General features: G+C 38.9%; 16 protein-coding genes across 34 annotated transcripts in view; 11 read left to right on the forward strand and 5 right to left on the reverse strand.

Moving 5' to 3' along the window:
* Positions 1-18,918: 18,918 nt before the first annotated feature.
* atn1 (atrophin 1) lies at positions 18,919-37,893 on the reverse strand. The gene is given in 11 exon segments (XM_036588884.1): positions 18,919-19,543; positions 19,870-20,050; positions 21,168-21,311; positions 22,497-23,097; positions 23,099-23,902; positions 25,819-26,041; positions 27,918-30,592; positions 30,704-30,823; positions 31,275-31,376; positions 32,265-32,392; positions 37,411-37,893. Coding segments are annotated over 10 exon segments (4,911 nt in total). The 5' UTR covers positions 32,292-32,392; positions 37,411-37,893; the 3' UTR covers positions 18,919-19,509.
* An 11,223-nt stretch (positions 37,894-49,116) lies between these two features.
* Positions 49,117-58,640, reverse strand: mlf2 (myeloid leukemia factor 2). 3 transcript variants are annotated; one of them, XR_005008258.1, is made up of 8 exons: positions 57,645-58,640; positions 57,423-57,531; positions 56,783-56,824; positions 56,598-56,651; positions 55,005-55,133; positions 50,683-50,846; positions 49,955-50,145; positions 49,117-49,675 (listed from the first exon to the last, which is right to left on the reverse strand). XR_005008258.1 is itself a non-coding variant. In XM_036588898.1 (8 exons), coding segments are annotated over exons 1-8 (696 nt in total). In that variant the 5' UTR covers positions 58,483-58,640; the 3' UTR covers positions 49,117-49,671. The 3 variants fall into 3 exon arrangements, 2 of the variants coding, with proteins under 2 accessions (XP_036444791.1, XP_036444786.1); XM_036588898.1 differs by having other exon boundaries at positions 49,955-50,150; positions 50,687-50,846; positions 58,481-58,640; XM_036588893.1 differs by having other exon boundaries at positions 49,955-50,150; positions 50,687-50,846.
* Positions 58,641-59,207: 567 nt separating this feature from the next.
* On the forward strand, positions 59,208-70,259 carry cdc42l (cell division cycle 42, like). Its single transcript, XM_036588909.1, has 6 exons — positions 59,208-59,319; positions 60,944-61,048; positions 62,024-62,096; positions 62,203-62,312; positions 65,594-65,791; positions 68,430-70,259. The coding sequence occupies exons 2-6, from the start codon at positions 60,944-60,946 to the stop codon at positions 68,517-68,519; spliced, it is 576 nt and encodes a 191-aa protein (XP_036444802.1). The 5' UTR covers positions 59,208-59,319; the 3' UTR covers positions 68,520-70,259.
* Positions 70,260-70,896: 637 nt separating this feature from the next.
* Positions 70,897-75,324, reverse strand: wnt4b (wingless-type MMTV integration site family, member 4b). The gene is made up of 8 exons (XM_036579474.1): positions 75,216-75,324; positions 74,820-74,973; positions 74,144-74,228; positions 73,751-73,882; positions 72,283-72,425; positions 72,035-72,175; positions 71,516-71,678; positions 70,897-71,141 (listed from the first exon to the last, which is right to left on the reverse strand). Exons 1-8 carry the CDS (start codon positions 75,302-75,304, stop codon positions 70,972-70,974), a joined length of 1,077 nt encoding a protein of 358 aa, XP_036435367.1. The 5' UTR covers positions 75,305-75,324; the 3' UTR covers positions 70,897-70,971.
* A 10,693-nt stretch (positions 75,325-86,017) lies between these two features.
* Positions 86,018-113,630, forward strand: chd4b (chromodomain helicase DNA binding protein 4b). Of its 3 annotated transcripts, none has more exons than XM_036588924.1 (40): positions 86,018-86,420; positions 87,045-87,120; positions 87,903-88,018; positions 89,056-89,340; positions 89,551-89,669; positions 90,267-90,601; positions 90,863-90,975; positions 91,081-91,198; positions 91,383-91,552; positions 92,438-92,686; positions 93,908-94,111; positions 94,371-94,582; positions 94,685-94,816; positions 95,886-95,982; positions 97,336-97,527; positions 99,824-100,024; positions 100,420-100,557; positions 100,774-100,895; positions 101,710-101,883; positions 102,479-102,620; positions 102,768-102,899; positions 104,974-105,091; positions 105,700-105,824; positions 105,917-106,009; positions 106,111-106,252; positions 106,639-106,808; positions 107,192-107,381; positions 107,674-107,760; positions 107,852-107,943; positions 108,076-108,209; positions 108,475-108,619; positions 108,795-108,951; positions 109,192-109,292; positions 109,443-109,677; positions 109,762-109,824; positions 109,968-110,111; positions 110,906-111,014; positions 111,363-111,495; positions 111,587-111,782; positions 112,722-113,630. In XM_036588924.1, exons 2-40 carry the CDS (start codon positions 87,063-87,065, stop codon positions 112,895-112,897), a joined length of 5,919 nt encoding a protein of 1,972 aa, XP_036444817.1. In that variant the 5' UTR covers positions 86,018-86,420; positions 87,045-87,062; the 3' UTR covers positions 112,898-113,630. The 3 variants fall into 3 exon arrangements, with proteins under 3 accessions (XP_036444817.1, XP_036444810.1, XP_036444822.1); XM_036588917.1 differs by having other exon boundaries at positions 86,018-86,416; XM_036588929.1 differs by having other exon boundaries at positions 86,018-86,416; positions 107,192-107,369.
* A 1,534-nt stretch (positions 113,631-115,164) lies between these two features.
* On the forward strand, positions 115,165-152,933 carry ptpn6 (protein tyrosine phosphatase non-receptor type 6). 11 transcript variants are annotated; one of them, XM_036588951.1, is made up of 19 exons: positions 115,165-115,476; positions 116,908-116,976; positions 117,091-117,321; positions 117,574-117,667; positions 118,347-118,417; positions 118,930-119,052; positions 123,048-123,242; positions 134,244-134,424; positions 138,960-139,076; positions 140,045-140,173; positions 140,671-140,767; positions 140,865-140,944; positions 141,016-141,162; positions 141,881-142,012; positions 144,744-144,898; positions 146,071-146,138; positions 147,818-147,969; positions 148,401-148,471; positions 152,550-152,933. In XM_036588951.1, exons 5-19 carry the CDS (start codon positions 118,410-118,412, stop codon positions 152,650-152,652), a joined length of 1,758 nt encoding a protein of 585 aa, XP_036444844.1. In that variant the 5' UTR covers positions 115,165-115,476; positions 116,908-116,976; positions 117,091-117,321; positions 117,574-117,667; positions 118,347-118,409; the 3' UTR covers positions 152,653-152,933. The 11 variants fall into 11 exon arrangements, with proteins under 11 accessions (XP_036444844.1, XP_036444853.1, XP_036444889.1 ...); XM_036588940.1 differs by lacking the exon at positions 115,165-115,476 and adding an exon at positions 116,486-116,614; XM_036588960.1 differs by lacking the exon at positions 117,091-117,321.
* A 1,300-nt stretch (positions 152,934-154,233) lies between these two features.
* On the forward strand, positions 154,234-158,982 carry rbp5 (retinol binding protein 1a, cellular). 2 transcript variants are annotated; one of them, XM_036589088.1, is made up of 5 exons: positions 154,234-154,734; positions 155,514-155,698; positions 155,904-156,005; positions 157,335-157,382; positions 158,365-158,982. In XM_036589088.1, the coding sequence occupies exons 1-5, from the start codon at positions 154,659-154,661 to the stop codon at positions 158,416-158,418; spliced, it is 465 nt and encodes a 154-aa protein (XP_036444981.1). In that variant the 5' UTR covers positions 154,234-154,658; the 3' UTR covers positions 158,419-158,982. The 2 variants fall into 2 exon arrangements, with proteins under 2 accessions (XP_036444981.1, XP_036444990.1); XM_036589097.1 differs by lacking the exon at positions 157,335-157,382 and having other exon boundaries at positions 154,237-154,734.
* A 2,930-nt stretch (positions 158,983-161,912) lies between these two features.
* Positions 161,913-175,443, reverse strand: LOC118820673 (tumor necrosis factor receptor superfamily member 5). Its single transcript, XM_036589077.1, has 8 exons — positions 174,989-175,443; positions 174,453-174,578; positions 173,487-173,639; positions 172,300-172,393; positions 169,838-169,914; positions 167,858-167,971; positions 165,777-165,866; positions 161,913-162,222 (listed from the first exon to the last, which is right to left on the reverse strand). The coding sequence occupies exons 1-8, from the start codon at positions 175,053-175,055 to the stop codon at positions 162,041-162,043; spliced, it is 903 nt and encodes a 300-aa protein (XP_036444970.1). The 5' UTR covers positions 175,056-175,443; the 3' UTR covers positions 161,913-162,040.
* A 5,354-nt stretch (positions 175,444-180,797) lies between these two features.
* On the forward strand, positions 180,798-200,205 carry LOC118820650 (complement C1s subcomponent-like). Its single transcript, XM_036589044.1, has 12 exons — positions 180,798-180,960; positions 181,120-181,231; positions 183,713-183,911; positions 185,650-185,830; positions 186,086-186,208; positions 188,085-188,269; positions 189,182-189,329; positions 189,561-189,676; positions 190,539-190,608; positions 191,737-191,868; positions 198,700-198,786; positions 198,959-200,205. Exons 2-12 carry the CDS (start codon positions 181,185-181,187, stop codon positions 199,720-199,722), a joined length of 2,052 nt encoding a protein of 683 aa, XP_036444937.1. The 5' UTR covers positions 180,798-180,960; positions 181,120-181,184; the 3' UTR covers positions 199,723-200,205.
* Positions 200,206-204,909: 4,704 nt separating this feature from the next.
* On the forward strand, positions 204,910-210,929 carry LOC118820660 (complement C1s subcomponent-like). 2 transcript variants are annotated; one of them, XM_036589055.1, is made up of 6 exons: positions 204,911-206,433; positions 206,734-206,929; positions 207,078-207,258; positions 208,576-208,707; positions 208,806-208,889; positions 209,986-210,929. In XM_036589055.1, the coding sequence occupies exons 1-6, from the start codon at positions 206,330-206,332 to the stop codon at positions 210,747-210,749; spliced, it is 1,461 nt and encodes a 486-aa protein (XP_036444948.1). In that variant the 5' UTR covers positions 204,911-206,329; the 3' UTR covers positions 210,750-210,929. The 2 variants fall into 2 exon arrangements, with proteins under 2 accessions (XP_036444957.1, XP_036444948.1); XM_036589064.1 differs by lacking the exon at positions 208,806-208,889 and having other exon boundaries at positions 204,910-206,433.
* A 1,750-nt stretch (positions 210,930-212,679) lies between these two features.
* Positions 212,680-228,104, forward strand: LOC118820639 (complement C1r-A subcomponent-like). Of its 2 annotated transcripts, XM_036589030.1 has the most exons (14): positions 212,680-213,029; positions 213,710-213,777; positions 215,538-215,739; positions 217,407-217,587; positions 217,827-217,967; positions 219,426-219,628; positions 222,466-222,613; positions 223,046-223,164; positions 223,314-223,392; positions 224,865-224,999; positions 225,119-225,193; positions 225,823-226,019; positions 226,267-226,481; positions 227,499-228,104. In XM_036589030.1, exons 2-14 carry the CDS (start codon positions 213,737-213,739, stop codon positions 227,857-227,859), a joined length of 2,097 nt encoding a protein of 698 aa, XP_036444923.1. In that variant the 5' UTR covers positions 212,680-213,029; positions 213,710-213,736; the 3' UTR covers positions 227,860-228,104. The 2 variants fall into 2 exon arrangements, with proteins under 2 accessions (XP_036444923.1, XP_036444928.1); XM_036589035.1 differs by lacking the exon at positions 213,710-213,777 and having other exon boundaries at positions 212,687-213,029.
* A 6,026-nt stretch (positions 228,105-234,130) lies between these two features.
* Positions 234,131-247,544, forward strand: LOC118820695 (gamma-aminobutyric acid type B receptor subunit 2). The gene is made up of 19 exons (XM_036589109.1): positions 234,131-234,379; positions 235,397-235,534; positions 235,624-235,794; positions 236,215-236,316; positions 236,797-236,862; positions 237,842-238,030; positions 238,225-238,467; positions 238,601-238,661; positions 238,771-238,848; positions 239,551-239,701; positions 239,988-240,120; positions 240,229-240,336; positions 240,489-240,611; positions 241,347-241,457; positions 241,601-241,825; positions 243,860-244,072; positions 244,175-244,274; positions 246,167-246,242; positions 246,615-247,544. The coding sequence occupies exons 1-19, from the start codon at positions 234,131-234,133 to the stop codon at positions 246,751-246,753; spliced, it is 2,676 nt and encodes an 891-aa protein (XP_036445002.1). The 3' UTR covers positions 246,754-247,544.
* Positions 247,545-249,182: 1,638 nt separating this feature from the next.
* Positions 249,183-250,754, forward strand: LOC118820704. Its single transcript, XM_036589121.1, has 4 exons — positions 249,183-249,393; positions 249,547-249,694; positions 250,168-250,276; positions 250,438-250,754. The coding sequence occupies exons 1-4, from the start codon at positions 249,315-249,317 to the stop codon at positions 250,564-250,566; spliced, it is 465 nt and encodes a 154-aa protein (XP_036445014.1). The 5' UTR covers positions 249,183-249,314; the 3' UTR covers positions 250,567-250,754.
* A 1,768-nt stretch (positions 250,755-252,522) lies between these two features.
* On the forward strand, positions 252,523-263,620 carry LOC118814510 (gastrula zinc finger protein XlCGF26.1-like). The gene is made up of 6 exons (XM_036580146.1): positions 252,523-252,671; positions 253,588-253,687; positions 254,130-254,329; positions 254,440-254,616; positions 261,377-261,490; positions 262,437-263,620. The coding sequence occupies exons 3-6, from the start codon at positions 254,146-254,148 to the stop codon at positions 263,618-263,620; spliced, it is 1,659 nt and encodes a 552-aa protein (XP_036436039.1). The 5' UTR covers positions 252,523-252,671; positions 253,588-253,687; positions 254,130-254,145.
* A 4,043-nt stretch (positions 263,621-267,663) lies between these two features.
* Positions 267,664-270,072, reverse strand: LOC118820729 (zinc transporter ZIP1-like). The gene is made up of 4 exons (XM_036589145.1): positions 269,921-270,072; positions 269,006-269,239; positions 268,787-268,917; positions 267,664-268,608 (listed from the first exon to the last, which is right to left on the reverse strand). The coding sequence occupies exons 2-4, from the start codon at positions 269,151-269,153 to the stop codon at positions 267,946-267,948; spliced, it is 942 nt and encodes a 313-aa protein (XP_036445038.1). The 5' UTR covers positions 269,154-269,239; positions 269,921-270,072; the 3' UTR covers positions 267,664-267,945.
* A 429-nt stretch (positions 270,073-270,501) lies between these two features.
* creb3l4 (cAMP responsive element binding protein 3-like 4) overlaps positions 270,502-275,713 on the forward strand; it is an 8,280-nt gene continuing 3,068 nt past the window's right edge. The window contains exons 1-6 of one of the 2 annotated variants that reach the window (XM_036589132.1): positions 270,502-270,738; positions 271,774-271,908; positions 273,139-273,403; positions 274,524-274,657; positions 274,905-274,994; positions 275,649-275,713. The exon at positions 275,649-275,713 is cut by the window's right edge and continues 42 nt beyond it. In XM_036589132.1, the coding sequence (XP_036445025.1) occupies positions 270,658-270,738; positions 271,774-271,908; positions 273,139-273,403; positions 274,524-274,657; positions 274,905-274,994; positions 275,649-275,713 (770 nt within the window). In that variant the 5' untranslated portion in view covers positions 270,502-270,657. The remainder of the gene's footprint in view (positions 270,739-271,773; positions 271,909-273,138; positions 273,404-274,523; positions 274,658-274,904; positions 274,995-275,648) is intronic. The other variant, XM_036589142.1, reaches the window with a different exon arrangement.

The raw sequence follows: 275,713 nt of genomic DNA on the forward strand, positions 1-275,713 counted from the left end.
CATTTTAGCTGGGAGATCAGGAAATTTTCCAAACATGGAAACCTTTGACTTTGTGCATAGCGACAGTTTATCACGCTATGGCTAGAATTAAAAGCCTAGTTTCCGTCTCTGGTTTTGTTTTGTGTTGAACAATGAGTGCAGTTGATATAGCAGCTTATAGTTTCAGGGTACTTGCGGTTGCCTTTCTTAACACATCCATGTCAGTGGCCAATCCTATAGGTCAGGCACTCCATCTATCTTTGAGTCTAATTCACAGCGGGTTGTTCAGCTTTTCATTTCTTTGTGTAGACTCGACTGATTTGCCAAGGGTTGGTTTAGAGGTTGCATTCTCATTGCCTATGGTGTTGGGCCACATAACTCCTATCTGAAAGCTTTTGGCACCATGTTTAGCAAACACAGCTAACATAGCAGTTGAGGAGTTGATTTAAAATCCATTTGAAAGAATATTAATTAAAGGAGGAATTTGCTTGAATGACCTTTTACTGATATGGGAAATGTTCACTCAATCACAGTAACCATACTTTAGCTAGGTTGTAAATGATCACTGATAAACAATAAAAAATGAGTGATACTTCTGCTACGTGTTACCATGTATGTGTCTCTCTCTCCCGGTCTCTCCCTTCACAGGTGTACCTCCTTTGCCATCAGTCATGTGAGAAGGACCAGTCAGAGGCCTGGCCTGTGTAGCTGAGGGGATGAGCCTAAGCCTTAAAAGGAGGCCTTCAAGATGGCTAAAGAGAGAGGACTGTTACCACATGTGTACCGTGGTTTAGTTTGTGTTAAAAGTGCGCTTTTGTTTTAGGCATTTTAGGGTGGTCATAGGGTGGGTCCGGCCACATGTACTTTTGATTACTGGCCAGGATATTATAGTTAGTTTGTTTCCTTTTGTAGTTTATCTAAGTACCTTTGTTTCAGAGGTGGTTTGTTATTTTATTTGGTGCCATCCACAGTTTGATTTTTCCAGTGTGGTAGTAGGTATCATAGCACACCATTTTTTGCGGTAGGTTTTATTAAATGGCTCCAAAAGCTCTATTGGTCGGTTACTCGTGCTTTTAATTCTTCATCACCAGTTCCGTGTTTTAATGCCACATGTTACTGCCAGCCCTGCTATGGACTGGCGACCTGTCCAGGGTGTATCCTGCCTTCCGCCCAATGACAGCTGGCATAGGCTCCAGCACCCCACCGTGACCCAGAAGGATAAGCGGTTTAGATGGATGGATGTTACTGCCACCACAGCGGCCTAGACAAAATGTGGGGTTATAACACACACTGTGTGGTTTGGTTGGTATGAGGCAGGTGCATTGTATTAGAGTGATAAATAATCAGCACACTCGCAGTCAGCCCCCCCACACACACACACATATTTAAAATTTGTATATTTACATTTTCTTTCATTTTAAAAATGCATAGAATTTTTTGGATGCTGACATCTGCATTCTTGTTATAACAACAAGGAAAGCCAGGAATAAGAGTGAACATCGATGATGCTGCACCAAAAGCAGCAGTTAGAGAAATTATGTTGCATGTTATGCTGGAGTACAGAAATGAGTCAACGTTCATGCATGTGGTAGCCTCTAGCTCACACTTCTCTTATGATGAAAAAAGGAATGAGAAACTGTTTCAGTTTTAGAGAAGAGGAATTTAATCTATTAAAGTAAAATCTTTGTGCCCTAATGTTAACAAACCCACTCAAACATCTCTGACTCATGTTCACTTCCTATTGTCCTAAAATATATTTCTTTTCACAACTAGGAAGCTAATATTAGCTTTTACATTTGTGGTGGTGAGCTGACTGAAAACTAAATTATTGCGAAAGGCTTTGTTAGCAATGTTTTTGTAATATCTTAAGTAGTATGCTGCCACACTGAATATGCCCTGAATTGAAATTTTATTTTAGTAATTCATATATACACACTGGGGATGAAAGATAAGGAATGCTAGAGAAAGAAAAGGAAAGGAAAGGGGTAGATAGGACAGGACAGGTAAAGTGAGGTGTGGTGAGGTAAGGAAAGGAAAAGAAAATTAAAGTAAGGTAGGATTAGGTACAAAAAGGAAAGGAAATGAAAGAGAAGGCAAGGTAAATGAAGAAAAGGTAAGATAAGCTGAAGGAAGGAAAGAGAAGGGAAGGTAAAGGAAGACAAGAAAAGGTAACCAAAGGACAGGTAAGGTAAGTAAAGGAAACAAAAGAAGGGAAGTGAAGGTGAAGTTAGGAAAGGTAAAGTAAGGTAAGATTAGGTAAGGAAAGGGAAGGAATGGAAGGGAAGTTATGGTTTATGATTATTATTATTTTTTTCATTATTTTTAACAGTTGCAAGCCTGAAATTAGAGGGTGGGGCAGTACCCTCAGCACCCCCACTTCTCATGTCACTGAATTGCACTGGCATGAAAACAGAGCCCTAAATGTAATTTTAATAAATACATACATACAATAAATACATTTTTTGCCACATTTTTATCTATTTTAACATATTCTGTGTTACTATTAACATGTTACCCCTTTGTGTTTGGTTAAGAGCACAACGTTGCTTTTAAACACCTCTTTTTTGAGAGTGCGCAGCTCACAGGTAGTGTTAAACAAGCTGCAAAACAACACACAAAATAAGGAAGTGTGAATCTGATAAGAAAAATCACATGCTTTCATGTGGAATGCACAGGCATTCATAATTATGAGCTCATGTGGACTAGGAAAGCTCAGTTCAGAGAACTGTTCACTCTCCAAGCAGAAACCAGTATCTATGTAAAGGGTTGCAAGTCATGTTTTGTTTGGAATACAGTGTTGAAAAGGCAGAGGCATAAGAAGCAACAACTTAGGTGAGATCTAGGATGCTGTGTTAGAGCATGTGATTCTTCATGGCTTGATTAAGGAAAGCTGAGCAGAGAATTCAGCCAGATTTGAGCTGCTTTACTGCAGTCAGTTATTTAGACATACAGAAATGAAAATGGGTTTGATTTACTGTATCTTCTAGAACATGCAATTAAAGTCCTGTGTAGTTTTACCACAGCACTGATGTAGACCACTGTAATGCCCCATGTTCCTGTTTTATGGTAGAACTGAAACAAAACTGAGGTTGTAGTAAACGTTTTTACTAGAGTCCTGGACAAAAAAAATGCCATCATGAGTGCAGTTCTGGCAAACGACTCTTAGGAAAATACAGAGGTGAACGCTGTCTTGAAAGAAACTGGACATGTGAATTTGACGACATTTTACCACATTAAAGCAGGGCTGCCCAATGTGTGGCCTGCGAGGACGTTTGATTTGGCCAATCTCCTCACTCAATGAGAAAATAAAATTCTATTTACAGCGAGAGAGCTATACACTATGTTCTACTATATGTGATTTATATATTGTAGCATTCCCCTCTTTTAAAAGTTTGCACAACACACACACACACACAGCATTTCCTGGGTGCAAATAACTTTAAATCTAGGCATTGTTATCTCCTTTAGTTCTTACTCTTATTTATTATTTATATGCTACATTGAGATAACCAAGGAGGCTAGCTGTAAAATTAAAAAACTGGAGAAAGCTTTGATCTTAAATGTCACAATCATGACAGTTATTATGACACAAACTAACTCTAGCTAAGTTAGTTAAGGTCAGCATTTCTCACTGCCCACCGGCTCAGACATGTCATCATCCTCCATAATGTTTTAACTATTATCACAGTACCGGCTATAGCCCTTTCCTCAGAGCTGTACAGTCATCACCATACTTGTTATAGCCCATTCCTGATAGCTGTACAGTCATCACTCAACTCTTCTACCTTATGGTAACACAAAACAACCGGAAACGCTGGTTTCACAACCAACACAATCCCATCATTCACTATAAAGCTTGTGAAAAACTCAGCAAACATAAACCTAATCATTCTAGGTTAAAGCACACAGGCCCAGTAGGTGGGCCCAAAGAAGACGACTAAGTTAGACTCAGACAGCTGTCATTGGCAAAGATGAAGAAAAACAACACAGCAAACTTAAAAACCTCAAGATAATCATAGTAGGCAGAAGCGTACAGCCATGGTAGGCAAGAAAAATGTTTATGGTCCATTCATGTCTTCCATTATGCCTATGGTCCACTATGTCACTATCGAAGACTTGCGTCCTCTGCCTGATTTGCACCACATGTGCACCGCTGTCACACACATGTATACTGCATTACCTTTTATAATACTGCATGGGAATGTGGGATGTAAGTACACCACCTTTTTGTGGTCTGTATTTGTGTTGATGTCATTGGGGTTCAAGAAAACAAAGCACGTTTTTGCATTGTGAATGCTGTATTTTAAAGGTCAGTTTTATCTCTTAGGTCAAGGACACTTCGATTCTGATTTAGTTCACCAGTAGAGCTGTCACTACAAATTGCACCTCACTGTTTTAGGAGGTGGCTCTTGCCCCCTTAGCACAGCGAAAATGTCAGCAGCAGTCATCCAGCATAAGGTCCTATACCACTGAACACAGCCCACCTGATCACTTTTCATCGGTCTTTGATATTGGGGATGATTGAGTCCCGTGTGCTGTAATCAGGGACAATGTTAACTTCTACCATGCTGCTTTGGTCCACTATTGCTTTTATGATAACAGGCAGATTTCCAACATCATCTTCTCCTATATTCCCCACTCCTAAACTCTGTGGAGGAATTTGTTTCAGGAGGTGAAAAATGCATGAGAAATCCTTATAGGGTTCTACAGTGCGAGCAAATAAACAAATAAATTTTGACCCAATAAGCCTACCACTTCATTATGCATATTCATTATGAGTGAATACAAACATGCTTTTTCCAACTATGCATCCCACTAGCCTCAAATGCTACTATTTTCACAGGGCATGATGAGAAACTTAGCCTGTTAGTTCACTGCACATCATAACAAGCCTAACTAACCTGCTAAACAACTAGCCTGCACAGTCAAGTTTCATGGTTTAGTGAACAACAGCTGGTTTACCCTAAGAATCACCCTTTTAGTCTTTGCTGATGAAAAACAAAGCAGTGATTTATAAATCTACTTCGACCTTTATTTAAAAACAAATCAGAACAAAGACAAGATATTTAAGTTTTACATTTAGCTTTATTGGTTTTTGTAAATTCATTCTGAAATTGATACCTGCAACACATTCCAAAAAGATTTGGGGCAGGGGAGTTTAAGACTATGAAACAGGTGATGCATTAATTCCTGGGTATGAAGGGAGCACCCAGTAAAGGTAAAACATGCATAAGTAAAAATCAAATAGTGTAAGAATAATGTTCCTCTGTGAGCGATTGCAAAAATTTTAGGTATTTCACCCTCTACAGTGCATAACAACATCAAAAGATTCAGAGAATCTGGAGAAATCTCTGTGCATAAATGGCCAGACTGAAAACCACTACTGAATGCCTGTGATCTTTATCTTGAGGTCAAGATTTGAGTTGATTTTCAATATTCTACATGTTAAAAAGATCTCGATTCTACAGAGTTCTAATTATATAAGACTGAATTAGTACAGAAAAATAATGACATTTCAAACAGAAAGCGTGCCAAGTAGCGTGTTCATGTGCAAAACAGTGCGACTGAGTTATAAATAACAGATGCGTCTAGATGCTTAGTCCTGATCATTGACAGTGGTTTCCATGAAAGATGGTAAATGAGATCCTACAAAGAGACCAATGAGTTTTAAATTTCAATAAACTGTTTAAACCATTAATTTCTTGATGAGACTAAGAGTACAATGCTGGATTTTGTGTGTGTGTGTATATATATACATATATATATATATATATATAAATTTAAAAATAAAAAATAGAAATTGTTAATAACATTCAGACTTTTAATCTGTTGCCCCATTAAAAAACCCAAATCTGAAAACACTAAACATGAAAACGTTTTGCCTTCAAAGTGCCTTAAAATAGGAAAATAGTTGTTGCAGAACTGGTGTAAACATAATGGATTTCACTTTCATTTGTTAATCATTTACAATCCCAGGCTAATTACACAATTAGGCTTATTATTCAGTAACTATAGGGACTTCAATGCAAACTGGCTGAGCTAATCATAGGTTATATAGGTGTGTAATAAAACCTGTTCAAAGCATGTTATAGGTCTGGTATGAATACTGCTTACTCAAGTTGTTTTCACTGCTCAGATTGTGGCTTTCTGTCTCTCTCCAAATGAATACACAGCCAGTTCTGAGAATTTAAGTCACTCTTGGGGCACTGAGCGGCCTAGCGGGTAAAGTCAGGTGATTTTATTAGGTGAGAAGTAAAAGTTTCAAAATGAACACTGTCACCCCACTGCCCCCACTCAGGTGCTGTAAGGAAACGATCTTTCTGTGCACTTGTTGAGTTAACCGCATTCCTTAGTATTGTAAAAGATTAAATTGTAAAACTGTTATTCATACAATGATTCACATGAGAGCTCATCAAGATATCTTGTATTACGAAAATACTGTGTTAGGCTATTAGTCATATTTAGTCAAGCTGAACAGGGCAATCCTAACTGTAGCAGTTTTAGTCTCCTGTGTAGATGCAGTTCAAAACTACATAGCTTAGTTGATACAGTCTTTGTCAAAACATGAAGTGTTGCAATAAAACCAAAGCAGTTTTAGTCAAGCTGGAATAATGAGTGTCTTGTCAGAAGTGGTGTAACAGAAGAGTTATGGTAAAATGTACAGCATAACAAGTCATCATAGCTGCCAGTGCATTTACAGCAAATCATGTACATGCACAATGATGGAAGATTACTCATAACCTTATTTAAGCTCTGCATGAGATATGTAGGGCTACCTGCTGGGTGTGGCTGACCTTTGCTAGAGTGGAAGATCTGAGGAAAATCCCTCCAGACACTTCAGGGAGGATCTGTGTAGAAAACAACCAGATCAGCATTTGTTATTAAAGTGTCTGTCGAATTCTTCCTCAGACCAACATGCATCACACTGAACCATCAAACTTACTGACCTCATGAACTGTCACTGCATGAGCAAGGCCTTCACTGGGCCACCATTAGTTTTTCTGAATTACTTCCACATATTTCAGGAAGCGCGATCACTGCTCTAAAATACCAGTTTCCCCATTTCTTTAAAGTAAACAGATCCTCATATACAGTACTTTGAGGTAAATTAAATGACCATGAACAATCTCCTCACATTACATTAAAAAGACAGACACATGTTGGTCACATGAAATTCTGTTAAACACTATTACATGTTTCATCAGTGTATTGATGCACTTATTGTGAATCTTCCTACACCAACTCTTGTCTAAACATGTGATTATTGTGCTGACCTTTATATGGCGTCCAGTTTCTGACACATAAAGAGCTTGTGACTCTTGTGAATCTTTAAATTCAGCCTAATTATGATTACTCCATTAGGGCTGACCTTTATATGACATACAGTCTCCATCATATCTGGAGTTTTTGAAGACTGTTTTTTTTCAGAAGAATCTGTAAATTAGCCATGTGAATTAAAGTAAAGCGTGTGTTGCACAGTCTGTAACTTGAAAATGTTTGTTCAGAGAATATGTAAATACAGAAGAGAATATGTACAAACCCCACTTCTGGAAAACTTGGAACACTTTGTAAAATGCAATAAAAACAAGAATCTGTGATTTGTTAATTCTCTTGAACCTAAATTTTACTAACAAAAGTGCAAAGAAAAGATTTCCATTGTTTTCACTGAACAACTTGATTGTATTTTGTAAATATGAATACATTTAGAATTTGATGCCTGCAACACACTCAAAAAAAGATCGGACAAACGTTTGTTTACTACTGGGTTATGTCACCTTTCCTTTTGATTACCCTTTTATTCGCTTGGGAAATGAGGACACTAATTGTTGCACTGATGCACCCCAGGCCATGAGAGATGCTGGCTTTTGCGCCTTTCACTGATAAAAGTTTGGATGATCCCTTTCATCTTTGGCGCAGAGAACTCAACAATGTTTTTCCCAAAAACAAGCTAAAACGTGGACTCATCTGACCATGGCACATATTTTTACTGTGTTTCGGGCCATTTGAGATGAGTTCGGGCCCAGAGAACTCTGTGGTGTTTCTGCATAGAAGTTGCATTTCTTGATGCAATGGCAGACTGTGTTAAGTGACTGCAGTTTTCCGAAGTACCCCTGAGCCCATATGGCTATATTTAACACAGTAGCATGACAGTTTTTTATGCAATGCCATCTGAAAGCTTGAAGGTCACACACATTCAACAGTGGTTTCCAGCCTTGCCCTACACGAACTGAGATTTCTCCAGATTCCTTGAATCTTTCTACAGTATTATGAAAGATAGTGATAGACCTAAATTCTTTGCATTCTTGTACTGACAAATGTTGTTTTTGAACTGTTTGGACAATTCTCTCACAAAGTAAGGCACAAAATGGTGAGCAATGACCCATCTTTACTTGCAAAGACTGGGCCTCTGATGAGTGCTCCTTTTATACCCAATCAGAATACCCTCAACTGTTACCAGTTCATCTTATTGTGGAATGTTTCAAAACAGTGTAACTTGAATATTCTATAAACGTTTTTTTTTTTTTTGTCCCGTCCCGTCCCTTTTTTTTGAATGTGTTGCAAGCATTATTATTGCAAGCATTCAAAACGTATTTATGTTTACAAAATACAATCAATTTGGTCAGCCAAAACATTAAATGTCATTTCTTTGTACTTTTGTCAGTATAATAAAAGTTCAAGTGTCACGCATCCCTCCAGCCACGACTCTCAAGACTCCAATTCTCAGAACCTTCTGGGTGAACATGTGACTTTAAGGTCTATCAGAGATCAGCCTCCCCTGACTATATTGATGTTTTTCACCTATTGTGTATATCACGTGACTAGATCCAGTTGGTTTATAAGCCCGAGCTTTAGGATAGCTTAGTTGCGAGGTATTGCTTCATTCAATGAGCTACTGAGCGTTCTTGACCGTGTTCTGTTCTACTCTTTTTTTATCTGACTCATTGTTTGTATTTTTTGACTTTCCCTTTTGCCTGTGCCCTTTTTGGATTTTGGTTGCCTGGATTTATCTTTGTTATGTTTGTACACTGTTGGCTCATGTTGGTTCTGACCTTTGCCTGGTTTTCGACCTCGATTGTGGATTTTAGACAAACTAGTAAAGCTTCTTTTTCACATTTTATCCGCACGCATCTGACTAAGTCTGACTCGTTACGTCAAGAAAATTAACAAATCACACATTGTTGTTTTTATTGCATTTTACATAATGCCCCAACTTTTCTGGAATTGGGGTTTGTAAATCAGAAATGTTTAGCCTTTTAATAATGACTGATAGCTTTCTGGGTTGTAGTTCATTTATTTACAACAGGCCACAAGTGATAGCTGGTACTGCTTGCATAACTAAAGATACTTCCGTCCCAAGGGCATTCAGCCATTTACACTAACTGCTACAGCTAAGCTGAAGTTACTCAAGCAGTGCTTCGCCACAAAAATGATTTCACTACACCTCCACAAAGGCTCAGTGTTTCCACTCCACCTTCTCTGCACAAACAAAGGTGTGAGAAATCTGTTCATACGTGTTGTGCAAAATAAGAGTAACATATTATTGATTAATTACTGCCGTTACAAAAGTGGGTAAGTATAAAACTACCGGAGCTGAACTTCAAAAACAAAAGCAGCAAGTGTGAATAAGGTTTTGCTTTTGTGGCTCTGCAGGTAAACTGCATGCTTGTTTGTGGTACTTTCCTAGACATGCTTCTTAGAAAGCAGTTCTTAGAAACTCTGATAAATGTTTTTCTGGGTAAATGGCCAGCAAAAGCTATGGGCTGTTATTTCCTGGTACAAGGTATAATGGTAGACTCTTGTGCTTAGAGGGGCAAAACAATGTCATGGCCTAAAGAAAGAGATCTGTGTCCTATTTAGTAAACAGTTTGATTAATAGTTTGATTCTTTATGTGAATAGTCTATGGAACACATGGGGAGTAAAAAAGGGGGGGGGCATATCATAATACTTCAAGACATCTTCATGACACATATCATCCATCAAGATATTTACATTATCTGAGCTTTAATCAATTAGAACAGGAAAAAGAGGCAGTAGTGCCACTTGCAGTAGTGCCAGTGCCATACTATCAAAAATTATGAATACAATGACTATCATTCAACATTTCATACACTGTGTTGCACTAAATCCACTTATACAGGACTAATTTTGCTGTCTTTTAATGAAACATGCAGTTGGTCAGTGTTCTTTGAATACTGATGATATCCAAAATATACTCAGAAATCATATTGTGATGTAATGTAATTTATCATAACAGCAATAATTATTATCATATTACTCACTCCTAGAGTAAAAGGATATTAAATGCAATCTAAAATGAGTGACATCTATAATTCACTGATGTGATTCTGAAATGTGGTCTATATAACTGGCTTACTGTGGTAAACAGGAATCATGAATATCTGTCATTCATCATATGTAAGTTATTTCCAACACTGTCACTTTATTCTGATAGTTATTTGGTTAACTGTTGCCCAATGTCCCATTTGTTTTAATTGGTGAATAAAAGTGAGTGTTTTGTGTCATTCTGATTGTGCTGGTTGCCCAGATCAGCTATGAGGCTAGAAGCCAATTTTGCATTCATGTAAAACATTTACCTTTAATGTGAACCAATGCTTTGTTGACAAATTAACCCACCACTGGGTGGAAGTGGTGGTGTTGGAAGCAATACAGAATTTATAGAGGAAAAATACTCATCAAATAGTTAGCAACATAAAGACAAACAATTCAACCATGACTCCAAAAAAACAGAGCTCAAAGTCAAACTGCAGGAATAATAAACTTGAAAAAAAAAACAAAAACAAAAAATTCTGAATGGGCTAAGAGGAGAACATGGGAACTCTTGGGTGAATTAAAGGAAAAATGTGTGGAGCCTGTGGTCATTAGTCTGGGATAGCTGAGCACTTTGTTACTGGGTGGAAGGAATGACAGCATAAATAGTCAACAGCCAAAACCCTGCTGGTGAGACCCCTGCTGTGTGAGAAACATAACAGTTTCATTTTGAGATGCTGAGGTGATTTTTCCATAATGCTTGGCATTTACATCTCAAGTACAATGACCTTTGTCTAGAACTGAAGGTTGTTTCCCATACATATGCAAACAAGTTATTTAAGACATTGTATGAAATACTCCTTAACAGATGATCAATTATATTGTGCTCAATTACAATATAAACTTACTGCCCACATCATTAAAAACTCCTTTCTTGTACTTCCACTCACGGACTACTTGGTCCACCTGCCGTATAGGTCCACAACATAGGTGTACAATTACAGATGGTACAGATCTTCTTTCATGCACAATTTATCAGTTACATGCCACCTCATTCATCACTGGTCATTTTCTGACTACAGGACCACTGTTGACCTGTTATTATTTGGTGAAGCATTCTCAACGCAGCACTATCCCACAAGGCGGACCTACAAAGTATCTAATAATATCTAACAAAGAGTTTCTAATGTGCACGGTGAGTGTATTGTCCATTGGTTATACTGCTATATATATTTATTTATTTATTTGAAGCCACTGCGATTCTTATCTTTAACCTTTAGACAGTGTTACTGCAGCTGCATCAGTATTACAGATATGACGACACTGACACCTAGAGGTACAAAAAAGCATCTGCATGCCATCTATACCCAAAGGGGATCACAAAACACAGGCCTGGCCCACAGTCGGCCTGGCAAAAGCTAGTGTGAATCCTAAGTGCATCGTTTTGCTCCACATATCAGTTCAGTATTGCCCAAATTTCTCTATCCATGTTTTAGTTGGACAGTGATCACCAACATCATCAGTGCTTTTTACACAGTGTAGCATCTTTCTTATGCTCAGTTACAAACAGCCATAGAACACATCAAACAGCAGTGGCTAACAGTGACTATTAATGCTAGTCCTTCAGTTTGGGCCTTGTTAAAACGAGAAAAAGAAATACCTCTACTACAACGTTGATTTCTGCTAACACCCCAATGGGATTCTATTAGTATGCAGGCACTAAACTAATTCACATGAACATCTTTTTACTGAACATTTAGACTAAATGCAAACATTTGAAGCTTGTAAAATATTCCATATTAACATACATCCAGGATTAGGAGGGTTATTTTTAAAATGTATTCTGGTACAGATTACTAATTACCTCTTAAAAATTAATCTGTAATCCAATCCAAAGGATTACTATACTAAAATAATGTAACCTGGTTATTTTCTGTTACTTTTGGATTGCTTAGCTTTAAACATTATATAATTAAATAAGGACTTTAACTTAACAAGAGGCAAACAGGAAAACTGCACTGTTTTATAAGCTATGATTATAGATTTAAAAACCATTTTAAAAACTCTGGCTGGCCATGATTTGTGTTCTACCTGCTAAAAGGCCTGTATCAGCTCGTGGGGCCTCATACTGGAGTGTAGACTTCGATGATCACTGTTAGTGATGTACTTTATAGACGCTCCCTTCGCTTTCAGCGGTTACAGTCCACAGAAATCAACATATTCTACGAGTTTTAAAGGGCAATAATTTCACAAGACAACACGAGAGCTGAGTTATACATATTAACATGTTTGTTTCCATCGATCCAAAATAACTGAAGAAGGAAATCAGAAATGCAAAAAAGAGACCAACTTTACCGCTCACAAGGCTCTTTTTAGGCGTCGTTCTTCTGAGTTCACATTAGAGATCAGTATGCTGCTATAGAATCAGGCAATATGGGACACCAGGGTAAATGCCTGATTAAAAATGTATGGAGGAAAGCGCTCTCAGCTCCGATAAAAACAACCTTGGCATTGCTGATGCTCTTTTCCTAACAACTGACTGAAGCACATGGTGAAACTGCCACACTCGCGGTCAATGACGTATCTAGGGGTGAATCTCAAATGGCTCTTTACTTTATGTGGTGCACTATGTATGTCATAGCAAAACTCCCATATAGTGCACTGTATGTCTAAAAGATCTCTATCTCTATCTAACAGTGCACTGGTTGCATGAAGTCATAATGACCTATGTAGTGTATAAGAAGTAGGGAGCCATTTGAGGGCCTAGGACTTAAAGAAGACCTAAGCTACGTTCACATTACAAGCCTCTCTGCTCAAATCCGATTTTTTGCTCTAATCCGATCTCTCTGACAGGATGGTTCACACTCGTTTAGGTAAGTAATACAAATCTGTCATTAATACGAACGAACCGGCGCCCTGAAATGACCCGCATGCGCACATCCTACTCAGTAACGTCACGTAAATGAATCGCGTGGGTCATGTGCATCATCAGCAAACAAACTAACGAGCAGAACGAGCGAAGATAATTAACTCTGAACATCTCTCGGCTGTTCATTATTAGAGCGAGACGAACGCGGAAAAGGTGAGATGTGTTTCTTTTCCACCGTTTACAGGCTTTAACTTATGTTTGGCGCTGCTGCCATGGTAACGCTGAATTATGGCGCATGCACAGTGGAAGAAAAGCACATGAATTTGAGCGTTCACATTATGGTCGCATGGCCACGAATCGGATACGTATCCGATCTAGGACCACATATGAAAGTGACTCAGGTCGGATTTGAAAAAAACAGATTTGAGTGTCCACACAGCCCTGAAAACATCAGATCTAAGTCAAATCACGGCAAAAAATCGGATTTGTGCCACTTCAGCCTGGCAATGTGAATGTAGCCCTAGAGTGATATTTTTTCTCACAAAATTGGTCCCACCCAATGTAAATCAAAACATGATCAGTTGATTCCACTATCAGTTCTTATTTGTGTTGGTGGATAATCTGACACATCAGGCTTTCAGTTTGGCTCCTGAAGTCCTAACACAAAGGAGCGCTGGCTTGGCTGTATCTATACATGCAGAAAAAAACACATATTGCAAAGAAAAAAATCCTTTTTGGATAATTTCTACTGAGCGTTCAACCTTTTTGCTTCCAATCAAGCTTATGACAATACATGCAGAGTTTAAATACAACAAGCATGATAATTATATTACATAAAAAGTAAATCAAAGCTACAGACATGATTTTTTCTTTTACATAAATCATTAGAAGATCCTGAGGGTTCAGACAGGAAGCTCTGCTATGTAAAGACCTGTCAGTGTGTTAATGTGTTCTGCTGAGCAGTTGGCAATGACAGCTAGGTAAATGCAGGGCATGGAGATGAAACATTAACAGAGGACAAAGCTTTTGAGACTGACGTTGATGTCAAAACACTCCACATGTCAATACGGTTGTTTAGACAAATGCTGTTGGTGCGTGTGTGTGTGCTTGAAAGACAGAGTGTGCCATATAAACTCATAATAATTGACGTCACAGTGTAATTTGAGGTACGAAGAAGCCTGACCTATCCATGTCTGTGTATGGAGGGCTCCATTAAAGGGGAGATGCAAGGAGATGCCATCACCCCATCTAAAAAACTAACAAAAATGGCCCCCTTTTCTAAAATTGCCACTCCTACACCCTTCAGTCTCATCTGGAGTTATGTCATTATATTAGACATTTAACCAATTCTATCTATATTCGCGATTTGCAACAAAGTTGTCTATAATGCACTAAAAGCAAAGAAAAAGTCATTGTAAGATTGTCACAAGGTGTCTACATTCATAGTCAGCTGCAACTGATAAATGTGTTCTAATACCGAGGTATTAAAAATGCCTTTTTCTTTGCTATAAGACTAAAACAATTCATTTAAGTGTACCTGACTTTCATTACTACCACCACACCATCCACATTTTACAATTTGACCATTGTGTGTGTGTGTAAGCAATGAAATGTGCACATTTTCTGAAGAGACTCGTTGACCTTGCATGCTGCACCTTATGAACAACCTTTATTTATTCATAAAGAATAAAACATTGTCTACTGATCCATATAGACTAAGTTCTGTCCAGTGTGTCATTTAAAGTTCTCCTCTTTCCATCAGTTAGAACAGTCTGGATAATTGAGGGTCTTTCACCGTTCTTATTCAAGGTGACTTTACACTGATCGACCCACTTTTCTCTGCTCATGCAGACACAAGCCAGCCTGAGGCTCCTCATCCTTTAACAGAACAAAGCAGAGAGTCCACTTCAATCCGCTGCGCACTGAACCTCCACCAACATCTCACATTACTAGGCTCTGTATTGAAGGGTTTAAAAATAAAACATACTTGAATACTATGGTTACCGTAACCAGTAGTATGGAATAAACTCTAGGCGTGACTCCTCACACTGACATCAGGGAAAGTTCATGTTTCAGTGTCCTATTTCTCCCTGCATGAGTTGATCTTGGATCAGTTTGGGTTCTCTGGAGCTCAGATTTGATTTCCAGTGCACAGATAGCAAACTTTGATTGAAAGAATGTTGATTCAATGGTGAGCAAAACCATAGAAACTATACATCTCTGCATTGATCTTGCTTGCTGTATTGGCCATTGATTCAGCATTGGAAAACTGACCATATTGAACACTGATGCAACACTGATTTAACAGCATTTGTGATAGTTGAATAATTGTTGATTTAATGTCTTAGTACTGATGTTGATTTTATGTGTTGATTCAACATTGAAAGTGCACTGAATTCAGTTCAGTATTTACAAAATACAGCACATCTTTTATTTTTAAGCATTTAACAGACACTGTAGAACAACTTCAGTGGTGTGCCAGCTTGTTTGGAATGAAACCCTGCGGCCCTTTGCGAATAAGACATAGCCATGTAATAGAGGTGAAAAGACCATAAAGCAGGAGTGTTATATGATTTTGTGTTGTCAAGCACAAATTCTACCAACTTGTGATGATAATAGTTTCAGGAGCCCCAGACAGACACTTTTTACTTTTACACAGTTTACTTTTTTGATGAATTTGTTCCTTTCTGAGTATTTTGAACTTACACTAGCACCTTGCAATTCAGATATCTCAAATTTCCTCTTTTACAAAGGCTATATTCCCTGAAGAGATAAAGGACACTTAAATTACTATTGTAACTTGGATACCTGATTTTATATCAATGTAAACCGATCATATTTTCAATGCTGAATCAATTACTCAGATATAAATGTTGAAATATTCCCCTGATAAAACATTGTAAGCACTCAAAATCTAACAATGAGTCAACCAACCAAATATCAACACTGAATCTACAAAGCTAACATAACATTGAGTTAACCTCAACTATTCAATTTTGAAACGTATTCCTGATATCAATGTAGATTCAGCATCACATTTTTAATACTGAAAAGCACTCAAAGCTGTTTAACTACTTCATTGTTGTACAAAATAATCAAATATCAATATAAATTCAATGTTGATTTTTCAACACTGACCATAAATTAATGTACAACCATATTTCAGTGTTGAATCAGTTACAACTTACTATGTGGGTGTGACCACACTGACTCGACAGCAACGCTACACAGTGATTAGCAGAACAAGCAGACAAGTGTGTATTACAAGAGTTCAAATGTCGTCAGCCTGTGGTTGTGGTATGAGTGATGATGTAGGAGAGACTTTGGGTTGGAGTTCTGAACTTCTGCTAAAAAGTTGGATGTCGCCTTTTGAAGGCCTGTGAGAAAGAAGTAAAGGTCAGGAGGAATAGGGAGAAAGTAGTGAGGTGTGAAAACTTTGTGAAAACATAAGGTAAAAGTGGAAATATCATAGTTGTCACATCAAAACTATGTGTTTGTTTTTTATTTTTTAATGTACAAAAAATGAGTTCAAGCTATTTATAGTCTAATGTGATCATGTCAACAAAAAGGAACTGACTGTAGTTGTTAGCTTCAGTAGTTTCAGTCCGAGATACAGGATCAGTTTACTTACTGATCTGAAAGATACTGAACGGCCTCAGACGGGGTGAACCACGGGTTCTCTCTCTAGTCCTCTCTCTCTCTCTCTCACCCTGCTTTACCTTTCTCTTTCACTCACTTCTGTTATTGTTGTTAAAAAACAAAAACCCAGAACATTCACTTGTGTAAAACTCACACATGTACAGATATATTTATACTTTCTCTTTCTGTCTCCCCTCCCTTTTTCACTTTCCCTTTCTCCCTCCCTTTTTCACTTTCCCTTTCTCCCTCGCTTTTTCACTTTCTCTCTCTCTTTCCCTTTCCCCCTCTAATTTTTTTCTATCTTTCTTTCTCCTTTTCCCTTTCTCTTCCCTCTCCCTTTTTCTTTTTCCCCCTCTCCCTTTCTTTCTCTCCATTTCACTTTCTCTCTCCCTCACTGCCCCCCCACCTTCTCTCTCTCCTGACCACTCAAATAGGAGCTGTCACTCAAAACAAAAAGGTTTGACCAGGTCACCAAAACATCACTAATGGAGCAGCGGGCAGTAGAGCTATGAGGTAATACAGGGTTACTTGGACCAGAATCCTCTCACCTGACAGGTCTGAGGGTCAGAGGTTCAGAAAAGAGTGTAATTTACAGTCAGAATAGACCATGTGGTTTTGTGGCTGGAGGAGCTTGACCGCTCTGATGAGATGTTTGACCGAGTTAAAGAGAGAAGTGAGAGGAGGCTGGAAAGAGGATGTGTGTGTGTGTGTGTGTGAGTCGGAGGGAGTTCTTGTGATTTGTGTTAAACTGATGTTGGGCTGGGGGCCGACAGCCAAGCGTCTTCACAACTGTAAATCATTCTCTCTCACCCTCACTCTCTCTCCCTTTTTCTTTTTCTCCTTTCCCTCTCTGATGTTTTCTCCCACTTTCTCCCCTCTTGTTTTTTCTCATCTCTTTCTTGTCTCTCTCCTTCACTTTAAGTCTCTTCTCTCTTACTCTCTCTCTGTCTAAATCCCTTTTGCTCTCTTTCTTTCTTGCTGTTTTTTTCTGTTGTTCTGTTCTCCCCCCACTGTAGTCGATGTTCACTGGAGCGATACAATTCTGTCTCATGCTCTCCCATGTGTCTCCTATTAGCCACGCTTACGCAGTACTGTGTGTGTGTGTGTGAGAGACAGAGAGAGAGAGAGAGAGAGAGAGAGAGAGAGAGAGAGAGATGAGACAAAGGATTCCTGAGGGAAACAGTACTACAAGCTGAAGACCACTTCAATTACATTCATTTGAAAAGTGACTTCTGAGTAGTTTTTAAATTTGTTTTTCAAAGGCTTGAAAAACTGCAACACAATAATTAAATAATTTGAGAGACTATTATTTTGTGAAATGCACAGTAGTTATAGAATAGGCATTAAAAGTGGAATGCTATGAGAATCTATTACAAGTTTCACAGTGTTGACACTTGATTGTTCCTTTAGCCTAAACTTTATGTGAAAATGTCAGGTCAGCTGATGTGTATTTTATTTTAAATATACACTGTATTTTTCTCAAATATATACTATATTTATCTCAGCTAATACGTTTACATGAGACCCTTAAAAGTCAATCTGAAATCAAAATTGCCCTTTGGCATTTTAAGCATGATTTCTTGTTTTTTGTAATATTTGATCAAAATGTAGGGACATTTGTCTACCTTTAAAACGTCTCATCATGTTTGATTATGTTCCTGTGTACTAGGGGCTGGGAAAAATTACACAGCATGTTTTCCCTTATCCTCATGGCCTTTTGTGCCACCATGAATCCGTCCCCACTCCTCTACTGCGGGTGCTGGAGGTGTTGTAGGAGTAGTTCTCCATAACTAACTGTACAGGACCAGACGCCATGCTCATTATGCCATGTTTTTCATAATTCAATCGAATTCTGATTAATAAAATTATGCTCTAATTATTATCCAGTTACACGCAGAAATTTGTCAAGCCAAAGTAGAAAAATGCATTCTGATTTCCAATTCACGTTGTTCTGATTCAAGTTTGGTAAATTATTTTTACAACTTCAGTAGTTTACAACCACAAAAATTACAGACAAATAAAAAAATTGTGCTAACGAACATGTACAGACAAAAGCACCTTTAGGAAAAAAATGGTATTTTATTTCCAGATTTTTTTTCTTCTTCCTTCAGTTTGAATCTTGCTTTTTTCACAAGTAAAATTAAAAAGAAAAAAAAACAAAAAATAATCCATACCATGAAAATGTAAAAAAATAACACAAAATAATATGTTTATATAATTACATAATTATTAACAAACAGACAACATTTATATTAATAATAACAATACTACAAAGAAAGGGAATATGACAGCTGAGTGTTGATTACATGCATACTCAATACCAAACCCACTCTCTTAGAGTGCCGAGGGAGTCACTAGAAAAAAAGTCGGATTTTAGCCCGCTGGGCTTTTTCGTATCTAGCTACATGCAAAGACATAAAAGAGAACTTTTGCTTTAGACATTCTTTCTCGTGTAACATACTGTACATATACTTCAACGCGGCCCAAACCCTGCCGCCTGGCCCACGGTGCATCAGGCGAACTGATGGGGGGGGTCACTCGGGTCCTCTCAGGATGTTACAAACGTCACTCTGCTGGGTTATGAGAGGTTTTTAACATATTTTCTTAACTGTTCATATCAGGTTTGCTAGTGTGATACGTGTGCTGGGAGTTCATCCTCCGCTTCAGTGCCCACTTCTGCCACGATTCCACTTGTTTATTTGCACTTTCCCCCTTCTTCACTTTGTCTTGTGTTTCTCGGCTCATCGCTCTCTTACAGCGTTTTGTCGCTCTCCTTCTTCAAGTGGCTGGTAAGAAAACAGAGGTCACAGAGGTCAAAAGAGAATCAGAGGACAAAGCGACTGAGGCATATTCAGCTCTTTGTGGAAACCAAAAGCCCCTAAGATGATGGCAAACGTGAATATTTTGATGCTTTTGACATTTAGCTGCTCCTCATGATGAAATTTTCTTTAGAAAAAGTCAAAGAGATGAAGTTGAGGTTAACTCATACAGAAGATGGAAACACCCATAAAGACAGGAATATACACTAGTATGTGTATTTGTACATTATGTGCATGTGCATGTGTGTGTGTGTGCACAGTATGTGCGTGTGTGTGTGAGAGAGAGAGCTCACCTGTAGTACTCGTCCTGTGTAAGCGAGTGATGGTGGTGGTGGTGGATCCACTGCTGCTCCAGCGCCAGTCTCTGGATCTGCAGCTCGGCGCTCTGAGCCTGCTGCATGGCCTGCAGCTGATGAGCTGCAGACATGGAGCCCCCCAGAGACGAGGGCTGGGGCAGCTCACGGAACGGACCACCTAAAGTGGAGAGAGAGAGTTAAAGATATAGAGGTAGGAAAAGTGAGAGAAAAAGCAAAGACGTGACTGCCTTACGTGGTAAAAAATACTGTTAGGTGGTTTCCTAAATATGGATTTACGTGTCGCGACCATGAAATTTTAGCTGACAATTAATAGCCATGTAAATAATTGCTTTTAACAATTTATTTGTTTTGGCCATATTGACTGATTGTCATCTTACTTCCTAGATGTCGATCACAACTGATAATGGACGCAAAAAAAAAAAAAAATTACTCAACGCTGCTCTCTGATGTTATAGCATCAGTATTTTTGTTGTTTTCATAAGATTACCAATCTCAATAAACGCCCTTTCTGCTTTCTTTAATCTACATGTATTTGCCCCAACCCAATGAATGAAAACACCTATTTAAATAGTTTGTGGCCTCGTAAACATATAATTGTGGAAGCTTAGAACTGTAGAAAATAATTATGGTCAGTTTAAATAAATGCGTATAGCTCACATAATTGTCATGAGGTGATTATGTAATACATGGCTTAACCCTTTCAAATCTATAAGTATTACTGTTGTCTTGCTAACCTATTAAAATATTACTATGTAATTATATGACTAACTGCACAGTTAATTATTCAATTAATTACATTCCATTTACAGTCTGCATCAACAGGTTCAAGTCTGCACTTCCGACTTTTCCTATTTGTTTTGATGTCAAAAAATTACAGAAATATGGCAAACTGTGAAGAATTACGTCTTTCTGAGACTATGAACGACAATAACTTTTCATCAAATCCAAAATAAATTATCTTACTTTGATTTAGGAAAGCAAATGTGATAATTTAGTTAGAAAGTTCAGAATGCGAGAACACACAGGTTTTCTCCAATTGTTACAGTGAGCTACGAGTAAGAAATGATTAAAATTAAAATCGATTTTAATTATCTCTGGTGATAAGGCTTAATCCTCTTCTCAGACTTAATTTCATTGCCAGTGCTGATTGTCCACTGAAAAGCCTTGTGGTCTAGATTTATGCTTAATGTGGGTCTGTGAAAGCAGCCCTGTGTGTTTTTTTTAGCAAAGTGTGTGTTGAGAGGTGTGTTAAAGTGGTCAGAGGTGTGTGTTACCGAAGAGCTGCTGTCGGAGCACCTCGCTGTCTGTGAGGGGGTGAGAGAGGATGGGAGGCCCCAGCGTGGCTCCTGGGTATGGCAAGCGTGCTAGTGGGGCTCCTGCTGCCAGAGGATCCATCAGGGGGTGCACTCCCCCTGCCGCTGTCCCCCAGTAATGTAACAACAAACAAAAAGCACAAATTCAATAACAGTCATATTTATACTGAGTGACTTCTTAATGATAGTTTTCAATAGCACAAATTAGTTTTTCGTTACAACAGCAGATAAGTTACTTCCAGGTGGATAACAACAGCACGGCATTGATACAACAGGAAAATACTAATCCTGAGAGTTTATAACTAATATATTAGAAATGAGTGATCTTGTGAAGAAATATCAAAATACTCAGTCACTGTGTCCCCCTAAATATCTGCAGTTCGACAAACTAGATACTGTTATTGTATTGTTATTATATTGTTGTTGCTAATATTAGTAAGTCTGGAAAGCTGTTGGTGGCTGTTAAACTGATCTTTCTAGCTCAATAACTTCATGACTCTGTGTGGTTAATTTTTTTGATATAATAATGAACATGCACTGCAGTGTTTAATGAAGAAGAATTAGCTTTTAAAGTGTTTCACACTATTTAGAAACGAGTCCTGTATATCACTCTGAAGTGTCTATTAGGCTACTTAACTACCTTGCTTACTAGTTAGCTTAAGATATTGGCTGATATAGAATCATGTAGAATCAAGCAAAGCTAATCTCTGTGAAAATATGAGCAAAAACTCCATGGAGGTTCTGTGGAGGCTAGCATAAATGCTAATAGTGCCAAACTATCATTTGTCACATTATAGAGAACTTTTACAATTTAATTCTAAAAATAGCAATCAATAAATCAACATGCTATTCTAGTTCACGTTCAGGTGCACATATTATTCATGTAAAAGTGCTTGGTGACTTTTATCTTCACCTGGAAGAATAAATGATTCGCTAAATTGACGTTGGGTTCAACTGCAAGTGTTACCAAACACAGAGGACCCCTCACTGGGATTAATATCACATATAGCAGCTCTAAATGCTTTTGAAAGAAATTATGTGACATTATAACCTAAAACACAAGATTTTACCCTTATTGACAATGTTTTTTGTTTGTTCTGTTATATTTACTCTTACTTAAGTTGAGCCGCTTCCAGTTTACTTGTGCAAGTTCTCCACCCGGAAGTATACCAACCTTTACAAGCAGTCTGATTTGGTATATAATTATATATTAAGGGAGTTATAATAACCTGTGTGTGTATGTGTGTGTGGGAGAAAGGGCACATGAGTGCATGCTTGTGTGATGAGTACCTGTATCCTGCTGGTGTAGATGCAGGTGAGAGTGTATGTGTGAGTGCTGGTGATGATGTGGAGTCACATTCAGCATCTGCAGTCTTCCCAAAGACTCTCCTCCTCCTCCTCCTCCACCTGCAGCCGCTCCTGCTGCTCCTCCTGCTCCTACTGCACCTCCTGCTGGCACAACTCTCTCCCTCTCCCGCTCTCGCTCCCTCTCTCCGCTGGTCAGCACTCTCTCTCTTTCCCTCTCCCTCTCCACGCTCCTCGCTCTCTCTGTGCTGGGCGGGGTGCGGCTGGGGGTGAAGTATCCTTCAGGGGGTGGGGCCTGTGTGGCAGAGTGAGGGGTGGAGTGCGAGGAGTGAGGGGAGGGGTGATGCAAAGATGAAGCAGAGGGTGCAGGAGGCGGGGGCGGGGCTGGAGGAGGAGGTGGTGGGGGAGGGGCAGGAGCAGCAGGGGTTACGGTGGGCGGAGCATGAACAGGAAGTGAGGGCGGCAGCAAAGAGGAAGTGGGCGGTGCCGAAAGAGTTTGCGCAACTGAATTCGGATTCCTAGTCGCTGTGGCGATAGCCTGTGGCGGTGGGGCTGGAGGTGGAGGCGTTCCATAAAGTGCGACCTCACCGGCTGGGGACTCCACCTCCAGCACTGCCTGCCAGCAGTAGAGAGTGAGAGTGTGTGTGTGAGTGTGTGTGCGCAAGTGGCAGCGCTGGCTCGTATACACGCTCTTCACTTTTAAACTCAAACCCAGACTTCACCCGCTCTCTGTGGGCGGCCACTGCATGAGGAAACCCCACACCTCCCAGTCCAGCCCCCGCCATCCCACCCGGCCCGGGCCCTGCTCCTGGGTGGGCAGGGCCTCCCTCGAGCCCGCCACCATACAGAAAGCCCAGGATTGCAGCTGCTGTGGCTGCATCTGCAGGAAGGTGGTGCGGGTGAGCAAGTGCTGGGTTCTGAAATTGGGGCAAAAAGAGTGATGGGTGCACGTGGGGGTGTGGGTGGGGGTGTAAATGGTGGTGGGCCTGTGCTCGACTGGCAGCACCAAGTGGAGACATGGCATGTGGGCGGGCATATTCACTCAGCGTCCTCAACGCTGGCGTGTCAGGACCCAGATAAGGGCCTCCGAGCCCGATCCCCAGTGGCCCCTGGGGGCCCCCCATTACCGCCGCTCCCCCAGCCATGGACGGCAGGAGGAGGGAGTGAGGGATGGAGTGAGAGAGGGAGGGGTGGAGGGCGTGTGCATGCGCAGCATGGTGGGCAGCATGGTGCTGTGCGTGGACCACAGGATGTGATGGGTTTACACAGGAAGAGGAGGATGCGGAAGGGTCCAGGAGGATGGAGGCAGGAGGGGAGAAGAAGAGAGAGGAGCCCTGACGCGCACTTGCAGCAGCCAGACTTGCATTAGTGCTGCAGTTACTGTCCTTCTGCTGAGAGAAAGAGAAAATGGAAAGAAAGTAAGAAGATGAGAGTGAATTCATTTATAGTAGATTTTTTATATAACACTAACACAGGGCTGCTGCACAGTTTTTACACAGTTTATACAATTTTTAACATAGTCTATTTTCAGTTCAGTTGTCCTCTCACTTTATCCCAGTTTCTGAAGATATTTTTGGTTGGCATAATGAATCAGTTCAATACACACTATTTTCTATCATGAATTTAATACTTCTAGTAACAAAACATAGAAAAAAAAACATTTTTTCAGATTTTTTCAGACCTTAAAAAGACTTTTTAAAGAGCTGCAGAAATTTTGAATGAGAACATTTGGAAATTAAAATATATATTCAATAAACATGACAATCAGAAATAAGGGTATACTTATCTAACTGATAACTGATAACTGAATACATAAACAGGTAGACCATCTTCAGTTTGCTGCCCCTTACCTGCTGTCCAAAATTACGTTTGTTGACCCCTACTCACCAGGCCCCTGCAACTGCAGTCTGTTAGTCTAGTTAGCTACCATAGCTAATTTGGCTGACTAGTAATATATAGGTGTGGCATTATCTTTCACCCCGCATACCAGTCCTAAACTCAGTTGCAGCAACTGACAAGTAAGAGTGCCTTCACATGTCTTTGGACAATTAAAAAAACCTTAACAAAAACAACACACAAACAGATAAAAAAACAGAGACCTGTATCTAATTCTCTCAACACACTCTCACTTTTTTTCTCTGCACCTGACAGCAAATAATGCCATTTGGGAACTATTCTGTTCCATGTCTGTCCAGCACCAGCTGCATATGCATGATGGGCTAAAAAAAGTGCTAATTAAACTGCTGCTGACCAATCCAAATAATTGTAATAAATCAATCTAAATAATAATAATAATTCATTTAAATTTTTTGATAATTTCCATCAAATATAACGGACCATAACATGCTGTTATGTGGTGAGAGGTGAGAGATGTGGTGAAATAGATGCAGGAGCTGAAGAGGTGACACATAAAACCGATACATCAAACCACTGACGAACATCTTTACTCTGCTCTTTTGCTCTGAATCAACATTATTCAAATGAGTATACCAATTATACAGTTGTAACCAATTGTATAATGGCCTACAGCGCACACCGTGCAGGAGATATAACAGTTAATAAAACAGTTGATAACAGTTCATAAAAAACAGACATATTTAAAGTATGGGACATTTTTATGTTTTAAATACAGTTTTATAGTGCTTTGGGGTTCAGAATTGGCCTAAGTGCACACACTTTCCATTCTTTGCACCTCAATCTGCTTGTGTTTTAGCGATATGTTCACAAAGCAGCTAACAGTTGTCGAGGGAAGCGATTCGATTCACTTTCATGAAAATACACTGTTAACTTAAAGAGTACATGATTTTAAAAATATATAAATAAAACATAGTTCATAGTTTTAGCTCTTTGAACTATCCATAGTTCCACCGTGAAGCCGAGGCGCTGGTGCACTGTTGTCATGACTCTGCAACTATAGCCCTCTCGTTCAAATACAGCTTTTAAACAGCAAGTTCCATTGATGACATTGTCCTGTATTGCTGTGAATTTGGTCAGCTCTGAACTATGTCTAGTCTAAATAATAATTTACAAGCAAAACACACCACTAATGAAGCAATATCAGCAATTGGACAAACTGCTCTGGACAGTGCTTGCGTGAGAGCAACTAACAAATGTAGTAGCAAAGTAGAAAAATCCAGTTTCCCTTGAAATAGATGTAACATACCGGTATGGTACAGTCGCTGAGGAGTTGAAACATGCAGCCACTGTTGCTCTCACCGGACGTTAGGGATGAGATAAAAATTAGAAAACTTCATATTCATGTCCTCCTAAACCTCTAAAAGGGCTATCGCCACATTCTGGTACTCACCTGCAAGTGCCTCTCCAGGTCTCTCTCTCTTTCTCTCTCCCTCTCCCTTTCTCGCTCTCTTTCTTTCTCCCTCAGGTCTCGGGCTCTCTGCTCCACTTCTCTGCGTGCCCTCTCTATGGCCTCGTTCCTCTTCTTCCAAAGCTTGGAACCATCCAGCGGGACAAAGAGAACGTCAGTGCGGGCGCAGGAGTTCCCACTGCCCCGATCTAGTACCCTGTGGAACCTGAAATGTGGGCATAAGATTTATTTTACTGCTGTTAAATGCTCATTTAATTGCCGTCAGTGCCTGCCAGAATTAATGGCACGTTGGTAAAGGCAAATAAAGAATTCTATAAAACAATGTTATTTATCAGTTTGATCTTGTGCTGGTTGTTGTGGGATTTTTTTTCTTCCAAAGGTTCTGGGAATGTTGTTATAATACACGGGATCATGGACTCAATCAAATATCAGTGGATTTTATATCCAAATCTGGCTGACACTTCCAAAAGGTTAAGACTGGGTCCTAGCGGAATCTACTAGCAGGAAAATGACCCTAACCCCCTAATTCACACAAAAATGGTTCACTGACCAAAGAATCAAGCTTTTGCAGTGTCCATTCCCTTGACATATAACCCTGGGCTGAGCTGTAGAGAAGAGTCTACAAAAAAAGAACTGAAGCGTCTTCACATGTGGAGGAATGTACTCAAATCCCTTTATGTGTGTCTCCTACTTCATCTAGTAATTTTGCTGCTTTCAGCTGAAGCTCATAACTCAAAATTTCCCTTTTCTAGCTGGGAAAAATTAAACAAAATGTACCCCTCAACTGGGAATTACCATTGGGAAAGTCAGAATGATGTGATCAACTCCGAGCAAACGTAATAAAGAACTATTTCTCTACTTCTAAATAGTAGATTTCTTAGTAGTTTTTAAATAAGAAATATTGGATCTGGGTCTATATTGGACAATACTCAAGATTCACTATCAGAATCAGCATTGGAAAACAAAAAGTAGTATTGTGCCATCTCTAAATAACTATAATACAATTTCTTCTCAAATGTCTCCTCAAAGACACACATTAGATCTCAAAATTTCATTGTATGATCAAGCTGACATACAACAAAGACATTTTTTCAGAGTTTTTGGTCATCTTCACCAAGTGTGACAATAGTTCTGGAGGGCATTCAAATGATACCTATTTTAGAAAAATCCACTTGTTCCAAATCATTAATACATTCATGCACGCTCTGCTGGTTGGCATGGAACCTGATACAGTGGCGCAAAACATGAGTGCGTCCTCTACCGTCACAGTCAAGTTCAGACTTATCAACATGATCCTTCTTAACACTCAGAGATGACTTTAGAGAACAAACACTTTCACTGACCAAACAGCCAGTAGCTGGATTATTAAAGGAAATGTGACCTGAATGTCTATTATTTTTCATAGCCGCATCCAAGACACTGGTTTATGCTTTATGCAAACTGAATTTGTTTACCTCAAACAAACAGAATGCAGAATGAAAAGAATTTGTTGTTTTTTTACCAAAAAGACTGCAACAGCTTGGAAAGAAAGACTGGTCTGAATGCCCCTCAGTCCAAGTCAGTTTCTAAGACTCTCTTTATGTCTACTTTAGCTTTTTCCAGTTTAGTGAGGGAATCAGACCCAGACTCTTTGCTCCTTATTGCTGTATCGGGAGGACATCACTATGTTATTCCCTTGTGTTTTTCTGATAATTAATTATAGGCTGAATTGATTGTTGGTAGCATGCTGCTGCACTGCAGAGATTAGATTTCACTGACCGCTCGGCAGAGTCAGAGTGAATGCTGTTAGACTGGTCAGACTGAAGATCCATATAGGACATGGAAGCTCAAGTCAGGAGATGGCCATATGATAGCTAATGCTGAAGTGTATCTCAAATAGGCCTCTGTTTTGTTTTGCACACAAAGGTTTAGGACCATCCATGTGTACCTACATGACCTATTGACCGCACTGATACGCTCCAGCTCCCCCTCTGCGACCCTATCTGGACTAAGCGGTTAATGATGATGTATAACGAATGAAAACTATATTTGCATTAGTGTGCTTATGGGAACTGTAGTATCGGATGCAAATTCTATCTTACCGAGCTGATTGGCTGGCATGAATTGGAATGTCAACAGGTTTTGGCTCCGGGGAGGGGCTTCTGAGCACAGCGGGTGGGCTCTCGGTCTCCTCCCTCTCATCTACTGGCTCCTCCTTTATGACGGGTTTTGGCAAAGGACAAGAGGACGAATCAGAATGGTTGTCTGCTCCTATAGATGTGGGCGGCACAGCAGTCCCTTGAGCAGAGCTGCAGAGATGCGGCTGGATTTTGGAGTGCTGAGGAGAGTGCAGCTGCGCATGACTGTTGGTGCTACTGCTGCTGTTGGGGATAATGTTTGTATTGCTAGTCGCCAAAGCGTTGCTGTTGTTACCACTGCTGTGGTAAGAGCTGGTAAAAGGGCCATGACTGTTTAAAGTGCTATGATAAGGGGTAGGTCTGCAGCCAGAGAGACAGGAAGTGACTGCACCCGATGCAGGAAGTGGTACGTTCACTGCAGGAGCTGAAGTTGAAGGAAACGAAGGGAATCCTCCTATTTGACTGGTTGAGGGGCTAGGGAGTGGAGAGATGGTAGTCGGCGGGCTCTGACTGGAGGCAGGGTATGGTCCTGGGCGTGAATGACTGGTTGTAATTGTGGAAGGAGGTGGTGCCTGACTATGGGAAGTTGGAGGGTGGGGTGGAGGAGGAAGAGGGGGAGGGGGATAGGAGGTGGAGGGCGGATGGCCATGTGCAGAGGAAGAAGAAGAAGGAGAAAGAGACGGTGGATGAATGCGATTGGGATAGAGGGCAGCTGGAGCACTGTTCTCTCTCTCCCTCTCTCGCTCTCTGGACTGCACAGCCAGGCTGGCTGACTGAAGCCCATAGTGTGAGTGAGGTGGGTGGGACACCGGCGGTCCACCCGCATACTCCCGACCAAGATTTGGAGCAAGTCCAGTAGGGCTAGGGTACTCCCTGGATGCACCAGGATGAGGCACAGATGAAGGGGGTGCTCCTGGTGGGGGGTAATCCCTTAAGAAGTGTGCAGTGGGGGGAGCCTCTGTCCCTGTGGAGGGGGCTTGACTGGGTTGCCCCTGTCCGGGCTGCTGCACACTGACCTCTGCTGAAGATGGATAGTCTTTGTTTGGGGTGACTGAGTTCGAAGTGGACAAAGGAGGGTGGGTTGAGCTGTTCTGGGGAGAACTAGATGGGTCACGATTTAGCAGCTGCCCGGAAGGCAAACCAGTGTTTGGAGTGCTAACGTTTCCTTGGCTGCTGTTACTAAGATTACTATTTCCCCCTGATTCCCTCATTGGCCCCGCAAACTCTCCCCATCTACCCTCTTTATCTCTAGGGTGACACCCCCCACCTCCTGCTCCTCCAGGTCCAAACTCACGGCTCTGTGCTAAGTGCTGCTGGTTTGGCAAGGGAAAGTCTCTCCCAGTGTCCCGCTCTCTGAAACCTGGACCATATTCTCGACCTTCTCGAGGTCCATCCCGGCCTGGCGCCTGAGGCCCTATGCTGCTATAGTCCCGGTTCTGACCAGGTGGCGGATTCCCAAAGTCCCGACCCAGGTTGGCACTGGTTGCCCCAGTGCTGCAGGTGCTGACACAGCTGTTTGTGCTAGCACCACTGTCCTTAATCCCAAAGTCCCTCACTGCCCTTTCTCGGTCAGCCGGGCCACCATACCTGGGCAGATACTCCCTGTGTGGGTGGGGGTGCAGGTGAGGCAGGTATGGGGGATGGGAGGGGTGACGGGTGGAGGAGGGGGGGTTGTAGACAGAAGGCAGTTGTTGCTGTTGCACAGGGGGCGCATGGTGGACGCCTGGGTAACGAGTGTATGCCCAGCTGCCGGGGCAGCTGGAGACATGGCCACCTGACCAGGTAGTAGGACTATAGTGATGTGTGTGTGGAGGGGCTGGGGCCTGCTGGGGTAAGGAGACAGTTTGTGGGAGCAGAGAGGGTGGGGCAGCCTTGTCACACTTCTCTGACTTCTCTGTTTTAATGTCACATGGAACATTCTGCCCCGCCTCCAGAGGCTTAAGAGCAGGTGGAGGGGGGAGTGAAGGAGTATGGCTAACGGTGGGGTTACCATGCGTATACTCTGTCCCACCCACTCCTGTTTTGCCTCCACACTGCGAGCCTGGTTTGGGGTTGATGCGGCTGCAGCCGTGCAGAGACTCACTTGCCACAGGCCCAGAGAACTCCATCTTGGTTGGCAGTTTGGAGTCGAGCGAGAAGTACGGCTTTCTGCTGCCACTGTCGCTCATAGCAACAGCCGAAGAGTCTCCACGGTGGGGAGGACAGAGGGAAGATGGAGATTTCAGTGAGGATAAATCCACCTCAGTCCCTCCCTCACCATTTCTGCGTTCCCCTGGACCACTCTCTTCCCCTCTCCCTTGTCCCCTCCTCTCCTCCCCTCCAGATTTAGATGCTCCACTGTCTTTAGTCTTACTGCCCTGCTTTGGCGAGTCCGGGGAGTCTGACTCAGAATCCAAACTGGCCAATGGGGAGGCAGAGAGACTTGGGGAGGATGACCGATTGTCCTGATCAATGTCCCGCCCGCTGCTAATGCTACTGCTGCTATTGGCTAGGCTTCCTCCGACAGAACTGCGGCTGCCTTGCGACTGGCCATCTTCATTGTCGCTCTCTCGCGATTGGCTGTTGCACGAGGTTGGGTTTGGGGCTGAAGTCGTGGTGTCAGTTGAATGGGTTGAAGTTGGAGGATTGGATGAAGAGTCCTGGCAATGGAAATAACAATATTGACAAGGTTAAATTAGAACAGAAAAAGAATTAGAATTAGAAAAAAACATTTTTCTGTAATATAAAAATAATCGCACTTAAAGAATTACCTGAACTTTCTGTCTCTTGGGTGGGGGTACAAGGTCCTCTCCCTCACTCTCGGACGAATCGTGTCCCTGAGAGCGCCTGCTAAAGCAGCTCACAGCCAGCTCCTCTCCCGCAGCTCTCTGCTAAACACACAACCATTTTAATCAAGACTGCCAGGCAGACTTATATTTAGAATCAAAGACAAAGGCAATACACAGTTACACAGGAACAAGCACACATAGCCATACAAAGCCTCAAATACAGCTCACATGCAGATGAAAGAACATAAAGATCTGACATCATGTATTTGGCGCAAACCCATCTACACAATGAAAAGATGTGACGAAAGGATGAGGCTGGGAGAGAGTGAGAGAAAGCAAGTAGTTGGGCAGAAAAAAGAGGGAGCGGGGGATTGAGGGAGGGAGGGAGAATTTGAGAGAGAAAAAAGAAGGACAAGGCAGAAGAAAATAAGAGATTAAAGCACAGAGGTGGACAGACTCAGATAATCAAGCAAATGAATAACACAGAAAAGATGAATTAGGACGGGAAGTGGAAACAGAACGAGAAAGCGGGAAAGAATGTTGGAAGTCTCACCGTTTGTCTTTCGCTCCGTTCTGCTCGAGAGGGGCTGGGGTGAGGACGTCTGCCCCTCCTCTCCTCACTGCCCCCCCTCCTGCGCCCGCTACGTACGGGCATCTGCAGCCATGCCCAGGGTGGGCGGGTGAATAAGCAGAAAAATAAATGAGTGGCTGAAAAAGAGAGGAGGGAGCTAAACCTGAACTGGATCAGTGCTGTAAGCTGGCAGCACAGTCACGATCGGGCTCTGGTCAGATTGGATCTCTATCTATTGTTTGTAATTCTTAATGAAACTAGAGACAGAGGGCTATTTAACAAGCTCCAGTTTGTCAGTGTGGACCATTTCCTTCAGTCATCAAAAGAAATTAACAGTTTGTTCCGATACCTAATGCACTGCTTGCTCTATTGTTTTGCATACAGATTCATTTTTATCTATATAAAAAATGTTTTGTTCTCAGTTTTTTTTAAATAAAAATATACAATATGTAATGTGTTTTTAGGACTAATATCTAGTGTTATGGTGTATAGGAGTGTTTATTGAGTGCCATTTCTCAGTAACTGAGGTTGTGTTGAATCTGGGGGTATAGCAGATATAGCTAGAACACATGACTTCATGTTACCTTAAAAATGACAAGCAAAATGATCAGGCAAAAACAAAATGCAAAAGAGCGAAACTGTGAGCAATTTAACTGCTAAAGTAACAATACAATGCATAATACGTTCAATATAAGCCTCTTAATTCAATTTGCACATATATCTAACTGTAAATTCATCTCTTTATGTTTACCTCAAAAACAAGTAGCACGGAGGAAAAGCACACTAAATGAAATTATTTTTTGCTATATTGAAAAATTGAATATTGAATCGACATACGACCATATTATATCAAACTGAATTATGAATTTTGTGAACTGTTACACCACTGCTAAATGCACAGAAAATGGTTGGCCTCATCTAAATGTTGTGGCACACTCCCTAGTATATGGTGGCAAAGAAAAGCATCCTCACCGGGTCTTTGTGAGTTCGGGTTTTCATCGCTGCCTCTCCACAGGGTCCATCCCTCCCAGGAAGTGAGAGAACGTCTGGTTAAGAGAACGCTCGGATGCGGGTTAACACAGCCAGTCAGACTTCAAATTCTGGAACAGCAATACAAAAGACAGTGTCACAAATGCAAAACCATGAAGTCAAAAACACTAAAATGATACAGTAAATTTCTTATTTCTAACAAATCCAAGTCTAACTCGCTGTCCATCTTGTCCACCACTGTAGAGACTCAGAGAGAGCATTGTTACACAGACTAGACCATAATAAGCTGCATGGCATTCTTCATTCTGCTATGGGTCTTTGAGACATCTGGAAACCAGGAGACTCAAAACACATCCTCAGACTGAACCGCAGCTGAGACTACCCAAACTCACTGCTAGAGTCAGTCTCCATAATGCCTGACATATAAATGCAACATAATTTAGTACTTTTTTGTCTAGAAAAAGGAAATATAAAAAATACTTTCACTGCAGTACTGAGCTGCCCGATCCATGGACTTCATAAAGCCCCATTTTTTAAATGTAGGGGAATTCCACTGATTTTTCAAAATGTATCCATAACTCAGTTGTTGAGATGTAAACAAAGTCATTCAGAGTGTTTTAAAGTGAAGCAGTACAATGTACAGAAACCTACCAACTTTTTTTACAGTGGTGCTGAGAGGAACCAGGAATCAGGAGCCATTTTATTTACTATCCAAAACCTACATGCCTTTTCTCATACATTTTATATGTAATGTTGATAATTGCAAAACAGTAATAAATCTATACAAATATGTTTTATTTTGGGTATTATTTTGCCTTGCGAGATGTTTTAGGCCAAAACTTTATTTCAAAACTTTAGTAGCATCTTGGGCATTAGACAATGTATTTGTAACAGAGACTGAACCTGATTCTACCAAAAAAGTAAAAAACTGAAAATATATTACAATATATTTTATTTATATTTTGGAATAAACTGACAAAGTATAATAATAATTTAATTTTTGTAGGGTTGTGAGCAGATATATCATTTTCCACGTGAGATTACCCCCTGTAACCTTGAAAAGTATGAGCATCACTCTGACTTTGACATTTTGTGACCACAAAATGTAACAGCTAGTAAGGAAACAGGTGAGAACTTTCACAGCACAGTGCAACTACAGTATAACACGTTCGCACATTCACACACAGCAGGAGACGGACGACAGATTCTTACTGATGCATCAGTTCATTGTGCAAAGAAAAGCTGCTAACAATGTATCAAAATCAGTGTGCAATGTTTATTTCTTTGCTTTGGATCAAACCTGAGCATTTAGTTCAGGGCTGTACATGATACACTTTGTACTCAGGATTGAAATGTGGGCAAAACTGTAAAAATAGTGCAACCAATTGAAATTTGCCACACCAAAATGATGTCAGAAAGTATGAAATAAGTACTGTTGTCTCATGTATGAGTACTGCAAAACAGTACTGTTGTGGGGCCAAAACATCCAGCTCCCTAAAACAGTGAACAGCATTTGAGCACTCAAAGTTAACACACTAAAACACATGTACAAACCGAACACACACATTCCTACTTTATAAGAAGTCTTTTTATCTAAATTAACACAGCTATGCTATTACTAATTATCATTACTGGTTTAGCCTGATAGCTTGCCAAGGTGGTTGTTAATCAAAGTGGCATTCTGGCATAAGGAATGTTTACTATGGTTTTGGGGCTTTTATTTCATAACACAAAAATTATGACCAATCTATGATTGCAGACACGCATGCATTAATGAGATCCTGCGTTTTTTCTTCCTCCAAGCGAGGATGTGCCAAAGTATCATAATTTTAAAAAGTTTCTGGGTGTGCACTAGTTTGTAGAGGAAATGCAGAGCCTTTATGTAAAAACTGTCATTTTGTGAATTAATTCAGAATCTTGCAAAAGAGAATCTAAGAATTGAATATTTTTACCACCCCTACTAATTATGTCCTCTTTGTAACGAAACACGCAGTTGATCAGTGTTCTTTAAGTACTCATTCACAATATGCTCAGAAAAGCACACTGTGACATAATTCATCATAATAATGATAAATATTGTCATATAGCCCACACCAACACGTTTGCTCTCTGATAAGTAAGAGCAGCCTGAAAAGCTCAACAGCATCTGGGGATTTGTCCACATGTGCAATGAGAAGGAAGGAGATGAGGCCTACAGCTTCATTCATAAATAAGTATGCACAATATACCAACACAATACATACAAATTCACTTCAGTTTCAGTCCAGCACAGCAACCCCACTGCAAAACCACCCCCCCACTTACCCCTCGCACACACTTCATTTATACTGAATGAGGCTATATATAGAACACTAACAGTCTTGTAGCGACGTGTGCAAGTACATTTAGCAAGGCTTTTACAGAAATCAGCGCACTTTTACACCCAGGCTAGTGTGTTCATGACGGAGACGGCAGCGCTGGTGGTGACTGTATACAAACAATTCTACAGCGTGCACCAATCCCACACACACACACACATGCTGCTGTTTATGCATAAACAGTCAAATCCAGGCGCTCAACTGCACAGCTGAAGCAGTGGAGTTAAATTAACACCTGCCGGGTAGACTGGAACAGCAGTGATTCTGCTGTGTACTCAAGGACGTCAAGTAATATCTCTCAGAATATGCACACACACACACACACACACACACATACACACACACATACGCAGACACATCCTTGCGAACGTCCCATAAATATCACATCAGGCGTATTTGTGGACCAATTACAGTGTAGACAAGGTAATATATCCCAATGACACACAATACAGGCTGCCAGTGCTCTGTCTACAGGTGAACCTTCATTCATCAGTCCAGCAGCCTGGCAGGAGTCCATGAATACCAAACACACACACACACACACAGCTCTGACTGTAACACACTTCCCAAAACATACCAGTGTACAACACATACACACTCACATATACATGCACCACAAGCTACACAGCTCCGACTATAACTCATACACTCCAAACACACCTATATATGACACACATTCACATGTAAACACACCACAAACACAGCTTTGTCTGTACGATACACACATACATTCACACTTCCTTTCAGGCATACACCTTAAATAAGGCTTGTAACACATCAACAGTATGTATTTATGACACACACATACAAACACTAGGGCTGTGCACTATTCAATATCATGGTATTGTCCAAATATACCATGGTATCACAAGCGATACACACATACATTCACACATGCATATAGACATACAACCTAAATAGAACCCGTACTGTAACACACTCACACCAACATTGTGTATGTACGACACATCCACACTAGGGCCGGTCAATATTTAACCAAAAATATCATGATACTGCCCATATATATCACAGTATCATGACATCGTATGAGATTTAAGGTTAGTGTAACACTAAAAAAATGAATAACCCACTCCTGAGTGAATAATAACATACTAACCTGGCACAGCTTGATTAGACTGTTTTGTTCCATTTTCTTCACTTTAAATGACTCCAAAGAGAATTTTACACACAACTGTAAACGTTGCATAGACAGAAACTACATTTCAAGAAATTAAACTTACTATTTATTTTAACAGTTCTTTAAAACACTCTGAACCACCTTGTAAATGACATAAATTCCAGCTGTCAGGTCCTGGATACAATGAGCAAACTGAACAAAATTACAGAATTAAAAAACTAAAAACTGCTGGGCAAGAACATTAACATATTATGCTTGTTATATCATAGATATAGTATTCACTGTCTGTCAAATATGTCGCTAATAATATCTGTAGAACTGAAAACCAGTGTATTCAAAATGAAAGCATAACAGTATAGGCCATATCACACACACACACAGACAGCTCTGCTCATGCACATACACATACGTTTTACACAGAGATGTCTATAACACACACAAAGACACAGCCCAAAAGACAACTATGACTGTAACACACATATACACACACACAGCCCAGAGGACATCTAAGACCACAACACACACACAGATAGCCCAAAAGACATCTATGACCATAACACATACATACACTGCCCAAAAGACATCCACAACTGTAACACACACATACACAGCCCAAATAACATCTATAACTGTAACACACACATACACAACCCAAATAGCATCTATAACTGTAACACACACATACACAGCCCAAATAGCATCTATAACTGTAACACACACATACACTGCCCAAAAGACATCCATAACTGTAACACACATATACACACACAGCCCAGAAAACATCTATGACCATAACACACACACAGAGAGCCCAAAAGACATCTATGACCATAACACACACACACTGCCCAAAAGACATCTATGACCATAACACACAGAGACAGCCCAAAAGACATATATGACTGTAACACATCCACTGCCCAAAAGACATTTATGTCTGTAACACACACATACCCACAGCCAAAAGACATTTATGCCTATAACACACACACCCACAGCCCAAAAGACAATTATGACTGTAACACACATATACATACACAGCCCAAAAGACATCTATGACTGTAACACACACACACACAGTCCAAGACATCTATAACTGTAACACTCACAGCCCAAGACATCTATGACTGTAACACACACACACACAGCTCAAAAGACATTTATGGCTGTGACACACAGTCCAAACATAACGTATCTGTATGTTACACACACACACACACACACACACACACACACACATACTGTACATGACGTACACAATCTCATTAATCTGTGTGTACATATGTCATGACTCACATATGTCTGCATATCTTTGTCTGTAACACACAGACACACACACACACACATGCACATACACAGCCCGGTTGTGCATTCTTGCGCGTGCATACATGCTGAATGCCGCGCGTGCAGTGGAGCTACACAACCGCTTCTCTCAGCATGAAGAAGAAAAGAGGAGGAAGAAAGGGAGGAGAAGAAACCGAATCGCAGCGGAATGGCGCACAAAACGTTAGCCTGACGCTAGCATGCGAGCACACAACACATACACACACAAAGAGCAGCAGCAGCAGCAGCAGAAAGAGGAGGAGGAGGAGGAGGAGGGACTGGAGCATCCATTTTCTCTCTCTGCTCTTACCTACGCGCAGCCTTTCCTTCTCTTCTTCCTTCTCTTCCTGCACGAGGACCCCCTCGCACACACTCACACGCACGCACGCGCGCACACACTCACACAGACACGCGCGCGCGTGCAGCGCGTGCATGCATTGGACGCCGTGGATCAGCTTCCCATCCTGCAGCTCCGCCACTGCAAACCGCGCGCGAGCGCGCACACACACATACACACACACATACACACACACACACACACACACACAGTGCAGCTGGACACACACACACACACTGATGATGCACTCACACACACCCCACCCCCTTTACACTGTAACACACTACACCCCCATAACACTACACCCCACTCTCTCTCTCTCTCTCTCTCTCTGTCAAGACGGATCGACTCGCACACTCTCACCAGTCTCTTTCTCCTTGTCTGTCTCTACCTCTCGTTTTTCTTGCTCTCTCTCCCTCCCTATCTTTCCTCTTTTTCCCTTTCTTTCTCTCTTTTTCCTCCTCCCTCTCTCTGTCAAGACGACTCGACTCGTGCTCTCTCTCTCTCTCTCTCTCTCTTTTCTTCTTTCTTCATGAATTCCTGGGAGGGGAGTGTGTGGAAAAGGGGGGCGTGATTTACATAGTGTGGACGAAAGAGGAGGAGAGGAAATGGAGAGAAGGAGAGAGGAAGAGCAGAGTGAGAGTACAGAGTGGAGAGTGAGGGGCACTGCAGTGACTTTTTGGGGGAGAGAAACTGGAGCTGCTGCTTCTGGAGGACCGAACAACTTCTTACTAAAACAAGAAACTGAACACTCACTGCAGCTAAACACACTGAACACTGAACTCAGCCAAAGTTCACACACATACACAGTAAGAGAGAGTAGGACTGAGAGAGAGAGAGAGTTTCTTTTGTTATTTTTTCTCTATCCTGATTTGTTTGTTTATTTTTGGTGTGTATTACTCATTGGGGTCTGTGCGTATGTTCTGGCAGTTTTGCACATAAAGCAGCCGATTAAGCCAATTAAGCTGAGCTGAACTGAAACTCTCAGTGTTTTGCTGGCATGAATGTTACCAGTTACATTATTGCCAAAACAACTAATATGAACAAAAGAGAGGAAACAAAAAATAATACAAATAACACAACAGAAAACAAGTTATTTGCAAGATCATTAATTATCAATAAAGAAAGAAAAGGTCAGGTTCAGTTTTAAGCTTAGTGGACTTCACATTAAAACAGCAAACAGCAGTAATGAAACACAGATATCTGTGTCTCTAAAATTGTCTGTGTAAATGCACACAAACATAAACACGGCAAAACAAATAAACAGCCAGAGAAACAAACTAATTACTATGACATAAAAAAAACACTGATGAATCAGAACCAACGTATCTCTCTCTCTCTCTCTCTCTCTCTCTCTCTCTCTCTCTCTCTCTCTCTCTGTCCCGTCTTCCATTGTGTTGTAACCATAGTAACGGCCCAAGGAGTGCGCGTGCGTTATCACCACGTCTGTCTTCTGACTGCTCGCGCTCCCTCTACTGACTCTAGCTCTGTGCATATGTGTGTGTGTGTGTGTGTGTGTGTGTGTAGACTTACAGTAGGTGTAGCTGCTTCCACAAACTTAAAGGCATTTATCTATTTTGAGAAAAACTACAATCAATTAATCAGTGAATCTGTCTGTCTATCTATCAGGCAATCAATCAATCAATCAATCAATCAATCAATCAATCAACCAGTCAGCTATTTAACCATCAATCAGTTGTTTAACCCATCAATCAATCAGTCAACATCTTAACCCACCAATCAATCAATCAATAAACTTGCAGTTTAATGACTTCTTCTTGAGGGTGAGGCTAATTCATTGATCTGCACAATTATTATTATTATTATTATTATTATTATTATTATTATTGGTGTTTAACTACTGCTACTACTACTTTTTAATTTTGATTTATTAAACCTTTATTTGATCAGGAAGTCCCTTGAGATTAAAATCTCTTTTTTTGATCTGTTGTTATGTGAAAGAAAGTTACAGAGATAAGAAAGAAGGTTACACAGCAAGACTTTGTAAATAAAGGTATAACAGTGCTACTGTCTCCTTAGGCTTAAAGAAGGCCAAGAAACCAGATCATAAAGTACACAGTGATGTGTACGGCACAGTGAGCTGGATATGAAGCATAGAGAACTGTGATATACAGACTGAAAGTAGTCAGCGTGCATGTACATAATATCCCCATAGTCTAAAACACTTAGGAGCATAGCTTATACAAGTGTTTTCTGAGTCTAAACTCATTGAGACTATGTAAGCCATCAGAAAGTGAATGGCTTCCTTTGTGGCCGACAGTGGTCTGTAACAACCAACAACAGTACAGCTTGGATATATTCACTTTAACTGCTCAAACGGTTTGGTTTTGGTTATATACTGTGACATGGAGCCACGAAGTTTGGATTGGATTTTTTAACCATGTCTCTAATATAACCATTACATCCATATTCATTGTGACAACCCAAAGCTTTATTATGCCCGTTCTGGAGAGGAGACTTCTCACATTTAAATGCACCAGTCTAAGTCCTGATCTACTTCTGAAGTCTGCTGGTGTGGGTATATTTTGGACAGGGCCTGTGTTTGGCTGAACATTCACAGATAACAACAGCAGCAGTAAAATAATGCTTTTTTAATTTCCCAATATGTGTGTTGATATTATAATCAGTGTCTCTGGCAGTGGGGTGCAGAGAGACCTTCCCCTTAGTGAGAACATCATTCACAGCTTTCAAAGACTGTAAAATTAGCAGTGTTCACTTGTGTTTGGGGGTTATCAAGTTTTTGCTGATGCATGGGGTGAATGTCTTTCTGACAAATCCATGAGTCTCTAGTCAGAGAGTTTGTGAAGCTTAGAGAGTTAGACAATGAGTATTTACTCACCAGATTTAGTCCAGAAGGTCCAAGAAAGCACAAATTAATGAATAAATAAACAGACAGATACATGATGCCTGTAAGGGAATCAACAGAACATGAAATAACAGATGCTCAGATGGCTTTGTTGTAGCAAGGAGTTGGCTTCAGGATGGTAGGTTGTTAAGAGAGCACATAAACAGCGATGTAGGATCCACCCTATTAGCTGCACAGGTCTGAGCAGGAACGCACAGCAGGGTATCTAGAGAAGCCGCTTCGTTCACTGAGCACCCTCAAATCAGTCAGAGTTGGCTTCCAATCGTGGATTATTGAGAAACACGGAGAACAGTGATGCGGGATCTACTATGTTGGCTGCATGTGCCTGGATAGGGACATACAGCCCAGAAGATTATCCAGAGAAAGCCACTACAGTCGCTTACCAAAGTTGTGCGAGAGCACTGATAAATCAGCAACAAAGGACTGATTTAGGCCCGAGGGACTGATTTAAGCCATAGGACTTATTTAGGCCCCCAGCCTGCTCACACAAGTAGACAAAGTTATTTCATTTTAAGATTGAGTCTATTTAGTTCAATTGCAAGCCAAAAAAAAAGTCACTAGCTGGATCATAAGTTAAAGGATAAGTAAAAACAGACAAAGACAAGTAAATTACAGAGCTCACATATAGACAAGCAAACAAAGCACTGGACCCGCGGCCATCTTGGGGTGATATATTTGGGGTGACACACTACTATACAACTATATTCCAGTATTAGTAATAATATTGGTAAAAATACTTACCAACATTTTCTAAAATAGGTGAATATTTCACAAACTCAGCCAAGGGCATGTAAACTTGGTAGCAGAACTGTATGTGCTATAGTTGTTGGTAATTACATGATAATATAACATCAATATAGCGAGTAGACAGTTGGGTTTAATAATGTAACAATCCTAAACACAATGATTAGAAATACACTTAAATGGTTTTTAAAGGGCTTTATTTCACATTTTGTTGTTTTTTCTACTTAGAATGCTTGTGTAGTTTTATGACCATAATTCAATTTTACCTGAGCTTTTTCCAGCCTTTATCCTCTAGAATGAAACAGTTTAATGCATGTGTGTAAGGGTAGCAGGGTTGCCAAAGACTTTGTAGGGGTTGTGTAAAAACAATGCATTTTTTTTTCTCAATAGTATCCCATGTTATCTGCAAACAGCTAATGTGGCTGTCTGCTGGTTTTTATTCCAACCAAGCAGGAGCACACCTGATACAATTCATCGATTGTTTGTAGACTGAGAACTGAGAATTGATTAAACAAGTAGAATTAGGCACTAAGTACTTCTGCTTGGTTGAAACAGAAAAATGAAGCCCCACCTTGACTGTACAACCCCGATTCAATTGTTCAGACTCTCTTAATTGCATGTTTCCTACGTTTGCATTCATTTTTTTGGTGTGTATCAGTGATCATGGCAATAAACATTCGAGCAATTTTGTTAGACAGCCAGTGTATTATTTTGCTGTGATTCACTGAATGACGGTGATTTCTCATTGTGTTGTGTACATGTGGGTTGTGGTTAGTGCATGCTCTGACTGTTTTATGCCTGTGTGTAATTTCAGAACTGTCTGACTGTGTTTCACTCCACACTGTAGATGCAGCTCTGGCTTTCTCACCATCCTTTATAAAACTCTTATTGTCTTATGATTGAGTTCATTGTCTGTTTTATGGCTCAATAAGCCACTGTGTTTTTTGGGAAGAGACGTACGTCCCAGCTCGTTCGAGGCTGTAGCCTGTCTTGTAAAAGGAAATCGTTTCTCAAACAGACAAGAGAGCGAGAGAGGAAATGCAAACACTCCGAATAAAAGCACACACACACTTAGAGCTTTATTCATCTGACAATATTTGTGACAAGCTTGTTCATGGCTTGTGATGATTTTACAGAGAGAAGCAAAGGGAAGGAGATACAATAAGAGTGGAAAAAGGATAATAAAAGATGATACACACACAGAGAGAATTAAGAGAAGCAGTCAGAGTGTACAAAAGGCTAGACTGTGTGTGTGGGCTAACTGAAGCTCAGATATCAACTCCTTCTTGGTTCCCTGCAGAGGATGAAATAAGCTGTAAAAAATCTGCAAAAAACAGTACAAAGTCCGGCAGCAGGGGTGCCAGCCAAAAGCCGATAATTAACAGTAAAAGGATGTTTTCTCAAAGATCTCAAAATCTGTTAAATTACAGTTATTTCATTTTTTAGATATACTGCATTTTACTGTAATTTAACAGACATACAGTACTTTACCATAATCATAACAGTAACAACCATTAAAAATGAACGCAAATGTTTGTAAAATAAAGGTGGTCATTTGTTTTAGTAAATCTAAAATATATTTCTGTAAATTAACAACAGCAGTGTTAAAATACTTACGGGTTATTTACATGCGTAAAAAACAGATACTGACCATTAAATTAAACAGTACTTTATCATATGCTTTGAATTCATTTTTTTTTTTTACAATGTATGTTTTGTGTTATGTTTTTGACTCTTTGTGATAAGCCTAAATATAGTATATACTGCTCATACGTTTGCACACTGTTTATCATCACAGAAATTTGCGTGTATTATATGAATCATAAGTATCTCCTTATTGTACAATCTGAAACAGCCACACCACTTTGTTCAGAGATGCCTGTGTATGAATAGAAGTTGCTTTGCATCTCACTCAATTTTCCTAGTGGTTGTCTCAGAAATCTTTCTTGGTCTACCTGATTTTGGTTTGGTAGCCGCAGGTCTGCTGGTTTTCCATTTCTTTATCAGACTTTGAATAGTGCAGACTGGCAGTTTTGCGTCTTTTTAAAACCTTTTCCTAATTTATTGAACTGAGTTGAATTACCTTTTCTTGCAGATCCTTTGACAGTTAGTTTGCTTTCCCTGTATTTTAGTGTCCAGATGGCTCACAAGAACTAAGAAACACATTGACTATTTATACACATAAACTGATTGCAGTCAAACAAAGCACAGCTGCACATTCTTAACCTTCACAGTGATCTCAATGTACTAGAGTGTGTATAAACTGGCCCAACAGATGTATTGACTATGTAGTTTCAGTAATAATTATGATTAATACAATACTTGCAACATTCTGTGATGATAAATAGACGGGACTTCCTTGAGTTGAACTGTGCATTTTTTTTTCTTCATTTACACTGATGGACTACACACTCACTTAGCACCTTATCAGGAATTATATTCATTCATGCAATTATCAAATCAGCCATTCTTGTGGCAGCAGTGCAGTGCATAAATTCATGCAGATCACAGTGATTTTGACCGTTGCATGATTGTTGATGCCAGACGGGCTGGTTTGAGTATTTCTATAACTGCTGACCTCCTGAGATTTTCACGCACAACAGTCTCTAGAGTTTACTAAGAATAGTGCAATAAAGAAAAATCATCTAGTGAGTGGCAATTCTGTGGACGGAAATGCCTTGTTGATGAGAGAGGTCAGTGGAGACCTCTAAGCCAGACTAGCTCACTTGCTGATAGAAGGACTACAGTAACTCAGATAACCTCTCTGTACAATTGTGGTGAGGAAAAAAGCATCTCAGAATGCACAACACATCGAACCTTGAGGCGGATGGGCTACAACAGCAGAGCACCATGTCAGGTTCAATTTCTGTCAGCTAAGAACAGAAAGCTGAGCCTGCAATGGGCACAGGCTGGAAAAACATACTGTGGCCTCAATTTCTTCTGAGACACACAGATGGTAGGATCAGAATGTGATGCCAACAGCATAACTCCATGGACCCAACCTGCCTTGTGTCATCAGTCCACGCTGATGGAGGTGGTGTAATGGTGTGGGAAATGTTTTCTTAGCACACTCTGGGCCTGTTAATGCAAAGCAATCACTGCTTGAATGCCACAGCCTATTTGTGTACTGTTGTTGACCACGTGCATGCCTTCATTGCTAGCAGCTCAAGTTTTTACACAGTCAGCCAACAGTGTCCTAGTTAACCCCTTAAATGGCCAGGGCCCACTGGCGGCCTAAAGTTTTAGTACACATTTCTATAACCTAAGAATAGATTAGCCAGTTTGCATTGAAGCCCCTGTAGTTACTGAATAATAAGTCTTAGTATGTAATAAGCCTGCCTAAGATTTAAAGGATTGAATCTCATAACAGTTATTTTATTTGATTATATTTATTAAAAAGTTGATTTCAATTTTGATTCTGCTTATGGAATGGTCACAAGGAGGCCTACAGAAAGAGGATACTACTGTTAGTCTACACTAAGACACATATCTCCAGACTGTCCCTTTGACAACCCTGATGCATAAATTTTTCATAGCAATGCAATGCTATCTATGTGTGTGCATTTCTGGTAATACAAAAGCACTCATAAAAAGTAAATGTGAATAAGGTAGGCGCTCATATTGTACTATGAATGTTTTCTTACATTCAAGTTACATTTCTGGACAGTCAAGTTCAGATAAAGACACAACTTTCTGATTCTGCATGTGCTTTTGATCACTTTGTCTTCTATTGTTTGGACATTTTTATAAGGTGTTCTTGCTAAGAATGTCTATCAAATAACTACATGCAAATGTAGATGTAAATGTTATTAGTGATTCTGATGTCATGATAATTTGCCGTTCTGTTAGACGAGCATTTCAAGAGTAATTTAGATGTTTTTGAACAAAAAGGGGATTATTATTATTATTATTATTATTATTATTATAGTAGTAGTAGTAGTAGTAATAGTAGTAGTAGTATGTGTGTAAAATTCCTGAGGCTAGAATAGAGTATAGCATCGCTGTCCAGAAAAAAAATATATATTTTTTTTTCTGCATCATTTGAATACAGGAGCTGAAGAATGGACCAGTAGGAATGCTCCAAAATAACTTTATGACATTGACATACATAAAAAGTAAGGAAGGTTTTTCCTTCTCCTGAAAGGTTACCGTTTTGGAGATACTTTTTTTTTAACAGTGACAATAAACAAAAAGCTTTTGAAGCCATAAATGCATGTCCACTTCAGAAGTACAAAAAGTCCTGGTCAAATGACTCATGTTCTAAGACAGGATATACATTTACACATGCTTACAAGTTACACAACTACACTTTCTGAGGGTCCAGCGGGAGTGAAAAGCCTCTGGTTTTCTTCATTGCCTCCCACTACATCTGCATTTCCTCCATGACTGATTCATTCAGTGGGAACAGACAACTGCTCCATTTCAGCTCCATTTCAAATACAAACACAACTTCATCTTACTTCATCGTGCTATACTGCTCACATGTTCTGCTGCTGAAACGAAAGCTGTACTCCTCTATCATTATATTATTAATGGAGAGCAAGCTAAAGAGTAGTGGCATTTACTGACAGTTAAATGACTACATTTTATTTTACCACCACTTTATTTAATAACATAAGCGAGCTGTTACTGATAGGAAATAGACACAAGATATCCTGCTTAAGGGCATTAGAAGTAAGGCTGAGACAAGCAATGGTTTGACAAAAATCTAATTTACAATCTAATTAAAAAAAAATCTAATTTTCCCTTAGTTCACAGCAACTATGAGGCTAATGTACCTAACAAGTGATGAAAGCTCATAGTCCACCAATTAGCATTATGCAGACTGTGTGCCTAAATTATCACACACTCACCTTAAACCAAATCATGTTGTTAAGTAATAACAAATAGTGTTTTTTTGTGGTTTCTCAGACTCTATGAGACTATGTAGCCTTTTAAAATCAGTGAAGTATGCTGCACAGCTAAAAACAGTAGTGGTCTTGAAGCTTGAACTCTGTGATTGCTTAGCAACTCCATGCAATTGGAGGCAAGGGTGTTATGATTTAGACATGCAGTTGACACAATGCTAATTAGTGTACTCAAACTTCCATTATTTGCTACATTAGCCAGTGCACATCATAAAATGCAAATTCTGGACCAAACATGACTTGGCTGATTGACTACATTTGATTTAAGGAGAAAAATGTGTAACTTTTATATTTCATCAAACTATCGGTTTAAACTGCAACTGTAACCATCACTGCAGACCTTAAACCTGCAGTTTTATGATTACAGACCTTAAAATGAGCGGTAGCACATGGCAATTCCAGGATTCACAGAAGGAAGACATCAGGCCCTACAGCTCTATCCAGCATTAGACATGAAATCCTGCAGCAGCGCCTGGTGCTCAAGGGACCCAAACCCCAAACCTGCCTCCTTCGCTGCTGACGTGAACGCCCCAGCGGTTTTAATAATACGGGCTGATTCACACCTGAGCTACTCTGCAAGTCATAACACACTCATTAATTCCAGTTAAACACAGTGTTAGTCACATCGGAAATCAGGTGTGTCGATAAAGCTCTGAACACATGTAACTTCCAAGTGTACTCCTGTAACTGTGACACAGTCTATTAACTACACTCCGCATTTAACATTCGTCTTCATGTCGAAAGGTTTGTAGACTCCTGCTCATCCAACATTTCTTCTGAAATCAAAGGTATTAATAAGACATTTGTAACAGCCTCTAATCCTCTGAGAAGGCTTTACACTACATGTTAGAACATTGCTGTGAGGATTTGATTGCATTTAGCCATAAGAGCATTAGTGAGGTCAGGTACTGATGTTGGATGACGCCAAAGAGCTTAATTGTACAGTAACATGCAGTTAATGTATTAACTGTTAGCTAGCAATTAATGATGCCCTAATAAACAAAAACATAACATTTGTAGGTCTTCTGTAAATTAGTTATAAACTCTATTGAGTAATGGGTTAAATGCTAAATAATTGAAAGCTTTCAGTTAGAAGCATAACTGAAATGTCTTTAAGTGGCATGTCAATCAAGGAGTATGAACAGCTAATATTTATCTGAATTCACAATGAAACTACAGTATTTCATTGTAGTTTTCTAAAAAAAAGTCTGCTTTGGGAAATAATGTTCTTCTTTAACAGTTTATAACCTGTAAATATTATTTATTAGCACTTACTAAGGGCGAGGCAGTGCAATTTCTAAAAAACATGCAAGCTCTCCTTTTAAAGAAACAATATGTAATATATATGTAACTTACTGTACTAAATCATAAAATGACCATGATACATCATCAGAGATTATCAGAGATTCACCTTTGAAATTTTTTGTTCCAGAGCGGAAAGTCGGTTTGTGTTTTGGCCTGTGATCCTGCCCACTGCCCAGCTTTGTGGTCGCAAGTATGTTACTGAGATAGTCACAGCATCTGCACTTTTGTCCATTTCCAGAGAAAACAGGCTTTGGCAGGATCTCTTTACCATCACCTGCCCTTCTATAGTTCAAGCCTGCATTTGCATAAAAAAACTTTCTTTTTTATTTTACTAGACACACCTGTAAACAGCTGGACAGAGAGATGGAGAGAAAAGTAAGAGGAATAGAGAGAAAGATGAAGGGATACAGTGTTATTGAATTAGGCCTATCTAACTTTTAAATCAAAAATAGATCTAAACATAAATACCTGCTCTGAAGCTGGGAAGGGAAGACAAACATGAATATGAAGTTGCTGAACAGTTTAAAACAGTAGACTGTATTTTTGAGCTTTAACTGCTGTCTAAATGTAACATGGTTTTATGAACAGGGTAATAATCTAAAATCATATCACCTAATATCAAATTAATGTTTGAATTACACTGGGACTGAAATAAAGCTTCCTGGGAGCACAACACTGGATGAGCTCTTGATGTTTAGATGATTGCTCCCCTAATTTCGCACCTGCTGTAGTTAGCTTTTGGATGGGTGCACTGGAATTTTCTTAATTAATAAATTACTTTTAGCAAGTGTGAGCCAGACAAGACTCAGAAATGTACTCATACTTACTTTAAAGCTGCTGCTGAATCGCAGCCTATTACTGTATTTCAGCAGAGCTACAGAACAAATCCTGTCTTTTTTTTTTTTATAATCACTAAAACATTATACTCCCTAAATTTTTGCTGGTCTGCATCATCGTCCCGTAACTCAGAAAGGCTGAGAACAGTGATTAGCATAATCACAGCGTTTTCCCATAATTGGCAAACAAGCAGATTCTACATAAATTAATATGCATGATTTGGCAGAGCAATTGGCAGACAGGCGTTTTTACACTATCAGCTTCTATGGAGTGTAAACAACCAATTAACCAGAGCGAGCAATCAAACACACACCTGGGAGAGCGAGGGAGAGAGAGAAAATGACAGTGAAATGCTGAGTCACTGAGGCAAGCAGCACTACGAACAAGTGCAGTATTCTAAGTATTCTTACCTCTCTTTAAGTGATAAACAGCTCATAAGTCATCGCTATGCAGCCTGTGTTTCTACTGCAATAGACAGGAGCAATAATAAAACTACCACTCCCTGGTGGAAATGTGTAATTGCACACAACATGCGGAAGAACATTTTGTAATGTCAGCTGTGCTTTGGGCCTGTTCTCCGAGTGCATGAATCTGATTATTGCAAGCACATTGAAAGAGTTTTTAAAGAGAACTCATCTTCTGAGGATGTAAGTGAATTATCTACTATTGTCATATCTTTGTCAGCATAATGCTAAATTTGCATTTAAAGACCAAGCTGAACCTTCTTTTTGAGGCTACATGTGTAACATTAATATGCAGAGATGTTTAATGTGGTGTAAATAAACCTCCTACAAAATTTGACCCAACGCCTTTGATTTTTAAATAATTATTTCAGGCTTTACAGGATGATTCACAGCAGCACACAAACACCACATTTTAGCATGTTTTCTCCTGATGTAGTAATGCTACTTGTTTCCATTTCAACAAATAAACGTACATAATGCAACTTCAATAATAAAAGCAGCTAACCAAGTTTTTAAACATTAAAGACGAGACAAGTAACTAACAAGATTTTATTATTTGTTAATAAGGTTAATTAGTCAACATTGTACAATTCAACCCACATATTACCATGGTGTCAACAACACAAACATTTAGGAACTTTACTGTGAGTGTGCATATGTGTGTGTGTGTGTGTGTGTGTGTGTGTGTGCACGTGTGGGGTGTGCTGTAGTGTATTATTACATATTTTAATATTTAAGTGTTGGAAGCATGGGAATGAACTTCGATTCACTTTAAGATTGTGTGTGTAGAATGTCACAGAGGACTGAGGAGTTGAACCACTGATGCATACTACGCTTACAGGTAATATATATTGAAGGCTGGTGTGTATGCTTTGGGAATTGAGCCCTGGCATGAAGCTAACACATGAAAGTTTCAATTCTGTACATCATCACTGCAGCAGTCAAGCTTTTTAACTTGCACATACACACTTCATGCCAGGATGCAGGTCAACGTGTGGCTCATACAGGATATCAGTCCAGTCCAGTTCAGTTCTCCAAAACACTCTCCTTCACAGCGTCAGGTAGATCATGGTCCCACTACTCAGCTCCTTCACCTGTCAATCAGAACCAACAAATTAACCAAAGCTGATATTACAAACTCCATGTACTAAGGAATGAATGAATGAATGAACACATGAATAAAAAGAGGACCAGTATGGGAGGGATTTGAAAAATAAATGATGTTTATAAATAAATCAAAGGTATTAGTTTGGTGTAAATTTCTACCCACTGTTCTATCTACTTGACAAAAAACAAATAGAGCTAAATAAATCAAACAGAGTTAAATAAAAAAAGAATTTAATTAAAATACATAAGCAGAAATTACACCTCACCAGTCGTAACGAGGACGAGGGGGGTGTCGGGGCGACTCGTGACGGGGTGCTGGGGAGGAGGAGTTTGGGGGTGCGGTCAAAGCCAGCTGCCCCGCTCCCATCCTGCGGTCCCGCCCATAATCCAGCCCACGGATATTAGGAGGTGCATACCGTCCCACCCCCCTCCTCCATTCCTCATCAAACGCAGCTGCCTCACCTGAAAGAGGGAGACAGAGAAACACAAGTTATCCCTAAACAAAGAGATTTCTTGCACTCTGGGCTGATAAAAGCAGCCAAGCAAAGTTTGTTAATCAAGCACATACTGACATGTCTTATATTGCTCTTACGCTGTGTCTTAATTTTGTACTCCGTGTCTTTCTTTCTAGGTATCAGCGCTGACTTTTGTTTCTGGCAGTGTCTTAGCTCAATGATATTTGGATTCTAAGCTATCTGTCTTAGCTAGAATACATTTGAGTGGACAACAAAGCACTTTGGTAAGTCGCTCAGGATAAGAGCATCATCTAAATGCCATCAATGTAAATGTAAAATGGCAACGATGTATGCATTTATGTGCTTTTTAGAAGAGCAAGTAAAACAGGATCTCATCTAGTCATACTGTGGAGGCAGCAAAAGTGTAAATGGAATCCAAAGCATATCTAGATATGATCTGACCAGGAAACGTGTTAAGCCTCAGTGATAATGCACCGGCAGCATTACGCTGCTGTAGGGAATAAAGGCTAAAGTTGCACTCACTCTCCTCCAGGTTGATGAAGTCCTGTCTGTCCTCCCGGTCGCCCGTGCGGCGGTTTCTGGAGCGTTCTATCACATGGGCTCTTTCACCAATGTGGTGGCCGATGGACATCCGCTCCATACCACTCTCACTGTCGCGGAGAGACTGACGCGTCTCCCTGATCTATACACAATAAACTACAATTAGTCATAAAGGACGTACACATGTGAGGGAATCACCATTAAAGCACTGTTTTAAGGTTGTGTACGTGTCTATGCGTGGATGCACGCCTGCATCCATGATGTGTCTTGTATGTGTGTGCCTCATCCTTCCTGGTGCCTGTCAGGATTTATGGCTTAAGCCCGCTTTACACTGTGCGATTACTGCATGTCATGTTGCATGAGATGCTGCAAATAAAAACTTGGCCAAACTCTGTCAGATGCTTCATATCAGATTTTACAATAAAGGTTTTCTGGTGGTAGATTCACAATGCAAGAAAATGAAGACATTTCGCATGTGCTTTCTTTTTTGCCAAAAAACAAGCAAATAAAATCCTCGGAATACCAGTGGCGTAGCACTGTTTGGGGGGCAAAAAACAAAACACAAAGGCAGAGATTCTGGAGCTGTTCTTGGCTTGGGGAAAAGGGCTACGTGGAACATTCATTCTCCAAAGTGAACCTCAGGTCAGTAGGCTAATTCTTCTGTCTGCTATGTGGAAGCTAGCTTTGCTATTTCACTGCATGTCACTCTATATGTGAGCTGAGGGCTGCACCAGACTGATAACTTGAGGCTTTATTCTTAAACTTGTGAACAATAAAGTTTTTAGCTTAATTTATCATCTTTCTCTCCCTCTCTTACAAACACTTGTCATTTCATGATGCTCCTTATTGGTTGTTATTAGATGTGTGTTGTAGTAGCAGTCACACTATTGCTATTTTGGACTAAAATTTCTGACGCTGCCAGAACTTTATATTTGGTTATCTTTGGTCGTTACAGTAAATGTTCAACGACTACCAATTTTAACTCATAATCAAAGAATTTTTTCATTTGTGACAGCATTATTGTGACGATTTTCGCACAGTGGGCAATTAATCAAAATTTATTTTCAATGTTCAATTTTCAATTATGATTCTGCCTTCCAACGATTATGAAAACAAGATCATAAAGATAAAACAATTATTGTTTTTCGCATTGATGCTCTCATATTGTCTTGCGTTATATACCCAGTGCACCCGTCCTTTACGGCGGTGTGCTTTTGCCCCTTACTAAAAGCCCAAACTCACTCTCAGCAAGGCAGTGGCATGTTTATTTCAGCTCGAGCCAAGATGATGAAAAAGAGCTTTTGGTCAACAAGAAAGGTAAAACCAATTTACCTGTTTGCAAACACTTTGGTTTCAAGGAGTCTGACGAGAAACAAATACTGTACAGGATTGTTAAACAGTAGCAATGCCAGAGTGGGTAATCAGGAGACTGGGGAGAATTCCCGTTGGGCCAGTAGCGTTTTGGGCTGGTTACTGTGAACCAATGAATAAACTCACATATAAAAGCACAACAACGCTGAGACAAACTATACATCCAAATGTATATCTGTAGTAAATCAGAGGTTAAACAGTGGCCCACACCTTAAGTTGCACAGCCCCGGTTAGCTGACTGTAACTTGTACAGTGGATAGAGATTAGACAACGCTGAAGCTTCTTATTTCCTGTTCCACCTTAAATAACGTAGACTTACATTCAGATGCCTGTTTGGATGCTAGTGTGTAGCTGCTGCACTACTTAAGGTAGAATGGAAATTCCAGCAGCTCAACAGGAACATCAGCCTTGAGAAATGACAAATTAAGCACAACATCATACTGGCTAACACAGCAGACAGTGCTCAGAGGTTCTTACAGTTTTCACAATTTTCATATGTTAATTACATAGACAGCTGCGGCAAGAATTCCAGAAAAAAAACAGTGAAAAAGCTAGTTAAGGATAATGAGTACGAGCAGGAGGGCAGTGAGAAATGTTGGCAGGACCATAAAAGTTATTTAGCTAACGTTAGCATTATCTGTAGCATATTGTCATAGTCATGACACATTTATGACAAAAACTTTCATTAGTTTTCATTACATCGCTATGGGGCCACCTTGTTTATGTCAGTATAGCATATAACTAATAAATAAGAATAAGAAAAGAAGATGAAAACTTTTTCTAAAATCTGTGCGTTATGTTGCACGAAAGCAATGCTGTGTGCATGTAGCAGTAGAAACATGAGTTTAAGGTGGGCTGCTCTGCATTATATTACTCCCAATCTGAAAATAAGTCCCACTCTGGCCCTGCACAGCTGTATCTGCACCAAAAGGCAATACAGCCAATTTGTTTAATCATCTGAAATTCAATGTTATAACCATAAAACCAAGTTAAATAAATGCATGATGCTTCATAGGGGTGCAACGATTATTTGATTTAGTCAACTAAATTCGACAACCAATTTAATTGGCAACTAATTTAGTAGTCGATTAGTTGGTGACGCCATTACGCGTCTTTCTCGCGCTCACTAGGAATGTTTTGACATTACCACTTACTGGAGAGTTAACAAAAGTGCGATGGCAGCCTCAAGAACAAAATCCTCAAAAGTGTGGGAGCATCACGCTAAACTCAGAAAAAAAGGTTGTCAGTTGTACTATTTGTAAGCCAACCTTGGCTGGCATGGGAGCATATCCTCCATGCTGGAGTATCTGAAGAGGAAACTCGTCAGCTCACTGGACGAAGAAGATTAATCTGAGTAAGAGATTAATCACCGCATCCCAGAATGCACTCAGAAGTGCATGGTTTGGGATGCAGCGACAGTTGTGCTAGTGAGCAAGTTAACTAATGTTAATGTTAAAAGCTGTCCTGCTTCATGTTATGAGCTGTAACATTTCCTGTTTTGAAAGGCATGTTCTCTGGAATCGCTGGAGTTGGAAAAGAGAAGCAAGTAACTGTTATTCACAGCGACGCTGTTCACTTTCCACATAACGTTTACACTTTTAAACACTGCATTGTTGTCTTAATGTCGAGGCCACCGGTGCGGTCAAATTCAGAGAACTTTTGTAAACACTTCTGTTTTCCGCACACGTTTGCCATCACTCAAACACTTTCAGGAGGTAGTTCTCCGTGAACACACAGGGTATCTGGACAAAGGGTTACCACTGAAATGAATGGTTTACACAAAATCATTCATTTAACTGTGCAAAGAGAAGTTAGCCACAAATGTTCGCTACTTTCCCATCCGCTCCATCAGAGCACATCTCCTCTGCAGCGGGGAATATCTGCTCTCAGAGGAGATCATGCCTCTCAGAAGAGCACAGAGAGATGCTGACTTTCCTCCGTTTCACTAAAGACCTGTGATTGTAGAATTTAGTTTCAGCAGAGTGTAGACAGACAGCAGAATAAACAGAGCACAGACTGCACTGTTTAAATTTATAATTTTAATTCTGAAGGGAAAACTGATTTAGTTTGTTACAGTTTACTGCTGCCACTTTGCACATCTATGGTTTTAAATTTTGACAGGAAAAATATTTTTGGAGTTTTATTTATATTTGGAATTAGCAGGAAAGATCATTAAAACAGTGACTTTTTGAATGTTATTCATCTTTGTCTTCATTGTTAGCAAATGCATAAAATGATCTCAAGCTAAATTTAAAAGCTAATAGCTACATAACAGTTATTTGCTAATGTAATGATTCATAATCAGAATAATCAATTATTCGTTTCAGTAATCGATAGATTATTCGACTATCAAATTAGTCTTTTGTTGCAGCCCTAATGCTTCATCAGTGAGTAATCGTGTTAAATAACTGTGATCTCAATACTGACCAAAACAATTTTAATTATGATTTCTGCCATGATCAAGCAGCCGTAGTGTAAACCAGACTTTAGCCAGCTAACTTAGTTCAATCTAAAACTTTGGATTTTCTGTCTCACTATGGTGGATCACTTTTTACTAGGCTACATCTCCATGGCAAAACAGTTCTTTGACCAATCAGGCTGAACATCTGACTAATCAGTATCAGCCTTCTGATAGAGGAGGACCCCTCTGGTCCTTCTCGTCTCACTTTTTTCTTTGTGATGTCTGTGGCATCAACCAAATCACATGACATCAAGGTTTTGTGAAGCTGAAATTTTGTCAGGAACCCTGTCCAAGTTGAACGTGCTTTGTGAGACAGACCCCAGGACTGGTGAATGCGTATAGGAATGTGTACATGTTTGTGTATATGTGTCTGTGAGTATGCTTGTTGTGTCTCATCCCTCCGAGAGTGGAGTCTGTATTTATGTTGAATGTTTATTTATGCACATGTGTGTAGGTGTTGTGTCTCACCCCTCCAGGAGCGGTGCGCACTTCACTGGTCTGCTGGAAGACTTTGGGTGCTCCAGAGTCGGTGGAGGAGTAGGAGATGACTGTGGAGGAGGAGTAGGTCTGACAGCTCGGAGAACCAGACATCCTGTCCTGTAGGAGCCAAGAGCATCACACAATAACTCAGGCAGACAGAGGCACATGAATAATCATGCACAAGGAAGCATATAAACGCGCACACAGCACAGTTAAGGACAACAGTGACGACTGGATTAACCAGCCCATCTAGAAGCAGCAGCAAAAAACAAAACTGCGTACAGTCCCCTCCACTTTATTAGAAACCCCTACCTTGTAGCTCCAACTACCTGGTGGTCAGTCAGAGCCTCTAACTTTAATCTGCTGATGCACAATTTGTATGAGACCTACATCAGCGTTCCATTTCTGATCGCAAAGCCACTCTTGGTTAGTTATTTTGGGTGGTGGTCCACTCTCAACCTAGCAGGAACACTGATGTGTGTAAAAACTCCAGTAACATCACTGTACCTTGTACACTTGCACTAGCACCACACACTTTATCATCCCACCACCATGTCAGTGTCACTGCCTTGTTGAGAGTGAGTGTGTTTACATGCTCATCAATAATACAATCATTTGCAGACTTTGGCAGTTATTTGATTACTCAAGTGAAAGTAATCAAATACAGCATTTGAAAACATGACAACAGCATACTCAGATAACTGGATCGGATTAAGGCCCTTGCTGGATTTCTAAAAATCCATTAAGAGACCTACATTTTAGCTCAGTCATCAGGTTTTTCCACAACTGTATACACTTACTCTGATTTCTTTTGTTTTTCTCAGTCTGTGCAACAAAACATTTTTGGAGCGACGCTGAAACCAACTACATGTTTGACGAAATGAAGAATTTACACATTATTTGTCTTCTAGATGATGCATATTCATATTTTCTGGTAAAGTGACTAATTTAAAAAAATTGGCATGACATCTGAGCTTTACTTTACATTTACATCATGTCTTATTCTGTGAGTTTATTGGCTGGTTGCAAAGCAGAAATCTGATTGTTGCCTGACAAGTGCATGTAAATGCGGTGAATGAATTACTGATAAAATCGAATTTTTGCAGTTATCAGATTATTAAGTGCATGTAAACACTCTGTGATGCACCACCCAGATAATATCACAGTGGTCGGTTGTCAGAAACTGTTCAATGTTCAGTAGGTTAGTAGATGACTGACAAATTGTGCAACAGATGAGCAACAGTCAGTAATTATACACCTATATAGTGGACCTATAAGGTATGTGGATGTCAAAGTTGGGGTTTCTAATGAAGTGAAGAGTGAGAGAACATCTACAGTTAAGAGAGACAGACTGGACTAGTAGTAAATGGGCTACAGTCCAACTCTCAGTCGCCCCACCAGTTTGAGAAATCCACAGCACAGCCAGACAATAAGCCATTCAAAACTCTTTCATGCATAAAATGTCTAATATCTCCACACAGCTGCTTGGTGTTAAAGAGTAGAAAATAAGCTTTGTTTGGCCGCTGGGATTTCATGGTGCATCTGCTACACAGATCACTAATGAGCTGTGGCAACACTCACCATGTTCTCCATCATCTCACTCATCATCCCAAACATGTCCATGAAGCCCCCGCCCTGCGACACAGGAGCAGCACTCATCAAACCCCTACAGACTCAAACTATATGCTTATCACTTTGACTGAAGAAAAGATATGTGGTTACTTCACTGGTAAAGTTAAAACGAAAGAAAAATAACACGATCATACCATTCCCATCATGCCGAACGGGGTCAAGGCTCCAGCCTGTGGCTACAAAGAGAGAAACCAGAGAGGGGGAGAGTCAGACCTCCTCTAAATGATCAAAGACCTACATGGCCCAAGAAATACTTCCATTTCATTTAAACTGGTAAAGTGGTGCGAAGAGTATGGCATAGCTAATGTTTGCTATTCTTCCTCACATGAACAGTTTAAACGCAGACTGGGCAATATTATTGTTATGGAAAAATAAATAAATAAATAAATAAATCACAATGTGCTTTCCTGAGACTGTAAACAACCACTGGTGGTGTCATACTGTTAAAGTAAAAGTGCACATAGTAACAAGAAGCTGAATGAATGTCAATATCTTTGTATCATTCTTTGTTTTCAAGTATCACATTATTATATATATATTTTTTTTTAAACCACTGGTGTATAATGATCCACACATTACACACATAAAGCATTATACATGTGTGTGAAATTGGGTTTGAGCGCACTACACTCTTTTATATAAATAAAAATAGGTCTTGCATGTTCTAAACCCCAAAGAGTGTAAAACATTGTGTTCTCCAGCTCAGGGCTAGGTTTGTGTAATCAGGAGCAATGCTGAAACAAACACAGACCGTTATCTGACAGGTACGCCTACCTGCAGGTGTGTTCTTGGAGACTGGATCTGAGGGTTCAGGGGGAAAGGCTCGAAGCCAAAGGGGCCAAACAAGCTCCTCATCTGGTGTCTGTGTGCTGCAAATGGATCCCTGAGAAGACAAAGCGACCAAACTCCCTTTATTACTCAGGTTAACAGAGATGCAACAACTTTTCTTACTAAAAATACGACTGAGAATGAGAAAGAGCTTAAAGCTATACTCACATCATATATGGACTGTCATCAACATCATCCAAATAGCGGAACATTGTGTTGCTTTTGAATTTGCGTAATTATTTAATGAAAATAAATAGCTGCTTAAGTTAACTGATAAACTCTTTTTTTTAATGTAACTAAGTAGATTTTAAATACAACTACGTATCTAATGCAAATATTTAGTGCAAATCGAAGTAATTAAGTATGTTTGATGCAACAAAGTAACAGTTTAATGTAACCCGAGTAAGTAAAGTAGCTAACTAAGCAAAAATTCAGCGCAACCACGTATCAATTTGAAGTAACAGTTAATGAAATAGCAACTTAATGTAATCAAGAAGCTGCTTCTCGCATTTAAGTCGCACAGTAACAGAACAGCAACTGTGTCATTGCAGTTGGAGCACACAAATAAGCTCTGATCGATACAAATAGTATGGTTAATCGAAACGTTTATTAAATAATTCTGTCACGCCTTCTCAGTCTTTGATAAACCCTCTGCAGTTGCGGATAAAGAAGCAGAGAGCGTTGGACTGAGCTGGGTCAGTCTGTCTGAACATTTAGCGCGACTCTGGCTGAACACGGAGCTGGCTAGTTCGCTAAAGCTAACGCTATTGCTAACAAACAGCTACAAGGTTGGCATCTCCTGCACTAGCTACAAACCTCAGCCTACAGCAGTTAGCTTAGTTCGGCTGTGCCTCGCTTAGCAGAGCAGATCTCCTACAGCGCTCTAGCGAGTGAAGCCTAGCGAACTAGCTTTGTTCCTAAGTGTGATTTTAAAAACGACAAAGACGGATAAACACGTCAAACTACGACGTCTGCAGCCTGGCTATCAGCAGGTGTTAACTTACATTTATCCACGCAGTATGAGCACTAAAACACGTCTACAGAAGATACATTTTACAAAATAAAGCCGAGTAAGGCGGAATAACAGCGCCGAGGAATCGAGAATAAAACTCCAAAACACAAAAACAGAAGGCCGCAGAGCAGAACAGCAGGCTGTGAATCAGACACCCGAAACCAGCTGCGAGTTCACAATGAAAAGTCCCACAGTAAATTTACATCTAGCACTGTTAACAATTTATAACACAACATAAGCAGAATAGCAAATGGTACACCCCCTAATATAAAAGACATAAATATATTTACACATTATGAAATAATTTATAAATGACATTTTTATATTTAAATTTTAGCAACTGATCACACTGACTACACTGGTCAGCCCTGTTGTCAGGAGATTCTTATTTTAAATGTCACTGTCATTTTTCACTGCTAATAGAAATGTTTAAACATTCTTAACAAAAAAGAATTTATCATGCAACATCCAGAGTAAATATATCAATTACACAGAGTAGCTGGGTCCAGGTATTTCCACTGTGTTTTAAAGACTTTTATTATGAAAAGCAACCCATTATAGTAGGTCTCTCTTCCTAGTTCACCTCATATCGCTGCAATTTTCTAAGCTCCACTGTGCGAGTCATAATATTCCCTCTCGTTGTTTTATATCCAGTTGAATCGAATTAAATCTCAGGTATTTCATGTATTCGGTCAGTTTTATTTTGTTAGGATGGCCTTGGTTTCCTTTAATCTGCAGTGATGGGCATTTGCTCACAGCGCCCCCAGCTGGATGGGCGCGAAACTGAAGCTGAATCCGGACGTAACCAACGCCTAGTAGCGCAGAGGAGCGGTGAGTGTTTTACTTTTGATATCTGTGTTTATAAATTGTTATTTATGTCAATAACTTTAGATTCATATGAGTTATTTTTGCACTGTCGCTGATTGTGGGCTTTCATTATTTTGTAGTTTTGCTTTATTGGCTCATTCAGCGCTGGCTAACGTTAGCCAACATTTCGAGCCCAACTCTGAGATGGTTTGATCAGTTTAAAAGAACTTTTAAAAAATATATTTATTCATTTTACGGTACGTTCTTGTTTATCTTGTGCCATTTAAAGTTATGTCTGTTTTGATAAAAGTTGTTGACACACTTCAGACACTTCAGAGTTGATGTAAAGAGGGAAAGTTGTGGTGTAAACAGTACAGCAGAGAGACTAGTGAAGATGATGAAGATGGTGGGGATGATGATGATGATGATGGTGGTGGTGGTCCATCAATGCATATCCACAATTCTGAGCTCAGTAAAATGGACCTGTATGAGGAGTCACTCAGACCTGACCCGTCTGAACTGTCCCAGTGGGGCCTTTGCTTTGGGAGGAAGTGACTGCTGCTGAAGAAGGAGTGAAACTGATTCACTGAAGGAGTGTAGAGGTGCACCGCCACCACCAGCCCCCCATCTATCTTTCCTTCTCTGATTTTCTGATTCTCTGATTCTCCTTTATCCACCCTGTCTCTCTGTTTCTCTCCCTCTTTGTGTTACTTTTTCTCTGTCTTTTTTCACTCACTCTCTTTTTTTATCTCATTCTGTTTCTCTTTTTCTCTCATTCTTTTTTTCTCTTTTTGTTTTTCTTTCTCTTTGTTTCTCGCTGTGTATCTCTCTCTTGCTCACTCTGTTTTCTGTTTCTCTTCCCCTTTTCACTGCTTCTCTGTTTTTTTCTCAATGTTTCTCTTTCTTTCCCTCTCCCTGTCTCCCTCTCCCTTTCCCTCTCGCTATTTCACTCTTTATCTTTCTCTCACAATCTCTCCCTTCTTTCTCTCTTTTTCTGTTTTTCTTTCTCCTTCTGTTTCTGCTTTTCTTTGTCTTCCTGTTTCTCTGTCTTTCTGTCTATCTGTCTTCATTTCTACTTCTTTTTTTCTCTGTGTTCTTTTCACATAAATGTTACAAGGTTCATTATCACTAAAGCAATCATGTATACATAAATAGGGGAAAGAAGGGGAAACAGAATTATAGGAAGTAAGTTATTTGCAACAATCAACAACAAAAAAATATCAGTAGTAAGTTGTCTTTTCTTACTGTTTGTCATTTAGATTGGCCTTAGACTTTGACTAGATGCCAAATATCTGCCTGAATGACCAACTTTTCTCTCTCAACACTCAAACAGTGATTTTTGGATATGTTTTTGTGTATTTTCATGTAAATGTCAGATTTTTGTTTGCAGTATGTTTAGACACAGTAAGTGCAGTCTGTTCTCTCTGGACAGCAAATCTGTCTGCAGCAGCCAGTTTCAGTGGCTAGGTTGTGGTCACTGAACCTGTACATTTATCAAATATTTCCACTGTGTTTTGCTGTGACTGGGGTCAGACCTGTGGACAGTCTGGATGAATGTTTTGGCTGAGTAACAGATGAAGTTATTAGTGAAGTAGAAAGTTATTGATGAAGAAAATAATGCTTTTTTTCTTTTCTCCTGCACCTGTAGATGCAGACAATAAAATGTGTGGTGGTCGGGGATGGAGCTGTTGGGAAAACCTGCCTCCTCATCTCCTACACAACCAACAAATTCCCTTCAGAATATGTTCCCACGGTAAGATGCAAGGCTTTAAGAGGGTCCATGAGTAAGAGCCGGGGCATATTTAGGATCAGGAGTGACTGGCACACTTATTTCTGCTCTGTCCTATTTAATGTTAGAAGTAATATTTACTAAATAGGGTTATAAAATGCATCATGATGAAGGTGGTGATTGAGCTGCGTTATGTTTAGAACATTCGAACTGATTATAATTTATAATAGTTCAGTAAAATGGGGCTGTACGATGTGGATATAATGCGATGTTCGATAAAGTTGGTGGATGTCACCAATGCAATATTAGAAACGCTGAATTGTTATTATAATAGTGTGCCTGTGACTGGATGTGTCACAAGTACAGACCTTTTTGCTGTGTAAACAGAAGTCTAACTAACCTTTTCTTTAAGCTAAAAAAAAGAAACGCTTACTTAAATTAATAATATTGTTAGCTCATAACTGCAAGGACATTTTTGTGCACTATAAGGCTGAACAAGGACACACAGTATTACTGAGCTATTCTAAAAACTGTCAGGATTCTCCAAGCATCTTCTTCTTTTTTGTACTTATAATAAATATGGTTATTTTTTTATTTTCAATATAGGCCTGCACAGAATGAGTAGGTTTATATTTAATTGCTTAAAAAGTGCCTTATGATGATGCAGGTTTGTTGTGACTTCAGCTGTCACTTTCATACGTTTAGTCCATATAGTCTATGTATTTGACACACAACACAGAGAGTGAGAGTAGTGATCACGTTTGAAGTATTTTTACAAGCTAGTAGTTCTGGGTAGAGTCGTTTTTGAGCTGAAGCATGAGATTTACACCCATAACAATACTCTTAGTATAAGCCCCTTTTGAAAGTTTTTTTTTATCATTCTTAACATTCAGGCACTCTTTGGTTATTTAGGGTTATTCAGAAAAATCCTGAACTGGATAACTGCCCCTGAAATAATGTGAAAATCTAATAATGTATTTCTGTTCTTTTGTTTGTCAGGTGTTTGATAATTATGCTGTCACTGTTATGATTGGAGGTGAACCCTACACACTGGGTCTTTTCGACACAGCAGGTAAGGCAGCTCATGTAACCCAGAGTTTTTGTGCAGTGCTTTCTGCCTCTCGGCTGATGAACTCTAAGGCTGTGAATATAAGCAGTTTTCTGCGTGTCTCTTTAAGGTCAGGAGGATTATGACAGACTGCGGCCACTCAGCTACCCTCAGACAGATGTTTTCCTTGTCTGCTTCTCTGTTGTCTCTCCCTCCTCTTTTGAAAACGTCAAAGAGAAGGTTAGTTCTTTCACCATATACTCCACTTTTTCTGTCCACGTGCTGGTGAAAATGCCACTGTAGCTGCAGGGGCCGCTTGTAGAGTAGGTCAGGGTTTGGCCCTTTCATCTTTGGAAATTCAGGTGATACTGCTTCAGACAGAAATCTCAGGTTTAGTTCAGTGCAGTTGCCCAGCATCACCTGTTTTACCTGGTTCACTGAACAAAGTGGGACAAGAGTTAAGAGTAAATGCTCCAATTCATGTGAAGTTGTAACACACGTACTGCTCAAAGGTTTGAGTGTTTTTCTAATTGTGTAACTGACACCTTCTAAAATATTTAATTGCAATAAATAACTAAAACGTGGATGGAAGGAAATTACGTTTGTCTGCAGAATCTGACACACATTTTTTGTCATTTAAATTTTGTTCTAATTAGTGTAGTGTAGGTGCCCAGATGTTCTTGTATTTCAGTTTTTATTTTAGGTGTCCAGATATGTTTTTAAATTCTATGAAGCATAAATTTTCACCAGTAAAAGTAAGTTAACTTTCTTTTGAACAGATGACTTATCTCACTGTTTCTTGATGGGAATTAGCTGTAGAGTGTAACTGTAAAAGTTAAACTAATAATACAAGATAACTACTGTAGTATAGCTAACTAGCCAGCCAAGTTTACTGTGAACTTACTGTAATGTGAGTCTCTGTTGTCTTATCAACCTCTGTCAGTGATTTTCCATCACAGAAATTCCAGAGTCTTCCAGAAATATTTCAGTTGTGTTGTGACCGACTTTGCAGCATTTCTAAAGTTGAATGTATTTTGTGTATTTGCAGTGTGTTTATGAAATGTTGTTCAGGTGTAATCATGTTGATGAAAATGTTTTCTGAATTTGCATCGGGCTAAAGTTTACAACACATTTTTAACTGTACTGTATAGGGTCTTGTCAGCCACTGTATAAAACGTGTTTATATTAATTTAATGAAGACCTTCACAAAGACTTCACATTTTTAATAGTTTTCTATTGATATGTCCGAGCAGTAGCTTGGTGATACAGTCAGTATGTGACCACGTGTATAAAGAATATGTGTGTACATCATCTCCCCTATGTGAAAAAATGTCACGTTTAACTGAATATAAATAACGAAAGTCATATAAAGTCTATTAAATGTAGTTGCACTGTATGCCCCCACTGTCCTCCCATCACCCCTCTGTTCTGTAATGGACCGTTGAATATCTGGTTGTGCTGATGCAAATTGGACTGTAATTGGACTTATTGCACTAATAGTCTATGCATTCAGTATTTTTTTTATATTAAATACAGTGCTGTGAAAAAGTATTTGCCTTGATTTCTTTTCTATTTTTGCTAATTTGTCACATTTAAACGTTTCAGGACATCCAAAGGACAACATGAGTAAACACAAAATGCAGCTTTTAAATGATCATTGCATTTTTTGAAGATCTTTGCAGAATTGTTTTAAATTGGCCACATTGGAGGGTTTTCGAGCATGAACTGCCCTTTTTAGGTCTTGCACAGCGTCTCAGTGAAATTTAAGTTAGGACTCTGTCACTCCAAAACCCTAATTTTGTTTCTTTTGAGCCATTCAGAGGTGGACTGTCTTGTGTGCTTCAGATCACTCTCCTACTGTATAGCCCAACTGCCTAAACTTTGGGTCACGAACTGACGGACGAACATTCTCCTTCAGGATTTTCTGATAGAGAGCGGAATTCATGTTTCCATCAATTATGACAAGTCGTCCAGGTCCTGCAGACCTGCACTACCACTGCCATGTTTGACTGTTGGCATGATGTCCTTATGTTGGAACACGGTGTTAGCTTTACACCAGATGTACCCATGTCTTCCTAAAAAAAAAAAAGGTTTCACCTTTGACTCATCAGCCCACAGAATATTATCCGATAAGTCTTGGGGGTTAGTCTAGTTGTTTTTTGGTAAATGTTATCTGTATTTGAATCTCTTTGGATTGTGTCATTGTGCTGCTTTTCAAGTCATCCTAGCCTGATTCACATTGCCAGAGGTTCTATTTAAGTGATGTTTAAATTCAACAGGTCTGGCAGTAATCATGTCTGGGTGTGGCTAGTGAAACTGAACCCTGTAGTCTATTGAAATTGGTTAACTGGTTGATTTAGTAGCTTAAGGAGGCAATTACTTTTTCACACAGGGCCAAGTACGGCTGAACAGCGTTTTTCCTTCAAAAAATTAAATCATTATTTAAAAACAGAATATTGTGTTTACTTGGGTTATCTTTGTCTTAATTAAATGATCTGAAACATTCAAGTGTGACAAATGTGCCTAAAATAGAGTAAATTAGGAAAGGGGAAGTACTTTTTTATAGCACTGTGTGTTTTGTTGTGTTATATATAACTTTGACAACATTGAAAAGATGTTTTTCTTGACCAAACTGTCCCAACACTCTTCATCTGGGTTTCTCTACACTGTAGCTCAATTTCCAGACACCAGACTTCCTGTGTGCACAGGAAACATTTGAATCTGTACCACAAATATGGTGCTGTGGCATTTCCCGCTTCTCATCAGTGCTGCAGCATAAACAGAGACACTGAAGTTTTTAAACATCAATTGCAGTTAACAAAAGTACAAAAAAATATGTGTCACTAGACCACACAACAGTGGACCAAACTAAATACTAGCTGTAACTGAACATGAATAAAATGAGCAACAAAAAAATCAACTTATTATGCCTGCTAATGCCAAAAAGACTGTTCTTTGTGTCTGGTTTTCTGACTTATGGTAATTCTGGTAAATGCTGTTTCATGACCATTACTGTGCTTTGCTTTTCATGGTTTGATTTTCTTATCAGTTTATTTTTTTCTAAAGTGCCTTCATGCATTACTCAGTCAATCCAAACTTGTTACTTATGGCTGACAAAGTTCATTAGTTCTCAGTGATTTTTTTTTTAATTAATAAAAGAAAAGCATCCTGTAGTGCTCTGTAATGTTCATGTAATGTATCATGCACATAATCCTGCAAACACAGTTCTTGCAGACACTGCAGGAAGCACTGGGGGTGATGTGGCTTCTGTTATTTTGTTGCACCATGAAAGAAGTAAAAGGATGTGTTGCACAAACAGAACTTTGACTGATGGTAGCACTGTGACAAGGCAAAGTGAGAGGAAATCTCAGTGGTCATAATGGTTGAATCAGTTGATAATAGATGATCAAATGATAGTCAGTAGATTAATTGATTATACTAATAATCAGTATTTGCAGTCCTACTCTTTGTAAGTAAGCTAATGAGAGTTGATCAAGGTTTTCCTGTTTTTTTTCCCCCAGTGGGTGCCAGAGATTTCCCATCACTGTCCTCGTACTCCGTTCCTGCTGGTGGGCACCCAGGTGGATCTGAGAGACGACAGTAATACAGTGGAGAAACTAGCCAAGAACAAACAGCGCCCCATTTCGCCCGAGAGCGGTGACAAGCTGGCCAGAGACCTCAGAGCTGTCAAATATGTGGAGTGCTCTGCTCTCACCCAGGTAAAGGCCGTATTTTCAGCACAACACAGGCGTCTCATAATCACTAACTTCTGTGTCTTATTGTAGTGTGTGTGAGTTCTACACAAAACCAGCCTTTTTATTCTACACATTACCAAGTACACTATATGGACAAAAGCATGCAGATATTTTACGTCCTATTCCAAAACAGTGGCCAATCATATGGAGTTGCGACTATGACAGCCTCCACTTTTCTCGGAAGCCTTCCACATGACGTTGGAACGTGTATGTAGGAATTTGTGCCCAGTCAGTCAAAAGAGCATTTGTGAGGTCAGACATGAGAGGGCCTCGCAATCGATGTTTAAATTCATCCCAAAGGTGTTCAGTGGGGTTGAGGTCAGGGCTCTGTGCAGGCCGCTGGAGTTTCTCCACACCAAACTCATCAAACCATCTCTTTATGAACCTCGCTTTGTGCATAGGGGCACAGTCATGTGGGAACAGGAAAGGGCCTTCCCCAAACTGTGGCCACAAAGTGTCAAAATGTCTAAAATGTGTTTTAATGCTGTAGCGTTAATGGTACACTTCACAGGAAGTCCAAACCCTGAAAAACAGACCCAGAACATTATCCCTCCTCCACTAAACTTTTCTGTTGCCACTGTGCATTCTGGTAGGTAGCATTCTCCTGGTATCAGCTAAAAACAGATTCGTCCCTCAGAATGCCAGATTGTGAAGCATGATGCATCACTCCAGAGAACACTGCTCCAGAATCCATTGGCAGCCTGCAATTTTTCCATTCTGCACACTTCAGCACTCGAGGGCCCCGCTTTGTGAAATTGCATGGTCTGCTGCTTTGTACATGGACTGTTGTTGCTCCGTTTCACAGATATAGCACTTACAGTTGACCGTGGCAGATCCAACAGTACAGAAATTTCACCAACTAATATGGCAGAAGTCCTATGATAGTGCCACATTTAAAGTGACTGAACTCATCAGTACAACCCGTTCTACTGCTAGTGTTTGTCAATGGAGATTGCATGGCTATGTGCTTGATTTTATACATGTTAGCAATGAGTGTTTCTGAAACACCTGAACTCAATAATAAGGAGGGGTGTCCACATACCTTTGGCCATATATTGTACATCCTCTTTGAAAGCACTGACTTAAGCTTTTTGCAGTGTAGTTTTTTTTATACCTAATTCAAGAATATGTTGCACATTGCAAAAGCACCATTGATATGGCAGGCCATGGACTGGCAGACTGGATGTGGACCAAGCAAAGTATTCCAGTGGACTGAACTGAGCACTTGGGGAAAAAAAATATGTAGCAAAGCCAATTAACAAAATAAAGTCATATTTCAGCAACATATGTGAACGTGGACCAGCGCGGCTTCTGTAGCAGTCCTGTAGTTGCAGTTTATCCAGTCCGATGGATTTATTGAAATGACTTATGTAAATGGCCGAATGCAGCTCATATCAGGTCAGAAAAGTAATAATTTCGTATATTTTTGTAAGCTTTTAATTTCAGATTTTACTATTTTTGAACTGAGTAGTGAAGTGACAACATGGTTTGTTTAAAAAAAAAGGTAGATGACAAAAAACAGAATGTTTAACAATTAAGAGAGAACTGTGCATTTGTCTCCCCATTTAAAGTTCAAAACTGATGTGTCTCATCTGTTCAGAGGGTGTCAAAAAGTGGAAACGTCAAGCCCCAGTGTCACTGCGAAACAAAACAATAATTTGAATTAACCTACCCAGAGTGGTTGTCAATTCCCTGACAGCACAAGAGTGCGAAATGTTAATTAAAAATAGCCTTTGTCACTGTCTATTTACATTTTTTTTTTTTAATTTCATTTGAAAAAAGATTTTTTTCTTCTGTGGACAAATATTTTAAAAAGTCATATTTTATTTTTTAAAGACTTTATTCTTCCAAGAAGAAAATGATCACTTGCCAGGACTAACTATTCATGGTTAAGCATTTAAACATGGCTTTGTCGCCATCCACCTCTGTTAGTTTGTTTATACAGAACATTGTAAGCAAGACCTTTGATGTAACTCAACCTTTGCAGATTTTTGTAGGATTCTCCTGCTTTATGGCTTAAATATTCTAAAATATGAATTACATATGAAACTTAAAAGTTGAGAAGAGAGCTTCATTCTGTTAACTAGCGGACACTAACTTCCGTTAGCTAACTGAGTCAACCTATTTCAGAAAACTGACTGCCAGTTAGTGGTGACAGAAGTATGTCAGTATCAAATTACTTGCATCTCTTTCTACTTGTTCCACGCAGAGTTTTGAATATTTTGAACAAATTTCTTTTCTTGTTCATATTCACTGCAACAGAATTCAGCCAATAATTTTGTATGTCTTTTCAGAACTTGTTACCTCTGTGTAACTATGGAAATGGGTGCAGTCCATTGATACATTTATCAGTAGTGTAGTCTGGTAGGGGGGAATGGATTTTGCAAGGGGCTGAAGTGGGGGGTGTTTCCCTAACATCCGATAGTGATTAAAACTGTAGTTATGAAGGGATGTTTGGGGTCACCTAATTCCCAGTAAAAACTCCATTTATGACCACACTTAACACCTGATTATGGTTTGAAATTTTTTTGTTGTTAAGAGGTGCTTGAGATGTTTGACTTTGCTTTTCTTTTTTCTCTCTCTCTCTTGTTTTCTCTTTCAGAGAGGACTGAAGAATGTGTTTGACGAGGCCATACTGGCAGCACTGGAGCCTCCAGAGACCAAACCGAAGAAGCGCTGCACTCTGCTGTAGAGGACGACAGGGGTTGAGGGACACACTCCTCAGAGAAAGAGAGGGAGAGGGGACAGCACAGTAAGGGATTATGGGATGGGAGGGTTTACCTATCAGACTTAAAAAGGTTAGTTAAAAATGGAAACAGCAAAGAGAAAGAAAATGTGAAAAGAACGGGAGATGGGCTTAACAGTGTTTAAGAAATTAAAAAACAAAACTGCACACAGTGCCTTCAAAATCTTACACAATGTCAAAGAAAAACTTGAATCAGCAGCTCTTCTGACCCAAGCTAGGAAATAATAAAATGCTTGTGAAAAGTTGGAGCACTTTAAGTGGGACTGTATATCGTATATCTGAATCTCCTTCAGCTGCAGACTGGCAGCTCATCACTGAGCAACAAACCAGGCCTTCGGTTCTCATTCTGCAAGACTTGACAAAGCCAACCATTGGCTAGAATACATAATTGTTTCGCATTTGCCCTCATAAAAAAATACAAATGCTTTTTAATTTAATTAAGGTAACCAGTACTGTGTTCTTTGTCTTACAGTCTTAAATCTGTAAGAAAAACATTCCAAAAAGTGAAAGATGCCTCTTACCCTTATTTAGATGGCCACTAAAGAGATTTCTATCAGGCAGTTGCTCTTGTTGTTTTATTGTGGTCAGCCAGAGTGTTCTTAAGACTTACACACACCTACTCTTTTCAAAAAATATTTACAGGATCATTTTTGTGTAATTTTAAGAGCTTTTGTCCAGAGATGCAAAGAGGATCTTACTATTAAAAGAAACCCTTCTGTAGATCCTCGACCAGGATTCTTACTTCGCTTGTGGAGCTCTGGATGTTGTTCCCCTGCAGGTTGTATAAAGAACTGCATTTTTACAAAAATATTGTTTTTAAAGCCACGTTCAGGAGCTGTATATCTTCAAAGCAGTGGACAGCTGAGCCAGGATCAGCTGTAAGTATATTAACAATATGTAATAGTAAGTGTTGGTGCTGTTTGAAAGCCACTGTTCATGCAGTCAGCAGGGTGCAGAAGCTTGTGACTGGGGCTTTTATGCCGTACTGTATTGAAGGAATGTTCCAGCATTTTTCATTCTAATCTCTATTTAACAGATCTGTTAGCAAAGCAACAGTTGGCACACAGCAGTGTTAGTTTACCACTATGTTGGTAAAATATTACCACAGGTTGTAGTTACTAGTTACATGTCTAAAGGATGGATTATACAGATTTACAGCTTAATTTACAAATAGCTTTGAAGAATTCATGAAATTATTCTATAAAAATGTGCTTTGCATAAACGATTAGTGACAAAACACAGCAACTGCCAGTGGGCTTCTATTAAATGTGTTTCAAGTCTATGGGTTTTCAGTCCTTTTCTTTTAAAATACAGAGAAACATGTTGTTGCTGTCCCTGGAAATCAGTCGTATGCTACATATGTAGCAGATAGTGATTAGGTTGAAAGATGCTGGAATATTCCTTTACAAGTCTTACTTTCTTTTTGGGGTGAATAAATTTAGTAGTAATGCGCTTTGAAACTTGAGTTGTTTTTGTTGTTGTTGTTTTTTTTTTATGTTTTTTTTTCTTTTCATTTTTGATAGACATATTTTGTGATTTACTGCTAATGTAACAGTTTGAAATGTGCTCTCTTGAATAACCATTTTACCAACAAAAAATAGAGGTCTTAAATATGGCTTTTTCTTAGTCCAGCTCTGTGGTGTTTTTAATTTCACTATATTTGTAATAAAAGTGGTGCAACTGACACAAAAGCAGAGATCTTTTATTCTAATTATCAACATCTAAACAATACTGCAATACTTTTGTAATGTATTATATGCATACGTTACGTATTACAAGTCATACACCATGCATACTGCAGTGGATTAGTTCAGCATTTGGTGTGTAAACCAGTTTATTTTTAACAGGCAATCAGAGCATATAGCAGCAAGAAGAGAACGATGCAACTGGTGTGCAGCAGGACAACATGTTGGTACAACACAGAGTGATCAGAAATGTAGATTTACACACAGGCAGGATAGGAATTCAAATAAATAAGAGAGGAGACAGACAATCAGTAACACTGATGAGGAATTATAAATACTTATATGCAAAGTGCACTAGTCTAAATTGGTAAAACTATGTACTAAATCTCCATAAAGAAAGAGTTATTCCAAGGTTAAATTCCGCCTTAAAGCTTTGTCTGATCAAGTTAGCTTTGTGTGCATGTGTGCATCAGTTGGAGGGTTTACTGTAAGCAGAACTGTACTTAGTGTTGTTCATGAGCCTGTGCAAAGGTAGCAGAACTACAAACATAACAGCATAAACAGAAAGTGTAGGAATCGTATTATGCGCCTCCGCTGTGCTGTGCCTAGTGTTAGTAAATTGTAGGAGTGTAGGAAAAGTTGGATAATGATGTCGGATTCTGGAGCAAGGATCTGTTTGCAGTAAAAAGGTAAGGCAGGCTTAGTTGTATGGGTCACTCTTTGCAGGTGTGAATGAGCACTGTGTTTTTGCACTGTTGGCACCGGACTGAGCAGCACCAGGAGAACTTGCAGGAGCAGCGCTGGATCACCTCGGCTCTTCCAGCCCGGAAACCTGGCCCACAGCACACCAGCTCACAGCCGTCTGGCGCCAGGCGTGATGTACCTGCAGCCCAAGCACAGAGAACAGGAGCAGGAAGAGAGAAGAAGTCATTCCACAGTCATTAAACTGTGTTAGCAGCAAGCATACCCAGCATTCCATTTCAAGGGGTGGGGGTTGCATAAAGGAAGCTGTGGTCCTTAAGTTTCAGTCCCCTTTGTCTGAAATAGTTTATTTCCATTCCTTGATTGAAGGCTGTCATTTATAATCCAGTTGTTTCCTGATCTAATTATAGAATCAGTGCCATAGGTTTGTGCTTTTCTATGATAATTAGATCATTTGGTGGCTAAGCCAATCAGATCAGGTCTGCTTAGAACTCATATTTTTCTGTGATTTCATACAGTGATTACTTTTAGTTAGTGCAGTTTTAGTGGCCTCACCATTGCAACGGCGGCCAGCTGTCCCCGGGATGCCGTTTTCAGGGTCTAGGCGGCAGAAATCTGGTGAAGCGGCCAAGTACACGAGGTCACGTGCAGCCGGTGGCTTCACCTGGGGGTCCTTTGGCAGCAGAGCTGCGCGAGAGCCCACCCGTGTCAGACGCACCTTACAACAACCAGAGAGCGGTGTGACCACAGGGCTGGATATTTCTGAGTAACTGACATGTAAACATCCCAGCAACACTGCATTACCTGATACACTTGTTCCAGTCATGTCAATGTCACTGCTGTATTTAAAATGGCCCATTAATGAATGGAGGAGAAGCTGGATGACAAATTGTGCATAATGTATATGCACGTTATCTTAAATCTATTTTAAGTATTCTACCCTGTTTATTTTACACTATCTGATTTGTTCTAGTTAGTGTGGTTCTGGCTTCTTTTGGAAATTACAACCCTAGCCATGAGGTTTTTGAGATGTAGGGGTCAACCAGGGTCAGGGGTCAGTGGTGGAGCGTGTACCTCTGTGGCTCCATCGAAGCGCTCCTTCAGCACAGCACCAACCCGGCGAAACGGGGGCATGACCTTCCAGCAGGTCCTGAGCTCACAGGAGCCGGACACACCGTGACACTTACACTCAACCTGCATGTTGTGGAGGATGGCCTGGAAGGGAGGATGAGAGAGAGAGAGAGAGCAACAGATGAGAATGGAACCTGAGTGAAAAACAGAGGGATCTTTTGATGTATAGTCGTTCTTTTCTCTGCGCTTACCTTGCGCCCTGCTTCGTTATTGTGGATGTTCATTAGTGGTCGGCCTGATGACGTGCCTTTCGCCCGCTCCGGCTCATCCACGAATGTCTGCGAGAATGCCACACCGTAGGACAGGTTATCTGAACAGCCAGACCACTGGAACCCTGCACAGAGGGGGAGAGAGAGGGGGCGGGTTTCCGTTTTAGTTACATTTGTGATGCTGATACTCTATTTGTTGAGCTGAAAGATTTTACTCAAAAATGAGAGAATACGAACGAAGGCCAATGGCACAGTAAGCATTACTAAACACTTACTGTTGACTTACGTGGTCTAGTGCCCTCCCCTACTCAGCTGACCTCATTCACCAATATTCCCTGGCCATCCTCTCAAATCCAAAAACTAAAAAAAGTCTTTTATAATGTCTCAGTTTCCTGGCTGTCTCTACAAACCTTAAATTTGGGGGCAGAGGCTGAACGAAAGGTTTCGGGGATGGAAAAAAAGTTGTGAAAATGTTCTTAAATGCAGTTCTTTAAAAAAAGTCTTTCTTTAAGAAAATCGTAATGATTTTCTTACGTATTGTATTAGCTTATTTACCATGTAGCCAATTGATGTGTCACAAATCACAGTCAGTCGTTGACGGCGCGAGACGGTTTTGAATTTGAATGAGCTTAAGCCGTTGGGGTTTAGCTGTCAGGCTAACGTTATTTCAGTGTAGTTCACTCGGCTCCTGAAGACGGCACAGGCATGAAGGTAAAAAACACTTAATGTTCAAACTCTTTAGCTAGTAGCTAACTGTAATAAAACAACGTTAATTTAAGTAAATTATAATAACGCTTAAATTTAATTAGACACTTGGAAGAGAACCTTTCTTCTCTGAGACTGCGCGGCGCTGGCGGTGTTCATTCAGAAGCAGGTAACCTAACTAGCTAGGTTAGCTAACTAACTAGTTAGGCTAGCTAAGGTAGCTAGCTAGTTAACTAGCTAACAAAGTTGTCTTTACCAACTCACTATTTCCTTTCTAACGTTACTTTCTACACACGTTGCATAAATAATGTTACAGTTAACACTTCGTTTTGTGCTGGTTACTTGCACATTATGTTAAAGTAACTCATACCTTATCTTTTAATTAAACGAAATTACAAGTCAGGTTAGTTCTATTTAGGGATTATTTTATGTTAATATAATGTTTCTGTTGGTTCAGGGTGGTTTTGTAGTGGTATTTTTCTGCGTTATGGGTTGATACTTTTAACAGGTGATGTGTAACTGATATATTGTATTTCTGTTTTTGTATATATTTTAAAAGTTAGTACTGTGTAGTTTTGGCCAGGAGGAGAGGTGAAATGACGTCTGGTCCACACAGTATAAATAGAGTTTTAGTGAGGAGGGCGTGCCAGTAGCTCTTGCCAAAGGCACGTTCACTCATTCTTTAAGATGAGATATTTGTGCTTCATGAGTTTGAGTGAGGTGGGTTTTTTTCGGTTTGACTCACCTTCTGGACTAACCCCTCTAACTTTCCGGTCACAGCCGCACCTCTCCAGCTCCCCCCGGCTGCAGCCCCTTGTTACTGCCGCTGCCACCGCCGCAGAAGACAGAGCATGGACGAAAGCTGCCTCCCGTGTTCCTGTGGACAGCACACAACCCTCAGTGTCACACACAGTCAGTATCACACCAGTCACACTTAGAGCTGGTAGAGAATGTCTTTTCTGAGCTTAGTTCACTGCCAAAATTGTGCATGAACATAAACCTGGTTTACAGTACTGAAACTGATGCTTTTTGGCATAAATTCATTGTTGGCAGTGCCACATAGGGTTTATTAATATGTGATTTGCAAAAGTGATTCTAAGGAGTATCTAGCCAGAACCAAAGACTGGAAAATTCTGACCTTGGTTCATCACCCGGCCAAACACATTAATGCCACGAGGTGTGGTGGAACAGTTCCAGCGACGGTTTCTGAACTGGTGCTGACACTACCAAGATGGACAAACAGGGAAAGAGGTGATTAGAAAAAGGGGCTTCCTGTCATGTATTCAGATTTTATTCTTCTGACTGTAACACACCAAAAGCACCTTATTGTGAAATAATATACAGAATTATGCAATGAGCAAAACAAATCAAAACTCTTATGCTTTGGATTATTTAAAGCAGTTCTCCTTTGCTGAGACTGTTGAAAACTACTTGTTGGATGAAATAAAAAAATTACATTCAGTATTTTTGTTTTGGAAATAAATTCAAATATAAACATTGGCTTTACAGTTTGCATCTGTGTTAGAAACCACTTTCAAGAATTTAAGCATGAGCCTTTTAGATTAAAATGTCTTTAAAATTAGACACATTCAAGTTCGTTTGGTCAAAACTTCTAACTGGAACTTTACATCTACTAATCTGTGACCGGGTGCACAGTGGGACACTGCACAAAGAATCTGTGAACATCTGTGAAGTCTATCCAATCATTTACGGTGATCATGTATGGATTACTTGATTGCTCACACAATTGTCATCAAACTCAAACAGTTATATGAAACATTTTAAGATGTGTTAGGTTTAGTGATCACTCTCACCTCCTCGATGACCATCTCTGCAGCTTTCCTCACGGACTCCATGACCTCCCCCCGTGCCCGGCATACCCCCACCTGTCCTGCAGAAAGCCCCCTCAGACGCCCACATGGCCCGTCACCCGATATCGGACGAGAACGCGGCAGCCGGGCCAGAGAACTACAGAAAGAGAAAAAGAAGGCAGTAAGTACGTTACCATGAAGAAAGAGAACAGACAAGAGGACAAGGGTTGAATAGGAGGAGGAGACAATGAACAAGGCATGGTAGAGAGAGAGGGAGTATTTTAAGAGTTAAGAAAGACAAAGAGAGGGGAGCAGAGGGTGCGTGAGAAGGAGAAAGATGTCACCATCTTTTACAGGTTATAGCATTACAAACAAACCCATCCATGCGCGCCAACTTACAGCCAGTTGGTCGCCATGGAGAGGTGGGTTGCCCATAGCAACAGCAGGAGGAGTCGTCCCGTGTGATTCACAGAGGAGACCGTTGGCATCAGACTGCCTGTCCTTCTGTCTGTCTGTCTGCGGTGTGGTTTGGGTGCGTGGACCGAGTTGTGGTCGTTTCTTGTCCCCTCTCACCCTGTTAGCTTTAGTGTTGGGGATTATCCCCTCATATCTGCTGAAAAGAACCAACATGTATGAGTTATAAGATGTTAACCTCTTAAACGTTAGGCTTATTATTCAGTTATTAAGTTTATGGCGTATTACCCTGTAAGTACCACAAATTATTCAGTAATAACTATGTAAATGGGCTATTATGTAATCTATGTAGTTATTGGAGTATTGGAACTGAAGTGTGGGCTCATATACAGGCCCTTAGAGTTTGAGGGGTTAAAATACACAGATGTTTATTTTAGAACGGTCTTGTTTCCATGTCTAGGCCTCAGGACCATTAATATAAATAGTCCAGTGGAAAGTTTAATTTTTAGCAACATGGTTTTTATAGGACCCTCATAGCAATAGCATCAGCACCAAGAAATACGGCAAAATCTACCCAACATTTACCACAAGTCTCCTGTGTTAATGGTTTAAGATAGAGAAGATAATAGGCTCATTTAAAACAACCAGTGATTTCTTCCAAAAAGTCAATGATGAATAAGATGAGGGAAGAGTCTTACCAGTCCAGACGGAACACACTGACCATCCATGCAGAATTACATCCAACAGAGTTACTTTTTAAAGCCAGTCCACGCAGACGTGTGTTCAGTAGAATCACAATCTCTTAAGCCCACCTTGACCACTAGTCATCTTACAGGATTGTGATTCATGATCATTTGTGAGAATAATGACTTTATGCAAAGATTATTGCTGAGTTTGACCAGTATCTTTAAACAAGTAGGGTGTATATCTCTTTATCACTTCCCCAGTTTTATATTCTCATAATTACTGTTATTTCCTTAGAGAAGAAGAGTATATGTCCTTTCCGGAAAAAAAGTAAATGTGAATATTTCAGTCCATTCTCCAGAAAGAAGAAAGTCCAGTGAAGTCAGAAAGACTGAATGTAGATGGAGTGTTGGGAGAGGGGTTATAAAGGAGGCCTGGATGGAGGGAGAGAGGGAGGGATGGAGGAATGGGGACATAGGAGGGGTAATGGGTCAGCTTGTAGTACATTAAGAGTGACATGGAGAGATGAGTTTGCCTCATTATCACTGTTAGCATAGAACACAGTGTGTGACCTCACCTTAAAGACAAGTGTTATAACTGTGTGTGTGTGTGTGTGTGTGTTAGGAAGCAAGAGAGAGGGTGACTCAATTCATAACCTGAATAAATGTAATTACACCTTCTTCTTGTATGTGTATGTGTGAGAGGGCGTAATGAAGTCCTCTAGTTGAATGGGTGTGACACGTGTGTATTTACACATGAAAACGTGTAACTACGAAGGATGATGTCGGAGAAAAATTCGCACTGTGATATTTTTGTTTTGTACTATTTTTTTTTACTACATTCTGAATATTGTGATAACAATAAAGAAGCCAAATATTTACCCAGAAATACTACTCTCAGATGAAAAAATGATTACTCTAGTTATGAAAAAGGTCAGTTTTGCAGGAGATTTAAGTACTTCAGAATTCCAGTTAGGGCAAAATGGACAAGATACCATACTACAATTATATTGGTATATGTTATGATTACAAGGCACACCAAATTAGTACAAACTGCATTTTCACAGTAAAAAAACTATTTGAAAAAACAATTCAAGTATTCAGGTCTTTGATATTTACAAGACCTTTGATCATGTCATGTTTTATTAAAAACCCAAAACACTAATTGAGATAGTAATAAGCTATACTAATAAGCTAAATACAAAATCATCATTTAAGGGGACTTTCTGTCCCAAACCCTAACTCCTGAATTTCAACTTGTGCAAATATTCCTTTAATTTTTTGCATTTGTCCAAGTCCAAGCGAGAAATGTGTTTTTAACTCCATATTTAAACCTATTCTTTAGAAAGATCCATATCAGACTTAAACACATCCTGGAAATTTAGAGCCTAGTTTTCCAGTTGAAAAGTTGGACAATGAAAAAATGACAAAAATATCTTGGAAATTTTGGTGTGGTTCTGGAAAAATGTAATGTTGGGGTATTAAGCCACTAAGATGGAGTATTTTAGTAGCCCTATGTATTGAAGTTTGTAATACTGTAGTGTCATGTGGACGGATGAATGCTAAAGTATTTACGTGATGGCGTCATATCTCACAGCGTTTTATGTTATGAATGAGGAGTCACTACTCATAACACAAATCATCATTGGTGACTAGGACATGCACATTTGCTTTAGATGTATCAGCAATCAGTTGTTTAATAACGTTAGCAGCTTTTTCAAGTTACTAGCTAACATCTGCCAGGTATTCATCAGAGAGCCAGTCACAGTTCCATTGCCTTCAGGAAATCAAATCCTTTTCATATCTAGGCTGTATTTGTTTGTCCAAGGAAATGACAGAGGGAGGGAGCTTGGGACATTTTAACCATTGTTGTTATTTTTAATGCATATTTTAATATAAGCCAAACTTAGATGATAAAAACAGAGCCTTTTCGCCTGTTAACTATCAGTCAGGCTGGTTGCATTCTTACCTGTGATATACAGGATATTCTCTGTTGTATGTCGCTTGACAAGCGAAAATTTTAAAAAGATAATAATCATTCAATTTTTAAAAAACTAAGATGAGTTTAAAAATTCATATATCCATTTGTTTATTTGTACAATTTTAATTTTTGCTATTGTAAATTATTTATTATTGAAAAGTAGCTTTAAATGAAATGTAAGGTAACTGGTGAAATTTTTAGTTTGGGATTATGCTTTCTTATTTATTAAAGAACTGAATGGAGTTTAGAATGCATTTTGTTTATGTGTGTATTGGCAGCCAGTGTATATACAGTAGGGCCCAAATATCTTTCATTACAAATTGTATTAACAACATAACAACTTGAATGAAAAGTAGAATCTTTGAGTACATCAAATTCCTCCTGACAGTCATCAGTGTCACAAATATGCTTAAAATGGAATAGTGACCTACAAATAGTGCAGAATATTTCTTTTTCATTTTACTTGTCAGAACATTTTATGTTTTTCAAAATGTCCCATTGTTTGTTTCCAAGCGTAAATGAAAAAAAAATCCTAGATTTTCAGTGGTCTCAGTCTTTTGAAGCCCACTGTAAATATATTATTTATGTACATACTCTGTATATATACAGTGTTTCTGTGTGTGTGTATGTGTGAAAGAGCGGGGGAGTCTCCTACTTGAATGCGTATTACATTTGTTTGTATTTGGAGGTGAAAGTGTGGGCAGTCCAAGTACAGTCCAGTACATGGTTACAATACATATCACTATAACTCTCTCCTGTGTGTGTGTGTGTGTGTGTGTGTGTGTGTGTGTGTGTTTGTTACCTAGTGTCAGTGAAGGCAGTGTCAGAAAATGTTGCCCTTAAATCCTGCAGCCCTCACAAAACAGTTGTGCGTAAAAAAGCCACAGAGTGTAAGAGTGTGAGAAAGAAATACGGGCTTCCACAATAAATAACCTGATAGATACAATGCAGGAGAGGAAGAGCGGTGCAACCCCAACCCAAAACCCACCCTAGTGAGCACGCCTTACCTAATGTTTAATTTTCCCAAACTTTGTTACTCGTTTTACGAGTGTCCACCTCCCCCTTTACCACACTCCCCCCTGCTCCCTCATCCTTTACCCCTCTGCATTGTCTTAAAAGAAGGGATGACATTTAGACAAGAGGGCAACCGCAGTGCCAACAAATATTGGAACTGGGGAAAATAAATCACCTCTAGAGGTTGGGGGGTGTTGTGGGGTGCTAGAGTAGGACCCCAACACTGAGGATTATGGTAGAACATTTAAAACAAGATGATTTTGTCACTTGTGTTGTTTTTTTGTCTTTGCATCATTTATGGACGGACTTAACAGTTTATGTTTGCCATTTGTGGAAAACTTCAGCCTGAAACATCAGAGAGAAGTACAAAAAAGTTGAATGGTATCGTCAACACTTGACTAAATAAAAACTTTTATTGTGTTAAACATGCTACTCACTCCACAGATGTGTTTGAAACCACTCCCTATTAGAGAAATAGTTCACTATATGGTGTGTCTGCCATTGTGTAATGTTGTTTGAATTCTCAGTGAAATATTTTTCCATTAAACCGTATTCATTCCCTAGTCAGTTCACTATACAGCAAACATTACACAGACTGGCCACTTAATTAAGTATACCTCCTTTTTTGTCCATTTTATCTGCTCCCCTTACCATATATGTGCACTTTGTAGTTCTGCAGACTGTAGTTCTTTTGTTTCTCTGCATACTTGTTCTGTTTCTATACCCTGTTCTTCAATGATCAAGACCCCTACAGGACCACCACAGAGCAGGTATTATTTGGGTGGTGGATCATTGTCAGCACTGCACTGACGTGGTGGTGGCGTGTTAGTGTGTGTTGCGCTGGTATGGGCGGATCAGGCACAGGAGTGCTGATTGAGTTTTAAAAACTGACTAAAGTAGTTTATCTGTTGCTGCACATTTTGTGCTAATCAGTCTATACCCTCAAAAAAGATGGTTCTTCATAGGTTGTTAAAGTAAAGAGAACGCAAAGCCAAAGTGAAGCTTGGATTTTCTTTTCTCTATTAGCTTTTCCATTATAGAAATGGCCATAAAGTACCAGAATAATGACTAAAATTAAATGACAAATAGCTGTTTTACATTTATTTTTATTTTTGTCACAAATGTCACAAATCACTCAGGCTTATGTGAAAAAATAAATTGCAAATGTAGGTTTTTCAATTTATTTTCAATTTTGGCAAGCTATTTGCACAGATGTTTGGAAAAAGAAATGGCAAAAAGAGGTTTGCAATTACAGTTTATTGTTTTAATTATAATTTCTTTTTTGGCTGGATTTTACTCCCATAGTTCTATAGCATGTAACTGTAGAACTACAAAGTGCACCTATAATTGAACCTGACCGAATGGACAAAGAGTGTAAATAAGGTGGCTGGTCAGTATATGTAGTAAATAGTGAGAGAATTAACAAGTGAACCATTCCAAACATAGATCGAAACTGGATTTGAAATCACTCTCTTTTTCATAGAAAGTGCATAAACAAGTAGTGTAAGCTATTTTGTAGTGTTGTTCCAGTTCTCACTGATAATTTGTAAATAGTGAACGAATTACCAAGTGAACTATTCCAAACACAGTCCACCTCTTTTAGTACAACCTTTGAGCTTTCATGATGTATTTAGGGCATCTGGACATAGGTAAGAGCAGTGGTATGATCTTTTTTAAATAAAATGAAACATTTCAAAACTCTTAAGCATCCTAACATGTCAATACAAATCAGGCCCAGTAAGATCTGCAGGAGCTCTTAAGGTTCTGCATGGTTGATGTGTGTTTATACAATGACTGTAAAATGTTTAACAGCTAGCCTTTCAAGATGTTTTTGTTTGTGAAGTGTACACTGTATTTTTTTTGTTGTGCAAGAACTGAATGCAAAGCTGTTTAGATCTTGCACATTTTTAAAAGAAACAACTGACAAAAGTACTAACACAACACATTTTATCCTCTTGTTGTGACATCAACATTTGCCAGAACTCAAATTTAAACTCTTAATTGAAAAGTAACAGTGAAAGTCAAATATTACTTCAAAAATAAACTAAGATTTCAAACTGTTCCCAAACTTTTCAGAGGCAGTGTAGAAGTGCAGTTGTGTAGTTGGGTATTACAGAGTCTCTGTCTCTCTGGCTCCTCCTCCACCTGTGAAAATGTTAAACAGCTACACTTTCCTCTGCTCCTGTCCTCTTGTCCGTGCCTCCTCATTTTTCCCACTCTTTTCCTTTATATTCTTTGTCACTGTTTCCATCTTTCCTATCCTCTCCATCTCTCTTTGTGTTCCGACATCCTACCCAGTGACGTCTTCCTCCGTCTCCCCCGGCAACACCATGACGATGTGTGGCCTAGTGTCATGTCCGGCGCCTCTCGTCTCCTCCTCCCTCTGTCGTCTCCTCCTCTCTCGTAAATAATGTGCCTCGCACCCCATCCTTTTACACCCAATGCCCCAGAACCTATTTTATGCTCCCAGCAAAACACTAATTGATGCTAATTGCATTTGATTTTGTTCGAGTTGTTTCTGAGTAGTGTGTGTTCATGTCATTGACACTGTACATAGTATTTGTTTAACACCTTAAACTCTGGAATTAATCACCTAATGACTGCTTATGAGTTTAACGGATCTCTTGGAGCTTAATGGCGCAATTCAATTTTATCACATAAGCTGCAAAAATAGCAATAGAACATGTTTTTACTAGCCTGTCGGTTTCTAAAAGCCAGACATGTCCATTAGAGACATTTTAAATCACTTTTAGGCCTATGATGGGTATACCTGGGTGGAAATGAAATCCCTCCTGTATAGCTCCTCCCATTGAGACCCAGCATATTGTCATCAGGAAGAACTAATCTTCTAGTGTGCCTCAGTCTTCTGCTTAGCAGGAAAGGCAGGAATTCTTCAGTGAGCTCAAGAGCCAGTGTTGAACATCTTTATACTAAAACACATTCTTACATTAGGCTTCACTCACATCTTGCCACTTGGTGTCCTCATTCCCCCTGTGGTAGATGATACTGCCTTGTGATACTGCCTAAACCCTTGTGTGGTGTTGGGGTCTGTAGAACCCATTTTTAATATTTACCAAAAGAAAAAATGATGTGATTTATTATTATTTCAACCTCAGATTCCTCTGCCTTTGCTCATTTTCTGTGAAGAACATACACTGATCAGGCATAACATTATGACCACCTCCTTGTTTCTACACTCATTGTCCATTTTATCAGCTCCACTTACTAGATAGGTGCACTTTGTAGCTCTACAATTACAAACTGCAGTCCATCTGTTTCTCTGCATACTTTGTTAGCCCCCTTATACCCTGTTCTTCATTTGTCAGGACCCCCATGGAGCCTCACGGAGCATGTTCTATTTGGGTGGTGGATCATTCTCAGCACTGCAGTAACACTGACGTGGTGGTGGTGTGTTAGTGTGTGTTGTGCTGGTACGAGTGTATCAGACACAGCAGTGCTACTGGAGTTTTTAAACACTGTGTCCACTCACTGTCCACTCTATTAGACATTCCTACCTTGTCAGTCCACCTTGTAGATAAGGTAGATAAAGTCAGAGACGATAGCTCATCTGCTGCTGCACAGTTTGTGTTGGTCATACTCTAGCCCTTCATCAGTGGTCACAGAACGCTGCCCACAGGACGCTGTTGGCTGGATATTTTTGGTTGGTGGACTTTTCTCAGTCCAGCATTGATACTGAGGTGTTTAAAAACCCCAGTAGCACTGCTGTGTCTGATCCACTCGTACCAGCACAATAACACACTAACACACCACCACCACGTCAGTGTTACTGCAGTGCTGAGAATGATCCACCACCCAAATAGTACCAGCTCTGTGAGGGTCCATGGGGGTCCTGACCACTGAAGAAAAGGGGGCTAACAAAGCATGCAGAGAAACAGATAACTAGGTAGAGCTACGAAGTGCACCTATATAGTAAGTGGAACTGATAAAATGGACAATGAGCTTAGAAACAAGGAGGTGGTCATGATGTTATGCCTGACTGGTGTATAAAATAACACATTTTCAATGACTTCACACTGTGCACCCCCTACACATTTGCATTACACCTGTGGTGTTGGGGTGAACCTGCGGTGCATAAAAGTGTGGAGGTGCTGTGTCTCTTTACTCTGTTCTCCTCCTAGATGGCCTGCTCTTAGTGTGTGTGTGTCTGTGTGTGTATGTTTATGTGTGTGTGAGAGAGTGGACAACATGGGCAGGTTGCTGACTGGCTACAGCTGCTAAAGGAGAACCCTACGCTGATCAGTTGTGATATTTTAAACATGTTTTTTTTTTTTTTTACATAAATTGTTATGGCTGTATTGATTTTGAAAAACAATAGTGCGATGAGCCCACCAGACCCACTGAGTAACAAAAACATGAACACCAGTCAAGGGTTAACACTTTATGGTGACCACTCACTCACACACACACATTTTCGAAGCCGCTTATCCTTTTGGGTTGGAGGAGGAGCTGGAGCCTATCCCAGCAGTCCTTGGGCAGAAGGCAGGAAACACCCTGGACAGGTCACCAGTCTATCGCAGGGCTTTATTTTGATAAGGATGATGGAATTTTTTTAGCTATTTGGCTGCTCCCTTTGAGAGAAAATCCTTTTTTAACTGCAAACTGCAGAAAAGAGGATCTAATGGTTTCTAAGGTTAAGGTATAGCACAGCAGCATTCAGCTACAGTCATACAGAAGGACATGGAAAAAACACACAAAGACAGGAATCCACACTAGCGTGTGTGTATGTGTGGAGGGAAGTAGACTGTGCGTTATCTCTGCTACCTCTCTAGGTAGTGAAGCAGTTTGTGAGAGTCTGGCTTTCTCTGAGCATGCAGTGAGTATTATGGGATGTAAGTGTGTGTGTGTGGGGGGGTTACAGCATGACACCACCTCCCTATCTCCAGCCCTGATTGGTGTCCAATGCCCAGCCGCCCCCACCCCTAAGTCTCCATGGCGACTGATCTCTTCTGAGAGGAAGAGGATGGTGTGTGTGTGTGTAGGTCGGTGGGATGTAGGCATGCGCCTTAATTGCAGTTGCATGTTGACTGGTGGACAGACAGCAGGAATTATGGCGAAGGAGAAAAAAAAAAACTTCAGTGTAGTGTGTTCAGCACTACAGTAAGGAGAGAGCAAACCTATTACCTACAATCCATAACCTACAAATCGAAATTTATAACCCATACATAATCCATAAACCATAATGCACAAACCATAACCGACAAAACATAATTGTATGTACATATATATATATATATATATATATATGATAATTATGTTTCATAACCAGTTATTCATAATCGGTAATCAGTAACCATATTCCATAACACATAGCAATAGACATGCTTTGCCGTCATTGACCGAGCAGAATAATTCTGGTTACTGCAGTACATCATTACAGATAGCAGGCAGAATATTGAGGAATGAGGTTTTATTGTAATTGATGTGTAATGTCAGAACATCATCAACCTTTTAAGTTTTCAAGTCATTACCTGATTTAAACTTAAATCAGGGCTGTCCATCTTTGGTCCAGGAGGGCTAAATTCCACCACAGTTTGGTGATTACCCTGCTTAGTTGATTCAACATATGATTCCACTCATCTTCATTAACTAGATTTAAACTAGATTTAGTGGGTGTATTTATGTATGTATATTAATAAATTGCGCTGGACTTTGGTCCTTCAGAACTGGAGTTTGAGCACACAGTAGGTCTGTGGGAAAGAATATTTTTCATCTGACAATAAATGCAACCAGTTTAATGTCAGCGTCAGTCTCGTTAAACTGGTCCAAATTGGCAACTATAATATTCATTGTTTGACATACTGTAATAAATCAGTGAGATATTAATGCTCTGGAGATTTTCTAATGCAGACAGGCATAGAAACCTTCAGGGCTTCGTTTCAACAAATATTGATACTTACACTTCACATTATGGGCTACTTATCCTAGTCATAATCTGTTTCAGGAATGAAAAATGGTGCTAAAGAAAGAATTAATCTTCCAAGATCAGTGATGTAGACTTGTTGTCTGTCTTGCAGATTTAGTCAGATATAAACAAATGTAAAATACATCCAGTCCTTGTCCATAGACTTCACTGAAGGCTGTGATCAGATTCTGTAATGCATAATATGCATAAAGTACTGTCACATTTATACGTAGTGTTTGTCCTATATTGTCTCAAAAGTGTGAGGTGGTTTGTGTGCTTTTGGAACTAGGACTTAGAGGTTTGTCTTTCTTCACCCATGCAGGATTCAGGTAACATGCTGACTTTTATATGTCCTATAGAAAGACAACAAACAGTGCACACTGTGCATGACTTAATAATACTAAATAATAATTATAACATAGTCACTGAGAGTTTGTACTCGATTGTTTGTACTCGCTTACTTAGAGTCAGAGACAGTGCTCATTGTATAAGATTTAATAATAATCTTGTCGCCTAATCACTTTGTCTCTGTAGTCGAGTTTGTCTTAGGCATGGTTTGTCTGTAACTCTGCTCTCTCGCCCCAAAAACAAGCTGGTCACGCCCCTTATTTAGGCTCCAAAAGTTATGTGTCCAGTTCTTTGGCCACAGACAACACTCACAGTGTAAGATTTAATAATAATAATATAGTCACCCAGTGTCAATGCTGGAGTTTGTGTCAGGCTGTTTCATTCTGTTATCCCACTCCCCTGCCCGAAAGACCAGCTTATGCTCCTCTTGGGGCAATTAGTCTCCAACTCCCATCTTAAGAGCAGCACTGGGGAACTGAAAGCCCTTTTCACCGCAGACCTGCTAGCTGAGTAGGACATTTCTTGCTTGGTTGACGGGGCAGCGGGGCATTTAGTCACTCGTGGGGTGCAATAGGAGCAGCCAGGTGGACAAACCGCCACCGCAGACTATTATGGTCTGTCGCTGGGCCTGGAGTTTCCCTGGAGACCATGTGACTGGTGTTTTTCTGCTCCACCTCTCTTTTAGGAGTTGTGTTTATTATGGGATGTCAGCGGCCTGCATGACTATTATGGGATGCCAGGGAGAGAGGGTGGGTGGGGGGGGGGCTGTTTCCATAGTAACTTCGTTGCTATGGGGGCAGGGTCAGAGGGAGGGAGGAGTGTGTATGTGGTATATGTGTGTGTTGTGTGTGTGTGTGTGTGTGTGTGTGTGTGTGTGTGGGGAGAGTGACTATTATGGTCTGTACGTTGCTGAGTGTTGTGCTGAGTCTGTGTGTGTGTGTGTGTGTGTGTGTGTGTGTGTGTGTTGGGGGGGGGAGTGAGTGTTCAGGATTATTATGGGATGTCTACCCCCTGATCTCTTTGTGTTTGAGGATGTTAGCTTGTGGTCACTGACGACGCTGGAGAAAAGGAACCGGGGGTAGAGTGGACGACGGCTGCAAAGCTTTAGAACATTTAATAGCTGTTTGTTTTTTTCGAAAGTTTGCTATCTGACTACCACGTTTGACAACTACATTCTCACCTGAAACAATCCCACAGCAGCGCGCGTGTGTGTGTGCTCTGGACCTCCGACTGACCTGTGAGTAAGTTCGCTAGCCAGCTGCCATTAAACTCCACACTGGGTCCAGCTGTCTTCATAAACAGCGAAAATATAATACTGATAAGAACTTCTGACTGCCTGCTTTATGTCACACTCACACATAGGCGCGCATAAACCCCGCTGCTTGTGACAGCGCACAGTTCGCACTGCCAGCATTTAACCCTGACATGAGTGAGTTAAATGTGTGAAGTTGAAATATGTTTTATTTTTGACAGGATTCACATTTGTAAGCTCCGGATCTGTGTCTGTTAGCAGTAGCAGTAGCTACTTGATTGACAGCTCAGTTAGCTTTAGCTTTAGCCTTAGCTTTTGCTACTGTCCCCTTCTGCCGGGCAAAGAAACTTATTTATAAAGATAAAAATGATGTTCGCTGTTACCGCATGAGTAACGCTACCGACTGACTGTACTGACTGAACTGTTTGCGTAACGCAGCAGTTACTGACCGAGCATGATGGGTTTGTTTTTGTTGTTGAATGAGAAGCCCGACTTCACCCTGCCCGTACAGAGAGCTACATTACATTAGAGCACAAACAGCGCTGTCAGGGAAATGCTGTGTTTTATTAAATACTATATTTTTATTATTGTGTTATTAATTGTGTCGTTTCAGATGTGTTTGTGAAGCGCGATGTCTGGAAGTGAGGAGGACAGCAGGGGGGGTTTGGGATGCCACACTGCGGGACTCGGTGAGTTTCACAGCAGCTACAGCTGTAGCTACCGGGGGCAGGGCTAGCATCAATCAACAACTGTCACCAAACACCTGACACTAACTATTAGCTAACAGCAATCAGTAAGTATCAGTTAGCAGTTATTATAAAAAGTAAACTAAATGCACAGATAACTTAAACCTAGCCAACTTAACGTTGCTAATTTAACACAGTTAACTTAACCCAGCCCGTTTAACCTAGTTAGCTTAAAACAGATATACTAACTCAGCTAACTTAACCCTGTTAATTTAAACCAATTATATTAACCCAGCTAACCTAATCCTGTTGATTTAAACCAGCTAACATAATCCAGATAACCTAACCCTGCTACCTCTGTCCAGCTAAGTTAATCCTGGTAATTTAGCTGGGTTGAGTGAAGTTAGATATGTTAAAAGTTAACATAGTGAACTAAATTTTTTAAATGTACCTGAACACATATTGCAAAAACAGCCTTGTATGCACCTGTGTGTATGTAAATTTTCTAAATGTAGTCTACACTATTAACTAATATAATCAGAAAGAGTTTGCATACCTGTCATCACGTTTCATCTTCCATTTTCTTTTGCATACATTATCTTATTGTGGAGAACATGGTTTTTGCTGTTATAGCATTTCTGGTTGTGCAGTTTGCAGTCGCATTGTTAAAAAGAACTATAAAGTGGTTAGTGTAACTTTTTGTGGTATGTTCTGGAGAAAAGTTGCTCTTGTCTTATTCATTTTGAATACAAATTGGTTCCTCTCTTTGATTGTATTGCTGTTAGATGAGGCAGCAGAGGAGCCCACTTCAGAGGTGGACACACCTAAGCCCAAGAAGAAAAAGAAAACTAAGAAGAGCAGGGAGAGCAAGAGCAACAAACGGCAGAAAACCCTCAGAGAGGTAAAACACCCCTCCAGTCTCCACAACCATCTGCTCCTGGACCTTTGCTTTTCACCCCTGACCTTCAAGTGTAGTTTTATGTGGACTTGCCAAGCCACAAGGCATACCATCCTGAAAATACATGGAATAATAGTTATGGGATTAGTGAACTAAGAATCGATCAGTTATTGTTGGGATGGTAGTAATTGCTCAACCTCACCCCTGCAATATGAAGGATTCCACTCATCTACAACTACCACAAACTATCAAAAGCAACTACAAAACACCACAAACTGTCACAAAACAACCCTAAATTACTAGGATTGACTTGTTCTTGAATTGACCAAGCTTGTCAACAAATGCCTTCTTTTATGGCAATTTTTGCTAGGTTGGACAAGCTTTACAGAATGTTAGCAAAAATTTCTTTCGGCCTAATGAGAAATTGTGGCACACAACTCATAGTGTGTTGTTCATCTTAAATGATTTTTATGACACTATTAGGATAGATTAGGTTTGGTTTTGTTGTTATGCTAACAATAGCATATTGGCATATTCAGTGGTCATTTGCAACCTGCCAACCAAGTTTTGAATATCAGTAATAACATAGTCAAGCTTGGTAGTGCAGTATTAGGAACTCATGAAAACTCAGTGTGATGTATTGACTCTTCACAAACATCATTACAATTCCTCATTAGATTGAATGGAATTTTTCTCCTTGTTCTGCAAAGCTTGTCCAACCTTGCAACATTTGCTATTGCTGCATTTGCAATGAAAGTATAGGTCAATTCATATATCCCAAACAGACTCCAGACTGTTGTTAACCACTCCACCTCATCCAGTCTACCTTATAAAGTACCCCAAACCAGCCTACCCAATGTCCAGAACCAGAAAATAATAAGGTTAATTATCAAACAATGATAATTATTCTTGAACTTACACAGTTTCTACATGTATACTTTTGGGATGCACTGATCAGTAACTAGTGTTGTGAACCTACATTTCGAAGCCAAACTAGGGTATTTTCACCATGCTCTTCACCCCTGCTGGCCATTTTTCAGGAAGTGCCCGTGAGCTCCCCTGAAGCACTAGAGGCTCTGCGACTGGTGGAGGAGGAGGAGGAGGAGGAAGAGGAAGGAGAACAGCGGGCCGTGCGCTCAGGGAGTGAGGGCAGTGACTATGCCCCCAGTAAGAAGAAGAAGAAGAGGTCAAGTTCATCCAAGGAACGCAAAAAAGGAGGCGTGGTTGGAGAAAAGACTGGAGGCAGTTCATCTGGAGGGAAAAACAAACGTAAGGATCCGGAACCAGAGGAAGAGAGGGAGGATGAGGATGATGATATTGGGCAGGTGAGGAGGGTTTAGATTTTAGATGAACATTTTAACCATTTTACTGCTTGAGTATCTGCATTTTTAATTGGGTAGTATTTGATTATTGCATCAAAATGTTTTTATAGGTATATCTGTATAACTGAATAACTTTGCACATCTCTTGTTTTGGAGGGCGGTTAACCGTTGAAGCCACTGCTATCACTGCTCTCTCCTTTTTCTTTTTCCCAGGAGCCCAAGTCGTCCTCTCAGCTCCTGGCGGACTGGGGCATGAAGGACATTGATTACACTTTTACACAGGAGGACTACCGTTCTCTCACTAACTACAAAGCTTTCAGCCAGATGGTCAGGTACAACATGGCCTCTTACTGTCCTACCCTCACGTATAGTTTACTTTGTTATTTTTATTTAACTCAATTTATCCTTTAGTTAGTTTAACCCTTAGAATTCTAGAGCTATTAGAGGTATTATTGTCCTTGTGCTAAATTTTAAATGTAATTATACATTTACAGTTCATTGTCTAATACGTTACACAATAAATTACATCATTGGGTTTGAGTCTGTACTTCTTCCATTTGGAAGTTTTTTTTTCTATTTGTTACAGTGTCAACATATGACAAAAATGTAGTGGATAGACTATTTCTATAAAAGAAGACTATCCAAAACAATAAAGTTTCATGAAATTCAAATAATACAATGTTTTCGCTTCTACTTACAAACTCAATTGTGGTATTGATTGAAGGTTTAGAATTCTTTCTTTAAACAGAATTTCCTTAATGAATACAAGTTTACATAATTCTTATAAACCAACCATTGTTATAAACCAGCAGTAAGAGTTAATGTTAACTGAGGGTTAAATTATTAGTTATCTGTCATTTAGTTATAGCACAGTAATGCTAAAATTTTTTGAAGCTGTTTTCTATGAACATCCTTGTCCTCCCTGCCAGGCCTCTGATAGCTGCTAAAAACCCAAAGATTGCTGTGTCTAAGATGATGATGGTATTGGGGGCAAAGTGGCGTGAATTCAGCACCAAAAACCCCATGCGCGGCACAGCGAGCACCAATGCCGCCCTGGTGGCGGCCAATGCTGCAGCGGCTGTGGAAAGCATGGTAACAGCTGCTGGGGCAGAATTGGCAGGACCTGGGGCAGCAGCCCCTGCAACAGGCCTGGCAACCACCCCAGCAGCTGCACCGGCAACTGCACAAACACCTGCCACACAAACTCCACAGCAGCCCCCTGCTGCACCCCCACTGCGCAAAGCCAAGACCAAGGAGGGCAAAGGTGAGAAGGAGGGGAGAAGTTGATATGGAGGGATAAGGGAGAAATAGTGGGATGAATTTTATTTCTTACATTTGGTATTTTGTAGAATTTGGTTTCCTCCTGTTTGGAATGAAGTGGAAATATACAACAGACTAGTTCAAGAAAGACATTTTGATTGCAGTTATACAAATGATAACTGGATAACTGACTGACTGGCATTCCTGATTTAAATACAAATTTATGATCACTTCTGCACTCAGTGTGGGTTTATGTCTCTTCTAGGTCCGAATGCTCGCAGGAAGACCAAGCCCAAGGCCCAGGACAAGAAATCTAAAGCCAAGAAAGTTGCACCACTCAAAATTAAACTGGGCAGTTTCAAGAGGAAGAGATCGTCTGTAAGATATCATCTACCCTTTACAAACAGTTGAAAGCCACATACACTGCTCTACACATGGCTTTACCATAAACATACTCTCTGTGTCTCTCTGTTCTTCACTCAGAGTGGAGAGGATGATGATGGTGACAGTGATTTTGACAGCTTTTCGGTGAGTGATGGATCTGTCCGCAGTAGCCGATCAAAGAGCAAGAAGTCCAAGAGCTCCAAGAAGAAGAAGAAAAGTGAGATGGAACTGATAAACACACATATTAACTGTGGACCTTTTAGTAACCCTTTTGTAATTGTATAATGTTTTTTTTTTCTCCTGGTAAAGTTACCATTTTGGACAAGGTTTAGTTCCGACAGTGACGATATAGTATATATGTCCTGTATTTACCACAACCCTGGTCTATCCTGCTTCTTCAGTGGCTGAGGATGGTGATGGCTATGAGACAGATCATCAGGACTACTGTGAGGTGTGTCAGCAGGGTGGAGAGATCATCTTGTGTGATACATGTCCTAGAGCCTACCACATGGTCTGCCTGGATCCCGACATGGAGAAAGCCCCTGAGGGGACCTGGAGCTGCCCCCACTGCGTGAGTTACCTTTGCTGTGGTACCAGTGAAGGTTTTGGACACACCTGGTTGATTGCGTGATTTTCTGTAAATTAAAGACTGATGCGCAAATGCATGAAATGTATTTCTAAAATCCTGTTCGGGCTGGATTAGTTTTACCAACGTAGGGTACGATAATGTAATTAATGCATGATTTGACTGGCCTATTCATACAAGACAAAAAATCTGTGCAATTTCCCCAAATTACCCCAAATAGCCTTGATTGAAACATTACGCAGACATTTATGTCAGCATTATGCGACAGGTAACACATTATGTGGCTAAATGTTATATAGACCAGCATTAGGCTAGTAAAGTGGGTTCATTCAACTTGCCAATTGCTGTCCAAAAAGATGGAAAACACATTGCCTTGCGAGAGGTACTTTCGAGATATTTCCTTCTATTTTCCTTCTTAATTTCCTTTTCTTGTAATTTGGTCATCACCTAAAATGTTGTGGATTTCAGTGGTCTACTGTACAAATAAATTTTCCAAAATGAAAAACTAAGATGTAAAAAATATTTTTTTTATAATGAATGTAAACAAGTAGCTTTCAGCAGCCAACAAGATCACACTATATGTGGAACTTCTTCAAGACTGTTGAAAAAAACATCTGAGGTGGCTCCTCATAAAGCTGTTTGAAAGAATGACAAATAGTGTGTAAAGCCGCATCAAGACAAAGGAGAGCTATTTTGAAGAATCTAAAATATAAGATAGTTTTGATGTGTTGATGTGTTTGATGTGTCAATAAATTCTGTTGAAAGTTACTTCATTTATGTATAAATTAAGTTTATTGACTTCTTTCTCTGTCTTACTTCTCCCCTTACCCCCTCCCTCACTTTTTGCTTTTTTTCTGTCTGGTCCCCCAGGAGAAGGAGGGTATTCAGTGGGAGGCACGTGAGGAAAGCTCAGAGGGAGAAGAGGAGAATGATGAAGGAAGGAGGGATGATGGAGGGATGGAGGAAGAGGATGACCACCACATGGAGTTTTGTCGCGTGTGTAAGGATGGTGGGGAACTGCTATGCTGTGACACCTGCCCCTCCTCCTACCACCTGCACTGCCTTAATCCACCCCTGCCTGACATTCCCAATGGAGAGTGGATCTGCCCTCGCTGCCGGGTGAGTGTGCATGTATGTGTATAAATCTGTCTGTTTTTAGTAGGTGTCATGATCATGAAATCACCGATTAATTTTTTTTATAAGTAAGTGCTACTAATGAATGAATTTTTCTTTTTCATTTCATGCAGTAGTTAAAGTGCAAGTCTAAAGCAGCTAAATTGGCTTCCTAGCTCTTTTAATTTGCAGCTAACAAGAGATACACTGCACTATAGTTTACGTAATAAGTGTGTACATTTACAGAGCCAACCAAAACCTACATTTATCTATTGAGACTCTGAAGGTATGAGCAAAAAAAACACTTGTTCTGCATGCATATATGTGAAGCGTTGGTTATCCTAGCTGTCAAATTGACACACATTCCCCTAAACAAGTGATAACAATTAAAAGTTAAGACAGCACTAATTACTTGTATTTACATTTCTTGGGCTTAAGCTTGTGAAACAGTGTGATCTGAGCCGATATGCAATCCAGTGTCTGTGAAAAAATTGTAATCATTTCAAATAATTGGGATCAGGCGATTATGTAATAAGTGTGACAGGCCTAGTTTTTCAGTAAAGATTTTTTTTTCAGTTGTTCAGAAAGAGTAGAGTGGGTCATAATTTTATCTCTTTTACCAGAGGAATAAGTATCCGTGCAAGATTGTGTTGTTTTTGTTGATTTACTGTCATATTTTTGTATTTTGCTTAGAGCAATAATCCCGTCTATACTATATTGAAACTCGTCATATTTAGCTTCATGTATGCAGTCCACACAGCAGGTCAAACATCACAGACTTTATCATGTCAGAGATCTTTTCTCAGTTTGTTCATAGTGTCTCTTTTTGATCTTCCTTGTAAAACTGTTCTAGTCATAACTTTGGAAGCTGTTGTAGTCCAGAGGAGGATGGGTTTTCCTCTTTTGAGTCTTGTTTCCTCTCAGTGTTTCGTCATCATGCTCTTTCTACTGCCACTTTCTAGCTAGTTTTTCTTGCCATTCTCCACTTTGCTGCGTGTCTGGGGCTGCATTTCTGTAAAACTGCTGTGGGATAATGCCTGCTGTAGAATACTGAGGCAATCGGCAACACGCCTTGAATGTCTGTCTATGTGATTTTGTTGGTTTCTGTAAAGTTTCTGTAAAATTACGCTGCAGTGAAATGTTGGGGTAATTGGGAAGAGACAGGAACTTGAATGTGCTTTGGGACAATTTAATATTTACTAAATGTAATGAAGTCGTTTTTGTCAGTGTCCTCCTCTTAAAGGTAAAGTCCAGAAGGTTCTGGTTTGGCGCTGGGGAGAGGCCCCGCCCCCAATGCCAGTACCCCGCCCTCCGGATCTCCCAGATGACGCCCCGGATCCTCCTCCAATGATTGGCCGGAAAGAGAGAGAGTTCTTTGTCAAGTGGTGCAACATGTCCTACTGGCACTGCTCCTGGGTGCAGGAACTACAGGTAACACACACACACACGTAAAACACAGACTGACACAGACAAATACAGACAAACACACACGGCTTCTAAATGAGCACATAACACACAGTGTACATGCACACACAATGTACACATGCACACACAGCCCACTATAGAAGTAATACAGGTATACAGGAACATAATACATTCACACTTCTTATTTGCAATATGGAGTATTTTTTTCTCTTTGTGTTTACACCACTAATAACCAATTGATCTGTCTCTCTCTCTCTCTCTCTAGTTGGAGCTCAATTGTCAGGTGATGTTCCGCAACTTTCAACGTAAGACAGATATGGAGGAGCCACCCACCCTTGATTTTGGCGCTGAGGGTGATGAAGATAAAAGCACCAAGAGGAAAAGCAAAGACCCATTGTACGCCCGCATGGATGATGAGTTTGGTCGCTACGGTGTAAAGTTAGAGTGGCTCCTCATACACCGCATCCTTAACCACAGGTAAAGCATCCTGCATCTTTAAACACAGGTGACAGCTTTATACCCAGTGTCTGATTCTTTTACTTTATCTCTCTCTCCTTTTTCTCTATTTCTCTCTGTAAGTGTTGATAAGAAGAATAACGTTCACTACCTGATAAAATGGAGAGATCTGCCGTATGACCAGTCATCTTGGGAGAGTGAGGATATGGAAATCCCGGATTATGAAACCTACAAACAGCAATACTGGAACCACAGGTGCATGCACACTCACTCACTACACTGTGAAAATATTTTAACTTGCAAGTAAACAGGCTGCCTTTGTAGTCTAATTCTGTGAACTTTAGAAACAAATATTTAGTGGAATAAATAATAATACAGATTATTGCTCTGTTAACAAACTATTAGAAGTTTAGCAAACTCTTTTTTATACTCTTTTACTCATGCACTGCTTTAGATCTTTATGCATGTGGCCTAGAAACAGCATGGCTAACATTTATATCTTAAAGGTCTGCACAGGTGTGAAATTGAAGCCCGAACCTGACCCAAACCCATAAGTTTAAGCATCGGGCTTGGGTTGAGTATGTAACATGATAGACCCAGTCAGATGCTCACAGAAAAAAACAAGAAATGAGCCTTTTAATTGAAAAGGGCTTGACAAGAATCGTAATCGGTGAACATGCGTGGGTCGATCCCAAGACTGCAAAAAGACAAAAGAGCACAAACATAACCAAGGCAACCAAAACCAAAAGGGCAAAGACAAAAAAAAAAGTCAGTAAATCCAGAATCAGAGTCCAATACACGAAATGGGAAACAATAACACTCAGGAACCGCTCAGTAGCTCTACAAAGAGAAGCGATACCTAGCAACTAGGCTGGTAAAGCCCAGGCTTTTAAACTAAACTGAACAGGTCATATGACATAAACAGGTGCAACATGTCAATACTCTGGTGATTGAGAACGGTGATAGGAGGATTGAGGAAGTTTATGAGACGTGATCTTCAGTGGGATTCTGGGAAATGGAGTCCGAGTGTGAGTCTGAGCTGGAGCGTTGCATAACAGAGTAGCAGCCCTTTTGACACACACACACAAACACACACTCATAATCACAGCATCCATGTTTTCAGAAAATGTTCTCACATACACTCATTTATATCCTCATGTAGGACATGCATGCTCACAAACACTGTGAAAACACACATAATGCACTAACATTCTGTAAGAAACCCTAGTAATGCTAACTGCCTCTGACTGTGTTTTGATTGCCCTTTCAATCTCTCTCTCTCTCTCTCTCTCTCTCTCTGTCTTTCTCTTTCTTTCTCTCTTAGAGAGTTGATGATTGGAGATGAGGGCAGACCAGGAAAGAAGCCAAAGAAAGTGAAAGTGAGGAAGATAGAAAAGCCTCCTATCAACCCTGTGGTGGATGTAAGAGAGGGGCTCAGTTAATCACATTCACACACACACACACGCAGACACACAGTAATAACAAGATAACAGAATCCTCTTGTCGATTAGTTGACTAGTATATCCACTAGTTGGTGCTCTGGGCATCTGTCAGCAAAGAGGAAGAGGAAGAGGAATTCCGTGCACACTGTTTATGACTACATTTAAATACAGTCTTATAAACCCAGCTGTATATGTTTTGAGAACCGCCTACTTTAGCAGGAATGGACCATTTAACTGACATGCAGAATGACCAGCCACAAACCGGTGCATCGGTCTGCAAACGTGAAGATGTCTTGTTTGTTTGTTACTATTGTCTTCAAATAGAATTCTTGAATAACTTTTAAAAAATAAAGATTGCATGATCATTTTGTGGTCCAGTGACTATAGGTTGCTCCAAATGGCTCATTGCTGGCACAGTGTGCAGCAGTGACAATACTAGTTTACCAATCAACTAATTGACTTTTTTTAAATGACTTGTGAAGTAATAAAAATGAATAGGTATACAACCCCTACAGTCAACGATATGGAATCTTTTTTTATGGATAGTCTGACTGTCCCACTCCTGCAGAAAATCAGAATCATTTGTCCTGCTCCTGTCCGCAACCAGAACGTTGTTCCGCTCCCGCCCACACAGTTCTGTCAAGGCGAACTGACATCCAATATCTGACATAGTCTATTCACAAATACATTATCATCTGCTGAAATAACGTGGCAGTCCTCAGGCTCACTGTGAAGTAACTTCACCATACACTATTTATTCCCAGTGAACACAAAGCAGGCATTAAACCATGGAATGGTTATTTTTAGTGTTTTCCTGGGCTCGGCAGCTGTGGCCGTTGGACTAAAGGCTCTGCCGTTTCTGTAAGCTACGAGAATTTGTTGTTCACAATATCGGTTGCTTCACAACTCTTTACAATGACTTCAATAATTTTAATTGTTTTGCAGTTATCCTTTTATATTGTCTGTTCATTTGATTTAGTGATCATTCTACTTTACGCGACACTGAAAATTAGTCCCATGCCGCAAGATATTGTGGCAGGTGCTGTGGCAATCCACGGGAGTGTAGACTTCTAGTCTGATAGGGTTAAAACGATACACATTTTGTAAAATGGAATACAAAAATTGCCAATGGAAACAGCAACATAATGTTATTGTAGGTCACAAGCTGTGTACTGGGAGAATCTGTAATTTAGGTAAAAGGACTTCACACAACAACCAGTGTAGAATCAGCAGGAGTTTTCTCATTTTCTCCTTGTCTTCTCTCTCTCTCTACATTTATTTCTCTTTTTCTTTCCTTTTTTTTCCCTGTATTCCTCATTGTGTTTTCCCCAGCCTACTATAAAATTTGACAGGCAGCCGGACTATCTGGATTCGACAGGTGGCACTCTGCACCCATATCAGCTGGAGGGCTTGAACTGGTTGCGTTTCTCGTGGGCCCAGGGCACTGACACCATCCTGGCTGATGAGATGGGCCTTGGCAAGACTGTCCAGACTGCCGTCTTCCTTTATTCTCTCTACAAAGAGGTGTGTGAGTTTGTGGGTTTGTGCGAGTGGGTATGCTTTGGGACCTTTGCTTGAGTCGAAAATGCTTTTAGAAGCTAAAGGCTCCTCTTAAAATAAGATATACTGGTTGGCCAAAATTACGGTAGTGTTCAAGAGTTTGGAATAACATTTATTAATTGCTATTATTTTATTCAGTAATAACTTGTACAGTGTAGATTGAGATGCTATTGGCTAGACAACAGAAATGATGTTGGCATGTGTGATATTGTCAAGAATATTGATATATCGATACATATCAATACTGAACATTTAGTTAGGAAAGGCCTCGCTAGCGATGCAGTTTGCTATGCTAAAGTGGCAGCTGCACCTAGTTCACAGCCTTTGCTTCAACAAAGAAAACAACAGGAGTGCTGTGTGGACATATTTTGGCTTCGAAGCAAATAAGGATGGAAGGGCTGTTCTGATGAATTATGCTAGGTTACCTGTTGAAATGTCCAACTGTAGTGCATATTTATAGATAGCTCCCAGCGTAAACCTATGCGTAGGATATTTTGATAGCTTAAATCTGTCTATCAAAAAATACTGAAGTCAGCTTCTGGAGGTGCGAGAATGTCACTGCTGCACCGTTTAAGATGGAACAGGCAAATTTGAACAAGAAGCTGGCAAATAGGAAGCCAACATCAGCCTTGTATTAAAAACACAGGTAGTATAGTTTGATGGTCTAAATGTCCTTATCAGAAGATGTTACAAGTATTAAAAGAATAATTATGATATTTTAATAACCTAAATCAGCTTGTCGGAGGGAAAGCAGTAATACTGTACTGTCTGTACTGAGGTAAAATGAAAAACGCAACAAACGTTTAAAACATTGACTTACTGTGCAAGACTGGTGAAGCGTACATGCTCGGTAGGACCACTCACTGGGTAGAACAGCACCTGTACATAGAGTTCCAAGAGGCTAATGATTACTCCCATTTTCAATATCACTGAAACATTTAACAAGGTGTCTTTTTAATCGTCCTGAGAAATGTTTATAATCCTATTCTTGGGCTAAGAGCCATAAATGCTAACAACTGATTAGCTAATTTGAAGTTACCATAAAGCATCCAATAATGGCCTCAGCATTTCGCTGCTGTCGGAACAAAACCTCGTATCTCCATTTTTGTCATTTTTCAGTTTTTGATATAATTTGAAAATGAATGTTGTCCTTTACATTGTGTGTAAATTTAATCATATGTTTATCAGGTTTATCTGAAAAAAGTAAAAGACCCCCAATTTTATCTGCTTTTGGTATGAAAATTGTGTCAAATGTCAGTATATTTTTCAAAGTATCGTACTATTGTTGAAATTTTAAGTATCAGCACAACACTTGTCACATATGTGCTTTGAGGCTGGATGCAAGTGCAAACAAGGCAGAAAAAAAGAAAAAAAAAAGCAGTATGAAGGCTTAAAATCAGCAGAAGCACAGAAAAAAAGGGGCAAAGCTCCAAAGTAAAAAAAAAAAAACAGTTAAAAAGTTTAAATTAGGGATAATAACCGATTGATATGGTAGCAGGAGAAGGCTTAGAGGCGGAGCTGGTGATCAGTAGGCAGGCGACACTGAGCAACGGAGAGAGGAGACGGGCAGGCTGGGACCCAGGGGTTGTGCCACAGCTCCAAAAGTGGTGGGGCACCGCACATTGTTTCAGGCGGCTGGTTGGGTGACAAAATGCAGAAATGCAGTTAGGCCACTGACTAAAATTGGCTTTCATGTAATGCTAATGACATCTTTATAAACCTGTTTAGAGGTGGGTAGCAACTAGGCTCTTTTGAGCGGTAGTGTATGTGGGCACCTCTTCTAATTTGTGGATATTTCAACCACACTCATTGTTCACAGGTGCATAAAATCAACCATACAGTCATGCAAATGCCACAGACAGTGTCAGTAGAATGGGTTGTACTGAAAAACGTCACTGACTTGGCACCATCTTAGTGTCAAACAGCCTGTAGAAGTGAAATTAGAATAACTATTTGTCTGTTTGCCTAATGGGCTGGGTTTACATGACCAAGCGGCTGCACACAAGCCTAAGGTCATCATGCACAATGGCAAGCGTTTTACACATTTTTAGGAGTATGTTAAATAATATTTAAAGCTTGATTGAACTGTAGCATAATTAAATGTCAAATAAACTTGGCAGGAAAGTAATTTTGGAAAGCAAATTCCAGTGGTGGGTAGCAAACAGGGTGACAGCATGCACTATGAATGTAAATGGCTTCTGGCGCAAAAGAACATGTGGAAAAACATTCAGTATTTCACTCTGTTGTTTCACTGGTCCAGGGTCACTCCAAGGGGCCATTCCTGGTGAGTGCCCCGCTATCCACTATCATTAACTGGGAGCGGGAGTTTGAAATGTGGGCTCCTGACATGTATGTGGTCACCTATGTGGGCGACAAGGACAGCAGAGCTGTTATCCGAGAGAATGAGTTTGCCTTTGAAGGCAACGCTATTCGTGGCGGCAAGAAAGCCTCCAAGATGAAGGTGAGGAAGACATAATAAGACATATAAGACATATAATGTGTGCTTAACAGTAACTTCTTATCCAAATCATGAAAGGTCAGTATTTAAAAGAATATTTCTGCTTCTTTCTGTGAAAAATTTAAACTACATATAAAATTAGAACATGGTTTTGTTTTAGGCAGCAATAAGTACATGGTTAAGTAATTAGTTTCTTAATTGTTAGTTATTTATTTACTTTGATGTATTTGTTTTCATTTATCAGCCAGCTTTATTTTTAGTAGTTGTTATTTTAAGTAGTTGTTGGACAACATTACACAGACAGCATCTTTGAGGTAGTGGATGCAGTCGTGTTGTTTTATCTTGGTTTGTGGTTTGCTGCTCATTGGAACATCTATTTCACATTTAATTTTCTGCAGAAAGAGGCAGCTTTGAAGTTCCATGTGTTGCTGACGTCTTATGAACTGATCACCATTGACCAGGCTATCCTGGGCTCCATTGACTGGGCTTGCCTCGTGGTGGATGAGGCTCACAGACTCAAAAACAACCAGTCTAAGGTGAGTCTGGCCGGCAACTGGACTGAAAGCCACCTCTTGTCATTTTCTTTGGACATGTATATCCATAATCACGACCACATGGTTTTAAAATGACATACTGTAAGTATCGGTATCTATTGCCAAGCAAGGTCATGAAAATCAAAATGTCATTTGTTTATGCACAAACTATGCACAATATTAAGAATTTCTTTCTCTCTCTGTCTCCCTCTGTCTTAGTTTTTCAGAGTGTTAAATAATTACCCTCTGCAGCACAAACTGCTGCTGACTGGCACTCCACTCCAGAACAACCTGGAGGAGCTCTTCCACCTGCTCAACTTTCTCACTCCGGAAAGATTCAAGTATGAGTCTAGTTGTGTATGTGTATGTCGGTGTGAGTGCATGAAATATTTGACAGTGATTCGATTCAGGTACCATTTTTGAGAAAAAGATTCAGTGAATCATTACAAAGTCTCAAATTTCGATTTGTTTATTTTCAAACAATTCAGAATTATTTTTACTACTACGACGTTTAAGAACTACACTAAATACACAAATGTGAGTGGAGGATCTATTTATATAGTAGTTGTATATAAACAATAAAGACAGTACAATGTGTTTGTTCGTTTTTACATTTGAAAATAGCCCAGGAATTTTATTTTGATCAAAAAAATGGACACTTTATTTTGAGAGGTCCTTTTAGATGAAACTCAATAGACTCTCAATAAAATGTCAAAAACATATGAGGGTTAGGTTTTGGGTTGAGGTTAAGGTTAGGGTTAGAATTAGGGCCAGGGTTAGGGTTAGGTTTTGGGTGAGGTTGGGTAAGGTTAGGTTTTGCGTAATCCTTAATGTAGGTAATGTGCCAACAGTACATGTACTGTTAAGGGGCTGCTAATCATCTACAAAGGACCATGCTAAAAAGTGTTACCAGAAAATTAGTACATAGATTATTGATCATGCTTGATTATAATCGATTTTATCAGTACAAAATCGTGGTTGAAATGCCACTGTCAGTTGAAAGCTTATTTAAATAGCTGTGTATTAGTGTGATTTTGTGCAGGAGATGACAAGCTGGAGTCTGGCTGTGTGTGCATGGTGTGCATATTTGTGAGAATACATACATTGTGTATTTTTGTGTGTGTGTGTGTGTGTGTGTTTGTGTGTGTGTATCAGTAATTTGGAGGGGTTCCTAGAGGAGTTTGCTGACATCGCTAAAGAGGACCAGATCAAGAAGCTGCACGACATGCTGGGACCGCACATGCTCAGAAGACTGAAAGCAGACGTGTTTAAACACATGCCCTCCAAAACGGAACTCATTGTCCGAGTGGAGCTCAGCCCCATGCAGAAGTGAGAGACGGGGGAGGGAGGCGAGAGAGAGAGAGAGAGTGAGAGAGACAGAGAGAGAGAGACAAAGAGAGAGAGAGCCAGAGACAGAGAGAGAAAGAGAGAGAGACAGAGAGAGATGTAGGAGAAGGAATTCTGTGAGTATTGAAATGGAACAGCAGTTCTATTTTTGGTAGAATTCCAGTTCAACCCTTAGATGTCCAGTTATTACTATTGTACTGTACTTGTATATAGAAATGTGATTACATAATTAATTTCATAGTTACATAACAAATTCAGTTTACATACTGTATTGATAGGATTGAGTCTGCAATTCTGACTTTTTTCCGTTTGTTTTGATGTCAAAAATGACAAAAACCAGGCACAAATGTAAAGGATGCTTTTCCTTTGCATAAAATTATGACTGTATGCTCAACAATAAAATGCAGTCAACTTCTTCAACATGTGTGGAGTGTGAAATTTAAAATCCAAATATCTCAGCATATTTCACTGAGTAAGAGACTTGTTGAGAAACAGCCAAAAACTGTGGTTTCTAAGGGTTAATTGCTCGCTGCAATGGGCTTCCACTCTTATGTTTGTATGTGTTTGTCTGTAACAGGAAATACTATAAGTATATCCTGACACGTAACTTTGAGGCTCTGAACACTCGTGGTGGTGGGAACCAAGTGTCTCTGCTGAATGTGGTGATGGACTTGAAGAAGTGCTGTAACCACCCTTACCTCTTCCCCACAGCCGCTACTGTAAGATTCTACCCACTCTCTCCTTTCTTAGGGGCGTACCACTCCCTATGACAGGAGGGTGGTAATAATCTGTGATTGAAACACTACAGTTACATTGTGTTTTGATTTGGAATTTGCTGATTGATTTCTGTTGGATGTTTATGACAGGAGGCTCCTAAAATGCCGAATGGGATGTACGAAGGCGGAGCCCTTACAAAGGCTTCTGGGAAACTTATGTTGCTGTGTAAAATGCTGAAGAAGCTGAAAGAGGGCGGACACAGAGTGCTCATTTTCTCGCAGGTACATAAACAAACACATACACACAGGGCTCATATTTTCAGAGGTGCACATAACTACATATAACAAGCACAAATACAAAAATCAAAACATACATGTTTATAATCACATCCATAAAAACATACACTTAAACGTAGTTCATATTTTCTCAGGTACACACACAAATGTCAAAGCATGTTTATCATTGTGGTTCAGTTCCTTTACTATAGACCAAAGCTAATACATTATTGCATTTTAGTTCTGCTTCACTTAGCTCTCACTAACATACTTGGCATAGAACTGCAAGATGTAAACAAAAGTCATACAGGTAAAAAGTCACCACTGGCTGTACAGATTTAATGACTTACATTTGATGACAATAATTGCAGTAATATCTGATGAATTTCCTAAACCACATTGTTGTCTAATAGAGCAGGGGTGTGCAACTAAAACTTGCAAAGGTCCAGTTACTCAAATTTCTTGCTTACAAAGGTCCAGAAAACAAACTACCATAAGTGAATGGTGAGCAGTTATCTTCAAATGCTTAGCCATTAATGATTAGTCTAGGCAACTAATAAAATAATCACACATCAAATTTACTTTTGTTAAACTGTTTTATTTTTAATGTATGTGTATGATCTATTGAACAAATTGTATGGCCATTGTATGGCCATGGAAAACCTTTTTGGAAGAGAAAAGCCTTAAAAATATCTTTAAAAAATAATAAATAATAAATATTAAATATACAAATAATATTTGTTCAGAGATGGTTGTCTTTTTTGTTTACTACTTTAATTAAAATTATTATTAAATTACAAAAAACATGAATAAAAGCTATTCTTAATGAGCATTTCATGCTGGGAATGGACAAGTGCTCTGATGGACCTTTTATATTGAGCTTTGGATTTAATTTATTTATTCTGAGAACATAATTTTGTGGGTAGGTTAATTTTAAGTGTTCACAGACTTTGAACAGAGACACGTTTTTTGAAAAACAAACAATTATACTTTTTTAAACTCTTGTTTTTGTCATTGACTTTTCTTTTTTTTTTATCAAGTTTTGTTGTTCTGGTAATCAGACCAGAAATATTAAATAGAATTAAAAATCGCTGAAAATATCTGAAACTTTTTGTGATGAGCACAGGACGGCTAAAGAGGTTATGCTGGTTCATGTTCATATATGTTGCTGAAATACAAGCATTTTTTACATAAGTTAAATGGTTTTGCTACAGATTTTCTTTCTAGTGCTTGGTTTGTTCTGCAAAAATATTTTGCTGGGTCCGCATCTGGACCGCGGACTACCAGTAGATGACCCCTGTTCTAGAGCAACAAGCTGAGATGTGAGGCTATGCGTTTTCCCATGACACGAAGCAGGATGAAATCACTGTAACAGAGCCATGAGTGGAATTCTGCTTTTATAAAATTGCCATATGTGCAGTCATATGTGTATATTGAATATTTTATAATGATATCCCAGACTCACCGTTCTGTGATTACCAACATAGAGCTCATGAAGATGTGATAAAACACATCAAAAACAGCATCAGGAATGCAAATTTTCCATGTACTAAAGAAGGTCTGCAGAGAGGAGGCAACGGTTTATTCTGTGTTAAGTTTGTCTCACGACATACTTCAAACTAATTGCACGAAAGTTAATTTAAAAGCCTCAGAGTGTCTCAGTCTGCTTCTTTAGTCCACACTAGGGTTTAAATGGCAGCGTTCTCACTTATTCTAACAAATTGTGCTAACAGAGCAATCGCACCAGGGTTGTTTTAATCTAACCAAATATGCCAAATGTGAACATGTGAAAATCATAATAACTTCAGAAAATGCAGTAACACTGCTTAACAGCCAAGTGCTTAGGGCTTTACACCCCTCTACTGACCTTTGGCACAGGGCATGGTGATCTTAAGCTCATGTGCAGCTGCTCCAGTGTGTCCCATTTTGTTATGTGTGTGCAATTGTGAATGCCTGGGTCAGCACTGAATACACCTTAAAGAAGCTGAATCTACTAATTAGAGGGGGTGTCTGCACTCTGTGGATATGTTGTGTATAATGTAATCTGGCTTTTACACTGTTTCATCTTTCTCTCCTATAGATGACAAAGATGCTGGACCTGCTGGAGGACTTCCTCGAGAACGAGGGGTACAAGTATGAAAGGATTGATGGAGGGGTGACAGGGGTTATGAGGCAGGAGGCCATTGACAGGTTCAACGGTGAGTTTAAGGAGTACTCTGTGATACTTAACCGGTCATCATAATGCTAAATATCCACCCACTAGCTTTTCATGTTTCATTAGATACTAAGTGAAATATCACTTTCATTCTATTTGATTCTCTTTTATGCCCTTTGAAAACCTTAAAAGAAGTTAGCTCTGGTTAAAGAGATAAACATTATTGAACATTACACTAAGATAAGCTTAGGGACAGATGAGCAGAATTGCTTAATTTTGTTACATATTAATTGCATATTCGTAACATTTATATTTTATATCAAAAGATGAATATGTGGTGAAACTACAGAATGTCAAATTTTAATTAAATATTTTAAATTAAATATTTTCATACAGGATAAACTATCATTTTGGGGTTTAATAGTTTTTTGATCTAACCAGTTTTACTTCTCTGCCCCAGTAATTGTGTTTCTGTATGTCACATGATGTAGAGCACTAACACTCACTGATACAATATAAAGGTTGTTGCCTGCAGTAGGATGGATGGACTAAACTCAAAGGGATACCACAGAGGGATATATGGAGACCGTATACAAGATGAAATTTGTAAGTAGTGTGTCTGACTGAACATTTTCCCTCCATGTTATATAGCTCCTGGAGCCCCTCAATTCGTCTTCCTCCTCTCCACCAGAGCAGGAGGTTTGGGCATTAATTTGGCAACTGCAGACACTGTCATCATCTATGACTCAGACTGGAACCCACACAACGACATCCAGGTACAGCCCTTGCTAACGTAACTACAGCAGAATCAGAATCACTGATTACATTTACATGTATGAAAAGAAGAAATTCTCTTCTTTTCTCTCAGGCTTTCAGCCGAGCCCATCGTATAGGCCAGAACAGAAAGGTTATGATCTATCGTTTCGTCACTAAAGCATCAGTAGAGGAGAGAATCACTCAGGTCTGTTTTGCATTTAACAAAACCTCACACTATGCACAGCTTCTGGGGGGTACATCACCACTTGAGCATGTAGCTTTCAGTTTCATCCATTGTTTCTGTAGGTGGCAAAGAAAAAGATGATGCTGACCCACCTGGTGGTGCGCCCTGGTCTAGGCTCCAAAGCAGGCTCCATGTCCAAACAGGAACTGGACGATATCTTAAAGTTTGGCACTGAAGAACTGTTTAAGGACGAGATGGGCGAGGGTAAGAAACTATCCAGCGATTAATGAACACTCAAAATGCAACCTTGGCTCAGACCTGGAAGACAAACATTATTGGGTATCTATAGAATCACCTAATGGGTTCTGTTCATCTCAAGCATCTGGAAAATGCCTGAGTGACATTGTCTTTACACAGTGTCACTTCTACAGCGGATTCAATAGAAAACATAATTGGTTTTTAATTTCCTACCAAATGGAACGTTCATAAATGTTATGTTGGTGTGACTGAGACGAAGTAACAGGCTGCCTTCCTTCCATATACGCTTTTCTCTTTGAAATATTTCACCTGCTCACTTTAAGATGATGAGTAAATTATTTAATTTACTCATCATCTTTAATGGAATTAATTAAGGGGCCTTTCTGTTTTAGGTGATAATAAGGAAGAAGACGGCAGTGTTATCCATTATGATGATCAGGCCATTGAGAGATTGCTGGACCGGAACCAGGACGCCACAGAGGACACAGAGCTTCAGAGTATGAATGAATACCTCAGCTCCTTCAAGGTGGCCCAGTATGTTGTCAAAGATGAGGATGAGGAGGTGAGCCTGAGTGTGTGTGAATGTGTATGTAGAAGTATTGTCTGTGTCTGTGTTCTGAGCTTTACACTTAATTTCAGTAATATTCAATGATAACATACCTGGCTAGATATGTAACAGTCTTTAACCATTATTTATTTCATTAATTGTACTGTAATAAAGAACATTTTGTTTCGGATAAAGAATTGATTTTAGAATTGTTTAGGAAACTGAACCAATTCGTCAGTCATCAGTTGTATTTCAAATTGGCAAATTTCACTAGATATTCAGCCCTATTGTCCATGTTTCTCTTGCTCTTCTGTCCATTTCCTGTTTCCTTTATCACATTCTCCATCCTCATTCTTCTTTCTTATCTGTCTTCTTCTTTCTCTTGGTATCATGGTAAGGAGGAGGATGTAGATAGGGAGATTATAAAGCAAGAGGAGAATGTGGATCCTGATTACTGGGAGAAGCTTTTGCGTCATCATTATGAGCAGCAGCAGGAGGACCTTGCGCGCCACCTGGGCAAAGGGAAACGACCACGCAAACCTGTCAACTACAACGACTGTTCGCAGGAGGACCGAGGTAGTAGACGGGGTACAGGACGAGCTTTTAACAGTTCTCTTATTACTACTCCTTCCTTGCTGTGTGTGTGTGCATGAATATGCATTAAAAAAAATCATTCCTGTTTTTCATGTCTAAAAGCATGCATAGTAGAATTGAACTCTATTTGCTGCCAAATTTCCCTGATTCACTAAACCCTCACATAACTTCATAGATTGTGTTGTTTCTGTGTATGAATGTGATTTTTCCGGTCCCATTGATATGATGATAATTTTGCTACAAGCACTTTGAACTGCATGTTATATTGTTCCTGCTTTCTCCTCAGATTGGCAGGATGACCAGTCTGATAACCAGTCCGACTACTCTGTGGCCTCAGAGGAGGGAGATGAGGACTTTGATGAGCGCTCAGAAGGTAAATGCTTATATGGAGAATGTTGTGAGATTTTTTTGTTTGTAGTTAGATGTGTGATGATTGGCTTTCTCCTGTTCTGTCTCCTCCACAGCTAACACTCGAAGGCCAAGCCGGAAGGGCTTGAGAAATGATAAAGATAAGCCACTGCCCCCTCTACTGGCCAGAGTGGGTGGCAACATTGAGGTCAGCTTCATCTCTGAATCTTTCTGTTTGTCAAATATTATAGTTTTGTTATATCTCTCATATGCACTTTCTTTCCCTCTCCCTCTCTCTCTCTTTCTCTCTCTCTCTCTCTCTCTCTCTCTCTCTCTCTAGGTGTTGGGTTTTAATGCTCGTCAGAGGAAGGCCTTCCTAAATGCTGTAATGCGTTATGGGATGCCTCCCCAGGATGCCTTCACCACACAGTGGCTGGTCAGAGACCTGAGGGGCAAATCAGAGAAAGAGTTCAAGTAAGTCTGGGACCTGTGTTTGTTCTCTGTTTTGCGTTTTGTGTTTTCTACAGAAGCGCTGAAAGGCCACAGAGTTACATAGTGTATTTACTCTTTTCTCTCATGATAATGAGAGGATGTCTTGGGTGTTTTCCCAAGACAACAAAAACATTTTCTCAGGATGACAAAATTTACTTGATATCATGAAAATGGATTTAGAAAAATATATGTGTCCTTTTAGGGCTTTTGTAGTTTTGTAACGAGTCTCTTTCCTTTTCTCTGCCAGAGCATATGTTTCTTTGTTCATGCGTCATTTGTGTGAACCTGGAGCGGATGGCGCTGAGACGTTTGCGGATGGAGTTCCTCGTGAGGGGTTGTCACGACAACATGTTCTGACACGCATTGGTGTGATGTCACTGATTCGAAAGAAGGTGTGTGGGGGGGCCTGACTTGGGTTGCTGAGGGGTGCCCAGATACACTAACTTAGCACGATTTTAGACCTGACTGCAGATGCTGGAGTTAGAGCCTGTGATTGATCTATAGTTGAATGTTTTAATAGGTTGTTGGGCATTAATGCTGACCTGCCATTGAACTTCTGATGTGCAGGTGCAGGAATTTGAGCATGTGAATGGACAGTGGTCGATGCCATGGATGAAGGAACTGGAGGAGAACAAAAGAGCAGCAGCCGTCGCTGCTGGAGATGATCCCAAAACACCCTCTACTGGAACTCCTGCGGATACACAACCCAACACACCTGCAGCAGGTACATACAGACAACCCAAAACACCTGTAACATGTACACACAGACAACCCTAACACAAAAAATCCCTCTCACACACCATCATTACCATTATCATGTCATGTAATCTGTCTGATGTTGTCTATGATGACCCTTGAAGCATGCTCAGAAGCACCATCTGCTGGGGCCTCAAATGGTCTTATAGCTGCAAAAGGTGTTGGTTTGTCTCAGCTCTTTAGTAAATCTTGTGTTTACCCCAAACAGAGGATCTCTCCAAAGGAGAGGAATCCGAGAAGGAAATGGAGGACAGGATGGAGGGAGAGGGGGAGAAGGAGAAGAAAAGCTCCAGCACACAGGAAGATGAGGTACATCAGATCAAAATATTTCTAGTCTTTCCTTTTTTCTCTGTTTTATTGTTTTCCTGCCCATTGTTCATGTTTGCCTGCCCCTTTTTCTCCCTGTCGCTCTCTCTCTCTCTCTCTCTCTCTCTCTCTCTCTCTCTCTCTCTCTCTCAGATTATTGAAATTCCTGATGATGGTGAGAATCCCCCCAGTCCAGAAAAGAAAGCTAAGGAGATTGAGGGAGATGTTAGTGTGTCTTTATCAGAGAGGGCAGGGGGAAGCAGAGACACGGGGGTGGAAAAGGAGAAAGAAAAGGAGGGTGAGAAAGAGGAGAAATCTTATTCTCCAAAAGAGAGCACCTCTGCAGAGGCCAAAGAGGAAAGTTCTGAGGATTCATCCAAACCCAAAGGTAGGCAGGAGATAGAAACTGAAAGGTCTTACTTCCATACAGTAAGCTGTTAAATATACTAATCTCTCTCTGCTTGTGTTACAGAGGAGACCAGGGAAGAGAAGACTGAGAAAATGGGCAGCAGCCCAGCTGGAGATGATAAGAAAGGTATACACAACACACACATAAACACACTAAAACACTTTCTCACATTTATCTGAATGAGAGCAGTCTTACACATATGTGGCAGATACCACACTCACTCTGTAAATAATGAGTCTCTCTCCCCCTCTCTCTTTCTGCCACTGTAGAGCTGAAGGAGGATAAGGATGGTGTGAAAGCAGAGGAGTCCAACCGGCTGCAAAATGGAGAGGATGGAGGAGCAGATAGTGAGGAGAAGAAGAAAGCTGTCAAGCAAAGGTTTATGTTCAACATCGCTGATGGGGGCTTCACAGGTATGCAGTTATGTATGTTAGTTTGTTGTGTTTGTGTGTTTGCTTGTTTGGTGTTCTACGTTCGATGAAAAGTAGCCCAGAAAGTTGCCAGTTCGACACAACTAACCCATGCTGTAGCGCATCTAACCCTGTGTTGTCCTCCTCTCCAAAGACAGCCATAGACTATTTAAAAGCATAAAAAGAAGTGTGTGTTTGTGTGTGTATATGTGTTTGTCTCCTTTTCTGCACTGTAGTGGATTCTGTATTCTGTATTGGAATTCACTAATTAGGAGAGGTGTCTGAATACTTGTGGACAAATACATGCATACATGTAATACGTATGGGGCACGTGCGACCCCGCAGTTCATGGTGACATGATGTACATATTTTCAGGTTCCACAGTTTTTTCATTATAGATTTAAATATTTTTTTATTTGTGTTAAAATACTACAGAGTTCTAATTATATACAACAATGATTACTTTGGCTCAGATAAATAAAAGATGTCAGACAGAACTTTTTCAGTAAATGCCACACCAGCCCTCTAACAAAATAAGTTCCAAAAATCAAAACCCTAGAAATTTTGTGAGCTATCTCAAACAGAAGGAAAACAGTCATTTGAGTGTGGGTGAACGCATAGTGAATGCATTCCCACCAACTTTAATCCAATAGGGTGTACCCAGATGCCTAGTTTTAGTCATTGACAGTGGTTTCCATAAAAGACAGCAAATGAGAGACCCATGGAAGAGCATGTTTATTTTATTTTTTTTATGTAAATCATTAAACCCTTAATAACCATGCTCCTCTTGTGGGCAGAGCTTCACTCTCTCTGGCAGAACGAGGAGAGGGCTGCCACAGTCACCAAGAAGACCTATGAGATCTGGCATCGTCGCCATGACTACTGGCTCCTGGCTGGCATCATACAGTATCCTCATTGCAGCACCTCAGAGTTAGAGGTTACATGTTTCAGTGTGAGCTCTTGCTGACCGGTTACCTGTCCTCATCCCACTATGTGAGAGATGGAGACTGACACTCTCATTACTGTCTCTCTCTCTGTGCTCAATTTCACTGTGGTCTGTGTCATTTCACTTTATTTAGTTTAATTTGAAACAGAAAACTTTATTGGCAAAATGACAGTAATGATAATAACAATAACCTCAAGAGCAATAATAAAACAGTTATTATGCACCCTCTGTCTGCAGTCTTTCTTCCTCACACTATCTGACTGCAGTGGACAGCTGCTGTTATGACCTTTGATCCTGCGTGCTCTCAGACATGGCTATGCTCGTTGGCAGGATGTTCAGAATGACCCACGCTATGCTATCCTCAACCAGCCCTTCAAAGGAGAGATGAGCCGCGGAAACTTCCTTGAGATCAAAAACAAGTTTCTCGCTCGCAGATTTAAGGTACAGCACACTCTCTCACATACTCATTCACATGCGTACTGCGAGAGCTACACAAATAACCTACTGCTAAATCTTGTGGTCTCCTCTTTAGCTGTTGGAGCAAGCCTTGGTGATAGAGGAGCAGCTGCGCAGAGCAGCATATCTGAATATGACAGAGGACCCATCCCACCCTTCCATGGCCCTCAACACACGCTTCAGTGAGGTAGAATGCCTCGCTGAATCCCACCAGCACCTCAGCAAGGAGTCCATGTCTGGGAATAAACCTGCTAATGCGGTACTGCACAAAGGTACCCAGCATTACACATTTACTACACTAATAGCATTATACAGTTACACCACGACATGAGTACAGCAAGAACACAACACAGTAGAATTACAACACTAACACAGCAGCACAAGGAAAAAACAATGACTACATTAACGTTACGCCAGTATTTCCCCTAGATTTTTCAGGCTGGGTGGTAGACCCCTCTAAGTGACCAGTGTTGTACAGGTGTAGTGTCATCAAATGCATGTAAACGCATCATCACACTGAATTACTTTTTAAAAATACTATGAGTACTATATTCTTTCTGCATTTATTTTACGCAGTTCTGATTGACTAGTATATATAGTATTTATAGTCGGTTAACTTAATTTTTATCAGAAGAAGGTCATACTGGGCCAGGAATAATGTGCATATATTTCTATATAAATGTATTAGAATAGTCTTGATAGTTCCTTAAGCCAACAACAAATACTGTTTGGAATGGTTAACTCTATAATGAAGCCTGTATAGGTCTGCATGTGATTATTAGTGCTTGAAGAATGCTATGAGAAGTTGATGCTATAGGAATGTGAGTTTGATGTTGTTTCAGCACCATATTTCAGTAAAACCACCTCAATTAATTACCCCAATAATATTTCAGTCAGTGATTCAGTCCGTGGTAGGAGACGTGGTAGGCTTGTCAAAGCCAACTCGCCTGTAGCACGCGCACTGCGATATCACGCTGCTATATCAATGATGGGGTATGCGGCCCTGTGAAACCTGAATTTTTTTCTTAACATTCAAAAATCTTTACATTTTAAAATTAATTGCGAATTTTACTTTGACGAAGAAATGAGTGCATACCATATAAAAAAGTCTGCCTGCCTTTTGTAATGTCTGCATGATGAAAGTTGGGCTGTGGATTTAATGGTGTATACAGCGCATAGTTCCAATATGACACTTTGTCTCTGTTTCTCAGTTCTTAAGCAACTGGAGGAGCTGCTCAGTGACATGAAGGCTGATGTAACCCGTCTCCCAGCCACCATCGCCCGGATACCACCGGTTGCCGCGCGTCTGCAGATGTCCGAGCGGAGCATCCTAAGCCGACTGGCCAACCGTGGGCCGGAGGTTGCACAGACGCAGGCACCCCGCTGATCCCTGGACAACCTTTTGACCCTTATATCCCCTAGGCTTAGTCCTGATGTGGAATAGCTTCACTCGTTTCCTCTCGTGCTGGATCAGGTGACCCAGAGCACTGTACAGAGAGTCCTTCCTGCTGTTATTAAATAGAGAGAGAGAGAGAGAGAGAGAGATAACCTTCACTGTAACATATGTGTCCCTCCCTAACACTTTTCCTTACAGATCCCCCAACCTAAGTAGCACTAAAATGGCTCAGCTGAAAGATGCAGCGGTGTTTTGGTCACCGTGACATTTCTCTCACTGCCCTCTCAAGCGCCTCTGTGGCTAGCATCTTCGAGAGGATCTCTTGTGTCACATCGTGTCGTTGTCATGATAACCTCAGGCTAGTCTGATTGCTCATTCCTGTTGTTACAGTAATAACACCCACCTGTAAAATAGAACGCATGGATCTTGGCTCCTCACAGCCCTGCTGGCACTGCATTGAGATTTGCGTGTCAACATTTGTAGCTGGTTGTATTGTGCACTGAAAAAAGTGATGCATTGAATTTACTTGATGTATTGAATATATACATCAATATAATTTTCACATGAATGAAATGTGTAACTTCACCACAATAATATCTTTTGGTTTCGGTTGATGTAGTATATTGATGTGGAAATTGTATACATACTAAAATATAGTAAATTCAATGCATTACTTTTTTTGTGTTCGAATGTTCGAATAAGCACAGAAAACTTGACACTATGAGCTCAAACGTCTCTGATTGTCTCACTTAGAGATTTCATTAACAAACCATGTTTGAAAAGAGCCTCTTTCCTGTCCGCCATCCTCCGTCCAAACAGTTCTTCGTTCTTGATTGGTCCCTGGATGATGTCGCTCAAGCCTCTTAAAAGCCACGCTCCCTTCTCCAGCTCTCAGTCGGAAAACACCAGTAGGACGTTTTCGAAACAAGGCGGATTTTCCACATTAAAACCATTTGATTAGCTCACTTTGTAATTATTGTTGTTACCCTGGTATTGTTTATACACATATTATTTGTTTTTTGAGATCTACATACAATAAAAAATAACAAAATGATATCTGGGTGTCATGAGTATTTTTTCAGAATTTTTGTTAACCTAAGAACAACAGTTACCCAGGAAAACAATGCTAGTGTATAGCACTGTGTGCTATATTATAGAATTTGTACCTCATAGAATGTTAGACGAAATTTAGTTAATTCAGTTAGAAGTTACCTGAAACCATATTCAAGTAGCAGTATTGCTACTTAAGGGAAATATTGACTCTAGCTGAAGTGAAAAAAAGGAAATCAGGTCCAAAAACCCCTCAAGTACTGGAGTTTCCTGTAGAACTCCAGTAGAACATCTTTGTACATCTATCATCTATCAGCATATGGACTGAAGTCTGTTAGATGGTTTTCTTTTTGGGATCTTGTAATTTAAAATAAAATGATAAAGCAGTACAGTAATCTCCTGTAATTTTACATAACAGCTATAAAATTAATGCAACTTAGCAGCCAGCAATTTACTGTAAATTTGCAAGTAAAAAATATTTTACATGTATGTTAATTTTTAGAATGTTTATAAGCAAAAGATACAAAATCAACAATAATAAAAAACAATATCAGCATATTTATTCTCCATGCACTGCATATGCACAGAATATCTCAAGTTTTACAGACATTTTAACTTTACTTATAATTTGCAAAAACATGGCCAAAAACTTGTATTTTTTAGCAACATCTCAGTGTTACAGCATTTAGAAAGCATAAAACTTAAGTAAGTCTTTAAAACACTGAAACCCAAATCATCATTAAAAAAACACTTGTTTTTATTTCACAAGAAAATTATGAAGAAGGTATTTCACTGCATTTAATTTTTACTCTTATTACTCTGAATAAATGTGACTTTTTGCTATGAATAAATTACTCTGAATATATGTGACTAGTTACAGTAATTAAATTACTCTAAATAAATGTAACTAGCTGCAATACTTAAATATATGTGACTAGTTACAGTAATTAAATTACTCTAAATAAATGTAACTAGTTGCAATACTTAAATAAATGTGACTAGTTACAGTAATTAAATTAAGTAAATGTGACTAGTTACTGTGAACAAATTACACCTAGTTGTCATACGTAGTTACTGTGCACATTTGCTTACTGTAGTGTTTACTGTGTTTTCCAGGCTAATGGGAGTGAAAGGCTCAGTAATGTCAGTAAAGAGATCTCACCCTGTTACAGAATGACAGAATTTACAAGGGGGAGGCTGGGCAGTGAGAGGGCGAGTGTGTGTGTTTGGGGACTGGGAAGAAGATTTGGACGCATTCTGGCCCTCAGACAAAACATGGCAATTTAGGAAAATTACAGGGTGGAGAAGTGTAATCATTCTGCCAGATAGCTTATCACAACTACCGTTTAGATACAGACAGAGAGAGGACGAGTGGAGGATGAAAGGTTCCTTAGGACAGGACTGCAGTTCAAACTGTTCCAATCCACTCTGTAAAGCCTTCACTCAAACAGCCCGCTGCTCTGTGTATGTTTACCCACTGCGTGAAGAACAGCGCTGCACTCGTCTAGCTCGGCCTGTAGGTGAGTGTCTGCTGTTGCCTCTCTCTCTCTCTCTCTCTCTCTCTCTCTCTCTGTGTCTGTCTTTTTCTGTTTCTCTCTGCCATCTCCCATTTTCTCTCTCTCTCCCCCTTAATCTTTGTGATCTTTTTTTTTTTTACTATTTACCTCCTGCTAAATGGTTAACTATTGATGATTGGGTTGTCATTCCCATTGTTTATAATGGTTTGTGCATTATTTATCTGTCTGCTCTGATAATTCATTCATCTCTCTCCCTCTACTTCTTGCTTGCTTTCTCTCTGTCTTTCCATCTCTCTCTTTTCTCCCTTCACCTGCTAAATGGTAATAATTAAACAAGTTTACAATGTTTTAGTATGATCTGCTAGTTTATCATTTCATCTCTGTCTCAATAATATAAATGCTTTCTCTTACTCATTCCTTAATATTCTTTTTTTAGTTGCGGAAGTGTCACTGCGTATGTGTTTCTAGGTGACCCCCATACTCTTTTTTTTCAGTAGTGTGTGTGGGTGTGTGCGTATATGTGTCAGTGAGTCTGTGTGTAGATTCTGATTCAGTGGCCTTGTTTTCTGAAGGTCTTATTTACCTGCTGACCGCTCTTAACCATTGCCTCCAAACACGCACGCACAGCTACAGTGGTGCTGTGGTTGGACTGAGGTGTTTGTTAGAGGTCTGTGTGTCTGTGTGTGTTTGTGTTTGTTTTTGTGTGGGACTGTGTGTCTGAGAGTGTGTTTTTGAATGTGTGACTATCTGTGAGTGTGTGTGTCTGTTCTTAAAAGTGTGTGTGTCTGAGTGTTTGTTTTTGAGTGTGTGAGGGTGTGTGTTTTTGAGTGTGTGACTATCTGTCAGTGTGTTTTTGAGTGTGTGTGTGTGTGTGTGTGTGTGTGTGTGTCAGAGTGTGTGTGAGTGCGAGTGTTTTTTTGAGTGTGTGGCTGTCTGAAAGTGTATATTTTGAGTGTGTGAGTGTGTATAAGTCTATGTTTTTGAGTTTGTGTGAGTGTGTTTTTGAGTGTGTGTGTGTGTTTTTTTTTGTGTGTGTTTTTGAGTATGTGACTGTGTCTGAAAGTGTGTGTTCTTGAATGATCTCTCTGTGTTTAAAGGCAGCTGTAGTATCTGTGGGTTAGGCACATGCTGTGGGCTAAAGGTCTGTAAAGGCACTTGTTTTGTAGACAGTATGGGATTGTGGCTTGTGGTTGTCTAATTTTGCAAATATTCAAATTCCAGAGTTTCTGAGTTAAGGTTCAGTGACCTTCCATTTGCAATTCAAACATGTTTTATGTTTGCAGCCACTCATTAGTGTAGACAATAATCTGCCCAACATTAACCACCTGGAATGAAACTGGATGCTTTTAACTCTTTTCTATGTGTGTCAGAACAAACATGTTGTAATCCATTGTTATATATTTGTAACTGACTGTTTCCTCTTTGTTTGTTTAGATACCACACATCACTTTGCACTGTGGGAAATGAAGTCTTGCACTTGTGGTCTTGTGTAATATAACAGAGGTAAGAATGGAAAACACACAGGAACACAACGTGTGCTCACATTGCATGTAGTAATACTTACTCAAGGCTGTGTGTGTGTGTATGTGTGTGTGTGTGCATGTGTGTGTTCTGTAGAAAGCTGTGACTGAAAGTCACTCTTGCTGCCTGCTGTAGAGCAACAGGAATAAGGAAGTGTAATTTACAGTTGAACTTTGTGTGCAAGTTACGCTGCAGATGGAACAGCAGAAGCACGCAAAGTGACAAAGAAATGTTAGAGAAAGAGAAGGATGGAGAATGACTGAAAGAGGAGGACAGATATTTTCAGAGAAAAAAGTAGACAGTGGTACATGCGCTCTGTGACTGAGGGTAATGTGTTTTACATTGGTATCTCTCTCTCTATCTCTCTCAATCTGTCAATGCGTTTTGGCACAAGTTTTACAGTTTACATGGTTTGTTACTGTTTGGTAGTTAACATAAACACAAATAGGAGGAGAAATATATAATAAGTTAATAAGTTATGTAAAACATCAGTCATAAACAAATAAAAAGGTTGAGGGAACACACTCTCTCTCTTTCTCTTTTTTATCTTCCGTTATCTCTCTCTCTCTCACTACAAAGGTCGTGTTCTCAGTGCTTTGTAGACATCCAACGAGCAGCAGTGACGTCACCTCGGCTCATAGCATACTGGACAGTGTGGACAGAGGGACGGCAGGTAAAGCTCAGATGAGAGAGGATGAGGCTTCTGAAATCTCTCTGTTAAATGGTGCCCCCCATCCTTGCGATCGCTTTCACTGCTTTGCAAAAAAAGCCACAAAAAGGAAGGAAGAAGCTTGAGTGTGACAGAGTACAAGAGAGAAAGAAAGAGAGAGAGAAAGAGAAGCAGAGGGAGGGCCATCAAGGCTGAGGGCTTAAATAGAGCGGGCGGTCGACAGTTACTGGTTTTCAGAGAGCTGAAGAGAGTAAGTGTGTTTATATTTCACCTGAAAGAGCGTGGGTGGAGGACAGAGAGAGAGAGAGAGAGAGAGAGAGAGAGAGAGAGAGAGAGAGAGAGAAGGAGAGCGAGCAGCTAGTGGTTTGTACTTTTTGAGAGATGCTGTAGAGGGCAGGTTGGATGGACAGAGGAAAAGAGAGAGAGACAGAACATTGGGGTTTGAGAGTCACTACAGATAGGATGACTGTATTTATTTGTTTGTTTGTATGCCTGAAGTAATAGCATGTTTATTTATTTTGTTTATTTGTCCCTCCTTATCTGTCTTTGACTCTCTTTCTCTCTGCTTCAATTTCTCTCTCTCTCACTGTAATATTCAGCCAGAGTGAGAGACAGACAGAGCGTTAGGGTTTGACTGTTTGTTAGTTTATTGATTTACTTACTTGCTCGCTTACTTATTTAGGTGCCTAAAGTGACAAAACGTGTCTTCTCTCCTGTCGGGCTTGGCAGAGTGTGAAAGAAAAACATGGTTCGGTAAGTTGTTCTCTCTCTCTCTCTCTGTCTCTTCGTTCTCCTTCATGTTCCTTTTTTCAGTTTTACTTTTGTCGCACGCTGCTCGCCACAGCAGATGATTTCTATTGTGCAATTCCCCTTTTAAAAAGATAGCTGAAGTTGCTTATTAAGTGAATGAGTGCATGTGAGTGTGTGTGAGAGAGAGAGTACATGCACCCCCAGGGAACTGGACAGGTGTGGTCACATATGCACGTGTATTTATAGTGCAGTGTGCGGTGTGGGGGCCGTGAAGCTGAAATCAGAACACATTCACATCATCAAGCCCTCCAGGTTCACATTTGCCGCAGACTCTCACCTGTGAATGAAATGCAAAAATTAACGTCTTCCAAACAAATGGTTCTCTGTGGTTAGACTTAATAAAAAAAAGCACATATCAGATGTGCAAGGGAGGGGAGTCAGATTTGAATTCCTGTCTAAAACTTGCAATTTGCTATGTATTGGATAACATTCAGATCTGTGTGTGTGCTTTCCAGGTGGTTCCATAGAGATTTGTCTGGTCTAGAAGCAGAGACGCTTCTGAAGAGCCGTGGAGGTCATGGCAGCTTCCTGGCCAGGCCCAGCAAGAAGAATGTGGGGGATTTCTCTTTATCTGTCAGGTAACACACCCCAACTGAGATTTTAATGCTTTTAGCTGAGAGACTGGAGCAGCAGGACTAGGCCTGAGCATGGCCTAGTGCTGCCGTGTTTTATCTGCTGCAGTGCTGGGCGGTGGTGGCTGTGGTGGTCATCTTCACTGTTGTGTTGTGGGCTGTTGTCTGCTAAACTGCAAAACACCATTTTGGTCATTGGATTCCTGATGTGTAGCTTTCCAGCTGTTAGCCTTCTGCAGGCGCTGAGCTGTAGGAAGCGGTTTGTTTTACTGTGGCTGGGTGAGCAGGAGCGGTTTGAGGAATAGTTTCCTTTTTCTTGCACGTTTTAGTGTCTCTGTTGCGGTGTTTGAACTGGCCTTCTAATCACTATTCCCTGCATTGAAATTCAGGAGCACCATTATAGAGCACTATTATAGGCACCATAATTTGTGATTTATGTAAACCAGTGGTTCTCATCCTTGTCTGGCTTTTTGTCATTAATTAATATTGCCTTTAAAAGCCTAAATTCTAATTAGTTTTTATTTAAGATCATGTTTTGGAACTTTAGTGATCTGCTACAACTTTTGAACATGCAGATTTTATGAGCCTACATTGCTAATGTTAGACCTACACCATTGTTATTTGATACTGTGAAAATAATTAATGGTTCAAATAATACTTTTTGGCTGGCCTAATAAAAATGTTGCTTTTACTACCTTTAAAGACTATAAGTAAGTAGGCTAATTTAGCTATGCTTCATCCTCGTGGCTCTGCAGAACTACACAGGGGCATGTTTCCTTGTTGTGGAAAATGGAAGCAGGTTTTAGGTTCATTTAGGTTCAAGTTTTTGTTTGAAATATTGCTGAAATAATTTTATGTTTTTGTAATTTTAAACGTATGAATGCATCACTTTGACCACAGTCTGTGGACATGATGAGCATACGTCATGGGCAGCCAAATCCCTATGTGCATATGCTTGTGTACCACTCAATTAAAAGATTTTTTTTACCACTGAAGTAAAAGATTCTCACACACTAGCATGGGTTTGCTCATCACTCTGTGACAGATGTCTCATTCTGTTACGTACATTGTCTGCTCAGGTGCACTGATTGAAAACTACCTATTACGATGTGTTCGTGGAATTTTAAGAGTGAACTTAATATTCTTCACTTTGTTTTCAGACACCACTACAAAATGATAATGACTCTTAAAATAAACTTTAAATGAAAAGGCTCAGGCTCAACTCAGGCTTAAGCCAAGAGTTGGGAACTTCATCCAAAATATATTAAAACAGTGATAACGCAAAGTGTTTTGCTAATTAACATATAGTTGTTGAGACTGTAAAGACATTACCATGGCCCTAAAGTCTTTACCATGACACTTTAAATACTGCTCAGGCACAACGGCCGTTTAGATTTTTTCAGAAACCGCAGATTTGTTGTGTCCTGAGAAGGGTGGGGTTGTTGGCTGGCTGAAACGCGGCATGCTTATGTATGTTCACTGAGAGATCTACACAGAAATAATCTGGTGACTTTCAGCCATCGAGATGAGTTTTAGAATCAGTCCATTCTGCTTTCTTTCCCCTCCTGTCTGTCCTTGTATCTTACATAGATAAAGACACACTGCTGTTCTGCTGTTTTCTCTGCTGTTGTCCTGCTCTGGACCAGCTTGGTCCTTACATGTGCCTGTTTGCTGAGGCCTGCAGATTCAGCTGGGTCAAAGATGTTCCATGCTCTGCAAAAGTTATTGGCATCTGAGGAAACAATATGCAAAGCCATTTATCTGAACAGAAAGCATTTATTTGTTTAGAAAAAAAAACACAAACTTAAAAATACAAGTAAACAGCAAACTATTGTATCCGTAAGTATAACAATTTTCAAACCTCTCGTTGAGGTAGCAGCAAGAAGTCAGGAACCAAACCTGTGTTCTTTTAACTGTACTATGCTAACCAAGATAATAATAACTTTTTAAAACTTTAAAACCATTTTTATGTTTATTTGTATTTATTTTAATATGATATAGTGTTTTACTGGCAAGAACACACATACTTCAAAGATAAATAGATCAAAAACTATTTTATTGGCTGCGTAAGACTTCTGCACAGTATTGTATATAGGTCATAAAGGGAGAATTAACGGAATAGTCCAATATACACAATTTCTCCCTTACTCAAAATGTAGTAGACCAGCCAAGACATGTTTTTGTTTCTTTAATTTTGTACTGGAGCTCTGAGGCTAATATAGCTAACAAGTAATGAAAGCTTATACCCTGTCAATTAGCACTGTGCATCCCTAAAAGATGTATTTGCCTCAAACCTCATCAAAGTGTTAAGTTATCAAGCTATGGGCACCAAATGTGTCTTGGCTGATCAACTACATTTGAAGTAAGGGGAAAATTGTGTACGTTTGTTTTTTGCAGAACCATTTCTTTAACACTGATATATAATTCCACTGATTAAATGTGCTCCTAATTCTAGCCCAACAGAATTCTATTCTAGCTCTGAATTGTTGAGCACATGTATTTGGGTTATAAATTGTTTGTAGTTACACTATACATACTGTCCATACACTATTGGCCTTCACCTTAACTGCATTGTTTATCTTAGTACATTATGTCTACTGGGAACCTAATCAGGAATTTGGAAATTTCATAAATCACCCCTAATCCAGAGCCCAGCTCTTATTCTAGTTTCAAAAAGTATGGTGGAACATAAAACACTCCACTTCTGCACAATCATAAAGTTGAATGCAGTGTGGGAACTCAGTAACAAAGTGTTTTAGTCGCACGTGAATGTGTTAATGTGGCTAATGTGCCTATACAAGCAGCAGCGGTCTTATACCAAGGCGGTAAAATGTCTAGCAGACATTTGCAAAAACACAGAGTGAGGAAACAAGTATTCAGACTTTGTTCTTTAATTTATACTTCTAGTTCATATATCCACTTCATAGTGTCTTTTGACTTTTTACTTAATATGAACACAAAAGTACATATTTATAAGCATAAATAACAGTGTGTTTAAAAATGAAATTGATAAAGGAAAAAGTATTAAGACACCACAAATGAATAAAATTAGTACTTCATTGCATTGTTGAAACATCCTTCTTTTCCACAGATTTTTGGCTGATGAGATTATATTCTCTTCTAACATGTCCCAACACATCATCTCATTCATTTTTCATTTGATGACATTTAATGCCCCAGTACTGCTAAGAAGCCACATATCATGATGCTCCCACCTTCGATACTTGTGGGTATTGTGTACTTGGGATCAAACTTGCAGCTAAATTATTGCCAAAGAGTTCTAATTTTGTTGTAAGGTATATAAATAGTTCTGATTTGTCTAAATGCTCCTATACAAATTTTAGGCAGATAGCACAGGAAATTTTTTTTGTCGTTGCAGCATTAATATCTAGAACCTGATTTATATATGTATTGAGTGTCTGAATGATGTTTATAAATACAAAGTTAAAAGACATTATTTGTGTAAATCTGAAGAGTGGACATTTGCAGCGGAAGTATATTTTAAAACAAATCTGAATACTCATTTCGCCTTTCTGTATGTCCAGTTTTACACTTATGTGAATTAAATGCATTAAAATGACCCACCAACTCCCTCCACCAAAATAAAAAAACCTGATTGATGTACCACATTATCTGTTTGTTAGATTTGATTTTGTGTGATCTGTGCTCATTTCTATCACATTGCATCAATGTTTTTTAAATTATTATTATATGGTTTGACTATAGTTTTGTGAGCAAACAGGAGTGTTTGAATGAATGAAAGGCTTGTTGCGCTTTCCAGGTTGGGAAGGATGTTTTCATGTCTCTTCTTTTACCTAATGCTTACCACCCACCATATCCAAACATTTACTCAGCCTCTATAACATATTCAGCTGTCATTTGTTTAAAAAAACTAAAGTTCTTTTTGCCTTTAGATATTTAGACTGAAGTTTGAATGGCAGGAAAAGCTACTGTTAAGGCTCTTTCTCTCTGTCTCTGCCTCTCTCTCTTATCTCTCTTAGAGTTGGGGACACGGTGACACACATCAGGATCCAGAATACTGGCGATTACTATGATCTGTATGGTGGTGAGAAGTTTGCTACATTATCAGAGCTGGTGGAGTACTACACAGGAAACCACGGTGTGCTACAGGATAAAGATGGAACCATCATTGAGCTTAAATACCCTGTCAATTCCTCTGACCCTACCACAGAGAGGTGAGTCCACAGCCAAAGCACCCTATACTCACATTCACTTCTCACTGCAGTGCTCCACTGCTTTGTGCAATATCCTGCAGCATGTAGGACAAAGAAGTATCAGCGCAGGCATCTGTCCTTTTAGCATCTTACTCCCGTAATACTTGGTCCGCTGACGTAAAAGCAGGGCCATTTGTTCAGTTGCTCACTAACACAGACACGCACATACAGCCTGATTCGTGGAGTCAGTGCTGTTCATAAAGGGTTAACAAAGTTCAGTGGTAAAGCCAAAGAAGTTGCAGTTATCTGTGGCAATAGCGAAAGTCTGCTGTAATTTTGTATGAATTTTTCTCACTCATAGCTCGTTAAAAAGCAGAGAAACTCAGGTGAAAATGCAGAAAACTCTGAGCTAAGCAGATACTTTTATTATGATTTGAATCCGATGGAAAGTAATGGAAAGAGAAACATCCTTTTACATTTTGCCACGTTTTTGTCATTGTTTAACATCAAACCGATCAGACCATTCTGAAGCTTAAACCACCTTGGGGTAAAAATAAAGAAATAATCAAATCATTATTTAGACAAAACCTGCTCTTCATATTACAGTTTGTTCAGTATAAAGCTAAGTGCTGCAAAATATATCTAATATGTTAATAAATAGTTGTTTTTGTAACTGAAACACTGCTGGTATTTTACTTATCTAACTGAAAATTAACAGTGATAAAACAAACACCGCTTAGAAAGTTTCAAAAGTAGGCAGGTTGTCTTCAGACTTTTGGTAGACAGTGTGCCTTTCACTCTGTGTTTGGCATTTGCAAAGTCTCTCACTTCTTGGTTGAGTCTGAGAGCCTTGATCAAAGTTGTGTTTGTTCTCTAGATTGGCCTTTAGGACTGTTTGCCTGGGTTACGCATCTTTGGCTTGCCCAGCATGTTATATCTGCCCAGTTTGTGTGATTTCTCACTGCTTGTGCAGTGAATATCCATGCATGCATCTTGCCTCCAAATCTCAGTTCTGAAATATTTATTACTTTTACCTTATTGAAACAAGAAGAGCAATTCTGTCAAAAGTGCAGATTCTAAACGTATAGTCAATATGACATTTGTGTTTGTAAATGAAAGAGGAGATGTTCTATTGTGATTTGGATTTGTTAGAAAGTTATGGTTTTGTTTTGTAGACAGAAGAAACATCTTTTTTATTTTTTTTCCATGTTTTTGTCATTGCTTGACATCAGAACAAATGAAAAAAATTTTGAAGTGCAAACTTGATGCTGCGATATAGAATGTAAATATTTCATTGCTTAACTCATGATGCAACCTGATATGTACTTACATCATTATATTTTAATAGTATGGCATAATGAGTGATAACACTTGACTTCTGTAAGCATAACCTTACATGTTATTTCTGAGAGTGTATTTGAATACTGATAAGAAGGCGTGACTGATTACTGTGGTATCTGAGCTACCCTTATTTCCTGCAAAGGTCCAAACAGCTACTGCTAATACTGCCACATGGCCAGCTGTGTCTGGACACAGCAAGATTGTGAAATTCTTACTTACTGTTGCTTTATGGCGATGAATTACCACTGTATGCCGTGACCGTGTACCTGGCATGTGAACATAATCAGAGGGTTGTGGTGAGTTTATGTGAGGCCAATACGTAATGGAACATTATCTCAGTTGCAGGGTTTGGGTCAGAGCACAGCACAGCACAGCAAAAACAGGATACAGCACATCACACAACACCAGCTAACATGGAAAATGATTTAGATCAGCCATGGTTCTACTTAGAATGCTAAATACATATATAATTAGCTACAACGCAGGTGTATTACAGCGCAGCTGACCGAAAAAATCCCACTAAATGTTTCAGCCAGAGGCCAGAGACCTGCAAATGCAACCCAACATTTGTGTATGCAGATGGGTGAGCTATAATAGGTATGGCTATGCTTCCTAAAACTACTTTCTATCCCCTGGTTCCCCGCCGCTTATAGCAGGTGTGAGAGTGACTGGCTGATGTTTGGGTCCCTCGCCGCTCATAGCTGCTTTTATAAATCTGACTTGTGTTTAACCTTACAGTGTAAAAATGTTTTAACACTCTAAAAATTGCTGTATTTTTACAGTAAAATTCACATATGATTTACAATAACATACTAGTTCCTAAATTACCATATGTCATTGTATTGCGCATGAATTCTCAGACCAGTCCAATCTTAACGTTCACTGTGTAATTTACTGTATGTTCCTGTAAAAATGAACGATGCCAGAAATCTCTTGAAAAGTAAAATCTCTAAAAAGTAAAAACTCCACAATATTAATGCAAAATATTTATGAAAACAAAGATTTCATGTATATGTAAAGTTTAACTGCATTAGATATAATAGGAAAGTGAGATAATAGCCATAAAGTAGATTAGTATGGCTTTGATATTCTATATATAAGAGATGGAGTCAGTTAATCAGTAGGTTGTGTTGTGGGTGGAGCTATAGTGACCTGCACACAGTTTTCCCATTACCCCCACCAGAAGTTGAACTGCTATCCGCAATAGCTAATGTAACACTAAGGCTAATGTCGAGCAATAATGTAACTAAATTAGCCTTGTGCAAACCGCTACCTATGCCATGCAGTATGGGTGTATACACTGTAAGCTTGAATTAGTTGACTTTACTAAAATATTATAATGCAAAATTATTGCCCTGAAAAAATCTGTAAAATTACTTTACAGGTAATTTTAACAGGCAACAGGCAAGTTCAAACTTAAATAACTTGTATATGAGTTATGGTTACTTTTTAATTTTCAGTGATCCACACTGCTGATCTCAACAGCCCAATAATTATAAATGGTTTCCACTGAGCTGGCAGTGCTCTACTTTTTTAAGTTCTGCTTGATCTTGAATTAGTTTGGTTAACTTGAATCAAATACTCTTCCTTATGTAATGTGATAGCATCAAATACACCAATTCCATTACATTAAATGAACTGTTGTACACAAATGAGTAAATGGCTTATCTAAGACTAGAATCAACCATTTCTGTGGACTCTAATAGCAGACAGTATATTTGCCAGTCTGTTAGCATTCACGGTTAAACTTGAACACAAAACCATGTCATCACGTTTAACATGAGAGTATGCTATGAAACAGAAATAACATTTTGCAAAAAGAATTTTATTTATAATTTAAAAAAAGAGTTATTAACAGAAACCAACAAAACCACTAAGAATGCTGGGAAGCTTTTTGGGCAAAAGATTTTTCAGTATGTATGACATATCCAAATTAAATGATCTTAAATAGATTTTAGTAACTAAGTAACTAAGTAACTAAGGGTTATACAAGAAATAGTGTGTGTTATCAGATTACTATTAGTAGTTTTAACAAATACGTAAATAAAAAATTAAGTTAGTGCAATTATTATATTTTACAATGACATGCAGTTTGCGTAAGACTAATTGGAGCGGTATGATGTTGGAAATCTGGAATTTTTAACATTGAACTCAATATGTTGTAAACACAACTGAACTTTATGTTGAATGTAACAGATTCTATAAAATCTAACACTAAGCCTAAACCTAACCTTAACACTTTTGATCTCACAAAATAGTTTGTTAACAATTAAAGACTCTGCAAATAATCCATAGGGTACTATCAAAATAAAGTTTAACTGAATTTTCCAACTCGGAGCTTCCCACTTCCTACCTCAAAGCGTTCATGCAGCGTCAGCTGTCTGAGGTCGGAAAAACTCTTATCGGACTTAAAAAGGTTGTTTGGTTTGTGCTTCTTTTTTTCAAAGTACATGTAGAGTATGGTGATTCACCATTAATGTGATAGATTTTTCCCACTCTGAGGTCAGAAACGTCTCAGTTACGACTTGGTCATGTCTGCAGCCGTTGCACTGGTTTCATCGAGTTGCAGAATATGCTTAGTGCTCTATGTTTCAAGCTCTGTAGGTTATACTCTGAAAGATTTGCGGCACTTATCAGTATGTGTGCAAGTGGGGGTCCTGATGTGATCTCAGTTGGGAGATAGGGGTGTAAAAATATATTAATGCATCAAGATGTATTGATCTGAAGGTGGTGATGCAACTTCATCAATTTTAAAATGCTACAGTCTTGTATCATTGTTTATAATAATATTAAATATTAGCACAATAATCATATATTGTGCTGATTTTTTGGCGAACATAAAATTCTCTTATTTTTCTCCCTGCTTACTTCCATATGTGTTGGTTCATAATTTATTTCATAGTTTTGATATGGTCACTGTTATTAACAGTAAAAATAAAGTAAAACTCATAGTGAATAGCTGTGTCCATACATTTGACTGTTACAGCAGTAGTTTTGCCTTTGATCAGAAACAAAAACATTCTCTGTGTCAAGAGGGATAAAGCTGGATGCAAATGTTAGGAATTAAAATGTAATAAATAAATAGGTTCCAGCGAGGATCAGGCCATTATTATAGGTCATTGTAATGTGTCAACAAAGCTGACTAATCTGTGGATTTGGATAACGTATTGGCTTACATCAACGTATTTATTGTGTGTTTTGCGTTTGGGCCATATTCACCCTTTGGGGCTTGCAGAACTCAACCTCTTACAAACAACTGATAGTCTGTGCCTAGTGATGCAGTAAAACAATAAATAGTCATCTTAAATCAGACCTGTTCTATAAATGTCATAGGAACAGATATGAAATGCGGTAGTGGGTGACAGTACTATATTTGATCATGATCTAGATATGTATTTTAGTTACCAGGCCATTTATACAAACATAAAAAGCAAATATTTGCTCTAAGTCCCAGGACTGACTATTGGGACCAGTGGAGTGTAAAACCAATTTAGTTCAAATGTATCATTATACCAGTACAGCATAACAAAAAAGCTTTCTCTGGCAGACATTACGATCTCAGATAAACATTGACAGCAGGACAGTGACGTACATTTAAGATAGTACATGCAATGCAGTATTAGACAGTGTAAAGTTTTATTTCAAAGGCAGTATGAAACAGTGTAAAGCTGTACTTACAGTGCCATTCTGGACAGTGTAAAGCTGTACTTACTGTGCAGTATTGGGCAGTGTAGAGCTATATGTGTAGTGCAGTGTTGGGCAGTGTAAAGCTATATGTGTAGTGCAGTATTGGGCAGTGTAAAGCTACATGTGTAGTGCAGTATTGGGCAGTGTAAAGCTATACTTATAGTGCATTATCGGATAGTAAAGCTATACTTATAGTACTGAATTGGACAATATAAGCCAGTACACATGGTGCACTACTGGAGTACTAATAGAACAGCATGTACAGATAATATTATACGAAAACTATATCATCCCTGTCATAGGAAAATCATCTATAAAATGGAAACTTTACAAGAGAAGGAAACAGCATTTTTAACTATAATGTACATTAATGTAACGAGATTTTATTTCAAGTTCAAGGTCATTTCTGTTGATTCATGAGTCTCAAAATGTGGAAACAAATTGGATTACAAGGTCCTGTTCTGACAGCAACAACATATCTCTTGAAATCTTGATTTCATTCCAATTTTGGGAATAATAAGCAACGTATCTCATTGCCAAAATGTACAAACCAATTTTAAATTCTATTTTTTGTGTTTTTTTAGATTAAATCAGTGTATTTTCAAATAGTGTGTGCGTGTTGATAAAGCACCTTAGCATCAAGTGTCAACCATGAAGAAACCATGTTCACAAAGCAAAATTGTATTCAATGTACACATTTAGAACCGAATGAAGATTTCGGTCAAAATGTATTAATCTGACATTTTGTTCTAAATATGGAAAATAACCCAGATCAGTCATGACAACCAATAGTGTCAAAATATCAATATATCAGTACGAGTCAACATAAAGTCTAAAAAACATTTGTTTGCCTGGTAACCAGTTTGAAGCATGTCTCTATGAGGCTTAGTCAAAAATCTCAGCATTCGCTTAAAAGATGTTATTGACGATCAGAACATCAATTATGGACACTGTTTTTCATTACAGTAGCCTTTTTTAATTTTAAACTTTTTCAATTTAAATTACAACATAACCTACATTTATGCAGAGCCAGGCACATTGCGGTAACAAGAATTTCAACTTAAATTTAAGAAAAACTAAATTGTTAACTTTTAATATCCTACAGAAAATGTGTGCAAGACAAACAACATGGTAGGCCCAGTTTCAGAAGAAAATCACTGAAGGTAATAATAAATAGGGGTGCATGCTAGGAAAGTGTGTGGTTATTCAAAAATGTAATCAAATGCATAACTGGCATTTGTTCATGATCAATTGATCAAGAATTAAAAAATCAGTGAACTTACTTGAATGTCTCCTGCTTTAATAGTGAATTTGTGGAGAATCTCACAAGCAAAGAAGCCCTAGGGATGCAATGTGAGGGTGGTACTTCCTGTTAATAACAGCAAGTATTAGTTTGGTTTCTCTTTGGGATATTCGAATACTCTTGCTTCATGCCCGTGATAGTAAGCTAGATGGCTTGCTACATTTAATTAATTTCCCCAACATTAGTGAACATCCATGCTAATGACGCAGTACAATACACCTGTAATCACACAGTGATCACACGATTGTTTCAGACTTATGATGTATAGTTTTAGATGTATAAGCTCTATGTAAATGTATTAGTCTACATACCTCACTACCAGAGCCGTCCTACATACCCAGAATGTTATTTGCGCACAATGGCACTGGTCTTAGGTGCACTGAAAAAATGGTTCATGATTAAAAATATTCATTTTTTATTTGTCAGTTTCAGGCTGTAATAAGTCTGCGCTGGTTTCTTGCTCTACATAGGCTTATCAGGATTAGAATGTGTTAGTGACTGACCCACAGAAAATAAAATGTCTTATAATGGATTTTAAATCATTATAAGCACTATTTGAATTATACAATATGAATTCCCAAATCCTGAGAAGTCTATATGTTCATTTAAACCTGAGAGTGAAACAGTCACATTTAGTGGTGGTGTAGTAAACATTAACAAAAGTGAAGAATTAAACGCAGAGCACAAAATAAATAATAAACATTCTAATAAACATTTGATGAATGAAAATATTCTCAAAGTCAAATGTTGCCTCACATCCAGGTTCTAATAAGTTCCTGCTGGTTTCTTCCTTTATGTAAGCTTATCAGTATCGATCTGACTGATCCACAGAATATAATCCGTCTTATAATTGATTATAAGTCATACACTAATTGTATTATACGGTATGAATTCCTAAAGCCTGAGAAGTCTATTATATTATTGTGTTATTATTGTCGTTGTCCTATACATTGGACTAACTAGCTTACTAGCTTATGAAAGCTAGTACATAATGAATTACATTTGCTTCTGAAATTTGTTTCAGTTTGAAAAAGTGACAAAAACATAACAAAATAGAAAGGATGATTTTATTCCTACAAAACAAGTATTTACAGGTAAATAGCTATTAAATAAAGCCCAAAATCTGTACATTTTGACAGAATGTCTCTGCAACAAATGAGAAACTATTTTTTATTATTATAAAATTGCAACATGCTTTTGATATTGCTTGGGATAAGTGTCTCATGACCACATATCTTTACCATGGTGGTTAATGTAGGTTCCATATCAGTCACTGAGTAGTTTGTAGAATTAAAAGTTTTAAGAGTAATGAGCAAATAAGCCAACAAGCCAACAGTTTCAGTGGTCTTTATGAGGCACATTACAATGTTTTAGAATTTTAATGTTTAAAAAACAGTTTGCTGGAAAGCAAATGTGCACAAATAAGTGTGTGTGTTAATGAAAAAGTGAACACACAGACACACTTCCGTCCCTCTGTTGACTGTTTGACTTCCTCTTCTCCTCTGCGGTTGGAAACTTTAGTTTTGACACGTTTGCAAAGAGTGACCAGACCATCCAGTTGGTCTTCAGCTACCCTCTCTCTCTCTTTTAGTCACTGTGGGTGGTGGCTCATGTTTATATGATGCTGCATTTAAAGTACTGGAACAGAAAATCATCAACATGTCATCCTGCATATGAGCCTATTTTATCTCCAGGCTCTTCAGCTGCTTACTTACCTGCTGCTTCCATTTCAGCACACTGACCTAATAAACAGCAGCAATCCCAAACACTAGACTGCTGTGCTGTACCTGTGTGTGATAGTTGATGTGGTCCAGAATTTTATTTCAAGTAATTTTGGACTATTTCAATTGATTATTGTGTCCCAAAAAACATGGAAACAAATTAGATTACAAGATCTTGCTCTGACAGCAACAACATATCAGTCATTCTCTTGAAATCCAGACACTAATTTTTGGAAAAATAAACAATGTATAAAGTGTCTTTTTCATTATGTTTCATGATGTTATGGAAATCATCGCCATTCATTTTCTATAATTTTAGTTTATAGTAGTTCTGAGTCGCTGTAAATTGTATACCTAAATTCTGCTAGCCTGTCCTTTCCTGCAGCTTTCCTCTTTTCATTAGCTGTCTGTCTGCAAATGATTAGAAGACAAATGAAAGTATCGGTGGCTTTAAGAATCTGTGTATGTAAATGTCTTTGTTCTACATTTGGCTTTAAGTTGTAGCAGTGTGTGATAGCTGATGTGGTCCTTGGGAGTCTTTGTGCTTTTTCGTGTCCTACGAGTCACTAGTGAATGACCAAAGCATATTGTGAATACTTAATAGTTTGCAAGCACATAAGTTAGTGATGGGCAATATGACCATATATCATTATTGTAATACTTTTAGTTATCATGAAAAGTGATATGCTTCTATGAGCATATTATGAATCTCGTTAGTATTTCAAGAACACTGATAAGCTGCATGTTTAGTTAAAAAGAGAGCATAATTAGTCATGTTTAATTGGATTTGCTGAAGTGCAGTATGTGAAATTTAGATTTTTTTTTTCGTCAATTCATTGTGTCTGCACAATTTAAAAATTAGATTTCTGAGTAAATCAGATGATTTCGCATATAAATATTCAGGGTTCGATTTAAGAGTGGATGAAAGAGGATAGCATCCCCCCACTTGTAAAACTGCCACCCCCATTTTGGGTGGCATATTTCTAGTATGGATGTTACAATTCCATCTATACACCCAGAAAACATTATTTGAACTTAACTGTGCCACTTTTCCGTTCAATCACACAGATTAGACTTGCAATTACAATTAATGTCAGTATGTTTTCAGTCAAACAACCCCTTTGGGTTCATTGTTTGAAAGGAGATACCTGAAAAGGCTTTTCTTCTCATCCTAAAAATACGAAAAAGTGTACCGACGGTTCATAACCAACTCCTATTTGCAATTTTCAGTTCGACCACTGTAAATATTCACTTGCATTCAAGTGCACAAGATAAACAGTAGCGTTGTTTAACTTTCTTGGACGCATCTTGTAAATTTCTCCTAAAATATGCTCATGATTTGCACAAGTGTTTTTGTTGCTCATGTAACTTTGCATTTTCCTTTGTAATTAGTCATTTTGTCTGTCTGTCTGTCTGTCTACTTTTAGTAGGAGTGAAGGGTGTGAAGAAAAGTGATGTGTAACTTCACACTATCGTACAGGACAGCAAAGAAGTTCTGCATAATTTGGACTGAATAACTGTATTAACTTATTGTGTTTGTTTATCCTAATTAAATGCAGGATCATGCTGATCAGTGCCGTGAAATACTCCCTTATAAGGCAATTCACCATTGCTGTCATGGGCCCTCGACCCAAAATTTACTAGTTAATTTATAATTCCTAAATACAAAGGCTTTTGGAAGGAATTTAAAGTCCTAGAAACAAAATTGCCTGTACATGAGTCTTAGTTTGATCTGTCTTTCGTCAGACCTGTAAGTGGTTAAAGATCAGCTTGGAGCTTTAGGGTCAAAACTCTGATTATAAAACTTCGGGAATGTAAATAAACCCATAATAATGATAACATTTTCATCAAAATCACTTAATAAACTATTACTGTGAAAAGTCTTACATGCTTCTTAATAAATGTTTCAGTAAACTGTTTATTAAGAAGTAGGCTGGCATTATGAATGCATTAAAAAAGAATGATAAAAACACTTTTCACTAATGGGACCTGCAACAAATGTTAATAATTATATGTTTGACAAAGTTGAAAGGGGATATAGTGGGAAAATATGAAAAATGACTGAATAACTGGATAGTTTTCACTGTCTAAGAGGCCTATGCGAAGTGGCTATTTAGCTAGTTTGTTGTTTTTTTTGAACTGTAGCGTTTCTTAAAGGGGAAGGGAAGGAGGAAGGGCAGGCTAAAAATACTTTGCTGTCTCGAGTCGAGAAATCTTGTCATCAGAAAATTTTCCAACCGCAATACAGGAAACTGAGATGTAGAAACTGAGAACTGAACCTAAATTTAAAGCGGTACCCTCCAGTACTCACACAGACACACACAGAGGGCTGCCGTTTTGCACACTGTATGCCATAAATATGCAGCACCACTCCAACGCTTGCTCTCAATGAAGTGGCTGCTTTTTTATTGTTTTTTTTTTTTTGTATTCACTCAGCATTAACGTACACTTGTGCTTCAGTTAAAGCTGGGTTGAGGAACTTAGGGCCAATGTTCAGCACAATGTTCAGGTCATTTCCCTGTTCTAACACAACTACTAAACATGCCAATTAACGGATGAGTTAAATCAAGCATGTCTATGCTAGAAAATCACCAAACTATGCAGGAATCCAGCCCTTCAGGACCAGAGCTTCTACCCTCGGTTTAAAAAGATACTTCAGCATAATGCTAACAGTTAGTGCAAGCAAATGTACTGTGACTTTGCTGTCATTGTTACGCATATTGGTATTTATGAAATATCACTTTCATCAATTCAAAAATGATGATGATGACTAGTAATAATAATAAAAATAATAATAATACTCATCCTCATCATCATCTTATTTATGTAGAATGATGGCATCATATCAAGGTGCTTCCAATCATTAGTTACAAAAACAACAAAAAACAACTACAATAACAAAATAAAATCAATTAAAACACACTTTCAACTCCTCTCTCTCCCTTTCTCTCTCTCTCTCATTCTCTGTAGATGGTATCATGGTCACCTGTCAGGTCCGAATGCTGAGAAGTTGTTGCGTGAGCGGGACGAGCCGGGGACGTTTCTGGTGCGGGAGTCTCTCTCTAACCCTGGAGATTTCGTCCTGTCTGCACTCACAGATGAGTTGGCCAACTCCGGCAGGAGGGTCTCACACATCAAGATTATGTGTGGTGTGAGTATATATGTGTGCATGTGTGTGTTTGCACAGTATAGGTCAAGATATATATGCCTCCAATCATATATATATATATAAGTTTCAGCTTTTATATGTGGAAGACTTAGAAAAGCATCTCAGATGGCTCATTATGAAATGAGACAATGTCAAGCTGCATCAAGACACACAGGATACTTAAACATGAAATTTAAAATATGACACCTTTTTGACCGGCACTGTAATGTCTGTGAGCAAAGTGGCTTCATTTTACTAACATCTCACTGGAGATGATAGGTTGACTAACTAGAATGTGCGTGGGAAACAGCTCCTTACAGGCAGGCTGTTCCATGAGAGCTGAATTCCGCGTCTGTCCTTTTTTACGCAATGCCCTGCCTTTCTGCCCCAGTGCCCCTAGGGGGCATACTTTTATTTTCTGGGACTTTACTGGCCACAGACACACAAGAACTTTTTAACTCTGCCACTGGCCTGTTTAATCCGATTAAGAAACCTTTAAAAGGATAGACTGTAATGCCATAAAGGAATATATATATAAATTATATATAAATATGTGCCCTCCACAAATGTTGACATCCCTGATAATCATGAGCAAAATAAGCTGTAAGCAATAAATCTTAATTTCTTATCCTTTTGACCTTTTATTCAAATTATTACCAAAAATCTAACCTATATTTAAAGCATAATGATTGAAAGAAAAAACTAAATTTTGTCATGAAATAAATATTTTTCTAAATTTGAAACACAGGCCAAATTCCCTCAGTCATCCATCTTTATGAGAAAGACCAGAGAAAACAGCAATGATGTATAACAAAACGTTGTTGAGCTGGACAAATCAGGCAATGGCTATCAGAAAATAGCTAAACAGTTGAAAATGTCCATTTCCACTATCAGGACAATAAGCTTAAAACAACTGAAGATGTTACGAATTCACCGGAAGAGGGCATATGTCTATACTGACCCCACACATGTTGAGAAGGATGATAGTTTGAATGGACAAAGAATCTCCAAGGATCACAGATGGTGAATTGCAGAAATTAGTTAGGTCTAGGAGACATCTTGGGGTTGCCAGAAGAAAGCCTCTGCTGTCAAGGACCAATAAAATCAAGCACCTACAGTATGCCACACATAACTGGAACTTTCAGTGAGACTGTGTGCTATGATCAGATGACACCAAAATTGAGGTTTTGGCCTACAACCACCAGAGGTGGGTTAGGCATGGACACAAAGATAACCATGAAGAAAAGTACCTCACCCCCACTGTGAAGTATGTGGGTGGATCAGTGATACTGTGGGGCTGCTTTTCTTTCAAAAGCCCTGGAAAAGTTGTGCAGACACATGGTATCATAGACCCCACCAAGTACCAGCAGAGGTAAAATCAAAAGCTGACAGCCTCAGCCAGGAAGCTTAAACTGGACCATAGTTTGGATCTACTTGCAGGACAATGATCCAAGCACACCTCAAAATCAACACAAAAATGCTTCACTGACCACAGAATGTTGCCATGGCCACCCCACTTCACAACCCCCCCAACCCCCGGGCTAAATGAGGGAGAGTGCATAGTGTGGACTGAATCTGAAGGATCTGGAGAGGTTCTGTATGAAGGAATGGTCTCCGATCACTTGCCATGTGTTCTCCAGTCTCATTAAGCAGACTCAGCATTATGCTTAGCAGGCTAAGCATTATAAGAGAAGACTCAGAGCTGTTGTCTTTGTAAAGAGAGCCTGCACAAAGTATTTAATGAAGGGGTGCCAACAATTGTGGCACACACAGATTTGATAAAAAAATGTATTTCCTGGTAAAATTTAGGGCTTTTTTTTGATCATTGTACTTCAAACAAAGGTTAGATTTTTGTTATTCTTTTTAATGAAAGATCAAAACGATAAGCAATAAAGATTGTTTTTACAGCATATTGTGCTTAGGTTTATGAGGGCTGCCAATACTTGTGGAGGGCACTGGTTTAAGGTTTTTTTCTTATTTTCCACATTTTACACATTCATTCCACATATGAAGAGACATTGTTGGCTGCTGAAAACGACTTCTTTCAAATGAATACTTCAAATAAATATTTTACATTTACATTTTTTCAGAAATAAATTAATACACAGGCCTTAACTTCACTATTTGTATTTGTTTCAAGTTTTAAGCATTTAGCAAAAATTTAGGCCAAAATTTCTGTAAAATTATATGAAAAATATGTCTAAACTTTTGACCAATACTGTGTATAAATAGGATAATTAGGTGTATTTATGGACACTGTTTTAAAATAGGTGTCCAGGAAGGAATGACAGACTGTGAAGCTGCAGGTGCACTTTCACACACATACACAAGTGTCAAACATTATTTATGTGCTTATACATACACGTGTGTACTCTGCTTGTTATTTGTGGTTTAGTTATGCTGCGTTAGAGCTCACATACACAGCTTTGTGTGTAAGCCTGTGTGTGTGTGGGTGTGTGAACTTGGTCTCCCTGAATGGTGCCCATTGTGTTGCAATGGATTTGAGGCATGATGACTGTGACGTGGGGTAAAGATGAGATCGGCTTAATATGCAGCTCTGAAGCTGATTATTTCTCCTGTGTGTGTGGGAGTGTGTGTGTGTATGTTTGATTGTGCACACTTTGAGACAAAATATCCTGACTTCATAAGAAAACCAGAGAGAAACAGGGTGACAGAGCATCAGAACCGACAAAATGATTCTGACTTTTTAAACCTGAATGAAGGATTTATTTTTCTTTACTACTTAACGTTAAGGAAAGGTTTAGAATTAGGCTTGCAGTTAGAAATTCTTTGTATATATATATATATATATATATATATACACACACCTAAACCTAACATCATATATACATACATATGTGTACAGTTCCCTCCACAATTATTGGCACCCCTGGTAAAGATGAGGAAACACAGTTATAAGAAATTCACATTTTGGTGAATTAGCTTAATCTCACTCTGAAAAAATTAGAAAAATCGTTGAAGTCAATTGAAGTCAACTTATTCTGAGGAAAAAAAAATCCCTCATCATGAAATTATTATTTTTTTAATATGTGCCACAATTATTGGCAACTTGCATTTAATACATTGTACAATCTTTTCTTTGCCAATAAAACAGCATTTCTTATCTTAGTAGTCTTTGAGAATACAGAGCAGGGAATTTGATACCTTTCCTCTTTACTGAATCTGTCTAGATCTTCCAGGGTCCTTGTTTGTTGCCAAAAAGCTAAATTTTCACTTTGTTTAACCATAGACCACGATTCCAGTCAAAGTCTCAGTAGCATTTAGCAAACTGCAGGCACTTATGTTAGATGACAAGAAAGGCTTTTTCCTGGCATGCCTTCCAAATAATCTACTGGGATGGAAGTGGCGTTCAATGGTAGTTTTGGAGACTTGGTGACCCCAAGATGCTGTTTTTTTTCTGTAACTCTTCAACATTGATCCTTTGGGATTTTTTTGCCTCTCTTACTATCGTCCTCACTGTGTACTGGGGCAAAATAAATGTGGGCCCTCATCCAGGCAAGTTTGTCACAGTTCCAGTTGATTGAAACTTTTTAATTATTGCCCTAATGGAAGATATGAGTATTTTCAGATGAATGCCTGTTTTTTAAAGCCATTCCTTGACTCACAAAAGTTAACACACTTTTCCTTTATTTGAATTGTGTATTCTCTTGTCTTTCCCATGTTGAAGAATGACTAAGGGAATTTGACCTCCGTGTCACCTCATATACAGACCCCAGTGAAACAGGAAGTCATGAAATACTGCTTGACTCTCTGATCAACTTAAAAAAGTAAAATATAAATGGAAAAAAGGCTTCAGTTACATTTTGTTTCTAAGAATTTCTATGGTTGCCAATAATAGTGGCACATGTGGTTTTGCTAAAAATAATTATTTCTTCATGAGGGATTTTTTCATTTTTATCTCAGAATGAATTTACTTCAATTAAAGATTGGATTTTTACTATTTTTTTCACAGAATTTCTTATAACCATTTTTATTTTCTTATAACTCTTATTAGCCACCCTCAAGCCCTTCAGCAGTTTCTGAGCAGAAAGCTGCTCTTGGCTGAATATGTTGGGTGGTGCACCACTCTAGTAGCAACAATGACATATGAAACCTCAGCAACATGTCAGTGTTGTTTTTAGAAATATCTCTTTTCCTTGTATATATAAATAGTGATTCCATAAATATCAATATTAATTTTAATGAATACATATTAATCTTCATTTAATTTATATCAGTGTTCATTTTAATATCAATGTTCCTTTAATGAAAGTCCAAATTTTATATTGAATAAGCACTGACATATATGAAATGAACTTTGATATACATGGAATTGATATTAATGAAATGAATATTTAAAATAAATGAAGATAACGTTAAACCTCCTTTAACATCATACTTCTGATGTTCCTTGCTACAAAGTGGTGACATCAGCTGCAAACAGAGCAGCTTCTGACATCATTGCTAATCAGGATGAATTTGAATGCAAAATGATGTGATATGAACTTTGGGAAGTATCTTATCTCTGTTTGTTCCAGAATAACGGCTACACAGTAGGTGGAAATGAAAGCTTTGACTCTCTGGCGGATCTGGTGGAGCATTTCAAGCGCAAAGGTATCGAGGAGGTCTCAGGCACCAAAGTCTACCTCAAACAGGTGAGACAGCTGTCCACCCATGATAAGGATTCCATTACGGAACCTTGTGACTCCAGCTGTCAAAACTGTCAAATCATTATTTAGACACAACTTACTTTTCATAGCAAGATGACATTTTGATGAACTTTAAGCTGCATCATTAAGCTGAGTCCTGCAAAATATAACAAAAGTGTACATACACGTATATATATATATGCGTATAAAGTTTTATGTATGTATATATATATATATATATATATATATATATATATATATATATATTTAATAATACATAACTTGAATGATACGTAAACACTTTTGCAGGTATTTATTTCCTGCTTAATTTAAACATGTAAACTTACCTAAATGAAAATGAAACTTCATGGAAAGTGACAATCAAACATAACATGACCTTACCTGCCTGTTACCTGGTTCTGATTACCCAGTACTGACCCTGTCAGTCTGTGTTCCGACCCCTGCTTTTGATCATGACTGTGATGTCTGTGTTTGTCCCAAAAAACAAAGACTATGCACATTCATTCTACTGCTTGAAGCTCCCCAGAGTTATAATAGACCTATTGTAATTACATTTCACTTCCTGTGGCTAATGGTGCCCAAGGTGAAATCTACACTCAGGCATAATAGGATGAGTTTTCATGGCAGTGAGAACCATAGCTCTAATTTATATAGGTCACTATTTAGGAACAGTCTAACAGCATGATTAAAACCATTACTGCAGAAAAAAATGAACAGTACTGTTACTGCCATACAAAATATTGCTTAAGTAGGAACAAAAGGTATTCAGTAATAGAGTTTTCGGAGTAAAAGTAGTTAGTTACTTTAAAAAAAGCAATAAAAATATTATTTTATTTTCAGAATTCATTCACAATTTCTTTGTTGTTTTACATAAGTTATTATGCATACATTTTTTATGCATACATTATAAGAATGACTCTCTATCTCTCTTCCTCTCCCTCTCTCTCCCTCAGCCGTATTTCTCTACTAGGGTGAACGCAGCTGACATTGAGAGCAGGGTGAAGCTGCTGGACCAGACAGCAGAGGGACAAATTCAAGAAGGAGACAAGAAGATAAAAGCTGGTTTCTGGGAGGAATTTGATGTGAGTTTGTCCTGTAAAGGTCATTTTCACTCCCAATACAAGCACAGAGCTCAGGAATAGATATGCAAATAAAACTTTGCATGCTTCTGCTAGTGTCTGTTTCATCCTGCAAATGTGGCACTTGTTGCATAGCAGGGTACACTGGACATCAAATGTTTGGATTCATTAAACATCTGAAAGGTTTGAGTGCTGACATCACAATAAGAGTATACAATATATAAAAAGAGTAACATAAATCATAAAAAGAGTACAAAGGAGTTACTAAAGTAGTGCTTTTATCTACCAGTTTCACAGTTTTTGTAAGCTAGGTGTCCTTTAACCTTTTGACAACAGTGTATGAGGAAAAAAGAAGTAGGAAAAAAACACAGCATGGCTCTCAATATTAGCTGAAGGTGGGTGAGACACCAGGATGTAGTGAAGGCTACATTTTCATTCTGCTTTTTCTCTGCATGTCTACGCTAGTTGTAAAAGTCTAACCCCCCCATTCCTCTGCGCAGGCGCTGCAGAAGTACGAGTCCAAAGTGAAGAAGAGCAGAGATGAAGGCATGCGGCCAGAGAACAAAAGCAAAAACAGATACAAGAACATCCTGCCATGTGAGACATGCTGACTTTATAAAAATATTTCTCACACACACACTTCTCACAGTCAAGACTAATAAATGCATGCCTTCTCCCCTCTCCTCTAATTCAGTTGATGACACCAGAGTGGTTCTACAAGGTGGAGACCCCAATGTAGTTGGATCTGATTACATAAATGCCAACTATGTGAAGGTATATCTTTAAATTAGGACTATTGATTACATTAGAAAAAGCAATGCACTAACAGCCTTCTTTCTTTGTAGAATAAACTGTATGAGATCGGTTTTCAGAAGGTCTACATTGCTTGTCAAGGATGTCTTGCTACAACGGTCAATGATTTCTGGCAAATGGTGTGGCAGGAGAAGTCGCATGTCATAGTCATGACCACGAGGGAAGTGGAGAAAGGACGGGTCAGTGTAACTGAGCTCTAAAAAAGCTGAGCACTACATTTGGTGTTTTTTTGTTTTTGCCTTCTAGTTCTACTCATGTTGGTACATGATAAAGCTACTTTATGATCTAAAACATAAAGGTCCCTGAATGGTTCTTGTCTTGGATGTATGGTTCTAGGAAAACCTTTAATTCATACACAACTTCTTTACATTTTAAAAAGTTTTTTGCACTCATGCATCTCGTTTGCAAAAATGATTCTTTAAGAACCATCCACTGCAAGGAAACAAAATGGTTCTTCTACAGCAGGGGTCTCCAGTCTTATCCACATAGGGCTGGCTACAGGTTTTCATTCCAGCAACTATTATTTGAAGACTGAGACCAACTGATTAACCAAGTAGAATCAGGTGTACTTCTGCTTGAATAGAATGAAAACCTGCAGCCACACCAGCCCTATGTGGATAGAAATCGTTTGTTTAGTGCATAGTGTGAATTTGTTTTATGCACATGATTTATTTAGTCTCCATTAATATGTGTTTAAATTATGTCATGAATACGGAGAGCTGAATTTTATTGAGAATGTTGCAGTGACTATCAAGACTGGTGTTCAGGAGTAACTGTAATATTTACAGGCCCATAATATTTAATATGTCATGTTTACCTCAGAACAGCAGTGTGCCTCTCACTACCTGCACTGAGAAAAGATGTGTTAGTAATCTCTGAGTTCTGTTTGTTGTGTAGAATAAATGTGTACCGTACTGGCCGGAACCTGGAGCCTCAAAAGAATTTGGCAGATACGTGGTGACGTTACTATCTGAGAGAGACGCCTCAGACTACAAGATCAGAGTGCTGGAGTTGACTCCTCTCGATCAGGTAAAAACACTTCTCCACTTCTTTCTAAACCATAAATCATGCTACACTTCATCTGTCCGATCCTGGGAGCAGTTTAGTTTGTGAGCTGATAAAACTTCAGTAGATCCACTCTACACTACAGGCAGACTGTCCACTTGAAACGCTTGGACCTTTTACTCCTTTTCTATTCATCGCTTCATTACATACTACACTGAAAAAAGTAGCACATTCATTTTTATGTAGTATGTCAATGTGATTGTCTTTCAGTTTACTTACTTTAGCCAGTAACTGTGCTGACTTAATGTGTTAATTTTAGGATTTTTTGTGGAAATGATATGTACCCTTGTATGAAGTATGTTCAGTGCAAAATGATGTACACTTTTCATTCAAGTAAATTTAATACATTCATTTTTCAGTGTGTTCTGGTGGATCCAGTGCAGTTGCAGCCTTTCCTCACTAAAAGATTCCTCTTTAATTAGGCTGTCTCTGTGACATAGTGAGGCAGTTAACCAGCACTCACAACTACTGGAGAGATTTAATGGAAAACTGCAATAACCGCTAAATGACCACTGTCATTAACCAGGAATATATTTTTCTCTCTCTTTCAGTGAACTTTTTTTCTTCTTCAGTATGAGTGTTGTATTGACAGCTTTAGAGGAAATTGCATGATTGGTTACCTTATTGATTTCTATATTTTACATGATAATTTTTTCCCCATCATTTCAACTCCCACCGAGCCTGTGTCCTCATAGTCACAGATTACATTATACGTCTCATATCGTTTAGCCTGGTCTAAATACTTTTTTTCTTATAAATTTTTAGGATATTATTATTCATTTTGGTCTGATAATAACATGGCGCCCCATATCTGTTTGAGCTCACACTGACCCATGTATAGAGTATAGTATTTTAAAAGGCCAAAAAAAGATTATTGGCTATTGTTATTGATATTGGCCACAAGAAGATTACTGGCTAATATCACCAGTCCAGAAGTTCCACTTTAGTGCATCTCTTCATAGATAGATGTAATATATTGATCTCCATGAGGTTATCTGGGAAACCTGTCAGTGAGAAAGCAAACAGTCTACTATTACAAAAATAAGATTATTTTTTAGACTAATCATTCCTGATGTTAGCTAAGCTGTGATATAAATCTTTAAATTTTTGCAATTAAAAAAGCTGCAGTACCACTACGGCCCTGGGGGGGGGCTGCAGCCCACAGGGTGAAGACCACTGTCGTACAGGTTTAGATAAAATCAACAGGTTGAGGATCTAAAAGGCCTTTTTCACATTTCCAGTTTCTTGCGTCCATCAGTTTCCGTTGACAGGTAATTTCCAGTCAAATCAAAACAAATGGTGCAGTCCAGCTTTAAGGGGTTTTGGTATGTTCCTCAGCACCACAACGCCAAACAAAAACAGCCACACCTGAGATTTCATAAACTTCAGATCAAGCACACGTTAAGATCAAAACTGATCTGGTCAACCCGAAAGGTAGTGGGTCCTAATTTTGGAGTAAAATGCCGACATTCATGTCTGCAGCCTTCACTTTGCAGAGAGCAGTGTTTATAAGACATCTTCAGGTTGATTCATGCTCAGAGCTGGTGCTGTACCTTCTGGTTCCTTTGGAATAACATTTTAGGTTTTTCTGGCTTAAAGATGAACTATTAAAAGAAAGATAAATTGTCATACAACAAAACATGAATGAGGCTGAAGTCGGCTTCTCATTCACATTTCCTTTCCACCTCAAACAATGCAGCGCAGGCGCCAGAACGTAGAATATATATATATAAAATATCTATTTATATATATATATATGTTTATATATATATATATATATATAAACAAGCCAACAATTTACAGTCAGATTAGCTAAGTTAGACAAAAACGTAATTTTTGAAGAACAGCCTATATCTTTTATTCTTCTTGGTGTGTACTGTGTGTGTATTATTTTATCAATTGGTCTACATCACTACTTGAGATATAAGGAAGGTCCTCAACACAACTTGTGAAACACCTTACTTTCTGGCTGATTAGCAGATACTAAGTGCGGAAAGCTGAGGAGTTTTGACACAACCAGCAGGTTAACCAGATATGTTGCTATCTGCCTTGTCGCTATTACCTCTTAATGGCATTAGAGTGTACACAAGAGGGCCTAATGATCTTTCCATTATGGCTTATCTGAGTATTACTGAGTATTGTTGATCTTCATTGGCTCCAAAGTTCAAACATCCTCTGAGAACAGATTGGAATGTTATTGTTATTTTACATTTGATTATAAAAATGGATGTAGTTTCGTTATGTTCTTTTGACTTTAGGTGGTGATATGGAATAAGTTTTAAGGAAGAGACAATAACCTTACCTTTGCTTCCAGTTACAATGCAGAGTATTACAATGTAGTTACAATGAAGACTATTAAATAATGATAATTAATTTTGTAATAATTATGTAATAATTACAAATCACCTTACAAATATTGTGGATGTCAGTTACTTTGTAAGATCATTCTCAATGCTGTACAGATTTCTGAATTATCAATAATTCTCTTGCAGCTCTGTTCATCCTTGAAATTGTCTTAGTTGTTACAGGTTTCTACAAACTGTTTAAAACTTGTAAAAAAAATTGTTTCATGATTTTATACACATACCTTCACAAAGTTGGTTTTATATGAATGAAATCAACCCTAAACTTTTTAACAATATTCTGTTTATACTTGTATATATATAATTTTTATACTCTTTTGTGATGGTTTCAGAGTGAGGCACCAAGAGAGATCTGGCACTATCAGTATCTGAGCTGGCCGGACCATGGCGTCCCACAAGAGCCGGGCGGTGTGCTGAGCTTTCTCATGCAAGTCAACAACAAGCAGGGGGAGTTTCATGGAGCAGGACCCATGGTCATCCATTGCAGGTACAGACTCTCACTATGGAGTGTTTTTTTGCTTCAGGAAAAAAAAATGCTCTCTCCATACCAGAGTCCTGGGACAGACTGTTTAGTCATGCCAGAAACCTGTGAGTAAAAAAACAGAAAAAAACACTTTCAGCAGGATTTTTAAATACAAAACTCATGAATAGCTTAGGAAAAATAATAAAAATTGAATTAGATGAGTAATGTTTGATTCTTACTGTTGCTTTTCAATTAAATAAAAGATAAACACCTGAGGTTTTGTTAAAACAAAATAACAATTTGCTAATGCTGTGGGTGAATTTTGGTAGACACTTGTTCCTTGTAGTTTGCAGCATAGATTCCTTTGGCCCAAAGTTTAAGTTCAGGTTTAAATACCTGAATGGCTTTGAGAGCTGACATCACAGCAAGCAGTGAAAATGTGTCAGGTGTGTGATTATTTCCAAGGTAGTACTGTCATAAATATAGTCACAAATACTTAGATGACATTGTAAAGATACTCAATATACCTTTAATATGTTAACTTATTGAACTAACTTAACTTATTGGGGTTGTAAGAAATGGTTTCCTTTGTCCCATTGTCTGATCCCACCTTGACTTTTCTCTATCTGGTAGTTCTCCGGTGGAGCTCCGGGAGTGTCTCTGAACATCGATGCGCCTGTGTGTGAGTCCCTTGTTCTAGCACACTCCCGGAGTTCTAACCCCTGCGATGCCACAGTCATCCATGGCAGGGAATCCAAGTGAGCATAGTTGTGGGTGGTAATTGGCTGTGACCATATTTTTGGTAAAATTGGGTAAAACTCTCCCCGCTAAAAGGTTATTAAAATCAATAAACTTTGTGTGTTTGAGTAGATTCCTGTTCTGAAATGAAATGGTTTCCTGATGTGACTGTGGAAGCTTGGTGAAATAGGACTGAATAGGGTAGAGTTGTAACAGCTGTTCGGGATGAAAGGAAGACGGTTGATGCAGAAGGAGTGTCATTAACAGTGGCAACTGTGGTTGGTTTGAGTAGTGAAAGTGTAAAATGACTGATTGCAGCCAGTTGGTATGACAGAGTAGCCCCTCTATTCATTTGATGGACAGTAAAGACACCAGCACATGTTCAGTAGTTGCTCATGAAGCAGTTACAGTAGTTGAAGCAGAAGCTGTGATAATGGGAATATGATCTTTATCTTCAGTGCTGGCATTGGACGAACAGGAACCATTGTGGTCATCGACATGCTAATAGACACCATCGATGCTAAAGGTCAGTCTCTCTCTCTCTCTCTCTCTCTCTCTGTCTCTCTTACTCTCTGTCTTTCTTTCACCATTTTCATGCTTTTGGTCAGATAAGCACTAATTTGCCTGTGTTTTGTGTACTAGCACAGAAATATTGGGTAATTATTAGCATGCTATCAGGTGAGAAGGGCAAAAGGGAAAGGAGCATATGAGAGAGAGTTCCAGTGTGGTGAATAAGTCTGACCGGGCCTATGAGCTTTTAGGCCCTGTGGAATGCACTGGATGTAAAAGAGTTCTGAGGTAGCTTTAACAGATCTGAATAAGCCCTAACACATGAAGGAGATATCACACCCCTACTCAGAATTGCTGCTATATGACTGAAAATATGCTTGCTTTGGTGTTCACTTATTAAAGAGCTATACTTACATAAGCAGCACAGAAAGCACATCAGTGCAAAGTTCATCCTAAAATGGTCAAATGTCACTTCTGCAGACTTTGCTCCTCTCCATTTGCATATACTAATGGTAAAAACATTTGGCAAAAGGTAAATGTGTGACTGAACTGAATGAATTGATCTAGCTCCAAAAAAGAACATGCATTTACTACATTAGAAAGATTTCAACTTTGTTGTAGAGGTCACGCTCTATTGTGTAGCTCAGCAGGAGATAAAAACAGGATGCTTCTAGGCTGTAATTTTTCTTGGCCAGACTTATATTGCCATATTAGAAAAATTCCATCCATGAGTGTTACTGCAGAGGTTTATCTTCAGAGGTTCACCATCAGTTAAAATCAGCCTACGAGTTTAACTCATTGTTAATGTTAAGTTGTACATAGTAGAAATGAAAGACTGCCAGAGTGAGTTGATATTTGTAGTATCTAAAACTTTAGTTGGTGTGCTAACAATAAAACTTGCATTTATTGCTAAATCAGTCTACTGACCAAATCCTATATTTAGCCAAGAATGAAATAATAAAACATTAGATATATAGAATTGAATAATTAAGCAACAAAAGGCAGATGAATGTGATTGAAAAACATAAAAAGGCTATGCACGACAGTGCAATATATTGGATTACAAAATATCAGCTAGCAAATGCTTTATGTGCAACATTTATACCCTATAGGTAGGGTATAAATGTTGCACAGTAGAGGCAGTACTGGGTTAACCAATAAGGCTCAGATGAGTGAAAGTTACACCAAGCCATATGGATCTAACCATCAAATCACAGTTCACTGCTCTGTAAGAAACTGCAACTACATGTCTACACAAATCACCATGTCATTTGTCACAAAATAAATTATGGCATAGAAAAGCACTATAAAATAACACGTGGCCGGTTTAATTCACTGTTGTGGTAAATGGTCAGTGCTGCAGGTTACCTACCTCTGGCTGTGCACATCTGCTTTCACACCTTCAGTACTCTGACAATTAAAGAGCTTTGAAATCAGTGCATGTCCCTATTACTTTGTCCTTTTTTCATTCATGCAAATGTTAGCAATGAGGTTCATTGTTTAATATGAACTACCGGCTGTCAAGCACTGAAGGAGTGTGTAGCCCAGTAAACCACTGATACAATACAGAATAATATAACAGAATACAAAAGAATACAACATAACGTAGCATAACAAAACAATAAATATAATAATAATATGAACTGTACAGAAATAACATATCTGATGGTATTTTAATATGTGATGTGTCTGCAGGTGTGGACTGTGACATTGACGTCCAGAAGTGTATTCTGATGGTGCGTGAGCAGCGGTCAGGGATGGTCCAAACAGAAGCGCAGTACAGGTTCATCTACTTGGCCGTACAGCAGCACATCGAGTCGCAGAAACTCAAACTACAGGCCTGCATGGTGAGAGAGATACAGAAATTGAAGAATGGAGGAAAAGTTTTAAAGGTTTAACCCCTTATAATGCCAGGGTTTAATCACATGCTTCTACAACCTAAGAATAGCTCAGCCAGTTTGCATTGAAGTCACTGTAGTTACAGAATAATAAGCCTTAGAATGTAACAAGCCTGGGACGTTAAGGGGTTAAACAGAAGGCTCCATATCTCATTTTTTGTTGCATTCAAAACTGTGGTCGGTGACTTTAAAGTATACACATTACATATTAGAAAAAGCAGAGCAAATTTAACATAATGAACTGATTTTACTTTGTTTCTTAAAATGCTTCAAAAAATGTGTGTGTTGGAGAGTAAAATAAAGAGTTAAGCTTGAGAAGAGTGTTCTGGAGCTATATCAGCTTTTCTCATCCCTCTTTCTCTGCTTTGTTTAAATTTCAGGACACAGAGACTGAGTATGGAAATCTGTCCTTACAGCCCAAACACCAGAAAGCAAGCCGCAAAGTCTCTAAGTGAGTGTGGGACAGAAACCTCAGTTTCCCAGCAGTTCACATACCACTATCTCATTCTGGCAACAAGCCTTTCAGTTCAGGGTTCATAGTTCTCTCAGTCATGTATTTCCACTGCTTCCTCATATTTACACAGGCAATATAGTTTGTGCAACATCATTTAGAGAGAAAGACAGAGAGAGAGAGAGAGAGAGAGAGAGAGAGAGAGAGAGAGAGAGAGAGAAAGAGAGAGGAGGACTGGGTTGAGAAGTTTAACCCTGGCTCTGGTAATCCATTCTTGTCTAATCAGCCTTGGTTAATTGGACATTGGCAAGCCTCCCTCTCACACTCTTTGTTATGATCAATTTGTGAATTGTTGAAAGGTTAGGATGCTTCTTATGATCTATAACAACTATAAAATTATAACAAACCAAAGAATACAGTGGCATAAGCATAGAAATGATATGCATATTCCTATTGCAATGTGTGGCAGTAGCCATTTGAAATACTAGACATGTATTAACATGTACTGTATATCCAAAAGTGTCCAGACATCTTCTTGTACAATGTTCCTTCTGAAATCAAGGGTATTAATCAGGAATTTGTGCCCCTTTGCTGTAGAGTGTTGGGTAGTTTACCACAGCATGACTAAGAAAAAGATTTTGAAATGTTTGGAAAAATACCCATTTGTAATTTCTTATGCAAAAGACACTAAAAACTACAAAAAGACCACACACCTGAATTTCAAAAAAAGAATAGATTATAAAATTGAATATGAAGAATATTTTTCAGGATTACAGGAGCATAAAAAATGAAATATAGTTAAGAGAATGAAAAACAATGGAGTAAAACAGTCTCATCAGGCTAACACGTTCACACAAACACACAAAGCTTCACATGTAAAGGCTTAACAAAGGCAAAAGCTTAAAGTAAGAAATCAGCAAGCTGAAATTAGAAGAGGAGACGGAGAGAGAGAGAGAGAGAGAACAGTTATTCTGTAAGCATTACAAAGAACGGCATGAGTCCTTAAATCTTTAAGTCTCTTTAGAAAGAATGGAAATCTAATGAATGACTTTTAGTCTTCTGGGGCTGTATGACAACCTTAGTTAGGACAGAATTTAGAACAGTAGCTATTACAGAACAACAGTTCTTAAGTTCATAATCTTACCCAAACTCCAGATAAGAAAACAGTATTACAGTAAACTTCCTAACTAGACAAAATTCTCTAAATACCGTCCTAACTTTAAGACAACCCCAGGGAAGTCCTAACTTCTGTTTTAACTGTCTGTTTCTATTATTTTTAGGCAACTGTCACAGGCAGCATAGTTCACTACTAGCATAATGACATAACATTTATTTATATTGCAAAACAGTGGTTTCGCTCGTGAGATTTTTTTTCTAACTCTGAATTTCATAAATTTCAATTACGTGTTTACGTTTCAGCTGTGTGCAGATAATCCGTTGCTTGATAACAAAAATGAAAAAATGACAAACATGTTGATTGTCGACTTTGATCAAGTAGGATAAAATTTCCTAACTTGAGATAAGATGCTGTGAGATTAAATTCCTAAATTAAGATTTGCTTCTGAAATACGAATTTGTGAAAAATCTCATCTTGACCTGTCAGATCTTACCTTTGAGACAAAATGAGAGGAAGCTTCTGTAATATGGCCGCTGGCCTGTATGTGATTTTTTGCCAACTAGAACAGGCATGCATAGGCCATACTGAAGAGAGGTCACCAGTACTGCACTCAGACAGCTTGCAGTCCTTCATACTCCAGCGTTTTCATTACAAAGGTGTTTTTAAAATGATTTATTATTAAGATGGCTAAAATATATGAATTTACATAAAAGATAAACGAAATGTGAGCAAAGAAGATCTCCAATCACTACCTGCAAAAGCCTCTGCTCCTCAGGGGAAGTTTTCCACTAGATTTTACGACATTATGCTTTTAGGATTTCATTCCGTTCTGCACAAGAGCATTAGTGAGGCCAGGTCCTGATGTTGGGCAATTCAGGTTTTGCTCACAGACGCCACGACCACTAATCCCAAGAGTTTTTAATGGTGTTTTGTCACTCCAAGAATGCTCCACAGTCTAATGCCATGGAGTGTTAGACTCTTCTGATGCTTAGCATCTTGCATGGTAATCTTAGGCTTGTATGCACCTGCTCAAGAGCATCCCATTCTACTGCCTCCTGCCATTCTAATGCTTCTCTATGGAGATTACATGGCTGTGTGTACACAATACTGTGTATTCAATATGTGTGCCTTAAAGTATCTGAATAAAATTATTAGAAGGAATGTCTGGATACTTTTAGGCATACAGTGAAGCATAGATTTTAATGATCTTTGAGTGACAGGAGCCAAACAAATGTGACTGTTATTGACTAGCCTCACATCATTTTGAGCATGGCCATAATTTGAACTCCTGGTGGGTCTTTAAGAAAGTGTCCATACTTCTCTGAGGGAGTGAGATTTTCTAGTGATTTACTGATTGATTTGGAGCAAAGACTTCACTTTACCTCAGAGTGATGTTTTACCTCATGTTACCTCAAACATGCAGCAGTCAGACAGGTACAAAGGTCCAGGTGAGCATGAATGTGGACAACATAATGCAAAAGCCTCTCAATGTATACATACAGCAGCAGTGTGGAATTCAGCTCCAGCTCTGTCCAGAGCAGCTGCTGTCCTTCTTGGAACATGTTTTAAACAGTTTCAAGTGGGGGGAAGTGGACTGTTCCTCTAGAAGCAAAAATATGCTGACTGGCTGAACACTACACAAAATAGGTTGAGGCTTCATTCCAGTGTCTTCACAGATAAACCTATACAGTTGTACAAATAAGGGTGAAAATATTATTTTATCGTGCTGTTCTAGTTTTGTAAATGTATTTTGCATACAGTATTTGTTTTTATAGTAACACTAGCACTCAAATCTGGTTGATAACAGGCAGCCTCATCATCTGTACGATGGAGCTGTAGCTGGGTCTGGATGACGGAGGTTCATGCCGGGGCTTTGTGGTGTTTCTTTAGGGTGTTCTTCAGTTGTGCTTGCTGACCTATGAATGACCCTCAGCCCTCGGACACAGCCCCTCCTTCCCCGGCATTCATTGTTTAGAAAATACCGGCATCATACTGAGAACAAGCCGAGTTTCAAGCTCCATGTGAGCATGAATATGAGAAAGCTCAGGCATGAGTATAATTCTAGTGCTCTACATCACTGTCCAAATTATACACAAATGTTTGGCCTCACTTGTCATATTTATTGCCTTAATTTACATACAATAATATATATTTGATTATATACAATAATAAATAAATAATACTTTTAAAATGTAAATTTAAATATTTTTATCTATATAGCAGAAAGAATGTTTTAGTTTAATGTAATAAATTTTTAATGATGTACTGTCAATTCTACACTCTATCTATTTACAATAATTTTTGTCAATTTGTCTATCATGAGATGTGATTACCACCTTTAAATACAAGGCATTCAGGATGTTAGTTTTATTATAAATTCGTTCTCGATGTTTTACAGCTTTCTTAGTCATTATGAAATAAAAGTTTTATGCTGAAAATATCACAGTTGTTCCTATAATGTTTAGCTGTAACTGGCCCTATATAGGTGAAACACAAAAGCAGCAAACACATGAAAACTAAGCCTGGAGTGTGGGGTCATAGGTTGGAGCAAATGAGGCCATGCATGTGTGCATTTCAAAACACACACATTTAAACACTAATCCATGCAAACTCTGAGCAAGCTCAGGAAAAAAACTGGAGAGAATGAAAGGCTTCAGTGTATAGAAAGCATATAATTTTGAGAGTTGTTTAAGTTGTAACTAAAAAGTTTTAGAACAATTTGTAGATTGACAGTGCTTTGGGTGTCTTTGTAACAGAAACATATTGGACAGGCTATTAGTGTGAGAAAGTTCTTCACTACAGAATAATGAGCTTTCTTAACTGCGGTTTCTAATATTTTGTTATCCACAGACAGATCTATATACACCATAGGTTTTAAGTTTCCAGACAGTGGGTGAATTTAGTGAAATCTAAAATCTTAATACTAACTACATATGCTTTGATGTTTTTGTTTCTCCACAGGAATAAGGAAGACACGTATGAGAATCTGGGAGCAAAGGGAAAGAAAGATGTCAAAAAGCAAAAATCGGAAGAGAAGAAGAGTGGCTCTGTGAGAAAACGATAAAACCAGAGAATAAAAATAATTTGTATAGCCGTTTTTTACATTTTAACATGAACCATCTATGTTTTTAAATTACCTGAGCCTGCTATTGTGGAAGAAAAACATGTTTCAAAAAAGGAATCTGTTTTCTTACCAATTCAGCGTTTGATTTCAGGCTCTGGTGCAGATGATTTATTGCTTGCCTCCAAAATGACACTGTAAACTTTGACATGAATTGATTCCTACAGATTTGCCCTCTATGCAGTTCTCATTTTAAATAAAGTGTTTCTTGAACATGCTGTGGCCATTGAAGTTCACTGACTGATCCTTCCACACTTCATCTGTGATGGGGTATAATTTGCACAGACGATTCAGGGAGTAGCATAAATATTGGGACAGTGAATTAAAACTGGTTGTTATTATTATTTATTTAATATTATTTTAAAAAAATTGAGCCATTGCCACTATCATATGATGCTATCAAGCTGGGAAGGTGAGGGCTAGCACTTGCTACTCCATTAGACAGCTCAAAGTGCTCGGAGGAGAACACTAACTAAATTTGTTCTATTCAAATTACACTGATTTAATTATGTCAAATAGATCTAACTGTTTCACTGATTGCCATCTTATCATCCTTGCCATCATTTGGCACAAGTCTTTCATCTCCGAACCAGATTTACTAGTCAAACGCCCCATGTGGAGTACTTCTCAGAGCAAAGAAATAACCTGAATAAGATCTTCTCCTAGACACAGTTAAGTCCTGTTTGAAATCAGTGTTAGACAGTGATTTCATCTTCTGAAAAACAGTTTTTGAGTTATCTTAGGCAAAAACATCAGCTCAATTCAATCTAAAACCAAACTACGCTGCCTCACAGATAGCTAAACTATTTTGTGTCTAACTCATCTCACCCAGGTCTGCACTAAATAATATTTGAGTTAGAAGAGAGAAGTAAGATTTCATCATGTACTTTTATAGCTCTAGTCTACATCTTAGATATCTTGAAGCAGCACATCAGTGTAGCAGGAGACCTCTGGCTTTTCTTGTTTGTCTCCAGAACTTCAAACAGTTAAAAGTTTCTGTTAATCTCTCCTACAGAAAGCAGTGATACTTCATTAGTCCAATACTAAGATATTCTCTCAAAAGAAAGAAAAGGTGATTTTAAGCAACTTAAGAAAGACTTTTCTTTTGGGTTCAGTTCAAACTGTTATCCATTGCTCAAATAATTATGCTAAACCCAGTAGTGAAATACAGTTTAACTTAAAAATATGACCCAGAAAGAAAAGCAACAAATGTCACAAGTAAGGGGAAAACCCTTTTCCTTCACATGTATTACTTGTGTTCAGCTAAAACTGAGAAACTATGCGAAGATTAGAAGTGTAGATTAAAAGCTCCATAAAAGCTGTAGTTTCATATTCATCTTTTAATGTTGGACCACAAGTTTCATGAATGTGAAAAAGCACAAAGATGGCCAGTTTTAGTCTGCTTCACTGTCTCTATCCCTGCACTTCTCAGTGCACACAGAACCTTGGCATGATGCCCGGGGGAGGGTACTTGGGGTGGGGGTGTAGCTGGAGGGGTGGGACTTGTGGCCCCAGTGCTTTGCTTCTACATATTGAGACGCAGCAGGTTTGACCCCCTGACTGACCGCTGCACCAGCGCTGAGAAGAATCAGAAAACGGATTACTGCAAATCCTCACAACAGAAAAGCGAGATTGCGGACTTCACCCGCAGTGTCAGCGCGGGTGTGAGGGCGTAGGGCTCGGCAGAGAGGGGGTTAAGAGAGAGAGAGAGAGAGAGAGAGAGAGAGAGAGAGAGAAAGAGAAAGAAAGAGAAGTTCCGGTGAGCCGGTCCGGTCCTCCGTTCAGTTCAGCGTCCGTTCCGTCCAGAAGCTGTCGGTGCTTGCGCGTTAACGTTATAGTCACAGTATATAGGATGTGCTAATCTGCGCAGAACAACAACAAAGAAACAGCGCACGGAGGGAGAGTTAGTAAGACATTCATCACAGGGAGAGAAACACAGAAAAGCAAAGATGTCCAAACCCAACTACTCTGGACTTTACCACATGGTGTCTCAGGAAAACTTCGAGGCCTATCTTGCTGCTTTAGGTAAGTGTGCTCTCTTTCTTTGTTTCTCCTGATCCCTCTCTTTCTCTTCATTCCTGTGGTATGAGCTCATCTCCTACTACATCAGTATCCTTCTCCTGGCTGAAGAGTGTTACATTTCCAGTGTGGAGATTCCCAGAGGCTGCTCCTCGAATCTGGAGCTCCATACTGGACTCTGTAGCTCACCTGTGCAGGTAACCATCATGTTAGGGTTGGAGTATGCACAGATTGATGTTGAGTACTTTCTGGAAGACCCCCCCCCCAAGAAAAAAAGATTACAAAGTCTCTTTTGAAAGTGAAGAGTAACAGTCCTGCAGTCATTGTGGAGAAACAATGGAGGGACATTATCATTCATGAGGATGCAGTGATATGAAAATCACGAGTCAGTAATGATAATCTTTATCTCCTGATGCTGATACTATACAAAGGTCACTTTTAACTAGGACTGTGGATGGTTCTGTGTTGGTTATAGTTTCCAACGTGTCGGTTACATGGTCTAGACGAGTGGACCTGGTTATGACTGTACGTAGACGGCCTTCGTCTGGTTTACTCTGACCTGTTATCATCCATATTTATGGTTGAAAGTAACCATTCTAAAGTATCAGCATCAGGAAATAAGGATTATCATGACTGGCTTATGAGTTTTGCATCACTATATGAGTGCACCCACAAATTGTGTTTCATGGTGTCTGAATGTTCATTACTGCTAAATCTAAAACCCCACTTTTAATCTCTCACCAGCTGCACATCTGAGATAACAGGCCCTCTTTCTCTCTCTGTAGATGTTAATTTTGCTCTGAGGAAGGTTGTGTGCATGCTGAAGCCCAGTAAGCAAATTGAGCATGACGCCAACACAGGCCACATGAAGATCAAGACCATGACCACATTCAAAAACTTTGACATGGACTTCATGCTGGGCAAGGAGTTTACTGAGGACCTGGGACCTGTCGACGGGAGAAAGTGCCAGGTGTGTGTGTGTGCTTGTTTATTGCTTAATTGCCCCCGTAGCGTGGGAAAACTTCACAGGTGGTATGCTGTGGTATAATATGTATTGTGTGTGTCCTTTTGTTAAGATTATTTCTTGTGTAGTGAATGTGATGACTGTCGGTTATGTTGTTGGCTGTATGTCTTTGTTTGGGGAATTTACTTAGTGTGTTCATTGTGTGTTGTAGACCACGGTGGACTGGGAGGGTGATAAGCTGTTGTGTGTGCAGCGAGGAGAGAAGGAAGGCAGGGGATGGACTCACTGGCTGGAGGGAAACCTGCTCCACCTGGTAAGAAGACAAACATGATAACTAAACACAACCTTCAGAATGGCAGAGTGTTCAGAGAGTTCAGAGCGGCAAATAAGCTGAATTGATTTTGGGATGAATTGACTTGGAGTTAACTGCCTATTTGGCGGAGTGAGTCTTGTATAATTATGCTACAATATAAGCATTCAAATACAGGGCATGTGCACTTATCTGCCTCATGTTATTTCTGATCTTTCCTGATTACAATCAAGCATTCCTAATAATAATTAATTGTAGTATTCTTTTAAAAAGATGCTCTCATTTTTTTGCTAAAAAAGTTTTTTTTATTGTCTGTATTTCACTGTAAAAATGTTTTTAAAAAATCGAATGGTATTGTAGAGAAATTTGAGATTTCATGATACACTGAATAATTTTCTAAAGAATCGTAATCCATTTGAATCATTGTGAAACTAGACACTTACACCACTACTGTCTGCTGGCTGTGTCATCTTTTGTGCATAGAACTGCCTCAGGCTTGTATACCATCAAAGAGCCAGAGGGCTGCAGTCTGCCTGCAGTCTCTGTAGTGGTTGTAACTGCACAAAATGTCGACGTTCACTTGGTGTAAGACTTGTTTGGCATTTCGACTGGGGAAAATTGTTAATCAAATTTTGTTGGTTCAAACCAAACCAAGTCTAAAAGAAAATGCTAGTTAAAGCTGAGTGGCTCAGTCTGACCTGCTAGATGAAACACAGGGTGTGTGCTGGAGGAGTGATCAAGTTAGTCAGATTTATTCTGCTTTGATTGTGCAACACCCTTCCCTTCCCTTCCCTCCTCTTCCAGTAACTGTATTCATTGCAAAAGAGGGATTACTGATCCTGGATCTGTGTTGCTACTCTAAGACACCTAATGGCTAAAGCAGGCATACAGTGTTTAGAAAATAGATGATGTTGACCTGAATTAGAATCATCTGTCTTTTGGATGGTGGCACCTTACATTTGGTGTCATTTCTGTTTCAAGGAAATGACCGGCTAGAAGAAATTACTCACCACAACCTACTGATTCCATGTTTTGTTGATTTGCTAAGTGAAAATAAGTAAACACTGTTACTGTTTATTTGCTCAATTTAACATATCACTGTTACCAGAAGAAAACTTATCTCCAAAATGATAACTTTACAGGAGAAGGAAAAAACCTACTTTACTTTTAATGTAGGTCAACAGAACCAGACTTTTTTCCAAGTCATTTTGGCCCATTTCTTTTGGTCTGTTCTTTAAATTTACATACAATGTAAAGGGCAACAGGCATTTTCAAATTATATCAAAAATTTAAAAACGTCAAAAATAGAGATACAAGGTTTTCTCTCAACAGCAGCGATATTGGGGGAAAGCAGAACGTAAAATGTGGTCTGGGCAAAAGGTATGGCACATTTCATATTTTTTTCAAACTGTTAAACAAATAAATAGAAATTTTGTATTAACATTTGCAGAAAAATGTCATATTTATGCGTGTTCTCTGTAGAAGATGTGTTCACTTCAAAATCAAACAAAACGTGATTTGACCAGGAGTGTTCAAACTTTTGCAAACGACTGTGTCTGTGCACGTGTTTACCCGCATAGGCTATTGATCTTATTTATGGTGAGAAACAGAGTGGAATGCTGAATGATGCTGAAGGCTTATGGATCAGGTGAAAGAGAGGAAAAGAAGATTAAAGGTTTTGTCCTGCAGAAGGCTGAAACACAGCAACTATTGTGAACAAGCAGCATTAGTTTGCTCTTGATGACCAAACACACAAAACACTTTTTGTTTTGCTGAAATCTTTTTTTAATCTCCTGTTCACGTGTTGTGTCCCCCAGTCTCATGTATCCTAGTGACGTCCAACTCATGAATCATTCTTTGAACTGTTTTTTTTTCAGTAAATCTGTTGAGCTAATTCTTTTGTCCAACTGAATCAAACTTTTTGTAGCTTAAGCTTAAAGATTTAAATAAAATTCAGATAATTATCTTTGTAATCTTAGTTATCTTTGTACAGTGTAACCCCCTAAACTGAAAAATACCCTGTACCATATTAAGAATAAGCTCTTTGAATTTGTTTACATTTTATCTCTGTAGATTGTAGCTATGTGCTGGTACTTTGTGCCCTCCGAGTCTGACTCTATTAGTGAGTAGAGGTAGCAACATCACTCACTTGCTGAGTAGCAACAGCACATATGTCTCATATGTCTCATGTGTCTTGACTTATTTGATTTGTCTTGATTTATCAATAAATCATTAAAGCATTTGATTCATTTAAACTGTTTAGAGGAATCGATTCAGTGAACTGAATCTTTCCATCGTAACTAATGATGTAACACATCGTCTGTCTGTTTCTCTCTCTCTGTCTCTTTCTCTGTCTTTCTAGGAGCTGCGGGTGAAGAATGTGGTGGCCAAGCAGGTCTTTAAGAAAGTAGAATGAGAGGCTGGTTGTGGGCCCAGAGCATCATGGGAACTCTGATTTGGATTGAGGAGAAACCAAAAGAGCGAGCATGATTCAGCCACAACACAGCTCAGTCACCAAACAACAGGAAGTAGTGTTTAACCAGAGACTACAACAGAAAGAACAGCAGCCCTCAATAAGACTTTACTTGAACACAACCACACTAAACTTTCCCCTTTTAATCAGTAGCTTTTAGGGTGTAAATGGAATTAAAAGTGATAAACTTACTTGTATCCTCCAGAACAGCTCTCATCTCCGGAGTGGAAATGGCCATGTGGATCACTACAAAAAGTTACAAAAGCTTTTAACATCCTCTGAGTTTTAGTGGGGGTTAAACTGGTTAGCAGTGTTCCAGCTAGCACCTGTCCAACAGTGCTGGTGCTAGGCCACGCCTGTGTAGTACAGCTTACATTTGTTTTTTTAGATAACTTGTGCAGTGTCTGATGGACCACATTAGTGAAATGCCCCCATTCAGTTTAGTATTATCGCTGAGCGTCCTGCTTTTGGGTCTCCTGTTATTAAATATAAAAGCTTTCATTCTGACTTGTTGCTTTGTGTCTTGATTTGTGTTCCTCTGTGGTATTAGAAGGTTTAGGGGGACTTGAAGCTGCAGTAGCCTGTTTGTTATTTTTCTTTTCCAACTAGTACAAATAACCTGGAAAATATGCAGAACATGATTTTTAAATAAATAATTGTTTTGGCAATGGCATCAGCACAAGTGTTTCATGTGCCTGAAAAACCCCGTTTAGGAAACAGCACTATTATTTTATAAGACCTGCCCCCATCTCCATCTGCTTGGCTAAGAAAAAAAACATGGCGAAGTCTGGTTAGCGACCGGTAGGTGTTAATGCTGTAGTGGGGAGAGATACATGGTGCTGGCTTAAAAACTTTCTACGTTCTAAAACAAGAACCTACACTGTAAGCACGTTTCCAAGATGGAGGGAGTTCATGCAGAGGAGCTGAAGCTGAACGTGGAATTAGCAATGTTTCTCTTGAACAGGTATGTAAACACAATACATATAAAGCGTTTAACTGTCTGAATGGCTGACCTTACATAAATAATAAGGTACAGAGATTATAATTGGACATGAAAAGTCTTATGAAAATAAGTTAAATGTAATGGCATGTTATCAGTACTTTTTGCTGGGGGGAGAGTGGTGCTGTGACCTGTTAGCTAGGTTATTTTAGCTAGGTCTTGAAAATAAGCACAACCATTCTGAGATAAATCAGAGAAGTTATAAAGGAGGAGAAGGTCACTGGGTGAAAAATAAACTGGGGAAAGCTCCTAACGCTCAACATGGCGTCTGTTTACGGGGAAAGTCCCGCCCTTCAAGAAAAACAGCCAATCGGCTCACTGTTTAAGCTGCGAGCGGGAATAGCCCCTCCTCCATCGCTGCGGAGTTCTGCGCAAGAATGAGCTGAAAACTCGTGTTTTGTGTGTTTTTGTCAAATGCAACAAGCTATTTATGCTGTTTGCCCGATTTTATCAGTGATTGCAAATATGTATTTGCAAGGTTAATGTGGCTTTAGTTTTGGTTTTATAGGTCTCTCCCCTTCAAACAAATAGGAGACTGGTCTTGTATGACCGGACATAACTCCCCGGTGGTGTTTTAGCTGTGAAACGGGCCACACTCAGTGTGCTCTGTTGAGATATTGGCTATACTGAGTAACATTAACGTTACTTTGATCTCCTCTAAAGCAGCGTTACCATAATGACACATTTTTTTTATCATCTATATCTAAATAACCTCATTGCTAGGAAGTGGTAATGTCTGGCAAACTCTAAAAGAACCGCCCCCGCCCCCGCCCCCCAGATTATCTCTGGCTGCAGAGCCTCAGAGCCACAGTTTCACCCCCACAGATTCAAGCCAGTGGCGTTTAGCGCATGCGCCAACGGTTGTGTTTTTTTCTTAGCGGACTTTTGGGTAATCAACATTACAGTCGTTGTATGTGGGTTTCCAACACATTTGCTTTGGGCTAAGGTTATATTTTAAGTTTTAGGCTAAAACAAACTTTGGCTTGAACACATATAGAGATTTACAGGGTAAATATTACACGAACTACAGCTGATGTGGCTCTGGGTAAACTAATGGGTTGAACCGCTGACGTGAAACTGCGGGTGTAAATCTGCGGCTCTGCAGTCAGACCCTTCTCGTCGATTCAACTGGCATGCATCGTCCTGATGTTCAAGGAGTAAAAAAACGTCCCGGTGTTGTAGTTCACCCACTTTACCACTAGAGGTCTTTTATATGGCTGCTGCACCTTTACGCCAAGAAAGGACCAAAAGATTAATGTTCATTTTAATGGAGTTCATCTTTTTTTTATTGCTACTAGTACGGATTATCTGCAGGTTACTAAAATTAACAAGCACAAAGAGAATTTAACCTCTGCTCTTGAAAGTATAGTTTGGGGTTTTAAAGCTAAACTATTTTGCATACTCCTAACTCTGGCCACTAGAGGGGAGTGTAGCTCAATTATGAGTCGCCTCTCATTCTCTCGTCGTCATGGCCTGTTGCCACCGGAGGGCAGGACGGAGCAGGGAGTCATTCAGTTCCTGTTTCTCGGGCTTGTAAGGATGTTTCATGAAGTGCGGCATGTGAAATGTCCTCACGTTACTGAAAGCTCGTGTTTTATTAACATATCGGTGACTGTACATGTGCTTTACAAGTTTGGTCCTAAACATCAGTCTAGTTAATAAGCTCCCGTGTTAAACCTGCAGGCCTGTCTGCAGTGAGTGATGTTAGAAAGACCTCAGCTGTGTCTGTCTCATCATGGTGACTGTAACTCTGTCGAGTATCTAATTTTTACAAAGTTAGGCCTGAGTTACTGATGTTGGCGGGTGAAGAGCTCACAGTTTGTACATTCAGTCAGTGGTGAAAATGAAGGGACTAGACACCTCAGACTCTAAGAGCAGACATTTATCTATCTCTGATAGAGTGAAAGCTGCCACAGTGAGAAGAGGACCAGGACTGACCAGTTAAGGCTCAACAAAATGGAAGGGAGGTAACTCTATGCATTTGATTCTAGTAGTGATAGTAATAGGTAATTGTTGTTCAGCCACTAAATTATGTGTAACATGAGTAATACTGTTAAATACTGATATTTATATTTGTCAGTGTTACTGATGTCATTGACAGAATTCAAAATCATATTTTTTTCAAATATATCATGATATCAGATGATATTTATCTTAGCATTAATCTTTATTGCTTTAGCTTTCAAAGCTCCTGCTGTTATATGCTAAAAGAACTTGTGTAATATAACTTGTATAACAATATTGTGTTCTGTTTTCTTCTCTTGAAATTACACCAAAGAGAACATTCCACAGTTTTGTAAACATTAACCAGACACTAACCACATTTACAGAAATGAAACTTACTGATTGGCTGGCCCTACCTCATTCTCATTGTTGCACATGGTACACTAATAATCTCATATGAATGCATGCAAAGAACTGAGAGAAGTTTGTAAGATTTATTATACAGAAATAAGTTTAATGAAGGGAACAGAGTATCAGTCAAAATAATGAGTTCATATACAAATGATGTGTTTAGATTTGGTATTTGTGGTAATGAACTGATTGATATGACAACAGATGTGTTCAGGCTCCAGGCCACTCGTCCTCTTGCGGTTCAGACTGGAGAATGAAAGGGTCACTGGTGTTGAAACCCCCACACTCACACTGACTGGCTGAGTAGGCGTATTTTTCTGACGCGGTCAGCGTTGTCAAGGTAACGCCGTCACAGTCCAGACAGCAGTCGTCTGTGTTGGAGAAGATTTCATCTGAAAATCAAGTGAGAAATCTTGAGTTTCACAAGGTGGTCTAACCACTGATCTCACTTGTAGTGGGCTGATCTTTGGTCTGATTTATGGCAGTCTGATGTCTAGTCTGATCTATGGTTGCTCTCAAACTGCTTTAATGCTGCTCCTGATGCTGCTGCTCTTGCTGTTGGATGTGGAATCAGGGGGTCTACATTAAAGGGGGATTCCACTTATTTTTAAGATTGTAAACAAAGTCACTTACCAAGTCACAGTTTTATTCACAGTGGCGGTGATGGGAAGCAGACATCTGTCTCTTAAAGCTTCCTCACAGACAGTTATTGCATGAAACGGTTACAAACATGTTGCCTGAGGCTTGAAATGTTTTTTACTGTAGTTTTAAGAAAAACTGTTGGTGTAAAGCATATGTTACAATATATGCAGGGTGGAGAGATACATGCAGGTCGTCGTAAGGAGAAAAAGTCCCCAAAGAAAACATTTTTTTCAGATTTGCCGCTGTTTTACCATTGCATATATAAAATGAAAAGCCACGTGTTTGGATAGTAAATAAGTTGACTGTATTTGAGTGTAGACATCACAATCTCTGGTTCCTTTTACCACCACTATAAAGAACCTAAGTCAGTGAGTTTTCTCTACAGTGACACATTTCACATCAAACCACTCTGATTGATGTTGTCTACGTCTCAATGATTGAATTATGCAGAAAATTAAAAAAATTTGCGAGATTCCCCTTTTAGCTTCATCTTGTTAATGTGACATTTGAATGTGGAATGAAATATGGTGCCGGTCAGCATGTTAAGAGGTGAAGGGCTACTGCAATGTGACTGGCGTGATTCAGTTTATCTGTACTGACATTAAACAAACCTTACTGCAAACCTTACCACCTAAAATCACCACTTACTAAAATCAGAACACAGCTTGAATTAAGTTTTTTTCCATTTTAATTGATATACAGACTCCCACTGCTGTTTTCAAAGCACTCTTAGAGCTTTCGTTATTTTTAATGAAACTCCATATTTCTGTTGTTTTAACAGAAATAACAGAACTGAACGACTTCCCGTCATGAAACCATATTTTTTGTTTTTATCATTTTGATCTGTGGGGAGTTGAGCTGTGATGAGTGTAGACATCAAAGAAAGCTACACTGCTAAATTATTCCAGTGCATTGAAGTGCACATATCACCTTATAATGTATGCTATCACTTCCTTAATTCCAGTCACTCTAATTTTAATATTTCTAAGAAAGCTGCAGAATAATCAGTGAGTAATGGCAGAACTGCTTAGTTCACTACATCAGAACAGAAGGAGAAGTGTATCAAAATGTAAAGAGGTGTTTCACTACCAAAGAACTATTCCTTCTTGCATGAGTATTTCTTATCTTTTCAGCATTTATTCAGTTTGTAAGGGTTGTAGGGTTTGGGCTTGTATCTTAGTATCTGTGTGGAATTTGCTTTAAACCTATTACAGAATTCTCTATATGTGATATTAACCATTGCTAGAAATGTGGTGTGATATTGTAGGCCACTGTGTAGGAAAAACCATGCAGCTCTTAGGGACTTTCAGTCCATATTCTCAAGTTTCATTTCCCATTTCAGATTATGACTATTGAATTGAATGATGAATGAAACGTGCACAGTCTGATATAAATTAAAAAAAAGTGTAAAAATGCAATGACATTTAATAAAAGATCTCATTAACACAGCTTTTTAGTTAGTCATTTTTACTAAGTTATTATGAGAAACAACCTATTTCATTTAAACATTTGCATGTTTGGAAAAGAATGAATTCGGATTTCTGTGTTGACATAATTGCTTGCGAAACTCGCAAAACTTAATTTGCAGAGATGAACGTTTTGAAATGTAAAACTATATTACTTAATTTTAACTCAGAAAAGTATTGCGTTTTGTTTTATGATGCCGTAAGCTGGGAAATAACCTGTGCTGTATTGTCAAAGTCAGGGGTTTAATTTTACAGCCTCGCTTGTCTTTGTTGCCTGGCTGGTTTGCAGCAGGCCCACGTGTGAGGCTCAGTCTTCAAAAGGCTTCGGTCAATGGCGTAGGTGCACTGTGTGTGGGGAAGCAGCAGTTGGAGTTACTGTATTTGCATTTGTGGTGTGAGATTGTTCCCCTGCACACACACTTATCAAGCTGATCTCACTGAGTCTGAGCAGCAGCACTGACGTCGGCTCATACTGTAACACTTTCAGTCAGCCCCGCTCATTCCGAAACCCCAGTTTCAGCACACCGCACTGTGGGCTTTGCCATACAATGTCAATGTAGAATGTTATCAGGCCACGCAAATTCATATCACTGCTGTGATAAAAGCTTTATCTACAAAAGGCAATGTTCTTAGTGAAATTTTAATCCAAGAAATTCTGAATCATTTCTATTAATGCGTTCATCATGAAATGTTCCAACAGTGTAAAGGTCTGAGCTGACATTTTCAAATGAAATATCAAATAAAAAACAGGAAAAAATGGACTTAAGAGGATTTGATCTGTACAATGTACTTGCATTGACCTTGTTTCAGAAATAGGCCTGTCACTGTGGTTCTGATAAGATCATGATTTGTAGTTCAAGGTTATGCCGAGACACCAGATTGCATCAGGTGCCAAGGCATCAGATTTAAATGAGACGTGTGAAAACTGGAATACACGTGAATAATGAAGATCTACTTTTAAAAGCCTCTTCTGCTTTTATAGCTGTCTGGAAGCTTTGTGTCTTCCCCCAGTTCTCAGAATAGCAGTGCGTGTACAGACAGACAGCTAAGAGCCGGAAACAGAGTCAAATGCAGACAGCACCTTCACTGAGTATGACTTTGCGTACATGTGTTTGTCTTAGTGTATTTCTAATGCTCATGTCCAGAACTTATTGGGAAACCAGAGAGAACAAGGGGGACTGAATTGTTACATATAGCTAGTTACATGTATGTAGAGACAGGTGACAAACTAAAGGAAAAACTACCATAAAACGTCTCGGTAATGGGATCAGCTTCAAGGCGCCTCATAAATTCTACAAGTCTCTGGAGCTGTACTGAACAGATGGAACACTTCTTTTAAAAGGTGTTACTTCGGTTAGTGTTTTGATGATGGTGGTGGAGAGCGCTGTCTAACACATCAGTCCAAAAGTGTTCAATTAGTCTTTTGTTGATTTTCCAATGGCAAATAAGTAAACATCCTCTACAGAGAACTCACCTCTGCACATTTTAATGCATAATTACTGTTTATTTACTGATTTTAACTTATTGAAAAAGAAATAAAATATAAAATGTGACCTGTGCAAAAGTTGCGGCACATTTTATATTTTATGTCTAGTTTTTTCCAATATATTAAACTCAGCAAATAAATCAAATTGTGCAGAAAAAGGTCATATTTAACTGTGTTCTCTGTAGAAGGTATGTTATGTTATGTTATTGTCACTTAGACAATCTACAAAACACATAATTTGACCAGGGTGTTGAAACATTTGCAAGACTCTTACACATATGGGACATGATTTATGACTGCCTGACGTTTATACAAAGGTGTGTGTGTGTGTGTATAGAGGACACCAGCTTACCTCTGTGAAAGAATGGCTGTTCAGGGCTCCTTGGGTGCTTGATGATGTCTGGAGGGAGCACTGGCGGGATGAAACTCTCTGAAGTTCTCACTGAACACACAAGCAGCAAGCAATTTAGGGTTTCACACAGATGAACATCTCTGGTTTGAAAGTGATGATGGGCAATTACTCTGGTCTTATTCACTTTACACTGGCTTCCTGTTAAGTTCTGCATGGTGTACAGAGTGTTTATGATTTTTGAAGCTCTTAATGGTTGTACTCCAGCATATTTTACCGTTGAAGCATTAGGGCCAAGTGTGTGTTGATCAGTATTTTAAATCAGCATGAGTTGTTCTTCTTGTATGAGTGAGTGCTTGAATAGAAGGATGTGGTTTGCCGTTGCTCTTCCTCGCAGGCTTTATCTGCACCCAGCTATCTGTAAGAGCTTACACACTGCTCCAAAAGAGAGAGAAAGCAAGTGTATGTTTTTGTGTGTGTTTTGGTCTCTTATGTCACAGTTGCTGTCCACATCCTGTATCACATCTACACCGTCAATTCTGTCATTACTGTTAGTGCTGACTGAACACTTTGAAATGTGTAATAATACATAATAAATGTAACGATGCATTGCATTGAGAAAGCTGGTGTCTTCAAATCACATTATGTTGAAATTTGAGATCGAAGATTGAGCATGAATTGAACTGTTATAAAAAATATAAATTTAAATTAATATATATCAAGAGAAAAGCTGCATCAAGGCAAAGGGTGGTATTTTTTTAATAATGTAAAATATACAATAAGAAGTTTTGACTTGTTTCACACTTTATTTCCTCCCTTCATACGTCTATATGTGTTATATGTATATATTTTATATATGTATATGTTTTTCCTGTTATTCTAAAAGACAGAAAATAAGGATTAGTGCATTTAAAGAAATAGATGTGTAATGTGTAAAAATAGTGTGTAATGGCTCTGATGTGTATTCTAGCTGTTTTGTTCCAGTGCGTAACAGTGTAATGTTAAGAGAGTGAACATTCTTCCACTGCAGCGTTTACTGACACTTCCTCTTGGTACCTGTGGGTACAGTGTGCGTGTGTGTGTGTGTGTGTGTAAGCGAGTTACAGTGTGTGTCAGTCTCTGAGAGTTTGTTAGTGGCTGCACAAGAGTGTGTGTATGTCTACGTGAGCATGTGCGTCAGTGTGTGGGTGGTTGTGTGTCAGTACGTAGGAGAGAGAGAGAGAGAGAGAGAGAGAGTGTGTGTGTGTGTGTGTGTGTGTGTGTGTGTGTGTGTGTGTATGTGGAGAGGGTGGAAGAGTGTTAGTAATACTCGTTTATGAACGTAATGACCTTTTTAAAGGTTTGTCTTTTTTTAATTTTAGCTTGCTTGTTAGTCAGCGCCCACTACATTACACTGAGTTTCTCAAATGACAAAAAAAAGGGGCGCTTTTTGGATAAAAGTTTCAAGTTCATTGAAAAAAGCGAAAGTTTGTGGAAAAAAAGCAGGTTCTAAACTTGTTACTAGAAAAGGATATAAAGGATAGATTATTATTATTTGAATTTGGTAAAGTTACCAATGTGTGCAGTTTTTTTTTTATGTTTGTCATTGGAACAAACAGAAAAACCATCTGAAGTGCAGACTGGAACTTGGCGAAACGAAATGTAAATTAAGGGTAAATGTAATTTATTATGTAATGCTGCAACCACAACAATAATAAAAATAGGTAAGGGCTTTAATTATTTAATATTTTTTTCACAGGTAGCGGCGGGCGATATGATGGTATTTTACAGTTTTATGATATTTTATCATGAAAAACTGGGTTTTAGTGCAGCGTAGTCTGTAAAACATTGATTAAAATCATTGTAGTTGTAGACTTAATAATAATAATAATAATTATTATTATTTTTATTATCATCATAGTGTTTTATATGTGGCCCTACAGGTTCTATTTTGTCTCTGTCAGCTTATTAAATCTTATAAGAACTAAATATCGTGAGGCATATCGTGTATCGTGAAAGTGTCCTGAAGTATCGTGATATATTTTGCGGTATCGTACACTTTAGCCTCACATTACTGCATTAGTAAAGTGTGATGGTTAACGTACCTGTTTGCTGTGATTTACGTTTAGTCCTCCAATAAAGAAGTGCCACAACAAAGCAGATGACTATTGTCATGATTAGCCCCACCAACAGACCCGTTGAAATCATCCAGGGACAATCTATGAGAAGAAGAAACCATATCATCACCTCCAATCATGATAAACACAAGAAAAAGTATCTATAATAATAAAGCGAAAACTGAGCACATCACACAAATCCAGGGGCATCATACTTAAAGGACAGGCATGTGCAAATGTTAGAGCACCTCTGGTCAATTTACATGTTTTGTTGATTTCCGGAGTGAAAAGTGACACATCCTCTACAGAGAAACACTTCTGCACATTTTAATGCATAATTACTGTTTATTTCCTGAATTTAACATATTTGGAAAAGATAAAACATTCATAGACACAGATTCATAAAACGCACTGCAAATTCACCATTGTGTTAAGAGTAAATAGCATGGCGGTTTGCTTATTTGTAAACAGGGATTATCAGTGAGTTTTACTGTGACGTGAGGCGTGGTTGTGCTATTATCTTTACATATGGCAGTAGCAATTCATAGTACAACACAGTCTCACAGAAAGTAATACCTAAACCACTTTGATGGTTATTTTTCTGGTAAGAAGCCGATGTGGATTAAATAATATTTTCTACAATGTTTCCAAACATATTTGGTCCCATATGCAACAAACCACACACACGCTCAACTGATTAACTGAAAAATTCAGAAGACACATTTTGATCTGTTTGGATGGAGCAGCATTTTTACAAATCTTCTAACTGCTGTTGTAGCAGAACAGAGGAGAAAAAAGACTGCAGATTTAACTGGCACTGTACTTAAAATAGCCTCTTCTTTATGCGTCAAATTCCATGGTGATTCCGTTCTGTGTGTGGAAAAGTCAGTTTGAACGTTGGAAACCAATTAAGTGAAGAGATTCTAATTACATGTTCCATTTGATTTTATTACAATGAATTTTACAAACGGATGACATTAGTAAAAATTCATTTCTTAGAAGTAAAAACTGAATTTTTATAGTTGATACTTAATGTTTAATTTTTACATATTCAAATCAAATTCCTGATATCAAATTTATGGTACGCTTTATCTTTCCTTTTTTCCAATAAACCAAAATTATGCCATGTTTTTGTGTCTTGCACAAGATTTTTTTTTGTTTTCACAAAACAAGTCATTTGACCAGGTGATTCAACTTTTGCATGTGACAGTATATACATTTCAGAAAATTTACAAATGCACATTTTTTCCTCAAAACGAGAACCTGCAGATTTATAGTGTGATTCCACTACGCACCACCCCAAACCAAATCCCCCCATAATGCACTGGGATTTGGAATATACCCCATGTGACTTATATCACTCTTACAGTGTTGCAGTTTAATGTAGTGATTGCACGATTCCATTTTTTCTTTTCTGATACCAACACTGATACTAAAACCCTAAACTAAAAGAACTACAAAGCTTTAAAATGAGGTATTTGAAATGTTTATATATTATACTGAAACACTCTACTACTCCACCCTGTTATCATGTGACATTATCATGTTACTGATGTTACCATTACTTTGCTTTACATTTTGCGATAATACAAGGAATTATGTGTTCTTTCAGGATAGATTTGTAACAGAATCAGTTTGAGTTTATCCTTTTTTTTTCTCCTGTATCCGTTCCTGCATATTCTGTTCGTATCAGCACAACACCCGGTATCGGATTCAGTCCGGTATTGTTTTTAGTCTAGCACAATAATACAGTTCACAGTGTGTGGTTTTGAGTGTAATAAGAGTAGTCACACTCTGCATCTCCCACTCAAAAGCCGTAAAACGTTCTGTATAGACGGCAGCATGAGTGGTTTAGGAGACAGTGTGAATTTTTAGCCCCGACCTGGATATTCCTGAGATAAACTGCTGTTTAGTGGCTCTAATTAGCTGAAGTACAGAAGAAAGGTTTGGTGAGGAAGTTTTACTCACTCTGGATGACGTCTCCACACTTGGCATCTGTAGTGGCCGTGCCAGGGGTCAGCAAATGGCGACCTAACTCCTCACAACTAGCAAAATAAGATAAGCAACAATACATAAGTGAGGCCAGTCCACTGCTACACTGATGACAGCAAGTGAACTGTGTGTAGAAAAAGATATTCCAGATATTCCCAGCAGCAACGTGCATTAGACAAGTATTTTGTCTATTTTCATACATTTTCAAATGTGTTTAAGGAAAACATTTATGTAGTTATTTGTTCTATGGTACATTTCTGTGTGTAATTTCCCCATACATTTTAAAATATATTTTGTCAATATGGCAGTATATTCTGAAATGCATTTTAGTGTTTGGAATGTATTACAGCATGGACAGCAATTTGTTTGAAATGTATTTCATATATATAAAAATATGTGCCCATATATTTTTTTTTCCATGTGGGATGGTTCTCACTATTAACACTTGATCATATTAACATACTCTACGTAAAAACACACTTTTGTTAAACCAGAGAAAAGGTATGAAACTGTCACTGGGGAAGTACCGCTCTTGTCACTGGGGTGATATTCTCAAGGGTACATCTCAGTACCTTTAGTCAGAGAACAAAATTGTATCATAATTAATTGAAATTATATTTTCTAAGTTATACTGACTCCATGCACCCCGTCTCATCTCCAGGCTTTTTATTTTATTATTCTTACTTATTTAAGGTACACAAAAATTTGCCTAGGCTTTAAACTGAAATATTCAGTGACCCATTCACTATAAAGGGGCACCATACAACAGAATATGTTATTTCAGTGCCCTGCAACATTTAAATGTCTTTTTAAGCTAGTGCTGCCATAAGTATTGGTAAGCGTTGTGTGGGAAAGTAAATGAAGACCACCGTTAGCTTGACGCTAACCTAAAGTCAAAGTGAATCAGAAATCATCACGCGTTTGCCTTCTGTACCGTGACACATTTCAGAATGAAACACAGTATGACTGAGAGTCTCTGAGATAGCTGAGCGTTTTCACTCGATGACTGGTGGGGGTGGTGGGAGTGGGAGGTATATAAACGTGATATTATTAGTTAAAGGGAAATTCCATTCTGCATAATTCAATTGTTGAGATGTAAACAAAGTCATGCAGAGTGATTTGATATGAAATGGTGCATTGTAGAGAAACAGATTTAGAGGCAGTTTATGAGGGCTGACCTTCTTAAACTATGCTAACCTCAACCCCACTCTATAAGAAAACAAGCCTTTTTAAAATGTAAAAGAAAAATTGTTTTCTTTGAATGTTTTGGGATTGTTCCTCTGAGCCCTGTTTTATCAGTGCATTCATTATCCTGCATAATCCTGGCTGTAATAAAAAAATGGTCCAATTTAAATAAATAAAAAATAGAATTGGCAATAAAAATTCCTGATTGGTACATCCATAAGTCACACTGTGAAAATGAAAAGTTATGAAAAGGTAACTTATCACACAGCTTTTCTTAAGTTAACTTGGAGGACAGTGGAGTTCCTCAAACTCAACTCAAAGTTCTAAATTTAGTAAAAAAAATCCTGACTTAGATTTTTTAGTTCTGCATGTTACGTAAACTATATATATATATATATATATATATATATATATATATATATATATATCAGTTTCTGCTTTATTTCAGTTTCTACTTATCCCATTAGCTGGGACACTTTCCCTCGCACAGTCCCACCAGGTATTTCCTCTGCTTGGGCTCACAGATAAAGCCTGCAGCATCACTGGGGTTTGAATTCACAACCTCCTGACACTGGGGGTGAACACTAAGTCAGCTGCACTGCAGGAGTTATTTCAGATTGTTGTTTATTGCCTAAGCATTTACTCCAACATCAGACGACTGTGAGTTCTAAACCCCAACGATGGCACAGCTCCCCATAACCAGAAGCCCAAGAAGAGAAATGCCTGGTGTGATTGGTGTGAAGTCTTATAAATATTTATTGTTTGTCTAAATGAGATGCAGAACTAAAAAATGTGAATTAGGAGGACTTTTGACTAAGTTAAGATGTTTGAGTTGCGTGAACTTTAGTGTCCTTAACTCAAGAAAAGCTGTGCAATAAATTGCCTTATAATTTTAAGTTGAGATTAATTTTTAGTGTTTTTTTACACTGTAGAAGTGCAGACTCCAATGCCTTGATATAGAATGTAAATCCAATGTAAATATAATTCATTGCTTTTATTATTCATTTACTTAAGTAATTACATTTAAAATGTATAGCAAAAGGACAGTAATAACTGCAGGCTTCTAAAGTTTAAATGAGAATGTGACCTTGTTCATCCTGTGCTAGTTTCAGAACAGAGCTTACACGTCATGTCTGACCATCATTCTCAGTGTCTGCTTGTGTGTGTGTGTTTGTGTGTGTGTGCAGTTGTGTCTGTGATTGATTATAGAGGAGTGTATATGTTGTGTGTGTGTGTGAGGCAGTGGTACTCACTTGGTGTGATTGTGACAAGGTGTTTTGTAATCCTCCACATCACTAAAAGTTCCTGGTGCGCAGGGGCTGCAGGTGGTGTCACTATGACTGGTGACTGGAAAAGAGGCACATCTTAATTTATTCTCATTAATCTGCTTTTAATTCTTTAAATTCTAGATTTATTATTCAGTAACTACTGTGAGACTAAAATGTAAGATATATTTACGAGTGTACAGAATGGAAGTTCGGACCCACTAATGAATCTTTAGAAGAAGTATAAAACTAAGACCTCAAGAGGATTTAATTTGGTTATTTTTGTAAAATTAAGAACAGTTAAAAAATCAAGCACTAAATACTGTGAATGTGACAGGAGGAATTATTTAAACAATAGTGAAAAATCGGAAAAACAGTATAATCTTACATCAACACACCAAGCGTTCCTCCCTTTTTCCATTTGAAAATAACCAGAGAACAGAGCACATCTTTATTGAGTATTTTTATGACGGATTATTATTTCTTCTAATGTTTATACTATGCATTTAGATCAATGTATCACAATACGTGAATACATTTTTACAGTCCTAATTCTTAGAGTGTAAAACAGTGGTCTTCAGAACAGTCCACATTTTTGCTCTGTCCTTATGCATTGTGAGTTAGATTGGAGCAAATCTTCAGTGCCCTGAGGACCAGTTTGAAGACCACTGGTTTAAGGGATTAAACAGAGGAAAGCAATTGGGTGGGAAATAAGTGTGTGCTGGGTTTGGATCAAAAGGGCCCACATAATTTTTTCATGTTTTTATTTAAATACAAGAGCTTCACATGGTAAATAGACATTGGTAAAGCTTCAAAACAGACCCTTTTCTCTCCAGTCCATAAAGTCTATATATGGAAACTAAGCTGTAAATCAGCCTGTTTTCAATTCATTGTTTTTGTGATGTCATGAAAACCCCACACAGTTCCATATATCTGCCTATTCACTCCAAAGTTATAGCCAGTGATTTTTCCAATAGACTACTTTATGACTGTTTTTGGCATATAAACCTACATAGTCATCATAAGAGGTCTGGGTAAAAATAAAATGCAGAAAAGTATAGGATTTGGGCCCTGTAAGTATTTAATGTTTTAAATATGCAATGAAGAATCATAGGAGCATCTGGAGAGTGGAGATGAATGAGTGAGTGTGTGTTTGTGTGGGTTGTGAGACTCACATTGAACAGATACTCCTTTTCCTGGCGGGCAGACTGTAAGTGCAAGGCAGTGCTCACAGTGACCCGGAGAACCACTACTACAGAAGAAGCCTTCCTTGCACCCACACTGTCGGTCATTGTGCTGCTGACAGGGCTTTAGCACGATCTGATTTTCTGATTAACCAAACACATACACAGTTATAAAACAGAGGAACGGTAAAGAGCAGGATAAATAACACCTTTTCAGGAGAAGAGTGGTAGATTGGCATGAAAGGCCAAGACTTATCCACTCATTAATGGTTTTTCTTTACATCTTTACATTTTCCAGTTTTCCACATTTTAGAATAACAGTGAAGGCATCAAAACACACATTAGATTCTTTACACACTCTTGCCATTTTCTCGAACAGCTTCCTGAGGAGCCACATGAGATGCTTCTTCAGCAGACTTGAAGTTCCACTTATGCTAAGACCTTGTTTGCTGCTTAAAGCTACTTGTTTGGGGCATAAAAATTATATTGAGTATTTTTGTTTTTGAAAAAAACTCATACTGTGGCAGACAGTAATATTGATCATATTGAAAAGATACATATCCCAACATTTCTTTAAGTTGGAACAGACAAAAAAGACAGTAGTGTCACATAAAAAAAATCAAAAACCAATTTTTTTTTTCTTCAATGTTTTGCATACTGCACTAAATGCAGTTATGCTCTCAGTTTGTCTCTGCAGTTTGTCAGTGTTATTTAAGTACTGAGAATGTCTGTGAAATGTTCAGAAAGGCATACAGTGACATAATGTATCATGATAATGATAAATATCATCATACTGCCCATCCCTCAATGGCCTTTAGATCAAAAAGTCTTAAATATTATGAAGTGTCCATTTAGTCAGGTGAATGTGTGCTTTTCTTAATGAGTCAGGAATTTTCTTTTTTTATGAGTTGTACATGTTTGTTTCTTTTAAATGTCTTCAGAAATAATTTGACTTACCAGGATGGCACTGCTTGCATGGCAGACAGTCATGCATATAGTTCTTCTCTTCTGTGTAGTGCTCATGAGGACACGTCTTACACTTTGTTTTTGAGGAGTTGGTACAGTCAGTTGATACATATGTCCCTGTGGAAAAGACAGACTGATTTCTGCCCTGTTACAGTAGTAAATTGACCGGTGTGATTAGATGGTATTTCAAACTCTCCTGTTCTACACTTCAGGGCTTTTAGTTTAAGCTGCAGTATTTCCTGCTTTGGCGATGCTTTCAGGTCTCAAAAACAGCTTTTATTTTCACTTCAGTCTGTTTAGCTTTTTGGCGCCAGCAGCGTTTTAAACTAATGTTAAATTTCTGCTCTCCTTGAGAAAATGTGTAGAAGATAAATAGTCCAAATGCAGAGACACAGGACATAAGAGACCTCCTATACATGAGGGCTTAGAAGATAGCATTGTATAGTGTGAAATGGTTAATATTGTACTGTGCTCAAGATAATTAGCTCTTAAAAAATACTCTCAGGATATGTATTTATTTGTCTCACCTTTTGGACAGAAGTCACAGCATTGTCCATTGTGCTCATGTTGGTCCGGGCAGCTTTTGGTGCTCATTGCTGGACCGTCAGCTGGCTTTGTCTTTACCTGCTCTTGACCTCTTTCTGTCACTACAGCTAGCGGTTCTACAGATACTTAGTCTCTAGAAGTTGTTTCCTGAAATAAGTTTTTTGTGTTGGCTTTAATTTCTTTCTCCTATGCTCTCCTTCTTTTTAGTTTGCGTTCTTCGGTTCTCCACCGCACTGCCGTTGTGTTTTACATTCTTTTTGTCGTCACAGTTCTCTTCCGTCAGCTCAGCCTCTAGCCACTTTGTTCTCTCTCTGCGTCAGCTTGTCCGGCCACAAGCAGAACGAGCTTATGCTCTTATGTTTCCCCTCTCTCTTTCTGTCTTTTTTTTTGGTCTGTGTTCTCTTGCTCTCTTTCTCAGTTGTATCTCACCCACACCTTTCCCCCTCACACTGTTCTGTGGAAACCCCCACTGCCCCTTTCCTCTCCCATTTGTTCACTTTCCTTCCTGTTCATTTAACAATAACCCCCAAGAGAGAGAGTTTGACATACATACACAGAGAGAGAGAGAGAGAGAGAGAGAGAGAGAGAGAGAGAGAGAGAGAGAGAGAGAGAGAGCGTGTGGCAATGCTCATAACCTAAAATGGCCAGTGGTTTCAATCTTTGAACACAGTACTGTACCATGTACAGTAGTGTGCAAAAGTTTTAGGCAGCCATGAAAAATGTTTAAACCTGTTTATCTCAGCAGTTTGTAAATGACATTAGAATAAACACAAATAAACAAATACAGTAAAGCATAACAAGAAAATTATTGATATCTTGGTTAGAATATCACAGGTTTGGTTCCTGACTTCTCACTGCACTTCTCACTGCACAACAGCACACCTGATTTAATTTAATGAAGGATTGATTAGCTGAAGCTGAAGGTCTTGGATGGTAACTATAATAACCCCTCCCATCCTAGTCACTGTCTGTTCTCTCAGCTGCCGAGTGGTAGGAGGCTCAGAAGCTTAAAAGCCAGAACCAGTCGGCTCAAAGACAGCTTCTTCCCCAATGCAACCAGGCTATTGAACAGCCAGTAATCACTGCTCTGCCCAGCCCAACCCTTCCCATTACAACCCTTCCCATTACACGTACGTGCACCCACTGTACTCCCGCACTTTACTTGCATAGCTGGACTTTGAATACCTATCCAAAGACAATACTCTCCCCCTGCGCTTCCACTTAACTTCCTGTACCTTGCACTTTACTAAATACTCTGCCACCTACTGTACCATCTTCTACCTCCACACCTAGTGTGATTATTTGCACATCCACATAGCATTGTAATATCAATTACTATATATAGTATATAGTTGATTACACCCACCCTACATTCCCAGTGCAATATTATATGTCTCGGTGCAATATTATTATTTTTAAGTTATTGTGTAAGATTATATGTATATATTTTAGTTAAATTGGTTATATCTATTCTTCTATCCTATCTATAGTTTTGTTTATCTATGTGTAAATACTGTTCTCTGCATAATTTGTGGAACTCGCACTCAAGTTTTTCACTCACCTGTGTCCCTGTACTCTTGTGATGTGACAATAAATCTGATTTGATTTGATTTGATTTGATAACTGGACTTCCTCGAGGAGAGGTCTGGAAATGGTTAAGATAACACACTAACTACCTCTCAGATAAATAGCTTTACATATCATCTTCTCAGATGCCATTGAGACCTTTGTACAGTACTGTTTGTTGAGGCTTAGCTGAACTGTATTGAATTTGAAGAAGTAAACAAAATGAAACTGAAAAGGACATAACACAGATATGTGAACTCCTCTTATATGGATGGCTTTTGATTTAAGACTTCCAAAAAGTAAACACTCAACTCTGTTTTGTCTTTTGAGTTACATAGTGTGATAAGTACTTACACTGATCAACAAGCCAACCATTCTTTTTCCGTATCTCATTCAAACTGAAGCTCACTCAGTTCCTGCAGATAGCCAGGAATGACCCTCCTTCCACATCTCTGCCCAGTGCGGCTCTCACTGCTACCTTCCTAAGAATTCTCTTATCAGACCCAGCAGTAACTCCACTCACATGCCTAAGTTCACACTTCATTTTATATCAATACCTTGTGCACAGCAGTTAATGCAGATAATGTATTTATCTACAAGTTTGTAGGCACCTGCTCATCCAGCATTTCTTCAGAAATTAAAGGTATTGATAGTTTGCTGCAGTAATGGCCTCTAATCTTCTGGGAAGGCTTATTTGCACACAAGAGCATTAGTAAGATCAGATGCTGATGGTAATGATTAGTTGTGGATCACAAACACCACTGTGGTTCAACCCTGAAGTATTGGATGGAGCTCCATCACTCCAGAGGACGCAGTTCCACTGCTACACAGTCCAATGCTGGGGGGGGGCTTTTTACCCCTCTAGCTGATGCTTGGCATTTGGCTTGGTGACCTCAGGCTCCAGAGCGTCCCATTCCATTGGCAATGCTTTTTTTATGTAAATAATACAAGCTGTGCTCAGTTGAATGGCAGCATGTCAGCAATGTGTGCACTTTTAAAGTAGCCAAATTCCTTCAGCGGCTGTAGACTTAACCAATGTGTGATACCACACACAGATGTGGGTAACAGTCAGTCCCTTTTACTCATCTGCACTTAAGAACTCCTTTATGAATTTGTCTTTCTAAATATTTACAAATACCTTCACTTCTGCTGTGGTATTTTTGTATAAAAATTAAAAAAGTGAAAAACAATATACAAATAAAATCTACTTTTTCTTCAGTTTTGTTGTAGATCTTCATATTTAGTCTTAGATTCCTTTTTTGGGTTTAATTTCATCCTGTTTTGTTAGTTCAGCTCCTGGACTGCTTGACTGTTGCTCACATCTCTTTAGCATTTTGTATAAAGACTGAAGGATCCCAAACAGACTTCAGTTTCTATGCTGAAAGAGACACTGAATATCCAGAAGTTCCACTACAGTTCTGGAGGTTTTTACTTGACTTTTTGTAGCTACTTCTAATTCCACTAGATTTATTTCACTGCAGTAACACTGTTACTGGATGATGACTGGCTCTTCTTCCCACTTCTGATACTGCTGACTGTGATCCTCCTACTCACCGCCCTTTCTGACGCATCATTCAGGATGGTGACCACAAAGCAGAGTGTGGCTTCACAGTGTGGTGGAGAGCGCCAGACTTAGCTTACTGTAAACTACAGTCTTATAAAAAGGGGTCTGTCGCCATTGCTGCCTTTGATTTCTTTGCCCCCTGAAGAATCAACAAATCCATGAATGCTGGTTCACTGCTGGGGTCGGGGTGGGCTTAAGAGCGTAAAATCAGGTCAAGTTCTGTTCTTTTATCAGATAGACAGACTAGGTCAGGGTCAGAACAAGCCATTTACCTTCACAGCACTATTTCACATTTTACCAGCAAAACACACTCAGTATGCTCAGTGCTTCAGCACAGAAGAGAAAAAGCCTTGCCTAATTTTTATACAATGTTGTTGGCATAAGAGATTGTATGGAAAACATTACCCTCTCTCGCTCGGCCTCCTCCCCTTCCTCTTTCTGTGTCTGTCTCTGACCTTTCAGAGTGTGTTAAAGTGCACGCCTATTCAGTGCCAAAAAAAACATCTGCCTCCTGTCTGTGTTTTAATGTTATTGCGTGGTCAAAATATGACAGGGCCAAAATAACAAGCACCAAGTTTTACACACATTTATCTGTTTCAAGGTAAAAAGGATTATATGATAAATAAAAGATCATAACAAAGTGAGGTACATTTCAAGAAATACTGTTTATGTTTTCTTTAGCTCAGGCAAGAACGTCAATGATAAGAAGATGATGGCTTCAGGGTGGACTTCCTGCCAAAAGAACGAACCATAACTGCTGAACTTAATGGAAGAATGTACAAATGCCTCTACCCCTTTAAAGTTACGTGCAGTTCGATTTGAATTCTGTTTGGGCAAGACACATACAAGTCAGTAACCAGTTAGTTAAGCCAGACATGTTCGGAATACTAAACAAGTAAGCCTGTAGAAAAGCTAAGACCTGCCAGAGTCTCTATTGCACTCTTTTAACACTGTATACCGTAATCAGTCTCTCTTAACAGAACTACTGTCTGTGTATTTCTTTGCTGAGCTGAACAGCTGCCCATCCTGATGGTGTTGCTTCTTCTGCCTTGATCAGGTGGCCACTGCTCACCCGCCTTCTGGACCAGTTCGACCACCATGGAGCTTCCTACTGTACAGCACTGTGCAATCCTCGCCTGCTTTTTCCCTTCTCTGTATTTTCATGTTTTATACTACCGTTAAAACCTTATTCTCTGTTCATGCTGCTCTTGTGTTATTCTTTTGCTATCCAGTGTCGACCAAAGGAGGATGGGTTCTCCTTTTGAGTCTTGGTTCCTCTCAAGGTTCTTCCTCTTGATCTTGGGGAGTTTTCCTTGCCACGGTCGCCATTGGTTTGCTCATGGGGGCTTAGAGCTGGATTTTTCTGTAAAGCTGCTTTGTGACAACGCCTATTATAAATAGTGCTATATGAATAAACTTTGACTTGACTAAGAATAGCATAAACTCTAATAATATGAAAGCTACAGATAATACAAAGTCTGGTCTTTAAGCAGTGTTCGAATTGTGGCCGAGGTTGTAGGGGTGAAATGTCTGTCTATGAGGTGACCGAAAACAAATGCAGCATAAATTTACTATAAATTTTGTTACACAATGCAAACAACAGACACAACAAACAGGTTACCAAATAATCTACCAAATTACAAGGCTTCAGACTAAGACCTTTGAAAATGGCACCAGAGCTATTCTAAAACATTGTGCCATTGTGTGCTCCTTGTAATAAACAGAAATCTTTAAATGCCAGAATCACTGTATATTCACATGATGTTCAGGTTTTCTTGAAATAACTCTAAAAAAGTGATTTTATATTAAAAATGGGCTATTGCTACTTTGTAATCAAATCTTGACCAAGATGAAAAGTTGGAAAAGATGACTGGAATTTTTTACAGTACAGATGGAAACCACATTTCCAGAAAATTTACTGTTCAAATTTTACTATTTATATATTTTAAATGGTTCTTTAAAAATAATCACTTTAAGCACTCTGTAAATGAAGTACATTATATTTTTAACTGTCACATCCTGAATACCATGAGTAAAGTGCACAAACTATAATAAAAAAACTTGAACATAGTGATCATCTATCAAATATATCACTAATAGGGCTGTTGAAACTAACAGTCAAAATAATGATGTACTATTATAGTCTGCACATTGCCCCGCTCTATTTTAGGTCTCTAGAAATATCAAGATGCTTTTTTAAAAAATTTAAATGAGCAGTTTTGAGATGAGTTTGTCTCCAGTGGTTTTGTGAGGTGGATCCAGTCTATATGGTGGTTATGAGCACTGACCAAGATTTTCTGTTGTTAAGATTGTGACCTGCTGTCACGCTTAGGGAGGCTTGCTACCTTCTCAAACTTTGCTTATTTGGATAATATGACTCTGATTCTGGTAATGGCTTTGTCACCCTTTTAGACTGATAAACATCAGAAGGGATTTTTTCCAGGAGCTTCACACACATTTCTTTTAATTGTGAGATGTGTGTGTGTGTGTGTGTGTGTGTGTGTGTATGTGCTGCCAACCACCTGGTGGTGGTCAAAGTCAGGTTTATTTTGTAATCAGTACAGGGGGCATTGGCTTTTCTGCACCTGATAAACAAACAAACGAAAGAATGTCCAAGCATTAGTATCGTTTTGTCCATCAGTGGGTCCTCTTTATACCTCTTCATACTTTTTGCAACCCACAAGAAGACCTGACCAGACTTGAATGTGTGCATCGTGTGTATGAACCTAAATTGTGGCTCTTCTGCTTGCACTAATGCCTCTAATGACCCTTCAGTGCACTAAAGAGGATCTGTGAAATTGGAATGTGTATCACTGTATCTGATTAAGAGCTGTTTGTTTGTGTGTATATTCCACATTTGGTGAATTTGCTAAAGGGAACAACAAAGTAGTGAGGCAGTACTGATCCATCTGGACAGCTGACAGCAAAACAAACTCACTCAGGCAGACATTATGAAACCCTTTTTATTTGTGGTGTGTGCAGCTCTTAGGGGGAAGCGATGCCAGGAGGAGGTAAGACAAACAGACAGACAAATAAGAGGGAAGTGAATGCAAGACAGCCAGTCTTCATCAAGTCTCATCATGATCGTTCTCTGGTGCGTAAAATCGTCTCCTTCAGCTTGGCTTACTTTCAGATATGTTTCTTATTTCACGCTTGTGTCTGTGTAATATTTTATGAGATTTTAGAATAAGTCGGTAAGTGTATATCTACACTTTGCCTTCGTTAGTGCTGTCTCTTACTCATTCTTTATTTCCTTTTTCTTCCCCTTCCTGTCACTTCTTCACCTCCCACAAATCTCTCCCACTAATTTTCACTTCTTACTCCTTAACCCACCTCCTCCCACCTCTGTCTCTCTCTTCATTTTAATTAGAGTTTTTAAACTCTGTTGTGATCAGAATAGCAGGAAAATGCTTTAACCCTTGAAAGTGCAAGGTTTCATATTTGGGGCTGCATTTCAGTTCTTCACTCAGTTTAATAGTAGTTATAATAATTGACAAATCCATGCTTTAAATGCAAAACACAAATTTGTCATTGTTGTTTTCAACCTGCCATGTTTCTAATAGCATCAACAGTATAGTCCAACTCAGTAACATAGCATTTTAAACTGGAAATTCAACATTACATAGTAATTCTTAACAAATGTTGCAGTTGAGTTATGCACTAAAATTTCAGGTTAAGCTGAACTAAGTGTTTCCCAGAGTTTTGTCAAATCTACTGTTGTAAAGAACTTTAGATGCAAGATTTAGGCCTAAAAGATTTTTTTAATATCAAAATTTTCAAATCACAAGAGTTTATTGTCAGTCTGTTTATTAATCTGTTTTATTTAATTGGCTACATTATCAACAATATCTTCTTAAGTTTTAAGTGCAGAAATTTAACTCAATAACACTGAGCTTGTGCACTGCCTGTAGATGAGTTAGACCAGTGGTGTCCAATCTTATCCACAAAGGGGCAGTATGGCTGCAGGATTTCACTTCAACAAAGCAGGAGGTCACCTGATGAATTGTTTGAAGACTAAGACCAAATAATTAAACTAGGGGAGTCAGGTGTGCTCCAGCTTGTATGGAGTGAAAACCTGCAGCTACACCGGCCCTTTGCGGATACGATTGGACACCCCTGAGTTAAACCAATCACAAGCATCTGTTGGGAATTGTTTTATTTTGATTTATTTTGTAGTTTTATGTTATTCATTGTTAAACATTGATTCAGATGTCTGTGTGACTCTCTTAGGGGTGGGAAGATTTAGAGTTAAAAGCCCTGGGTCCAACCTGGTTTTTGCAGACTGGATTGAGCTCTTCAAATAAAACCATCTTTTCTGCAAACCCAGGTCTCCTGACTGTCTGTCTGTGGCAACATCAAAGATTACATCACATCTAAACACCCATATATGGTGTTTGACACCTACAGCTAATTGGCAGTCTGGCAAGCAATGTTCAGCATAGAAACATCAAGCTAGAAAAGGTGGATGTTTTGGTTTTCTTGTCCAGAAAATCAGGACTGGACCATCATTAATAGAAAATGATTGCAGTTCAAATCTCAGTCACAACATTGGTCAGAAAAATCACATTTAGATATATTCTTCAAATTGTTTAGCTCTAGTGAGATTGACTAAGGACTGAGATCAAACTAAGATATTTTTTGAATTTAACAAAGAAAAACATTTATTTGTAGTTTCAAACATTTTTCTTCTTGATTTTAACAGTAGGATACATGAAATGTTTTTTTTTTTATATATAAATGATAAATAATAGTTAAATACTAAATGAGAAGATAGGGACCTGTTTTTTTCCAAATAGTCAATCTTAATGAGGGTTTCATTTTAAACAGGTAGAAAAATTACTTTTTTAGTTTGAATGTATTGTCCATATTAGGACTGTTGCAGTGACAAATTTCAAGACAGCGACATTTGGGTGCCTTACTAGCACCATAAGGGAAATGGTGTTCTGTATAGACGGCATACATTCAGAACATGGAGCAGGTGGCCCAAAATAGACTTGAGGCTTAAAACTGTGCTACATGTGCCATGCACTGCAACGTTAGCTGATACAAAAGAACGCCCTGAAGCTCAGTGTGTGCCTTTAGTTTTGTAGGTGAAGCATAGATAAGGCAATTCATAGTAGCTACTAAATACTAAATCTTAACCCTGTTGGCTCAGAGTAACAAACCAGTTTTCCTCACTTTACAATGACATGATACATATGTAATGATACTGAAAAGTTAATAAAGAAGGGAAGCGTTTGAATAAACCAATATAAAGAGTGTACTTGGTCACAGTATCTCTTGGTGGGCACTTTTATAGCCCACTTTCTAGCATGGTGCAGCTTATCAATGACACATTTCTGAGCTGGACAATGTCTCTTTGAAATGCACATTTTTATAATAGTACATATACATATGAAATATGAGGGTTGAGATTAATAATTTAATAATCAACTAGTGTTTGAAGGATTATATGTAATTAATTATGTAATTACATTTAAATCAATAGCAAAATGTCATTAATAACTCTAGATTAAGGGTTAACTTGCTCATCTTCCTCCCTCTCTCTCTCTCTCTCTCCCCCTCTCCCCCACAGTGTGTGTGTGTTTTTGTTGCCGGTGTGTTTTTCTCATCCTCTGGCTGGCTGGGTGAGTTCTCCTGGTCACCCAGGCGGATATGAACCTCACAGTCAAATGATGTGGGAACGTTGCGCTCCAGCCGGAAACATACTTACTCTCTCCATCATCCACCTGGACCTAGAGGACAGCTACCAGTGTGAAAATGATGCAGTCAAGGTACAGATGTGAGGGTTTAGAGTAATGCAAGCTTTTTTTCCAACCTTAAAGTGGCACTTCAGCAAAAAAGACATGTTAGTTATCTACAGCTTAAGTTTAAGTCTTTAGTTTTGTAATGGAACTATGAGGCTAACAAGCAATGGAAACACCAATTAGCATTCTGCAAACTGCCTGCCTGCATCAACCCACATGCCTCAAATAGGAAGGGTATATATCTAAATCTATATAAATAATCTCTGTTGCTTGTGTGGTTTTGCACACTGTATGGCATACTGATACTTATAAAAGATGGACACTACACTGCTGAAGAAAGCACCCAGAAGGCACAGTCTCTGAAATTATAAAAGCAAGTTTATTTATTTAACAACTTGCTGTGGTTTGAGGCAAGTGTGCCATGATTTAGGGAGGGTCATCCCTACATTCCAAGGGTTCTGTGTTCCCTGAGCCTTTTGTTTTCTCTTTGAATTTTTTAGGAAATACCCAAATGTTTCCAGGGCTCTATTTTCCCCAGGCCTGTGTTCTGCCTTTGTTTTTTTGTTTTTTGGGAACATCCCTATATGGGGTCCTGTGTTCCCTCATTGAAAATTGCATGGGACATAGCTGCATGTTTCCATGTTGCTGTCATAATTCTATTTGAACATAATAATATGAACAACACTACAAAACATAACCAGAATTCATGCAAACAGTGGAATCTTTGAGCACATCCTCACTGACATGTACCCTTTATTTCAGTGCTATTTTTAAAATGCCCTTTATCTCAACTTGCCCTCACCATTTCCCAAAATACAATTTCAAGTTTGTTACTTTATTCTGCCAACTTGCTAGTTAGTAAGCTAAGGACTACACAACAACAAAAGAAGTGTAGTGCATCACAGTTAAACCAGACAAAGGAATTATTCAAAAAGGTCAATTATACACTCCAACTTGAAATACAGTATAAGCAAATAAAGTTTGCTTAGCTGGGTAATTAGCTACCTGAGGCTAGCGTAGCTGAGGCAAAGGGCATTCATATTGAGAAATCTGCTGCATTGTTTCCTGCATGACCTATGACCTTTGATGACCGCATGACATTAAATAGGACCCTAAGGGAACTCTTTCATAGGTTTCCTTAATGTACCATATTAAGGTATCGTATTGCTGTTGTCAAAAGAAAACTTCGTATCTCCAAAATGATAACTTTACAGAAAAAGGATAAAACCTACTTTACTTTTCACGTAAGTCAATGCGACCTGACTTTTTTCCAGGCCATTTTAGGCTGTTTCTTTTGGTCCATTCTTCATGAAATTTACACACAATGTAAAGGGCAATGGGCATCTTCAAATTATGTCAAAAACTGCAAAACAACAAAAATGGAGATACGAGGTTTTCTTCCAACAGCAGCGATATAAAGAACTGAACATAGGGAACCATCCCTGGGAACAAAGTGCCCTAAGAACATAGGACCCTAGGAATGTAGGGCCCTGGAAACACAGTTATGCTCCTGATTTAGGCATGCAGTTTTCACTGTGCTAATAGGTGGGTTGTAAACTTCCACCACTTGTTAGCTACATTAGCCTTTTAGCTTTAGTGCAAAACTTAAGAAACGAACTTCAGACATGTCTTGTTTGATTGACTACATTTGGGGTAAAAGATAAATTATTTTATTGAAATAAATTTTTATTGACAAACTGTCTTTTTAACCTCTGTGTCTCACTGTTTTTTCTGTCTTCTTTCTCCTGTTTCTTTCCTCTTTCAGGTCTTTGCTGACAGTCTTCTCCTCAAAACTTTGTGTGGCAGAATGTCAACTGAGCAGCTGCAGTCCCGTGTCAATCCCTCACTCCACTCGTCCCCCGGAGGCTGTCTCTCTCTCACCTTTGAGGCTGACTACTCCAACACAGAGAGACACACAGGCTTCAGGGCCTTCTACACAGTTCAGGGTAGGTTCAGCAGGTGGTGCTGTTTACAGTCCTGTTTCCTATTTTCAACCAGACACAGAGAACACACGAAGCCTGCAAGTGAAGGACGTCTCTGATGAGTAAATGACTTAATCAGTTGAAGTAATGACTCAGACTGTAACTGTACTAATTTCAGTACCTGTTCTACCTGTGGTGGGCCATTGGTTCCATGTAGATCAGGTTTAAATGGTACATAACTGAACTTTGACCTTTGTTCTGTTCTCTGTGTGCCCACAGATGTGGATGAGTGTTGGGACAGTGATCTGCAGTGTTCTCATTTCTGCCATAACTACATCGGAGGATACAGCTGCAGCTGTAAACCAGGATACCACCTCAGTGAAGACCAGCACACCTGCATCGGTACAGAACTATACACACAGAGATGGACAAACATATTCACAAAATGGAGAAATTCTCTAGACTTTCATCTTCCCTTTCCTCTCTGTCTCATTCTCTTTATCTGTTGTTATGCCAAATTTTTTGCTGCCTCTAACCCATTCATCATTGGTCATTGACTGGTAGTGGTATGGTAGTGTGTCTGGAGCTGAGAGGGGTGTTTAGAAGCTACAGTCTTTAGCTGCACACCAGCAAGGTGGAGCTACAAGATCTATTAAAGTGGACAGGGAGTAAATACAATGCTCAAAAGCAGTTATAGGTCACTTTCTGTATACAGTTTATATCTTATTTGCAAGATAAATGCATCATTTATTTATTCATGTCCATTGGAAAAGTTAGAACAATGAGTAATACCAACCATGTTTACTTATTATCCCGATAATTAACTGAAAACGTAAAAGTAAAAGTACTCAGACATTAGTGGGACAAACATTGGTGTCTCTTTCCTTTATGTAGGTCAGTATTTAGTATTTTCTTTAGGTTAGTATTTTGTTGCATATCCTTTCTTTTGGATGCCAGCTTGAAGTCTTTTAGGCTTGTAGTGCATGACTTTGCACAACTGATGCTTAGCCAGCTTTATTAGATCTTCTCTTTTGAATGTCCTGAGCGTGGCAGTTTTTAAAAACGTCCTGTCTGTTTCCACCAGTTCACTATAGTTTTCACTCTTGATTTTGGAATTTCAGTGAATCTGACTTTTATTACAAAGAGACAATATGTTTTGTCAGATTATTCACCTCAGTATTCAAGTTCTATTAGTTTTCAACTTTCTCTATCTTTCAGATTGTTAATGAACTTAAGGTGTGTTGAATGGCAGGTTGGAGATCTCTGGTTTGAACTGTATGCATTTAAATTAGTGTCCCAATATTTGTTTTGAAGTAAAATGGGGGGTCAGGTGAATGTTTTCTGGCTTGCTATTGCTCAGTTGGACTTAAAGTATTGATTAATAAGACAATATAACTGAATACAGTTACATTGACATCTGGATATGGTAAAGCACATCTTACATAAAACATATGATATGATAGCAGTGTTCCTGAACTTTGACCATGGTAGGTTCAAGCATCAAGATCAAAGTTGAACATATTGGGCTGGTTTCTCAGGCAGAGATTAAACCTCATCCTGGACAATTTTTTCTTTCAGTGGTGATTCTCCACCTAGATTGTTAGATAGTTCAGCACTTGGCTTGATCCCTGTCCTAGAAACTGACCTTTTGAGTAATAAATTAACAGTTGAGGTATTAATAAGAGCAACATCAATAACAATAGTGACCCAGCACTAAGTGCTCGGGCCCCTAAAAAAACACAGATTACAATATCAACAATACCAACAACAGTAATGGCAAGTAAACAATGAGTTCACCAAGATTTTAACAAGACAATTAAACTTTCTTAAACTGTAAAAAAGGACTCTGTGTGGTTGACTGTTGCCTGCTGTTCCCCACACAAAGACTGTATTGCTCTGTATTTTGCACTAAATGTTACTATGTGTCCCACTCATACATTTTTTTATCATTTCATGATAGGATTTTTGTTTTTGTCTTAACAGTGAGAGGCTGTAATTATCACTGCCAATAAAAAAAATGCTAGAATTGTATATTAAGTAGACAAAATCTGTGAGATTCCAATCTTTTAATTAACACTACATTTGTGTTTGTGGGTAGAAGAGGAAAAATATTTTTATGATATTCAATTAAAAAATAGCTTGAATGCAGTTGAATGTAAACACAATCATTATATACCTAATAATGTTACTGATTTATACTAGTGTTTTAGATATAGTAACTTATATATGTTATAAATTCCACAATTATATTTAATATATCTCTCTCTCTCTCACTCAGTGAACTGTACAGAGGAGCGCTTTGGGGAGGGTGTACTGACGCCTCCGGGCAGTCCTGGTCCATACTTCGAGAACGCTCACTGCTCCTACACGCTGACTGTGGACGAAGGGGAGCAGCTCATACTGAGCTTCATTGGGGAGTTTGATGTGGAGAGCAGAGATGGGCAATGTGTCGACTCATTAACAGTCTGTACTGCACCTCTGACCTGCACCACCTCTTCTCATAGTGTCTTTTCATAATAGTTCATGAAGGTTCTTTGGCTTGGTTTGTGCCAGATTAATACAGTGTGGCAGTAATTGGTGACATGCATGGCAAATACAAAAAGAGGCAGTTTGGAACTTCAACATCTCAAACTTCATGCCTCCAGTTCCCCCTAAACGTATTGTGAGAAAGTCAAAGATCACCCTTCATTTATCCAATTTCCAGCCAAAATCCATTCACATATTTTAAATTACACAGAAGCCTCAACGATTAAATATAAATGTCAAATTTTAAGTGTTTAGTGTGTCCACCCTTATGTTTTATTACAGCTAACATTCTTTTATGAGACTTCCATTTTCTGTTTCTCACAATCCAAGTAATCCTAAACACATTCAAGGATTTTGAAGTCTGGACTCTGGAGTGGCCAGTCCAAGGTGCAGACCCATAGTGTTAAGTTGTCTTCAGAAATACTTGTGAATTTTTTCATTTCTGAAGCAAGAGTGGAGCTGGATTTTCTCTCCTCTCTCAAAGATAAAAGCTTTGAGTACTGTTTATCTGATTGTGCCAGTTTTGGTGTTACCAAGATGAATCTTGTGAATCTTGGTAATAACTTGTACTTAATGGCTGTTTTGACTGGAAATTAAATAAATAAAGGGTGTTCTGATGTCTGATTTTGAACAGTACTGGAACCCCAAGCTTGGAACAGCTCTTTTGCCATTATAAAACTTAAAACAGCCAGAATGATAGTTTGCTCACAGCTCTATTCAGAGCTTTCCTGCTTTAGGCTGAAAAATCATATAGAATTGCTACGAGATTATTTGTGTTCATTGCAGTGCCTGCTTCCACTAAACCCCGTCCACATCTCTCCTCTCATTCCTTCTGTCTCTCCCTCTCAGATAAAGACGGACTCTGCCACTTTTGGACCCTTTTGTGGGCAGGAGGCACCCGCTCCCATTAACATTGCTGCTCGACGCATTCAGGTTCTCTTCCGTACAGACCAGGGAGGAACCAACCAGGGCTTCTCACTCAGCTACAACACCAAACGTAAGGCTGCTCAGCGTGTCTGTCTTTAGAGCTCCTGTTGCCTCCTGTGCTGCTGTTAATAACTGGAAGACAAGACTAGAAGACCATACTGGAGAAGCTGTGGGGCTTGTCTTTGAGCTCTGTGTTGTTTGACCATTGATTAGTTATTAACTGAGAACGTAGTGCTTTGTGGTGTGTGTTAATACATTTTTGGTTGATTATGGGACTGTAATGTAATGTAATATCTTACAGTGATGGAGTGTCCTGGAAAAGTGACGGCCAACTCCTTTCTGTCACCTCAGAAAAGTGTGTATACAATGGGAGACACAGTCACTGTACAGTGCGTGGAAGGATATAGTGTGGACAGTGTGAGTATTTTAGTGTTTTTTTTCTGTTGATCAGATCAGATTAAAGCAGAGGTTTATTATCTTTTCTGCTAATGACGTGACAGTAATATTGAAGAATTTGGCAGCACTGAATTGAAAGCAGGGGGTAGTGCTAACCATTTGGGGGTGGAGGGTGTGATTAGGTCCCAGGTGAAGTATGAAACAGGGCAGGTGTCAGTGCAGGTCCACTGCAAGGTGAGTTGGTATATCGGTAATATGGTATTATATAGTATTGGGAAATTACGACAGTACTATAAAATTGCTAGAGTGTCAAATTTCTGTTCCACATTCTGTCAATCTTCAATTCATATCAATGTGTGAAAAATTAACTTTTAGTTGTTAAACATTGTTAACTAGGACAGTAAGGCTTTTGAGTGAAGAATTAAAAATCTTGTTTATTTTCAGGTTAATAATGTTACAAAGGGAACTACTTTAGTTTTTCTGTTTGCCTGCTAATACATGAACTGTTCCTTTAAGTTCTCAAGTCACCATCTTTCAGATAAAGCCCCTTTCCCACCGTGGCCCTGCTTTGATCTTCTGACTGACAGGTGGAAGTTTGTGGGAATCAAAAATATATTCTAGTCAGCTTTGAATAACGTCACTGGAATCAGCCTTGCACATCTGACCTGAAATTTTCAAGCTTTCACTTTGCATTTACCACTTGCAGTTAACACCCCCAGCACAGGGTGATCCCTTTAACTCTCTGCAGTTGCACATTGTAAAGATATATAATACTGTGTATATTTATAACTACTGCATATTCATTAGACTTGTTTTCTTGTTTTATTATTCCATTTGTAATTATTGTCTTCAGAACATTCAATGTGTCCTTTTTTGTGCACAGGCTACTAAGAAAACTTTTGAGTCTACTTGTCAAAAGAGCGGAAAGTGGAGTCCTGTCTACAGCTGTGAACGTGAGTCAGCGTACACACATGTATCTATACAGCTGTTAAAACGGCTATAGTGGCACTGCTGTGATAAATGCTAACCCTAGTCCAAACTGGACATTTAAGATTTTAACACAATCTTCACTGGTTTTAAGTTACTGTGCTACTGTAATATTCAGTGAATGGTTTGGGAGAATGGGGCAAAACATAACATGGGGTAACAAGGATATTAGAACATACTTTTGGTCATCTTTTTGTATTCCCAAGGCAACTGTCATGGATCTGCCATAATCTGCAAATTTTGACAGCTATCTGACAGAAATCTGTGTTTAGTTGGTGTGATACAGTACCATTCAGTGTTTAGATATGATACTATAATATTCAGTGTTGGTACTGTTGGTACCACTGGTACTATTTTGTTTAGTTACTGTTGGGCTGACATCAGCAGAAAATGCTGGATCAGATATCAGAGGAAAAACAGAATGAATTCTGATTCAGTCATGTAACAAATCTAGCCTGAAAAAGCACACACAGACTTACGGTGTGATGCTGTTAGCTGAGTATTTCTTCCTGTGGGATTATAGTGTATTTGAGTAGTTTGAACATGATAGTCTACTTTTAGATGCTCATCTTAAGTGAAGTGCTTCAATTAAAATTTTTAAAGCCATTTTTAGAGAAAGGTTTTACAGAAAGAAGATTGGATCAGTAATTGCCCAAAATGATAACAACGGTATTGGTATCAGAAAAGAAAAAGTGTTTTTGTGCTGTCTCTCTAACTCCTATAATACTGTGAATTCCAGTGTTCAGTATGATGTGGAATATGCAGTCTTAATTGCAATAATACTGTAATATTAATTTTCAGTTACTCTGACATTGTAATATTTAGTGTTTCGTTACAGAGAAACTGTTATATTCAATGTTTACTTAGTACAGTGTTGTAATATTCACTTTTTGATTACTATAATACTGTACAATTCAGTGATTAGTTACTATTGTGATACTGAGTGTTCAGTTCCTTGAGTTCAGCTCTACAGAATTGTGAAATATGAATAAATGTTTCATATCTCAGGATTTTAAAAAAGATTTCATCCACTAAAACATACAAGATGCCTTGCTTTGACTGTAAACTGGCTCTTTCTGTGTTTCCCCCTCCAGTGGTGGACTGTGGGATTCCTGAGATTGCAGATCCAGATCTGATAGCCCTAACAGAGGAGAGTCCACTTACAACATACAAGCAAAACATCAGCTTCAAGTGTCTATCAGAGTACTACAAGCTGGATGGACACGGTAAAGAAAGTGTGTATGTGTGTGTGTGTGTGTGTGTGTGTGTATGCGTGTGCAGGAGATTCTGACACACCTTAAACTGACTCAGGTTCAAAATTTGACTTTTGAAATTTCAACTTCAGTAAAAAACACAAACATAACTGATTAAATTAGGATCACAAAACATAATGCAATAAATAAATAAAACCTTTAATTTCCAACTTTACATGTGATTTTCGTTTTCGAAAAGGCTTCAAGTAGCAAGCTTTCTGGTAGAGAAAAATCTTCAGTGTGATAGAAAAGACAAAGTGCTACACAGTAAATGCGGTGTTTAAAGTAAAGAAGCAAAACAACGTGAACCCCTCGAAAATTATTACTATTAATACAGTAAAACATTGTAAAAGCCATCTTGCTTTATTTAAACCACATCTAATTTTCAAAATGCCTAATAAAACAAATGAAATGTCTTTGGGCTAAAACAAACCACACAGCTTTCCATTAGCCAAATTGCCAAAATGTCATTAGCCAAATCATTTCTTTATTTAAATATATAACAAGATAACAAGAAAGTGCCTCACAAAGAACATTTCAGTAGTGCAAAAATAGTGATGCGCGAACTCTCAGTTATTAATAAACACGCCAAAACTCACTGGCTTATTACTTCATGAAATGAACTTTCTCCTTGGGTGCTGTAAAAAATAAAAGGAAAGAAATCAAGCTGTGTTCTTAACCAGTTGTACAAGAAGCATAAGTGTAAGAATATTTCTGTTTCTCTCTATTGTTTATAAAGTAGACGGCCACATTTCCCGGCTCAGTAAATAATAAAAATAATACGTAGTTAATTTTCGCTATTTACCATAGCTAACACGAACAGCCATGTGTGGGCATTTATCCAGTATAATAGTAAATCAGCTAACACTTCAAAAGGATTACTATTCAGTTTTAAGACAATGTTCTATCATTCAAACATCAAACATTTTTAAAAACTATGTTGGGAATTAAAAATATTCTTTTTATATACTTCTTATAGAGACAGCAGCAATCTGTGAGGAGGGCACACAAGACAGTTCACATTGCTGTGTCTGTCATAAGATCTTGAGTTCACTATGAATTAATACATACAGAGATGTGGGAAGGTGTTTTAAGGTGGGGGTGCTGAAAATTTAAGCAGCATAAATGAGATGTGAGCGATGACGTCATGCAATATGATCTGCCTTTATTTAATGAATTTATTTATTTTGCGGGCGGCACGGTGGGTAGCACTGTCGCCTCACAGCAAGAAGGGCCTGGGTTCGATTCCCGGCCGGGCAGCCAGGGTCTTTTCTGTGTGGAGTTTGCGTGTTCTCCCCGTGTCTGTGTGGGTTTCCTCCCACAGTCCAAAGACATGCAGTCAGGCCAATTGGACATGCTAAATTGCCCCTAGGTGTGAGTGTGTGTGTGTGAATGTGTATGTCTGTCTGTCCTGCGGTGGACTGGCGACCTGTCCAGGGTGTATCCTGCCTTCCGCCCAGTGACAGCTGAGAGAGGCTCCAGCACCCCACCGTGTATTTATTTTGCTATTTTTATCATACAAAACATATCATAATGCGTTGCAGTGAGGCCAGAGATAATATATAAATATAACTGACATTAAATCGCTGACGCACATCCTCTCTCTGCTCTCTCGTTCTGGACGAACTTTATGCAGATGAACTGAGTGGCGACTAATCAGATCGTTGATATGTGGAGCAGTAACCCATTGTGTCACACCCACAGTCATGGGGGGGATTTAGCACTGAAACGCACACTGAGCTGGAGATATCACATTATTTTATCGATAGATGATCATTTTTAAGTTTAAAAAGCAATATTTGACTTCTTTGGGGTCAGAACTGGCCTTCAAAATGCATAGACTTTCCTTCTTTGGATCTCAACCCATGTGTGTTTGAGCGACGGGCCCCCAAAGCAGCCAATTTTCTGCTCACTGTCCTGAAAAATACGATATTTGCATAAACAAAGCAGGGCTACTGCAGGTTTTGAAAATTTAAAAATAAAAACAGAACAGTTTATTATTACTATTATTTTTAACAGTGGCAGTCCGGATATCAGGGGATTCTGTGGATCTCATACAAAAACACAAAAGTTCATTGGATAACAAACAAAACAAAAACAAAATAAAAGGAAAGCATTTGATGCACAAGTATTAACTCAGTAATCAGTCATCAGCAGTTGATATAAGATTCCAGGTGTCTATCAGACGAGAAATAGGTAATAGGTTAGACTGTCGTTATATAAAACTGATTAACGAAATGACAGCCGTACCTACTGAGACTGTGAGACATCTAGACAATCGATTCTACCAGAGATATAATGTTTTAAGGCAGTTTACTGCACACCCCATCTACAAAAAAAAAATCACTGGAAATATTCGGAAACATTTGTTTCTACTTTTTGCTTTTTTTCCATACTTATAGAAAAAAAGGTAAGAACAGTAGATAGCAATATTTGTCCCTAAGGATGACAGACAGGAGGTTTTTGTCAGTAGAGGGATGCGTAATAGGTGTCTGACTTATCTATTGGGGATTTTTTTAAAAAAATTGTACAATAAAGGCTACAGTGTGCTGACGGGTTAGAACCTTCTGTCACAGTTCTGTCACAGACAAGCCATGATGATCTGTTTTGTCTGAATTTCAGCTTAGTAAGGTAGGCATGTAAGGCCTTCTTTGGGAATCTTCTGACACAGTCTAACCCTTGACTGATGTATACTCAAGCATAGTTTGGCATCATTTTGGACAATTTTGTTCTCCACCTCTGTCACTTTGTTATAGGAAAAAAGATAAAAGGAGTGAATATATTTGTTTCTGAATATTTAGGATGAGATCTTAAAGCATTGATATGCAGCTGTAATGGAGACTGAAACCTGTGAGACTGAAACCTGAATTTTGTGGGATTTTTTGGTCAGGGTTTGGTGACTGAAGGAATGTTGTCCTGATTATAAGTTGTAGTGCTGATGAAAAAATGTGCTTTTGTGTTGTGTATTTTGGGTACATTTAATCATTTTGCAAAGAAACATTATTATTTTGTCAAGCAAGTACCATGTGTTAACAGTTTTGAAAAAATGGCTTCTGAGTGGACAAAATTGTTTAAGCAACTGAGAAAAAATGTAAATCAGGTGTGCTGGTGATAGAATTCAGAATCAGAATCAGCTTTATTCGGAATGTATGCTGACTGAAGCGATGCGCGGGATGGTGCAAGCAAGGCAAGCGAACTGGGGTGCGCGCTAGGCTAATGGCTAACTCCAGATGACCAGCGGTGCCATCGCTTGTTCTTTCAAATGTTTGTTCTTTGGAAAATAAACTGGACTACCTCCAGATCCAGCGAGATACCCAGCGTGAGTTCAGAGACTCCTGTGTTTTCGTTTTTATGGAGACATGGATTACAAGCTCCACTCCGGACTTAGCCATTCAGCTTGACGGCCTGCTGTGCCTCCGTGCGGACAGAGACACTGAACTGTATGGTAAGACTTGAGGAGGGGGCCTGTGTAAAAATGGCACTAGTCTCTAGTCACTGCTCTCCGCTGGTGGAGTTTGTGATTGTCAGAGACAGGCCTTTTTATTTGCCGAGGGAGCTGACTACAGTGTACATAGCAGCAATGTACATAGCTCCCAGTGCTAATGCTAATGCTGCACTGAATGAGCTGTACAGTGCTATCAGTAATCTCCAAAACACACACAGACAGACTGTTCATTGTTGCTGGAGATTTCAACCATGCTAATCTGAAGTCAGTGCTCCCTAAATTCCACCAGTATGTGGACTTTGCAACCCCCCCCAGCTAACGTGCTGGATCTTGTTTACACAAACATCCCCGGCACGTACAGGGCCGAACCCCGCCCCACTACAGTTACTCAGACCACATCTCTGTGATGCTCATTCCAGGATACAGACTGCTCATCAGACGTGCCAAACCAGACCAGAAGCAAGTGAGAGCCTGGCTGCCAGGATCTATCTCTGCTCTACAGGACTGTTTAGAGCACACCGATTGGGAGATGTTCAGAGAAGCAGCAACTTCCAGTGACTTCATCAGCCTGGAGGAGTATACAGAATCAGTGACTGGCTACATCAGCAAGTGCATTGACGATGTTACTCCAACTCCAAACTCATCACAACACACCCCAACCAGAAGCCATGGATGACTGCAGAGGTGCGCATGCTGCTGAGAACCCACGACAAGGCCTTCAAATCAGGGGGTAAGACAAGCCTCAGAATAGCAAGAACCAAGCTTTGCTGAGTAATCAGAGAGGCAAAGCGCACTTACTCAAAGTAAATCCATGAACATTTTCAAAACACTGCTAACACACGGTGCATATGGCAGGGCATCCAGGCCATCACGATTCGGCACAAAAGACCACACCACCTCCAAATGATCAGGTACTGTGTCTGTCCAGTGCTCATGTGCGGAGAACTCTACACAGAGTCAACCCGCGAAAAGCCCCAGAATCTGACAGCATACCGGGCAGAGTGCTCATAGAATGCGCTGAACAGCTGGCTGATGTTCTCACTGACATATTTAGCATCTCTCTGAGCACTGCAGTCGTTCCAACGTGCTTCAAGTCCATCACCATCATCCCTGTGCTGAAGAAGTCTCCAGTGTCCTGCCTCAATGACTACCATCCCGTTGCACTCACTCTCATCATGAAGTGCTTCGAGAGACTTGTCATGAGGCACATCAAAGACCAGCTCCTCCCTTTACTGGACCCACTGCAATTTGCATGTCACCTCAACTGCTCAACAGATGATGCTATCTCTACCACACTCCACCTGGCTCTTACCCACCTGAACAATAAAGACACTTACGTCAGAATGCTGTTCATAGACTCAACACCATCATCCCTCAGCAGCTGATTGGAAAACTGAACACCTCCTTGTTGGCCTGAACACCTCCCTCTATAACTGGGTCCTGGATTTCCTGACTGAGAGACCTCAGTTAGTCCGGATCAGCAACAACATCTCCAGCACCACCATACTGAGCACTGGTGCCCCCCAGGGCTGTGTGCTTAGTCCACTGCTGTTCACTCTGCTGACTCACGATTGTACTGCAAAGTACAGATCAAATCACATCATCAAGTTCCCTGATGACACACCTGTGGTGGGTCTGATCAGCAAAAACGATGAATCAGCATACAGAGAGGAAGTGCAGCAGCTAACGGATTGGTGCAGAACCAACAACCTGTCTCTGAATTGGACAAAACTAAGGAGATAGTTGTTGACTTCTGAAGAGAGCAAGGTGACCACCCCCCACTGAACATCAATGGCTCAGCTGTGGAGATCGTCAGGAGCACCAAGTTCCTCAGTGTCCACATCACAGAGAACCTCACCTGGTCCCTCAATACCAACTCCACAGCCAAGAGAGCCCAGCAGTGCCCCTACTTCCTTCAGAGACTGAAGAAAGCTCATCGCCTGGTTTGCCAATTGCAATGCTTCTGACCGTAAGACCTTACAGCAAATAGTGAGGACAGCTGAGAAGATCATCGGGGTCTCTCTCTCATCCATCATGGACATTTACACCACACACTGCATCCACAAAGCCACCAGCATTATGGACGACCCCATCCATCCCTCACACAGACTTTTTTCACTGTTGCCGTCTGGCAGATGGTACCGGAGCAACTGTGCCATCACTGGCAGACTCTGCAACAGCTTTTATACTTACATCTCACAGCATGTTAAATATCTCTGCACCTTATCCTCACTACCTTATGCTCAGAAATGAGTGTTGTGTTTGCGCTGCACTGTCCTGTCTGTTTACTGTGTCTAAAGTCTGTTTTATTTATCATACCTATTGTATTGTTTCTAGTTTAATGTTTTGGACACTCACGTCTGCACATTTGCACTTTGTCTGTATTGCCTATTTTGTTACATGTTGCACCATGGTCCTGGAGGAACGTTATTTCGCTCCACTATGTACTTGTACACAGATGGAATGACAATGAAAGCCTTTTGACTTGACTTGACAAAATGGTTTACTGCTGTGCCTAGGTGCCCAAAACGTTTGCAGTGTTGTATATTCATCATCACAAGTTGCCAGTGTTAGGAGACACTTTCATAGTTTAACACTGATCCTGCATACTCTTGACAGTGAAATTTCTGCCTCGGCCAAACTGATGATTCTGATAAAAAATCAGTAATAAATAAATGTTGCCCTGCTGCTATCAGGGTATGACATGTAGTTTGGATAGCAAGTATGCTAGGTAGCGAACAGCTAATTCAGCTTAGCTAATTCAGCTAACTAGCTTACGTTTTAATAAGACACAGCTTCCTTTAAAATGTAGCAAAACTTTAGCTGGATTAGTTTTTTTAGATTATTCAGATTTTTTTTCGCTTAAACTCTAACCCCAGTAACAAAAGACTTAAACCCTAGTGAATTGAGATTCGACTTGGACTCAAACCCCAGACTTGAGACTGAAAACTCTACATATACTTGCAACCCAGAGATTTGAGACTTGACACACACACCCCAGAGATTAAAGTTTGGACACATGCATGCACCCCAGAGATTCAAGGCTCGAGTCGGACTGGAACCCCAGAGATTCGAGATTTGAAATGGACACACATCCCAGAGATTCAAGACTCAACACACACTTGCACCTCAGAGATTTAAGATTCGTCTCAGACTCAAACCCCAAAGATTCGAGACTTAAATCAGACTCGCATTAGGTAACTTGAGGAAATCTTTGGTGTATGCTACATTATAGCTCAGTTTTTACTTCTTAAATGCCATGTGAAAAATATAAGTAATCACAGTTTTCCACATTTCAGGTGTACTTGAGGAAAGACTGCTTCTGTTCACAACTCTCTGTCTCTGTTCTCTTGCACCAGCTAGTTTCACCTGCAATGCTAGTGGACAGTGGGAATCAAATGGACACATTCTTTCTCCTCAGGTGGATTTGCCCAGATGTATTCCAGGTATAACAGTCAGTGTTGTCACCAACCAAACATTCCTTATCTCTCTCACTCTTTTTATCATGTAGTTTATGTCCAGCCTCATGCATGCATCAGAACTTAATGATAATGAGGTATTCTTAAAGTGTCTCACTTTTTGTCTCTCTCTTTCCTGTTCTCTGCATCCTTCTATCAGTATGTGGCATGAATAAACAGACCTTTTCTGCTGGAAGGGTTTTTGGAGGACAGGATGCTAAACTGGGACAGATTCCCTGGCAGCTTCTGACAAAACAACCGAATCGAGGAGGTGCCTCTCTAATTAGTGATCGCTGGGCTGTTACAGCAGCTCATGTTGTGGCTGGACAGGAAACAAAAACACTGCTGTTCTATGGAGGAATGATTGACGGCCTAGACCAAAATGCAACTAAAATGGAAACTGAGAAGATTGTAATTCATCCAGGCTATAAAGTGGAGAGCCCAGTGCAAACAAACTATGATAATGACATTGCTCTAGTGAAGATGTCTGCGAGAGTGCCACTCAGTACCAATGTCACGCCAGTGTGTCTGCCAGAGAAATCAAACGGGCCGGTGATGGAGGGAAAGTCAGGAACAGTCTCAGGGTTTGGAGGAACATCGAAGACTCCTTTAAGGAGTAGATTTTTGCAGCATGGTCCTGTGAAAGAATATTCAGAAGTTCCTTGTTTTAGCACCACTCTGAAGGTCACTGATAATATGTTCTGTGCTGGAGGAGATGATGAAGATGTGGATACCTGTAAAGGTGACAGTGGTGGGCCACTGATCATTCCACTGTTGGGAAGAGGGTCTCCAGAAACACCCTACCGACTCAAAGGTATCGTGTCATGGGGTCCTGCTAAATGTGGAGATAAAAACTTTAAAGGCTATTACACCAAAGTGGAGAACTACCTGGACTGGATCAGAGAAACCATGGAGAACAACTAACACCAGCTTCATTAATCATTAGATTAGATACTTTAGATAAACATTAGATTAGAACATTAGATACGAGTCCATGTAATTTTATTCCTTTTGTTTCTTTTTCAGGTAGGATTGATGGGTAGATGTTTTGATGTTAATAATGTGTAATTATGAGTGTCGAAACACAGGTTAAACCATACTACTTACAAAAATATAATAAAATATATAATAAAAGAAATTATATTCTTTTAGAATTTGACTCAGTGTGTTCAAACAGGCCCAGAATGCAACAATTGATTATAGGAAATGTGTTTACTTGTTTTTACTTCCTGTTGTTGTATGTTATATATGTCCTTTTAACATGCAAATATTTCTATCAATTCTATCAATTTCTATCAATACACCAGACGTGCCACGTAGAGCACTAAATAAGCACCAGGTTCAAGTTCATCTTTATGCTCTACTCATATTCATTTAATGAAATAAAACATTGAGCATCACTTATCATGCTTTGCAATGGTACCTTTTCATAAACTTTGTTTTTTGTTTTTTTTTGGTTTTTTTTATCTGAAAAAGGATAGCACAGTAACATTAGCTGAGGGAACATACCACTAGAATTTGTCTGTTTTTCTGAAAGACTGGCTGCCTGTCTCTGTTTAGATTTTTTCATGTAATCTACTGTGGCTCTCTGCAGCCTCTAAATGGCTTTAATTTAATCTAATTATGGCAAAATGCTGAGTGGCTCAGAAACCACCTCCATTAAAAATAATGATTTATAATTTTCGGACACTGTGCGGTGCACTCAGTGTGCAGTATATTCATAATTAACTTGTTAATTATTTGACAAGGTTTACAGTTTGTTACTTGTTACTATATAGACAATATAAATAATACTAAAGGTAAAAAATAAGATAAAAAATATAAACACCACTGTCGCCACTGTCATCACCTTGTTGTCCAGTGGTACGTCAGCCAAACAGAGGTGGTGATAAAATGTTACGTCAGTCAAAAAAGGCCAATTTAGTCTCATTAACACTCAGTTGTGTTTATGTAAATGCTATGTTTTTGCCAAACTCAACAGAAAGTAGGATACAATCAGGCTTAATTTTTAACTGTGAATAAATTAAAGTATTTTACCCAGACAAAATGTTTTTCAGGAGTGACATGAACAGTTTAACCTCCATATTAGCTACATTTCTTCCCAGTTACACGTAACGATGGGCATTTCAGTTAACAGTGATTACCTATTTAATAGCAAGTAGAATGAACATTTGAGCTTTGGCCGATTTTCCTTGCAGAACTACTTCCCCTTGTTTGTGAGAGCAGTTTTTCTTGTGCGGTTTTCTTTGTGCAAAGCATCATTTTCTTGGGAAACTCAACTCAAAAGTCTGTCCCAGTGGAGCTACTCAGCAAAACTGTATGGAATGTCATGAAATTGTTACGCTATAAAGGACAGACATGCTTTAAAGGAATAAAAGTATATGGGAGAAAATATGTTTTGTTCAGGCAGTGTCAATATAAAAAAAGCATGGCAAAGATTGCATATAAACCTACCCCTCCGAAAAAGCTAATTTAGTAATTAATAATACAAGAGCATGTGAAAATTGAGACCAGAAAAATCTAATACAAAATGTTTCACAGCTGTACAATGTGTAACTTTATAATGCTAAAACCATTCTGTACTTCTGTTTGACCGAAAGATACCGTTTTGTGTATACTATCTCAGGGCAGGCCCCTGAGCATAAATTCAATGTTCTGACCTGCACTCATCTGTTTATCATTTTTCCTTCCCTCATTCCTCCCTCAGAGTCCCATTCATTTTTGCCAGCCAGCCCTATTCTTTCCTTTGCCCAAAAGCCACCAAACTGCATTTACTCACTAAGAGCGGGTCCCCAAGCTCCTATTCATAACCATACTGACTCCTTTATGGGTCATTTTTCCTTCCATCGTTCCTCTCATTATCCTGAATTAATTTTCACCCCCACCCAAGCCCTACTATATCAAGGTGGATTAACCAGATAGTTAACTAGTTCATGCCATAAAATAAATAGATAAGATAAGGTAAGATAAAATAATCCTTTATTAGTCCCACAACGAGGATATTCACAGTGCAACAGCAACAAAGGGAAAGCAAGGCACTCAAGAAAGAAGTAACAAGAAGAGAATTAATAAGCAAATAATTAAGGGGGTGGAGGGTGGGGGGTTCTACTGTGAGCAGTGCTGGTTGTACAGTCTAACAGCAGCAGGAAGTAAGGACCTGCGATAGCACTCCTACACACACTTGGGAAAACTGAAAGAACTGCCCAGTGTTATCAGAGTCTCATGCATGGGGTGGGAGCTGTTCTCCAGCATCGATGCTAGTCTGACTAAGATCCTCCTGTCTCCCACCACCTGCACTGGGTCTAGGGGGCTTCCCAGGACAGAGGTGGCCCTCTTAATGAGTATGTCAAGTCTCTTCCTGTCTGCAGTTGAGATGCTGCTGCCCCAGATGGCTGATGCCACCACAGTGTCGAAAAAGGTCCTCAGGGAGTGCCCCCTGCACTCCAAACGACCTCAGTCTCCTAAGCAGGTAGAGTCAGCTCTGGCCTTTCCTATAAAGTGCACTAGTGTTATCTGACCAGTCCAGTCTATTGTTGATGTGAAAACCCAGGTACTTATAAGAGTACAAATACTGCATGCAGGAACACGTGATTCTGTGTAAATGGCTGTAACCAATATAATTTGTAATGTTCTACTTTGTTCTACTTTCAGTTCACTCATTCAGTTCCACTTTGGGCTCAGTGGGTCACGCTGATCAGTTCAAATTGGTCTGTGCCACGTGGCCCACTGAGCAGGGCAGGTAAGCTGTGCAGCCTGTTTGGACAGACATTTGAGTTGTTCAGCTTCCTGTACTTTTCCTCACATGCCAAATAGGGATGGATATCAAGAATCCGATTCTAAGAATCCGATTTTATATCAGTTTCTGACTGGTCAGTAACAAAATATTAATAAGCTCCCAGACAAACAGTGCTGCTGTGAGTATTTGTGTAATGTTAATTCATTCTACATAACAGGCATTTTCAAATGGTTGGTGCTAGAGTGGATTACTCTAGTGCACTGCTATGGGTGATGAAAGTGTTCAAATGCTTCTTGATTACCTTAACTATTTCAAATGCTGAGTGTCATTATGTGCTCTCTGGCCCCGTCTGAAAGTGTAAGACATTTAAAAGTGGTGGCTTACTTTACAAAATTTAAAGATAATGCAGCTAAATGCAATGTATGTAAAGTGGTAGTCACATTTAAAGGGGGTAACACCAGCAGCCTCTTTGAAAACACACATGCAACATGCTGTCAATCTGAAGCAGTGCAGTGTGTTTTAACAAAACAGCTGCTGCATCTGTATCTTCAGTGCAGCTGGTAACTTAAGTAAGCATGTACGTTGTTTAACTTGGTATGATATCATTAAAAATCACTGACCACACAAAAAAGGTAGCCAGGTAGGGGCCCACCAAACATCTGTGCCCAGGGATCCATAACGTGTTGATCCGGGCCTGACTTTTATGATGTTCGTTTTACTGTTATGTTTCACGATAATAAGCATGTTAGTGCTTTATTACACCTAAAGCTGCTGCTTAGGGTCTGTTATGAGTGCATGCTAGCTAGCTAGTTAATTTAGCTAATGTTCGCAAAGCTAATGGGCAGCAAAACTTTGTGCTTTAGATATGAAACAGAAAGATGTACTAGCAGAACACACTGAGATCAGTCGCAGGTCTCAGACATTTCTCCTTTAGCAGTAAAAACAGATGTTGATTTCATTTTGTGTGGGTGTGTTATTTTCAATGGCAGAGCCAAATCAGGAATATTCTCAAATTTTGACTGTTCACAAATAAAAAGAACTTAACTTTACAGTATGTCATTAGTTTAGGGATTTTTATTTCCATTTGTTTTACTTTTATAATACTGTTCCTGATCATTACTATCTTCTAATGAAGAAGACAGTAACACCTTGTTTATTACTAATTACCATGTGCTTCACTTCATAATGTTTTTCCAGAATATCTTTAACTCCTAATGAAGGACAGTAACACCTCATTAATTGACTTACACCCATGTGTCAAAAACATGGCCCGCGGGCCAAGTCAGGCCTGTGGAACAATCCTATTCGGCCTGCAAAATTATTTTCATTTGCTGTTAATATTAGCCCATTTTACCATGAGTTGCACTACAATTCCCAGCTTGCATTGCAATGTAATGTGTGCTCCCACCCGCTCCCCTACAAAGATCAATGAGACAGCGCCAGAAAAAAAAAGATGCCAAGAGTCTAGTTTAAGCGAATGGGCAGTTGGGACGCTGTGCAAAATGTAAATAAAAACAAAATGCAATGATGTGCAAATGATTTAAACCCTATATTTCCTTGAAAATAGTACAAAGACAACATATCAAATGTTGAAACTGAGACAGTTTATTGTTTTTTGAAAAATATATGCCCATTTTGAATTTGCTGCCAACAACACATTCCAAAAAAGTTGGGAAGGTGGCAACAAAAGGCTGGTAAAGTTGTGTAATGCTAAAAAAAAAACACCTGGTGGTTGATTGGCAACAGGACCTGTAACATGATATATAAAAAAGCATTCCAGAGAGGCTGAGTCTTTCAGAAGTAAAGATGGAGAGGGGTTATTTCAGCAAGACAAAGTAAAACCACATTCTACATGTATTACAACAGCATTGCTCCATATTAAATGTGTCCATGTGCTAAACTGACCTGCTTGCAGTCCAGAGCTGTCACTCACTGATAACATTTTGAGCATTATGAAATGAAAAACATGACAAAAAAGAACAAGAAAGCATTTAACTTTCAAAACAACAGCAGTGTTTCCTCAGTTCTCAAACGCTTACAGTGTTGTTAAAAGAAGAGGTGATGAAACACAGTGGTAAACATGCCCCCCGTCCCAACTTTTTTGGAATGTGCTGTTGGCATCAAATTCAAAATGGCCATATATTTTTCAAAAAACAATAAAATGTGTCAGTTTCAACAATTGATATGTTGTTTTCATGGTATTGCATAGCGTCCCAACTTTTTTGGAAATGGGGTTGTAAAAAAAAAAAAGTGTTTTATTTAAAATTCTTTTTGAATCGTTCAAGTATTCAGTGCATATTTCTGCTGTTGTAGTTTTGGCATATTTTGAACAAACAATGGCCAGTTGGGGTCATGGCAAAATGTTAAGTAAAACGAAAATAAAAACACAACTGGCCCAAAGCTTTGTTGAGATTTTTAATATGGCCATTTTAGTGGTTGGGTTTGACACGCCTGATCTAACAGATGGTAATTACAAAATCACTTGGTAATATTTAGAATCAAGTGAATTTGAAGGCAGGACACATACACAGCTATACATTTCTGTGAGCCCTCTCTTAGGCTCACCTTGCCCCATTTGTAGGCTGATGTATGATTTGGTTCATACTGCCAAATGTGTAGATGTGCATTAGCCTTTTAAGGTTTCTGATCAAAACAAGCACATGAGGGACACCAGACAGTACAGTGTGGTGTGGTGCCTTCCACCTTCTTCGAGGACACCTATTTCTGTGAATAACGATAGTGGATATAATCCTTTACATTGTAGAGACGGCACACTGTGTAGTGTGTTTCAATACTTTTAGAAGTGTTGGAATACACTACATCAGTTAGTAGTTTACCATGAACCTATTAAGACTCAGCTACTGAGCAATTCATGTTTAATTGATCAGTAATTTATGAGTAGTGATTCCGAGGAACATAGTTACTACATAATTCTTTAAGAGACCTATGAGACTTAGTTCCTATTTGCCAGCTTCTTGTTCAAATTGTCCCATTCCACCCTAAACAGTATAGCAGCTACATGCTGGTGCTTCAGGGATTTTAATAACAACTACTGCACCATTTAAAGTGGAACCAGAAAATTTGAACAAAAAGCTGGCGGATAGGAAGCTGACTTCAGCCTTGTGTTAAAGCTATTGATAGGATAGTTTAACTGTCTAAATGTCCTTATCAGATGTTACCAGTATTACAAATTAATTAGGATATTTTGAAAGCCTGAATCAGCATATCAAGGGGAAGTAGTAATATTAAGCTGAGTCTATCCTGAATTAAAATTTGGTAGCTTGCACGGCATAAATTGCTACCTGCTAGGTAGCCTAAGTTTGAACAAAAGGTCAATCGGAAAAAAAACACCAGTAGTCACATCAGCCCTCTGACGCATATAGCTGTAAAAACAATAATGTTATAATATTTTTTCTTCAGTATTTGATCACCACTTTTCAAGCAGGCATTCTGGATGTTAATTTTATTAATACCTCATTCTCATTAATGATGTGGACTGTGAATTACATGACAAAAATTCCAGTATCTTTAGAAGAGGGCACGGGCCATGGTAATCAAAAACAGCTCAGAGGTGGCTTTATTTTTGGAAAAAAAAAAGAGCAGCTCACTTCCAACAGCATGAGTTGAAAGGCACCTGCCCAAAATGTTCATGTAGGTTGTATGTGCTGGCTGTGGACGCCTCCCTCCTGACTGTCTCTTTAATTAGTTTCAGCCAAGTCAAATACAACTTGTTTTTTAGTGACTTTTAGACTCAGGTTTGTTCGCTCCTCTATTTGCAGACTGCAGTGTTTTCTGATGTTTGAAAAACTCAGAACTGCTGGGAAAATTGAACATTACCTTCCAGATTGCCTATTTCATCTGTACATATCCGTCATGGGCAGAATAAAACTAATAATGAGGTATGTTTAATGGACTTGCTTCTCAAAGACATCCACCTCTAAACTGTATTACAGTGGATAAATTCAATTCAAAAATTCAATAGCAGACCCATGTCTGTTTCTAAAGATCACTAAGTACACACAGAGAACATTGTAGACTGAACAGATATACCTTGCTATTCTGTCATGGGTGAGTGTGACTAGTTATGCACTGATGCTTCAATGAGCATGACTGACTTAATGTGTCTTATTGTGCTTTTGCTATGAAGTCATTTTGTAACATTTTTGCATTTACTACATCATTTTGATCTCTTTCTCTAGTCTGCTATGGATGAGTGTGTGTGAGTGCAAGGCAGCAATGTATGGTCATGTTCAGTCCCCACTGTTTCCTGAGCCCTACTTAGCTGATCTCTATATACGGTGGTACCTGAAAGTTCCTCATGGATACCAGATCCAGCTGACCTTCAACCACCTGGACATTGAGCCTTCTGTCAACTGCACTAAAGACTCCCTCACAGTGCGTTGTGCCTTATATTGCATGTTAAAATTGTATGTATAATAGATGATTTGGAAATGGATGTGGATTTGCTCATTTGTGTAATGATAGGCCTGTGTGTCGCTTTTTGTACTGCATTTCTGACAAACTCAAACTTTTTCTTAACAAGATTTTGCTTGATGGTGAAGTTTTGGGGAAGTTCTGTGGCCAGAAGTCCACAGATACACATCACCCTGGCAACAAGCCCATCTTGTCTCCAGACAACCATCTCTGGCTGTTGTTTGAGACAGACAGCTCAAACCAAGGATCTCAGATGCACCTTGGCTTCTTTGTCTTCTATCAGGCAATTGGTACGTCAGTTTTTTACACTGCTATAAAGCATATTGTCAGACATTGTTACATTGGGCAGACCTTAGTCATTCAACAATGTACCATAATGATAGAATCATGATATGGACAACCTTGGTAAAAAGAAAAGCTTTGATCATGACATTGTCTTAGTTGAGAATGTCTGCCAGGAAGAAACTCTGTCAAAGTGTCCAGAAATCTCAACCCTACAGAAAAAGAAAAAACAGAAAACACGCAGCCCAGTAATGCAGGAGATACAGTACATGGATGAAAAGATATGAAATAAACATGAAACCTGAAGACTCTTTGATTGGAACAGTTGTAGGTGATTAGAGGGAGGTGCCTGGGTCAAGCCAGAGCAAGAAAGGGCCAGTCAAGACATTGATGAGGAGTCTTCTTGGGTACAGTTTAGTGCAGTGTTTCTCTATTGTTTTATTTTCCGCTCATCTGTTTTCTCATAAGCATGGGTCTCGTGGACCTCAGTATTAGATTCTGTTAACAATATGATGGGTTACTGAGGCATGGCAGAGTAAAAATTGGTAATAAAAGTAGAGAGGAAGAATAAAATAAGACAAAACAAAAGAAGGGAAAAGCAAGGGAAAATTGTTAATAGGAATTTGGGAAATGGCTTGCAAACCCGAAGTGAGCAATTGGGTCTGGTTTTTTTTTTTGGTGCTATATTTTTTTGAAGAACTAATTAGCTGTAGCTGAGTTGTAGCTGATCACAGTAGATCACTGCAAAATGTGTTCATGTGTTAGTATGACAGTTTCTACTCTGCTTTAAATTAATTGATCCAGGGCATTATGTTCGAAAGACTTTACTTTCACACACTGCACATGTTCACAACACCTGGATTATTTGATTAAAGGTTTTGTGCTTTGATATATTATACTGCCTGATGTAGCTGGTTTAACTCCTGGGTTTTTGTCCTATTGTCGAGGCTAAACATAAATGATGAACTAGGCAGAAAGCTAAATGTTGTTTCTGTCTAGGCATAATTGCAACTTGCAGATGAACTGGATGAACAAAAGCTCTTATATAATTTGACTTTCATTGACATGTGAGCTATTGAGATCTCCTAGTGGCTAAGGCCAAACCTGCAGTGTAGCAGATCCATTCATTACCTTTATCTAAACCATCTTGGGTAATGCTTACTCTGGAACATAATTATTGTGCTTTATGCCATTCCAAAAATATCATATGCTTACTCTTCCCTTAAACAATACATGAATAAGCTTTCAGATTTTCTGAAGTGTTAAAAACTGGACATTTGTTTATGATTTCAGTCATATAATTTTTTCTGTGTTTCCCCCTCCAGTGGTGGACTGTGGGATTCCTGAGATTGCAGATCCAGATCTGATAGCCCTAACAGAGGAGAGTCTACTTACAACATACAAGCAAAACATCAGCTTCAAGTGTCTATCAGAGTACTACAAGCTGGATGGAGATGGTAAACACTGTGCAGATTTGTGTGTGTGTGTCTGTCAGTCCATGTATAAATAATGTGCTGAGAAAGTTATGGTTCTTATTTTTTCTATTTTTTGTCAGCTAACTTTACTTGTGATGCTAATGGTAACTGGATATCTGAAAGGGGACAGAATCATTCCCAGAATGCACCACATTGTGTCCCAGGTATACCTACACTTAAATCTACTTTATCATTAAGACCTACTGTATCTCCACTCACTGGCCACTATTACTACAATTACATAATGTAGCTCCTTCCCAGAATGCAGAGTAGCATTATCAGTGCTATAATATGACTTATTTCAACTCATTACACACCTGATGCAAATCATCAGCTAATAGACCAAACAGAACCCCAAATCTTCTAATTTTATGTTCATTAACCATTAATAAATGTTGCCATGCTTTGGCTGTGTTTCAGTGTGATTTTGCTGCAGTGAAAAGCACGCTAACATTACTGGGTATCACCTCAGACCAGCTAGCCATGACTGTAAGACTTTTTAGAGTAAAAAAATTCCATCATTCTCATCTACAGCCAGGAAACGGGTACCCAAAAACATACTGGTTTAGGTTTAAGTTTTTCCTGTTTTCCAGCTATTAAAAGCTGGTAGAGCTGCTAAAAGTGATTTGAAACTCAGGGAATGCATTGCCGCTAAAGTAACAGCTATTAACATTAACATAGCAGAAAAAATACAGGCTGCTTATGAAGTTACATTTTTTTCATTAAAGACTGCAGTGAAATAAATGGCTGGTGCATTCTCATGATTAAACACAAAAAATGAACCCCATGCAGTCTGGAATTTATAGTTCACCAGTATTTAATAACGAACATGTAGAGGTACACACTATCCCAGTGTTTAGATGTTTCATCATAAGACCACTAAAAAGTTCTCTTTTTCTCAAAAACTAATAACTCTCAAACAAGTATCAGGATTGGTACATAGGAAGTTCTCTATTGTTGTGATGTAGCACTGATTTGTCTCGTAATGAAACCGTTCATGATTAAAAGAGAAGTGTGTTAGAACCATGAGTCTCCTATCACTGGAACTAACTTTATTTATTTAACCTCATAAATCTCTCTGTCAGTGCATTCTTCCCCCCTTCTACCACCTCCTTCTATCAGTATGTGGCATGTCTAAATCTCTGTCTTTCTCGTGTAGTTTATGTCCAGCCTCGTGCATGCATTACAACCCAAAGAGGTATTCTTAAAGTGTCTCACTTTTTGTCTCTCTCTTTCCTGTTCTCTGCATCCTTCTATCAGTATGTGGCATGAATAAACAGACCTTTTCTGCTGGAAGGGTTTTTGGAGGACAGGATGCTAAACTGGGACAAATTCCCTGGCAACTTCTGACAAAACAACCGAATCGAGGAGGTGCCTCTCTAATTAGTGACCGCTGGGCTATTACAGCAGCTACTGTTGTGGATGGACAGCAAACAAAAACACTGCTGTTCTATGGAGGAATGATTGATGGCCTAGACCAAAATGCAGTTAAAATGGAAACTGAGAAGATCATAATTCATCCAGGCTATAAAGTGGAGAGCCCAGTGCAAACAAACTATGATAATGACATTGCTCTAGTGAAGATGTCTGCCAGAGTGCCACTCAGTACCAATGTCCTGCCAGTGTGTCTGCCAGAGAAATCAAACGGGCCGGTGATGGAGGGAAAGTCAGGAACAGTCTCAGGGTTTGGAGGAACATCGAAGAATCCTTTAAGGAGTAGATTTTTGCAGCATGGTCCTGTGAAAGAATATTCAGAAGTTCCTTGTTTTAGCACCACTCTGAAGGTCACTGATAATATGTTCTGTGCTGGAGGAGATGATGAAGATGTGGATACCTGTAAAGGTGACAGTGGTGGGCCACTGGTAATTCCACTGTTGGGAAGAGGGTCTCCAGAAACACCCTACCGACTCAAAGGTATCGTGTCATGGGGTCCTGCTAAATGTGGAGATAAAAACTTTAAAGGCTATTACACCAAAGTGGAGAACTACCTGGACTGGATCAGAGAAACCATGGAGAACAACTAACACCAGCTTCATCAGCATGTTCCCTCCATGAGTAACCACAGATTAAATCTGAGATTTTACAGCAAGTGATCTGAGATCCAGTCACAGACCTATTGAAATTACTCATATTCATGTGATTTCTCAAAATCTTGAAATGTAGAACATTTTAAAACTTATTAAAAGCTTTTTTTCAGGATTCCATTTGTGTGAATGTAAAAAATCATTCATTATACTCACTCATTATAAATCCTCTGAATCCCTCTTGGGATTGGGTTAAATGAAAACATTTTTTTATGCATAAACCTTTTTAGTTTAGTTTTAATTTTTGGCCTAAAACACAGTTTTAAAATACATGTGGTGTGGACAGCTACATGCAGGGCATTGTATGGAAAAGTACTCAAAGGAAACTTTTTTCAGATGTACCACTTTTTTTCATTATTAACATAAAAAACATATAAACATAAAAAGTTCAGACGACACATATAGGTTGACTGATCATTTTGAATAATATACAAAAAAGCTGTATTTATGCTATAAACATTTTGTTCTGATTCCCACCAATGTAAAGAAATGAGAGTTTCTCCAGAATGAACCATTTCCCATCAAACCACTTTGAATGACTTTTTTAACATCTTAACCGTTGAATTAAACAGACATGTTGAAAAATCTGTGGAATTCCTCTTTAATATGACCATGAAGATGAGCTAACAAGGTCAAAAATTCAGTTTTGTTTTCAGGATGATATTAACAGAGACGTGTCAGTCGTGATGTAAAAAAAAAAACAAAAAAAACGTGCATCTGTTTTGATTATTAGATTCAGAACTGCATAGTCTGCAAAGTGTAGTCACCAAAGTAATGTTGTCTTGTTGAGTCAGAAATGAATGATTTTCATTGTTTCGCACACATTTCACAAATGAACCTTTAGACAGCCAAATCCTAATCAGTATAAAAAAAGGCCTTTTAACAATAATTAAGCAGAAATAATTTCTGCTGTATATCCATTTGTAATAAGTTTGGATATAGTTTTTGAAAAGAAGAACAGCTGAAATACAATGGAAAGTACAATTTTAATGACTCACTCATTCCATTGTGTTGTTCTCTTGTGAAATGTAAATCATCATAGTTGCATCAAAACCTGGTATCTCCAAAATGGTAACTTTACATGAGAAGAAAAATTCTTCTTAACTTTTAATGGAACAGCAATTTTACCCCCAGTAATGTTAGAGCATTTCTATTGGTCAATTCATCGTGAAATTTTACCTATTGTAAAATGTAGCCGACCTTTACAAATTCTGAAATAAATAATAAATATAAATAATACACAGACACACACACACACACACACACACACACACATTTTCTAAGCCGCTTATCCTTCCGGCTCACAGAGGGAGCTGGAGCCTATCCCAGCAATCATTGGGTAGAAGGCAGGAAATATAAATAATAGATATAAATAAATTAATCAAATTTGAATAAATAATTATTTTTATTTAATTGGTTGATTGATTGATTAAAAATGCCAAAAATGGAGATACAAGCTTTTGTTTTGACAGCAACAATATATTACCATTGTTTTGTTGTTACTTATAAAGAACAGTTTTTTCATTTTTATCTGTTGTCTTTCAGAATACTCCTAACCTCATTACCTCTTTTTACTTCAGTAACAAACTTTAGTGCTACTTTGTTACCTCAGTGAATCTTTTGGCTTTATTCTTATAAATAACATTGACCTGATCAGTGCGCTGTGAGGCAATGCTGTTGGTGTGGAATTTGACCTGTCCTATGCAAACAGTCCCATACAAGAAAAAAAGGTGATTTACGGGAAATGTTTATGTATCTCTCTGCACCCCTTTCTCTCTTTTTCCCGTTTTGTTTGATTAATGTTTACTGCCACTTCTATTATTGACAGATAAATACTGATTTACCCAATACTTGGAGAATTAATTCTTTTTTTCAGATGAGAACCATCTTATTAGTGTTCAGTGGTCAAGTATTACTCACCCAACAATTAGTTTGATTTTTCACTGAGACTCTATGGCAGGTGTTTTGAGGTCACCTATACATTCATGCTTTATTCTGATATGTATTTCTATCTCTGTTTTTTTTATGCTCTCTCTTTCTCTACTCTTCTACTTATTCTCCTTGTTCCTTCGCCAAATCAAACAAATCCAGTTTTTGCTCTGACTTTTAAACTCTCAGTCTATCACTCTCCTCATTTCAAACCACCACAGTTTCTCTCAACTGGAATAACTTACAACTGCTGGTCCAGTCAGTAATGGGCAGGATAAGTCTAATATTGTGGTAAGTTTGACAGATTTGCTTTGAAGTTCAATAATTCCCAAATGTTAAAATTTGTTTAGGATTTGGAAATCTGAATTCTGTAAATTTTGCACCAGAAGTGACTTAATCATTTCAAAATAATTACTTTTTGCATTACTTATGGTGACTACTGTGTAGTCTCCATATCGTCTTAGAAGGATCAGAGCTGTAGAAGCCTTTCCTTACCATTGATGTCAGCTAAATTCAGAGAAAGTGAAGCCTCATTAACAAAGTCTGTATTTTCCATACACAACATTTTAACCAGGGAGTTATCTATCTCAGCACTTGATATCTCAATGGGACTCAAAGTCCCTAAAGACTAATGAGAGCGGTGAGGAACCCTGGATTGGATCTGTTGGAAAGCGCTAAAGGTTAATGATGCTCGTATGCACTCGCTATTCTCCATGATGGAAGTGTCCACCAGCCCCGCAGTGCTGACCTTACCTCTCTTTTAGATTCAGATATCCATATTTTTTTTAGGCAAACAACAACATCCACCTTCAATAACACCTTCAGTTAACACCTACAGTGCACTTTAATCAGTCTAGTTAAGTCCAGTTAAGAACAATATAGGAATGAAGCAGCACCAGGGCTTCTGCAGGCTGAGGAAGTGAAACTTAGAGAGGACGTGATGTACTCATTTGGGATCCATTTGACTGCAGAGAGCATAAAGAAAAATCCTACAGTTTATGATGGAGCCAGTGATCAGCAGCAGCACTTTCTCACTCCTGTAAGTGGCTCTTTTTTCTAACTGAATTCTCAAAATGCTTATTCTGGGCCCCAAAGTAGTGTAATATTGTGGGTTTAGACTTGAGTTTAGAGAAGGAGATGAATCCGGTTTGACAGCAGTTTAGTCCAGCAGAGTTGAGGCTTGTTTCTGTTGTGCTGTTTGTTTGGGGAGGGGTAAATTATGTAATTCATGCTCTTAGTCTCAGTATCAAATATCAAATACCACAGATCATTACTTTTAATCCAAACGCGTGCAGTTATTGTTTTTAATACAGGCTACAACTTTTTGCATGGTGTGCAAAGGTTTAACATCCACTTTCTGGGTCAGCAGACTGACTGCAGTATTTCTAGGCTGAATAGAGCCGAATGACTCAGGATTTTTCTATGGTTTAAAACATTGATGTGGTTCACAGCTCTCATGTATAGTTTGGAATTGAGTAATACAGTGCACACAGTCGTCATTAAATGCACTGTAAAGATGAAAACCCAGCGCACACGACTGTTAACTCAGAGCAGCTGCATAAGAAATGAACACTTTCACATTCATATATCACAGTATCAAACTATATTACTGTTTTCTGCACAACAGCCAAGCAGACATCACAGCTATGGGATATCATACAGTGACCAAAATCAAGAAAATCAAAAGTTTACATTTTCATTCATGTATTTGTATCTTATATTTTACATTCTTTAAAGTAGCTCCCCTTTGTATTAATGCAGCTTTACACATTCCTGGCATTTTAAAAACATTTTGATCTACTTGCTTTTGCTGAAGTTGTCACCTAAGTAAACATAGATAGTGTAGACCATGCCTATGTATGGATTTATTTCCAAAATACAAATATGAAAGTATTATTTTCTTTTTAAAATCCCACCCAGTAGTTTTCAACCATCATCAAGGTCTCAGCATATGTAGAACTGCTGGAAAAGTATCCCAGGTGGTTCCTCATGAAGCAGCATGAGTTAATGTCCAGAGTACGTAAAGTTGGCCAAAAAAGAAAAAAAAAACTTTTTCATGGTTGTTGCATAATGTATTACTGCATAATTGTTATTACTTAGGCTAAAGACTAGGCTAAAAATAAGGAAAATCTTTCTATGTGTCTGAATGTGTCCATGTGTCTTTCTATGTATCTAAATGTAGGTGTGTGAAGGGTAGCTTGGATGGATGAACAATACAATCCAGTTTTTAACCAATTTTATCCCCAATTTAGTCATTGCCAATTCCACCCACTAGCTAGGTCTCCCCCTAGCACACAATGCTACTAAGCTGGGAGGGTGAAGGCTAGCACCTGCTTCCTCAGAGACATGCAAAGCCACTGCATCTTTACAACAGCTCAACATGCTTGGAGAAGAACACTAACTGCCAATTATGTTGCCTTAGAGCAATGGCTAGCATCATGCTGGGTAATGGGGGAGGGCGAGACCAATAGCAAGACCAATTATGCTCTCTTAGACTCCTGGCCACAGATGGCTGTGGCATCACCGGTAATTAAACTTGCAGTCTTATGCTTCTAATGATAGGACCAGTACTTAAATGGTTGCGCCACAATGACTTCAAGAGGAAGATTTTGTTTTTTTACAAGTAAAATAAAATAAGACAATCATTTTTAGCCTCTGTGTGACAGAAAAGCCAGATAATTATTGTAAAATGTATGTTGCCTCAGGGTAATCCCTCTCTCTCTCTCTCTCTCTCTCTCTCCCTCTCTCTCTCTCTCTCTCTCTCTCTCTCTCTCTCTCTCTCTCTCTCTCTCTCTCTAGTCTGTTGTGGGTGACTCTGAGTGTGTGTGATTGTGAGGATGTGATGTATGGGCAAGTTCAGTCTCCACTGTATCCTGATCCCTATCCAGCTGATAACCACACACAGTGGGACCTGGAAGTTCCTCCTGGTTACAAGATCCAACTCACCTTCAACTACTTTGATATTGAGCCCTCTGCCGACTGCTACTATGACTCTCTCATGGTATGAACTTTATACTGGCTTTGGTAATATGACATTCTGGTAAAGTTTTGTGGTGAGGAGTCCATGGATATAAATTGTGCCTACTCCTGAAGATACCATGCATTAGAAATGATATTTCTTCAGCAATTTTTCCCAGATTTGATTGCGGTTTGATTTGTCTGATGCTTTTTTGCTCACCTCCCTGCAATATAGGCTGTAGTTCCTCTCCTACAGAGCCGCTTAATCACATTCATAGTGATAATATGATTTATGAGCACCGCTCACTTGGCTACCTACCCTGAAGAAGTCCCCAAACATTTTCATGCCAGTACATGCATATAGATGTAGTGTTTGTCCTGAGACCCACAAAATATTTTATCAGTAAGTTCTTAGGTCCTTAAGATTTACATCCACTTTTTATCAGTATTACTGTTCTTACCTTTAACAAGTGCAATAGCATGACAGAAAAATGTAAACATGCATAGGCCTACACTGTTACATACTTAGTAGAATTGTGGAATAGATAAATAAAAAAAAAATACACATATTTTTCTATATTTAGGTGTAATCCATACACCTGTTTATATCTGTCAGAGCACATTGGTACATTTAAGATTTTTGAATGTTACATCATTTATTGTTGCTGTAGGAATAAAATGTTGTATGTCCATTTTTCACTGTTTTGACATTATTTGAAAAAGCCAGATGCCTTTTACATTATGTGTACATTTCATGATGAATGGATCAATAGAAGTGCTCTAAATTACTTTGTACATTAATTTACATTAATAAATCTCTTTACATTAATTTATATTGAAGGTTTAGTATGTTTCCTCTTTATCCTGTAAAGTTACCATTTTGGTGACACAGGGTTTTTGTATCATCAAATTGCGATGTTATATTTGTTTTGATACATTTTCGGCATAACAATCACTGGTTTCCACCTTCATTTAGCTGTGCTTTCATGGAAAAAATATGTACTAGTACAGTTCCCTAGTGACCCACTTATCCCCACACTGTGACCCACCAGTGTGTTGTGTACGAACCGCTGCCTTATACCATGGCTGGTTAATTTACATCATGACCATGTTCACTTTCAGTACACATTTGCTGCCTACTGAATACATTTAGAACTGCAGTAACAAACCTACTTAAAATTATAGTGAATTATGAAATGTAGATGTGGTTGTTTTTAAGGGTGATTCTGTTCTATGATTATAAGTATCTGAAGCCTGTAATTTCATGAGAAATTGGTAGGTTTGATATCTGGTCATGAAGAAATAACAAGTCAAATCATGTCAACTGGTCTTTATTGTCATTCCTCAATATAACATGTAAACTTTGGATCAAAATGTCTTTCTTCAGGCCCCATGATGTAACACAACAGCAGCACATTACACAGGACTACAGATGACATGAAACAATGGCAGAATATGCAATAAATATCAAGAATAGAGCAACAAAAATAGGGTCTCATATATATACTGTTACTTTTAGATTCTGGAATGGAGACGATAACAAAGTGCATGTAGGTCTGGACAGAGCGTTGTGTCTCTGATGTGTTTTGGCAGCTTCATTAGTGCAGAAAAGGAACTGAGAGTTGAAACACTTTTCTGCTCTGCTGTAAATCTGCTGACTCTTTTATAAGCTATTTTGGAGTTCATTCTCGTTTCTCTTTTGTTATCAAGGTTTTGTATGGTAGGAAAGTTTTGGGGAAGTTTTGTGGCCAAAGGTCCACAGATGCACACCACCCTGGCAACAAGCCCATCTTGTCTCCTGGCAATCGTCTCCAGCTGGTGTTTGTGACGGATGACTCAAATCCAGGACCTCGGATGCACCTCGGCTTCTCTGCCTTCTACCAGGCTGTTGGTATGCTATAAAACAGCATGGCATAAGACATTAGTGTTCAGTTTGCAAGTCAGTTGTATTGATGTAGTACTTTTTAAAATACACGTTGTCCCAAAGTTGCTTTAAAGTCCATACCCCTAATGAGCTGAAAACAAACTTAGTTGGCTATGGGAAATGACTGATTATGATTGCTCAAGCAATTGCTGTTGTGAATGTGTAATGAGCTCTTATGTAGTGACCTTGTGTACATGTTTATCCAGACGTGGATGAGTGTTCCACTCCTGTTCCTTCTGAGGACTCTGATCCGCCCTGCTCTCAAATCTGCCTCAACACTCTGGGCTCCTACATGTGTGCTTGTCACCATGGCTACCAGCTGCAGGCCGACGGGCGTACCTGTGTGTGTAAGTGATGTCTCTGTTGAAACCTCTGTCACAGTTTTTTTAAGCTCAGCTACAGCTCATCAAAACGCTCGTCTATGCAGGATACAGTGGCCCCAAAAAGTTTGGACATTTGTGCCATACATAAATGAAAAAACTTTTGTTTCCTAGCACAAGTTCATTGTGCCAGGCAACAAAATGTCAAAACAAGTGCCATTTATTTTAAAGCTGAACTACGTACGTTTTTTTCTGTTGAAATTGAAAGAAATAGCATTACTGAGAGAAAAACACACTAAAAGATGGTGTAAAGCCTAAAATATTTGGATTTTGTGGAAGTTTTTGCACCACATCTTTACATATTAACATCGCAGGCACAGGTTCAGAAAGGTCCGGCTTGATGTTTAGGTCTCAAATGCAAAGTCAGCATTATACTGATGAAGATATGATGACAATAGTAGATAATTTACTTACATCCTCTGACGACATGTCCTTCTCCAAGCTTTGACTGAGTTCTCTTTGAATATTTCAACATTCTCGGAATCATCAGATTCATCCACCCGGGGAAGGGGTTTGAAGCAGAACCAACACTACAAAATGTTATTTTGCATGCTGCATTCACTTACACATTTCCACCAGAGAGGTCTCCAAATCTCCAAATCTTACATAGTGTAGCTTTAAATAGACATTTCAAAGACTTATTTCTTTTTTGGCAAAGTATTCTTTCAAAAGCAGCTGGTTTGCAGCTGTGTTTGCAGATCATTATTGTTTGAGAAATTTCTTCACAGACAGATTTGCATCCACAATGCCTTTGTACACTTCTGAGCTTATGATCCCATCACTGAACGCAATTGTAAGGAAAACAGCCCCTGTGCTTTACAGCAGCCTTAGTGCAGTCTGCTAGACATTTTTCATTCTTCTTCAGGCTTCCTCCACACAGAAAGTGCTAAAAAAAGTAATGTGCGCTCCGACTCTCCTACCCCAACAACAATCTATGGGACAGGGGTTACACCTCAATTCTACACAATTCTGCGCAATTCCACATCTGTCATATCACCAAACACACCAGCTGCATTTCAGCTGCAGTTCAACCAACATAAACACTTTAACGTCAGCTCAGCAGCTCAGAAACTGAGCCCAAGTCTTAATGAACTTGCAGCAAAGAAAGGTTGCCAGGTGTCTAGTTTAAGCAAATAGGTAGGTTTAAAAGACCAAACACTTGGAGACATTTTCATTTTCAAGTGTCCATGTAAGATTTTAAGGTCTGTTTTTTACTGTTGAAGTTTTTGCATATTTTGAGTAAACAATGGCTAGTTCGGGTTACAGCATAACATTAATTAAAAATGAAATTAACACTTTTTTTTTTCTCTGGCTCCAGATTTTATTACATTTTTTTTAATATGGCCCTTTTACTGGTTGAGTTTGACCTCCCCTGCTATAGAGAGTGTAAACAGTCAGAAATGGTGTTGTGATTCCTCTCCGTAGTGGATTGCGGAGGGGGTGTTTATAAGGAGTCTGAGGGGACCTTGTACAGCCCTGGATATCCCAACCCTTCACCCCTGGGACTGGACTGTGTCTACAACATCTCTGTGCAGCCTGGCTTTGAAGTCACACTCAACTTTACCAACAATTTTCACATTGAGCAGATCTACAACAAGGGACACATCTGCCTCTTCCACTGGCTGCTGGTAAGATACATTAATGATCATTGATTTGATTCGTTTTGTTTATTTTTTTATGTGTTTGTGTCTGTGAAAATCAGCCCCCTTCAGTAGATTTTCCTCATGTCCTATTCAGATTCTACAGAATGAACATGAAGGAAAGCAAGGTTCTTGAGAGAAGGAAATATTCGTGTAAATAAAGTGAGGAAAATAGGTTTCTCTTCCGATAATTCTACATATATTGTCATGAGTGGGCAGAAAGAGGTTTTTGCAGAAATGTGTTGCAAGACATTCTGTAGGATGTCACAGTATCAGTTCTCCTTATTTGGCTCTTCAAGGAAAAGTGAGCTCAGGGAGGTCTTCTAAACTGTGTGTTAACATATACACTCTATTAACCTCATATTACCGAAAAGTGGTCTGGTGCTGTTTTCAAATAACCCAAATTAAATTTCTCTGGAGGTATTTTGAAGACCACCAGCTTATTAGTGTGAGGCTTTCCGCTTGTATATGCTGATCTGATGTAGGCAAAGGTTTTATGTCTCAGGTTGAATCTGTGAATCTTCTGCAGACAAACAAGCTAAAGTACTCAACAAGTATGTGCATATTCCCTTCTTAAGTTGTGTTCAAATTATGCGACAAAGGATCTACCAGTATAATTCTTGAACCAATGAGCGTGCTGCCCAGATGAATGTGGACCCTAATGTAGACATAATGTAGACATATAGACTTCACAACGTCTGAACTCTGAAATCCAAGTTCCCTTGCAAACTGGGATCTCAACAACATTCTGTTACATGATGTAATGTTTCACCTCACAAGGGTGCCTTTTGGGTCTGCTGGTGACCTCTCCGTGGAAACTTTTTGCCCTCTCAGATTTTCACCTTCATGTATGTGATGTCTTCATTAATGATCATAGCAGATTTTGCATCAAAAAATGAATAGCACATCCCTGGTTTTTAAATTTAGTCAATATGACCCATGAACAGTACATCCATTACTAAGTAGCAAACAGAACACAAAGGTTAATTAAGAAATTATCCAGTGCAAATCAAATTCATACCAAAGCAACAACAATAACTTCTACATTTTAACAAAGGGAAGAAATGTCGTATGTAGAAATGATTTAGTTGATACTCTGAGTACTGATGACATTATCTCAAGGGTTGTGAAATCACAGAAAGCTGTAAATTGTGCAAGAGTGTATAGAAGGTAAAGGGGGCATCGCTGTGTCAGTAAAGTATCTTTGAGACGGGACGTGTGCAACATAGCGCGAAAGCCCTGTTTCGCAACAACTGAGAACCGGCGTGCAGACTGTAGGTCACAAAGCAACGATGCGTTATTCGCATTTATAAGCACTGCAGTTGGTTTCCTGGTACGTTAAATCTGCAACGATAGACTGTTACACACTAAAAAGTGGCGAATTCTCCCGTTCCACCTTAAATGGTGCCACATTTACATGTGGCGCCTCAGTAAGAATTTAAGGGTGAACGGGTAAATTTGAACAAGAAGCTGGAGAATAAGAAGCGACTTCAGCCTCGTAAAACAGTCGAACATTTTACAAGAAACTGATCTACTTCTGAGGTTTTCTGGCGGAGATGGGAGGAAAGCGGCTATAGCTGAGCTAAAGCTTAAAGCGCAGCAGAGTAAATCTATTCTTCGTTTATATTGTTTAGTCTATACTGGACATTATCACATACTGAGACATACTGGACATGTTGTGGCTCCCAAGGTGGTTTGATTTTGTTGAAAGGACAAATTGTTAACATTTGGGTTGCGACTCCTGATCTAACCTGGCTTTAATGCAGAGGGTGCCAGTCGGATTTCTCGCTCTTCCAGTTGTGTTTTTGTTATGTGCCGCCACAGACTGTCCGGGCGCTGCACTTCCGCACTTCCAAGTTCCGCCTTTTGCGTTCCGTCAACATTACGTTATAAATTAAATATTTAGAAAATTGATTTTTGACATTTGTGAATCGATTCAGAATCGTTCACGTCTGCATCGCGATGCATCTAACAATCGTTTTTTTCCCGCACCCCTACTGGATGTAGTAGAAGTTCCACTGCAGTACTGAGTACTTAGTATATTTTCATCCTGCTTCTTTTGTATTTCTACTCAAGTTGTTTTGGGGTAGATACTTTTACTTGTGTAATTATTTTAGGCAAGTATCAATACTTTTACAGCTTCAGTAGCTGCAGCTTCAGATAGCAGTATTTGTTAGCTAACATCTGTGAAGAACATCAGGCTGTTTTCATGCCCAGTTCATTCTCTAAAGACCACACCACAGGTTTTTGTCATGTTGTATCTCTTTCGTTTGGTTCAGAGGGTGGACTGCAAGGGCTAAAGTGGACTAAATTACACATATGGGTGTTTGTTCATTGATCAGTTTTGCAGGGATGCAAGCGCTCTGCTACTCTCACATTCACCACCATAAAAAAAGAACAACAGAAAATAGAGACACTTGTCGTCTATGTGTATACCAGTTTCAATTTAACCGATCAGGTCGCTGATGCTTGGCTAAAAGACGCTCCACAGTCCATGTACCAAAATCTAACGCATATTCCAACTCCGCACCAACCACGGCAGGTCTGAAAGCAGCTCCCAGCTGAAATGGAGATTGGCTCTGCTGCTCAGTTTTACTATGTCTGTCCGTGCTGGTCAGCGCTTCATGCCATCAGCGGAGGTTTTTATGTGCGTGAGCTGAACTCAAAAACAGGTGGGGCGTCGCCACAGTACTGTGAAAAGTGGTGGGGCAAATGCCTGCTCACAACCGTGGTTCCAGCGGCCTTGCTATACACTCTAAAAACTGTAGGTACATACCAAGTTGTACTTTTGTAATTGTGGTCTTTCTGTGGTGTCATTTTTTCAGGTAACTGTCCCAGGTAAAAAACCCATGAAGTACTGCGGTGAGAAAAGCCCTGGTGTCATCCACACAGGCTCCCACAACGTGCAGCTGGAGTACCATACGGACCGTGCAGGACAGAGCCGCGGCTGGAGCCTCCACTACACCACCCAGAGTGAGCAGGCTGAGCACAGGAGGAGATTAACCAGACAACAAAAACAATAGAGTTAGGAAAGCTGCACTGTAAAAAAATGTTTCATTATTAAAAAGCATTTAAACTTGTTTTATTCAGCTTAAATACCAATACTTAATTCACAGTAAATAAAATTAGTTAATTAAGTTGTTACCACATAAAGTAAATTTTCTAGGTTAAACAGATGAACCATCTTTTACCTTTTGTAGCTAGGAGACACAGACAGTGGCTCATAATATTTAAGAAAAAGAGAGAGAGAGATACAGTTATAATTATCCAAACAATTATAATTATGAATATACATTTGTTGAAGTTGCATTGATGAACTTTATTTCAGCAGGTGGCATCAGTGCTCAGGTAACTAGGAAGTCAGGCTGAACAGCGTGATTAAGATGTTTTTCATCCATTTTGAAGGGGTGGAGTGTAAACTGGACAAGAGTATCAGCAAAGGAAGAGTGACCCCAGATTTCCACCAGTACTTCTACAGGGACTACATCCATGTGCGCTGTGACCAGGGATACAAACTCATGATGGTAAGAGGAGTTACTGCACAGAGTTGGTGGTTTTTCCACTCATTATATCTGCCGATAACCTGTTTTTCCTCTGCTTTTCTTTTCCTTTCTCATCACCTTCTTTTTTTCCTGCCTTCTTTACCCCATCCTTCTCTCTCGCTCTGTCTCAGGGTGGGAAGGAGATCAAGAGTTATAAATCCATGTGCCAGCATAATGGGAAGTGGCACTTGCCTTTACCAGAGTGCAAGAGTAAGTGAGCATAAGTACAAGCTACACTGGTGCTGAATGTACGCAGGCCAAAAGCATGGAAGCTAGTAGTGGCTTTTTTTGCAAGCAATGACAGTTTAAACATTTTTTACAATTAAGTCAATTTATCAACAACCAACACAAAACAGCATGTTTATTATCATATAGGTTTAGCCAATGATGTTTTTTTTCCCCAAAATATTCCCGTGGTTCTTTTACTCTAATGCAGGGGTGTCCAATCTTATCCACAAAGGGCCAGTGTGGCTGCAGGTTTTCACTCAAAACAAGCTGAAGCACACCTGATACCACTTGTTCAATCAGTTGGTTTGGTCTTTAAACTGCTGATCAGGTGATCTCCTGCTTTGTTGGAATGAAAACCTGCAGCCACACCAGCCCTTTGTGGATAAAATCGGATACCCCTGCTCTAATGTATTATACATTATACATAGTACTGTGCAAAAGCCTTCTGAGAAAAGATATGTAAAGCTGGTTATCTGGGCAGTGCGTGATTATTTATTTAAAAACATTAACATTAGAATACATACAAACAAAAATCCATACAATGTGATTTGATGTGTGTCAGTGAGTTATTCTAACCATATCCAGACCTCTCTTTAAAGAAGTCTGGTTACATAAGTTACCATCCAATACCGGCTTCAGCTAATCAGTTTTCATTAAATTATGAAGGTGCTGCTGATGGAATTTAACTACTCCATGCGATGACTGGAGTGCAGCAAGAAGTCAGGAACCAAACCTGTGATTCTCTAACTGTATTCTTCTAATCAACATATTAACTTTTAAATATTAACTTTTTTAAACCAAAATTGTATTTGTAGTTATTTGTATTTATTCTAATATTATACAGTGTTTTACTGACAGTTGCTGCCAAGATAAATAGTAATAAACTATTTCTTCACTGCCTAAGAATGCTTGCCTTCATGCTCATAGTTGATAGTTGACACTGAACATTACTTAATTAATACACCTGATTCAGTTCATCTTAATAAATAGCTTAAGTGGGAAGTTCAGAATGTCTGCATAATTCAGTGGACACTGACTCAAATTTCTTTACAAGGGTGGTGACAGGAACCAGGGGTCATAATGTCTACAGTGCAAATATAGCCCTTTTATTTATTCTCAAGAACGACAGTGAATCAATGTCAATTCTTTGTTTATATGTAATGATGATAATAATAAAATAGTGGTACATCTAAAAAAGTACACTTTCTTTGAGTACTATTTTACCTTACAATGTCCTGCATTTACCTCTCTTGTCCTATGTTAATCAACACATCACTGTGTTTTGGAAAAGTTATTATTTTTTATAGCAAACTGTGGCTTCCAATCCTTTGGCCTGTAATATATTTGTGACCTCTGAATATTGACTCTCAGTGTCTCACTAATACACAGTACATTTACTCATCCTGGTCACTGTGTTGGTCCCTGTTTAATGTTTTGTGTAACATTCTTTATAGTCATTGACTGTGGAGATCCCAGGCCTCTGCTGAACGGCGGTGTCAGGTTCCTCTCCGGCTCTAACAACGAGTACCAGTCACTCATCCAGTACCACTGCAAAGAACCCTTCTATGCATTCAGAACTGCTCACTCTGGTCAGAAACACACTACTTTGTAGATAAATTCAACACATTTAACACTGATCTCAGATTTCTAGCACTTTCATTCAGTTGGACTGTTTTACTACTTGCTGCTCTGTTTTTCTCTTTTGTAGTAAATTTCACGTGCACTGCAGACCGCCGGTGGAGAGCAAATGACAACAATGCCATAATCCCTCCATGTTATCCAGGTAACCTTTTTATCAGGCCCAATGCTGCTTGTATGATGGTCTTATTTACCTCTTTCAAATGCTTGTTCAAATCCTTTTTAGTCAGAAACTTGGAGGATTTGCTAGTCGTTAAAAGTTAGTTGGCCTGATTTATCTGGTCTCTTCTTAACACTTCATAACATCTAAAATATACATAATGGGACCAGCAGTGTGTACGCAAATGTATATGGCCTAAAGGGTGACCACTACAGATTTCGCACTTGAAATATTAAATACCTACTATGGACTACTGAAACTGTTCTTTCCTCAGCCTTTATGAAAGCATGAAGGTCAATACCATGTCAGTAATTGGATATGTTTAAAAATGATTACTGAAGCAATTACAACTTTAAGTGATGTTTGTGGGGAACTTTTAGGCCAAGAACTTGTATTTACAATAACTCTGATAGCACATGAAGCAGCATTAGTAATATGGTTTGATTCTTTGGTTCACTCACTCATCCATGTGCATATTCACTATCATGTATCAGGCCTAGGATTCTACACCAGGAAGTGCTACTAGCACTCAGATTGTGGTCCTTTGCATCAATAGCACTTTGTCCCTGTTTAGTTTTAACCTCATATGTGTGTGTGTGTGTGTGTGTTTACAGTGTGTGGTCGTCCTACTGTCGACCTCTCCAAGCGTGGCAAGGTGTTGGGAGGGAAGACGGCTCTAGCAGGCTCATTCCCCTGGCAGGTCTTCCTCACATCAGGAGGTCGAGGTGGAGCGAGCATCATTGGGGACCGGTGGCTCATGACTGCAGCCCACAATCTGGAGCAAGTGAAAAATGCTAAAGAAAAAGTGAAGGTACAAACATTATGTCTGCCAAACTGTTTGGTTACTGACTGGAGAGTCTGATAACTTAGTATGTTTTTGAAGCCTGTTTCATTCTTTTGAGCTTGGTTCGTTCTGAAATTTTGAAGTCTCAATCACTATTCATTCTTTGATTCATTGGCTCATATAATTCAAACAAATAATGAAGTATATCATACATGTTGGTGTGTGATTTTGTGAAATTTTGATGCCTACGTGCTTTTTATCTTCTTTTTCGCAGGTGTATGTTGGAAACATCCATGTCAGTGAACTTGTGAAGTCCCCATCACTTGCTATTGCGTCATTACACATCCACCCAGGATACAAGAACAACGACTTGAGGACAAATTTTGATAATGACATCGCCTTGATCAAGCTAAACTCTTCAATCACATTTAACATGAATGTTATGCCAGTGTGTCTGCCTGAACAGGACACTGAGCTCAGTACCACTGGGTAAGAGTCCATCTCAGCTTTGCTTTCAGTTTCCCTTCCTCAGTTTATACATGGAATATCAGTAACGATATTGGGCCAATATCAGCAGAAAATGCTGGATTGAATATCTGAAGGAAAATAGACTGAATCCTATCCAATCTTTTAACAAATCTAGCCTGAAAGAGCATTTACTCACATTGTGTGACGTGACGTTGCTAGCTGTGTATTTCTTCCTGAGGGGTCGTAGAGTGATTTAATTTTGTTACGCATGGTAGACTACTCTTTACTGTCCATATTAAACAAAGCATTTTAATTAAAAATAGCTACTTTTTAAAGCTTAATATCTGGTAAAGAAAAAACTCAATTTTGTAAAGAAAAATACTCGCTGTCAAGAAAAAAGGAACTGTGCTATTGACATTTTTCGTTCATCACAGTATAAACAATGCAAATATGTCTTCAAAGGTACAACAATGGTTTTAAGGTCCAACTGTGTACCTTAAATAAGTTTTCCCAGTGGAAAGGTACGCATTTGTACCTTTTCATAACCTATTGTTTTAAATGTTTTGGATCGGGGTGCTCAATCCTGGTCCTGAAGATCTACCAGCCTACAGATTTTAGCTCCAACCCTAATCTAACACACCTGATCAAGGGCCTCTGATTATTAGAGGCAGTTGTGTTGGCTCTAAGCTCACCAGGGTGATAAAACTCCAGGACCAGGATTAGGCACCCCTGTTTTATACTATGGTACAATTTTATTCCCTAACTAAAGGTACTTAAAACGCACACCCCAGGACTGTTACTGCCCCAGTGCCAGTTTAGTACCTTTTTTCTGAGAGTGTAGGTTTCAGTGTCGATATGGGTATCAGGGAAAAAAGTGGTATTGTGCCATCTCTATTGACAAAGAATTGTTGTCTGTGATGACCATACACAGTAGACAGTATTTCTATATCCAAGTTCATTTCATGCTTTGTTTTTGCAAAGAAATATTTATAAAGTCTTTTGCAAACTGATGTCATATGTTTAATTTCTTGGTTTCAGTTTGGTTTCAGGATTTGGACTGACTGAAGATTCACATACGGCTAACACACTCAGATATATCAGGCTCCCTGTTGTGGAACAAGACGAGTGCCACAGATCCATAGAGACTGAGAGAAAGAACCGCCATGATGTGGCTCCGCTGACAGACAACATGTTCTGCGCGGGTCTCCCTGAGGGGGGGAAGGACACCTGCTCTGGGGACAGTGGCTCAGCTTTCGTAATGAAGAATGATGACACGTACTGGGTGGCAGGCATTGTTAGCTGGGGAGTGGACTGCGGCCAACCAGGGAAGTACGGCATATACACCCGCGTTGCAAAGTACCTAAACTGGATACAGAAAACCATGGATGAAAACCAGTAATGGGAGGGAGAGCAAATCTATGTGCATCCAAATGTGATGCTAAGGGGCAGTGTACTACAAACAAGTTAATTGCTGTGATAATATTTGGCTGTCTTTCCAAAATGATTGTACAACTTGCCTGTGAAACAGCAGAGCTAAGAGCTAACTGCCATAGTCACCAGTTAGCATGATATTCACTCTTTGCCTGGTCTACAAGCTTATGCTGAACATATAAAAAAAATAAAGACCAAATTTATTAACTATTATTAACAGTATTTTTTGTCTTGTCAAATATTGGGATGACACCATTTCAGTAATCTTGTATCATTTTATTGTCTAAATTTATTGAATTTACTCTGCCTTGCTTGGGCAATTATTTTGCTTCAGGCAATTTTGTACTAACATGGTGAGAAGAGGTTCTGATTAACGTTCCCAAAGTCAGGGGTCAGAGAAATGTACTGTGCATGTTTTCCCTCATCTAGCACACCTGATTCAACTTATTAACTAATTAACCAGCTCCTCATGTGCTGAGTCAGATTAGACTAGGCAAAACACAAAAACGTCCAGAGCATAGCGTCCCCAGGACTTTGGGATCTACTGGTGTAATTACAAGCTCACAGTTAGTGTACTGATCATGAGATGAGCACTCAGTCCTTCACTGGATGCCACTAAACCCCATTGAAGAGTGTTTTATATGAAATGTTGGCAGTTTTAACCCAGCCTCTAAAGATGCCATCCATATCAGCACTGCACTTTCATCACTTCAGTATGTTTTGGTAGCACCTCTGAGATGTGCTAGAGAAAAACAAGCCCTCACCATAACAAATGCATTGGTAAACCCACACTGCACTAAACACTCGGGTAAGTAAAGCTGAGTCTGAGTGAGGACTGAGACCTGGACATATAAAGTCCAAGACTTTGTAGTAGTCAACTCTGAGTCCAGACAGAGACCAGGGGCCATATCACAGAAACATCTGAAGACTGAAATCTGCTAGTCACCATGACAGCTTCAGTGAGGACTGAATTTAGGACAGAAGCTAATGCAGAGCAAAATTTTATTCTAACTCCAGATAAGAAAACAGAATTACAGAAACATCCTAACTAGAAAAAAATCCTAAATTTCTAAAATTCTGTCCTAACTTTAGGATAACCCCAGAGGAGTCTTAACTTCTGTTTCAACCACATGGCAAACCGTTTTAGCCTAAAATTCCACCAATGAAGTCATAACTCTATTTAAACTAGTAAAACCATATTTTTGACTATTCAAAATATAATTCTGACAAGTACAAATAAGAATTATAGATATCTGCAATTTAATTTTAACTAGTACAGCTTATATTTTCACTAGTAATTAAAACGTAAGATTACAGATCTCTTTAACCTTTGTGTGGTGTTGGGGTCTGTGGGACCCATTTTGGGTGTTTACCAAAAGAAAAAATAATGCGATTTATTATTATTTAAACTTCAGATTCCGTGGCCTTTGCTCATTTTCTGTGAAGAACATATAAAATAACACATTATCAATGACTTAACACTGTACATCCCCCTACACATTTGTATTACACATGTGGTGTTGGGGTGAATTCATGGGGAATAAAAGTGTGGAGATGCTGTGTCCCTTCACTCTGTCCTCCTCCTACATGGCCTGCTGTTAGTGTGTGTGTGTCCGTGTGTGTATGTTTATGTGTGTGTGTGAGAGTGGACAACATGGGCAGGTTGCTGACTGGCTACAGCTGCTAAAGAAGAACCCTACGCTGATCAATTGTGATATTTTAAACATCTGGTATTTTTACATAAATTGTTATGGCTGTATTGATTAAAAAAACAATGCAGTGGATCCACCAAACCCACTGAGTAACAAAAACATTGACACCACACAAGGGTTAATGTAATCAGATATCAACGTACATCTTTTTACTAGAAACAATAAATATAACAGATCTCCATAATGAAAACATCACTCATTGATAGATAATTAAGACTAGTCAAATTAGTTATAAATTCAATTTCAGACATTTAAAACTGACTTCTTACTAGTCAGAACATGTATCGTCTCTGTCCAGTGAAAAACATGTATATCTATTTTTTGCGATTTTTACTTTTCTGCATCATTTGAGCTCAGCAGCTGTCCTTTACATTGTGTGAAAATTTCATGATGATTGGACCAATAGAAATACTCCAAAATGGCTTAGAATGAAATCTCTTTCCATTATTTTATATCGAAAGTAAAGAACATTTTTGCCCTCTCCTGTAAACATACTGTTTTGGAGATACATGTTTTTCTTTGGACAGCGACAGTATTCGACATATGCTAATTTGTAGAAGACAGCACACCTCTTTTCTCTGTTACATTCTTGCTGATGATAATCTGCTGAAGTGCAGATTCCTTAGACTGTATTTCAGTATAAAAGTCAGTCATGGTGTATGGCAGGTCACTAACATGAAGTTTGCTGAATGAAATAATAACAAAGGCTGCTCATTGTGTAGCGTTACAGCCCTGTTATCCCACATGCAGCAGTCTGACTTTGCACTCAGTAACTCTGACATTTGCACAGTGCAGATGTCTGGTGGATGAGGCAAATCTCTCGGCAACGTTTAGCCACATTTAGCAAGAGTAAATACTTTGGCTTTCACGTTGACGACCTATTCATTGATATAATAATGTATTTTTCATGGGTTGCGAAGTTGTATACCTGCTAATGCATTTTAGCTTATTTGGTTACATTCTGGTTAATGTTTTAATTTATTAATTTATTGGCTGCACAATATTTTACTAGGCCAGAAAAGGGGACTTTGAATAGGCCTAGTTTTGTCTTAAACTGGAGGAAGAAAAGCAACCTATCCGCAATAACTGGTCTCAAAAATAACCTGCTGTGTATTTACACTAAATTTACACTTAATAGCAGGTCAGAACACAAGGTAAACAGCCAGTAAAGCTCCTTGGCACACCTGTTTGCTAGTTAAACTGTTGATAATTGTCGATAACTAATTGCCTGGTTACTGAAAGATTGCTGATGTTCCTGGAGTGCTCCAGCCACTCCCTCACTAATGGGACCACATTTAATGCTCTGTTGAATGGGTTAGTTCCTTCCTCTACCCTTCATTCCTCTCCTTCTCAACCATCTTGTGCCCTGTACTGACCTTCTGCACACAAATCACCCTTTTCCCCACCTAATGTTGCTCTCATAAAAATGCATGAAATGCAAACCTCATAGTTGAGACCAAGACAAGACCGAGACCAGATATAAGTATGGCAACACTACTAAACACCACAAAAAAACCCTTCATCATACCAGTACCATACCATACCACCATTACTGTACCAAACAATGGTAAACCTTCACTATGGATAAGACCTTTGAACCTTCACCATACCAACCACCAAGAAAAGCTTCTCCAGACACCAAAGAAAACTGATCATAGCACACACTATGGCTCTCCCTGTATTTCACTCATCAAAATGAAAGCTCCACATCCTAAATGCTCATCATACAATGCCATATAAACAACACTGTGTAAAATCCTCATTATGCCAAGCTTCTTCACACCATTGCCAGATACAGTGACTCACTGCATCGACCTTCTGCACACACACCACCCTTTTCCCCACCTAATGTCGCTCTCATAAATATGCATGAAATGCAAATCTCATAGTCGTTTATGCATTCATTAAACAATTCATTAATTTTGGTTTGTTTTGTTGTTTTCTTGTAAAGCTATTATGACTAGTCTACTGAAGATATCTGTAATTAAAATTTCTACTAGTAAAATGTAATTGTAGATGTCTGTAATTGTTTTACAGGTAAAAATGTAATTATAGATAAGACATTCCATGTAAATCAATGATAACATGCAACTAGTCAAAATTACATCATGAATATGTTGTCCTGGCAATATGACTAGTCAAAATACTCTTATTACACTTGTGTGTTAATATTGATGAAAACTCGTCAGATAAAATATTACAGTGATGGTGGTGAATAATGAGGAGACAGAGCTGAACGTGTCTGTTTATTAGGAGGAATAACGTTAGAGCAGCCGGCTAAAGCATCTGAGAAACTGAAACTGCAGAGCAATGACTCTCTGATAAACAGCACAAAACGCTGTCATAATATTCTTAACTTCTTCAAGTCTAACTTGAGATAAGATGCTGCAAGATAAGATGTGATTCCTAAATTAAGATAAGATTTGCTTTAATAATACAGATTTGTGAAAAATCTTATCTTGACCTGTCAGATCTTAAGACAAAAAGATAAAAGATAAAGATAAAAGAGACAGCCCCAGAATATGAAAATAAAAGGAAGAAAGGGGAAAATTTTGAAATTTGTTTATAGTTCATAGTAGATTCATAACCATTCATTAATCATGATACATATAAAAAAAATAATAATATCATATTTTATATTTTGTAAAATATTAAAACATTAAATAATATATAGCTCAAAATACCATTAATTATTATTATATAGGCCTTATTGTCTTATAGTTTATAGTCTTAGTCCAACGTTGCATTATAACTTTTGGAAACAAATGATGGTGAGATTATTCTCTTATTCAAAGTTCACCACCTAAAGTCAACTGAATATGAGCCAAACATCATAAACCCATTTTTATTATTAAATGAGAACGTAGTAATAATAACATCCTGATCTGCTCTCAGGGAATGTTTAAATTTTGGAACCAGTGAACATCAACAAACACATAACACCCAGTTCAGCCTTCATGGAAAGATCAATTATGTCCTCAACCATCAAAGAACAGATTTCATGTAAACATGTAGAGAAAAGACTGTTTAATTGTGTTTGAAAGTATTGCTAATATTCAGTAATGATAGAAAAACCAGAGGCATTGTGCTCGGTTGACCTCGAGAAAAATTTCTGCCTTAGCCCAAGACAAGTGAGTCCAAATGATGTTGAGACCAGACGTAAGTACTGCAACACTACTAAACACCACAGAAAACCTTCACCATACCAGTACCATACCATACCACCATTACTATACCAATGATAAACCTTCACTCTGGATCAGACCTTATAAAACCTTACCAAGCACCAAAGAAAAGCTTCTCCAGACACCACAGAAAATTGACCACAGCAAACTCGCCCTGTATTCCAAACACCATAATGAAAGCTCCACATACAAAATGCTCATCATACAATGCCATATAAACAACACTGTGTAAAACCCTCCACACCAGTGCCAGATACAGTGACTCACACACTCTCACTAATCCCCCCACACCTAGTGATTAGAAGAGACCCGCTCCAACCTTCCTCACACACAGCCTGCAGGCTCAGTTCTGTTTTCTACTTTAGAAGCCAAACACACAAACAACAGTAGACTGGCATCAGGAGAGTGAAGTTACTCCAGTAAGCCAGTCAGCTTTTCTTAAAGACGACCTAAAAGTGTTCCATTTAACAAACAGAGCCACAAAACATACATTCTGTAAATGTTGCAACTTAATTCACTTAAAAAAATGTTCTGTTGAATGTACAAAATGCTATTGTGTACATCAGTTCCATGAGAATGAAATATATACATTAACATAATCACTGTGATTCATTTTGTTTACTTTTGTCAACTTCTTCCAGAAAGTTTAGGAAGAATGTGCTGTAGATGGTTCTATATAGCACATTTTTGAAAAGGGTTCTATATAGCACCAAGGTGCTATATACACACTTAAAAATGATGCCTCTTCAAAGGTTCTTTAGAAAATGGTTCTATATACAACTATGAACTATCAAAGAAACCTTTGCATGATTAAAGGGTTCTTTGTATAGTAAAAGAACACTTTAGTGAGCCATGGACACTGGGGTCTATAACACCTGCACATGTAGAGCCTGTTTCACTAATTCCCCCCTGCTTTGTAGGAGGGTTAATATATTAATATACCTCTGAGTTAATATATTATTACAAAACATACTCATTTGGAATATAATTTTAAGGATTATATGATCTATGAGATAGGATTAGATTCTTTTGATGTAGTTTGGTAAATTTACCGTTATCAGGAGCATTGTTAAAAAGTGTGAGTGTGCAGCTGAAGCTCAGTGGGAGTTGGTTAGCTGGGTGGATTTAGTGAAGGTGGCAGATGTCTATGAGTGGCTCTTTGGCCTCTTCTTATCCCTTCATCCCCTTCAGTGGTTTCATGCGAGCCTCAGAGCTCTGTCAGACTGCAGGAATGCCTGGCCCGAGCAGATGAGGCTTAAAGTACGGCTTAAAGTAGCAGAAGCTGTGAAGCCGGAGGTGTGTGACAGTGTATATCTGCAGAGGCACTGCTCTCTGAGGCAGGATGGAACGCCACTGGAACTTGCTGAAGGCTCTAATGATGTGGGAGCTGCTGTGGTTTCCCTGGTCATGCCTGTGCCAGAGGAGACAACAACTGCCCGTGCTGTGGATTATGCCTCTGAGCAGTGAGCCAGCGTGGGGCAACGTCACAGCAGAGGTGATGCCTGCAGTCCAGCTCGCCCTGCAGCACCTGGGCAAGCAACCTGTTCCTTTACGCAATTATGAGCTTCAGTTCCACTTTGCAGACTCCAAGGTAACACAGAGATACATGAGGCTTAAGCCAAAAGTGGTTCTTCTATGGTACTGCTCCAAAGAACCCTATTGGGCACCTTTATTTATTTAGGAGTGTTTATATGAATACATACATTAGTATATATTATCAGCAGGGGAGTGAACTGGATCGGAATAGTGATGATGATATTATTTTCAGAGTTCTCAATGCTATAAGTATGAAATTATAGCAGTAGCATTCAGATCTCATAATTGGGATCACGTCTATTTTAAGCAATGTAACACAAGAGGGAGTATTTTATAATACAAGATCAGAGAGTTCTGTTGCTTTAATACAACAGTCCTGCAAAATAAATATAAAAGTAAAGCAAGGGAGGCCCAAGTATTCCTCTCAATGGCAAACAAAGCTGAGCTTCGGTGCTTTAATTGGATGTAAAGTAAACAATTTCATGTAAAATCTGTGTGAAATCTAATTAACAATCTTAGACTCGGCCCCCTGTAGACTCAGTCTTGATTTGGTCTTGGCTAGTCATGGTCCTGGACAACGCAACAAATGTGGTCTTGACTACAGCCCTAGAGCTGCCTCTAAATATGTGCTATGATGGGACAGTTTGTCAAGGTCCTGCTGTCATTCTGTTCTTCAGGATCTGACCAACTCTAAGCAGGTCAAATATTATCTCATAGAAATTTGATTGTACAGAAAATGTAATGTATTCATTTTGTATTTATGTATGTCGTAAAGTAGAAACTTTCCTATAAAATTTTCTGTCTTTGAACCTTTTTATGATAGCATTTCCCAAGTACTACTGAAACGTAAAGTTCCAAAAACATGTTTGAATGCAGAGTTCAGTTCCTCTGTATGTGACAACAAAGAAGTCTTTACTGTAAGTTCTAACAAACATTTAAGTAGGAGAAGGAAACTATTGTTAATCACCACTGATTATTAACCCCTTAAATAATACATTTTGGAGATACTTGTTTTTCTTTGGACCCCTATGAAACATTTCTTTCAGTGTTCCTCCTCCTTTCTTCCTGTTAGTGTGACAATGCCAAAGCACTGAAAGCCTTTTTTGAGGCCATATTCTATGGTCCCAAACACCTGATGGTATTTGGAGGGCTGTGTTCATCAGTGACGTCTATCATCGCTCAGTCTCTGAAGGCCTGGAACCTCCCACAGGTGACTTACTGATGTAGTTATAGATTATAAATAATGAATGATCAATAAATCAATAAAAATGTTAATGTTCGTAACTATATGCGTTACAGCTGTCCTTTGCTGCCACATTACCTGCATTAGCCAATAAAAGAAGATACCCAAACCTCTTCCGCATTGTGCCGTCAAACAGTGCAGTTAACCCAGCACTGGTGAAGTTCCTTAGTTATTATGGATGGAGGAGGGTGGGCACTCTGACCCAGCTGGAGGAGAGGTTCACTGAGGTAAGACCATATCTATGACTAAATATGACGACATATAAAATGTTCTCCCAAATGTAACACTGTACTACAGATGCAGGTCTGTATGAATGATGGATCTTTGCCCTGTTGTAAACACTGATGCATCTGTGGCTTCAGGGTGCTTCTTTTCTGGCTAATGAATCTAATCCTTTCTTAGTTAGCGTTACTGTCATTTTGATAAATTTGAAACAGAGTCATATCTGGGTAGCGCGGTGGTGCAGCGGATAGCGCTGCCACCTCACAGCAAGAAGGGCCTGGGCAACTGGGGTCACCCAGTTAGATGTAAATTCAGGTGGTTGTGTAGAAATTTAAACATTCACCATTAAACTGATCATTTCTCAGATGCTATTATGTTTACTAAACATATATACATCTGGGTGGTCTCTGTCTTCTGTAATACAGGTGCAGAAGGACTTGGCTGAGCATCTCAAACAGGCTGGAGTTGAGCTAGTGGAAACACAGCGGTTCTCTGGTGACCCGTGTGCTGCTATAAAGACACTAAAAGTAAATAATAAAATACAGATGTCCAAACCACTGGAAGAGATTATGTCATCTTTTTAATGACAGATAACAATGTTGACTGACGTATAAGAACCTAGCACCTAAAGACAGACAATACATTGGAAAGATAAGAGTAGAAAAGAGAGGAGTTGCAGAGACAGAAATTTTTGGCCTTCAATAACACACAAATTGAAAATAGTAACAGTGAAGCCAGTCAAGCTGTTTCAGAGCACTGAGTGCAGTTATGGTGCTTTATTCTACCTATTTTTCAAAGTAGCTAAAACAAATCACTGTGTTGATATGTTTTCATCCATGCAAAGATGACTTAAAAGTTTACTGTAGGTGAGAATTTCCTTGATTTCTTACTTGTATCTCTCTGTAAGCCTCACGTCAGTGATCTCTCACTTTGTGCTTACTTAGTTTAATGTGTTTCTGGTGCCGATAGCATAACTATAACGTCTCTTCTATCTTTCTCCATCCCAGGAAAATGATGTGAGGATAGTGATTGGTCAGTTTGATGAGTTTTCAGCTGCAAAAGTCTTCTGCTGTGTAAGTTATCATATCAGTTTTTTTTTTTCATTTACATTGATTTTCTACTCTAATGCATGTGATCTGTCTATAATGCAACATTTTTACACTGAAAACACACAGTGGTGCAAACTCTCTATAGTGTAACCTTTTTACAGTGAATCCTCTCTGTGGTGTAACTTCGCAGTGGTATAATCTCTTTATGGCAGAGGTGTCTGGCCCCAGGGCCAAATGCGGGGGGACAGATTTTATTTGGCCCTTGGCTTCTGTTTTAGAGTGTGTTACGAGAGGCTGGTCAGCCAGCATGTTGCAGTTTTTCGCCTGATGGTGGCAGCAGTGCCGCAAAATTATAATGTATTGCACCACACTGTAATAACAAAGTTAGCTAATGTTTAATAGCCTTTCTTCTCTGACTAGACCTGCAGCCTTATTGACTGAATGACTTTTAGTCAATTCTACAGCCACTAAGCACAACTTAAATTAAACAGTTCATTGTAAGTGCTTACTGATCCTAATTGCTCTGAGCAATTCAACAATAAACGAAGCCTTGTGCATCTTTTATACAGTGATAAGAAACACGGTAGCTCACTAAAGGCTCTAATTCTATTCACTGATATTTTGAAAGCTTAACATTTTGAATCATCTGTGAATAATATTTCAGTCCTTTGGTATTTTGACATGTTCTGACCTGGCTCTCTTTGAAAAAAGTTTGGACATCTCTGCTTCATGGTGTTCTTTTTTCAATAATCTCAGTTATCTGTAGTGTAATCCCTCTGGGGGGAATATCTTTATAGTCTAATGTCTCTGGTAATAAACTCTCCATAGCATAACATAACATGTGATGTTACCTCTCTATAATGTAATCTCTCTATAGTGTAAGATTTAATCTCTCTGTAATGTTACCTATCAGTCATGTAATGTAATCTGTAGCGTAATCCTCCTTACTGTTACTTTTACTATAGAGTAAACCCTCTTAAGTGTGACCTCTCTGATGTTGTAGGTATATCAGCTGGACATGTTTGGCCTTAAATACCAGTGGATTCTCTCAGGCTGGTCAGAGACGAGCTGGTGGACACACACTGGCACCTCCAGCTGCTCTGCTCAGAGTGTACTGAGTGCAATGGAGGGTGCCGTCAGTGTGGACTTTGAGACCCTCAGTTCCCGACACATCAGAGGGGTGTCAGGCAGAGTGAGTTTATGTGTTCAGCAAACAAACTGTTCTTTATTGTTAAACATTACCAATTTAAATTTACTTTTCAGTTTACCAAGAGTCAGCCATTGGTTGAGATTATAATATTCTGAACAGTTTTTCAGATGATCTGAACATGGCCTTATTATGTTATTTAATATTCATCTGGCATTATGAGTGTATATTTGTTCCAGACACCACAAGAATACAAGCAGGAATATGACAAAAGGTGCATGCTGAAAGGTCTGGGTTCCAGTAAGTTCCATGGCTTTGCATATGATGGCACCTGGGTGGTGGCTAAAGCTCTGGCTCGGGTCATGGAGACGCTGAAGTACAGAGAAAAGTACAGCGTACATCGCAACTTTACTGTTACTGAGAAAGAGATGGCTAACATGATACTGCAAGCCATGAGTGACACAAGGTTCTTTGGTGTGACTGTGAGTTTGAGTTTAAATAGTGCTGTAGAAAATAGATTAGACTTAATAGCAGAAGAAATTAACGTTTGCTGCCACTCACAAGAACATGTTCATTTGTATATAGATTTGTACAAAAGATTTCTGCTATTTTTAGGGGCAGGTAATGTTCCGCAATGGTGAGAGGGTGGCAACAATCAAATTTGCCCAGTTTCAAGGTAAATGGGACTGAATTGTTTAATTCAGAATATTTTCTTTTTATCTTTTTATGCTTTCTTTATGAATCTTTTTCATTGATGAATGGTGAGTTTCTTCATGCCTCCACAGCTGGTAGAGAGGTCCAAGTTGGAGGATACAGCAACATTACAGACAGGCTGGAGTTTGCCAGTCCCATCTGGTTCAAAGGTGAGAGGCCATGAGGTAAGGCCTGGTATGTGAAGAGAACTGACATAAAACAGGGCAAATTTAAAACCTGCAGCCTTTTATTGCCCTGAATATGGGGTAATCAAACCATTCAAACACTTAATTTATTGCCCATATACTGCCTAGCAGTGACAAACTGTGATTAATAGAGCTAAGCCTTGAGGAAGGAGCCATAAATGTCAGCTTTGTAGTTTTTATTGACCCTTTCAGTGAAAAACCATGGCATTTCTAAAAACTGACTGAAACCTGGTTAGACTACTGCTTGTGTTCAGTCATTGACATATCTATGATATCCAGAAGGCCTAGAATGATGTTTTTCCCACAAAATTCATTCCACCCACTGTAAATCAAGATGTGATTGGTTGATTCCACTGTCAGGTCCTAATAATGTTGGTAGTAAATCTAACAAATAAGGCATTATGTCCAGTTCCTGAAGGCCTAACCAATGGGACAACTTGGTTGGCTGTATCTGCCTCAGTGTAATGGGAAAAATCCTGATTGGACAATTTTTTGTCAACCAAAATGTAATAATGAAATGAGCAGTGTTTAAATGTAACAACTATGTCTATTATATTAAATAAAAATATGGTTTCATTGGGGTTCATTGGGTTTCTCTGAAAGTTCCCCTCTGTTGCTTATATATTGCATAACTTATATAATGAAAACTTCAATGTTACTGTGCAGGACATGAGCGTACTAGGGACCATACCCACGTGTATCCTCAGAGGATGGAGATCAGCATGGTGCTCTACAGTATTTTAGCATCCATCTCCATGTTAGGCATTCTCACAGCAATTACCTTCCTCTTCTTCAACATCCAGAACTGCAGTCACAGGTGGGCCATATGCTTGAGATGTTGCTGTAACACACAGTCTGTTCATTATTACTCACTACACACTCCTTTAGTGCTGCAGCCTCATCCATCTCTCCTTTTTTAGGCCTATTCAGTGACATTCTGCTATAAAAGAGCTGCATTATTGTACTATTACTTCTATTTTATTGTATTACATACTTGGTTTTCTTGTTTAAGAGACAGATACAATGAAATGTCTTGGTGGGTTTTATACATTTGGAAACAAACTTGTGTAAGTGCACTTACACATCGCTCTTTTCATACTCAGGGTGGTCCAGATGTCCAGCCCTTCACTGAACACTCTGCTAATCCTGGGAACTCTGTTATGTTACTCGTTCATCTTCCTCTTTGGATTGGATGGTTCATATGTGCCTGAAGGAGTGTTTGATGCTCTGTGCACTGTAAGCTTTAGTAACATTTTAACGCTGCTCATTCAGGATGATTGTTTAAACTGATGCAGTCTAACAGAAAACATCAGTTTATTATTAAAGAGTCTTTTTCTGGCACAGGTCAGAATATGGCTCATAGCCATTGGACACTCAACAGCTTTTGGGGCAATGCTTGCCAAAATATTGAGACTCCATGACATCTACAAGAGCATCAGCTTTCAGAAAAGGGTAAGGGAGATTAAATTTCAGGTGTTGTTTCTAAATAAACAACAAAATGTAATGAAATAGTATTTTACAAAAATGTCATTAGTTTCCATTAGTTCACTTATAATGATAATCACTTCTCAAACAAAAGATCTGAACTGTCCTCCCTGTTGCAGAACATAAAGAACTGCACGCTTATTGGAATAGTCTGCGGTCTGCTGCTGGTGGATATGTGTTTCTTATTTAGCCTGCAAGTTTTGGATCCTTTGCAAGGAACAGTGGAGGAGTTCAGTTTGGAGGTGAGATTTGATGATAAGGGGTGAACATCGATATCTAAAACGTTTACCCTGTGGACTTTGTCAGCATGTGCACTATTCAAGGCTGTTTTCTGACAATTTGGCAGATGTAAGTGCCATCCAGCATGGTAAAAGGGGATTCTTCTAAACTTCTGCATGATTAAATTAAAATGTGCAAAAAGTAATTTGCTTTTGCGGGTCAGAATCATTCTCAGAGAAGGTAGGAACCAGGCATCTGAAGCTACATCACAGAAGAATATTACAGGAAATGGTTCTTAATATGTTGCCTGATGTCTGAGACAATGTTTTACAATAGTTTGTGATATACTTTTGGACCTAAACAAGTGGAGAGGTACTTGCAGGGCATTGTAAGGGAAAACAGCACCTAGAAAAAACTTGTTTTCGAGTTTTGCCTCTATTTATCCACTAGGCTATACATATTTGTGTATATATCCTGACCTCTGGTTCCTATTACCACAACTGTAAAGAAACCTGAACCATGACTTCATCAACATTGAACAACTCTGAATGAATTTATTTATATCTCAGTGGTTTAACTCTGAAGACGTTTTCAAACTCAATAACTTGTTACAGTCAAAAGGATCAAAACACTGGCAGACATGGGGATCAGAGGTGAATCCATTATTATAAGCACAGAAACACAAAACCAAACATGAAAATATAGCTTAAAAATTATTTTACACAAGAGAATTGCTCTGTCTTTGTGATTTGCTCTAGTTTGATCCTCATGGTAGAGATTTTGCCATTCGGCCATTTTTGGAGCACTGCGAGAACATTCATATGAACATCTGGATGATGATCATGTACCTTTATAAGACTCTGCTAGTGGTAAGGTTTGTCTGCCTGCTATAATTTATTATTCTGCCATGATTAGACTATTTTAACATTAACTAGTACCTTTCTAATGTCATATGGCACTGTGGCAGTTTGACTTCAGCTAATCTTCCTGATGTATCTCCTGTGTTGTCTAGCTGCTTAGCTGTGTCCTGGCCTGGAAGACACGACACTCAAACATGCTCACTCTGAGCCTCAGCGGGTGTACTCGGATCAGCGTGTGTATCGCAGGCCCTTTAAGTGTCATTGGTGCCTTTCTGGCTTTACTGACCAGAGATCAGCCAAATATGCAGTTCTGCATTGTGGGTGTCGTCATCATCACCTGCTGTTCTGTCACTCTGAGTTTGGTCTTCGTTCCAGAGGTTTGGCATAATTGTCTTTTCTTATGTTTCTTACTTATAATAAGACCCATTAGCAGGAGTCACTGATGGACATGTTTATTTGGTCACTAAATATATGCAAATGTTTTAACACCTCTGGTCAGATTACATGTTTTGTTGATTTTCTAAGTGAAGTTACACATTAAATATAGCATTTAAAGGGGCTTCTGCATTTTAAGTGTAATATTTCGATTAATTTGCTTTTTTTTTGAGCATGTTGGGGAAAAAAATTATATAAAATGTGGCATGACTTTTACACAGGCCACATGTTATATTTTTTCCAAAATGTTAAACTTAGCAAATAAACAGAAATGAAAGAGTATTAAAATGTGCAGAAGTGTGTTCTCTGTAGAAGATGTGTTAGCTTATTTTCGCTTAGAAAATCAACAAAATGTAATTTTTTTCCCATTTTGTTTTATAAACGTGTTGGCATTTTAAAGCTGGACATTGTCTATACATTGTACAAAGAACAGCAGAGATGTAGCAAGATCCTCAGTTTTAAGCAAATTCTAGGCCTTTTTTCAGTTTTTTCAGTATGTTAGAACATTTTTCACAATCACAATTTTATCCTTACCCTAAATGTAGTTAATTGGCCAAGAAGCTTACACCTCCTTACTTCTAAGCAAACCTTGGTTGAGTTCGCATTTTATTATGCATTTTATTAATATTTATTATTATATATTATTTTTTGTCTGCACCAAACAAAGGAAAATTTAATATCAGAGCTTTTTTCTCTTTTTCTAGCAGTACATCTGTGCTGTACTTTTCACACAATCTCATTGTTGTAACATCTGACTTTTCACAGACACTCATCTTTCTTGAAGCATGAGCTGCTGCTAATAGTGGCTGATTAGTCTCAGCCTTAGGTACTCCGCCCATGTGTAAACATAGTGGCAACTCATATGTCTGTGTTAACATGCTTCCATGCAACACATTTTATTTGATGAGACAGAAACTTGGCAAGCACTTATCCACTATATGTGCCATGACTGAGCCTTACAGAGCAAGATATAGCTACTGGATTGAAAAAGGTTGTTAAGTTTATGGCTTTGCATATTCAAAAGTTATTCAAAAGCTTTCTTTAAAGCATTTAGTAGCTTTTAAACATGTTTGCCCACACATAGTGATGCGTTCCCTACAAGATTGTTTTTCTTGTAGCACTGTTTGAAAATCATGCCACAACACCAGTTTGTGGTTGGTTATTTTGCATGTCAGTTAAACGGCCGTTTTCTGTCAAAGTTCCTGGCCACATTAAGAGAAAAGTCTGGGTTGTGATATTAATGGCAGATGAGCAAAAAATAATAGTGAAGCACTTGATTTTGTCACAAGGGCCACGGATTGTATTTTTGATAAGTTAGGCCAGGCATCGACAGCCTTCATGCATCTTAATAACTAGGGTTATACATTTTATTAAGCATAGATGAGGGATAGGTCTACATTGCGTACTGTGATAGGCTACTGAAAGTCATAATAAAAATAGGAGGTTTTTGGCAGTGATGGAGGCAAACGTGAAAGTAACAGAGGACTGGTATCCCTGCCAAATTCCTGACCAACCAAAGAAACACCCATGTGTCATTTGGTGCACTTTAGCCATTGTAACTGACCAAATTAAAATAAAACAGCATCACAAAATCTTGAACTTTAGCAAAAGAACTACGTGTGAAAACGTCTTAGACACTAAACATGTCTTGGCACGACTACATTTAGCATACGAAGAAATCTGTGTAAAGTGGATTTTTCTCCAAAGTATCAATACTTAAATCAACACTTCAGTCACTTATTTTGAAACATTCTGGTGATAATCCTTAAAACTAGGTTATTTGTTTTATCTACCAACAGTCCCCAGGAGTGCTCCCATTTGATTAGCATATCAGAGATGTGGAACCATGTTTGACTTTTGACTTCTGTAGTTATTAGCAACATCAGACGTAGAACTGATAACACAATACTTCATTGAACTGTGAAAGAGATCTAGATTAGTGTCTATCTGATTCCAACTCACTTCTATTTCAACAGATAATCCTGATGAGGACAGACCCTGATGGAGTGTCCCTGTCTAAGCAGTTCCACTCTGCTGAAAGAGAGAAAGAGAGTGAACGAGTGAGTGAAGAGAAGGAAAGCACCAAGCAGACGGACTCCAGTGCATCCAGCTCTATGACACTGATCAGCACAGCTCTACTTGACCTCCTACAGTCAGACAATAAACATCTGACCATGTGCATCAGTGAGGTATTCATTTACGTTATTATGTTGATACCTGAAGTCCTGTATTTGGCTGCACTGCCATGCCTGTTTCTTTTATTTTTCAATGTTCTTCTTGTGTACTTGCAGCTAGACATGGAGCTGGAGGAACTGACCAGGCAACTGAGGGAACTGAGCACTCTCTCATACACAAACATGGTGAACATGCAAGACTCTGGGGAGCAGACAGGTAGGAGGAGATACATTTTAATCTTTTTCATTAAGTGTTCAAGGATTCTTGATCTGCATTTGTAATCTATAAAGTCTGCTAAAAATGGTAAGACCATCAAAGATTTCATGTTGTTATTGGTCAGTGTGCAGCAGCTCTGTGGAGTAATTGCATCTGTAGAACACGGCTCACTTCTTTTCTGAGATGGTTAGTCAAGGAAAGAGAAAGACAGAGAGCAATGGGACACAGTGATGAATCATGGCCTACTGCAGCAGGGCTGGGCTGTTTTGTACTGTTGATTATACCTTAATCATAGGTGATTATACCTTAATTTGTGTGCGTCATTCATTATTTTGAATGGCTATGAGGAATCCTCTAACTTCTGGGAAATAGCATTCCTTTTCATGGATGCAGGAAACAGAGCTGCTTAAAACTGCTGCCAGATGGATTACAGCTAGTCCTTAAGACTCTCCTCTAAAGCTCCGCTCTACCTCAATGGGGAGGTGCAATATGTTTGAGGCTTTATGTATGAAAACATCTCAGGAAATCAAGGATATCACTGTTTAATATTAGCACTGCAGGTTTTTGATGGGCCTACTCCCAGAAAACAAAGAGACATGGATTTGGCACTGAAATACAGTGAAAACTGAGCATGTAATGCTAAATAGCATTAGTTTAATGTTGATATTTGGTACACTTTCCAAATCTAAAAAGGTGATGTTGAATCAACCTTGCGATCAGGAGAATAGTTCAACACTGAAAAGCAGGGGCTATTTAAATTTCATATTTTTCATTTTTAGCATTGGAATGACACAGTGTTGTGTCAGTGTTGATATTTTGTTTGCATTTCTTAATGTAGAACAACTGAGGTTGATTAAACATTTATACCTGTTTTGTTGACTTAATATTAAATAGATGTTCAGTCGACATTGATAAAAATTAGGTTTTCATCACTGAAAATTTTAATAAGCCATATGATTCCTGCATGAAGTGTCTTAAAGTGTGTTTAAAGAGGAATTTCTCCAATTTTTCAAACTTTCAAATTCTATAAATAAATGGTTAAGATGTAAACAAAGTCATTCTGAGTGGTCTGATGTGGAATGCTCTTTTCTAGAGAAATTTATCAAGTCAACTTACATTGGTGGTGATAGAAATCAGACATCTGAAGTGTTTAATGACTCTTAAAAGCTCCCTCTCAAAAATTTCTTGCATGAATTGGTTACAAATACACTACCTGATGCCCAAGATATTGTTCTGTGATTGCTTTGAGATCAGGCTTTGGCTTAAAACCATTTTTTTAATGCATTTGTGGTGGAGGGGTACATGCAGAGCATTGTAAGGCAATGTAGTCCCCACCGAAAACCTATTTTTTCAGATTTATGAGCATTTTACTATTATTGACATTACACATAAAACTCAGAAGACATGTGTAGGTTTACTAGTCATTTTGGATAGTAAATAAAATGCCTGTATTTGCATTGTAGACATCGTGACCCCTGGTTCATATCACCACCATTGTAAAGAAATCCAAATTGGTAAGTTTCTCTACAGTGAATCATTTAACATCAAACTACTCTGAATGACTTAGTTTACATCTCAACAACTAGATTATGCAGAAACTTTGAACACACTGTGGAATTCCCCTTTAACTATTCAGAAAAAATATGTCTTTTAATAGGCAAAATAGACAAATGCATTGGATTTAGTGATATCTCTGAGATTGCACAATATTAGCACTAGAGCATTCTGGAAATTGTTCACAACACTAACAAATACAGATTACATAATTACATAACTAATTTGTATTTTAAATACGTATTTTAAACATATCTATCAGGAATTCGGACCAGCACTGCAAGTCTGTTGGCACTGTAGGATATAAATACTCAAAAAAATGGCTTCTTTCTCTACAGGCAGAGAGAAATGTCAAACGCTTCCAGTGGGCTGTAGTGGCAGCAAAGACACAGAAGACATCAACTCTCCCGAACAGTATGTTAAATATGATGCTTAATGTGTACTTGGTGTAAGTGAAAGGTTTGGATTAAGCAGTGCTATGGTTTGCTGAAGGTGCAGAATAATGTGAAATGTTCTGAATGTTTGACTGATTTGGTCTGAGTGTATAATGTTTGTGGCTGTTATTATGGGGTCAGACAGGTGTACCTGTGTTGTGACATTGTTGCAGAGTAATTCACCAAAGCACACAGTACTGTACAGAATGTGTTATAAACTACAGAAGACTTATGGTCATTACTGAACCGTGTTTATCTAGCTGCTGTGAGGTAGTGGTTGTTGCAAAACTGTTTGACATGCTGAATGTAAGGTTGATGAGTGTATTTTTCTCACTGGCGTGTTTCTGTGCAGTGTCCAGCGGAGACTGTCACTGCAGCTGCCTATTCTTCACCATGCCTACCTGCCCTCTATTGGAGGAGTGGATGCCAGCTGCAGCTCCCCTAGCAGCCCCAGCACACAGCACATAGCACTTAGGGGCCACTGGCACTAATGGGTCTACAAGCCAGGCTTCTGAATCTGAGTCATCAGAGTCTGGCAGGTTTCGGCTCTCAACGTGGCCAACATGAAACTGATTGCTGCTGGTGACCAGCTAGCATTTTGCTTGATAAACAAATGTTTGGTTAACATCAGACTGGTAAAAACTGTGTATACCCACAGCAGCGTGAACATCCAATCAGAGTGTGAGAAAATGCCAGCAGTTTTGACCATTTTAGGGTAAAATAAACATCAGATGGTTCATGTTGCTCTGTGGGCAGAGTGTCTGGTGCTGATGAGGCTATGGCATTAATGGGACCAAAGCCCAAGACCCCACAGCATCCTGCTCATGTTCATGTATTTCACTATAAAAATGCACTTTGTGAAAATTTCATACAGAGTTTGTCTTCAAGGGCATAAATGTCTTCTGTTTAAATCTTTAACATATTGCATAACATTCATTATTTCCATACTCATTGGCCCATTAACTACCACTACTGTGCTGTTAAGGACAGCCAAACATGATAGCAAACAGACTTAAGAGGAAAGCTTGAGTGAGAGAGAAGGATTTTGCCTGCTGTTATGGGCTGAATGGGTTATGTGCACTATATCATCCATTTTTACCATTTGTTCATGTTAACAACTTTTTTTTCTGTTTTAATGATTTAGTTCTGTTGGAGTGTTTCTCCTTGCACACTCATCTTTACGATCTGCACAATAATTAAATATAATGATATAGTATGGCTTGTTTATACAAACCTCTAAATCAGATATTTCATTCAAACGCCTGCATTGCTAATGTAACCGCCAAATGAATGTTATGGACACAGGAAGCAAGTCTGCTGCTTAAAGTTGTGGTGACACTATTTTGAGTGGTCCTTTTTATATTAAATATACACTCAACAGACTCTCAGGAACACAGCAACAACATATCACTGATGTAGCAGCAGTGAATACATTCAGTAGATTATCAAGAGTTGTTAACCTGAGAGGTCACTGAACATGTAACCGGTTTTATACAGACCATCTCAACATCCTCAACAAGCCATTATAGGCATGCTGCTTCTCCATTCTGTGAGTGGATCTTAACTGGATTAGGTTTTGGGTTGAGGTTAAGGTTAGGGTAAGAGTTAGGATTAGGGCCAGGTGAGGGTTTTGCTTAATGGAAATACCATTTAAAGTCTACTTTATGAAACGTATACATCTACTCAATGCAAGTATCAACAGTACTTCAAGACATTTGCCTCGATGTTTTCAGATGCTGCACCACAGCTACTTCACTGATATGTTACTTATACTCTATTAAGAGTTTATTAACCATCTACAAAGGACCACTCAAAATAAAGTGTTACCAAAGCTGTTAATGGCTCAGGCTCACAATGCATTAGCATATAACATTTATATTGGTGTAGATACAACCATTCTTCTATGTCATTTGAACACAACAGCTGCCCTTTACATTGCATAAACACTTCATAATGCATGGACCACTAAAAATGATTGAAAATGACTCTTGCTACATTAACTTGCATTAACAATGTTTTTGCCTTCTCTTGTCAAAAATACACTGTTGTGAAACAAAGCACAATAAAGTTAATAAGACCTAGCAGGCTAATTTCCCAGAAGCATCACAGCATAATGGTCACTGCAGGAAAACTGCAACAGCTGACATTAGTTTAACAGTGCAGACATCTCAGAAATCTTGGCTAAGGTTGTTTTTTCTTGGTCCTTGATGTGTGTTTTATATTTGACTCTGTTAGCAGCGTCGCTGATAAATGTCACATTTCTGTTGATTAAATGGAACTAATGAAACATGATGTTCTGTCTTTATCTTTATCATGTTATTAAGTTAGCAGCTCTGCATTCTTTACACAAGCATGTCTCATCCAGAGTGGAGCTAATATTTATCTTGCCATTAAACACTAGTGATGTCCTCATACTCAACTCACTCCACTGCTGGGATTATCTGATGATACTGATACTGCCAGCAATAAAAGTTCACATCTGTTTATTCCTGTGCAGGAATTTAGCTTCTGTCAGTACATATTGTGCTATCCAAATCTCAGGCACTGTCAGCACTAACCAACATCACAATATCATCCCTTTCATTTTCCAAACTATTACACAATCATTGTTTGGATCTGTGTTGATTTCATCATGCTGGAATTTCCCCACAACCAGCAGGACAGGGTTTAGAAAAGTACTCCCTCTATAAGTATTCCAGAATTTCTCAAACACTGCATTTAGGAATACACAAATACATCTCAAATGAAAGTAACATGTCTGTATCTGCCAATGTTAGTGGAATTTGACCAAACTTTACCACCTGGCAGTGTCAAAGACCTTAATGAAAGCTGTCTCGGAGAAAAACTGGGAGGACTCTCAGCTGTTGTGCAAGTTTGCTCTTTCCCAATCCCGTGCCAATGCTTGTCTTGTTGTTTTTTAAACAAAATTGATCTATGAGGGACTGTCCAGGCCAAGGAGGATGGTACGACCTGCTTAGTATAAATACACTGTACTCTGCTGCCTGCATTCACTCTCAACACACCTCAGAACATTAAAGCTTCTTCACAAGCCATGATGGGCTTTAAGATTGTTCTCGGTCTGGCTTTGCTGGCCACAGTGCTACTGCTCACTGAATGCTCTTGGGGCACAGGTAAGTTACATCATAAGTTGCTGTTTTGCTTTTGTTCTTGCATTTTGGCTGGCTTGCATCTCTGGTGTTGAGGTTCAGAGAGGAGTGCAGGCATTCTCAAATGGGCTGAGGTGACAGTGAATGATAATGAATTTGCTCCTTATGTTTATCCAGGAAAGGGAAACTCCTATAGCTATGACCTCTCCAAAATGTCTGACCTGACGAAACTGTACAACTCCAAAGTGTATCAGGCTGACCGAATGAGAAGACCCCTGGAAGGCTTGTCTTTCCAAGCAGGCTTACTCAGTCACTCTGGAGTGAGGTAAGATCTTTTTGTTATTTAAATCTCAATAAAGAAGATAAATGAATGCATATCTAAAGGTAATAGTGATCACTGTTTTATCTGTGTTCCGACACTTGGTGGAACATCTACTCATTTAATTTCTTTTTCTAACTTAATAGTTTTATTGGCCATTTAAATGATGTGAAAATGCATTCTATTAGCGGAATGGCATCAGAAGTTTTAAACGAATTTGGACTTTAAAAGAATAGTTTGGAGAAAAATTACATTTACCCAATTTTTCCATACCCCAAATGTAGCTGACCAGCAAAAAAATAAAAAATGGCAGCTAATATTGTTTTCACCTATGTCAAGTACTTCTGTTCATTTTTAGAGTTTTAGATACTAAACTGGCTGATCGATTTTAGATTAGAGGAAAATTGTGCAAACTTCACTATAACTTTAATTTTCTGCTCAAGACTGTTTAATTTCAGAATGGTGTGTTACACTTGCAGAGTGACACTGGAAGATGGCACTAAGTGGCTGGTGCACAAAGGAGACGGCTATGGCATCTCATCCCAGACGGTGGTGGTGGATGCTCGTCATATGAGCCCCAGCTGGAAGGTGAAGGCTTATCCACTGCTTCATAGCTGTATGGGTGATAATATCACTCAGTGAAATCTATTCATGTTCTCTGTGTAACGTTAAATAAGTAAAATCATATTTATCTTGCTTATTGTCAGAGCTTAATGGAGTTTTTTTGTTTGTTTGTTTTTTTCTCACAGATCATTGAGACCAAAAACTTTCGTGGGAGTAAGAGAGTAGCTGACTTTGTGAAAGAAGGAGGAACAGATTACAGTCTCATCTTTGACAACTGCCATGATGCCTCAGGAAGGATGATGGGGGGAAGTTAAATCCAGAGCTTCACACCGAACTACAGGCTTTTGCTTCACTGATGTGTAGTTTTGCACTTTCTGTTTTAGTCCTGCTGAACACGATGTGCTCTAACTTTAATACTTTAATACTTTAGACTGGAAGCCACTGATCAAAATATCATTTTTCCAAAGGCAATAAAACATCTTCATCAAGAAATACTGAGAAATGACTTTCTAGAGTTTTTTTTCTCTTTTGACTGTGCTTTGATAAGAAATTGTATGTTAAGGTAAATGAACAAAGCAAGAACAGAATTCAAGTCAGTTCACCTGTTAAATGCTGTTACATTACTGTATAATGATTACATTGCAAATATAAAGACAGATTCTGACTAACTTACCAAAGCAAAATCACAAATTCTACAAGCTGCACAATGTTATGCAGAACTGCATATATTCAATGCATATATTCATTGTAATGTTTAACCAGTACCTTACCAGTTGACCAACCGATATATTAGTGTTATATTACCAATAAATCAACATTTAAATTGAACATTAATGGCTAATTTCCCAGACCCTGATTCAGCCTAAGCCTAAGCTAAAGGATTTGTAATGGAATGGAATTTAAACACTTCTACTATTGCAATTAAAGGGCCCATATCATGGAAAATTAAATTGTTTAAATTCAAACATCTCTAAAATTTCAAAACATACCATTCACTCTCCAGTCCATACAGTCCACACATGCAAACAAAGCTGCAAAAACAGCCTGTTATGAACTCCTTGTTTCTGTGATGTCAGAAAAACCAATGCATTTAAACACATCCGCCCATTCAGCCTGCAGCAGTTTAAAGGATTGTCTCAGCCCAGCTTGTTTTCAAACTGAGGCACGACACGGGGCAGCCAGTCAGATCTGAGATCACTTTTAAGCAACATATTGAAAAACAGAAAAACAGAAATTATTCATATCTCTGATAGCAATCCAAAACAGTTTCAAGATGCTATAAACTATAAACAAACCTTTGTACTGTAGTAAATGAATAGTGGGTTTACTTTCAGCACATATATTACTATTCATCTGCTGTGGTCTTTCTTGGGTGGCCTGACTGTTGCAAAGTGCTTCATGGATTCTTTTTTTCTTTAAAATATTCCACACTGCTGTTTTTGGAGTGCCTAATTGCTCTGAAATGTTCTGAGGGCTGATACCAAATGCATCCAATAGTTTCTTGATGGGATCTAAAGGTGTTCTACAGGAAACTAGGGGTCTCTAATTCTCATTACAAACTAAAATCATCAGGTTTCCATCTGAATGGTCCTTTTTTTCAGCAGGCATGGATCACCTGAGCAATCAGAATTACCTGTCATTCATTTTCCCAATACTCAGCTGGAATTGGTTCACACAACAAATGACGTATGCAAAACATTCCCAGAAAAATTCACAGAAACTATTAAAAGTCTCTGTTGGTTTGTGGTGGTGTCCAGTAGTCACTAATGGTATTTTGTGTTTTCCTGATCGGTTGATATCACAGTGTAAAGCACATGTGTCAGGCTCCAGCCCTCGTGGGCCAAAGCACTGCAGACTTCATCATGCTGCCTCATTAAACACACCTGATTCAGCTCTTCAGCTAATTAGCAAGGCCTTCATGAACTGTATTCAGAGCGTTAGATGAGGGTAAACGCTGATCTCCACAGCACTTTGGCCCGGAAGGTTCCCAGTCTAACAGGCCTGGTGTAAAGTATTCCAGATGCATCTGATGCTTTCTTAATGGGATCTAAAGAAACTAGTGGTCTCTAATAGAAAGTAAAACCATCAGGTTTTAATCTAATTCTGATCAGGATGATTTACCGCATTGTCTTAATATATGTTACTCCCCACTGTACTTAAACTGAACAGTGAGTTTAACAGTGAATCTGAACGCTGCTGCTGTTTGATAGTGAAGCCTCCACAGCGGTAGGGGGCGATAAATGGCCGCTTCACCACCAGGGCTCAGAGTGAGAAGAGAATGAAGAAGAGCAGGTTGCAGCTAGATGGGTTTCTAAACTCTGCAGATATTTAATGCATAATTTCCGCATATTAAAGTCATTACTGCGTGGATAAAAGGATAATAGCCCAATGCTGAGCGGACGTGGATCAGAGTCTGCAGGTCAGAGAGCTCGAGCAGTGAAACACCTCAGAAACAGACCACACTGTTCAGGTGCTGTGTGGATGCTGCTGCTGTTGTGCTGTTTTTCTTCACATACTGTTTTTGTAAATAGTTATGTTGGACATTTTGCTGGATATTTTGTCTCTGTGTCCAAAATTCATTGAAATATCAGGTCAATTTTGTGTTTTAATTTCGCTCAGTTCTGAAGTGACCGTGTGAAAAGGCTAGTAGGACTGATATCCCTGCTGAAAAATAATCTGAGAAAACATTGCAAGTCCCTGTTGGTTGGAGTTTTTCTGATGGGTTGATATGACAGTGTAAAGGACTGTAATGGTTTAACAGGTGTTCTGTTACTGATTCCATTATTTTTTCTGGTATCTTTGTTGTGTAGACATAGTCTATTAGTCTAAACCCCCATATTAATGTATGTAGTCAAGACATTCTTGAGTGTCTCAGTGGCCTTTTTTACATTTCTTAAGAAATTCGCAGGTGATTAACATGGAGTTCAGTGGCAGCTTGTCTCAGAATAACTAGAATAACCAGCTGTTGGCCTTGATGTAGCCAGACTTTGGTGTAATATCAAGACTAATATCCCAATACTGATACCAGTAAATTTAGGCTCAAAGGGGAGAATCAACATTTCATACATCTGTTGGCTAATTAAAAAACTCTCCTGATTCACTCTTGACATTTACATCTGCCCAGATTGTGTAAATTCTTCAATTTAACAGCAATTTATTGGTACTTTTAAAGCAGAACAGTCTGAGTTTCTCAAGTCCAACACAACCTTATTTGTTTCATACATACATATATTACTATTAATATCATTATTATTATTATTATTATTATTATTATTATTATTATTATTATTATTATTATTAACCTTAATGAACCTTATTTCTTTTCACACATACAGCTCCATGTGAAAATTTCCTCCTTGCCCCTTTCACTGACTGAACTGAGTGTTATAGCCTGCCTCAGCGTGGTCAGCAGGTTGGGATAAAGACACAGATACGGTGAGTGGAGAAGCATAAAGTGTTTGTCTCCTTGACTGAATTTTAGTGAGGTTTTTTTTTTTGTCAAAATGTAAACAAAGTGGTTTGATGAGAAATGGGTCGTTCTTGATAAATTTAGTCAGAACTGTTCACAGTGGTGGTGATGGGAACTTTGTCTGATACCTGAGAGATTTACAATTAGGTTCCGATCTAAAACATTTTTTTTAAGATCTGTTCATGGTGGTGAGATACATGCAGGACGTTGTAAGGCAAAATAGTGCCCAAAAAAACAAATACTACACATAAACTCCAAAGACACATGTACATTCGCTGACTGTGTCGGGTAACAATTAAATGACTATGTTTGCTATCCAACATTACAACCCCTGGTTCCTACCACCACCACTGTAAAGAAACTTGCCTTTAGCCTTTATCTGTACCACTCTCTGAAACCTTCTCCTAGACTGTTCCTCAGTAACATGAGTGATTGGACTGTGAAGACAGAGGATGCTGACTGTCTCCTCCAGACGGACACTGAAGCAGTGCAAGCAGGCAGTGGAGCTCAGTGTAAACTGGAGTGTACAGACTTCATGATCTCTGAAGTGTTTAGTCTCAGTTCAGGGCCTTCACTGCCTGTGATGGTGGAGACCTTTCCACAAAATGGTGAGAATAACTGATATAAACTTCAATTCTAAGGTCACATAGGTTATCAAAAATTGTGATGTTATTTTCCCAACGTTCTTACTCTCCCACTCTCGCTGATTATCTCTCAGATGTTGCTCCAACTGAAATGACATACATAAATGTAAAGATGGAGAATCCGGATGATCAGACTCCTGATGATACTAAGTGTAAATCGAATGATCAGGTATCAGTGGGTGGAGATACAAGTAGCCCAGCTCCTGAACTCTGCGAAGAACCGGAGCAGTTCTGTGGCCGTGCCAGTAAAGGTGAGTGCCTAAAACATTGTATGTGATGCACTGTGGTACAGTTAATGAACACTGTTTAGTAGGGCTGCAACTATCTGGTGTTTTCAGTGTTCTATAAGGATAAGAAAAGCTTGAGGCATGTTTCATTTTAGTGACGGTGTTAAAACACAAACCAGATTTGTTGTTATTAGTGTTTTTGTTGTTGTTTTTTTTTATTCAGTAAACTGCAAAAAAAACATACCTGATATAAAATGAAGAGTTCCAAAGCTAATCAAACACCAGTTTCTCACTTTTCTTTTTTTATTAATGACACAGAATGCTAATAAGCATATGTATTAATTATAGCTGCGCATGTTACAAGGAAGCATGTTTGTGTAAAGTCAACCTGAAATCAAAATGGACTTCTTTTTACTCTTGTTAGTACATATAATAATAAATAAATGTGACCCTAATTAATCTCACAACGGGGAAATTTCACCTCCGCATTTTAACCCATCCGTGCAGTGAAGTGCCACAGGCACACTAAATTCAAACTCTAATGACTGCCTTTGAAACGTGTTGCGATTTTTGATTACATCACCAGTGGGCAAGAAGAACAATATTAACCAGTAATATCACATTTTACTCTACCTATCATCAGGATAGCTCAGACACCCTCCCTGATACTGTGTTCCATATAGAAAATGCATCACGGTGTGGAGGAGAAAATGCATTATGATTTCCGGTTTTATATTAAGGAGAAGTTTCTTTTCAAACACAATATCTGCCACAACTGCATTAAACTAATAAAACATAGCACAGAAAAGTTAAAGCTCTGTGGTTGAGGAATTTTAACTTCGGCTGGTTTCACACCAGCTATGTCAATAAGTATCCATTTCAGACTTTCACAATTTTATCAACTGTAATGTAGGCTAAAGAAGTTAGACGTATAGATTTTTAGGGGATTTGGAGACAATAAGATCTCCAGAGATCAGAGTCCATATTGAGCCCCAAACTGAATTATGTGACAGATTGCAAGATTGACAGATAGCTACCAACTTTACTCTCAGAACTTTTGTTATCGTCTGTCTAAATCCAGCTCAGAATCCTTCGGTCAATGTGGAAGATATGACAGCTCTTTAGAGCCATTGAGCCTCATTCACCAATATCTTGCCAAGTTTATTCTTAAAGTTGTTCTTGAGAAGGGTCTAAGGAAACAGTCTACGTCAGATTCATGACGTGTTCTTAAACAGCAGAATTGTTTGCACTATGTGCTCTTGAGTGTGCGTAGATTCTGTTCTTACCTAAGAACAAATTCCAAATAAGAAAACACTGATGAATGTCAGAATCGTCGTGAAAACTGCGTAAGTGGGTTTTAAAAAGAAATTTGTTCTTAAGAGCGGTTGGTGAATGAGGCCTATCCTTGCATTTTGATAAATATTTTGTTTCCCTATACAAGTCTATTAGCAAGCAAATGTTCTTTAATAAATAAGAAAAAAATACAATACAAAATACTTATCTTGGGTGCCTAATTAAAACTAAATCACCAACATTTTTTTTTTTTCACATTTTGAAATGGAACTCAGAACTGGAATGCAAAAACTACTAATCTGGGGATCCAACCCAGTCTGTTAACACTGACAACACACAGTAGGAAAGTGATTTTGTATTGCGTCTGGAGTAAAAGGCTGATGCTGTCGCCTCAGATTAGTACTCTTAAACACATCAAATATTTCATTTTTTTCTGGCTTCATAAAAGTGGTCAAAGAACTGTTTATTGGATTTATTTTACCATTTTCCAATATTTGCTGTTGATTTTTGTCAGTTGCAGCCCTATTAATTAGTCTGTCATGTATGGTATTCTCAATAGCTTGGCATTGAACAGGCTGATAAAGACTGCTATTTATCAACTTGATTTATTTACTGGTTACAAACGAGGTTTAGCACAAAAATGCTACTCAAAACAGACTTTGTTTAATTTTGCATGTGGGCCCATGTTTATAAAGCTGCTCAAAGAATGCTGATCTAAGATTGGATTCTTTTCTTATTTACATTGACCTTACCTTACTGACAGGGACAGACTCTAAATCAGCACCTGCTCTGAGCAGCTTTATGACATGCACTGCAAAGAAAAGTGTTTGAACTGAACTAAGAGAGAGCAAGACTTTGTGAAGCCAAAAAGGCACAACATCCAGGTATGGATTTTTTTTTAAATTTAGACGATAATTGCCTCGTATTTGCATCAGATCTGGTTGAACACATCGAATTAGTCTCTGTTACAAAAACATGCAAGGCTAAAGCTGGTCCTGCTCCTGTCCTGTAGAACAGCATAGTTATCCATTTGGGGTTAGTAAGATTAATTTGAGTCCTTTTCTTGAGAAGTTTTGATTATTACTACTATTGCATTATTGCATTATGAGCTATATGATTTATGAAGTTCAGCAAACTTAAGCAGTGAAGGCAGGCATTTCATTGTGTAGTTAGTGGCCTAAAAAAAGCCAGAACCCACTGGCAGGTCCAAAGTTTTACTACACACTTGTATAACCTAAGAGTAACTCGGCCAGTGTGCATTGTAATCCATGTAGTCATTGAATAAGAAGTCTTAGGATATAATAAGCTGGGATTTAAGGGGTTAATTGAGGGACAATACACAGCTTATTTACATGTCTTAAAGACATATGAACAAAAACAGTCTGTTTAATTCTAAGCAGGAAAAAGAGGTTGGAAAATGGCTTTATAAATATGAATTGTGACTGTGTAGATATAAGCAAATTTGCTGGGGGAAATATATGAAAAAGAGTGTACATTCTCTTTAAGACTCAGGTTTGTTTAATTTTACTTAGAATAATGTGTAGGGTTGCTTTGTTGAACATGTCATTGAGATGTGTGCAGTGTGATAAATTGTATTTCTTAAAACTAATGGAGCATACAAGCTAAACTAAACAAGAGTATTGCACATAATATATGACTGACTGGTGTGAGGCACTATTGATTTTGCCCCACACTTACATATATGGTCATCAAACTCTGATACCAAAAACTCCTTTTTGAAAATGTAGAAACACAAATGTTTAAACATTATGCAGATTTGTTGAATTTGTTGAACTTGGCATGTAAATCTCTGCACATTTAGAAAGCATGGGTATTCAGTATACTTAATTTAAGGAATCAGAACTTGAACATAATTATCACAGAGCAAACTCTAAATAAGCAAATTGGTCACACCCCAATCCGAATCTCAGGATGAATAAATCGGGCCACAGGTGCGTTCACATGCATTGGACCAGTGGACCGCAGCAATGCAAAAGGAGCTGGACGAGAAGGACCACAGCAGAGAGGACGTGGAAAAGGAGGAGGAAAGAGAACGTCGGTCTCCAATGAAATTCGTGCTACTTTGGTTAACCTTGTCCTTGTCCATGGAATGTCAATGAGGGAAGCCGGACAAAAGGTCCAGCCAAATTTGAGTCGCTTCACTGTTGCATCTATAGTCCGGACCTTCCGACAAGAAAACAGGTAATTTTTTTGTTCTTCTGCATTGCAGTAATATGACATTGTAGAACTATTGTTACCCAATGTTTTTGCTGTTCTTGGTGACAGTGCATACTGTACTGTATGACATGATGCAGAACTTAGAAAAGACGTTACTGTGTAGTATAGTTACAGTACTGTGCTGTATTACATTCCCTTTGGAGTTGTATTCCTAGTTAAACATAGAAGATCCTAGCCCAACAGTACTTGCTCTTTTTTGCAGAACAGATAGACGTCACCCTTTTGGAGGCAGACCACGGCTTTTGTCAGAAGAGCAAGAAAACGCAGTTGTAAACATGGCCATAGCCAACAATGTGATCCGTTTACGTGAAATTCAGAACAAAGTAATTGAAGATCAAGATGTCTTTCGAGGGATTGACCAGATTAGTATTGCAACAATTGACCGCATCCTTCAGTGTAAAAGATTGGCAATGAAACAAGCCTACCGCGTTCCTTTTGAAAGGAATTCAGAAAACGTCAAAGACCAGCGCTTGGAATATGTGCAAGTAAGTATTTCAGAATTGTATAACACAGTATATGATAGCTCACTTCTAAAGTACAACAGCAGAGAATGTTGTAATGTATTTCTAATACCGTATATGTGATCACATCTCTTTTGTAGAGAATAATGGAGCTTGAAGCCACAGGCACCCCACATGAGTTCATCTTCTTTGATGAAGCAGGATTTAATCTCACCAAAAGGAAGAAAAGAGTGAATAACATTATTGGTCACCGTGCTGTTAAGGAAGTCCCTGGCCAGCGTGGTGGCAACATCACACTGTGTGCTGCCATCAGTCATCATGGAGTTCTCCATCAGCATGCCACCCTGGGCCTGTATAACACAGGACAGCTGGTGGCTTTCCTCAGTGATCTTCGGGATAACATACTTCAACAAAAGCAGGTGGAGACAGAGCAACAAGACTATATAATTGTTTGGGACAATGTCAGTTTTCACCATACTACAGTGGTAAATGAATGGTTCACTGACAATCCTAGATTCTCCACTCTCTTTCTTCCAACATATTCCCCATTCCTTAACCCTTTAGAGGAGTTTTTCCCTGCATGGAGGTGGAAAGTATTTGACAGAAATCCTTACGAGCAGGGGAACCTTCTGCAGGCGTTGGAGGAAGCTTGTAGTGACATTACACTGGAGTCGATCCAGGGCTGGACAAAACATACCAGGGATTACTTTCCCCTCTGCCTTTCCAGAACTAACATTGTTTGTGATGTGGATGAAGTTATGTGGCCTGACCAAGACCAGAGACAGGACCCTGAGGAAGAGTAGCGAGGACGTCATTATTACCAACTATATTCTAGTATTACTTATTTTACATTGTTACAGTACGATGCTTGGGAACAGTTTTGACCATAATGTACCTTTTTCACCCACTATTACTGTATGTACTGTACTTTTTTTTATTTGATATTAGATGCTTTAAATATATCTGAACACTTGTATATGTTAATTGTAGTAGCATGATGTGGCTAAGTTAAAAGTCTATTGCAATAACAATGTATTATGGTTTTGATCTAACATTTAAATGGAAGAGGCAGGGATGGATTAACAACCGGACCTCCGGGGCACATGCCTGGGGTCCCTTGACCAGCATTTAAAGATTTATTAAAGGTTGGCCAGTATGCAAATTCTAAGTCACAAACAACCAACAGAACTTAACAATACATTAGAGAGCGGATACAATGTACAACAGTGAAGAAACCATCACGTAATTAGAAATAAATTCATAAATGTTATCGATATGGGGGCCTGAATTCAAATGAAGGCATATTTTGCTGGGCAGCAGCCAGTCACGTTGCCTTGTGTGATGCTCATAAGCTTCAAAAAGAATAATAGCAGTTTTTCGCCTGTGTTTGTTTGGGGCTCAAAAGTAGCCTACAACTCTGCATACACTTTTACTCTGTACAGCTAAAATTTTCACACAGTTGTGTAACAACTCTACACTTATTTTTGATTTTATTTTTTTTTAAAATAGGTAAGAAAGATCAAGGCTTTTCTGTGATGTGACAGGCAGTGATGGCAGATGGTTGCAGTTCTAGTATGGGGGACACTATGGAGTTTTGTGCCCATGGGCCCAGGAATGATTAATCTGTCCCTGGGAAGACGTTTTTGAGTGGAGTAATTGACTTTGTTAAAGAAATATGAGGTTTGTGTGGTTTTGTGTTTATCATTTTGAAAAAACAGTGTTTCATTTCAAATAATGTGTTTACGCTGCTGGGGAAAAAAACTGTAATGTTGGAAAGGTGGATAGTGTCACCCAGTGGCTGATTCTTATAAAATCTTGTAAAATATAGTAGAGGGCATAGAGTAGTATTTGAATGGTGATTTTTTTTTTCAATAATTTTAGAATTATTGAGTCATCTTCTAAAACAGGGTTCTGCTGTACTACTCTATGATGGATATAATTATTGAGTCATCTTCTAAAACCCTGTGACAAGCGGGCAGTCAAAGCAGCAAACGCAAGCAAAGGTTAAGCTTGCAAAGTGCCACTAGTTATTTTCATTTTATAATGCCATCTACTGGCAAACATGGGCAGATGTGACCAAGAGGATGGTGAAACCCTAGGGCTAGTTCAAAAGGGGTTCACGTATTCTAAAAATGACCTTATAAACCACTGCACTATAGCACCTCTTTAAGACTGATCAGCCTCATCTCAGTTAGCCTGAGAAGCAGGAGGAAGTTTTACCCAGTGTTACCAAGAGTACGCTCAGAACAGGATTTTAGTAACAGTAACAATCAAGAACACATGGATTCCAGAAACTTCAGTGCCTTATGTCTACTATGCTCAACAGCTAGCAGCTGGAACTTTGATTTGCACAAACAAGCTATGTCTTTTGGAGAGTCGTAACACACTCCTTGTATATAGGCTGTTACACAAGTGACTTGAATGCAAACAACAAACAACGAAATTATGTTAACTCAGCCTGTGTTAAAATGGATTTGTGAACAATTGCTAGAAAAGGAGTGTACAGAAATCTTTACCACTGAGGTGTATTGTACTGAGTTCCCATTTTTTCATCATTGTGTACAAAAGCAGGATCAGTTGGTATATTTGTGATTAAATTTACTGTAATTTTCAAGCATGTGCAAATGCTGTTTCTGGTGTTTACAGTATGCTTTGTAATTTTATATGGTGTTTATAGTATGCTTTGTAATTGTCTATAAACTATGGAAGAGAATGTTTGGTCTGGCTGTTCTGTTTTCTGTAATTCTATTTGTTAAAACGAGTTCTTATGCTCTCCAATGTTAATCTCGCAGACATGGTCTCTGCTGAAATTAACGTCATGGAATTAAAGGCAGAGGATCCAGATATTCAGTCTCCAAAACCCTCAGAATCTCTGGAGTTATATGATGGCCCATCTGGTCAGCAAAGTGAGTATATAAAAGTTTGTGTGCTAGTTTGCATATTACATAATTGAGCCAAGCCAAGAGACCACCCTTTATTTATTTAGTTTCCAGTCAAAAAAGCCATAAAGTAAAAGTTATTCTTTTTCAGGATATTTATGAGGAGATTCGATATAAGATTATCCACTTGCATAAGGGAGGAGAAATTCAAATATAAATGGAAAAATTAGTTTACAAAACTGGAGGTAAAATTTTTAAAGATACATAGAAAATGGTAGACCACCAAAACTATCACCATCAGATAAACTTTACTTTCATCCTAAAGACATGAAAATCAGGCTCTACTCTTCAAGTGTGAAAAAATCCACAGGTGTTTCTGTCCATCCTTCCACTGTGAGAAGACAACACTATGAGTCTAGAAGGTTGTGTAGCTGTCAAGAAGCCATTACTGAGAAAATCAAATGGACAAAAAAGAAGAAAATTTGCAAATTAAAGAAGCTGCTTGTGTTCAGATCAATAGAATGACCACCCCAGAGTCCAGACCTCAACAGCATTAAATGTGTTAGAGATTGCTTAAAACATAAGAAGCAGAAAATGCAACCAACTTCTAAGACTGAACTTTGGAGGTGTGGAAAAATATCCCTGCATATTTCTTTAAAAATCTGAAAGCGAGTTTCCTGAAAAGAATGGAAACTGGTGGATGCAATAAATACTGAAAAGATTGCGTTATACTTAGTCCTTGAGGCACCTGTTGGCAATTTTCATTAAATGTTTTATTTTTTACGCTGAAAAATGAATAATTTAATGGCTGAATGTACTGGAAACTAAATAAATGAACGATGACCTCTGACTTTTGCACAGTGCTGTTTGTTCTTACATTTTGAACATAATTCTGTGCTCACCATGAGTTGACTGTCAGAGTTATAAATTGTGTAATTATCAATGATAAGCCAAAGGTGCTTTTGTTCCACAGAGAAGAAGAGTACAGAAGAAAACTATAATGGAATGCAAGACCACACTAACAAAAAGCTTTACCACTGCCTTGAGTGTGGAAAAGACTTTAAGCGTTTAGATGTCTTAAAAAGTCATCAGCAAATTCACACAGGAGAGAAGCCCTACCACTGTGCTTTGTGTGGTAAACATTTTAGACATAGAGGAACTCTGCGAAAGCATCAGCGACTTCACACCGGAGAAAAGCCCTACCACTGCTCTGAGTGTGGGAAAGACTTCATTTCTTTGGATAACTTAAAGAATCACCAGGTCTTTCACACAGGAGGAAAGCCGTACCATTGTTTCCAGTGTGGGAAATGTTTCAGCCAGAAAGGAAACCTAAAATCTCACCAGCGAATACACACCGGAGAGAAGCCCTACCAGTGCACCCAATGTGAGAAAGCTTTTAGTCATTTAGGGAGTTTGAAAAATCACAAACAGTTCCACTCTGGAGAGAAATCCTACCACTGCGCTCAATGTGGGTCAGATTTTAGTTGTCTACTGAGCTTGAAAAGTCATCAACAAGCCCACGCAGAGACGTTCTACCATTGCTCTCAATGCGGGAAGGAGTTTAGACTTAAGGGACCCTTCCAGAAACATTTAAGGCTTCACTCCAGGGAGAAGCCTTATCACTGCTCTGACTGTGGGAAGAAGTTCAGCTCTTCGCTGCGTTTAAAACAGCATTGGCGTGTTCACACAGGAGAGAAGCCCTACACCTGCACTCAGTGTGGGAAACACTTCAGCCAGAAAGGAAACCTAAAATGCCATCAGCGCATTCACACAGGCGAGAGGCCCTACCCGTGTGTCCAGTGTGGGAAAGCCTTCAGCTGTCTACGCAGCTTTAGAAGGCATAAGCAAGTCCACACGGGAGAAAAGCTCTTCCATTGCTCCCAGTGTGGGAAAGGCTTCTTTCATACATACCTCTTAAAAAATCATGAGCGGATTCACACAGGAGAAAAGCCCTATCATTGTGCTCAATGTGGGAAAGATTTCAGGCTCTTGACGAGCTTACAGTATCACCAGGAAATGCACGCAACAGGGAATCAGTACACCTGCTCTCAGTGTGACAAAGAATTCACCTGCAAGCGAAGCTTAGAAAGACATCAGTTAACTCACACCTGGGAGAAACCATACCTTTACCTTCAGACTGATGAGTACAAGGATTGACAACAGTTAACCCATCGCCTACATTAAAGTTAGTGTGTTAAGTAATGTCAAGACTTCTACTCTGTGTAAAGCACGGAAATTTTGCATAGTTATACCTTAGATGAAAATCTAAGCATTTTTTCAATTACATGTAATTATCCTTCTTTTATTCACAATCAAATCATTTTTTTTTTCAGAAAATGAGGAAAAAGGTGTTTTTTATTACATTTTCTACAAGAGCATCAATGAGCACACAGCATAGTCATATGCAAAAGTTCAAACACTCCCAGTCAAACTTTTTCATGATTTTCTAGGCAAGTTGACACAGATCCTCAATGAACACACTTAAAATTCTTATTTTGGTGCACAATTTCTTATTATTTGCTGAGTTTAACACAGTGGAAAAATAAATATCAAATATAAAATGTGCATAACTTTTGCACATGCCACTTTTTTTTGTTTTATTTTTTAATTGAGTTTAATTTATGTTGAGTAGCTCTTTGTAGGGAATGTGAACTATCAGACATTACTGATAATAATGTCCTTTCTTCTGGAAACTACATTAGACTGATGTCGGTGCATTTTCAAGAATTATAAATGTTTACTTATATCAACCTGAGAACCTATGAGAACCTGTTATGAGAACTTCCATACAGCCATCCACTAATACCCACCTGTGTACACACTCACACACAATTGCCTCTGGACTGTAAATGTACTGAATGTGCATTTTATCACAATCCCCTTGTAAGATACATTCTCAATTTATGTTTTTAAAAAAACTTTGTTTTTTTGTGTTTAAAAAACCCTCCATGCAACTGTTTATGTAGTTTAATGTAGCCTAAACATAATGGTGCATTAAAATGTGTAGCAGTGTGTTGTCTGTACAGGATGTGACTTATTTTCACTTAGAAAATCAATAAAATATAATTTGAAAAGGGGTGCCCAAGCATTTGCAAACATCTTTGATCTGTTTGAGTTTGTTGACACCATTATTTAGTTGTGCATTATGCAGTTTTGTAGTTCATACTAAATTTAGTGTTTGGTCACAAGGGACTAGTGATTTTTTACAGAAATCATAGAAAACTTGTACTTAAAGTCTAGAGATGTTTATCATTTTTTGATTCACACATGCATTGATTCTCAACCCTAAAACCCTGGACATTTTAATGCTTTTCATGTTTTAACACTGCCATTTTCACTAAATAATGGGCTGTGAATAAGCTGATGCAAAAGGGCAGGTCAGTGGGCCTCCTGGACCAGGGTTGAGAAACACTGCATTAGTCTCCTATATATCTATAAAAGCATATTAACATGTTCTTCTGAACTTACTCTTACATTTGTTCCAATAGATTTCAATGCATTTTCAAGAATTATGTATGTTCACTTACATTACACCTAAAATCTGTGAACTTCAGATCACCCACACACAGTTGTCTCTGTAAATGGTATACTGTATATGTGAGTGTCCTTTTTTTCTTGCATGCGGACAGACATTTAAGAGCACAAAGATAGATCAAAGCACCTTGAGCCACTGAAGACAGCTCACATAACAATAAATGCTCTGCACTTTACAAGATGTTTTTTAAGTCAACTTGTAAAACTTTCATAAGACAACTGCACAATATGCATCTTTTAATAAAACAAAAAATGCTGTAGTACAGGGTGATGTAGTAAAAGACCAGATTTAGCACTTAAACCATGTGATATTAAAGGGGTAAGGCTTATTACCATTTTTAAAGGTTAAATGTACACGTCCAAACCACTTTAAAGGCTGAGTAGCTGAGTAGCAAAGTTTTGCTGCTATAATAGCATAGTTGGGAAATAACAGGGAAAGAATTTTGAGGTTTATCATTGGCTGTAAGTGAACAGCCAGAAAATGCATTGGAAGCAGTGGAATACATCTCCCTTAACATACCATTTTTATTTTAATATTAGTTTAGAAGAACTTATGTTGGCTCTCAGATTGTGTGTAACAAAAATAATTTGATTTTACTTCTACTAATTGTAGGATACCCCGTGACCCAGAAGGATGAAGCTGCTTAGAAGATGTTTGTGTGAAATTGCAGGACAACTTCCACTGTTCTGGGGAAAACAACAGTTGTCTATTATGACCAATGGCTAAATTTAGTATAATTAGAATAACTGTTTATTTTTTAGCCATATGGTTTGACAGATTTGTGCTGAAGTAGGCTCAGAGAACATGGTAATACATGAATATTTAAAGATGGACATGGGTTATTATCAATAGGACCACTCTGTTTTTTTGTTATTTATCTAATTTTTCTTACAATTCTGTTAACAAATGTCTTTATTCTTAACTCTGGGCAGATTTAGATTTACTCTAAACTTCATCTTTTAATGTCAAAGTACCAACATTTAGAAAACACTGGTAATATGCCATCCTTTGAAATGGGTTGTCTTACCTGCAAGTTTGTTTTGATCCAAGTGAAAGCTCCAATTGAAGAGTGGATACAGGCATGGTGCGATGGTGTGCATTTCTAACTGCCAAGTCAAAGCATTATCTAAGAGCTTCTTGTTCTCTGATTAGCAGTGAGGTCTTGGAAGTGTTGTGTCCTGTTATAAAAGCTTTTATAACTTTACTTTTAGGCAAAATTGCTGATGTTTGTTCTTCTTTTTATTTGGGTAATTTTGCAGAATTTTTTTAATTCACTGATCTTTTCATGCTGTGTATTTTGTACAAGGTTTGTGGGTGATGTGTATCTCATTTAATTGTCATTTATATTGTCTATATATTATATGGTGACGTGTATGTGTGTGTGTGTGTGTGTCTATCATCTGGACTTTGAATGTGTTGGAATGTAAAACACATTCTCAGTTTATGACAGTAAAATATGAACTTTTCAGAACTGTGTTTAAAATACTCTCCATGCAGCTGTTTTAGGTTGTTTAATGTAGCCTAAGTAAATGTATGTAAATGTATAGGTATGAATATGAAATTAAGCACAGCTTAATTTAAGCTTGAAACTTAAATAAAACTGATGGTCTGGAGGGACTGGGAAAGTTACCATGTGAAGAATGTGTTGTGTTAGATTTTCTGAAATGGTGCCTGCTGTCTGTTTGCCATAATGTCACTTAGGCCAGGGTGACCAAATGATGATACTTACCAAAATCAGATTTTTTTTGTATCGACTGTGTGCGTTATGATACAACCATTAAGATGTTCTTCAGTCCAGTTTTGACAGCAAAGGCATGAACTTTGAAGAACTGCTACTTTGGCACACTAGATGGCGATGTCTGTCTTTAACTCACTAGATGCTGCTGTAGAAATCTAGCTGTTCAAATCTGAGAAAGAAAAATGTCAGCAAGCTAAATCTTAGCATCTGATTCTATGCAGTATCACTAACTGACCAAAACTCTCTCACAAATGAGTTTTGTTGTGGGTCGTGGGTCGGCTTACGCAGTTTGGCATTGAAACTACTACATACTGGCAGCATATTGGTAATGCTAATGTAAGTTGACATCACAGCGAAGGGATAAAAAGAGTTTTGGGTATTGCATTATTCCCAAGTTAGTACTTAATGCTGTACTGTATGTATACATGTGTTATTGTTCTCCCTAAAAAACTGGGTTCAGTTTCCCAAAAAACATCTTAGGGTTAAGAATATTTTAACAGGTAGAGAGAATGTTCACTGTGATGCTCGCTCCACCACTTAAGAATCTTTGTGCTAAGATGCTTTTAAGAAAAACCCTGTCCTGATAATTTTTTAATGTGTTATTGCAAACTAGAAAAAAAGCATTATGAAAAGCTAGGCAAACTTTGGATGAGCAGTGCATATCCCCTAGAAATCAACATTTCTCTTTCATGATTAATATGCTGGTATATTAATAAAGGTTGGGTACGGGCCTCAATATTGAGTTAGCCCAGGGCCCCAGAGTGCCCTGATAACAGTGCAAACTAGGATAACAGTTAAAAGACCTAACTAGCTAGATATTTTCTGTGTTAAAATTAAGGAGAGTAAAAAAAGTCTGCCAGTTTGAGGAAAACATCTCAGAACAAGAGAAAACTGGTAACAAAAAAAATTACGATTTTAAATATTACATGGGAATAAGCAGTTTGCTTTATTTAGCATTCAAAATGCTACTCATACAAAAAAGAAATTATGAAATGCATATAATAATAATTGATACTGAATGATAAGAAAAAAATATACTGTGATTCAGCCTTGTCGTCCAGCCATAACATCACTCAGTAGTTTCTGTTCATAAAACATAGCTAATTGAAGTAATATTGCTATATGGCCTAACTATGCATTGGGTTACATTACTACAAATCAGTCCATAAACTGGTTCCATCATACTGTTACATCTGTTTCTGCCTCACTTCAGAGTTTAATGAACAGGAGTCCGGTAACAGCAGTGAAGCCTGTCAGTAGCAGAGTGACCTTCAAGATCCGCTGCCCACTGGAGTTCAGAGCATGAGGCAGCACCTCCATTAAAATGACATAGGCAAAGCTGCCTGCAGCCAGACCCTGCAGCGTGGAGCGGGCCAGCTGGTACTGAGGAGTGGTGTGGGTCTGTCTGAAGCCAATACCCAGCACTGCCCCCAGTGGACATGTTGCAGAGAAAAGCAGCAAGCAGGCGGTCACTGCGGCCCTCCGCAGCTGGGTCTGCGTGAGTTTGACGGCCAGGCTGAGAGCAGTCAGCCCCTTACCAAGCAGCAGGGAGAGACAGAGGTCCAGTCTCTGTCCACCATCCCCCTGTAGGCCCACTGCCAAACCCTCAAATACTGAGCACAGAGACAGTGAGAAAACCAAGACACAAACACGGACAGCGGACAGTGAGCTGACCTCTGCGTGTACACTGGAGCCTCTCCCTCTAGACACCTCAGACCGTAAGTGTGGCTGGTCACTGGAGCCCACCAGCAGAGCTTCTTTTTCAGCCGTGTGGTTGCCGGAGTGTTCTCTGAGGGCCAGAACAACTTGCTCAATGACCAGAACTAAGAGAAAGCCAACGGCCAGAATGAACTCAGGAACGGGGAAACGCAGCTGTGGATGGATGAGAGAGACAATGAGCTATGAGTGAGAAGCAGTGTCACATTCCACCATGCATTTGTCATAACCAGTGACAATGGTGACTTTGAGAGGTTGAAAGCTTTTATAGAGAGGGAGCAGATTACATTTTTTTAAGTGAAACTAAAAGAGAGGACCTTTAAATGTAACTCACTGTCACTCCCAGGCCTCTGAATGTCTCACTCATTCCTGTCAGGTAGCTGGGCACCATGTTCAGTGAACAGCTCGCCAGAAAAACCCCTGCAGCGCAGCAGCCGAGCAGATCCAGCATTCTGTGACGACTCTCTTCATAACACAGGAGACAGCAAAAGCAAAAACATTAACAGAGGGGTTTTCCAGTAATAAATATATACATAAAGTCCAATAAGTGTACCTGAATATAAGCCACATCTCCCTGTTCCTTTCAACAACCACAGCGGAGCAAATCCACACAGCACAGTTGAGGAAAACAGCAGGAATATGGAGCCCAGCTCCAAGTCGAAGCCAGGTATGTCCAGATGTGGCACCTGTGCAGAGGCCATCTTTCCTGAATCAGACTCTCTCAAAGTTAGTAGCGGTCACATATGGTCCACAATCCAGCCATCGCTCCCAGGACTGTCAAGGATATCTAGCAAGACAAAACAGAGATAAAAACTTGACTGCAACAAAGTGGTTTGATCTCACTGTAATCCTAGTGGGTCAATCAGGGCTCATTTATGATATCGGGTGTCAAGTGTACAGCTGGTCTAACTCACTGTAGAACCCGATCACATTCATATTCGAAAAGTAACCAGAGATCCTACATTAGCCCTCATTATGAAAGGTACAGCCATAGAATATAACTTGCTACTGACCAAGACTAGCCAGAAACTACAAAAAAAAAGACTGAAACGTTTTAAGTTTTAGAACGAAACAACATTTTTAAGTAGTTAAAAGCAACAGCCAAAAGCAAACATTTGAGGAACATCAGATGCAAGCTGGAGCTGTAGTTCACATCTATCTAACTAATCGGACTGCAGCCCTGTTCTCCAGCTCAACACATAACCTGCTGCTGTGAGCACTTTGACAGCTAGCCTGGAGTATTTTAGAGAATATCTTTGCCATTTTGCCCTTCAATAGATAGTTAATCTTTAAAAAGACCTACAAAAATATGCATTTTGTCTCCTTTCAGCCTCGTGCGGCTTTATCACTCAGTTCGCTAATGCTAACGGTATTACTCATTACTCTACAGGCTTAAAACCAGCACAGCTACCGACTACAGTATCGTCTTCACGGTTTATTTGAGCGTTCCTTAGTTTAATATCACTACCTTTGTAGTGCTGAGGCACTGCAGACTTTCCGGAGCTCCAAAACGATGTTTGTGTTGATCTACGTGCAAGAACGAGTTTCCTAACTTTCTGCTTTTGTTCCTATAACGGGAAAGAAGGGAAAGTGAGTCACTGGCTCCGGGAAGGAGAGGGCGGGGCTAGGGGGCGTTCCAGTACGCATGTCCCAAATACACCTTTAGGCTCCTACGTAGTGGATGACTTTCTAGGGGACGAGAGCGTGTGCTCTGTTCAGGTCATTAGGGGAATTAGATTTCGTGAGATATTGGGACACGGAACCTCCTGGAACACGTTTGTGCATCTCACTCGTGTCGCGGCAGAATGAGACAAACGTACGACGAGCGAGCTAAAGTCTTCATACATAAAATCTTATGTTTGTACTCAGGTACGAAAAAGGAAAAACGAAAGCTTTAATTACTCTGGGCATTCTGAGGTATCGCGGGACGGTTGTTCACGTGACTGCTTCTGTGTAGCACCGAACTTTCCTATTGGCCAACGTGGCGTCTATATGCCAATCAGCAGTCAGCATGTAGAGGCTCAGCCGAGCATGTTATCAGATCTGTAAGTGTGCGGATGGAGTTGAGCGGGTTCTCCTTAGTGAGGGCCGCTGAGCGCAGATGTGCTTCAGGGTGTGTGTGTGGGTTAATCAGTGCGACCTGCCCTCCTGCACAACACGGATGTGGCTTCTCCCTGCTGTTTAGTTGCGGATCACAAACATTTCATGGTCTCTGCTGGCGGAGTTTATGCAGAAACAATGCGGGAAACGGACATCGTGTCTGGATCTCCTGGAGCCACTGAGGCGGTGAGAGAGGGTCCAGATGGCCTGTTTGAGCTCAGTAACAGAGGTTTTGTTTTTATTTTAGATGAGCACCTGAGTCGTGTTCACTGCAGACTGTGAATACCTGTTTGATCTTAGCATGTAAAGAAACTCCTGAATGTTTAGTGGACACACATTTTTAATAAAGGACGAGCTCTGATATTCATACAGCTGCTCAGGGACTTCTGACAGGAGCTGGAGCTCATGTTCCTTCCAGGATATAAATGTCTGATAGAGGCTGAGCTGCACTTCCTAAAAGCCCCTGATATTATGCAGTATATTTACATTAGAAACATATTTTCAAAGTTTCTAGCTGTGGGTTGAGAGAGAGGAGCTGATCACAGAGGCTGAGAAATTTGGGGAAATTAATCACAAACTTGGGGACAAACAGTGAGGACAGACGCCAGTGTATTAACTCTTTAAACCCTAAAGGCCTCTGTATAGGTCTGCAGTTCACTTCCTCAGTCTTCTAACTGCAGACTTTGCATAATAGTAGTATTTACTGTTCATATTAGTTAGTACATAGTAATTACTAATTAATAAGCTACATTACTAATAACTGATTAATAAATAACATGCAGCAGGTTTAAGGTGTTATCAACCTGTTTCTTTGTTGATGATTTTCTATTGTTCTATATCTGTTCTGTTTTCCTTTTTTGGTAAAATTCATGTCAATAAAATGCTCTTCAGACAGATGTGACTCCTCCTACTTTTTCTCTCTCTCTCTCTTTCTCTCTCTTTCTCTCTCTTTGTCTGTCTGTATCTCTCTCTCTCTCTCTCTCTCTCTCTCTCTCTCTCTCTCTCTCTCTCCACTCCTTGAGCAAACATCTGTTCTTCGTGCTGTACTGGAGAGAAACTCACTGTTCTAGACTCCACAGACTCATCCTAATCTTAGATAACGCTGTTGTATTAAATCAGTAATATCAACTCTCATTGTAGCAGAGGAGGACGGTCACCCAGCTGAACCCTGGATATTGATAAAGTGAACCTTAACTGTTTTAATCCATTCTTTTATTGCAGGACAGTGAGGAGGGCAGTCTGTTTTTCAGACAGAGTGAGGAAGATGGGCCGCTGGAGGCCGGGCTAGTTCTGACCAATTCCTGTCCGCACTCTGTGTACAGCAGCACAGAGGAGTGGGTCATCCAGCCTCACAATGTGAGTAATACAAGCACTTCAGTCATGTTAATGTTTAAATCTGTATTCCTTTAGAGTGATGTTTTCATTGTTTACTGCAACTGCCCTATCAATCATAACATGACCTCCTTTAGATGGTCAATGTTTTGTGATGTTTTTGCTGCAGAAAAGTTGTAGTCGTTTGTGATCTCTTTACCTTGTGCAAATAGAAATGTTACATTTTCATTTTGAGGTATTAATCCCCTGATCTCTCCATGTTTTGGATGCTTCTGTTTGCACTATTTGCATTTAATGCATTGCATGAATTGACCAATGGGCTTCCTTATCATTCAATAATTAATGACTTGATCATACTGGAAATCCTTACCAGGCTCCTCACTAAAACTTGGCAACAACCTGGAGACTTATCTACCTCGGAACATGTTGACTCCCCCGGGTATGCAGGCTGTCAGTGGTTTGGGGATACCCTGCTTATGTGTCTTTGCTTCTTTGCAGTAACTTAACACATTAAAGAAAGATTGGCCGGGTTTATTTTGAGAAAAAATATTTGTGACAAAATTTGTCCCCATACTGTATCCTCTGGTTATAATGACAGCACCAAAAGATCTTCAGTGTGTGCTTTGAACAATAGTTTAGAAAAAACAAATCCAATTTAGTCGTTTCCAATTCCACCCACTATTTAGGACTCCCCAATCACATGATACTAGCAGTGCTAGGAGGGTGAAGGCTAGCACAGGCTTCCTCCGAGTCCTGTGAAGCGCCACCACATCTTTTCGAGCTACCGCTAATGCAGCCTCATTGGACAGCTGAATGCACTTGGAGGAAAGCAGCAACCACCAGTTCTGTTACATCAGCTAACAGATGCTAGCTGACTAGCATCGCGCTGTGTGATGGGGGAGAGGGGGGGCATCCTAGCGAGGCCAGTTGTGCTCTCTTGGACTCTTGGCCACAGATGGCTGTAGCATTACCAGGGATCGATCTCGTGATCTTCTGATGAAAGGGCCAATGCTTAGATGGTTGTGCCACTTGAGAGCCTGCAAAATAAAAACAGCGAACAGTAAAAAGCACATATTGCATAGTAAATGTCAGAAGAAGGCAAGTTGTCCATAAACTTTTGACAAGCAGTGTGTACTATTTATCCAAACCCTACAAGCATCTGACTGTTGTTTATCATCGTAGTCTGAAAGTCAAAGAAGATGTTTTTTGAGGTTTGTAATGGTTCTGATGGTTTGATTTTTTTTTTATTTCTAGCAGAGTCTGCATGACAGTGAGTCTGAGGACATGCTCCAGGCCATAAACCCAAACGAAGTTTATGCCTCAGATCCTCTGCGGCAGTCGCTGTCGGAGAGTGACAGTGGCATGTCAGATGACCGTTACTCAGATGGCCCAGCTGTGCTGATGGAATCCACTCATAATCAGGCCATGCCCACTGTCTACCAGGTGGTTTATGACATCAGTGGCCTGGGGGTCAGCCCACAGGAGCAGCAGAAGGTGGATGTCATCTCCATAGAACTCGGTGAGTGTCTGCTGTTCCTCACCTGCCTTATAGTGATAGTTTAAAATAACAGTCAAATGTGTACAATTTTCCCCGTATACTGTCTGTAATAGACTTACCTAATGGGGTTTTTCGGGCACTGTATGAAACAAAAAATATGGATAAAAATACAGACAAAAGCAGTCTGGCTGTTTCAAATTCAGGTTGGCTGTTAGAGCCTTTACCTATGAAGTGTACAGCTGTCCATTTTTAAATATGACAGTGTGTTATGCAGCATCACAGACTTCATATGTAAATCTTTTTGAGATAACAACTTGGCACACTTTGAGGTGAATGTGTGATGATATGCACGTGCAGTTTTCACAGTGCTAATTTGGTAGGGTAATTGGGGGGATTGTGTAAGGGTAATTATTTGCCAGACTAATCCTTTAAAGGGAAACTCCACCCATTTTTCACAATTTCCTCATAATTCAGAGTCAGAGTCATTCAGAGTGATTTGAGGTGAAATGGTGCATTGTAGAAAAAACTTATTGATCTGGATTTCTTTACAGTAGTGGGGATAGGAACCAGCAGCCACAATGTCTACAACCATAATATAGCCATTTTTTAACTATCCAAAATCAACTGTGAACCTACGCATGTTTTCTGAGTATTTATATGTAATCTTGATAATAATAATTTTAGAAGTAAATCTGAAAAAAACACTATTTTGCATTACAGTGGCCTGGTTGTACCTCTCCACCATGAATGGATTTGGAAAAACGTATTTCTCCTTCTCAGAACTATCGTACAAGAATGTCTCAGACATCAGGCAGCTTATTCAGAACCATTTCATATAAAATGTAGCTTTTAGAGTCATTAAACTCTTTAGATGTCTGGTTCCTATCACCACCACTGTGAGCAATTCTGACTCAATAAGGTGCTCTACAACAGAGCAGTTCACATCAGACCACTCTGAATTACTTTGTTTACATATTGACCATTGAATTATGCAGAAATTTTGAAAAAACTGTGGAGTTCCCCTTCAAAAACCCTATACAGGTGGCCATACACTGGACTGAGGCTGACTGATTTGTAACAGTATTGATGTGAGAGAAATGCCTGTAAGTGAAATTCAGAAACACATCTGCTCTTCTGTTAGACGAGTGGAGCTCCCAGGTGCTGATGTCCGAGTCTTGTGTCGTGAGCGAGCTGCCGCTGGTTTCTTCTGTAAAAGTGGAACATGTTCTTCCAGAAAGCTCCCAGAATACATTAGACACACCCCCTGATGGCCTGGTCAGTCCTTTTTTAACACTTTGAACTCCAAGGGTCGTTATGTGGACCTACAAGTTCCTCACTCTCATTACTGCATCGCTAATATATCAGTTTAATTGTAGCTACTGTGTAATAAATCTAAAGATTAATAACTGACGAATAAATCTGCAGTTTAGGGAGTAAAATGAATGAACAATGTTTCTTCAGCCGATGTGTGCTAGTGACACAGCTGATTAATGTCTTGTCTAAAATCTTTTTGGATGTTCAGGATTACCCGGATCTGAATCTGACTGAGGAGGAACAGAAGCTTCTGAACCAGGAAGGAATCTCACTCCCTAACAACCTGCCATTAACAAAGGTAAAATATTATGTATTTGTTTAGTTTCTGAAACTGATAACGATAGAAAAACAAGAGTCTTTGTGTTAAAACCTTATATATGGTTTTCAGTAAATATCCATATGAACAGGTCATGTAGTGGCTTAAAGTTTGGGGACACTTAGCTTTTCAATATATTTTAATAAAAATTGCATTTTTTTTATCAGTTTCCTTAACATAACATTTAAAAACCAGGTTTATTGTGAGGGAAACAATATCATGTGGAAATATTTGTCATAATATTTGTGACTACATTGAAAATAGTCCCAAAGCCCACTTATCTTATCCCCTTGTTGTGATGTTGGTGTTCATCAGCACTCACACTTTTCAAGTGTTTGAAAAATCACTATTAGGACAAACGATTTTCAATTAGTGCTTTTAAAAATAGCTTGGAAAAGAAAAGTATTAAATTATTATTTAAGCAAAACCGGCTCTTCATTCTAAGGAAGACACTTTGGTGAAAAATGCAGCTGAGTGCTGCAAAATCTAGCTACATTAGTACATGGTTATGTATTAACACACTGAAAGTTCAAAGAAAATAAAACATTACTCAGAAAATTTCAGAAAAAGGCAAGATGTCCCTAGAAGTTTAACAGGCGGTGCATGTGTGTGATTTGACTGAACTCAATGCTACAGGCTGAGGAAAGGATTCTAAAGAAAGTGAGACGTAAAATCCGCAACAAGCAGTCCGCCCAGGACAG

This window comes from Colossoma macropomum, unplaced genomic scaffold (assembly GCF_904425465.1).
Source record: "Colossoma macropomum unplaced genomic scaffold, Colossoma_macropomum, whole genome shotgun sequence".
NCBI classification, from domain to species: Eukaryota; Metazoa; Chordata; class Actinopteri; order Characiformes; family Serrasalmidae; genus Colossoma; species Colossoma macropomum.

Excerpts from the sequence above, each read along its gene's own strand:
- ptpn6 (XM_036588951.1), top strand. Across the intron at positions 140,768-140,864 it reads ATACAAGAACATCCTGCCAT|TTGATGACACCAGAGTGGTT; the intron begins GTGAGACATGCT and ends CCTCTAATTCAG. Across the intron at positions 141,163-141,880 it reads GGGAAGTGGAGAAAGGACGG|AATAAATGTGTACCGTACTG; the intron begins GTCAGTGTAACT and ends TTTGTTGTGTAG.
- LOC118820695 (XM_036589109.1), top strand. The coding sequence starts at position 234,131 with ATGGAACGCCACTGGAACTTGCTGAAGGCTCTAATGATGTGGGAGCTG. Across the intron at positions 235,535-235,623 it reads AGGCCTGGAACCTCCCACAG|CTGTCCTTTGCTGCCACATT; the intron begins GTGACTTACTGA and ends TATGCGTTACAG. Across the intron at positions 240,612-241,346 it reads TGGAGGAGTTCAGTTTGGAG|TTTGATCCTCATGGTAGAGA; the intron begins GTGAGATTTGAT and ends GATTTGCTCTAG.
- LOC118820639 (XM_036589030.1), top strand. The coding sequence starts at position 213,737 with ATGATGGAGCCAGTGATCAGCAGCAGCACTTTCTCACTCCT. Across the intron at positions 217,588-217,826 it reads TGCCTTCTACCAGGCTGTTG|ACGTGGATGAGTGTTCCACT; the intron begins GTATGCTATAAA and ends ATGTTTATCCAG. Across the intron at positions 219,629-222,465 it reads GCCTCTTCCACTGGCTGCTG|GTAACTGTCCCAGGTAAAAA; the intron begins GTAAGATACATT and ends TCATTTTTTCAG.
- cdc42l (XM_036588909.1), top strand. The coding sequence starts at position 60,944 with ATGCAGACAATAAAATGTGTGGTGGTCGGGGATGGAGCTGTTGGGAAA. Across the intron at positions 62,097-62,202 it reads GGGTCTTTTCGACACAGCAG|GTCAGGAGGATTATGACAGA; the intron begins GTAAGGCAGCTC and ends TGTCTCTTTAAG. Across the intron at positions 65,792-68,429 it reads AGTGCTCTGCTCTCACCCAG|AGAGGACTGAAGAATGTGTT; the intron begins GTAAAGGCCGTA and ends TTTCTCTTTCAG.
- LOC118814510 (XM_036580146.1), top strand. The coding sequence starts at position 254,146 with ATGAGTGATTGGACTGTGAAGACAGAGGATGCTGACTGTCTCCTCCAG. Across the intron at positions 254,330-254,439 it reads GGAGACCTTTCCACAAAATG|ATGTTGCTCCAACTGAAATG; the intron begins GTGAGAATAACT and ends ATTATCTCTCAG. Across the intron at positions 261,491-262,436 it reads TGGCCCATCTGGTCAGCAAA|AGAAGAAGAGTACAGAAGAA; the intron begins GTGAGTATATAA and ends TTTGTTCCACAG.
- LOC118820704 (XM_036589121.1), top strand. The coding sequence starts at position 249,315 with ATGATGGGCTTTAAGATTGTTCTCGGTCTGGCTTTGCTGGCCACAGTG. Across the intron at positions 249,394-249,546 it reads TGAATGCTCTTGGGGCACAG|GAAAGGGAAACTCCTATAGC; the intron begins GTAAGTTACATC and ends ATGTTTATCCAG. Across the intron at positions 249,695-250,167 it reads CTCAGTCACTCTGGAGTGAG|AGTGACACTGGAAGATGGCA; the intron begins GTAAGATCTTTT and ends TTACACTTGCAG.
- LOC118820650 (XM_036589044.1), top strand. The coding sequence starts at position 181,185 with ATGCAAGACAGCCAGTCTTCATCAAGTCTCATCATGATCGTTCTCTG. Across the intron at positions 188,270-189,181 it reads AATGTGTCGACTCATTAACA|ATAAAGACGGACTCTGCCAC; the intron begins GTCTGTACTGCA and ends TCTCCCTCTCAG. Across the intron at positions 189,330-189,560 it reads ACTCAGCTACAACACCAAAC|TGATGGAGTGTCCTGGAAAA; the intron begins GTAAGGCTGCTC and ends AATATCTTACAG.
- chd4b (XM_036588924.1), top strand. The coding sequence starts at position 87,063 with ATGTCTGGAAGTGAGGAGGACAGCAGGGGGGGTTTGGGATGCCACACT. Across the intron at positions 101,884-102,478 it reads GAGCTCAGCCCCATGCAGAA|GAAATACTATAAGTATATCC; the intron begins GTGAGAGACGGG and ends TGTCTGTAACAG. Across the intron at positions 106,253-106,638 it reads TAAGGACGAGATGGGCGAGG|GTGATAATAAGGAAGAAGAC; the intron begins GTAAGAAACTAT and ends TTTCTGTTTTAG.
- LOC118820729 (XM_036589145.1), bottom strand. The coding sequence starts at position 269,153 with ATGGCCTCTGCACAGGTGCCACATCTGGACATACCTGGCTTCGACTTG. Across the intron at positions 268,918-269,005 it reads GAGATGTGGCTTATATTCAG|AGAGTCGTCACAGAATGCTG; the intron begins GTACACTTATTG and ends TGTGTTATGAAG. Across the intron at positions 268,609-268,786 it reads TCAGAGGCCTGGGAGTGACA|CTGCGTTTCCCCGTTCCTGA; the intron begins GTGAGTTACATT and ends ATCCATCCACAG.
- rbp5 (XM_036589088.1), top strand. The coding sequence starts at position 154,659 with ATGTCCAAACCCAACTACTCTGGACTTTACCACATGGTGTCTCAGGAA. Across the intron at positions 155,699-155,903 it reads TCGACGGGAGAAAGTGCCAG|ACCACGGTGGACTGGGAGGG; the intron begins GTGTGTGTGTGT and ends TGTGTGTTGTAG. Across the intron at positions 156,006-157,334 it reads AGGGAAACCTGCTCCACCTG|CAGCGATATTGGGGGAAAGC; the intron begins GTAAGAAGACAA and ends TTCTCTCAACAG.
- wnt4b (XM_036579474.1), bottom strand. The coding sequence starts at position 75,304 with ATGCCAACGGTCTCCTCTGTGAATCACACGGGACGACTCCTCCTGCTG. Across the intron at positions 73,883-74,143 it reads TGGCCGGGTGATGAACCAAG|GAACACGGGAGGCAGCTTTC; the intron begins GTCAGAATTTTC and ends TGCTGTCCACAG. Across the intron at positions 71,142-71,515 it reads AGCTGGCCGCCGTTGCAATG|GTACATCACGCCTGGCGCCA; the intron begins GTGAGGCCACTA and ends CTTGGGCTGCAG.
- LOC118820673 (XM_036589077.1), bottom strand. The coding sequence starts at position 175,055 with ATGAGCACCAAAAGCTGCCCGGACCAACATGAGCACAATGGACAATGC. Across the intron at positions 174,579-174,988 it reads CTGTGACTTCTGTCCAAAAG|GGACATATGTATCAACTGAC; the intron begins GTGAGACAAATA and ends TCTTTTCCACAG. Across the intron at positions 169,915-172,299 it reads CCTTGTCACAATCACACCAA|TTGTGAGGAGTTAGGTCGCC; the intron begins GTGAGTACCACT and ends TTATTTTGCTAG.
- LOC118820660 (XM_036589055.1), top strand. The coding sequence starts at position 206,330 with ATGTTTGAAAAACTCAGAACTGCTGGGAAAATTGAACATTACCTTCCA. Across the intron at positions 207,259-208,575 it reads TGTCTTCTATCAGGCAATTG|TGGTGGACTGTGGGATTCCT; the intron begins GTACGTCAGTTT and ends TTCCCCCTCCAG. Across the intron at positions 208,890-209,985 it reads TGCACCACATTGTGTCCCAG|TATGTGGCATGAATAAACAG; the intron begins GTATACCTACAC and ends TCCTTCTATCAG.
- mlf2 (XM_036588893.1), bottom strand. The coding sequence starts at position 57,688 with ATGTTCCGCTATTTGGATGATGTTGATGACAGTCCATATATGAT. Across the intron at positions 57,532-57,644 it reads GATGACAGTCCATATATGAT|GGATCCATTTGCAGCACACA; the intron begins GTGAGTATAGCT and ends TTGTCTTCTCAG. Across the intron at positions 56,825-57,422 it reads CTCCAAGAACACACCTGCAG|CCACAGGCTGGAGCCTTGAC; the intron begins GTAGGCGTACCT and ends CTCTCTTTGTAG.